The sequence below is a fragment of the Cavia porcellus genome, unplaced genomic scaffold (genome assembly GCF_034190915.1).
Source record: "Cavia porcellus strain 051 isolate PalLab524CR breed Dunkin Hartley unplaced genomic scaffold, mCavPor4.1 scaffold_20, whole genome shotgun sequence".
NCBI classification, from domain to species: Eukaryota; Metazoa; Chordata; class Mammalia; order Rodentia; family Caviidae; genus Cavia; species Cavia porcellus.
The window spans coordinates 58,726,553-59,014,910 of NW_026947503.1; the positions used below are offsets into that span (position 1 = coordinate 58,726,553).

At 42.3% G+C, this 288,358-nt stretch overlaps 1 protein-coding gene and 1 long non-coding RNA gene across 9 annotated transcripts; one reads left to right on the forward strand and one right to left on the reverse strand.

Annotated features, from left to right (window-relative positions):
- Window positions 1-1,181: 1,181 nt before the first annotated feature.
- On the reverse strand, window positions 1,182-224,305 carry Greb1l (GREB1 like retinoic acid receptor coactivator). 8 transcript variants are annotated; one of them, XM_063231864.1, is made up of 35 exons: window positions 224,069-224,301; window positions 203,821-203,920; window positions 111,892-112,002; window positions 101,392-101,551; window positions 100,783-100,980; window positions 85,094-85,270; window positions 79,245-79,421; window positions 76,846-76,965; window positions 58,925-59,053; window positions 55,933-56,049; window positions 55,160-55,279; window positions 54,054-54,191; window positions 52,202-52,387; window positions 47,266-47,592; window positions 46,112-46,240; window positions 45,426-45,560; window positions 42,959-43,156; window positions 28,307-28,487; window positions 26,275-26,467; window positions 23,385-23,518; window positions 20,632-20,971; window positions 17,738-17,853; window positions 16,893-17,173; window positions 15,669-16,126; window positions 15,477-15,579; window positions 14,727-14,882; window positions 14,470-14,609; window positions 13,248-13,409; window positions 12,937-13,144; window positions 10,690-10,810; window positions 9,834-10,061; window positions 8,973-9,114; window positions 6,808-7,008; window positions 5,037-5,175; window positions 1,182-3,917 (listed from the first exon to the last, which is right to left on the reverse strand). In XM_063231864.1, exons 4-35 carry the CDS (start codon window positions 101,546-101,548, stop codon window positions 3,754-3,756), a joined length of 5,775 nt encoding a protein of 1,924 aa, XP_063087934.1. In that variant the 5' UTR covers window positions 101,549-101,551; window positions 111,892-112,002; window positions 203,821-203,920; window positions 224,069-224,301; the 3' UTR covers window positions 1,182-3,753. The 8 variants fall into 8 exon arrangements, 6 of the variants coding, with proteins under 6 accessions (XP_063087934.1, XP_063087931.1, XP_063087933.1 ...); XM_063231861.1 differs by having other exon boundaries at window positions 10,690-10,855; XM_063231863.1 differs by having other exon boundaries at window positions 10,690-10,855; window positions 12,937-13,141; window positions 224,069-224,299.
- On the forward strand, window positions 58,927-71,129 carry LOC134471815 (uncharacterized). The gene is made up of 3 exons (XR_010041499.1): window positions 58,927-59,047; window positions 60,166-60,397; window positions 70,666-71,129. It is a non-coding gene; the product is annotated as an uncharacterized LOC134471815 (long non-coding RNA).
- Window positions 224,306-288,358: the final 64,053 nt, after the last annotated feature.

Below are 288,358 nucleotides of genomic sequence, written 5' to 3' on the forward strand. Positions count from 1 at the left end.
CACCACAGCCTAAGGCTCTGGAGTTGACGACTGCACTAGTGATTGCAGACATGAATCTTCCATCTTTTTCAGGTTCCTGGGCCTTCTGGTAGGAAAAAAAACCAACCCCCACCTCAAAAAAGCAAAGAGTTTTGTATTTCCCCTCCCCACAAAAGTAAAACACCCTGGACTATTTGTGTAACAGAGTGGTGGAAAATGCCAGCACCTTAGGGGCTGGGGATTTAGCTCAGCGGCATAAGCGCCTGCCTTGCAAGTGTGCAGTTGTGAGTTCAATCCCTGGTACTAATAAAAACGAAAAAGACCCCCCCCAAAAAATCAAAGAAAATGCCAACGTCTTAGTGTTGCCTTTGTTTCTACCACTTGGTCCCTCTGTCGTTGCGTTGTGGTCACTGAAGTGGATAGGTCAGCTCAGGAATCTTTTACGTGAGTGACTTTGCATTGACCTTATAGACCATTCCATGGTCATATTTAGTGCTGACTTTTTCTGTGAGTCAGGGCAATATTCTTCTAGACCCTGAGGAAGGTCAGCGCCAGTCTCCCTGTCTCAGGAGAAGCCTGAGGACTGTTTGTCCCAGATGCTGTTCCGGGCGGAGGTGGTTCAGTGAGTGTCTCCGAGGCAGCCGCTCTGAACGCAAGGCGGCCCCTGCAGGCAGTGCTCGCTGCCCTACTTGAGGTGAGAGCTGGGAGGCTTTGGCCTGGCAGGATGCATCCCTGAGTTCTGTGTCAGAGTCTGTTACTGCTCTTTGTGTGTCAGAGCTAAAACGGTATTTTCCTTTTATTTATTTTCAAGAGTCGGGAGTGTGTAGAAATAAATGGAAAGTTAACAGTACCACCTTGCATCCTATCACAAGCCCAGCACCCAAGTTGAGTTTAGAGCAGGGTAACAGTGAGTGTAGTGTTGTCATCTGTAGAAAGAGTGAGATGCACTGTAAATGTATGTCATAACTTGGAACTTCTAGCTCTGTGGCCTGTGATTGTGCAAACGGGTCTGTAGACTTACGTGGCTGTGTTCGCTTTGTATAAGCTAAGGGTTTTTGTTGTTGTTTAGAAGTATTTAGCACTGTCAGGCCACTGTGCCGGAACAGTGGACGCGTGGAGCTGCCCAGCCTGTGGGGAGGGTGCGCTCTTGGACATGGGTAGAGTCAGAAAGCTCACTGCATTTATTGAAAGAAAGAAAACTGTTTTGGGATGGGACTGGGAGAGAATTTTAATACATTCACCAAATTAAATGAAAGGACAAGAACATACAGTTGACACAAGACAGCTTTAAATCATAAAGAAGATGTGAGGTAGACTAGTGAGATTCACCATTTTAAGAAAGTTTTACAGTAATAAAATAACAGGTACTCCCTTTTCTAAGTCACAAAAAACAGTTGCATAAATTACAGCAAAAACAAATTGACTGTAACAGTTCTAACTTTTGGGGTACATTCAGTATTAACCTGTGTGAGCTGTCACTCACACTGCGGTCAGCAGGTCTCTAGCAGTGACTGTGCGGGCCTCGAGAATCCATTCACCCCACGTTAGTGTGTAAAAGGGTAGAAAAGCCGAAGACCGACACACTGAGATGTACACTAGCAGATCACGGCGTCCTGTGCTTGTGCAATTTTATCCTTCAAGAGGACCTAATATTCTCTACAAAAGGACACTGATAAGATGATTTTAAAAGGTCCAGACCTTGGTGGGATCGGGTGGAAGGAATAGGCAGGTCAGCGTAGATTTCTCCATTGTTGGGGCAGTGGCCTGTTGGCTTTCTTCTGACAGTTATGAACTCTTAATCATTTGAATTTTTCAGAGCACAGCCCTATCATGAGTACTGGCATCTCAAGTAATTTAGGAAATGTCCTTTAGACTATGAAGTTACAAAGCCCAAAGAAACTCTCTTGAGGCCATCTGCCCCAGGTATAATTATTTCAAAATTACTTCAAGTACTTCATTTTCTCTCTATAGTAAATGTTACTGGAATATTGCACAAACAGTGGAATTTATGATATCACCTGTACCAGGCTTTTTTTAAAAAGAAACAGGACATGTGAAATATGTTCGTACCTAAGTCCAGCTGTTCAGAATGTACCTCTTGGCCAGAAAATGAGCTGTGCTAAAACAAAGGAGAAGTTTCTAAAGCATATGTAAGGCAGATCCTCTTTGAAGGACAATTAAAAACAGGATTAAAAGGAATTGTTCATTTCAAAACACATCAAAAGCATCAAAAGTCGATGTATTAAAACCGAGAGATCTGCAGTCTGTCTTAATACATTCTATCTTTTCACTAGCTGTAAACTCCATGTTACTACAAGATAATAAAGTGGTCAGTTAATACTATTTGTTCTCAGCAAATGCAGGCTTTGTAGGGCCTCTCAGTAGTTTTGCAAGACAGATTCAAGTATGGCCATTTTAAGTAGGGACAAAGTGATACCTATGGGCTAATGAGAAAAATCTCAGATTGTTTAAGAACAAGAAACAGAGCGATATAAGTATAAACTTCTAATTGACAGTTTTAGAATACTTTCTACAAGTCTGGGGGAAGGGGGATTGTTTGTTTGGTGGTTTCTTTTTGGTACCGGGGATTGAACTCACGACTGTGCGCTTGCAAGGCAGGTGCTTAGGCTGCTGAGTTAAATCCCCAGCCCCAAAAATCTGCTTTTGATTAAAATAGTTGATGAGAAATCCATAGAAACTTGTGCCTCCTATTCTTGACATCTGTTAGATACCACCTGCTGATTTTAACAGCCAAAAGACTTCCTGGAATCTTCCTTAATCCTCACCAAAAAGTCAATGGTACAAGTCCCAGCTCCCTTCCTGTGGCTGTTCCCATTTCAGCAGCTCTCGTAGTTCACGTAAGTCAGCTAACACTCGTTTGTCTTTTTAAGGAAGCTCTGCCCGCATCACTGACAGAAACACCTTAGTTCCCCTACGCACAGGACCTCGGCCTGGCATTTGGGTTTGCTGGTGCCAGCCGTTCACTCGCAGCCAAACCAGGAGGTGTGCAGGGTGAGTGCTGGGAGCGTATGAACTGGCCCAGCTGTGGCCGACTCCTGCCCAGGATCAATCAGCAGCGTCCCTGCTCGTGTTAATGTGGACGCGTAAAAGGGCAAAGCGAAGGAAATGAGCCAGGAGAAGCTTCATAACGCGTACAGTGCCTGCTCTGCATTTACTTGCTTGTTTGTTCAGTTTAAATAGTAAACTTTTAACTCCTGTGGAAATTTTGCCAAGTTTCAATACATAAAGATTATAAATTTTAAGCTAACACTGCACAGAAAGACAAAGCTACTTCTTTTTTAAATATGAATATCTTCTACATTCTATCGGATCAGACCCCTGAGTAATGCTGTACCAAAGTACAGATCTGAAGAGAAACCGAGGGCGTAGGCCTCAGGCGTTAATCTTCAGTTAATCCCACACCAGCGGTGTGACTCACGCGACACATTCAAGCTGGCTCCTGCCCACGGTTCCCCTAGCGTAGTGTATGGGGACCCACGCGCCTCCTCGCCTTCCCACGCCCATCCCTGCGGCTCCCACAGGCAGAGCGCGTCCTCACCGCGAAACGTCTGTGGTGTTCCCCTGAACCAAAGGCCCTGTAAGTGGACCTGAAGGGCAGTGATGTCCCCAAAGACCTGCGCCAGATCTGGGGGGTTCTTTGGAGAGTAGAAATAGTTTGCACTTTGCTCCACAGTGATTGTACTTTAAAGAGAAAAATCGCCAGTTGCTCCTGCCCCTCCCCGCCTCGCCATCCTTCGCTGGCCTGTCCGCAGCTCACACGTGGCGCCCGGTGAGGAAGTAGAGGGGCTTGTCCTCACTGCTGTTCGCAGTCTGAAACTCGTCCCGGAGGCGGAACTGCCACTCGTCCTCCAGCTCTAAGCGGACAATTGTTTGGCGTAAGGAGCTTCTGTCTTGGCAGATGACACACAGGGTAGCACCTTTCGGAAAAAGGCAGAAATGCATCTTAGGCACTGGGGCTAAGGACCCTGGCCTCGCCTCCTCTCTGATCAGTCCCCGCCTGGCACCTCTGAGAAGCAGCTGCTTAGGTAAGTGACCTATCTGAATTGTTTTGAGCAAGTAGTTTTGCAATTTCCAGAGTTTCAAAGAGTGTGCCATGAGAAATCTCAAAACTCAGCGCCACCTGCCCACAGTAACTGCTGGTTTCACATGTGTTCCTGGGACTGCGTCCCCATGTGCTGCGTGGGGTGGAGGGCCGGTCTGGGCCGTGTAGCATGGCTAGCAGCGCCCGTGAGACCGAGTGCGCTACCAACAGCGCTACCCACCACCCGCGGACGTCTCCCGTCCTGCCCTCACTGAGCTCATGGCTCATCTTCTCGGTCCTCTGTGGTGGTTAATCTGCACTTTGTTCTGAGGTCAGTGTACCTGTTTGTATGATGTGTATCTGTTGAAATAACTTTAGCGTTTATTCCAGATCACAACTAAGGGGTCATGTCTGCAGACACTGTTATACAAACGTACTGTGATTCCCAGCCCAGGCAGTATGTGACTGCATTCACATTACCACAGCCTGTGCATGCTGGTAAGACGTGTACAGGGGACTTTTAAACTGGAGAATATGAAGAACATTCTGACATTAACATGGGCACAGGCTCATTTCACAGAGTGTCAAATGTGGATGTTCACCTGCATGTAACACAGCAGTAGCTTAGGCTGGAGGTGGTGGCGCACTCAGGGCTGAGGCAGGAGAGCTCCCAGCCTGGGCTACAAAGTGAGTTCAAGGCCAGCATAAACCCTGTCTCAGGCAGAAAACCGTAACAGTGGTTTGACATGACCACTTTTGTTTCTTCCTCTAATTACAGAGGTCAGTGGTCTTTTTTAGAGTAGGAAATTTTTGGAGGAAAGCAGTGGGGAATAGCAATGGGTCCTGAGAGCCCTCAATGGGCTGCCCCCAGTGGTTTGTTTAAAACTAAGGTAGCCAGATTATTGGCCAAAATCAGTATTAAAGAATTGTTTTCTTCGTGAGATGTTTCTGCTCTGAATTTTTTTTCTAGTGGGAAGCAGTAATGTTGACAATGAAGATACTAAATTTGGTTTACCTTTTAGAAACTTAAATTTCTTAAGAAGTTCAGCACCTACAAAAGAGTCACAGAGGTACAAGAGAAGTCCACTAAAAAACACCCCTTCGCAGTTGACGTTGCTGGAGTGTGGTCTGGAGCTGACGTAGCACATGGCCACCTGCAGGCAGCAAGCAGAGACAGCGCGGGTCAGGCGGGCAGGGCCGTGGCGGCCGGCCGTGCGCCCCTCGGCCAGGGGCAGGTCCGGAGCCACACCTTTCTCCGTGAGTTGAGCTTTGTGTTGCGTTTGGCTTAGTGTGCCAGCTAGATTTTACCTTCGGTGCCATTTTTCATAGGAAAGAATTGCTATGACAAATGAGTGCTAAGAAGCAGCCCCTCCATCTGAGTGTGACTGAGAACGGCCTCCCTTAGGAAGACGTACTTGGGAACGACTGACTTTTGAGATTGCCCTACTGACGAGGATAAAACACTTTCGGTCATCTTTTCATCTAGCTGTATCTAAATTTTCAGTTGGATAGACGCTTAAAGCAGCATGGATTTACACTCGTGGCTCGGGATGGCCTCTGTGTACAGAAGGTAACGGCCGGAAACCCCCAGGCCGTGAGGGGCACGGGGGTTCCCAGAGCGGGTGGCAGGAGGAGCGGCCCGCTGGTGTGGGTTCATTCATGGCTGTGATGCCCTGGGCAGTGTCCTTCATTCCACTGTACCTAAGTTGCTCATCTTTGGAGATCACAATGGTGCCTTTTTCAGAGGTCTGTGTGGGAATGAAGTGATTCGTGTAAACCCCTTTGTAAGTACTTGGTGAATGGTCGCAGCTGTTAGAAGGAGCCCTGTGCTCTGGGGGAGTGGGCTGGGGAGCCCTGGGCTTCAGGACTAATGTACACAGGTGCCACCGAGACTGCTGCATCCGATGGGTTTCACCTGTGAAAAATCTACAGTTCATGGCCCAACTTAAAACAGATTATTGGGACATCGTGCACCTTAAAAATCCTCCAAAATTGAATACACTTGGACTTGATATGTTAAAGAGTTTGTGTACAGACCAGTACACATGCAGAGAAAGCCCTAGAAGATGCAGTGCACTGAAATGTTTTATTCCTGTTGTAGGTGATTTTATATACCACTTTCCTGTTTTTAAAGATCCAGGTCTGGTGTGGTGGCACACACCTGTAATCCCAGCACCCAGGAGGCTGAGACAGGAGGCTCCCTGGAAGCTTGAGGCCCACCTTGGCTACATAGTTCAAGGCCAATCTGAACTACATAGTGAGACCCTATCTCCAAAAAAAAAAAAAAGAAAAAAAAATTGATTTGATATGTAGGACATGTTACATTAATGAAGATAATATAGATTAAGCTCTAAAAAATAATCTCAAGGGAGAGCTTAATGGCAGAAGTCTGGAAGTACAAGTGACAATTAACAAAATAAAAACCTAAAACTGAAAAAAGCCAAAAAACCAAAACCTAAAACCAGTGAACTTGAGACATCCAGGGGTAAGAGGTGGAGGGGATGGCTGGAGAGGGCGTGCACAGGCTGTGTGCTGTCCACACTGTGTTCCGGCAGGGCCCATGCTGTGGAGGGGACCCAGCTCCCAGGATGGGCGCCCTGAGCAGGTGCCACCCTGAGGTCATCAGGGCAGGCGTCTCAGAGCTCATTGGTCACTGTTCCTTCGCCACAGTGAGACAGGGGTGGGAGCCCTCTGTGGGAGCCTTTCCATGGCATGTCACTGGCTCACACCAGGCTAACCTGGGAGAGAAATGGGTGGGCTGGGGAGTGCAGTGCCGGCCACTTTACCTCCCAGCCAATGTTCAGGTAGCAGTCGATGGCCAGCACGGGGCTCTCGAAGCTGCGGATGGCTTTGGGGAAGAGCTTGTGGGCGGCATGCTGCAGGAACTTCTCCAGGAGAAACTGCGCCGGGGCTGCCAGCAGTGTGTGCTCGCTGTCCGGGGCGCACACATACTGAAGGGGCTGGATGGGCGCCGAGCTCTCGGGCACCTGCAAGAGCCAAGCCGAGTATGGGGAGGTGCCAGGTCAGGTCTGGCAGGCGTCCCATCCTGAGACCATGTCCCAGGACCCCTGGGGATGCCGGAGACCGAACACAGGCCTGGCTCTGTGCCAGCACAGTAAGAGGTGCAGCAGGGTGTTGCGACAGCCTGTGTAACTGTTAGGGGAGTATAGTCTCCGAGTCAAGACTGAGTGTCTGTGGGCTGCGGTTGGCCTTGGAGGACTAAAATCCAAGTGAGGGGACCTGTTTAGATTAGTAACAGCGCTGTGATAAACCATGCTCTAGCATGTGTCTGTCCTTTTTTGGTCCTGCATTTCCCTCCTCTGGGAAGAAATGATAGCACAGCATTTAATACGTTGTATATACCATGGGCCAGAGACAGTGGGAAGCAGGCTTTTTGGAAAGTAAGGTCCAGCAGGAGGTCTCTGACAGTGCCACTGAGTGTGGGTCGATTCCCATCTTAGCCCCTGTCCTCACAGGCGGAGGAGGTTCCTAAGCTCGCTTGGGCAGTCCTTGCTGCTGGTGGCCCGTGGAGTTCTCTCTTTACGGTTTGGTCTGTATTACTATCTCTGAAAAGGACCAGACAAGCATTCTTTGAGTTACGTTTTTCCTCATGCATTATCTAAGGAACATCCTGGGAAGTACGTCATCTCAGACCTAAGCTCTGACTGAGCGGGGCAGGCTCAGGTCTGCGGGAACAGTTTCGCTGAGTGGTCAGCTTGTGCTGTGGTGCTAGGTGAGTCCTGAGCAACAGAAATATAACAGCATAGTTGATTCACTTCCTTGAGCTGTGTGTGATGGCTCATGCCTGTAACCTCTGCGATCGAGGAGGCTGAGGCAGGAGGCTCACAAGTTTGAGACCAGCCTGTGTGTCTTAGAGACATCCTATCTTATATAAAATTAAAAAGAGCTGAGGTGCCGCTTCAGGGCAGAGCACTTGCATGACATTCACAGCCTGGGTTCAACTCCTGACACCCCCTACCCCAAGCCCAGAATCTCCCTAGGAACTGTGTAATGCCGGTGTCTAGGATCGAGATGCAGTGTTCATAAGACATTACTGGGCTCTCCGCAACCCAGGCTGCTGATGGGTTTCTAAGACCTAAAAATTGAGAGCAGCTTTTCCACTGTGAAGGTGGCACCCAGCACTGCTCTGCAGCTGTCACCACTGAGTGCCTATACTATACTGAATTGTACCGTAAATGATACCATATATGGAAACTGTTTCGATTACCAAGAGAAAAAAACAAAGGCCTATGAATGTTGAAAAAGAAAATTGACCTCAAGGTTAAGTTCTATCATAAACAGCACCATGCTGAAAACACATATCAATGAAAAGGACTGTCAGGACCGAGGAGAGGCGGAACACCTCTGGGAAGAGCCAGGCAGAGCCTCCGTGGGGAGCAGAGCCTGCCTGCCCGCAGCGCTGAGAGGGGAGAGTGGTTAAACAGAGCCTAGGAGAGGCCGGGAATGGGATCCTCTGCCCAGGAGTGCCAGTGCATGCCCAGGGAGAACAACTGTTAACAGGAAAGCAACTAGAGCTGGCTCTGCAGGAAACCACCCGAGAAGCAAAGGGTCCTTATGCCAGTGGGCCTCGGGCTCTAGGCCTGCGGGACACGTCCCGGACCTAATGATGCCACCCCCTTCCCCGCCACAGCTCGGAATATTACACCAAAGTTGCTGTCCTTGGGGTCTTCGAAAGCAGTGCGGGGTGTGCGGGGCGGCACGGTGCCCCCCTACAGGCCCGGCCCAGTTTCCTCCACGCCGTGCCCGGTGGTCCCTGCAGCCTACAGACCTCGCAGGTGCTGTGCTGCTGCTGCTGCTGCTGCTGCTGCTGCTACTGCTGCTACTACCAAACGGCCTTGCATAACTGCAGGCATCACCAGAGCTCCAGAATTGTAAAAAACATCTAAAGTGGCCCAGTTTTGGGCAGTGGGGTCGCGCCTGCGAGCCTTACCGAGACCTTTGGTTTAATGATGAAGTCCCTCTGCCCGCCGACCTGAATGTGCTTCTTCATGAGACTGAAGTTGTTAAAGCGGCAGATGAGCAGGCCGCTGCTGTTGGTTCTCAGGTTAAAGTCAACGTCTTCGCAGAAGTACCTGCATCACAACCACGGCGAAGGTTTCTCTCAGTGCCTGCCACAGCCCGACCACTGAGCAGACGGGACGGTGGCTGTCAGGGGAGGCCCTGTCTCGAGGAGCAGTCAGACAACCCTGATGGTAGCACCATTAATGGACGCGAAAAGGGATTTCTGTCCTCCGTGTGTCACAAGGTTCCAGGTTCCCCTGTGCGAACCAGCATCATGGGTGCTGCCTGTGAGTGGAAGCAGCAGCTGCCAGTTAGAGGGTGCTGAGGGGGACTTCCCGGCTCCTGGCAGTGCAGCTTGGCCGCTCAGAGTTGCTAGGAGTAAGGACACAGCTTATTCAGGTGGCAGAGCCAACTTGCCTGCTCCCCGGGGTGCCTTTTCCCTACTGGATTGCGCCTCTGGGTCTTATACATGGGGAAAGTGATTTCCTTGGTTCTCAAGTGAAAGAAGGCTTAGCCTTGCTTGCTTATGAGTCCGCAGAGAGCTCGGTATCGATTCCACCACTTTTGTGCCTTTGGTTTCTGTTGAGCAGTGAGGTGGCTCACGTGTCTTTTCTAAGGAATTCACCCCTCACCATCTGTTAGCGAACACCCAGCTCAGTGGTATGGCATGTGTGCTGTACCTGGCTACTGATTATCATTGAAAGCCCAAAGGTTCGCCACCACTGGCCTAGGCAGTCAGAGGGGCTGAGGCTGCAAGCCACGCAGGTTGCCTGTCTCGGGAGCCGCCTACCTGTTAAAGTCATACTGCACGTTCTGCGTCAGGTCGATGTTAAGGAGGATGAAGTCATGCACGTGGCACCTGGAGAACGGGGCCTTCAGGCTCTGAGGAGTCAGTTTGCTGCTCCACTTCTGAATGCCCAGGATGGCATAGTGGACGATTTTTGGTGTAGACTCGATGTGCTGCAGGACACTCTTCAAGGACACGTTCTTACTGGACATTCCGGCTTCCACAGACTGGCTGTGAAAGGTAGAGGTGAGACAAGGTCACTGCTGAAGGGCGGGTACTCACGCTGGAACACACAGGCATCCTGGGGGCCTGTGGGAAGAGCCCTGCGTTTCGCCACAGGAGCAGGCCGAGCTCGGCTGCAGTCACCAAAGAGGTAGCCAGAGTTAGCACCCCCGAAGGCTGCTTCCCACAGTAAGGCACACGTGAAACCCACCTTGGCTTCAAATACACGGAAGAAACCAGGGCACAAAATGCTGGGGGTCACCTGGCACAAGGTTTATAGGCCATGAAGACACTACTGCAGTTTAGGACTTTGCATTATTTAGCATTTACGGGTCTTCATGAACCCCTGGCTTCCACCCCGGTGCCGTGACCTTGCAGTGCGCCCTGGGAGGGCAGCTCTGTTCCAGAAGGAAAACCATTGTTAGGGCCCAGCTGTCACACAGGTAACGGGCTCAGCATGGGTGAAACAACTTGACTTTGCACCCACATAGTGAAGAGGTCGAGCTGAGACGCAGCTGTCTTTAGAGAGATGCTGGCATCACCACGGTTTCTACCCAGCACCAGGGCAGCAGTGCCCCAGTCTTGGAGCTGGGAGCCCAAGACGCTGCTGTACCGCACTGCCCGGAAGCCTCACTACCTGGTCTGCTCCTGGACGCTGTGGATGTTCCACAGGACACAGGAGTCGTCCATCACCACGATGAAAGGCCAGACGCATTGGCGCTTGACTCCCAGCTCCTCCAGGCGGTTCCTCTCCAGCTCTAGGTTGTGATACGACAGCTCCTTAATGAGGAACCTGGCGGCACCTGGAAGGCAGCACGGTCGCGGCTACGCATCCTGCTTCACCCGGCAGGCAAGTCACTGAGGCGAGCGTGGGAGCCCAGTTGCCGAGGTAGGGAAACACTGAGCCGCGTGGTCCGCATGACCCGCGCTCAGCCCTGGGAGCTCCATACCCAGGCCCTGCCCTAGGGTGCAGCCAGCTTCGGTGAGCAGTCGCCGCTTCACCTGACATGGCTGGCAGTGTTAGGACGCTGGCAGCAGCATCTCTGAAGATAGCGCTGCCACCTTTCCTCTGGTCTGCTTCTTGCCAGAGGGACTAAGGGACAGTGACAATAGATGGAAACCCAGTCCTGTGCCCACTGCTTTCCAGCCCTGTGAGCTGCATCAGTGAGCTCCAGTCTCGGGTCCCCCCCTCTAGGAAGGTGGTGTCAATGTCGCAGATTTGTGTGTGCTCAAAACAGCGCCTACACGGTAAGGATCAGTGCGTGCTAGCAACGATTGAAATGATCGTTGGGAAGTGGCCACGTGTGATGAGTGGACTGCCTCAAAGTGAGGTGACATAGAGATGATGATGGAACGAAGAGCCTGAAACATGCTACTGTGAGTTTATGGGGGAGCCTGACATGGCTTGGTTAAAGCGAAGGTGACACCGAGATGCAGGAAAAGCCACCTTCAAGAGCAGGTATTCAGCAGTTTGCCTTCCTAACATTATAAAGGCCCTGTGTGAAACACAGCTCCCATCAGGCAAGAGACAGCTTCCTCTAAGTCAGGAGAGACACAGGGATGCCCACTTGCACCACTTCTGTTGAAACACAGTACTGGAAGCACCAGCCAGAACAGTTTCGCAAGAGAAAGTCATCTCAATTGGACCAGATGATGTAAAATGATTTCTGTCCTCAGTCAACATAATCTTATATGGGAAAAAGAAAGAAAATTCTACAGAAGACCCTGTTAGCAGTAAATGAATTCAAGCAATGTTACAAGCAAAACATCACCAAAGATTAGTTACACTTTTATAAGCCAAAAATAGCCTACCAAAACAGTTCCAGCCAGGCATGTCAGCACACACCTGTAATTCAGCACTATAAGCCTAGCCAGGAGCGTCATAAGTTCAGGCCCAGCCTGGAGGACATTGTAAAGGCAGACCACAGCCCAGAAGCCACCCCTGTCATGATGGTCAGATGAGCTTTAATAAAGAGGCCAAGGCCATTCCTGGGGGAAGGACTGTCTGTCCAGCAAATGATGCTTCAGAGATTGGGCACCCACATCCATCTAAAAGAAGGAACTGCACTCTCACCTTCCACTGTGTGCAAGAATTAATAAAAACCCAGTCAGAGACCTGAGCTTAAAAGGCAGAACTACAGGACCTTTAGAAGAAGACATAGGCTTTGTGACACTGAATTTGGCAATAATCTCTTACATACGATGTCTAAAACAGATACCAAAAGAAAAAGTAGGACAAGCTGGATTTCATCAAAGAACAAAGTGGAAAGGCAATCCATGAAATGGGTGTTTACCCAATATTTTCAAATAACTCATCCCATCGGGTTGATATCCTGAATACAGTATATAAAGAATCTCTACAATCTAATAACAAAGCCATATCCAATTGAAAAAGAGGGTAAAGGGTGGGTGGTGGCGTTTTTTAGTTGCATAGGTGGTCTGCAAGCACAGGAAGACACCGTGCACTGCTGAAATCAGGGATTTTTATAAGCCAAAAATAAACAGCCTACCAAACAGTTTCAGTCTGTGGGTGCCTAACCATAGCCCTAAGAAGTGCCCAGCCCAGCGCCCTCTCTGCTCGGTGAACCCCGCACAGTACCTGTGGCGGAGGCTCAGTGCTCTGAACCCCACCCCGCCCGACCCCAGGGAGAGCACGGGAGCGCGAGAGCAGCTCCTCTCCACGGTCACGGGGTCCCCTGCAGCAGGGCGCCTCCCTCACCACCGCCTCACAGCTGTTTTCCAGCCCCGGGGCTCAGCCCCAACAGCAGCGGCTGCACTGGGAGGGAGCCCAGCCCTTCCCGGGGTGCCATGGGCCAGCGACCCGGAACTTCCTGCAGGGGTGCGCTCAGGTCTCGGCCCGCCCCCCGGCCCAGGAGCCCCTTACCCACGCCTGCGTTATTGAACATGCCGGGGAGCACCAGCATGATGTGGTTGGGCCAGTACTTGCGGTAGAGCGGCATCTCATATTCCTTGACCACCAGCAGGTGGAGGTGGCTGATGCCCTCCATGGCGTGGAAAAGGTTTAGGAGTCCGTGCTCGTGGCGACCACTGGAAGGAGTGAAAATAGGGCTCTTGACTGCATTCAAATTCTGCTGAAAAGGAAGCAAAACGGTAGAGCAAACGGGGTGAGAGCCCGGGAGGGAGGCGCGGCGCGGCGCGGTGCGGAGTGGCCTGGGCCTGGGCGGCCTCACCCACCTTGTCGGAGACCAGGGGCAGCCGCATGCTCTCCAGGTGCCTGCCCTGCTTGCTGAACACAAAGTGACCCTCTTTGGACTTGGGGATGATGAAGTAGAGCTGGACCTCTTCTCCCAGCATGGAGGAGGAGAAGGTGAACGCGTGGAGGGTAGAGTCCGACATCTGCGCTTGCGGGGAAGAAAGGGAGGGAAGGCGGCTGAGCCACGGAGGGATGCGCAGGGCAGCAGCGGCCTGGGCACCGCTTGGCCTTCTGTGCTTCGCAGCTGCCACCGACAGCGCGCCAGGGCCCGGGGCCGCGTCCCTGGACACCCCCCCCCCTCCAGCTTCCCGTTGTGTCAGAGCCGAAGCCCGCTGTGTGCTGAGTAACGAGGTCTCTGCCAGCCAGCCAGGCAGGCAAGCAGGCAGGGTCTGGCTTGGTGGGGACCTCGGTTTTGTTGCTGTGGTACTGGGACAGAACCTGAGCCCAGCCCCAGGTGACAGCAGTTTTACCAGCTTTCCCAGTAGTTTTAACCCAGGTACTAGATTTTGTAGAAAACCAACAGTGTTACTCTTCCTTAATTCTAGTTTTGCTTCATAAATAAGAAATTTTTCTGTAATCACAAACTATAATAAGGAGAATTTTTAGTTCTAAAATTTTCTAAAACTTAAACAGTTATAGGCCTGGACTAGAATCATGTATGCTTGGTAAGTCACTGAGCTAATTTTGCAGTAGCCCACCGAAAAAATAAACATGACAGAGCGTTGTGCCCCTGCTGCAGGGCTGGTGCCGAGGGTGAGGGCCTTTCACAGAAGCTGTGCCCAGCCCTTGTGCCTAAGTTGCCCAACTGGGTTGGGATTTTGGGTCCTCCTGCCTCAGCCTCCCGCAGTGTTGGGATTCCAGACATGCACCTTCACCCCCAGCTCCACCTGGGCAGCATGGGGAAGGTGAGGGTCTGGTCCTGAGGGGCAGAAGCAGGTTTGAAGGTCTGCTCCGCAAGGCTGTGCGCGACAAGAGTTGTTGCCAGGGGCTCAGAGCCAAGACAACATTCGCAAAGAATCTGGGGAGGGTGATGCGGAACTTAGCCCTTACCCTGGACGGCACTGAGCACTACTGCCCTCCTGCCGCCCACTCAGCCAGCTTCCCTTCCAGGCACCAAAACGCCGCACAGGGCCCAGTCCTCCTCGGCCCCACCCAGCCTGCCTCCCTTGGCGCTCCCGCCCCTGGGTGCCCGGTGCTGGGCACCTGGGAGGCTGCAGCGAACTCCATGTACTGGTGGCACTGCTCGCAGTGGTGAAAGGTGTTGTAGGCCGCGTACTTGGTCAGCATCATGGACACAGTTTCTCGCCTCCGCGGCTCCTCACTCTTGCACTCCTTGGCGCCTTCTGTGTGGTGGGCGATAACATTGGTCCGGGGCACACAGGGGCCTGGAGCTCCCCGCGCTGCTGCACCTCGCAGCGCCCACCAGGGGTCTGCCCTCGGCCAGCACCAGGCACTCCCACCTTGCTTGATGCCCGCCAGCTTCTCCGTGTACACCAGGCTCATGCGGCTGTACTTGGGGTCGTGCACGCTCACGTCGAAGGGCATCTTGCTGAAGCTCTCCAGGTCGGGCCACGGCTCGCCCTCGGCCTGGCCCGAGGGGCTGCTGTCGCTGTGATCTGGCCGAGAAGGAAGCACAGACAGCAGGGTGAGACCGCGGGCCTCGCCCTCGGCGCTGTGTCCCAGGCGGCGAGCTGCACCGCCCAGCCACGCGGGTTCCCAAGGCTGATACCCAAGAGGTTTTGGGGTGTGGGGCAGAAAGCCCAGGCTGCAGCACAGTTGGAGGGCCCGCCCTGGAGCCCGGCTCAGCCCGCCGCGCCCCAGCTCCTGAGGCGCCCGCGCTGTGCTTCCGGCCGGTCGCAGGCGGATGGCGGGGTCGTGCAGAGGGCAGAGTACACATTACAGATTACGATGAAGTGTCTTAGCCTGACGGGACAGCGGGGGACCCCGCCAAGCCTGGACCCCGCGCTGCGGGAGGCGGGCCGGGGCCTTAGCCAGGCCAGGACCCGGCAGTCCGCTTCCGGTGCCGCCAAAACGCCGTCCGCAGAGCGCAGGGACGGGGCACGGCTGTGACGCCGAGTGTACCCAGGTGAGGTCTTCGCTGCTCCCGGCGGGCGCGAGGAGAGGCGGAGCCCGGTGCCCCGGGCCCTGGCCTTCGGGTCCGACCCCCTCTGAGGACTCGGGGTGCTAGAGGGCGCCCCTCCCGCGCTCACCCGCGTTGATCTCCGCCTCGTCGAACACGTCCACCTCCAGGAGCCGGATAAGCATGCGGAAGAGGATCCGGAGGAACTGCAGGTACGAGCCGGTCTTGCCCGCCTGCGCCGGGGTTGGGGAGACAGCGCGTTCACGGGGCGCTCGGCGGCCCGTCCCCGCCGCCCCGTCCCCGCCGCCCCACCCGTCCCCACCTGCGGCGGCCCGGTGAGCAGCAGGCGGCGCGGGTGGCCGGTGCGGGCGGCCTCGGGCCGGTGGCCGTGGTCCGCGTGGTGCTGTCGCGCCGCCGTCCAGCGCCGGTAGTAGCGCGACAGCTCCTCGCCGCTGGCGTCTCCCTTCGGCCGCGGCCGCAGCGCGCTCACCCAGGCCACGTCCGCGTGCGGCAGCAGCGCCGAGGACAGCGGCGACGCGGCGGCGGCCCCCAGCAGGCGGTAGGCGGCGCGCGACAGGATCACCGCGGGCGGCAGTGCGGGAGCCGAGGACGCGGGACTGGGCGCGGCGGGGCCCAGGGAGTCGCACTCCGGGCGCGGGGCGTCGCTGGCTTCGCCAGGCCCTGCGCTGCTGGCCGGGCTCTGGGAGCCGGGGCTCAGGGGCCGTCGCGGGGCCCGGTCGGCCGTGCTGGAGGAGCTCACCCCGTTCTCCATGACCGAACCTGCAAGAGGATGCGTGGCTCACCACCCCCTCTGCCGCCCGCCCGCCTAGGCAGGAGGCTGAAGTGCCAAGGGCTTGCTTGGACCCCGCTCATACTCAGCGGTGCCCCCAGTCCTGGGGACGCAGTCCGCATCCTTGCCCCCTACCACGACACAGTGCACACCAGGTCAGGGGCTCGGAGGGCCTGGCACCCACGTCCATCCCCCACCCCACCTTCTGGAACACGCTTTCCAGGCCACCGCGGGAGGTCCCTGCAGCTGGTCCCTAAGCCAGGGGGGATCCTGCGCCCATTGCCCCAGCGGCCGCTCTGCAAGCGGCTAAGACTTCCCTTCTGCACTTCCAGGTACTGTTCCACCTCTCGCCCCTCTTGGGGTCCACACCCACGGCTACTCTACACTCAGAGCTGCACCCCTAGTGCCGTTTCATTTTGCAGCAGGGTCTGGGAAGTTACCCCGACTGAGCTTGAACTTGCAATGCCCCTGCCCCTGCCTGCAGAGTGCTGGGACTATAGATGTGCACTGCCACACCCAGCTCTGTCCCTGGGAACCTTCTGTGCCAAGGACCAGGCACAGGCCTCAGGCCTCAGGCCACTGTGCACGGACTAGATGCAGCATCCCCGAGAGAATTGGGGCGCAGGGACCCTGCAGGCCAGGGTTTCTGGGCTTGGCCTGTCACCAAGCTCTGAGGAAGTGGCCTGTGGGGACTGCAGTCTTCAGACTCAGAACACACTGCCTCCCACCCCCAGGAAAAGGGGGCCGGGCACCAACCTGAGGTTCCTGTGAAGGCGCTGCTGTTGCTTTGTGGCCGCTCCAGGTCGGGGAGCAGCTCCTCAGGGTCGGGATCAGGGTCTGGGTCGGGGTCGGGGTCCAGGTCCAGCTCGCTGACTTGGGGCCTCTCGGGCTCCTTCCCACTGAGGTCGAGTGCGGCCGGGGACCCCCGCAGGACCTCTTTGGAGACATAGCAACAGGCCAGGCCCAACTCCTGCTCCAGGGCGGTGCGTGTTAGGTAGCTCGAGTCTATTAAGCGGAGGTCACAATACTTCAGGGACCTGCACGGAAACCGTAGTGTCGGTGGCCTGCTGGGGGTCGGCCTTTGGGGGCTTGTGGTGGCTGGGCAGGCCGTGAGCTTTGGGCCAATTTAAGCCCTTCAGCTTGACTCCTCTGCTTCACTCTAGAAGGGAGAGCAGTGTGGGCAAAAGGACAGCCTCAACTGAAGCTGTCACCGTGGCTGCCCAGCCTGTGGACCCTGATCCTTGTGGTGGGGACAGCAGATGTACAGAAGTTTTAAAATCCTACTTCTAGAGCCGGGGATACAGCTCAGCGGCACAGTGCCGGCTTGGCAAGCTTGAGGTCCTGAGTTCAATTCCCGGTCCTCCTGCCCACTCCCCCCATCTTGCTTTTCTTCTCCAGCCTTCTGGTGCCTGCTTTGGTGTGCAGTTCTTCCAGAATATGATTCCCTCCCTAGAGGTGAAGGTGCTGCCTGGCACTCCGCAGGGAGGCTCTGCTTTGCACATCCCCGCGCCAAACTGTCCTCGCAGTCCACCAGGCCCGTGAAACAGGCCTACACCGGCCAAGCGCTGAGGCCGTGGAGCCATGGGTCATTTAGCCTGTACCTGGGAAAGGTCTCCCCTAGAGGGTCCTTGCCCGTCAGGATCACGATGCACGGCAGCCCTTCGAGGTCCTGGTAGGTCCGCGGTGTCCACTCGTCCAGCTCGTTTCCCCGCCATGTCTGCAGGAAGAGGCCCACACAATGCCAAGCAAACTCCTGAACTCCTCACTCAGGATCCCGCCTGCTGAGGTCCCCGACTCATTTTAGGGATGGGTGTGAGCGCACGGATTTGGACTGCTGCCTTAAAACATCCATGAAGCACTATAGGAGAGTGTGGCCTTCAGGTTTTAAATCTCAAAAGATAAAGCAGACTCCGGGGAACCTCATGCACCATCCACATGGGTGGAGGAAATGCACGGAGCCTCCCAGGTCCCAGCAGCCACAAAAGACACATCTGGCTGTGGATGGCTTAGAGGAGAATTTCTTTTCTTTTTATCGGCACCAGGGATCGAACTCACTCCCATGTGCTTGCAAAGCAGGCGCTTATGCTGCTGAACTAAATCCCCAGCCCCCCTGATGAGAATTTCAAAACACCATCAAAACTGACATTTTCATCCAAAAAATAGTGAAATTAGCCACCTTGGATTTTTCCCACTTGATGAACTTATAAAATAACTGACTGTGATCGGAAACAAATGACCTGAAAGCCATTCAAAAGGAAAGAGATCGTTTACATCTTTCTCTATTTTAGAACAGAAAAGCTGAGGGCCGCAAGTGGGGGCAGCAGTGTCTCGGGCCCTGCAGGCGCACCCTGTGCCCTGCGCGGATGGAGCCGCTGCCAGGGCTCCAGGGCAGGGGTGAGGCGCACCCTGTGCCCTGCGCGGATGGAGCCGCTGCCAGGGCTCCAGGGCAGGGGTGAGGTAGGAAGAAAGAAACCCAGCCGGCTTCAAATAGAACCACGTGTGCTTTGCTACGCACCAAATGTGCTAAAGAGAAACCTGCCAGCCTAGAGCCCGCGGGAGGATCTGCCGAGGCCTGGGAAGCCCTCCCTGCCCGCGGGCGGCTTCCTGGGCGCGCGCCTACTGAGCGGAGGCTTATTTTAAGGGGCCTATGAAACACATCCCCCTTCTGCCCGTGGTCACCAGACCCCCCCATTCCACGCTGGTCTTCCGTGGACACCCTGACTACAGGGCTGAGGCCCTGCAGAGCCCTGCACGAGCAGCTGATTTGTTTCTGTTGCGCCTGTGGCCTGCACCGCGCTGTGCGCCTGGCCGGAGACCAGGGCAGTCAGAAGCGGGACCACGGGGTGGAGGCGGAGTTGGGTTTTGTCAGGATTAGAGGGCCCTTCTGGCACCTCCACGCCACCCTGAGAACAGACAGCAATAGCCAGCCATTGCCCCTTCCATGGATGGTCCCCTAGGGTGGGCCTGTGTTTTCCCTTCTGTGGAGTCGGGGAGGGAGACAGACCGTCTGTGGTTTAGAGGAAACGAAACGGGCTCTCTCGTGGGGTCTCGCAGCTGCTCCACACTGAACAAGTCAGCAGGGAGGTGCGGTCTGCCAGCGCTTGCTCTCAGGGCAGTGGTCCCCAACCAAGGCCCAGGGACACCTCCCCAGCACCTGGCCACACAGTCTAGTGCCTGGGGACCCAGAGCTGGCCCCAGACATCCATTTAGACCCTCCAGCCACAGGCAGCAGAGGCTCTCTAGCTTTCCCAGGTCCTCCTCATCTGCATTTTCAAATGTCCTAAGAGGGGTCTCAGGAGGTACGCCCCGGTGCCAAGGGCTTTGGGAGTTCATTCATTCATCCTAGAAACTCCTCTGTGATTGAAAATTAGCAACATATCTCTATCTGAAATCTAAGTGTTACAGTTTCTACTAATACAGGTATTCCTATTTTGGGTAATTTATCCCAGTTATTTATCAAACTAATGTTTTTCCATTTTAGGTTAATTCTTGTTAACAAACAATAAAAAGCTTTACATTTATAAACATGATTTAGGAACACAAAATAAAGATTGGATTTGACCTCTTAGAAATCATATTATCCAATCGTTTCATTTTGCAACTGGAAACTACTTCAAATCTCCAAAGACTTTCGTGCTTTCTTTTTGTAAAGTTGCCAAACTAAATTTTTATTTTTGATGGTGCTGGGTGGAAACTAGGCCCTTGTCTGTGCTAGGCAAGCAGTCTGCCACCACTCCCCTGTGCCACTCCCCAAGGTAGATTTTTCTGCCTAATTCAGACAGATGGTTCCATACTTCTCTTCGTGTAAGTATTTGACCAAATGCTTTTCATGGCTAGGACACACCGGACTATACAAGTCCCCGGAGACTGAGCCAGGCCTACAAGTCACAAGTCCCGGGAGACTGAGCCAGGAGAGGGATGATCCATCCGTCACTCCATTCATGGCTGACAGGAAGGGGAGGAGCATCGGACTTGGTACTGCACTGAGTCTGCTGCAAGACACCTGGCTGCGTCTCAGTCTGCAGAGCCAGGAGCCGAGGGCCACAGGAATGCCTCGGATGATAGGCGGGCTGCTGAGGAATCCCCGGAGAGCCTGGAGTGGGTCTCGGTGAGTCCCACTGCTTGCCGGCTCTTGCCTGGAGCGCACAGGCAGGCCAGGTGGGCAGAGCATTAGAAGGTGGAGGCTACCTTACAGGGCACCCCAGAGAGCGCCCCCATCAAAACAGATGGAGGGCCAAGTGCATTTCGAACAAGGGCAGTAAACATGGGGTCAAAGTAAGTCTGCCGTTTCGGACCTATGCAGGGTGACCAACTGCATGCGCGCGCGCTGAGGCTGGACAGAGGCTTTGGAAACTTCTGGTTAAGACAAAGCAGACCTTTAGCTAAACGGGGGCATTGGGTTCAAGTTCACCCCCGTGTGCAGCCGCCCGGAGAGGCTTCTGAGAGAGCAGGAACTAAGGGATGGGGGGGGGGGGGCACGCGTGTCCCTGCTCACCTTTAGTCGCGCCACGAAGTGCGCCGCAACGCTGAGCTCCGAGGCCGGGTTGCCCAGGATGATCTCGAAGCGATACTGCAGGCCCAGCTTGTCACGCACCTCCTGCAGCCGCTCCTTGGCCAGCATGGCCAGCTGCACCGAGGGCACCCTGAGCACCAGCATGTGTCCCTGGCCGCTCGTGCTCCTGCCGGGGGAGCTGATGAGGTCGTCCACGATGCTCAGCGTCTCGGGCGTGCTGTGGTCCCGGAGTGGTGCCACGGTGGTGAGCGCCATCAGGGCTTGCGAGTACTGCTGGATGAGCAGGTAACAGCGCACCACCATGCTGTGCAGCCGGGGGTACCTGCGGAGCACACGGGGCGCCGAGCTGCGGCGCGCACACGCCGCCGGGCAGCTGTCCCGCGGGGGAGCCGCTCGGCCCCGCACCGGTCCTGAACGCTGCAGCCTGCTGCTCCCCAAAGGCCCCGGCTGCCCCTCCTCCACTGCAGACGGTGGCTGGCGAATCCCGGGACCCTCACCCCGAGGGAGCCGTGGGCTGGAGGAATGGCACTGTTAGTTTAGTTCGCTGGGAGTTAAGATTACAGGCACGGAGTCCGCACCGTCGTGTCTGCAGAGCCTCAGACACGAAAAAGCTGACAGTGACCTCTGGGTAGCAACGCGGAGCGCAGCGCGGCTGCTTTGCTTACTGTAAGCTGTGCCTGGGTGGCCAGCACAGAGGCCTGGAGGAAGCGCGCCCCCTGGTGGTGCAGCGGTTCTTACCCAGGCCTGGCCGGCTCGGTCAAGGCCACCCTGCAAATGGGAGCTAGGAGCAAAATCCTTCTCCCCTACCTAGACTGTGGGGGGAGAGGGTACTTTGTCCTTGTCGGCAGTTCAGAAATTTACAAAGCAAGAAGAAAATAAATCTCCCTCGCTGCTGGGGATAAACCCGGGACCTTCACACTGAGCCATAGTGGTTTCAGTCCTTTTTAATTTTGAGACAGGCCTCACTAGCTCACTAAGTTGCAGAGGCTGGGCTGGAACTTGCAACCCTCCTGCTTCAGCCTCCCAAAGTGCTGGGGTTACCTGACTTGAATCACTCAGGCGCCTGCTATTCCTCAGAAAGCCAGGTGGCTGAAAATGGCTGTGCCCTTCCTCTCTGGTTGCCAGTGGGCTGGAGGGGGATTTCGCCTTTGCTCCAATCCCTGCTTCTATTGAAAGCACAAGTGCGCCACAGTTTCACACAGAAAAGCCCAGCATCGGAGACCATTTAGGACTGAGTGGCTTCCAGAGGGGACAGGGCCAGATGCTCTTCCTTTTCATGGAGTCCCAGTCCTGCAGCTGGCTGCAGCCAGAGCCTGGACTGTGCTTATCCAGACTGGGACCCGCTATTGTCACACAGCCAAGTGTTACTAGCTCGGGAGGAAGCAAAGAGAGCCCCTGGCCTGGGCCTGCAGCTGCACAGGAAGCCCTCGATAGGTCGGCCTGGGGAGGCTGTGCTGGAGGGAGCTGGCACCCGGCAGCTATGCTGAAAACCTGAATTTTCTGTTTTTGGCTCGACCATGGAAAAAGTGAAAGAATAAACAGTAACTCTGATCTACAGGCATTTAGATTTCACACTCTGAAAGCGTTCTGAGTCCAGTGTGGTGGTACATACCTGTAATCCCAGCGCTTGGGAGGTTAAGGCAAGAAGATGGCTGTGAGTCTGAGGCCAGCCTAGGCTACACAGAGAGTTCAGGGCCAGCCTAAACTACAAAGCGAGACCTTGTCTCAAAACATGGAACCAAAGAGCTTTGAATTTAAAAATGAACAGTTTCCTCAACCTGTTATATTTGCATGAAACTACAGGTGTAGTATATTGTAAGTATTACAAAAATTGTAAAGAGATGCTAATGGGACCATACTATGAAATACAATTTCTAACCATGTGCAGTGGTGCACACTTGTAAATGCCTGTACTTGGATGCTGAGGCAGGAGGATTGCTGCGAGTTGAGGCCACTATGAACTACAGAGTGAGACCCTGTCTCAAAACCCAATCAATCAATCAATGAAATAAAAGTTCTGAAACTGATGTTGCTGGAATGACAGATGTGTTTCAGGAGTGTTTCAGTGTGTGGAAAACGTAAGAGGAAGACTCCTGGATGGGTTCAGAAATTTTGAGATCTCTCATCTAAGAGAAGGATCAGGGCACAGTGTCAGTTACGAATTCTCAGATCTGAAATATCTGCAAGAATGTCCAGCCGTCCTCCAGGCCTGCTGCTTCCCGGAAGACCGCGTCCTAACCTGCCTGATGGGAGGGACCCACTCCTCCTCATTTTGATGTTTCGGTTCCTCTTAGCCCAATCGTAGGGCGGACTGTTCGCTAGGTGGTGAGGGAGCCTCACTGAGCCCGCCGGCCAGCGGTCGTGGCCCTGCCGGATGAGAATCAGCATCGCCCGGAACCTCTAGAAGGTTAGGGATCCGCTGCTTAGGGCCAGCGAGGGACATATTGGGAGGAGGAGCCCAGGGAGCCAAAGGGAGTCTCCTGTTTGGTCCCTAGGCTGAGGGCGGGGAGAGGCCCCGCGGGCTGCCCCCTCCATGTCCCTCCTGGTGAAGTCCACGCGCTCCCTGTCACCACCATGCAGGGTCAGGGCCCCTGTCCATGCGCTCCCGCAGGCACTGCCCTCCCGTCTGTCTCGGTGACCACCTGCACCATGGGCCAGGGTCGTTCGGGAGACACTACTGTGGTCTGGCCTCTGTGCCATCTGCACAGCCCTTGGGCTGCGGGGTGCGGCCGTACCTCTCCAGGAGCGCGCTCACCATCTTCTCGAAGGTCTCGTCGCACCTCAGGAGTGGGCTGGTGACGCCCCACTGCAGGGACTTGCTGTACTCGTTCAGGCCGAAGTACAGCTTCTCCTGGCAGCCCGCGTCCTCCTGCGCCAGACAGAGCAGCGCGGTGAGCATGGGGTGCCACCGCCTGGGCCAGGCCAGGGGCACCCCGGAGGGCGGCCTGCTCGCTCTCTCCGCTCCGGCTCCGACCACAGGGGCTCGAACCCCTTTCTCTGCGTGCCGGCAGCTGCGGCTCTCTGGGCCCGCGCTACCCACTGAGCTCTCTCCAGAGAGAAGCGCCAAGGCCCCTCGGGGCCAAAGCTGGCCTGTCCAGGGCGTGGTCATGCGTGCAGCCTTTTGCTGCAAAGGAGATTTAGGAGGAATGGAAACAGACCCTGCCGCCTTCATAGGGGCGGTGTGTGGCTCTGTTAGGGCGTCGCACGGAGGCGGCCCAGAGCACGACACTGACCCTCGCAGTTTTCTCGCTTCTACCCCTCAGCCCACTCGGTTGCTGTCGTGATTTTTCTTGTCATGTTGCCTGTGCACTTCAGTCCCCTTTTGTTCTCGGGGTGCCCACCGATCCCTCTCCATCTTCACCGCCCTGAAGGGAAGTGGGGACCAGGAGGGAGCAGCTGCAGCTGTCGGCCTGGGCAGGGCAGCACGGCCAGAGTCTCCGGGCCCAGAACCCTCCTCTCCGTGTCCCTCGGGCAGCTGGGGCTCGGGCCGTGTCTGGGGACGTCTGGGACCCTGCATGCTGCTCCTCTGCCTGCCGCAGCCCCTCCCTACCCTGACATGTTGGTAACCCAGGAGCTTTGGTGACACTGCAGAGGCAGTGACAGCAGTGAACAGGGCCAGCCTCACCACCGAAGCTGGGGACCTTGAGGTGGCTTCCCGTGAAGATGCGCGTCATTGTCCTGGGCTGTGGGATTTTACCAAGTTGGTGTTTATGTGGGGGCAGGGGAGGCCCCTTCTTATAATAATAACACCTCCCTAAATCTGCCCCTTGGAGACAGCCGACCTGCAGCTCTCCTGGCCCTTGAGAACCATCTTGGCTTCCTTGCAGCCGAGCCCCCCGCTCCTTCAGCTCTGCCCCTGAAAGGTCGCTGAGGCCGAACCCCGTGGCACTGGCTCGCTGGTCCTTGGCCTCGGCCTCCTGGCCGTTCTCTCCAGTGCCTCCTGCACGACTTTATCCACACCAGCCGCTTCCCCCTCACGGCCTTTATGTAGACTCTGGTTCTACATTTGTGTTCAGTGACACCTGCCCATTGCGAGTCACTCTGCCCCTCCACTACTTTCTCATCTCAAAAGCCACTCTACCCCTGGGTCCCCCTTGATCCTGCTCCCCCGAGGCCTTCCTAGGTTCTGGTCACCATGATTCCGCGCTGTGCTTCCTGGAGATCACTGTTTCAGCTTTCACACGAGTGAGAACACGCAGTGTGTCTCGCTGCGTCCTGACTCCTGTCCCTTAACACAGGAACCTCCAGTTCCAGCCACACTGCTGCCAGCCACGGAATTCCACTGTTTGGGGGCTAGTGTGTCCCATGGTGCATGCCACATTCTCTGTCTGTCCATCCGCCAACGGGACACTTCCGCTTAGGTCCATCCCATCTCTGGGCTGAGGTCCTCTCCAATGCCCTGATTTCATCACCCCTGGCCAGATGTGTCAAGCTCCCCCAGCCCCACACACTTGCCCTGCCTCCTGCCAGGCCCACCTTGCTGCGTCACAGAAGACCCCAGACAGCAAAAGCCCAGAGCCATCTCCGGGGACCTTGAGCCCGCGTACCGAGTCTCTAACTGCAGAGAACAAATCAGGCTCTGACCAAGAGCCCAGCACACATCTGCTTCCTAAGAGTCAAATGCACGGGGCTGAGAAGGAAAGAGTTCTTGTGTGTGAGACGCATCCAGGTCTCTCCCTTCAGTGTCCCAGTGTCTGGTGTGTCCAGTGTTTTTAGACTAAGGATATCCAGTCGTTAAGATTAGAGGCAGTCATTACCACTGCAGTACTGGGATTAAACCCAGGGCCTCTGCACTGAGCCACTTCCGCAGCCCGTTTTATTTTTATGTTGAAACAGGCTCTTTGCTAAGTGGCTCAGGCTGGGCTTGAATTTGTAATCTCCTGCCCCATCCTCAGAGCACTGGGGTTACAGGCAGGTGCTTCCATGCCCAGTTTAATCTTCACTATTTTTACGAAAGTCTTCTTTCTGGGGATAGATTTAGCACAGAGTTAATAGGCTGCAGAAAATATTTTTGAGGTGTCAGGTACTGGCCACTTCTGACATACCAGGTGTGTGTCCTGAGTTCTTCCCAGTGATGGGGGTGCTCCCAATGCCGCCAGACTCAAGAACCGACTGAAAGACCTCCCTCTGCTGGAGGGACTGACAGTAATCACGGTGATAGGGCTCTATCAGACACAGACTTGAAGGAGAGGCCACGCAAGGGGACAGTAAAATTTTCAGGTCTCAGAGTGACATTAACCCTTCATGAGCACAAAGTTAGTCCAGAAGATTGATGACTCTTTCAACGTCACATTGAAAGATGGCAGAGGGCAGACATGTTTTCTAGCTGCATGACACGCACATTAGATTTCCCTTGTTAGGTTTCTCTAGGACACGCTTCACTGGCTTTGAGTCTCGAAACAGTGGTAATCAGCAGGGCATGGCAGGAAGCCTTTGATCCCAGCTACTCAGGAGACTGAGGCAGGAGGATCTCCTGAGCCCAGATGTTCAAAACCACGCTGAGTAACATACATAGCAAGAACCCACATAAAATCTAGGATCAAACAGGACTTTTAGGCGGTGAGGAGCTGCATTAGATGCATGACCCTCCGTGTTCTGTGCCTGCCTGGGGACCCTCGGACTCACCGTGGCGTCCAGCTGGATCCAGTGCACCTCGTTGCTGGTGCTGATGCGAGACTGCTGAGTCTGCAGGGTGTAGGGGAAGGAGCTGACCTGCAGCACCAGGAGGTTGAAAGCTTCCAGGACTTCTCTGCAGTTAATGACTCGGTCCGCCAGGCCGTGGCTGGGCTCCCCATGTGCCAGGGACCCTGAAATGACGCTGCAGGGAATTGCACATCTCATTAGTACCCCTTCTTTCATTCATTGGGAGAAGCGGATGCCAAAGTGGACATGGTGGCTCAGTTCTTATATTTGTAGTGTTTCTAAATCAGACGTAGATACAATCAAAATGTGATTTGGAAGACAAAAAGTTTTATGCTTCTTCTGGTAGGCCATGGTGGTGCATGCCTGTAATCCTAACACTTGGGAGGCTGAGGCAGGAGAATCGCTGTGTTTGAGTTTGAGGCCAGCCTGGGCTACAAAATGAGTTCAAGGCCAGCCGGAACTACATAGGGAAATTCTGTCTCAAAAAGAACAATAGAAAAAACAATTTATGCTCCTCCTTAGCCTTTACTGCAAAAAGCTCACCCGCAACAGGGAGCATCTCCAGCACACAGGGCAACAGTTAGAGACCCCTAGGCAGCCAGGGTTCCTGGGGTCAATGCCACCCCCCTTCCTGCCTGGGGAGAAGAACAGGCAGAGAGCTGGGTGACTTGTGTTCCTGATGCTTTTTCACTTCTGTTTAATTTGGGTATAGCAGAGAACCCTGCAGCCTGAAAGCCACTTTTTTTTTTTTTTTAAAAATTAAAGGAGTAATCTTGGTATATGAGGCTGAGGCAGGAGGATTGCAAGCTCAGCCTGGGTAACCTGGGGAGACACCCTCTCAAAATTAGATAAACAGGCTGGGGATGTAGCTCAGTGTCCTCTGGATTCAACCTCCAGTACCACAAAAGCCAAGAAAAAAACAAAACCATGCTGCTCTCGGGAGGTAAACAGAGACCCAGTGCAAAGCAGTGCATATCCACAGAGCCAGCCGCAGCGATCACAGAGTGTCCGCAGTGGGGAGCCAGTCCTGCTCAGAGGGCAGCCACGGAGCAGCTGTGTGGAAAATCCTTCCTGTCATCTCCTCCCCGACTTCCTTCTTTCCTTGCTTCCAAATCTGACAGGTGATACATCTCCTCTATACCTGTGTATGGCTCTAAGTTTGAAATTGGAGTTTCAAAAACATTCTGGCATCTGAACTTTGGAAAACAAAAAGCAAAACAAATGTTTTCCTAATTCTGACTTTTCTACCCTGACCAAAAACTTCAGACTGTTCATCTCGGTGTCCCCTGGAGAAAAGGAGACCTGTAAATGCTAGGTGTCCCCCCGGACTCCCCCCCCCCCCAGCTGCTGAGGACAAGTAGGTGCCTTGCTGGTCCCGGGAGCGGAGGTCTCCCCACCACACAGTCACGGTTTGAGTGGGGAGCAGGGCTGGCTCCTCCCTACACGTGCAGGCCTTTCCCAAAATAGTCACCGTCTACACAGGAAAGCGGGGCAGGTGTCCCTGGGAGGGCCAGGAGAAGGGAGTCACGCAGAGGAAGGAGAGGACAGGACGGAGCTGCTCAGAAGGAAGCATTTCCTCTGGGACGCTTTGTCCCCATCCTTCACTGTCCCCCTCTTCCGAAGCTCCACGATGCACTTTTTCTGCTTCTCAGGAGACTGAGGCAGGAGGATCTCCTGAGCCCAGATGTTCAAAGCCACGCTGAGTAAGGTCTCATTCCATTGCCCAGGCTGGCCTTGAACTCCCTGTGATCCTCCTGCCTCAGCCTCCAAGGGCTGGGATGACACCAGGTTCCTGCAATGCGTTTAAGAATGGCTTCTGAACAACAATTTCTAACTTCCTCTGTGGAATGTTTAAAATAAAACCAGCGAGGGCCGGAGCTTTAGTGGCATAAAGGCCTGCCTGGCATGCTCAACTCGTGAGTTCGATCCCCGGTACCAATAAAATGAAAATTAAAATAAAATCAACGTCAGTCTGTCTAGGCAGCCCCCACCTGGGGCCGGCCAGCTCGGTCACCTGGTCAGCTCCACGTGCGCGTGGTCGTGGACGAGCACGAAGAGCGTGTACGGGTTCTGCTTCACTCTGCGCATGAACACCTCGAACTTGCTCTGGATCTCGCTGTCCAGGCGGACCACGTACTTCTCGGCGCGCTGGTGAGCCGTGGCCGTCTCCTCCAGACCCAGGTCCACGAGGACGCCTGCGGGGGGCGCGGGACGCTCAGCTGCCGGCACGCGGGGTTCGCTTTGGGCTGCCCACACTGGACTGAGTGAGCACGCGGCACAGAGCTGGCCTCGCCTGTGCGTCCGGAAGGGAAGTCCGAGCACCGCGCCCACGTAACGGGGTGCTCCATGCGGGGAGGGAAGGGCTTTCCTGCAGGCCTCCCTGCGTGCAAAGCCCCGGTGCAACAGGCCACGCGGGCAGCGGTGACCACGTTAATACTGGGCGTGAGTTTTCCATGCCCCAATTTAACAACAAAACCACTGCACGGAAAACAGCAGGGTGATGCGGTTCTTTCCTTCTTTAAAAGCAGTAGCGTTTTTCCCCTGGGCGCTCGGGCCTGAGCTAAGGCCTGCATACCCTAGAGTGCGTGCTCTACCTGGGCCCAGCCCAGCCCTGCAGCAGAGCCGGGGACGCCCTCCACGGGCGCTAGATCTGCGCACCAAATTAATCAGCTGATAGTGACCGCGACTACGGTATTCCCAGAATGTTAGCAACCGTGAGGCTTTAGTATGGTATCACCATTCCTATGACCGAATTACTAATGACTAAAACACCTGACGTGGTTCTATGTGCATGAACCTGTTGTTGGGTAATTAAAACACTGAATTCTTAAAGAGACATTTATGAGTTATTATTTCATTTTGCTTTGCTTTTATTTTACAATAACACCAGTTCAATTAACAACTGCACGCAATCAGCATCTGGAAGCTGTGATGCTGACAGCCCTGAGTGGCACAAAAGGAAATGAGCCACATGGTTTGGCCAAGTGAAAAGTTCATTATCCCAGGACAGGTGGGCAGAAAGGTAATTTTGCTTTTAAGCATTCTTTTATTTAGAGATTCAGCACTCTTTACTTAGAGCTTGTTTTCAATCACCTTATTTGTAAGAGTGGGACTGGTTGAGACTTATGTTTTAGGAAATAGGCAAGTGTGAGTTACGGTGCTCTAATATGAGAAGATCATAAATAACCCAGACAGGAAAAATACAGCTTGAGGATGATTAACAGCCGAGCGTGTTTAGAACAAATGAATGGCAGTGGCAGGATCTGACAGTTCAGCTGCATACAGGGCACACTCCAGGAGTCCAAGAGCAGTTTCCCTGGAAATCACCCGGGCTGTTAACCCACACCTGCATAGTGCTGGGCGGAGTGCAGGCTTGCAAAAGGTACTGGCTTTCTTCCTGAGTATTTTAGTAGATTATTCTTACCTTTAAATTTCATTTTAGACTTGCTTTTATTTTGAAGTTTTGTTTCTTTCTTGGTTATGAAGGTGACAGATACTCATCTTGGAAAAACAGAGGTGAGTTTCTCCCTCCATACATCTTTAACCTAAAATAAGTCGCTGCTTTACATTTCTGTGCTTTCCTTCCTGTGTGTGGTCTATGAGTCCTGTGTCCCCTGGCTCATGTTTTAGAACAAGCAACGAAACTGCCACTGCTGACTAATAATTGGTGTAGAAAGTCCAAAATAATCTATGGATAAGTCAATTAAATTAGTTAAGAATTTAGTGAAGTTTAAAAAAATACAGAATTTAGTGAAGCTGATGGACTCAGGGGTAGCTGCATGCTTAGAAGTGAGACCCTGTGTTCACTCCCCTCTTCCAGAGACAGTTTTCAGAAATTACTTGCAATTCTATGTACGACAGCCAACAACAAATATGCCCCTCCACACAGCCGGGGGTGCAGCTCCGTAGTCCTGAGCTGGCCTAGCATGTGCAGGGCCCTGGGTTCAATCCCTGGCATGAACAAAACACCTTAAAAATTAAATATCTGGGACTCAATCTTATAGAAGCTATAGAAGACCTTTGTGGAGAAAATAATGAAACTGTCAATGATACTAAAGACAACCCAAATAAAACTATATCATAAAATATAGCTAAAATTTAAACTTTTCTTACATTTATCCAGAAACTCAAGGTAGTGTTCTGGATAAACATGACTTCTCTGTTTGTTTTAATCTAAAAATTGCTTTTAGGATTTACACGGCAGAACAAAGGACCAGGTGTCAAGACAGCCGTAAGGAAGAATAGGCCGGAGGATTAGAAACACCACCACCACCAAGAGTAGAGCCATGTTAATTATAAGAGTGTTCTGGGCGCAGGGCTGGAGAGGGCAGCCTCACAGCTCGGGAAACTGGGAAACTCTGACCTTAACCGGCAGGACAGGGCAGAGGAGCTGTAATCCCAGGGGAAACAGTTACGCTGGTTTATTATTTATATTTTAATATGTATTATTTGGTATGCAAAAAAATTCATGTGGATTACAAATTTAGAGGTAAAAGACCAAACTAAAACTTCTAGAAGAGATTCGCAGGAGCATAATTGTATAACCTGGCAGAGGATTTCTTAAGCACAAAAGAGCAGATAATCAATCTAAGGCTTCAGCTTCAAAGACATTTAAATCCAAAGTAACACATTTGTAGCAAGTGTAACCAGGAAAGGGTGAATGTTCGAAATACAAAAGTTTACAAATCCAACAGAAATGGGCAAAGGCAGGAATTTCTTGGAAAAAAACCCAAGTGACCAATAAACATATGAAAAGATATTAAAATAAAGACAAAGCCATGATGAAATGCAGCCCTACAAAATTAAGAAAAATTTTAAGATAATTGTATGAAAGAAATGGATGAAAAAACACATCCGAATCCCCTCACTTTTGCAAAAGAAACACAGGAAGAATAACCTGGAAACTAAAAAACTAACCAAGCAACCAACCAGGAATAGTGGTGAGTCCCTGTAATTCTAGCACAGTGAGAGGCTGAGGCAAGAGAATTCCAAGTTTGAGCCCAGTCGGGCCGGCAACTTGGCAATTTAGGGAGACTTTGTTTTAAAATCGGGAGGAAAAAAAAAAAAAAAGAAAGAAAGAAAGCCAGGGGTTTAGCTCAGCGGACTGGGTGCCTGCTTGGCGGGTGTGAGGTCCCGAGTTCAATCCCTGGTACTAAACAAAACAAAACAATGGAGAAAAAGAAACAAAGTAACAAAGCATTGGGGAATGTGGCTTACTGTGAAGACCCTGGGTTCAATTCTAAATTAAAAAGAAAAAGAGCCTGAAAGCGCTTTCAATAGCTAAAAGAAAATTAAAGCAACAATATAAATGGTGACAGCATTGGAAGTAACCACACCACTAAAAACACATAACCATATTTTCCTTACACAATTCAGTTAATAAACTCCTACTCCTAAATGTGGGGAAACTCAGAAATGTAGCCGCCATCGGCAAAAGCTTCATAAACTAAGGGCGAGCTCTGCGGAGGGGCGCTAACACTGAAGGTTTGCGCAGGACAGATCAGTGCAGTCCAAAGCATTTCCGCAAGATGTTTTATCCTTTCCACAAGGAGAACAGGAACTTCGCAGTGTGGGAGCCTGGCAGACACCCCCAATCCAGCATGGGGCTCTACACTGCTCACTTTGGGGACCACAAGGGTACATTGGACTTCCCACAAGGAGGCGCCTGCCAGAGGGTTTGAAAAGGAAGACAAGCCAGGAAGGGGAGAGGGCCAGGCCTTGGCTTCAGCACTGTGCCCACCGTGCCCTCTGCTCTGATGCCACTGCTGGGGTGACAGTACTGGTGAACTTTTTAAAAAAGAAGCCAGGAGAAGGGAGTAATGAACTATTTTTCTTAGCAGATGTACTAAGATTTATATCCACATATGATTTTTTTTTTTTTGTCTTTGTGAGACAGGCTGTCATTATGCAGCTCAGGCTGGACTTGAACTCACATAGATCTTTCTGCCTCAGCCTCCAGAGTGCTGGGATTACAGGTGTGAGCCACCATGCCTGGCTCTGACTCACTAATTTATGGGGCACAGTTTAATAATTTTCAGTACAGTCACAAGCTCAATCAAACTGAGAACACTTTCATCACTTGCCAATGAAGCCGGTACCCCTTTTCCCTCCCACCCTAAGACCCTTAACCTGTCCATAGGCACTGATTGGCTTTGTGACTGAATTCTAGGAATTTCAGGGTAAGCAGAATCATACAATGTGCAATCTTGTATGATTAACTTCTGCTTGAAACATTTTAAAGTTTCATCCATACTGTAGTGTGAATCCGTACTTCTTTTTGTTGTTGACTAATAAATACTCTCTTGAGTAGATACCCCATACTTACCTATTCATCACTTAGTGGATTGATGGATTTGAGTTATCCATATTTGGGGACTATTAAGAATAATACTGACAGGTCAGGCAGGATGGCACACACCTATAATCCCAGCACTTGGGACACTGAGGCAGGAGGATTGCTGCCAGTTCGAGGACAGCCTGGGCTACATAGTGAGTTCAGGGCCAGCTTAGACTGCAGAGCAAGAGACCCTGTCACAAACAAGTGAACAAGAATAACGCTGCGATAGTAGCTGGGCATGGTGGCGCATGTAGGAGGATGGCTATGAGTCCAAGGCCAGCCTGGACCACCCGGTGAGGCTCTTTTAAAAAAAAAAAAAAAAAGGAAGAGCAATGCTGAGAACATTGTGTCCAGATTGCTGTGAGGATGATGTTTTCACCTCTCATTCCCTACCCTGGAGTAGACATCCATGCAGAGGTCTACAGTTAACTAAGGACCAACTACCAGGCTGCTTGCTGCAGTGGCCATGCCACTGGCCATTCTCCCCGCAGTGCCTGATGATCGTGATGCATGGTCCTCTGTGACCGCCGTCCTCAAGGGTCATGCGGTGGTGTCTCATCATGGCCTGGTTCTCCCCAGGTGAAGATGCCCGGCCGTCCGGATGGCTCCGGGGAGCAGCTGCCTTGCAGATCTTTCCCGGTGTCAGGACCGGGCTGTGGCGCTCACTACTACTAGTTATCAGATCTGTGACTTTCAAATTAAACAATATATTGTTTAGGAGCTGAGTTGTGACAGCTAACCTAGAAATGAAGGCAACAGGATGGCGACACAAACGCATTCAGCCAGAGGTTACTTTTGAGAGAAGACGAACACTGGCGTGGGAGGGCACAGAAGCCTCCCTGCTTGCCACTCTGCTGGGTGCTGGCTGTTTATCCTGTTGTGATTTTTTTTGTATTGTGACTTTTAAATATTCCTACAGGTTTGATCTATTCAGTAATTTAAAACTTCTTAAAGAGGTGGCATGCTCAGCATCCACCCACACATTAGAAGCTGTAAGACAATGACCAGGAAGGGCTGGGGGCGCGGCTCAGTGGCCACAGCACCTGCCTGGCACGCACAGGGCCCGGAGTTCGATTTCCAGTATGAAGAAGACAGCGACTACTAAGTTCCACCTGATGGCTATTGATGGTTATCAATAAACAGCAACTGTTTTTTTATGTATTTATTTTTGTGTATTTATTGATTAATCAATTAGCTCAGTCAACTATTTATTACTATTTTGCTACTTTTACTTTTTATTATTATTATTTTTATTATTTTGTACTTACTGTTATTGCTGAATAATTTGGAAATAAGTAACATATACCCTAATATTTCACCCCTAAGTCTTTCACTATGTTTCATTAGAACAAAGGCATTCTGCCATGTAAATGTGGTATCGTTATTACACATAAGGAACTGAACTAACATCGACCATAATGTACAGAGGAGAGTTGTGTTTCACCAACTGTCTCAGAGCTATGTTTTTCTTATTTTTAGGTTGAGGATTCAGTCAAGAATTTACCAGGTGAAGCCAGGCATGGTGGTGCACACCTGTAATCCCAGCACTTGGGAGGCTGAGGTAGGAGGATTGCTGCGAGTTCGAGACCAGCCTGGGCTACAAAGTGAATTCAAGACCAACCTGAACTGCATAGTGAGACCCTGTCTCAAAAAAAAAAAAAAAAAAAAAGAACCAGGTGCTAGGGGCTTGGGAAAATTAGGTTGGTGCTAAAATTAGGAAGTTGCTAAAATACTTTTGAAATATGCTCATCACAACAGGATAAACAGCCAGCACCCAGCAGAGTGGCAAGCAGGGAGGCTTCTGTGCCCTCCCACACCAGCGTCCTTTCTCTCTCCTTTCCCATTTTTCCCCCTGATCTTTTGTGAGTGCTACTTTTAAAAAAGTTCAGCTGATTGCTTTGTAGAATGGCACACCATGCACCTGGAAGTGTGTGTGTGTGTGTGTGTGTGTGTGAGAGAGAGTCTGACCTTGAACTCACTACGTAGCCCCCAGTGGCCTCAAACTCATGGCAATCCTCCTGCCTGCCTCAGCTTCCAGCTTCCTAGTGATTAAACTCATGTGAACATTTTTGGCTGTTATGCCTCGTAGGAGACATCATGTCCTTCCCTTTGCACCCAATGTCAATTTGGCCTGTAACCTGAGATGCCAAGGCTTGACTGCTGGGTAAGGCAGTGTCTCTCCACTGCAGAGACTTTTTTTTCTCTCTGTACTTTTGTTTTCTTCCCAGTGCTGGGGATTGAACCCAGGACCTCATGCATACTCCCAGCCCCTCTGCAGTTTTTAACCCACGGAATGACACTTGGAGATCACAGGAAAATTTGTTCTCCGATGCCATTTTATCCAGTGGTACTAATACCCTGGGATGGTCCTTGCAGGAATCAGTAATTGCTTTAGTAGTAATCACCAATAGGAGCTTCGTAACCTAGTTCCAGCAGCTGGCACCCTCCTGTAAGGATGGGTCTGACCCCGCGTCCCGAGTCTCCAGCCCTAATTTCACCGTCTAGGATTATTCTGATCAAGGACGCGAACTGCACCCCAACACCCACTTGATTATTGCAAAGCACCAGCACTGCAGTGCAACCTGGAGACTGAGGTTTTAGTTTAGAAAACATAACTTACACATGAACATCTTGTGTCTTAAAACAAAAATGACACCGTGTCCTAGGTTTGCTTCCACGGCTCTGGACTTTTTTTTAAAAAAAGTTGCAGTAGGTTACAGTCTACTGCCAACATTCCTTTTGATGCTCAAAATTTCCAAATTTGGACAGTAAAATCTCCTTCCAGCGGCCTCTAAGTCCTTTAAACATGTCCCCATTAATCTTCGAGTATGTTCTTACTTTCTGGTACAAGGAAATAGTCCAGGCTGTTCTCACCTCAGAGCTTGGATGGGGAACGGTATTTATAAACCAGGGTCTGGATGCTCACTGTGCCCAGCGGGCCGCACATGGCACCATTTATAAAGGCCTTCAGTAAGCACGTAAACTGCATTTAACTATTTCATAGTATGAAATAACGCACCTGCCTCCAATTTAACTCTAAAAGAGACATTCCTCACCTTTCCCCATTCCATATGAGGGTCCCTTCTTTCTTCATATAAGAACCCTAGTTCTCAACATGATCAAAGAGGTCTTTGTTCTGTCTTCTTAATAGTTTAATTTGCTTACCACCATTCTATAAGATTAAATAAAATTTATTTTCTAATAAATAATGAAAAGTCTACAATAGTTTTCCAGGTCTACCAAAAACAAAACTTAAAAAAACCCAGTTATCAACAAAGCCCACTCAGCATACTGATGATAGAAACAGGGAGACTCTGGCCAGGCATGGTGGCACACACCTATACCATCAGCACTCAGGAGGCTGAGGCAGGAGGATCAGTTCGAGTTCAAGGTCAGCCGGGGCTACACTGTGAGTTTGAGGGCAGCCTGCACTGCATAGCAAGAGCCGTCTTAAAAATAAACAAATAAATAAAGTAAAAATAAAGAAAGAAGAAACCCAAGAGACTGTGGGCTACGTTTACGTAAAGACTAAACTTCATATTTGACAGAAGTGGGAACTAAAGAGGGACAGGTGATTCTTCTTTTACAATTTGCAACTCCTGAGTCTGGAAGGCAGGGCTTAGGAACCACCTTGTGCCTTAAGTTTATCAGGCTCCCCTTGGGGAGCTGCACGGGGCGGGGGGGTGCCCCAGTCAGACACACCCTGCAGAAATGACCAGAAGCTTCTCTGAGGGCCAAACAGCTGGACTGGAGCTGTCATTTTCTTTACTGAAGGTTACAAAATCCAGATATATTTCAAGAAAACCTCAGCGTTGGCCTGGGCAGTATTTCTCTTTGTGGGATTAGAGGGGGAAAAGTCCTCTCAAGCCATCCCTCTCAAAATGTTCCACTGGAAGCAGTCACTTTTCCACAGGGGCCTCAGAGGGCAATCAGACCGAGAACAGAGCCTGTGTTTATGGTACCTTGAATGCCAAAGGCCACAAAATTAGGAATCGGAACAAGTGGCCAGAATCTACCCCTAATCAGTCTGAGCATCGCAAAAGCCAAGTGATCAGGAAACTCCAAGTCATCCCAGTATCGTTAAAGACACTCCAGAATTCGACTGAAAGCCTCATTCCACTGCCCGGTTTTGGAGAGAACAACGTGTTCTGGCTTGTACATTCTTAGCCCTTGGGGTTTTTTTCAAACCAAGAATTTTGATGTTTTGATTCCTAATTTTTATTTCTTGCTCTTCCCGTCAAGAAGAAAGGCCAAAGAAAAATAAAATTACTCTGAATTATAGTGGTTCATCTTCTCTATGGATCAAATTGAATTTGTCCAAGTTGGCACACAAAAAAGCAAAAACAAAAACTAGCGCTGAAAAGACAGAAAATCAGGATGGAGATGTAGCTCTCTGGCCTGTTGTTTCCTTGAGTTTACTTCTTGGCACCAAAAGGGGTGGGGTGTGAAAATCAGGAAATAGTAAACCATTAGCAGAGCTGAGTTTCTAAGTATCACCTTAAGGCTGTCTTCTTTACCCTTGAGCTCTCTTTTAGGTAAACAGATAAGAGGGGAACTGAACTAGGGTGCTGGGCGAAAGCCCTGCTAAGGGCCCAACCCTGCAGTCTCCTTGTGCTCCCTGCCCTCCCCTGGAGAGAAGGTCACACAGCCTGGGGATGGGGAGGCCACACAGATGGACCCTGTGCCACGCTGCCTGCGTGTTGGGTCTTGAGGGAGGCAGCACTGGCCTCAGACAGAACAGCTGTCTACACATGTGTGCTGTGCACAGCTCCAGGCCCTGTGTGACTGGTAGACACCGCCTCCCCATCCCTATGCCCAGAAGGCCTCTACTTCTGGCCCAAATGATTTCTGGAAAAAAATTATTTTGGAGACAGAGTCTCACCATGTAGTAGTGCAGGCTGGCTTTAAATTCACTACCTCGGGCTGGCCTAAAACTTCTGATAATCCTCCTGCCTTAGCTCCTGAGTGCTGGAATTACAGGCGTGCCCAGTTTGGAAGATGTTTTTAAGGATCAAACTTGGTTTTGCCAGAGGACTGCCAAATCTTAACTATTCTCTGTTTTCCTTTCAAAAATATATTTAACATAACATTCAATTCAAAATGACAGAAAAATTCAGTTCAGCAAATAGTTGTGAAGCATCAGCCAGGGCCATGACCTGACAGACGTGTCCCCGGCATGTTCCCTTGCTGCTGGAGTGGGGGGTGACACATACACACAAAACCACAGCCCAGCATGTGGGGTGCCACGGCTGGGGGCCCTGGGGCGTATGTGAGCATCGGGCAGGAGAGGTGGAGGAAAGTGAGCGGCTTGACTGAGGTCACTGGCGCCGTGGAGAGCTCAGCCACAAGGGCCGAAGCGGTCAGGGTGGCATTGGGAGGGTGGCAGGCCCAGTGGCCAGGCGCAGGTTGCTGCTGTGTGAGTAGGAGATGAGGGAGTAGGATGGAGGGAGACCGCGGGCGGGCACTGAGGGGCGCTGGTGTGCAGGGCTTGACCTGCGTCCTCTCCAGGGAAACCTCCGCTGACCACTCTGGCTTTCTTTGTGTTGCGAGTGGGGTGGGCTCTGACCATGCAAAGTGTGGGAAGTGGCAATGACCGAGGAAATATCAGTAGCTATCAGCAGTGGGGGGTCCCTGGGAACGACCCCTGTCCCTCAGGGCTCGGCAAGGCCTCTGCGGCTGCAGGAGCAATCTTCCCCATGTGGACCCCAGACCCCAGCGTCTAGGATGCAGCTTGGGCAGGGGGTGGTGCCAGGGCCAAGGTGTTGAGGTCATGGGACTGAAGGTGCAGGGACGCTGGCTGCACTGTCCCCCTGGACATGAGTGGACACGTAGTCACATCTGCAGGAAGCCATCTCTGTTCTCTGTTTCTCTGGAGCGGTGGATCCCTGGGACTCTCCCCCATCCACCTCCAAACCTGTCACTGCTTTATTCATTTTTGCACAGCAGGGCATTGAATCCAGGGCCCTTGTACTGAGCCATACCCCCAGCGCCTTTTTAATTTTACATTTTGTTTTCTTTTTTGGTACCAGGGATCGAACTCATGACCTTGTGCTTGCCAAGCAGGCACTCATGCCACTGAGCTAAATCGCCAGCCCTGATTTTACATTTTGAAACAGGCTCTTGTCACTAAATTGCCCAAGCTAGGCTTGAACTTATGACCCTTTGCCTCTCCCCTTGAAGGGCAAGGATTACAGCAGGCTACCTTGGTCCCCGCCCGGGAAACACCGTCTTCCACCTCATGAGATTCTAGGTGGTCACGGAGGAGACAGAAGGTTGACAAGACCAAGAAAATGTGTCTCAGAATTCTCTCCTCACTCTTTACAACCTCCTTGTCCTGCTTGGGCAGAGTGACCGCCTGACCCAGCAGGCCATCCTCTTTGTGTCTCTCTCACAGCCACGCAAACATGTGACAGAACCCAGTTTTCTTTTCTTTTTTTTTTTTGGTGTCTTTTTCTTTTTTATCGGTACCGGGGATCGAACTCACGACTGCCTGCTTGCAAGGCAGGTGCTTATGCCGCTGAGCTAAATTCCCAGCCCCCAGAACCCAGTTTTCATTCTTGAGTAGGATAAAACTTCCTGGCCACAACTGCCGGCCCAGCACTAGCTTGCTGGGGTCTTCTATGGACACCATGTGAAAACCAAGAACAGACATACAGTCAGGATGTCCCCCAATTCTACTCCCTCTACCTTGGACTGAAGTGGCTTGCATTTTGGTGGTTCCACTATCCTAGTAATAGTCTAGTTAATAAGATACAGAGTATTCCAACTAGAAAAATTACATTACAATTTCATTTTTTTTTTAGTCTTTTTTTTAATACTAGAAATCATACTCACGACCTCACACTTGCTAAGCAGGTGCTACGCCACTGAGCTGACCCAATTTCATATATATTGTTTAAAGTGACACTAACACTGAAGTACTCTTGAACTATAAAAAATGTTCTTTTTGGACATGGGGGTGTATATCTGTAATCCCAGCATTTGGGAGGCTGAGGCAGGAGGATCGGTGAGTTTGGGCTATGTAGTGAGTTCAGGGCCAGCCTCCATAGTAAGACTGTCTACAAAAAAAAAAAAAAAAGTTCCTATTGTCCACTGATCACTCCAGCAGCTGCAAGTGTACTTTGGGTAAATTTGAAAATGTTTAGCCCGTTTTCCTCCTTTTGCACCTTCAAATGCCTTCCACGTCCCTTTGTCCTGGTTTGCCCCTCTCTGTCCCTTCTCCCCTTCCTCTATAATCAGGCTGTGAGCTGATTAGCAAACGCCTTGCTCTAGTGCTGTGTCTGCAGCCACGCGATGGTTTCCATTTCCAGCTCTACGTTCAGCCCCACACGGGCTGCCAAGCGTGTGCCCTTTCTGCTCTGGCAGCTTCTCCCTTCCGGGAGCTTTGCTGAAATGCTTTAAGGAAGCAGACAAATAAAACCAGGAAGCAGAGACCATGGACATTATTTTTCCTCTGCCTGTTCCTTCTTTCCCTCTATTCAAACACCAGCGGAGCACCTGCTGTCCCTGGCCAGGAGAGGCATCAGACAGACCTGGAGGTATTCAAGGACGAGAGTCAAGGACAAGAAAAGGGTCCTTCAAGGCACCGCCGGCTGCACCCCCAAAGAACCAAGCTGTCCTCGGTGACCCAGCATGAGGGAACTCCACCAGACAACGTCTTGGCAACTCTTTCTGTTTTAACAGCTGTGATATTTGACCAACGAATAATCTCTTGCAAACTATTTATTCTGCCCTGGACAGTTTCTTTTTATGCCTTAACATATATATAGGCTTTTATTTTTTATCAATTGGTACATGTTCTAAGAATGCAAAAGCATCAAGACAAATCAATCCGGGTGTAACATGAACTATTATATATTCATGACGAATGCTGCATACAGTCAGGCCTGGTGGTGCACAGCTGTAACTCTGGGAGGTTGAGGCAGAGGATCAAAAGCCTGAAGTCAAGCTAAGCAAATTAACAACTCACTGAGATCTCGTCTCAAAATAAAAAAGGGGCCGAGAAGGAATTCTGTGTATCTCTAGTACAACCAAAACACAAGAAAGGAGAAACACACTGCTTACGACAGGCAGGGAAGAAGGTAAAAAGTACTAGGTAAAAAGTCATTTGTTAGCAATAAAATGTTCACAGTGGTCTTCTTGAGGGGTGGGGCTACACGTCTAATATGGGGTGTTCTGGGGACCCAGGACCTTAAGCATGTGAAGGACACACCACCAGTGAGTGATAACCCAGCCCACAAATGTTTGTTTTCCTTTGTTTCTTTATTTTTCAAGACAATTTCATAGTTATCTTTTTCTATAATAAAAATGAATTTTTATTTTATCTGTTTTTTCTCTTTTGTCCTTGGAATTGAACCCAGGGCTTTGCACTTTCTAGGCAGGTGCTTTACCACTGAACTATGTCCTTAGCCCAAAAAGTTATTTTAAATACACAAGAGTGATTATTTTTGCAGCAAAAATTTCTGTATGTATGCCAAAGCTCCATGTGACTGTCAAAACAAGCTTTCCTCTGACTTTTCCAAATCTGTCCAGGACACTGATTTTCCCCTTTAGATTCTAAGCTTACATAATGGGTCACATTCTGGGAGGGTTTTTTGTTGTTGTTGTTGTTTTGTTTTTGAGGGATGGCAATCTTGAAAAAACTTGTTTTAGAAAAATCTGAGGGTTCTGACACAGGAAAAGAGATCTACTAATTTCTCCATTTATCCAAAGGGCAAGGTTTTCTTGCAGGGCCTGGACTTACTACACAAGGTCAAAGAGCAGGTCAGGGAGAGGCTACTTCAGGGAAAGACTCTGCAGATGAGTCTGTCACTCTCAACATGTGTGCCCATGCTTGCCTGGCTTGGGATATCAGATCACAGTGGAGGGGGCTGCAGGCCAACATCTGCAGGGTGACAAATTTCTAAATATGGTTCACGTAAAATGCCGAAAGAAGAAGGCATGTGTGGAACAGAAAATATGGAAGAGGTGATGGGATATAGAGTTGCTGCTTGGTGCATGGGAACCCACCCATTTCTTCTGATGGAGGGGCAGAAACAGCTGGCAGCTGAGAGAGCCTGGCACGCACATTGGGTTCTGGAGAGCTGTGACAGAAGGTGTCTGTCCTTCATCCACTTGTCACTTACAAATCAGTACTTCCAAGAAGTCATTTTATAACTTGGCATTTAGAGGTTGGAAAGGGGACTGTACTTGGGCATCCATTGGCTGTGTCCAAGGCTTCCTGTGTGCTGGTCACAACCATAGAGAGAGGTGCAAAAGAGAGGAGGGAAAGCTCCTGGCAGTCAGCTAACAAGGGTGCTTTCTCACTCAGCCATGCACCCCACAGTGTGGTCCTCTTACCAGGAGCACAAGCATCACCCGGAGAACGCAAAGCCCAGAGCCTGCCCGAGGCCCATCGGAGGAGCTCTGCTGCATTCCAACACTCTCCCCTGGTGATCTGCACAAAAACGAACTTTGGGAGACAGGGTATGATAGGTGTGGAACACATAAGCCTGGAGTTCAACAGGTCTGAGTTTCTCTTTCCTCTTTCGAATACATTGAAACTAAAATACTGTGGCAAAAAAAAAAAAAAAAAAAAGGTTCACCCCCCAGCTAAGACTGAGTGTGTGAGACTGAGTGGGTGCCATCCTCCCAGCTAAAGGTAGTAACCCAAAGCAAGGGGACACTGCTGAGCTCCCTTTCCAACCTGGTTTCCTCGGGTCAGCCCTTTTCTAAAATTACTCCCAGCTTTCTGTGATCCTACGCACATTTTATTTTTGATAAGGGATATTACTTATCACAGACTTGTAAAAGTTTTGTTCTCTACCTTTTTACATTTTCTGGGGGAACATACTTTTCCTTGCCTGCTTCTTTCCTCAAAGTGCCTGGGAAAGATTCTGCACTGTGATTTTAAGTGAGGTGGCATCTTCTTAACACAGAGGAGGGGGTTCTTGTTTTTAAGCTGAAATTGCTGGCATTATGCTGAGGGGCTGGGAAGCCACGGGGGGTGCGAGTGTCTGGGCAGAGGGGAGCTCAGGAAAGACTCCGTCCTCCCCACGGCCTGCCCTTCCCTGGAGGAACCCGAGATTCCCGTCCTCCGTCCTCTGCAGCATACCGTGGACTTCCCAGTTTGTGGCAAACATGCTCATCAATTTACCCTTGACTTGGAGGGGGAAACATAGGTTCCCCGAGGAAAAACTTACAGATGAGTATGAAAGAGCAGTCAAGGTGCTTGTATGATTTTATTTCTGAAGATTGTCTTAAGGATCTGTAACGCTGGGACTAAGCAGAAGAAAGAGGCAGAGGGGATACTGGGCCCGGCTGGGGCCGTCTTAGAAGCTCTGCTCTTACCTGATTGTCGAACCCGCTGCAGTGTTTGCTGGACCAGGACCTCCGACCTCGGGACGATGATGATGAAGTCCACTTTGCTGAAGTGGCCAAGGTCCAGGCTCTGGCTGCCGCTGTCCGCAATGGCACATACCTGGGATAAGAGTTTTCTGGCCACCGTAAGCTGTGGTTGATAAATTTGGAAGGTTTCAGTATCTAAATCTAAAATCAAAAAAAGTTATAAGAACAAGATTAATTCACTTCTGTGATGGTCCCTGTGCATTCATATGGGGACACAAATGTGTAGTAATCAATCTCCATCACCGAGAATCCTCACTTGCTTGTCTCATTGGCTACTTTTCCTGAAAACTCAGCTGGGAAGATGTGCCCAGGAGTTGCATGTGGTGCTTTTACAAAGGCATTAGTTTAAAATCGATGGATCATCCTACCGATGCCCAGTCCCACTCCCTGGCCCAGCCTGTCGATGGGAGAGGCAGATTCCAGCTTCAGGCTGAGCCAGGACTCATCAGCAGACCGGGCAGAGCAGCCGGTGTTTTTGGAATCTCAGTATAGGCTTCCATGGGAGCCCAGCTCCGGCTCTGGGTGGGAGGTGATCCGTAACTAGGATAATTCTGGGTCACTTTTCTGGATGGTACTGCAGTCAACCCTTCTCTGCCACAAGTCAACACAGCCTGAAATGCCTCTCCCAGCGGCCAGACAAGGAGGTCACAGGGACACAACTCTGACCCTGCTTCCAACTCAACTGAACTTTGCCAGCGCTTGTGACCTGGCAGAGCTGTGTGCCTCGGACAGCCTGCGCCAGTGCTGAAGCCAGGACTTTCTGACGGGACTGACTCGTGATACAGCCAGCTGGCCTTTCAGGCTGTGATGTGTCACACAACCCTGTCCAGACAGCTGTGCCTGTCAGTAGCTTTTTACTGCAGGCTGTAACCAGGCAATCAATCTCTGGATGTTTGCATGCATGTCCACACACAGTGAAGAGACGGGCATCATAAGGAAACACCTCAGCAGCTGCCTCTGATCGTCTAAGAGGGTGAAGGGGAACCTTTTAGAGCTTTCACTGGTGACAAGCGGCCTATGTCCTAAGCTTGCCACCACTGCCTGCAGGGCTGCTTTTCATCAAGAACACATGTTGGCTGGAATACAAGCCCAAGGGCCTAATTAACCTGTGCTAATTAATGTTTTCTAAACTCAAACTGCCATGCAGCTGAGGCAGGCAGTGCTCGCAACATCCCATGTATGGTGGATTCCGGCTGTAAGCCAGACAGATACAGCAGAGAGCACTGTTAGCAGAGACCAGCGTTGCAAATCTCAGCAGTGAGACTAGGGGCAGGGCTCCACGTAGCACACTAGCCTCGCAGGCACAAGGCTCTGGGTTCAAGTCCCAGCACTGCCAAAAAGAAGCGTCCCAAATAGTTTTGTTTTTTTGGCCTATAAAGACTACAAACCCAATAAATCTGTCTTTGCTATAGTTAGGCTGCTACATCCTTCATTTCACAGCTTTGATGAGCAAGGACTAAACATGTGCATTAATTTGTAGGATTTACTTTGGCAGATTTTGAAATGTGAGTTAATACAAAATTATGTTTAAGCAACATTATATAAATAGGAAACCAAGGCTTGTACTTCTGTATGTTCTGGATCTGTAAGTACTCAAGGAATATTTAAATTCTATATTTGTTAACAATTCAAAACAGATCATCTGGATGATCGCTCTACTACCAGACACAATCTAGAAGGCAGAACATTTTATGGCCTGCATTTGCGTTTGCTTAGGGACTGAGCTGAGGCCCAGCCAGGCTGCTTTTATTGCCCTCAGATGTAAATGACTCAGCCCCACAGAGGCGGCCCAAATGGCCTCAGCAGCAGCTCATGTGGGTCTGTTTCCTATCTGTTCTTCTTCCTGTCCTTGCCTGTGTTTTCCCTGTCAATCAATGAGCCAGGGAAGGAATTTAACCCAGAGGAACTCAATCTAACGTCCAGATTCCTCCCACCTGGCTCTCAGTTACAGATGGGCCCCAGCATGGTCCAGCAGGTGATGGATTTGGGGAACACACTCTCCCTGAGATTATGTGGGTTTTACAAAAGTCAGAAAGTGAGCAAAGGAGCTGGAGTCTAGACTCTAGGTTCCCTTAGTAAGCACAGCAACTCACTGGGCATGGCTGGTAGAGCTAAGGAAAAGGAAAAAAAAGACCACTCAGGATCCTGGAACTTTTCAGAGAAAAAGAGCTCATTTAAAATAAAACATTTGATTCTGCTTTTAATTTTAGACTTCTACTAAAAAGAAAGCTTTTGACCCAGACCAGTGGGAATGGTATTTTGCATCTGAACCATCTGAGCTGTTATGTAGACAATGAAGTGAAGCCTGTTGTGGTCCATGGCTTGAGGACTCCCCAAACCCCGAGTGATTTAGTGTCAATAATGGTGTCCCAAGGACTGCCTTCCTGCTCTCCGTCTGAGGTGACATTACCCAGGTTTTGCGTGGGAACCATTGCAGCAGCCTCATGCAGTGACACACGTTCGCTGAGCTCTCCGTTAAAAGGGGTGACCACGCTGTCTCCTCTTCTTTGTTGCATTTTTTCTAGCAGCCTGTCCAGGTCATCGCCTGTGTCAAAACAGAGTGGAGAGAAGGAGCGTGAAAGGCTGTGTCTTCCCTATTGGCCTCCAAGGTGGGGAGTTAAGCTGACTGTCACTGAGGTCTGTGGGTCAGCCAGCGATTCATCTCAGGGTTTACACCTCTGAGCTCTACGGAGTTCCCCACAGCAAGATCCACCCTTGCTGGTATCACATTTATAGCAGACAAGCTTTCCTCCGGGATCTCCACAGTAGCCCAGGCAGTCGATGGGATTTTTCTCTCTCCCAGTGACAAATCAAAATGCTGGGAGCTGTGGGGAGAGGATGGCTGTCTCAGTCATGCACCAAAGGGGTAGCTGAGCTGCGGCTTGGACCCCAGCCCCCGTGAGCCCTCCTGTGGGCCTGCCCACTTCCTGAGGGACTGGTCCCAGCCTTCTGAGGAGGAACTAACTATTCCAAGGAAAGATCAGCTGGCAAGCTGCAGCCCCACACGCGTCTCCATCTCCTCCGCAGGCCAAGGGTTACATCCACACTGTCATGCAGCCGGGGCTGCCAGTGCAGCCAAGTCTTACAGCCACTTACCTAATGACGTGGTTTTGAAATGTGATGCCAGGAAACTGACCTTTCCTGTGATGAGCTCATAACTGATTTCCTTCAAAAACTCACTTGTGGTGAGCATGCTCTCAGCCAGTGCTCGAGACTGATGCTGACCTGAAAACGGAAGAGCGATGACAAAGCTTGGCCAGAATGTTAGTCACAGCCACCACGGCTGCAAACTAAACTAAAGGATCAGAAAGACAGGCACTTGGTTCAGAAAAGTGTGGTGGTTCAGAAGATGTGGACCATCGATTCATCATTCATGTTTGAATCATCAATGAACGACCACAGACAACAGGAAAGGTTTACACCAGAATGCTAGGTGACCAATAGAGATGACCACACACCTAAGTGTGTAGTTGTGAAATATATGCAGGCATATATTTAAAGACTAGGGAAGAGTAAGGGAAACTAGGAAATTGTTCTTGTCCAATTATAAAGTTTTGTCTTCAACATAAATTTTTTATTGTTTTTACAAATGAATCTGAAAAAAATTAATGTATCACACTGTCTGGTGGTGCTTTCTAAAAATACATACACAAAGGGATGGGCAGACAGGGTTTTCCAAAGGAAGTGTGTGTGTGTGTGTGTGTGTGTGTGTGTGTGTGTGTGTGTGTCTGTTTCAGGAGGAAACGGTGAGCACCACTCAACACAGACCAGAGAGAAGCAAAATTCAGCACAAATGGTTACAGAGCGCGGTGCCTAATGGAAAATCAGCACATAAGCGGGGAAAGGCCCTGCATGATCTGTCACGTACCAACTCGTGGGACGTGGTCTTTGGGGTTGATATTCTAAAATAGCCTCTTCAGAGAGGAGGGGAATGCATGAGCCAAGTTCTGGCCGTCTGACAGACTGGCACAGGCACCTGTGGCATAGCATTATCACATGTTAGTGCCGTAACATTTCCAAGGCCTTTTAAGGACAGAAACGACATGAGACAAGGGTATCTGTTACATGGGTGAGCTCACAGACGCCCCACAGCCAGCTGACAGTGGAGGAAAGGAGAAGTGCTAATTAGGAGGAAGAGCCCAGGCGGGAGCAGCTGCCAAAGGGCGATTACAGAGATGCCAGGGACAATCACTACTTTTGAGAATGAAGGACAGTTGAAGACATTAAATAAACAACAACAAAAAACCCACCGAGTACCACCACACAGAATTCATTTCCTCTGATTTTTGAAGCACAAATTGCCACGACGTAATCTGGAAGCCTTTGGTAGTGTCTCATTTCGCTGAGAATCCTCAGCGTCTCTGAAATGCCCTCGGCCAAAGAGTTCTGGGTCACCATCACATGGACCAAGTCTTGGGACACACTGGCGATTAACCTAGCCAGCCAGGGGAGCTGTCCCGGCGACACAGAGGCGCAGGAGGCGCCCACCTGCAGGGCTCGCTCTCTCAGGGTAAATTCCTGCATAGCTTTCAGCATAATCTGCTCGAATTCTTCCCTGAGAGGAATCTGATCAGGACCTACATGGAAGAGAATTGCAACCAGAATTTTCAAGCACCACAGGGAAAAACACCCAGCCTCCGTCCTGCAGTTCTTTGATCCCCACACTCCAACTGTTAGTGTTTTCCCCGCGTCTCATTCCAGGACAGAAACCCTGTTAAACACTCCTCCAGGTGACATTTCTTTCTCTAGTCTGTCTTGGTCTTGTTTTTTAAAAATCAAGCTTCTCGGGGGCTGGGGATTTAGCTCAGCGGCATAAGCACCTGCCTTGCAAGCAGGCGGTCGTGAGTTCAATCCTTGGTATCAATTAAAAAAAAAAAAAATCAAGCTTCTTTCTGTTCTCCTTTACTCCATTCCAGATCCCTTTAAAGAGGATCTCAGAGATAGAGGGAGACAGAGAGACAGAGATAGAAACAGACAGAGACAGATAGAGAATATATCTGTTCCCCAGGTCACTTTAGGAATTGGGAAATGAGCCCTCAGCTCTCACACTGAGCTACATCCCCGTGTCTTTTTAAAAAAACCTTTTGAGATAAGTTCTCCCTGAATTGCTAAGTTGCCCAGGCTGGGTTTGAACTTGTGACCTGAGGATGTGATGTCAGGCCCAGCCAGGTAGCAGGTTTCTGGACCTGGTAAGGTGGCATTATTGATGCTGTTAATCATAGTAAAATACTATGCTGAACTACTGTAGCCCCCCCCCCCTTTTTTTTGGTATCTGGGATTGAACGCAGGACCATGTGCTTGTAAGGCAGGCACTTATGCCATTGAGCTAAATCTCTGGCCCCTCCAGTCATTTCTTGTTTATTCATTGCTACCCTCAAAAACACTTTAATATGTTGTATCTATATCTACCTTTGAAAATAGTGTCTTCATGAATACCAGTTTTCACTACCAATTCATGTATTAGAAGCCCCAGATACAGAATGCTTTCTCTATTACATACGGTATTTATGTGTGACACCTGTAATACCAGCAGTCTGACGGGCTGAGGCAGGAGGGTCACAAATTCAAACCCCACCCGGGCAATTTAGTGTTTAAAAAAAAAAAAAGACACTTGGCCTTTTCTTAGCTATGGAGAAAAGTTTACACTGTTGGCCCACGGGATTACGGGGATTTTGTTTTATTCTTGTTAGAAACTCAACCAGTCTTTAAACAAGATAAGCACATCCATGTATGGCATTCTAATGATACAAATTAAGATGCCTACATTTGCTTCCAATTAAAACCAGTGAGATGCATTCGTTGCGACTACCCTGCCATTTCTTTTGCTGTGTGATTCAGAGATTTGAAACTTGAGCTCAACAGACATAGATTCCTGAGATGAGCCTTGGCTTCAGGACCCAGGGCAAAAACCCCCTTAGGAAAGAACCAGATAAGGAACCGGACTTTTCTCTGGTAATGGGTCATTCCTTCTTCTAATGGGACTTAAGTGGCCTCATGGCCCTGCTCATTTTTTCTGGGAAAGTAAGAAAATGAGGGGTTTAGTAATGTTTTATGATAAAGGAAATTAAATAATATTATAACTTTCACAGGTAAATCAATGAAGGAACACAGCTTTTCCAGGATTGGCTGGGGGCCAGGAAGAGTCGGCAGAATGGAATCCTTTGGGCCATGTTTCTCTTCTCCACACCGAAACAGGCAGTGCTTGTATCAAGTGTGTCCCTGTGTCTGCCCACCACTATCAGGGGGACACCATGGTGGGTGCTGGGGTTTTCCCCAGTCTTCTGGGCGGCACAAGACTCCCAATCCCCATTCTGCCGTATCAAACTGGCATCCCTGTCATTGCGTGCGAGGCGCAGTTACTGAGCTCAAAGTGGCTAGGCTGCTGCTTCCCAAAGACTCTTAGGAAGGTGGGGCCAAATTTTTCTTTCATCAGAACATTCGACAGCGCAGAGCAGGTAGCCTTGTCTCCACTTCCCCTGGCCCCCTTCACTGACAACCTGAAGGCTCAGAGGCTGGTTCACACGTGTGACACCAAGACCCATTTCAAACCAGGACTAAGGTATCCCATCAAGGAGCATCCCTCACCCCAACTATCAAGACGTTCTGGGAAGATAAAACTATCCAAATACTCTCAGCACTCTCTGTTATCTTATGCTTTACTTTTGGAGAGTTCTGACTGAATTACTGTTAAGAGCTGAAAACGGAGGCGGGAAAAGACTCCCTGTTAAATGAGGGACGGACGAGCCCTCTGCGAGCGGAACGCTTTGCTCCTGCTTGCGGACATGGCTGCTCATCGCCGGGCCTTCCAGCGGACGGCAGGCGCCTTCCTCCCTGTCTGCAGCCTGATGGTAGGAATTTTTCCCTTCACATAGTGATCTCTGGAGCTCAGTGAAGTTCAGATGTCAGTTCTCTCCGCTTTTCAGATAGAGGAAGCTCCACAGGAAAGGGCAAGGTTCCAACAGGCCCAGAGCCCTCCAGCCAGGTCTGGGTTTGCTGATTTCCTTATCTACTTCAAAAGATTTCAAGATTGTGAAATAGCACACAAAAATCTCAAAAAGTGATTGTGGTGGAAAGGCCTGTTCCTTCTAAAGAATCTTGGTTTTCTTTTACCTCATTACCACAATGTATCAGGGCCCTTAGAGGGTCAGCACTCTCTTTCTAGAAGTTTGAATTTTTTAAAAAAATGCTTATTATGTTTATTCTTGTTGTTCTGAAAATCTTTGAAGGCAAAAAAAAAAAATTTGTTTTCGAGGAATCCTGAACAGTTAGCTGAAGGGCAAGGAAATCCCAAGTTTAAGTTTAAGTTAAAAACAAAAGAGAGCCAGGCGTGGGGTGGACATCAGTCCTACCGCTCCGGGAGACTGAGGCAGGAGAATCACAAGTTCAAGCCCATCCTGAGCAGCTTAGTGACTTATTAAAACCCTATCTTGAAATTAAAAATACAAAGGCTGTGGATATAATCAGTGCAAAGGCTTGGGTTCAACCCCTAGTTTAAAAAAAAAGTGAATAAAAGAAAGACGGAAAGAAAGAGAGGAAGAAATAGCTATTCATGTTGGATGTTGAGAGACCTGATTGGGAGTAAAATTCTGCAGAGAACTGACCCTCTGGGCAGAAGTGTCTTCTGTAATTAAACTGAAATTTTCTAAGGTAAGAGCTTCTAGTCACTTAATGAAAGGCATTTTATTTTGACCATGTGGTTAATTTAACTAACGTGGCCTCTGGTTTCTTAAATCATTACTAAAGCTAAAAAAAAAATGATACAGTGACTAATTCCAGTGGTTCAGGAGGCTGAGGCCAACATTGGGAATTCAGTAAGACCATCTCTCAAAATAAAAAATAAAATTAAAATAGAGGCTGGGGATGTAGCTCAGTCACAGGTCCTGGGATTTTTGTGCTAAAGACAAAAAAAAAAAAAAAAAAGTAAATGGCTTGGTCTATGAATTATTGTTATTACTATGAACTCATTCTGGGTACATCTAGAAACTATTTTTAGGGTGAGAATACCACCCCAATGCAGTATATAGCAAATTAGAATCACGATATCAAATGAATTGTAAAGCCAGGTGTTTTTATAATTTTTTTTTGTTGTTCCGGGGATTGAAGTCACAACCTCGCATTTGCCAAGCAGGCACTTACGCCACTGAGCTAAACCCCTGTCCTTTTTGTTTTGTTTTTATAATTTTATTACCTCCTAATAAGTATGATCTGTAGGTACTAGGTTTGTCATTAGAGAGGTTCTCAGAAAATCTCGCCCGCTCCAAAGTCCTTGTCAAAGAGGAGCCCATGTCACCTGCTTGTCTGGGAACTGGCGGTTCTAGCCAGGTTGTTGCCCTGTGCTACAAAGGCTGAACCTGGCTTGCTGAAACTTTTGGTTTCTGAACACTGTTTATCCCAGTGTTTATTATTATTATTATTGTTGTTGTTATTAACATCAGTCTTTTTTTTTCTTCTAAATAAAGATCATAAGACTGCATACAAAATTATTTATGTGCAATTTTACATCTCACACATTTTCTAAGTAAACCAGTGTCTTGATTCCTGGAGTGAGTGTACAATTAGGCTGCATATTCAAAGGGTTTCTGAGGTTTGCAAAATAAAGGACATTTCAATGCAAATTCTGCTAAACAAGACAGTATTGTTAGGACACCTGCATGCAGGGAGCACTGCAGGGCTCCAGGGGTACAGCAGTAGGGAAAGCAAAGGGTTCATGACCTATGCAGCCTCTTTACCTAACGCCTAGAGAACCTTCCAGAAAAGCCCACAGTTACCCCCTAATTGAAGGAAAACTTGGGGCTACATGAAAGGGGTGTGACACAATAAAAAAATGAGTGCAGAGTTAGGAGACAAAATAAAAAGGATAATCAGAAAACTGGAAAATAATTGTCTAAAACAATGGCCATGCTTGCATAGCTGAGCTTTTGGGGGGTGGCCCGCCTGGCTTCCCAGACAGGCTCCCTGCAGTCCGCTTCCTGTGGGAGGACGCTAGGGGGAGCGGTTCGTCTCTGTTAGGACCCAAAGGAGCTGTGCTAAGGAAAGGAGTCGGGAGCAGAGGGAAGGGAAAAGACAGGACAGGGTTGAAGGACAACCAGACGGGCAGGTGGACCAACATGAGAAACAAATGAACCAGCGCTCTACCAAAAAGAATAAAAACAGTCACCAGCCAACGATTTATTGAAAATAACTTACCAAGCCGCACAAGATACTGTATCGTCAGAAGGATCATATTTTCCACACTCAGGAGTTGGCTGCCAGTCAACCCTAATTGTTCCAAATCTTTGTTTTCCAACTGGGGGATCTTGTAGCAATTCACCAGCAGCGGACTCACCACGATGTCACCGACATTTCCATAGAAATAGGGTAAAGTGCCATAGCCTGCCCAACAGAAGCGGGTCAGTACAATGCAACGTCTCCTTCTGAGCGCTAACCCGGCATCTGTGCTGATGCGGGACGAAGGTGCTTAACAAATTTCCCTGCCCCCTGAGACGGCTACCGAAACAAACAAACAAGCAGTCCAAGTACACCAGCCTCTGTGACTCCTGGATGCTCCAAACTGCACCTCTAAATCAAAGCAGACGAACATGAAGCAAAATATTCAAGTCCCATTCCATTTCCCACAGGAGGGACTGGTGTTAGTGTGATATTGCTGCCATAGAAAACGGACAAGTCTGCAGGATGTTCTGGACCCTTTGTAAAATGGTGATGGAAAAATACCTTCTGCTTAAATTCCTGACCACGTTTCTATTGAGGTGAGAGAGTAAACAAACCATAGTAACATGTTTCACTTCCTGAAGTTTTGGGGGAAAATCTTTTGAGCAAAATTCAGTGATGGACAGCAATATTCTGCCTTTTTTTTTTTTGAGACAGGGGCTCACTATGTAGCCCAGGCTGGCCTTGGACTCAGGGCCATTCTCCTTGACACAGCCTCCCAAGCGCTGGGGTTACAGGCATGCAGCACTCCTTTTGTTATCTGAGAGATTTCTGTTAAGTTTTCTTCTTGAATGTTAGTAAATAGCCTCAGATCATCTTAAAAGTAGATAAGATGCAACTATGTTGAAAATACTCTGTTCTGGGGGTCTGATGGATAGGACAGGTTGTCCAAAAACCTTTCTAAAAGGCAGCTACCAAAGAACCCTGGATTTTACGCATCTTTCCAAGGCTTAGCTGCACTATGCTAAGGTTTAGAAAGAACTTCCTAAGCCATGTAGGATCTGAACAGCTAGGATTCCCACAGTGCTTACAGATCTAGGATCAATGACAGGGACAGGGCTTGAAACAAAACCAAGTTGGTGAACTCAGGCCAACCTCCAGAACGGACAACACTCTCCTGCAGGCAGGTTCTCCCTGTTCTCTCCTGGTAAAGCAGAGCCCCCTTTGGCTGAGGCGAGCCCCAGCTGAGGCGACTTGCACAGTGGCTATGAAATGCACTCCTTTGGTTCTGCAGCCTGCAGGCCCCTGCATTTCTGCCCCTCCACTCTCAGGTGGCCTGGAAGGACACAGACCCCAGGGACCCTGATGCGAAGGTGCTTCCCTGGGTTCAGACCTTGGGTGCCCTCCAGTGAGGTTTGTAGCTGGTTTAGCTGGTTTCTTTGCCTGTGGTTTGGCTCCTTGACTGGAATGTCCCCTCCTCCTCCTGTCCGCACTTAGCAACCTCGGGATCTGGCTTGGACACTTCTGAGAAATCTGCTCAGGCCCTCCAGGCAGAAGTCAGTCCTCTCTCTTCTGAGTTACGGAGCTCTTGGCTGTGACCTCTGCTAGCTCCTGGATCTCCCGTGTCCCAGTATGTGGTAAAGGTTGTTTGACACTCCCAGAGTTAGTGAGGCGTCAGAGGCCCCCACAAACCAGTGCTCCTTGAGGGCAAGGAGACCTTGCCTTATCCTTGGTTTCTAATCACATGTTTAATACAGCATGAAGGCGCTGACCAGTAAAAGCTCAAAGAATCAATAGAAGTATAAATGCATTCACATGCACGAATGCAGTGCCGGGGAGAAGCGTTCCTAGATTCCAGAGAACACAGCACCTTGGCATTCCTCTGCCTTACCTATCAGGATTACGGGTCTAACGCCTGAGTTACTCAGCAGGTTTTCAGGAACAATTACAGTTTCCCCCGCAGGAATGGGTCGAGGTTGTAAAATTCCAGTTAATGGGGTCTGTGGAACTGGGGCAGATAAAAGGGGTTCTGGGGAAAAAAAAAAGTTGTTTAACAAGAAGGATTCGACATGGAAGCTAAAGGAAACACAATGAAAAACAATGCGGTTTTGATCTAATGGCTACAGAAGTTTTATAAATCGAATGGGTTCGTGGTTTTTTTTTAAGAAAAAGCAGTTAAGGTCTGTTACATAAAATTAGGAGAAAGAAAACCAACCATGCTCATCTCCTTGGGAGATACCTACCACTTGGCATTTTAGTAATTTTCATTCTAGTTCTTTTTTCCACACATAATCTTTAGGGTCTTGTTTGGAATTTTTCTCCCCACTTCCCAGGTTGTGAAAAAGTATATTTGTTCACTGTATAAACTTTGAAAAGTACAGACAAGTATGAAAAGGGAGAGCTTCATCACCGATCAGTCTCACCCAGAGACAACCATCACGAACACACTGCCATAATTCTTCGTGTGTGTAAGATCTCCGCCATCTTTACAATTATTTATTTATGCAAACTTAAGTTTTAATGAATCCCACCTGTGTCTCAGGAGTGGTCTATTTAGTAGAAGGTGGACAAATGTTTGTTTAACCATGTGTTTCAACAGCCACCGTCTGGCTAGCAGGCAGGAGAGCCAGGTGGTCCTGCAGATTCCAGCCACAGACAGAACCACACGGGCCAAATAAGCTCAGGTCACACAAAGAGCCAGTAATGCCACTACCGACAAAGCAAGTCCACCTGTGCCCCGTGAATGGCTTCCCGGTGCTGTGGATTAAGACCATGCCTAAGGCCGAACTCAAGTCAGTTGGGAACCACATGTGCCAGGGAGAAGGGCGAGGTGCCGGGGACAAAATATTAGCTCCTGTCAATAGCCTTACGTAATTTTGGGTGCAAGGAAGGAAATTTTACCTTCAAGGATTCAGGGAAAGAACAGGACTACAAGATATCCTTACTAATTAGAAAACAAACAAAATCTTTAAAACCTATCTTCGGTTAAAATCTTACCGATTCTTGAAAGCGGGCGGATGGTAGGAACAGGTACAACTAAACCAGGTTGGGGGACAGGCGAGCCAGGATACCATCCCCGGTGTCGTTTCTTTGGTGGCCCGGAAATGAACATGGTGGCTGAAGACAAAAAACAAAGATGGCCTTGCCCTCCAAAATGGGGAAACAAAACGAGTGCCAAAGTGACACAGGAACTTTAATTTATCCAGAAGATCTAATTTACTCTTCTAGAGGTAAAGATTAAGTTAGAAAAAGCCCCACTGACCCATCCAACACTACACTAATGATGCCTAAAAATCTGCATGCTGTTTTACAATGTTATTCAGATTGTTTCAATGACAACCCTGGGAGGTTGTAGGAGAAGTGTTATGCCCAGAGGAATAACATGCACAGAGGGACCCTGAGCTCTATACACTGGTCAGCCAAATCCGCGGCTGTTACAGAGATTTTCTCATCCATTTGTTTCAACATTTACTACCGAGTTAGGCTCTTCCATGCAATTTCTTTCTTTCTTTTTTTTTTTTTTTTTTTTTTGTCTTTTTCGTTTTTTATCGGTACCAGGGATCGAACTCACGACTGCCTTCTTGCAAGGCAGGTGCTTATGCCGCTGAGCTAAATCCCCAGCCCCCATGCAATTTCAATATTACTGCTCAGGCTAATCATAAACTTTCAAGACACTGTATAACAAGCAAAGAGTAAACTCCAGAGTGCATGTCAGACCACTCGACAATCTGCAGCGGTGCTGGCATAACGAACTCCAGTGGATGCTGTACCTTGGTCTACAGATGCGTAGCCAGGCCGTGGTGACAGGGAGTAGCTCCCCGGGCGGGCTGGAGTGAAGCTGGGCGCGGTGGTCTTCCCCGCATGGCTGCTGTTCCCATTTGCAGCATCTGCAGGACAGGAGAGAAGCTGGTCAGCACAGAGGCTGGGCGAACGCTGCTTTCTGTGATGCTGCCGCCTTCCGAGCAGCCTCACACTGAGGATTTGAGGAACATCCCAGACAGGACTCAGCCCAGTCACACAGAGCCAACGGCAGCGAGCAGGGCCCTCATTACAGTTAGATGATGCATACGTCAATGAGGAGAATGTGTTTCTGAGATTCATTTTCTTTCTTTCTTTTTTTTTATTGGTACCGGGGATCGAACTCATGACCGCCTGCTTGCAAGGCAGGTGCTTATGCCATTGAGCTAAATCCCCAGCCCTGAGAATCATTTTCTAACAGCCCAAGAGGTCTTTCAGAATCATTTTCTTTTCTCTTCAGCTTTTGTGAATCAAGGTCTTGCTGTGTAGTCCAAGCTGGGTTACGTGACTGGCTTGAGTCCTATCAGTGAGAGTTCCTTGAATTCTCCAGTGTGAGGTTGATCAGGTAGTGGCTTTGCCGAAAGCAATGAGCTGACTACGTAGCCCAGGATGGGCTCCCACTCCCCAAGTGCTGGGATTACAGGCGTGCACCACCATGCCTGGTACCAGGAGGATTTTCAGTGGAGTCTCTGGAGGTCGTGGGTGGAATGAGGAAACCTATTATCATTATCATTATTATTATAACATCGCAGCATGGAAAAATTTCAAACATATACAAAAGGAGAGAGAACAGCACAACGAACTTCTGCCTGCCCACCACACAACTTCACCGCGTCTCAGCACGAAGCCCATTTGCTTCTCCTGTGCCCTGAGCCTCTTTCCCCTACCCCCCCCCCCATGCTCTGGGCTTTTCTGAAACAAACCTGTTTATCATATAACTTCATCTGTAAATACTTCTATATGTGTTACTAAAATACTGTTTTTCAAAAATTTAACTCTAATGTGTTACTACACCTAAAATTAGCACTGATTAATAGCCAGTATCATTAATTATCCCATGAGTATTTCAGTTGTTCCACAATGATTTTTATAGCAGGTTTTTTTTTTTCAAATTGAGATTCAAAAAGATTCAAACATCTGAATTTAGTTGATACATCCCTTAAACTTCTTTTAATTTATAGGATTTCCCTTCTTTTTTTTCTGGCAACTAATTTTATTTTCACTCTGTAAACTTGGCAGAATATTCCATTTTCTGGATTTTGTTTATTGGATAACTAAGGTATCAGTTAATGCTCCTTTGTTCTCTGTATTTCTAGTGAACAGAGAGACGATCAAATTCACATTCTTTTTTTTCTTCCTGATTAAAGGATCTCCTGGGTACTGTTGCACACTCTTTCCAGGAGCCTCACAATGACCAGTTTTTGTTTTTTAATGATATTAAGAGTGATCAGTGAATTAAAAGAAGTACAACCTAACCCTTGCATTATGAAGTTGATCAGCCTCTCAGCTGATGGCTTTATTAACCAAGATGCTCACTGACATTACTTCATTGACTTTTTTAATGCTGTGAAAATTGAATCCAGTTTGTTCAAGTCTGTAATCCAACCAGAGGTGAGTCCTGCAAGAGTCACTGGGTTTGAGTAAGAACAAAGGTGCGTGCACAACTATGATTCCTAACTGAGCAGAAGGCTTTTTTTCTCCTCGCCGTTCAGTGTCTCTGTTTCTTCTCCTTAAACACTGGGCTTTTATTTGTTTTGTTTTTTTAGGTATTGGGGATCAAACACACAAACTTACACTTGTCAGGCAGGCACTTGTGCCACTCAGCTAAATCCCTGGCCCTAAACCCTGGACTTTTGTAGGATTCCATCCTTAGTTTGCAGTCTGAAGCCCCTCTCCATGTCTGGCGAATCGTATTTACCCTGATGAGTTAATTATAAGGTGGTGGCTCAGCTCTAACCAGTCCTGATTTCCCATGATGGTGAATTAAATGATAGTGAACAGCTCCCTGGACATCTCAGGGATAACCCAGACTCAATGTGTGCGCACAATCTCCTAGAGATGCTGCTCCTCTGACTGTAGTCCCTGTCTCAGGTGATGACACTGCTACCCAGCTAGACGGACATCCGCTGAGACCCCTTCTCCCTCCTGCTCCCATGAATTGATCAGGTGCTGTTGATTTTACTTCTCGGGTAGCTCTGCAGCTCGTCTCCTCTTCTCCAACCTATTCCTCTGGCCAAGGACCTCATCATTTCTCACTCATACTACTGAAATGACCTCCGGCTAGCTCTCCTCCCTCCTGGGCCCCTGTCATTCCCCTTCCCCGCAAGTCACAGAGTAAAACCCACGCTTCTCAGCTCGAGCACCAGGACTTTTCCCTGGCTCACTGCTTGTTCATCTCCTGCCACTCCCTGCATTGGAGGTTTCATGGTTCTAACGGGTCCAGACTGCAGGAGTCTTTGCACATGCCCGGCTCTTACTTTCCTTTCCTCCTGCTCATCCTTGAGTTTTAAATGCCTTCCTTCACTCTTCTGCCAGTGCCTCCTTGTTATTAAGACCAAACTCCTCCCCAAACTCAGCCCTGCTCACTCCCTGAATCATTGGGGAATGAAGGTGCCTTGTTACAGGCCCACCGCCCTCAGCAGACTGCCAGGACTCCTGGGACCCTTATTTTTGCTATGCCTTGTTTTCATATCCTAAATATTGGTTTTGGGACATTTGTGTTTATAGCCTAAAGTCCTAACCATTCCCTGTTTGTTTTGTAGGGCGAATCACATCTGGTGCCCAAGAAACGTTTGGTGAACAGTCCCAGCCGCAGTGTCTCTGCAGTGTCACAAACGTGATTCTGACTCTCTGGTGTGGCACAGAGAGAATGCAAGACTTCATCCAGAATTACGTGATGACAGATGTTACCACGTCTCTCACAAATGACGTATTTACCCAAACAATGTAAGAAAGGAAAATCACCTGTGGCAAAAGTCTTCCCTACGGTCTGCAAAGATAAAGCCAGTGGTTTCACAATGTTCTTATTCCGGGTCAGGTCCTGAGCGCCGCTTACGCTGACTGCAGAATTAGCTGGACTGAGAACTGGTGAGTCTTAGAAAGAGAGAGATTATTTCGGTGAGCAACCTCATTGCGGATTAGGAGAGAAGTTCACTCAATAAAGGTGAGCTGAGGAAAAGCAGGCGGTTAAGATTTCAATTGTTTCCTTAAACTGGTCTTACATTTAGAAAGGTCAGCTTCTCTGAATTCAGGTTTAACTGTTTATTTAACACTCACTAGGAGTTACTATGCGCTGGGTGCCATTCTAAGTACGTCACATGCATTAATTCACTCCCTCCCTGTAATGACTCCATGAAGCAAGGATTACTCCAGTAGGTAGCAGTAGTAATTAGCTTGGTCAAAGTCAAGTGACCTGTCATCATGTTCCACATCAAAACTCTCCACACGTTCCCCAGAAACCATATTTTAATGCGATATATTTATCTCCATGAATTTTTGATTCTAGAAGTACCATATCAACGAACTCACTGCAATCTAGGAGAAAATATTTTTTTCTTATGGTTGCTTTAATTCTTTTAAATAACTAGAATTAATATATCATGGTACTAGGTACATCCAAAAGAAAGCCTCTATTTGGTTTCAGAAAATAATGCAGCACAGAAAGACCACACACTATTTCAGAGGTAGGCTACAGCACAAAGACTCAAGCCAAGACAGACATAGTGGTGCATGCTGTGTATCTCAGCTACTCAGGAGGCTGAGGCAGGAAGATGACAAATTCATGCCTAACCTAGGCAACTTAGTGATACCTTATCTTAAAATGTAAAAACAAAAAGTGCTGGGATGAGGCTCCGTGAGGGGTGTGCAAGGGCCAGGGCTTAAACCCTAGTACTGTGCTTGTGAGGTGTGTACACACACGCCTCAAGCCAGACGTTTCCTTACTTAATAAGGGACTCAGGTCCCCGAATTTGCTCTGGCACAACAGCTGGATCGGTTAATGACACAAAAGTGTCCAAAGGATCTGTTTGGGCCGAGGATTTAGCTCAGTGGTGTAAGCGCCTACCTTGCAAACGTGAGGTTGTGAATTCGATTCCTAGTACCAAAGGTCTGTCTGAACTCCGAAAGTCTGAAAATAAAGCTCTTCTAAAGAGGAATGTCATGGTGCTATTTAGAAGTTATCTAAAAGACTATTTTTTATACCATAGCTGGGTACCTGATTCAGCAAATCAGTGCTGCTCAAAGAATACAAAAGAATGAAATGGTCCCTGTTGGTTTGGAGCAGTAACTCTCAGGGCCTAACTGAATCACCAGGGAGACGCTCAGGTCCACTGGAAAACAGCAGTGAGCAAAAGGACACACAGCACAAAGCTGCGGCAAACCCAAGACAGCCCAGCAGGAGTCTCACCTCTTCCCACCACTTCGAGGACAGAAATCCAGGTAAACTGGCTGGGCCACCACACAGGTTGGTCATTATGTTTCAGGCCAGAATCCCACATTGTTTGGAAAAGATTGGTAGTTTACTAACTGGTTTACAGCTGCAATTTTAGCATATTCCTAACAAACAGTCCAGGGAAACACACAGACAAGTCTCTGAAAATTTATGAAGAATGGTAATTCACTTTGTTGTTCAAGTCAATGAATTTAAATGAGGACAAATACTTTAAAAATAATAGAAAGTCATGAGATGAATACATAGAAATGTTTTCATGTGTAAATAAACAATAACAATAGTTGAATAAAAGGCTTATGGGTAAGCTTAATAAGAAATGTGTAAGACTACTTAAGAAAACTTTGTTATTATTTTAAACATAGTATCTAGGATTTCTTTTAAATATTGATGTTGATTTCCCACATTTTTTTGTGTGTGTCTTTTTCCTTTTTATCGGCACCAGGGATTGAACTCCTGCTTGCAAGGCAGGCGTTTATGCTGCTGAGCTAAATCCCCAGCCCCGATTTCCCACATTTTTTGTTTGTACCGGGGATCAAACTCACAACCTTATACTTGCCAGATAAATGCTTATGCCACTGAGCTATATTCCTGGTCCTTTGATTTCCTATTATCTTTTTTGAAGTCCTGTATTGCTTTCATTGTTTTGTTTTGATTGTCTTTATTCGGTTTTATTGTTTGGTTTTATTCTCTTTAAAGTAAATAAGTATTGATGGAATAAGTCATATTAAATAATAATCACCATGTGTTGGTAATTGGTCATTCTGCAGCTGGGTGGCAGATCCATGGTGATGGTTCATTGTATTATTCTGTTTTTCTATGTTTGAAAATTTCATGGTAAAAATTTTATAAAACAAAAAATATTTCTGAAGATCATGAAAATAGACCTGAACAAATGTGAAGAAATATAATGTTCTGAGTGAGAATACTTGAATGTCAAAAAAATGCCAATTGGCTTGTTAACTTATACATTTAATGTGATCCTAAGAAAATAAACCAATGGCTTTAGATATTATTAAAATGGCTATTAGGATTATTAGAATGTTTTAACTAGACAAACATATAATGTTGATATATAGAAATATATAGACAAGAATAGCTAAAAATATCCTGAGAAGTACAAGAAAAGAGGAGAGGTTTAAATGATGATATAATAAGATATGTTTAAAAGCATCAATGAATGAAACACTGTGGTATTGGTACATTAGTATACAAACAAAATAATGGAACAAAAAAGACAGTAAGAAATAGATATGAATATGCATGAGAATTGAGTATAAAAATATAGCAGCTCAAATCAGCAATGAGGATGACCCATGCAACATACTTGGTCGAAATAATTAGGTATATAAAAAAATAAATTGTACAAGGAAAATTAGATATTATTTCAAGGTCAATTAAAATTAAACACAACCTCTGGGATGCCTCTGAAGACATCAGTCATCCCCCATTATCTGTGGGAAAGTGGCTCCAGCACCCCAGCAGAAATCAAAACCTGCAGATGTTTAATTCTCTTATACAAAATGGAGTAGTTTGTACATCGAACCTGCACACATCCTCTCTTATATAAATCATCTCTGGAATACTTATAATTCAGTATAATGCAATGTAACACAATGTAAATAGTTGTTAAACCCTATTGTTCAGAGAATAATGACAAGAAAAACGTCTGTACATGTTCAGTATGAATACAATTTTTTCCTGTTTTTAAGACAAGGTCTCGCTATGTAGTGCAGGCTGGCCTTGAACTCACTTATGTAGCCTAGGCTGGCTTCCAACTCATGGTGATCCTTCTGCCTCAGCTTCCCAAGTGCTGGGATTACAAGCTGAGCCACTATGCCTGGCTTTTTCCAAATATTTTTGTTCAGTAGTTGGTTGAATCTGTGGATGCAGAACATGTGGAGTCTATCGATGTGTGACTGGTGGCCATGGAGGGCCATCTGGACCTAGAGGGAAATACATGGCTGTAGGTACCTGTATTAAGAAAAGAATAAAAACCTCAAAACAGAAGAGCAAGCTGAATCCAAAGCAAGCAGAAATGAGCAGGAAACAATTGTGAAAATCGACAAGCCGAAAGTTTGTTCTTTGAGTGGTACATGTTAAATTCTATTCTTTAATTCTAGAATGATGGAGAAGGGGGAGATAGAGAGAGAGAGAGAGATATATATAAGTTGCTAAAATTAAGAATGAAAGTGGGAGGGTATTACCAGCAATGCTAAGGAAACAAGAACCATAAGTGAATGCCATGAACTGTGGCATGCCATTGTTATGGTCTGAACTGGACTTCCCAAAAGTTTATGTGCTGAGACTCTACACCCCAGAACCTTGGGATGGGACTGGACCTGGAGAAGGGTTCTTCAGGAGGTAATCAAGGTGAAAGGAGGCCACTGGGTGGGATCTGACCCAACATGACTAATGTCCTTACAAGAGGAAGAGACCCCACGGATGCTCTCGTGACATCAGGTCACATGAGGAAACACCGAGAAGGTGGTCATCTCTACCACCCTGCCAACATCTCAGTTTTGACCTCCAGCCTCTCACACTGTGACAAAATAAAAATTTTATCAGTGTTGTTATGGCAGCTCTGACAAACTCACATAGCCATCAACCTAGATAACTTCAATTAGATAATCAGATTGGACAAATTTCTAGAGCAGATTCTGAACTGCTTCAAGAAGGGATATAAAGTCTAAATATACCTATAACAAGAGACTTAATTTGTTAAAAAAAGAAAAACAAACCACAAGATCCTCAACTCTCATCAAAGAAAAACCAAAGCTCAGAAGACTTGAGATGATGAGAAAACTCTGGTATTAATGAAGTAATAACATTCCTTCACAAACTCTTCCAAAAAGTAGGAGAGAACAGAACATCTTATGTGGTCAACATTACCCTGATATCAAAACTAGGAAAATATTTCAAAAGAGAAGCAAGCTACAGAGTACAGTTTATAAAACTTATGAAAAAAAATAGCTCAGCAAAATACAAGCAAATAAAATCTAGCAGCACATAAAAAGGCTTATATATCTCATGATCAAATGAGATTCACACCAGGAATCTAAGATTGTCTCACATATAAACATTTATCAATGTAATTAGGACAAAAACACATGATCATCTCAATAGACATGGATAAAAAACTTGAAAAATTTGGGGCTGGGGATTTAGCTCAGCGGCATAAATGCCTGCCTTGCAAGCAGGCAGTCGTGAGTTCGATCCCTGGTACCGATAAAAACGAAAAAGACAAAAAAAAAAAAAAAAAAACTTGAAAAATTCAACTCCGTATCATGGTAGAAGTTCACAAGAAATTCAGGAATAGAAAGGATTGTTCTCACCTTGATAAAAACCATCCACAAAAAGCCACTGCTAACAGGACACTCAGTGGTCAAATGCTACGTGCTTTAAGATGAAAGAATGGTTTGAATGAAGATCAGAGGTCTGCTCTGCCATTTCTATTCAATATTGTACAAAAGGTTCTATCTAAGATACTCTGGAAGGAAATGAGATGAAGTGAAAAGTACACAAGTTGGTGGGAGGAAGTAAAGCCAGGTCTAAAGATGGCATGACCAGGTCTCTGCAAGGAGCCCAGAGGCTCATTCTGGCTCACGATGACAGCCCCTGGTTGGTGGCTCCAAGACTAAGGTATGGCAGGGGAGCAGAGCACAGCAAAGTTGCTTATCGCATGACCAGGAAGTAAAGGTGAAGGAGCCAGAGAGGGAGGTAAGTCCTTCCGGGGCATCACCAGTGACCCGCTTCCAACCAGGCCCCATGTCCTACGGCACATTCACAGTTGAGCATGTTAAAAGCCATTTAACTGTACACTTTTGATAGAATTGTGTTCTATGAATCATTTCTCAAACTATTCTTAAAAACACTAAAAATAAAATCACAAAGCAGGGTAAGTATTTTAAACTAGTAACACTGATAATTCTATTATACACTCCCATCCCCAGAAACCAGTATGGAGGAAAAACCCCAGCACTGCTGTGCTTTGGGGGTCCCCCTCTGATTTCAGCAGTGGCTTCTGTGGGGAGGGGTGGTCAGTGTGCGCTCGGACTGCGGAACAGCCTGGTACCTTAGGGTCGCATCACTCCCTTCTTCTCTCCTCCCCTTCTTTAAAAAAATTTTTTTTAAGGTATTGGGGATTGAACCCAGGGCACTGAACTCAGGGCCTTCATACTTGAGTTGCACCCAAACTTTTTCAAATTTTGATTTTAAGACAAGGTCATGTTGAGTCATGGTGTTGCCCAGGATGGGCTTGAACTTGTGATCCTCCTGTCTCTGCCTCTCAGAGTGCTGGGATTTCAGGTGTTTGCCACAAGGTCTGGCCTTCTGGACATTTACATACATGTCAGAAGTATGTCTATACACAGAGGGTACTTACTGCCCAACCATTTGGAAGCAACATAGATGGCCACCAACTGGGGACAGGTTAAATGAACGAGGGCACACACAGGTTACTTGTGTATGCAGCAGTGAACACTGATGAGGAGCTTTCTGAGGAAGCTTTCTGTTGATCTGGAAAGACTTCTAAGACAACAGTATAAAAACTGAAATGCAGAATGGGGCACACAAAGGTGTAACCATTAGAAGCTGTATTGTGTTTGATTGAATAGATGCAAAGAAAATCTAGGAAGACCCATAAGAAACTAGTTACAGTGGTAACCTGTTGTCAGGGGTGGGCATGTAGAAACTGGCAGGATGGAACACAGCCTCGCCTGACACACATGGGAGGGTATCATATGTCTGCATCGTCACAGGCACATAGGTGTTTATAAAAAATGCAATGTTTCAAAACAGTGGAATAAATAATTTTAAAAAATAATGGGGGCTGGAGGTTTAGCTCAGCGGCATAAGCGCCTGTCTTGAAAGCAGGCAGTCGTGAGTTCGATCCCCGGTACCGATAAAAAGGAAAAAAGACCAAAAAAAAAAAAAAAAAAGACTAAAAAGAGGTTACATGTAGACTGAGACCTGGTATCAGAATATTTATTAAATATATAATAAAGTGAGCTGAGCATGGTGGTGCATCAGCAGGAGGCTGAGGCAAGAGGACTGTCATAAATTTGAGGCCAGCCTGGGCTAGCTAGTGAGTTTTACACCAGCCTAAATACATAGCAAGACTCTGCCTCAAACATAAATATATATACATAGTGAATGTTTATGTATTACGTTATATGCAGTGATTTTATTTTATTTTTTCAGCAGTGATTTTAAAAGGCAGTTACATTCTAATAGCATTGCTTCAAGAAAGGTACCAGTGATCTAATTCCCAAATCCAACAGACATATTTCTGCCCCTCTCATGCTGCTGCTATTACTTATTCAACAATTACTTTTTTGTTTTAAAGCACTTGCTATGAGGAAAGCACCTTGCCAGCACCTATGGGTAAAATATGAGTACTGTACTCATGTTTTCCTCTGTGCTCCCTTAGCCTTGTGTCTGTCTCAGACTCAATGGTTTCATTTCTGAAAGCTTACTACATTTGCATTCTTTATAAGAGCAGATGTTAAGTCAGCTCAGAGTGAACTCTCCAAATCCCAAGTCCTGTGTGTTACTCCCTAACCTTCACCACCGTGCACGTGCCCTTTCTTGAATTTGCTGTGTATCGTGGCACGTGGACACTTACCACTGAACACCAGCGGCTTTGAGTATTTGTGAGCGGCTGCAAATGTCCACCAGGCAATGCCCCATAATCTTGCTCAGGTCCAGGATTTTTTTTGGGGGGTGGTACCGGGATCGAACTCACAACCTCAGGCTTGCCAGGTAGGCGCTTATGTGGCTGAGCCAAATCCCTGGCCCAGGTTCAGGATTTGAACCTTGGGTCATGAGGCTGCACACAGAACCTGGTGCTGAACGGTCAGCAGCAGGTGTCTCAACTTCTGTGATTCTCCAAGGCCTCATTCTCATTCTACTCTACTAGAGTTTGTGTTCACCTACAGACAGTGCTCACAAGCACTGCATATGCACAAACTCGGGAAATCCGCTGAGCAGGTCACAGCCTGCCCTCCATCTGGTAGTTTCTCATTTCTTGTTTCTCTCACTACACCATGAGCTCTTTGAGGGTATCCCCAGCTCCTGGTACCATGTCTGTCACATCATGGCTAAAGAAATAAAACGGAAAAATGCCTAAAAATAATTTCTTTGTTCTCTTCATGTAGTAGCAATAGCAGTAACTCACTGGGACGTAAGTGGGGGGGGACTTGCACCATAAAGGAGACCAATTAAATAGCGAATAACATTTGGATATTGATTTTTGCCACTTACAACCTCTCCCCGCCCCAAATAGTAACCCTCCTAGACTGTTTTATGAACTGCAAAGTGGTACTAAACACGTAACAATTAACATGTTTAACACAGCTTTCAGAACATAATATATGTTCAACAAGTGTTTTGGCAAACTGCGTTAAAGGTTTTCCAGATGTCTAGCAGGTGTTTATGAGCTCTCTTTTTGTCTTTGACCCCCTAAGGCAGAAGAGATTCTTTAACAATTTGCTTTTGCAGCAAATTATAATACACAGGTGCTTTACTAATTTGCTTCTTTCCTGGGTTACACTGGACCTATTTTCACAGTCAGACTACAATTACAGAAATGCCCTGCTAATACAGCTAACAGTATTTCTATTATTGCCCTCTGAGCCTGCATTAGTGTCAGCTATGTTTTATTTTTGATTAAGTTGAATGGGCAATTTAATTGAAATATGAACTCATTTCCATTCTAAAATTAATATCAAATCACATATCTTCCTGTTTTTACACTCAATAGTCTTACTGAGGTACAACTGACAACCAAATTTATTAAAGTGCAATGTGGTAATGACGTGTGCACATCCATGAGACCATCGCTCCACCAACACAGCACATGTACCTCCCTCAAATGTCCTCAACCACTTCATTTCCTCCCTCTTTTTCCTCTCTTTCTACTCCAACTCCAAGCCATCACTCATCTGCTTTCTGTCACTACAGATTGCTTTGCATTGTCTGAGTTTAACATAAACCGAACCATATAGTTTTTTCTTTCTTTGGCCTGGCTTCTTTCAGCCTCATTGCTATACTAATAGCTGTTCAATGTTTCCCTGATGAACAGTTTTACATCGTACGGATGTACAACTATCTACTTGGCTGTTGACAGCCATTTGAGATGTGTACAGTTTTTGGCTATCACAAAGAAAGCAGCTTTGAATGTTGTGTAGAATAAGATGTATAGACAGGAATTTTCATGTCTCTTGAGTAAATACCCAGGAATGGGATGGAGACCAAAAAGTGAAGGTATGTTTAACATTTTAAGAAGCTGCCAAGCTCTTTCTCAAAGTAGTTTTACTATTTTAGGTTCTCAGTAATATACTGATTTGGTTGCTTGCTTGACTGATTTTTGAGACAAGGTCTCACTATGCAGCTCAGGATAATTTTGAACTCACTATGTAGCCCTGGTTAGCCTTGCACTTGGAGGATTCCTCCTGGCTCAGCCTCCCGAGTGCTGGAATTACAGGCCTGTGCCACCACGCCCAGCTTCTCAGTCATGTTTTAAGTTGCCTTTCACATCCTCCCAATGGGTGGTGCCACGAGTCTCTTAATTTTAACCCACTCTGTTAAGTGTGTAGTGCTGTCTCTTGATCTTTAGCTCTGCACTTCCCTAGTGACTAAAGGAGCTGCTCATCTTTTCAAAGTAATTGTCATCCATGTATCTTTTGCCTGTTCTCAGTTTCTTATTATTGAGTGTGGTTTTTTTCCTTGTGTTAGAAGCAGAACTCAGGGTCTGCAGCATATAGACAAGTGCTCTGCCACTGAGCTAACCCTTAGTTCCCTGTCGAGTTCTTAAAGGGTTTTGTTTATTCTAGATGTGGTGCCTTTCTATAGTTTGAAAAGATTTTCACCCAGGCTGTGGTTTTTATCCTTTCAGTCTCTGAATGGTATTTTTTTGGTTTGTTTTTGGTTTTTTTTGGTACTGGGGATTGAACTCATGACCTTGTGCTTGCCAGGCAGGCACTTAGCCCACTGAGCTAAACCTCCAGCCCAATAGTATTTTCTAAAGAGCAGACATTTTAAGTTTAATTTTATTTACTTGTTCATTTATTTATTTTTCTACCAAGAATTGAACTCAGGGCCTTGCGCTTGCCAGACAGGCCCTGTGCCACTGAGCTACATCGCTGGCTTAGAATTTTTAAGTTTAATGAAGTCTAATTTATCAACTTTTTTTTAATGTGTGCTTTTGATATGGTATTTAAGAAATCTTTGCCAGGACTCAAACGTTTTTCCTGTTTTCTTCTATAAGTTTTAGATTTTACATTTGGATTATGATCCATATAAATTATAAGATGTTTTAATTCTAATGTATTTTTTCTTTGTCATTATATAATCACACACAACTTTTATATGGGTCAAAGTTTGTGATTTTGTTTGTGGCTATCCAAATGTTCCAGCACTGTCTTTATGGCTTTGTTAAAAAGTTAGATGTGCTGCCCAGGATTTAGCTCAATGGTGTAAATGCCTGCCTGGTAAGCGTAAGGTTGTGAATTCAATCGCTGGTACAAAAAAAAAGTTAGATGTACTTAGGTTACTTAGGTGAGGGTTTATTTCTAGACTTTCTATTCTATTCTTTTGGTTTTATTTCATTGATTTTTGTGTTTTTATACTGACACAATATTGACTGATTGTAGCTTTATATTAATTCTTGAATCAGTCAGAGTTAGTCTTCCAACTTTTCTTTTTCAGAATTGTTTTGGCTATTTCCTTTTTTGGTACTGGGGATCCAACTCACAACCTTGTGCTTGCCAGGCAGGCGCTTACACTACTGAGCTAAACCCCTGGCCCACTTTTTTCTACTTTAAGTCTCATACCTTTATATATGAGGATTAGAATCACTGTCCAACAAGGATAACTTTTTGTTTTGGTTCATGAATTATTTAAATATCTTATTTAGTTTCCAAATAGGGATTTTTCAGAGAACTTTGTGGTATTGGTTTCTGATTTAAATCTATTTTAGGTAAAGAACATGCTTTATATGATTTGAATCCTTTTAAATATATTAACACTTGTTTTATAATCCATAAATATCATGTTTGATTATTTGCTTACTTAGGTTTTTTGAGACAGGGTCTCACTATGTAGGTCAGGTTGTTCTTGAACTCACTATGTAGCCCAGGCTGGCCTTGAACTTGCATGATCCTCCTGCCTCAGCTTCCTGAGTGCTGGGATTATAGACATGTGCCACCATGCCCAGCTCCATGTTTAGTTTTGTCCTCTATACATATCTTTTTTTCTCTGGCTTGGTAAATGTTCTTTGTGAACTGGAGGAGACCATTATTCTGCTGTTGTAGAGTATTTTATAAATGTCAAGTTGGTTGATAGTACTGTTCAAATTCTCTGTATCTTCACTGATATTCTGTATCTATTGTATCAATTACTAAGAGATGCTGAAATACCTGACAGTAGATTTCTATGCTTATTAAAACAATTCTGTCAGTTTGGCCTCATATTTTGAAGCTTTGTTATTAGATACACAAGTTTTTAGGATTATTGTGTCATCTTTGTTACTTGCCTTCCTGTATCATTATGTAATTAGCTCTTTAATCTTTGGTAATATTCTTTACTCATTTTGTCTGATGTTGATTTAATCACTGAAATTTTCTTTTGACTAGCATTGGCATCATACTTTTAAAAATATTTTTGCCTTTAACTCATTTGTATCTTTATATTTAATTGCATTTCATGTGGGCAGAATAGAATTAGGTGTTTTTAACAATCATATTTTATAATCTCTGTCTCTGAACTGAGGAGGTGAGGTCATTTACATTTAATATGGTCCTGGGTGTGGATGAAGTCTGAATCCATCGCACTGCTGTTTGCCTTCTTTTCCCACTGCTTTTCTGTTGCCCTTTCCCTCTTTCAGCCTTGAATATTTTTCATGATTACGTTTTATTTCCTTTGCTGTTTATCAGCTAAAACTCTGGTTATTTTATTAGTAGTTCCTTTAGGATTTATAGTACATATTTTAACTGGCAGTAAAACTTCAAACAATGTCACACAACTTCACATATATGTGTAATATAATAACATTACAACAGTATGTTTCCCTATTTCTCCTTGTTTTATGCTATTTTATGCATTTTATTTTTACATATAAGCCTCACAAAGTATTATATTGGCATAAATCAATTATTCTTTAAATAGAACGAAGTACTTTGAAAATTTGTATATGCTTGCCTATGTGGTTATTATTTCTAGTGGTTTTCATGCCTTGATAGATTAAAAACTTTCACAGATACGGATGGACCTGGCATTATGAACTCAGACGCAAAGAAATCACGGAAGCAGCTCACCGTCTGCCGGACGTGGTCGGAGTTGTGCTGCTGTGTGCTCACTGCAGTGGGATGGCACCTCAGGAACTTCCTGGGTTTTGTGTGTTTGGTTTTCTTATGCTTTACAGTGTGCATCTGTGTCAAAGGTGTATGCGTCTTACTTTGTTGAATTTACAAATGAACCCAACATGTGAAGGTTCTCCTGGAACAGAACTCATTCAGCAGCTGGAGACTTACTGTACTTTTGAAATGAATGTCAGACATTATTGATTTTCCCTTGTTGGGTGTTGGCTAGTTTTCCAACCTTAAGACTATTCTTAAACTTGGATTGGCAGTCATTTAAACTGATTCTGAAACATTTTGAACAGAAAAAGCCATTCACAAAGCACTTTGATATCATTTCATTTCTATAACATTAAAAAAGGCAAAAGCAAACTACTTTGGGTGCACATACATCACAGAGATTATTTCTGAACACAGGGAGGGGAGGAAGCGGAGAGGGAAAAGAACAAAGGTAGCTGGCTGCTAGCGCTGTTCCGTTTTCCTGGAAGCCCTTGCTTTCCTGTCTTCAGGCGGGCCTGGAACAGACTCAGCTAAGACAACTCTCTCCAGGCCTGGGACCGACCTCCCTAGGGCTGAGCTCAGCGCACAGTGAATCGCAGTCTGCCTCTTGGCTGCGGGGCACCCCCTGCGAATGCTGGGCAGTTTCCTTTAATCCCCGTAGATGAGCCTTCACCAGCCTTCAGTGGTGTCTTCACAGGTAGGTACCACTTCCTTCCTCAGGGCGGGCGCGAGGACCTGTGGCTGCCCGCTCTCCCCTCCCTGAGTCACGGCCTGGGACCCCAAGGCCAGCTGAGGCTGCCGAAGGCCGCTCTGGCCTCTCACGGCCTGACCCACAGGCCGTTTTGTGTGGTGTTTTTTGTGGTTGTTCCAGGTGGGAGGGTAAACGCAGTCTGTTTTCCCAAAAAGCAAACGTGGGGTCGATCTGATACTGAAGTATTAACCTTGGTGCTCCCCCTCTGCACGTCCAGCCTTTTGTGCTTTTGCGGAAACTGGAGACTCAGGAGCGTTTTATGGACCCGGGGTAGGGGCCCATCTTTGCATCCCGCCTCCTGTTCCCCAGCAATTGGTCATCAAATTGTTCAGGAGGGGATGGAGAATCTGAATTCTAGTTTTGTCACTTTCTCACTGTTTCAAGCTTAATCCACAAGCTGGCCTCCCTCCGTCCCTGTGGAGAATGCCAATGAAAAACTAGCAATGCACAGACGGTTCCCACTCACCTACACAGTACTTTTGGCTTAATTCTGAAGTTTCAAATGTCTAACATATGAAAGAGAGAAAATTCAAAACTGAAATAAATATGCTGAAGTAACCCTTCTCCCATAAACCACTGAGGCTTTCCTGTTAGCACATACCTTATCCGCATTACCTTTGACATATTACAGCAAAAATAAGAGTCGGAGCATTAATTTTCTCAACAGAATCGCCTCCTGTGTGGCTTTTCAGCACTTTGTCACGTTGGATGCCGTGATTTAGTCAACTATTTCTATACTAAGTTGCTTCTCCTTTTCAGTCAATATAAACGGATATCTTGCCTCCCCTTTTGGGTTACATTCTTGGCTAACCTTCTCAGTGAGATTACCAGAGTGAAAGGGCATAAATATTTTTAATGTTCTCATTACATATTGCCAAACTGCTTTCTGAAAAGGTCACATCACTGTCCACCTTCACCAGCCTGAGTGTGTCAGTTTTACCACAGCCTTGTCAGCACTGTGCATTACCGCTTTGAGTGTTTTGGCTAATGTCATAGTTGACGATGGCTTTTTACTGTCACGGCTTAAAGTTTTCTTATGTCTACAAAGAGGGTCACTCCTCCTTATCCTTGCCAAATATCTGTGTTTCTTTTTTGTGAGAGAAACTTCCCAAGTGCATTCGTGGCTTTCACTCTCCCGCTCCTGTCACACAGCGAAACAACACTTGGTTTTCTTTGTTTTCCTTCCCCCTGTTCATTCTTTTATCAAATGTTTGCTGAGCCTCTTTGATATGCGAGGTATTACACGAGGCTCTGGGGATGCACTGGAAAGAAGAACAAGACATAGCCTTTGACCACAATATATGGTTAGAGAGGAAAATCTGCCAGCCGAAGTGTTACAACATTTGGAAAAAAGGAGGATGTTTTGGTAAAGCATTAAATGAATATTTATGAGGAACCCATCTGGCAGGACAATGTTGGATTACCAGGGCCTCAAAGTTGTACCTCGGCATCCAGTGGAGAACAAATCTAAAGAGGACAGATACGAACACAGCTACACTGTAGGGGCAGCTAAACAGTGCCTCCCTCACAAACCGCCTTCTCCACAGCTGTCACTGGTGCAGGGACGGTATGTGGGCCGGGGGCGGGAACAAGTGGGAAGCTGTGTGAGCAAGGGAGGCCTGGGTGGCTGCAGTGGACACACAGAAGCAGCAGAAAACCGTGACCTTCCTGGAAGGCAAACAAAAGGAGGGCACGAGGTGGCAGGGGTGGAAATGTGTTGGCACTTCCAGTCCCACTGAGGGCTGTTCCTACCCCTCCGCTCTAAAGGAGGAGGTTAGCCACCAGGCTGAGCACACTGCACCCGGCAGCACTGCCCTGATGGGGTGGAGCCCCCTGGCCTCCAGGAGTGAGCAGCTCTGTCCCACCACACACTTCCCACCACGATGCTCAGCCTCACCACCGACCAAGCAACAGCGCCAACTGGCATGGACTGAAACCCTGGAAACCACAAGCCAAAGCAAACCCTCCTGTTAGTTACCATCTCAGGTACTTGTTATGTAACCGAAGTCAAGGGAGAAAACAAACAACCAGAAAACACTTCCCATAGCCAGCAGCCTCCTTTCTGCCCTCCCCACCCCAGCTCCCTCCTTGTACCTAGAGGCAGTCACTGTGTTATGTATGCGCTCCTAACACAGTTTTGTCTTTTCTGAAACACAGAGATGAGACAGTATTGGACCACGTCTTTTGTGACGTTTATGGTTCACCATCATGATTTGTAAGATTCATCCACAGTGCCGGGTGAAGGCAGCTGTTCATTTTCAGTGCCTATGCTACTTCCCTACATAAACACACTGTTATTGTTCATTCTGCCACTGAATGTGAGGATTGCTTTCAGCCTGTGAGGTACACTGCTACACACGCTTTTGCACCTATCTCTTGGCCCATTTTTATTAATTGTTATCTTATTATTAGATTACAACTGTTTATGTGTATCCTGGATTTGTGTTCTACAAATATTTCCTCAGTCTGCTGTTTATCTTCTCATTTTGTCAGTGGGGTCAAGTGAAATGTAAAAGTTCTGAACTTTGATGAAGACCATTTTATCAATTTTTCATAAATTAGTCCTAATATTTATATACAAGGATGGCACAACTCACTGAAGACAGAGCCTGGTTAATAAATGGCCTGGGACAATTACATAGTCACATGTGAAAAGATGAACATAGAGCTGAGTGTGGAGGCACCTGCCTGTGATCCCCGCATTCTGGGAGGCTGAGGCAGGAGAAGTGCAAGTCTGAATGTGGGCTGGGCAACTCGGTGCTCAGGGAGACCATATCTCAAGATAGCACATTAAAAAGGACCAGGGTGCAGCTCAGTGAGAAGGGCCTTGGTTCAGCTCCAGGGGTGGGGTTAAAAGCGAAGATGAAGTTAGACTCTCACTCACACCATGCACAAAAAATAACACAAAATGGTCCGTAGACTTAAACATCAACAATAAAGCCTTTAGAAAAAAAATATAGACATTTTCAAAATCTTAGAAGAAAATTTTAAAAGAAAATTCTTTTTCATCTATTTTTGAATTCTTATTCTGATTAAATCCAATGTATGTGTCCATGCATGCATATCTGTCAAGGGTAGATGATGGAGGCAGATGTAGACACAGTCACTTCCAGTCCAAATGACAAATATTTCGCTGTCATTGGTGACTACAATTTGAATTATCAATAACATAAAAATACTGGAAGAAAAGATGCAGGGGACAAGTGGCAAGGCATCAGAAAAGAGCGTCTACAGACTGGCAGCTGTCAAGCTGTGTAAAGCGAAAATGCATCCCTCCTTCAAACTCTGTGCTCACGCTGAAGGCTGAGTGAGACTCCAGGTGGGGACGGACTGCAGAGTCAGACCAAGGAAAAGCCACCTCCTACGGAAAGGTGATTCTTACTCCACGACTTTAAGAGATGCTAACATAGAATTCTTACTGCCTACCGCATTCAACACGTGTTAGAAGAGACTACTCCAGCATCCACAAACATAAACTCACCCATCTGAAAGTACCAGAGACAAAGCCTTACTTGTGAAGGTATTTGCTTCTAGTAGATTCCCTGGATTGCACTAGTTTCATGATTAAATTGTCTCTTCCACCCCAAAGGGGACACACAGGAATGACGTGTGGCCTCTTGTGTTCACTTTGAGCCATTTAGTGACCTTCTTTCTCCCTTGCTTGTGTCTCATCATAGCCTGGGGAATGTTTTGCTAAAGCCAAGATCATTGCAAAACCCCAATTTCCTCTTTCAGAATGAAACTTGTTTTCAAAAATATATTGCCTGGTATAGTTAAATTATTTTATGGCTTCCTGGCATTTTAATATCTTTGCATTATTTTCAGGTACACCTTGTTTTTTTATAATCCACCTTTCCAAAAGCAGTATGTTTTATAGTTTCTTAATCCCTTCTCTGAGTGGTTTTTAAATCACTAGACCCCTTTTTTATAGCATCTGATAAGGTTCTTAGAATGTAATAAAAACGATATATTTCTGTTGGAATGAAGTAAAATTAATTTTTAGTACTGTAGCTTTAATGTTCCACTTGATCAGACTCAAGGTCCAATGCCAGATAATATACCAATGAATACATCAAATTACTAAAATAAAATTCTAGGAAAGACATGTAGGTTTGTCACTAAAGCAATGGAGGCCAATCTTTCAATGTCCAGAACCAAATGCCAACTTCTTCTTTCTTGAATACCCAGATGAACATGATGTTCTCTTATTTATTCTAAGGAGAAACATTCTCTCCTCTTAGGTCATAGGTTCTACCTAAGTCCCCTGCACAGTATAAAAGTTGGACCTTTTTTCATTTGAGTCTGAGGACTGAGTATGGGCACATCCAAAGCAAGAAGCGCTCCAGGTAAAATTAGCCTTAATATCTCTGTATTGCTGCTAACATATTCTAATAATCATTTCCATCTCAAAAATGCAGAAACAATTTATTAGCTCATCACAAGTTCACATAAATTTGAAAGAGGAATGCTAGGTAGTAAGTGAAGACAGCCTTCTCTCTAATTCTTGTGGTTGAGTGAACATGGGCAAAACACACAAATTGAAGTTCAGCAAAAAACATTGAAGTGCACAAAAAACAAAGTAATTCACAAAAATTCTAAATACTGTATGCCGGAGTAATGTTCCCCAGTACTATCCGCAGGGATCTTCCCATTCCCCATTCCCCAGCTTTCATCATCTGGAGCCATGCAGATCTCCCCTGGAGTCTCATCCTGACCCAGGGCCAGGCCAGTGCTCTTCACTGCAAGAATGTTTAGAAGCCCTGGTCTAGGAGCTCATCTGCTTGCTGTCAGATTTGTGGCTCTGCTGATCCTGCTCTGATACGGTAACTTTTCAGGCGCTAAGATTTTATCTGGTGATTTGGAATCAAGGCCTTATCTTATACCACTGGGAAGGAGGTCCTGGGGTTACCCACTGTGACCCACACCCTCCCTTGGGCCACTACTCCCCTATAGAACACTGCGGGTTTATGTAGAGACTCCCCGGGGATGCCAGACTTCACGGTGTACCCCAGGTATCTACCACCTGAGAGCTGTGACATCAGGGTTCCCACGTCCTGTGCAGTCAGACCCCTCTAGTGTCATGTAACTAACTTCCTACCAAACGTCATTTCCTATTTCCACCTCTGCCTAACCCTGGCAGGCTTCCTGGGAGTTGGATCCTGCACGCTCACAGGCTGACTCATCTAACGCCGACGTCTAATTCTAATACTCAAGTAACTCAAGTAATACCCTCATTAAAAATATTTCCATTCAAACTCACCAACACTAGGCTTAAAGATGCTCCACTAAATATACAACTGGTTGAAATGCCGAAGGAAATACCCCGTACCTGTCTGAGTGAATCCTGCTTTGTATCCATTAGTTGTTCCATTTTCTGGGGTGACAGCTGATGCTGAAGAGTTTGGTTTCATAGAGTGGCAAGTGGTCGAGGATTGTCGGCTTCTACATTCTGAAAAGGAGTAAAAACTGTATCACATGCAGGCATCACTCTTTGGCATACCTTGGTAACAGGGATACAAATCTTCCTGCGTAAGTGGTAGCCACTGTCCCCAGGCCCTAATGCTGACTCCAGCAGAAGGCTCATGAGCAGCTCTTCCGGAGTCAGACACCATGCTGGGGATGAAAGGCAGTCAGACCCCAGCTCTTCTCAGAGAGTTCCCGGGGCGCAAAGCTCACACAGACACTGCAGTGCAGCTAGTTTAAGATGGAAGCTAAAATAGTAATGATTTATTTAAACCTAAAATGCTGCAGACGCACAACCTTCTGCCTAGGATCTACAGTATTCAAGAGTAGAGCAGTAACCTAGAGCCTGTCTAAGTTACCTTCAGTCTTTTCTACTCAACCTTAATTTATGTCCAAACATGAAAGCAAAAAAAAAGTACAGATAGAAGAGAAAAAGAAATACTCAAATTATTATTATTATTATTCTAAGTTCTGAATAAAGGAAAGCATATTCAGAGTAATTACCAATTATGCAATTCCAAGTTTCATATTAAGGGTCTTGCTATGTAGTTCGGGTTGGCCTGGAACTCACTATGTAGCCCAGGCTGCTCTCGGACTTTGGGTGATTCCCCTGCCTCAGCCTTTTGAGTGCTAGCATCCCAGGCATGCACCGCCATGCCCAGCTAAACCTCTTATTAAGTATCTGATACCAGTAAGACTCTGGTAGGACATCTCAACAGTACTTTGCATTAATTCAAGTAGAGAGAAGATCCAAGCAAATTACTGTATAGTAGTTTCAGCACACAAAATAGGAATAGAAATGATTGTATACGACAAAGTTAACTTAGGGGGTTCTGGAGAGGGCTTCCAGATTGATAGGATACATACAAGGGCTGAAGCTGATTTCTCAAACATCTAACCTATGACCTTCTATAAAAAGCTGTTGTACTTTGGCCTACAAGCCTATTTCCACATTATGCTGTTGTATGTGTGTATATATATATTTTTGATATTGTGTATTTTTATATACTCATATAAACATATAATTTTATATACTCATATAAACAAAATATAAACACAAATCCATTTCTAAATTACTACAAACATGAAGCTTCTTTAACAAATTGCTATTCTTTAATAGAAAGATGAATTCTCATTAAGTATTAAAGAAAGAGTTAAAGATATCTTAATAAATACACTTGCCAAAAAAAAAAAAAAAACTGAAAAGTAAAGACATAACACCTACTTTGTTTTTACCTGTCAGAATTTACTAGAATAAAGAGTCTATAATTCACCATGTTTATGATCCAGTGGCTGGAAATTTTAAATTTTGATGACACCCAGCTTGAAACATGCAGCTGTTTTGTAAGGAATTACACAACCGTGCTTCAAATACAATCAAGAATAATTATGGTGAACAGCTCCAAGACAAATCTGCTATAATAATTTGAATTTATTATGCTATTTTTCATGGTCAGGCAAAAATCTTATAGAGGCAATGAATAGAAACATGATAGACAATTATTCTATGATGACAAAAAAAATCTCAGTGTCTAAAAAACCCTTCAATAGAATACGGATTAGATGCTCCACTGCATTAGAACAATGCCAGGTCCTATAACAGTTTCTATCAACATGTGAAAACGTCAAGCTTCAAGCGGATTTTTTCTTATTTTTTTTTTTCAATACTGGGGATTTTAGTACTGGGGAGGCCTCAGGGCCTACACAATGAGGTACATTTTTCTTTTTTTTAAATTTTGATTTTAAGACAGGGTTTCACTATTTCACTAAGTTGCTCAGACTGGGTTTGAATTTACTATCAGCTGGATTCATTTTTACAGATAGTGCAGTTAAGTTGTTCCAAATTTTAAAAATAGTTTGCCAGTCTAATAGAGTATTTTCCTAGCTATTACGAAGACTGCATTATTTATTCAAGGTATGCTGGTCCAATTAAAATAGGAAAATGAAGATGCCTGAAAATTACCAAAGAAGTAAAGTAAGAAAACATAAGCCACTTGGAGGTCCTGCTAAGTGGCAGGAGAATTAGAAAGGGTCTCATTTACCCTCCCAGAGCACACTGTTTCCTGGAGTCGTGCATTTGCCTAACTGCAGAGTCTCTTGAAAACAACAACAGGCAAACCCAGTAAGCTGTCGGGTTTACATTTTCTCCTCAGCCTTCTGAACTTGGGCTATTTATCTGTATTGCACCTGAACTCTGAACCCTGAATGGCCTTGTCCCCATCATAAAGGCCCCACTCCGGTCCATTTCTTCCTGGAAGGGATTACCTTTCCAGCAGATAAGCGGTCCCTTGGACAGCACACCCTGGGAGGTTCTGACTAGGTAGTACTTTAAGTGCTTCTGCTTCTTTGGCTGGGTGGTGAGCTTCAAGTTAATGTGGTTGGAAAATTCCGTGAAATACCGAAATCCTCTTTCTCCGCAGCCGATACAGTTTCCAGAAAACCCTGAAATGAGGAATCCAATGTTACTGGTGGCCTTCTAAAGTGTTTTTGTTGTTGTTGGGTTTTTTTGTGGTCGTACTGAGAACTGAACCCAGAGCCTTGCACATGCTAGGCACATGTTCTACCACTCCAGTGGTATCTCTGAAATATCTCACAATATTTTATTCTGAGATAGGATCTTGCTGTGTTGACCTTGAATTTAAGATCCTCCTGTCTCAGCCTCTCAAGTTGCTGAGATTACAAACAAGTACCACCATGCCAGGCTGATACAATACGTTTTATGTCAAAACAAGCAAATAAACAAACAACTCCGGAAATATTCACACCCCTTGACTTAATGTCAGTCACAATTCAAGTAAAATAATTCAAAGTAAAAAAACAGGTGCAAAAAATTTCTATAACACTGGACAAAGAAGTAATTTAAATGTTGCTCTAAAAGGACGGCTGAGAGACAGACTGCATAGTATCACGCAATAGGATTTAGAGGCTCCAGAATAAACTGCAAACGCTGATCCTGAGCTGTGCGCTGCTCTGCTCCCATGCTCCTCCCCGGGCCTGGTTCCGCCCTGACCAACGCACCCCTTCACCGTGGCAGGATCCGAGCCAACCAGGGCCAGACAGAGGCTTCCACTGGCATTTTGAAATGAACAGAAAGTCATCCAGGGGGTATCGGACTCTGGATTTGTAAGGCTTGGTAAAATTAACACAGTACTGAGATTACAGGGGTGCACCATCACACCAAGCTTATTGGCATCTGTTGTCCTATTCATCTTGCACACTCATCAGACACAGATGAAGCAAGTCAGTACTCCTGGGTCGGCTGTGCCTACCACACCAAGCCGAGGAGTGGGAGAGAACACACCACTGGCCGGGAAGGGGACACCGGGGGGCCTCCCCGGACGACGGGCTGCAAGCTCCAGCTCTGTGAGGCCAGCTGAGCTTCTGGTCAGGAGCTCCCTGGGATCCCCATTACCTCTCTAATCACCCTCCCTCCACTCAGGCCAGCCAGCTGCTATCCTTCAGGTCAGTGCCTGCTGCAGCCAGTTAAACAAAGCAAAGCTTTCAGACACCGCCCTGGAGCAGGGGATGCTGGCAGAGGAAACAGAGGCGGCCAGGCCTTCCTGTATTAGAAATCAACCTTTCAATTCCTCTTAGAACACAAGGCCGGCAAGTACTGACTTGCTTCAGCTGTGTCTGATGAGTGTGTAAGATGAATAGGACAACAGATGCCAATAAGCTTGGTGTGGTGGTGCACCCCTGTAATCTCAGTACTGTGGGAGCCTGAGGCAGGAGGCTCACAAAGTTCAAGGCCAGCCTGGGTAACTTGGCAAGACCTTGTCTCAAAGTTAAAAAAAAAATTAAATTATAAAAGGGCTTTGATGTAACTCAATACAAAAACCTTGGGTTTAATCCCCAAGCAATGCAAAAAGAAAATAAGAAAAGCATTCCATATGAAGAGACAATGTATCTATATACAAATAAGCAACTGAAATAAGTTCACTGGTGACACTGTTTCAAACCCCTAAAGTCAACCTGGTATATAGGTGACAAAGATAAGCAGAAAGACCACACAGATTAAAGAGGATGTCTCACAATATCCTCACCTTACAGGCTGACAATCAATTCAAAGCATTCATAAGTGAGAAGTCCAAAATAACTTTATCATTCAACAGTTATTTACTTACTGAGCACCTGCCTACAGGCCAGGCATTTTTCCAAACACTAGAGAAAAAGTGATGAAAAGAGGTAATCAGAACCTTTGGTTAACTAGGTAGAAATGTATAGTTTATTATCACCACCTTACAGACTTATGAACATTTGTATAAGTTTATAAGTGACTTCAAATATATTTAGGAATGGGTTGTATTTGAGAGTACTTGTCCATTTTGCAATAAATTGAAGTTACAGGACAAAAAAAGAAGTTGTCAGCGACTGCCTTGTTCACAAAGTTTCTAAAGACATCCTTCTTCCACCATTGACCAAACACGGGTACTGTGCTGTATCTGCGGCTGTTTCAGGTGCCAGGCTTTAGCACAGAACAAGACAGGCAACGCTCCTCTCTGTGGACCTTGCGTCCAGGTGTGACCACCATGTGCGGATGGAAAACTGCCTGCTCTGTGAGGCAGCTGAAGTAATCCAGGACAGGGCTCAACGGCCCTTCAGAAAACACTAGTGTAAGAATTAGAATGAACGGGGCTGGGGATTTAGCTCAGCGGCATAAGCGCCTGCCTTGCAAGCAGGCAGTCGTGAGTTCGATCCCCGGTACCGATAAAAAGCAAAAAGACAAAAAAAAAAAAAAAAAAAAAAAGAATTAGAATGAACACACTATTGGGGCTGGGTTTTATCATTTCCTCCACGCATATTCTCTGAGATGAAAAGCAAGAATTTGAGGATGAACAAAGCAAGGGGTCTGGAAAATAGAGCAAAAAAATCTTCCCATCAAAAATGATGTTAAGCTGGGCATGGTATTGCACTCCTGAAACCCCAGCACTCAGGAGGCTGAGGCAGGTGGATCATTGCTAGTTCAAGACCAGCCTGGGCTACAAAGTGAGCTCAAGGCCACCTGAACTGCATAGTGAGACCCGGTCTCAAAAAGACAAAAAAAAAAAAAAAAAAAAAAAGATGGTTAATACACGCACACGACCCAGGCAGGGCCCTTCCTGTCTCTCAGGAACTATTCCTTGTCCTCTCTCCTATTCCCCAAGAAAACTTTTCTTTTAGCTTCCTTAAAAAAGAGAAAGAAAGAAACAGAATGCTGCTTCAGTTCATCTTGAATATTCTGTGTGTTTTCAGCATCATTTGTTCAAGACAGATTTTCATCTGCTCAAAGTTCATGCTATCATTAGTAATAAAAAAAAACATTGCTTACAGCTGAATTACCTTTCTAGTTTTTTTTTGTCAATCACGTCTTCCAATTGCATGGTAGATTTGGGGTACAAGCACTGTCAATTGGATCAATACATTTTTAAATCAATCTCCTCACAGTCTTTGAAATCTGCATAATTTATATAAAAATTTAGACAAATTGATACTTGAGTCCACAGAGATTCTAGAATATCCAAATCTCACAAAACTTCCCTGTCTTAATGTATGCTAAAATCATCCATCATAATAAAAAATGTTCACTTTTTTGACGCAGAGTACTAACCCTGTAAGACTCTCAGTGGTGTGATTATTTAAGAAACATTAACGACCATATTGTTGGTTAGAGACAGCAGGACAGTTTCCAAGTCTATATAGATACTGAATAAATACAATAGAATAGCTACAATTTAAAGAGCAATTTGCCAGGTGTGGTGGCACACACCTGTAATCCCAGCACTCAGAAGGCTGAGGCAGGAATATCTCCATGAGTTCCAGGCCAGCCTTGGCTACATAGTGAGTTCAAGGCCAGCCTGAACTACATGGCAAGACCCCTCACACTGCCTTCCCCTCCACCATATCTTTTTTCTTTTTTCTTTTTCGTGGTACTGGGGATTAAACCAAGTGCTTTCACATAGAGGCAGAACCCTAGCTCCTTATTCTTTATTTTGAGACAAGATCTCGCCAAATTGGCAAGGCTGGGCTTCCACTTGTAATAACCCTACCTCAGCTTCCCAGAGTTCTGGGGTTACAGGTAGGCACCACCATGCCCAGTTTACTGATTACTATGTATGGATGAGAAATCTGCGACTTCAGGTTCATTAAGCACCAGGTGGCAGATATGACATTTAGACTCATGTGACTCTGAAGCCCATGGTCTTGGTCTCATGACCTGATTATGCAGGACTATGAGGAGCACTATTCTGATGGCATTTTCCACGGTCTATTCTAAGAGGATTCCTGTAGTCAGGAAGAATCTCTGAGCACAATAGCATTATGAAAGAGGCTGCACCTTCTATAGTCAGAGCTCTACCTGGCCTATTTCATTAGAGGATAATGTTTTTAAAATGCTTAAAATATTTTAAAAACTTCTTCTGCACCACCAATTAGTCCTAAACTCAGTGAGGGAAACAACTGTGCTTTCTGTACCTCCACACCATGGCCTGTGTAGTCTGAGTGCTACAGTACACTGTGAGTAAACGTTACTGAATGGGTGAACAAATAAATGGCTGGATCAAATAAGAAGCTTTAGCATTAGACTTCTATATTAAACCCTGTGCTCAGCTTCACTAAAAGAAAAGGTGAGTATATTATCTTCTGAGAGTCTTATGAAATATAAAAATTATCATTTCTTTTTCTATGAATCAGATGGTACTAAACTAGAATTTAAGAAGCTTTTTATAAAGCATTGCAGGGTCGTTTTCTGGCTCAAAATACTGATGCATTTCTAGAATTTCTGATGATAGTGTAGAACTGGGAAGACGGCATCAACTTAAACAGAAAAGGAAGTCATCTCCTGATCAATATGACATTCCAATTCTTTGCCCTCTATTTTTCTTTTTCCTGATATTTATGCCTAAAACATCTGATTCCATATAAATAAAAGAAATTCTAAGAAACAAAAAGGACTTCAGGGAGAAAAAGAAGAAATTCAGAGAAACATAACAACAGAAAACAACAAACTTCGTGTGCCCTCTTGTCTCTTCAATTATTAAAAATTAAAAAATTCAACTCATTATTTCTGATGCACAGAAGCATCATCTGTTGTAAAAAAGTCAGGACTCTTCCATCATACCAGAAAGTAAAACTATTCTGACTTTATATATTCCTTTTTATATATGTTTATAAATAGGCTTGTTATTGTACATTCCTATTTATATGTTTATAAATAAGATTATTACACTTTTCATTTATATATTATGAATTCTGAGGTTTATATATTCCACTTCTGCATTCCCAAGTTATCTAGGTGAGTTAATATTTAAATAGGAAATGAGACTCATACCCATCAAACACTGATAGGACTAGTGGGTAGTATGGGAAAACTCTAAACGCCCTTACACAAAGTGACTAATCCATAGATGAATAATTGAGAGGTGATATAATAATTGAGGTTGATGTTGAAAACTATACAGAATAAATTCTGCTTTGTATTATGTTTTCTTTTAGTACTGATGACAGAATTCAGGTTTCATGCAAACCAGGTAAGCATTCTATCACTGAGCTATACCCCCAGCACTGAAATACTGATTTTGATAAGTTGATAGCTGCTTCTTACATTAGGCCCCCAAAGTCTCTGTCTGTCTCTTTCTCTGTATATTACTGTGGATTACTGGTAAGCACAAGGTCCTGAGTTTGATTCTTGGTACCGAAAAATAAAAGATTACATCCAGACAGGACTGACTTACATCTCCAGCCCACCTGCCTGTCCTGTCCTGTCCTGTCCTCCTCCCTTCCTTTCTTCTATCCTTTCATATTTTTTTTTGTTTTTGTCTTTTTCATTTTTATCGGTACCAGGGATTGAACTCACAACCACCTGCTTGCAAGGCAGGTGCTTATGCCGCTGAGCTAAATCCCCAGCCTATCCTTTCATTTTTGAGACCAGGTTTCTCAAAAATGCCTAAGCTGGCCTTGACTTTGTGCTCCTCCTCCTATCTCTGCCTCATGAGTAGCTAGGGTTACAGACGTGAGCTGCTGTACCTGACTTGTAAACTGACTTTTAAAAAATTATTCAGAGGAAAAGGTTTTCATACTTGAATTGGACTATGCAAGCCCCAACAAATCCCATTATATATACATGGTGAAGGACTCACCTAAAAGTGCATTTTTCCCATGGTCGTCCGGTAGAAAGCGCTTATCCACAGCACAGACCAGGATGTGTTCAGGAAGATTGGGGGACTTGGCCCCCACCAGAAGGAACCCTGCTGGGATGTCGATCTGCTCCATACAGAGTGACACCAGACGCAGGTCCTTTCCTGCTTGACAAAAACCTAAAAATGAGTTAAAAGAGTTACTTTTAGGGAGGTTACGTCCACTTGTACACTGGGTGAGTAGGAGTCACTATTCAGCTGACACCAAAATTAGTCTCTCTCTACCTCAATCAGAAGACAAATGAATCCTATGTGACAAGACACTCAAAAGTAGTATTACCATCTGAGTCAGCCAAAAAGATAGCTCTGTCTTTTCTGGTCACAGTGAGGCAGTGATGAACACACAGCAGATTCTGATGTGTGCATGTAATTTTTGGGTGCATGTGACAAATCTTATTTTAAGAGCAAAGTCACTTAATCTACATGGGATGATCAGTGGCCAGGGAGAGGTGCTCTTAGCATCACAGAGCAAGAGACCGAAGCTGAGAGTTCAGAGACTCACAAATGGACGGGTCAGCACTAGAACTTAGAACTGTCAGTCTGTTTTCATTAGGACTAACAAGACAAAACTGGGTGCAATCACTATACACCATCCACACTAGTTCATTAGCTCATTGCCTCATCAACAAATATTTACAACAGATACTCAATAGGCCTGAGGACACAGCCCTGAACACAATGTGCCTTTCTCTAAAAACTCACATCGCACTCAGGAGAATGCAAGAACCAATCATCCCAACAGCAGTTTGATACAGGACAGCTGGTCCTCTTCGGGGACGGGTCCTCTCTGCATGCTAATCCTCCAACTCCCTGGGAAAGTTTATTTCAGATTGACCTGGAGCTGGCATTGGACTGAAGCTGGGCCACTTTAATGTCCCCTCTTTCTGGCCAGAGTTGGTTGATGCAGATGGCTGTCATAAAACAGGCTAACTGAAGCTTTTCCCTGGGATTTCTAAACACAGAGCCAGAAAAAACATGGTTCATGCTCTGTGGCCCCCACTGCTTCCTGACCATGAGAACAGAGATGGCAGGGCTGGGAGGGGGCCTCGCAGTGTTGGATCCCAGGAGCTTGGCTGCACCTGCTTGTCCATGGTTTATTCATGTAAGCTTTTGCTTTGGAATTCCTCTAACAATTCCTTCATTTCATCTAGGTTACTACTCTCATCTGAGTTTCTGTCCATGCAACCAGAGATCAAACACTATGTGATAAATGCTATTTCGGGGAGGGAAAACTGGAGGAAAATATGGAGAGATGGAGAATGAATATCTAAGCCTTCACCTACAAATTGAGGGACAGGACCCAGTGCAAAGGGGGGATGAACAGCATTAGATTCTTCTAGCATCAATTCGTATGATTTTAACCAAATGCCAGCAGATAACTGGAGGTCATCGGCATACGGGAAGTAAAAAGACAAATCTACTAAAACCCTGTCTGAAGATGCGATCCACATAAACTGCCCTATAGTTTGGATCATCAGACTTCAATAGTGGGGATGGTACTGGAAAAACCCAACAGAAAAGAAATATAACAATGATAAAGACACTGGGCTCAGTCATTCCAAGTTGAAAGAACTGCATTGATATCAACACAAATCAAATTAATTTTTTAAAAACTCCATGATATTAGAAAAGTTATATCAAAAAGTTACTATGAATTTTTAACACTGTTAATGAAGCTGTTTTTTATTACTCATAATATTTTGTATATTTGAAAAATTGTCATTTATATATGTGATATATATTATTTATTGTTATGGCTTGTGTCAGAATGCCCCCTCAAGCCTCATGTGGTCATAGGTGGGTCTTTTTAAGAGGTGGCTAGATCTAGAGTGTGTGTAATCAAGGGCACTGGGATACCTGCCCTGAGTAGCCTAGATATGATATAAGACACAGAAAGAACTATACTTGCCTCCCTTCATTGCTTTGCTTCCTCCTGCCCACCATGAAAATTTTTTCCTCTACAAAATCACCCTGACTATGGATTGAAACTTCTACAGACTGTGAGCTAGATAAACCTTTCCTCGTTAACTTTTGGTGTTGGATATTTTGTCTTAGCAACAGAAAAGTAATTAAGATATTCAGCTAACTAACTTTTTCCATGAAAAAGTTATGTTTCTTGCATCTTTATTAAGGAACAGATCTCATAGTTTTGGAAGTTAGGAATTGAGATGATGGTACGGATGGCAGATAAAACTTTTTACAGACTACTTCTCATAAGCTAGGTACAGTAAAACACTACAGATGGTGTTATTTAATCCCTTCAACAGCTATAGGTATGCACATCTTCTTCATACATCTTCATAGATGGAGAAACAATCTCCATAGGGAGCTTGTCCAAGGTTATATGAGTTCAGTAACATGGTATAATGACACAAGACATGGGAAGTTTGCTATATAAGAACAAACGAAAAGCATACAAACTCAGCTTGGCAAAAGAAGAGCTAAGGATTTGGTATTAAAATTATCAGGGGTAAATACAAACACTTAAATCAAATCTAAAGTACAAAATGTAGGAGGCATTTGAAAGAACTAAAAGGAGTACTAATTTTATAATCAAAGAAATTATTGATTTGCAAATAGTAAACCTAGAAACAGATTTCTTTTCTGAAATAGCATCTTTATTAAAAGCATGATTTGCTATGTCCTCTTTTATCTCACTTTCCCCCTTATTCATTAAAAAATTATTTATTTATTAATTTTTTAATTAAGGGGAAAAATTAGCAGGGTATATTATAGCAACTTTTTTTGATTTCCTATTAACTTGATTTGAAGTCCTGTATTACTTCCACTATCTTGTTTTGACTGATTAGACTCTGTTCTGCCCTGTTTGATAGTATCAAGTTTGAGGGTATAGGCAACTACTTTGAAGGCAGTAAGATTCACTATGATGCCCATTCTGGTTTGACTATTATCTTCTTTTGAAGTCCTGTAATGTTTACAATGTTTAGGTTTTATTGGTCTTGTTCTGTACTGTTTTGTTCAACTTAATTATACCTAATGATATAGGCAATTCTTTTTAAGGAAGCAAGTGGCATTATGGTAACCATTGTTGATAACCCTGTACTCTGTTTTTACATCCTGTACGATGTCTATCCTTGGTTTTGACTGACAGCTTTGTTTTGTCATATTTGGTTTTATTTTCTTCCAAAAAAAGTAATAAGAACTATGGGAGTAATAAAACCCAAAATGTGTAAATTTTGTTGTAAAAAAAAGAGAGGGAAAAAAAAGTGCTCTAAAGGATATAACTGCAAGTGTGTTTAGGTGTGTTAGGATAAACGACCATATTATGGAGATTTTGTTGGATTATTGAACACAACTGTTTGCAGTCTCACTGTCTGAATGTCCACTTTGTGTGCTTTGATCCTGTGACTTGAGCAACTATTCCTAAAATGACAATGTGTGATCTATTAACTGGTGATTTCTTACTGTTTTTTTTTTTTTTTGTAGTCCTGTATTACTTGTACCCTTACACTGTTTTGTCTTGTTTTGTTTTTTCTTTTTTTCCTTTTAAATAAAAAAAGCATGATTTGCTTCAAAAGTATCTTCCCACAAGGTACAGGAAATCACTGCAGAAGTTTGTGGCTGCCTGTTACTGGGAGACCGATGCTGCCTTCTGTAGTAAGAAGCAGTATCACCAAATCTCTACAACTTCGATAGAAACTGCACAAGTTGGCACCAATTTTCAAATTATCATGGGCTTTTTAGAACACTAGACTTGTTTAGAACCTCGAGATACCCTGATACGACACTTCTCCACAAGTGGTAATCCTGAATTTCCAGGAATTCCCAAAACGGTTTCAAGATACTTGAGAACTGTAAGTGAAATTTAAACATCAGGATCAGTTTCTAAACACTAGTTGGTTATTCTAATACCTACTTTTTGTGGTACTGAGCATTGGAACGAAGGCATCACTCGTACTAAGCAAGTACCCTGACACTGCTCCACATCTCCAGTCTTTTTTTTTTTCCTTTTTTGGAACCAGGGATCAAACTCATGACCTCGTGCATGCCAGGAAGGCACTTGTGTCACTGAGCTAAATCCCTGGCTCCAGCCCTTTTTCTTTTTTTGAGTCAAGCTGTCACTAAGTGACCCTGGCTGGGCTCAAATTTGTGACCCTCCTGCCTCAGCTTCCCAGATAACTGCAATGACAAGCATGTGCCACAGTATCCAGCCTAATACTCTGCTTTTAAAAGGATGATCCTAGGCCTTCATCCAGCACGAGGAGGATGAAGTAAGTAAACCACCTGAGTGGGCTCACAGCTGATTCACATAATCGCATGCTATGATGTGCTTTTCACTATTATGCAATTTCAAGTTGTTTTATTTTCAGCTGTATGCTTCGATATATTGCTTTATTTATATAAATAATGGGTTGTTAGTGACAGATAAGAAACTCAGGGATTACTGACTGTGTTAATGAATGCAAAAAAGAATAGTTTTACAAATGTATCTAACTATGATCCTAAAAGTAGGAGCTAAATTCATCCCCTACCCTCACTAATCAAATGATATAAAAATATACAAACATGTTTCTAGGACAACAAAAAACTAGTGTTACAAAGGTAAAGTATTTAGTGATTATAATCCAATGTGTTTTAAATGAGGGGCAAAACACAATTTCTTTCAACTGAAAAATGTCCTACATACAAGAGCCTGAAACTCTATCATCATATACAGTATAAATGCAAAAACTGTAAAAATATAACTGCGTATCCTTTGATCCTGAAATGTAGAAATTCCAAAACTTAGATGTTAGAAGTAATTTTGACATTTATAATACTGGGAAAGATTTAAATATACCTAGCTACACACAAAGCAATAACATTTTATCTTTGAATTGCTTTTTTGTACACATCCACATCAAGGTCACTTAAAACAGCAATTATTGAATCATAAAATGTAGACCAAATATTTCATGCAGCAGAAATATCTGAGACTATTATAATGCTAATCCAAAATAAATACTTTCAACTTAAAAAATCAAATCTTGCCAGGGATATAGCTCAGTGGCAAAAGTGCCCGCCTGGCAAGCGCGAAGTCATGAGTTCAATTCCCGGTACCAAAAAATAAAATAAATAAATAAAAAGAAAAAATTAAAAATCAAATCTTTATTACCTGCCACACAATGGCAGAATTAGTGTTTAAGTCCCTGGGGAGATTAAAAGTTTCTATGGTACTAACAGAAATTTGTGAGTCAAAGGTTGGGAAATACTAACCTCTTCTAATCTTTTTAATATGTAAAGGAGGAAGAAGCCGAGGAAGGGTAAGGTCAAATAGGTACTCAGAAATTAGAGACCCTGAGGCCAGAAGGAGGTCCCTCAGGTCCAGGTTACAGACCCTCCTCCTCGTTAACTCGCTCTGACGTAGGCCTGGCTCTCGGGGAATTTCTCCCTTTACAGTTTTTGCTCTGCCTGTCACCTAGCTTTTCTGTGCTGCTTTTAGGCTGAATCCCATGGGGCATTTGCTTTTCCAGCCATGGCAGAGTCCAGATCGACCTATCTCACACCTGCTCATGAGTCCTTAAGTTCAAGCTTTTAGCTGGGCACGGCCCTTATGCTGAGTGCCCAGCTACGAGGGTCCCTGAAGCAGGAGGGTCACTTGAACTCTGGACCTCAAGGTCAGCCGGAGCCACACAGTCTTTGCCTCAATTTTTTTTCCTCTAGTTTTTATAAGCCACAAAGTGACGTTTCTGGTGAGATTTCTCAAAAGGGAAACGAATGGATGAAGTATGACTTTTGTTCTGGGCTACACAGGGACAGAGTCAAGGAGGCACAGGGTGGAGAATGCCCCAGCAAGCTGGATTTTCTAGGGAAGAGATCATCTCAGAGGGTTTCTGTGGTAAGATACAAACTATCCAACCCAGCAAATGAAACAGTATAGCCTTTGCTTTTTCCCACTTGTGGTATGAGGACACCTAGAGGTAAAAAATAATAGTTATTAAGCAGCAACTGGATGCTCCCGAGATGCATGGCTTGGCAGTTCTTAAAAATGTACTACAACAAGCCTGGTGTGGGGCACGCCTTTAATCCCAGCACTCAGAGGCTGAGACAGGCTGATCACTGCAAGTTTGAGACCAGCCTGGGCTACAAAGTGAGCCCAAGATCAGTTTGAATGCATAATGAGACCATGTCTCAAGAAAAAAAAAATACTACAAGGGATGCCTGTGATAATGAGGAAATTTTCTCTTTTATGCTAAAACAATAATCCTGCAATGATGTAGGTTTATAAAAGAGGCTTAGGAACAAATGGAAAGGGCTCTTGATGTCAGAAACTGAAATCCTCTGAGCACAAGAGCAGTGTGGGATTATAACCCAAAACATAAATAACTATGATATAAATAAATGATGGATAAAGGCGGAAGACAAATTCCCATGCAGTAACATTTCACAAAGGATCTGTAGATACCCTGTTTTCAAAGTCAGGGAGCAAAATCCCTACTGCAGTGAAGATGTAGGCGAGGCCTTGCTTCCACTGCATGGAAGGAAGGTGGACTGCAGGTGAGCAAGGCCGCCACCCGCAGTTGTGAATCCTGTTGACAGAACATCTTTTCCCTCAGCATGATGTGATGAAAAGGGCTCCTTACCTTTGTGGTCTACATCCAAACCCACAGTCTCAGTCTAACTGAGAAAAAAAATTCAGACCAGTTACAACAGGGGTCCCTACAGGGTTCCTAACCTCCACTCCACACCAGCAAAGGCAAGGAGAGGCGAGGACACTGTCCCAGCCAGAAGGCAACCGTGAAATCTAATGTAGGATCCTAGACGGGGCCCTGGAATAGGACAGGGACATTAGGTAAACACCGAGGGACTTGATGATCAAAGTTAATCAAAGTGTAATAACAACACTGGCTCATTAATCATAACAAAACAAATGTACTTATGGCGCCAGGAGATTATTAGGAGAAACCGTGGGAATATAAAGAAACTACTCGAGCTTTCCACAGAGTTAAAGCATTCTTAAGAACACAAAGTTTTAAGAACATAAAGTTTATCTTCACACCTAGCTACTTGCCAACCCAAGCCACAAAGGCAATTCAGAGAAGAATACAAAAGAGACAGGGAAGGCCACACTGGGTCTAGCACAGGGTCAGGAAGCACCACTATAAGGCCAATAACTGTTCTAAGTCAGGAAAAATTTCTAAATTCAGTTTGTAGTTATTTTAATAAATAAGCCCACCTGCCAAAGGTGTGGCATTTTGCTGTAAACATTTACTTACTGTTCCCTCCAAACTCTGTGATAGGACTCAAATCACCTAGTTATATGTATTATCATAAAGAATCCTCTAGGAAGAGAAATATTATACTAAGAACAATGTTTACATTCTCTTCAGTTGAAAATAAGCTATGTCTAGTTGGATATGGGAGGCTGAGACAAGAGGGTCACAAGCTGGAGTTGAGTCTTGGCAACCTTAAGTGAGCCTAGTGTCAAAAGCCCTGGGTTCAGTTTCCGGGAGAACATGGCGGACAGATAACAGCAACTACCGGAGGCTCTCTGAAAGGCTCGGCTCAGAAGTCAGGAATGATGCGGACTAAGGAGACATGAGCCGGTAGAGATATGCTCTGCTGACTCAGGAATGAACTGGGCTGAGAGAAACCAACTTGGAATGCAGTCCTGGCGCTAAAATAGGAACAGAAAAGACTCGGTGTGGAGGCTGGACCCCGCGCCATTGGAAACCGCGATTTGGGTTTCCCGCCACTCGGCGGCTGGCTGCCTCCACAGTGGTTCGGCAAGGAGAGACGCGCAGAAGCTCTGGGAACGGGAGTCTGCAAACGGAGTCGAAAACAGGATGGACAAGGAGGCGTACACTGACTTGTGGCGAGGTGAGTGAGAGAAACTGACACTCCACCACAGTTTGACTCCAGCGGAGGACTTTCTGGGCTCGGGCAGTCCTGTAAGAGCAGGGCGCGGTGGCGACTCCAGCCACACATTCCCCTCTCGGACGGGATTGGTGAAAAGTGCCTGGCCTGCAAGACGCTGTGGGTGGACTTGGTAGGCTGGCCTAACCCAGATCCCAGAGACTGACGGTGGCCCGGAGGGGCGACTGACTCCCGCGTAGGCTGCCTCCTCCGCAACTCCCTGGTGCGCAGCGGTGGGCGGGAACACCTAGCCAGCGCAATTTGATCAGGCTGTGGCTGACAGGCAGGGAAGCTGGGCCTCCTATGTAAGATTGCATTTTATAAGGAACAGAAAATATGGGGAAGGGAAGCAACAAGAAAGGCTCCTCGGCCCCCAATTCTGAGAAACAGGCAATAGCGGACACCGCACCAATAGACATTAAGCGCCATATAGAAAGCCTCATAGACCAATTCAGGAATGAAGTTATCAACGACCTGAAGCTAGAAGTATGCAGAATAGTTAGAGAAATGCTAAGCACCACCCAGGAAAAAACAGATGGTGGAATGGAAGAACAGAAAAAGAGGGGAGAATTGTTTGATGGAGAAAACAGAGAAAGCATAGAGTACGTGAAGCAGGTTCAAAGGGACTATCAAGAAATTAAGAAGTCTATCCAAGACTGGCATAACAGCTTGAAAGAAACTAAGGACAGACTATCTGAACTGGAGGGCAGACTTGTAATATGGGAAAATGAAATGAAAAACTTCTTAAAAATAACAAAGAAACAAACAGCAATAATACAAAGACAAGAAGATGATAAGAGGAGCCATAACTTAAGGATTAAGAACATAAAAGAAGAAGTAGGGACACAAACAAGTGAACTACAAAAGCTACTCACAGAAGTAATCCAGGAGAATTTTCCTAATTTAGCAAAAGGTAAAGATACTTAGATGTATGAGGCATACAGGACCCCAGCTACCTACAACCCTAACAGAGAAACACCCAGGCACATAATAATAAAAATTCCAGAAATTCAATACAAGAACAGAATATTAAAAGCTGTAAGAGACAAGAAACAGACCACTTACAAGGGAACACCCATCAGAATTACAGCAGATTTCTCTGCACAAACCATCAAATCACGAAGAGCGTGGGGGGAAATAATTCAAGGTTTGAAAGATAATAATCTCCAGCCAAGATTGAGATATCCTGCACAACTGTCCCTGGAAATTGATGGAAAAACAAGGTGCTTCCAGGATAAAGAGGAACTGGGGGAATTTGCAACCACCAATTCAACCCTACAGAAAGTATTGCAGGATATTCTAAAAAAAGAAAAATACAAAGAACCCAGAAATAGTGGTGGGGAGGCCACAACGAATGGAGCAGAGAACAAAATGAAGAAGACAAACTGACAGCTACTGACAGAAAAAGAGCTCAACAGAAATGAGACAGAGAAGAGTGGATGATAGGAACAGCTATTTTGGAGAAAATGACATCTTAATAGGTAATACTGATTTAGTATCATCTTGTTTTGAAGTCTCATCTAGCTTTTGTTCTTCTGTCTCCAATGGTCTAAACAGGTTGTATCTTATTGGATTTTATTATGTACGATAGTATAAGCAAAAACCTTTTAAAGGCAAGGAGATTATACAGAAACCATTGTTTATTTTCTGTTAGTCGATTCTAAATACTCTGTAATGCTGTCATTCTCTTAAATGGTTTTACATTGTTTTGATATACTTAATGCTACAGTATACGAAGTTGTACTCAAGGACTTCAAGGAAAGAGTCAATATGGTAACTACTTTTGGGTCGGAATTATCTGGTGGTGAAACACTATTCTGCTTAAATGGTTATGTTTTGATCTGCGCTGTTTTGCTGTTATGCCCTCTTTTTTCTCAATCTCCACTCCATTATTTACTTTTTTATTTTTATCCATTTAATTAAAGGGAAAAAATAGCAGGATATAATATAGTAACCCACTTTGACTTTCTATTATCTCGATTTGAAGTCCTGTATTACTCTCACCATCTTGTTTTTGATGTTCCCCTATTCTGTTTTGCTGGATAGTATCAGGTTCGAAAGTTTAGGCATCAGCTGTGAAGATAATGAGATTCATTATAACGCCCATTCTCGTTGACTTTTATCTACTTTTGAAGACCTACAATGTCTCCAATGTTTTGGTTTTGTCAGTTTTGTTCTTTACTGTTTTGTTCAATTGTATTATAACTAATGATATAGGCAATTCTATTAGAGATAGCGGGAGGCATTATGGTAACCATTGTTGATCACCTTGTATTATGTTTTTATATTATCTATTATGTCCACCCTTTTGAATTGACCGATTCTGTTCTGTTATGTCTCATTTGGTTTTACTCTCTTCCAAAAAAGCAATAAGAACCGTGGGAGCAATGAAACCCAAAATGTGTAATAGTCATTGTACAAAAGAGAGGAAAAGAAAGTGCTCTAAACTATATAACTGCATGTATATTTAAGTGTATAAGATAGAAAATGATATCACAGAGTTTTATTGGATCATTGAACAGAACTGTTTGCAGTATCATTGTTAGAATGTCCACTCTACAAGCTTTAATTTTGTGACTTGAACAATTATTTCTAAGATGGCAATATGTAATCCATTAACTAGTGATTTCCTACTGTTCATTTTTTCTTCTGTAAATCTGTATAACTTGTACCCTTTCACTGTTTTTTTTTCTTTTCTCCTTAAATAAAAAAAAAAATTAAGCTAAAAAAAAAAAAAGCCCTGGGTTCAGTCCCCAGGAATGAATGAACACACACACACACACACACACATGCTATGACTTTATAGACTAGATAGAGAATCCATGAAATGGGATTACATTTTAAGACTTACAGAAACTTTAACAACTAATGAGCACATAATCCTAGCTTCCTACAACCAGAAGTATTTCAGATTAGTAGTCTAATAAAAACCCGACATCAAATCTCAATTAAAACCTCAAACTAAGTGAAAAGAAACCTTGGTGCTTCTCTGCAATGCAGGAGTCTACTAAAGATCAGGAGCGGGGCACCCTGAGGAAGGACCTAAGTTTGTTTACTGCACACAAGAAAGATAAATTATCTGTATGGGTATTCAAATAATTTATTTGATAAACAAAAATTTCGTTTTCTGAGAACAATACTGAAACGCCGCCCTAGGTCAGGGCTCTTGCAGAGCACACAATTTTAATATAAAAAGGGGGCATAATAGGAGAAGGCCCTTCTTTATAAGCTTCATCTGCATTTTCTTAAGAAAATAGCCAAAGTTTTCACTTCACAGAAACAGATTTGCATTCCCCAATTACCTCTAACTGGAAGGATACAGGGCAAATAAAAAGGGGGAGGGAAGCTTACTGAAACAGCTGTAAACACAAACTCCGGCAATCAAAGCCGAATTTGGAGGCCTGCAATTTGGTTGCCCTTCACCTCTTTAGATAATCAACTGCCGCCCAGCAGGGTACAAACCTGCACTATTGCAATAATTTACATAAGAAATTAACAACCAAAATTTACATCTAAATGGGAACCCCCAGCGGCCCAGCAGGTGTTAAGTATCTGCTTATCTAAATTGCCTCTAAAACAGCTTTACCTTCCTTTAAACCTTAGGTAAATAGAGGATTTCCCATGCAGGAAAGGTGGCTGCTGAAAGGGCTCCAGGCATTCACTAGATGGTCCTATTCTACTGCCACTCTTACAGAGAACATTTCAGGGCTGTTGTCCCTTTGAGTGAGAAAACTTTCAGAAGTATCTTAGGGTGCACCAAAAGGAAAGAGCTACATAAACCACAACCTACTTTTCATTTAAAATACCATCCTCCTGGGTAAATTAAGAGGGTGAATGAATAAGGAGCATGGATTAGAAGAACCAGAAGTAAACGTAGGAATCTAAATGCAGAACAGATGGGGTCAGATTGTCTTGGAATTGAATCTGCTGCATGGATGGGATAGTTCCTTGTTCTTAGAAAAAACTGCACTTCCTTCATCTTTTAAACAACTTTTATCCTTCCTATAAACTTCTCATGTTCTCATATTGTAAAATTTAAGAAACACCTGCTGTCTTTTTTTTCTCTTTTGGTGGTACCAGGTATTGAACTCACAACCTTGTGCTTCCCAGGCAGGGGCTTACATCACTGAGTTTATTCCTGGTCACACTTGCTGTCTTTAAACCACTAACTTATACGTTGGTGAGTCCTAAATAGCTTTCAGTACTTGGTTATAAATAACACCAGTGCTGACCGCCTAAAAGAAAAACATGCTTACGGTACAGAGAGACAGAAACCTCTACCCATTTTCTTGGTATAAAATTTGATTACTTCAAACTTCTCTATGGCTTTACTCTGGTTCTATTTAAATCTCACATATAATGAGATCTTTAATGAGCCTCCAAAAATATTTTAAACATTCCTTCAACTCTTACTTTGTGACTTGGCAACCACAGGTAAATAAAAAGCACAACAATGGAGGCAAAGCAGGTAAGCAGAAACAATGCTTGTCTCTTCCCAAACCTTAACAGGCTGTATGACATTAATCACGAAAAATCAATATATGCTGCTTCTGGGCAAAAGGAAAGAGCAGGCAAATTTGGAAGGCAGGTGCGGGAGCCAGGCCCGACCCAAACTGCAGCAGAGGCCACTGCTCGGACGGCTTGAGGTGAATCAGGCATCGCAAGCCACCACAGCAAGAAAAATCAGTCGGATCTCTCGCAGCTCTGGGTAGAAGATGCAGACCCCGCAGGCTATTAGAATCTCAGCAAGTTTTGTTTTGTTTTGTTTGGCGGTGGGAGAGGGCAAGTCAAGGGAAAATGAAATTCCCAAACAATGCCAAGTGCTTATCTGCCTATGAGTATTTGAATTTTTGAGTTATAGATCTTCCTTGTTTAATGAACTTCCTGGTTGATGACTGTTTTAAGACAGAGACCTGCTGCTCAGACTTAAAACCTGCCCCTCAGACTTACGACCCATCTTTTGTTTGTTTGTTTTCTGTGCGGTTCTGTACATCTTGTTTATACAGGTTCAGTATCTTTTACTCACAGTACACTTTGTTAATACAGTAGTGTAACTTTTGCTAATTGTAGAGTACTGTAGCTTCATGCTCCGTTACACATTATGGCAGTGCATGTAAGAGTTGTGCAAATCAAAGCAGTCATCAAGCTGGAGTTTCCTGTGACCGTTTTCTGTTCCTAAACATTTTAATATACACATTATACATAGTTCCTCACTTAGCAACCTATTTACTTAATGACTTAGTAAGTACAGAAACTGAGCTCCGTCCTTAAATGAAGAATCCCAGTGGCCTAATGGGTTTTAGGCACATTCACTAAGCATGTTGTGCAAATGAACAGCATTCCTGAAAAAGCAAATGTTTTCAAACTATGCATCATTTCCATAATGACTGGTGCTGGAGTAGAATAAGCTACCTGACCTTTTCGTGGATATGACGTTGCTTTTTTGCCTCAGTATCCAAAAAATACATGGTTTGCCTGTTTTGGTGCACAAGTGGGTGATTTGGAGCAGCTGGGCCAGAGAGCCAGAAAACTATCAGTGCACACTTTCTACGGGGCTCACTTTTTAGGAATGTTTGCTCCCAACAGCTTCTCAGGTGATAATAAAACTGATTCATTTGGAGTTCAGTAAATTCTCAGATGTAAACCAGCTCTTTCGAAGTGACGCTGCCTTTGGAGCTTTCTGATACGTGGAAATGCCCCCCGCGGGCACACAGGTTTTCTCAAGTGTTATATATACACTTTGGAGCCATAGGAAACAGTTGAACAGTTGTCTCTGTAGTTCTGGGCCCAGTGGTGGCTTATGTGTTTAATTTTTGCCTTAGGCTCCTGGCTGGCAGGTGCCTTGACTATGTGCTTTCTCTGTCTTTCTGTCCTGCAAGACATTTGCTGCAGAGGCAGACAGAGCAGGGGCTCCATGAACGTCAGCGTCACTGCCAAGGGTATTCGGCATTTCCAGTGGTTTTTACAGAGTCCGGCAGTTCATGGTTCTGTGCTGTCTTATTTGCAATAGTTTAAGTTTTGTGAGTCCCTTGCAGTGACCTGCAGAAGCTGCTTCACTAGTGAGCTGGAATGGCACATTCAAAACACAGCTTCCGGCAGGATCAGCTGTGTGACCAGTGTGACCCAGACGGATTCATAGATGCTGCCAAGATGCCAGCAAAGGGCATGTGAGGAGATGCAGGAGTAGACGCTTGATTGATCTCCTAGTGAGCATATCTGGGCTGCACCTCTTTTGCAGTGATGACTACGGATAAGCACTTTCTGCATCACTGCTGTATCTTAAGGTGTGCTGGATTTTCTGAATCATTTTCATCCCTGCTTTTCTGACATGTGCAGGATCAATATTACCTGAACCAGCTGATGCGATGATTGGATGTGGCTGCTGTATTTTATTTTAGCGGTTACTGGAGGCCATGTGCTCTTAAGAAGAACAAGTCCTTTGAAGTATACTGACAATATGATGTCTAATACAGACACGCTTTGTTTCATGACCTGCCTGTTTAGCTACTTGGGTTTACCACTGATGTGCACTGTTTGGACTTAAGACCCATTGCTCAGATTTATGACCCACTGGGTTTTTGTATAGTTCTATATATCTTGTTGATAAGAGCCTCAATGTCTTGATGTCTTTTTTATTTGCAGTACACTGTTTATACAGCACAGTAATTTTTTCTGGTCATACTATATGGCACAGAGCTGTCATGTTATGTTCTGTTATACATTACAGTACTGCATGTAACAATCATGCAGATGAAGCCACAGTCATCAAGCTGACGCTTCATTTGACCGGTCTTTGTCTTGAATATTGTAATGTGTGTACTACACATAGTTCCTAATTTGGTGACCAATTCAATTAATGATCCACTCACAGGAACAGGGAGTGTCTGTGTTGGCATATCAAGCTTTAGGAGAAAACTTCTCTCAGTCTGTGGCCCTTTTATGTCCCTATCAAAATTTTCATTCACTGACAACATCGCTGGTCCATCAGTCTGGGTTTAAAAATCACACTCTGGCCAATGTGGATAAAGTGAAACCCACGTACTAATTAGTTTGATGGTCAGCAAATAGCAACAAAATCAAGAGAGTGGAATTTAAGTTGTGATAGAACCAGAACCATGCAATACTGAAAATATTAGGGACCAAGTTTTTCTTATTAAAAATGTGGTTAAACCTTTAGTGGAAGAATTAGTTGACAAGAATTAATAAAATGGAGATTTCTAGCTGTTTGCCTGTTTACATTTTTATCCTTTATAGATAAATAGTTGGTTTCACAAAAGTTTTATAGCTCTTGTGTCTCCACTGATGAGTGTTCAAAATGAATGTCAAGCTGGGGATTTAGCTCAGCTGCATAATCACCTGACTGGCAAGCATGAGGTCATGAGTTTGATCCCCATCCTGGTAGCAAAAAAAAAAAAAGGAATGTCAAAGGTAAATAGGAGACATCTGCCGTCTCTCCTACATTCAGGAGGTAGAGTAGGTGGAGAGGAGGAAGGAGTGCTAACCAGGTTGCTAGGACAGCAGCATTCTTGCCAGCAGCATGGGGAGTGCTGGAGAAACCTGGGCCTGTGTCTGGACCCGCCTTGCAAAGACCCTTTGAAAGCGCGTGCTCAATTGTGAAGCTGCCAGGTCATCTGTAAGACGGGGCTGGGACACTTTTCATGCACCCCTCATTCCTTTTCATAACTGACGTCCACTCGAACACCGCACAGAATGACTGGAAATGGGCCAGACAACAGTAGAGGAGAAAGGGTGAAAAGAACAAAAGCAAAACCCACCATCGGTGGTGCAGGATCCCTCGGGGGCAGGTTTCTGTGAGTAGGGGATGGGTGGGCTGCTGGAATCGGACATTTCCTCGTCATCATCATCATCTTCCATCTCATTAACTGTTAGGTTGTTAGAAAAATCCAAGCTGCCATTCTGCGTGTAGCGATGCACCAGATCCTTATCCAGATCCTCCACCTTGGGTTTGACATCTGAGTAAACACAGAATTCAGTAATGAGATGTTTAGGGGAAGGCTCAAGAAAAACTCGCAGTTCTGAAACATGCATTTGAAGAAAAGGAGATGAGCATTTTCTAACTCTTAGTTTATTTCAGGGCTTTCAAGATTTGGAATTCCTAGTTTTTTTGTTGTTTTTGTTTTGGCAGTACTGGGTATTGAACTCATGGAACTCTACCATGGAAGTGTACCCCTAATCCTTTTTACTTTTTGAGATACTGCCTAAGTTGCCCAAGATGATCTCAAACTTGCAGTCCTCCTGCCTCAGTCTCCCAAGTAACTGGGATTACAGGCATGCACTGCCACACCTGGATCCACTCCTTTTAAAAAGTCTAGAAGTGTGTGTGTGTGTGTGTGTGTGTGTGTGTGTGTGTGTGCGAAACTTACCTGCAGATGAAAATGGATGTTGGTCAGGGTCCAAGTAGAGCTGGGAAAAAATTGGCCGTGGTACCACACTACTGCATCTGAGAGAGGCTTCTATGGAGTTGTGCAGAGCTTCCTCAAATCGAGCAGACTTCAGTTGCCCAGCATATGAGTTCCCCATGGTCTACGCTCACCGACCCCAAAAGAAAGAAGAAGAAAGAAAAGTGATCTCATGAGACCATACATCTGCACGGTACATGGACCGCTAACATGAACAGCATCCATATCTTACTAAGACATGAATGATATGAAATACATTTTTGTTGAGACAACTAGTGCAAGTTATCTGTTGTCGCTTTGGCTTGTGCTTTTGGTCTTTACAGCCCAAATGCATTTCACAAACCCCTTTTAAAGGATCTTGTATTTAAAACTTCAACGATAATAAATGTTTTAGGTTAATGGCCCTCCATAGGTGTATCAAGGTTGACCTGTCAGCCCTCAAGCCCAGGTGATTAAGGATGAGACCACACCTCCTCCATACAATGGCTGGGCCAAGCTGGAGCCTGTGGTTTCAGAGTAAATATCTAATTATCACTGTCTCTACTACTTGGCTTTCTGTCTCTGGAAAAAAAATAAACGAGAGTTTCATAAGCATATATTTACAAACATATTATAAATTCCTGAAGGTAAGATTTGAGGATTTTAACTCAACTTTTTCATGTAAATACTAATATTTATTTGGAAGACACTATTATTTCTTTTGCTTCATCTGAAATATATATATGTTGTTGTTGTTTTGGTTCTTCTGTACTGGAGATTGCACTCACAACCCTGCAAGTACTTGAACCGCTGAGCTAAATCCCCAGCCCTGGAATATATTTTTATTTGGGACTCTTCAGGAAAATACACAGTAAGAGGTCTTTGAAGCTTTGGCCTATTCCATCACTAATATGAGTAGCACTAGCTAGTTACAAAAATTTCCACATAAAACAGTAATGACTAACAATTTATTGGGTATCAATGATTGTCTAGATCAATGATTCCCAAATAGTCTGGAGGCATGGAATCAAAATAACTTTCAGACCACTACTAGGATATTATTTGCCTTTGTTACTTCACTCTTTACTGGCATACAGTGGAATTTTCCAGATTCTGCATGATGTGTGACATTGCAATAAATTGAATGTAGGAGCAGAGAATCTACTCTTAGCATTAACTTTTCTTTGGAAATAGCCATTTTTCATAAAATATGTTATTTATGTTAACATTAAACTTTTAAAAATTAGTGTTCATAAATTTTCTAATATATATAACACAAACTAAAGCTTCATGGGATTGGTGCTCAAAATATGGGTACATATTTTTTGTGGCAGTTGATGGTTGAACCCAGGGCCTTTATACTTGCAAGGCAAGCGCTTATGCTGCTGAGCTAAATCCCCAGCCCAACCTTGACCCTTTTTTAAAGTGCTTTTTTATTGTTGTTTTTTTGAGACAGGGTCTTGCTAAGTTGCCCAGGTTGGGCTTACACTTGTGATCCTCCTGCCTCAGCCTCCAAGCGTACCAGGATTACAGGTATGGACCATCATGCCCAGGTGGTCCGCAATTGTTTTTAAGTGTACAAAGAACTCAAAATCCTGCTGCCCACTGTGTAGGCGCAGCTCGGGTAAATCTTATTCCTACGTAAGTGATTTTGAGAGTATCTGAGCTCTGCTTCTCCTATGAAGTGCAGGCATGGCTATTAAACCTCATCTGGAGCCAACTCAGAGCGACCGCTCCCTGGAGGAGCCCTCAGGAGGGGCTGAGAGGGTCCCTGGGGTGGCTCAGAGTTCATCTGGAGAGCGGCTTCTGATCGGCTGATGCGGAGCAGAGCAGGATGTTGCATGGCACATCTAGATCTGCTTCCAGGCTTCCTGCACCTCCACACAGGTCCTGGAGCCCCTGGGCTGCCTTGCTATAGCAAACAAGGCTCTTAATGTGATTCCTGGGAGCAAGATCAGTTCACAGTGACTTCTGTCAAAGAGGCTGTGTTTGTCAAAGCTTCCTTAGAGAGTCCTGTGATTGGAGGAAAAGCTGGGATCCTGTTTTGGCAACCTTTCTCATAGTAGATAATGAAACACTAAATGCTATAGATTTGACTACTTTCTGTAAAGAGCATATATCTGAAATATACAATATCTGATCAAAAGTTGGATATATGTGTCTATGTATGTATATACTTTTGTGTGTGTATACACACACATACACATATATATATACCTCATTAAAATTGATAAGTGGAAGAAAATCTAGTCTATCAAATGAAAACTTCCTGAAAAATCACATTTTTGATCATGCACTTAAGACTGTCCACTAACCCAACTATAAACATTTCAACTTTATGAAGTTCAAAAGCAATTTATTTTTCAACAGCACCACACACAATCAAAACAGAGTGGGTATTGGAAAAAGAGAAATATGCTGTGTCACTAGTTTATGCTCTAAGTCAAAACCCAACAACCATTTCTTGTTTGCTAAGAAGAGAAAACTGCCAGGAACTAATACGGGTCTACCAAGGGATCTCTTATCCGTGAACAATGGAGTAACTTCAAAGGTAGCTCTTCAGCCTTTGCCCAGGCACTGAGGGCCTGGAAATCCTACCTCCTCTTAATCTATCATCAGCCTAGCAAGTTATCTTCCTTTTATCATCAAAAAACCTGAAAATCTGCATTCTCCAAGAGATCGTTTCAGTTTACTAAAAGAAGTACCCAATTATACACGAAGAATCACAAAATCTTAATCCTTTATCCTGATAAGTAGGAGCGACATGGCAGATATATATGGGGCAAAACAATATTGCTCTGAATAAGGCTACTGAATCCACATAAAAAATGGACACTGGATTTTCACTATCCTAGATAGAAGATATACATAACCCTACAGGTGCATTAGCGATACCAGATAAGGACGGGGGAACTCAGTGGAGTAAAATGAACTAGCTCTCTTTATTCCAAGCAACACATAACAGGGCATTTAAAAGCTGATAATGATAAGGAGTACAGAACCCACCCCAGACTTCCCCAGCGCTGACCATTGAGTTCGCCCTTGACAGCCCAAAGCTACCCAGAGGAGGAGGGAGTTCAAAGGGTCCTTTCTAGTTTCATACACATATTCTAAGTGCACATGCATGCCGTGGGAGTTAGGGTCACTGAGATTGCTGGCATTAGCTGTCTAAAACACCGTTTCTTTCCTCTGAATCTCAAAACACCCAGTGCCTCAAATGATACAAGCCTGCTAAGAGTGACTGTGAACAGAGGATACCAGATAGAAGAACACCTTTTAGATTCAACCCTCAAACACAAGAAGAAAGCAGACTTGGAATTCTATGATACGCTGTCATAATATCTGACTAACATCAAGTTTCTGAGGCTGAATTACATTGTTTCCCATATTTCCTTTCTTTACTGTAAAATTGCAAAAGGCCGGAATATACTGAGTGCTTTGTTTTGGCATTAGGGACTTCTGAATGTTAGAAAGTCATGCCTGTGATACTAAAGAAGTGTTTACAAAGGGATGGTAAACAAAACGCATCACTCATTCCGCACCACTAATTAACTGCTCCAGGTGCTGCTGGAACCAGCCGCAAACCACTGTGATACTGCAGTTGGCTTCCTCTTTGCTCTATCCTTTTCCTTTTTACCACCAGAGGAAAGAATGAAAAAAGGGGATGAGAGTGCACAGGAAGCTTCCGCCCCGATGCCCTCAGGAATGGGCCTGGAAAGGGAAGAGAAGGCCAGCTTTGGAAACACCAGCGCTGCCACGGCCTCACAAGGCTCCTCTGCTCTTGGAAATGGAAAGGAGAAGGAAAGAGCTAACAGTGGTGGAGAGTCTGCCAATCTGCAAACCTACATCCTGCCACCTGCTGCCTGCCGCCCGCCACAGCTGGCTGTTTGTTATCACTGAGCACCCTAACAGGTTCCACACCACCTAACTAAGGATCATGGCAAAAGGCATAGGTGTCCACAGGAAGGGCTCCCAGGGAGGGAAGGACAGAAATAAGAAGAGAGGAGGAAGAGGAAGAGGAAAAAGGATACATGCAATTGAAAATATAAAAACTTGAATTACAATTTTTTTTTTTTGGTATGGGGATTGAACTTAGGACCGTATGCTTGCACGGCAGGCACTTATGCTGCTGAGCTAAATCCCTGGTTACTTTTGCAATGTAAAGAGGAAAAGAATGAGCTCCTCATAGAAAAAACAAAAATGAGGCACCTATTTCCTAGAACTCTTCTGGAAATTTAAAAAAAAAAGTAAGGGTAGTGTTTACCTGGCTTTCCTGTACTTCAACATAATTGAATAGTCCTGGTTATTAAAGAACGATTATTATTATTTTAATTGGTACCGGGGATCAAACTCACTACTGCTTGCTTGCCAGGCAGTACTTATGCTGCTGAGCTAAATCCCCGGCTCAAGAAGCATTATTTTTTTTTAATGAAACATTCTACCTAAAAAATGTACAAAGAACGACAGAAGTATAAAATGGGCCCTAACAAAACATTCACACATGCATGCCAAGTCAAACTATTGGGGAACAAGAGAATGGAAAGATCAGGCTGTCACACCCTGAACTCACAGATCAAACTCAGTGCTCCTAAAGGCTACAAGCCAGGCAGGGTGCGGCCTCTCTGAGGAAACGACAGGAGGGATGTGCTCCTGCCAAAAGGTACAAGGTCCAGTCACTCTCCTAGCACAGGTTTCGGTTCCAGGATTAAGGAACAAATTAAGTGAAGCCACAAGGAAACAGATTCAGAGTAAGGGACAGATTTGTAGGGCAACTCAGCTGGTTTCCAACAAGCTAGTGTCATCAAGTTCCAAAAAGGGGGAACTAAGATTCAAATTTAAACTCACAAGACTATGTCTTTCCTGCTAGCACAGGCAGTTTGAAAGAGATAAACAGTCAGTAAAGGTAGCACATTCTTTTTGGGGAAGGGTGTAGTTATTTTTCTTTGTTATTGTAGATTAACATATCTTAAGGCACAATGCTTTGACTGTGTTTGCACAGTACAAAAGCAACAATCTGATACAATTTCCTAGTTTTATTATTTTTGTCTTTACAAATGTTGACACTCTCGGCCGACACTATGGCACTCACACATGCAGCTGGTCAGCATTTAGCGAGATCCTAGTGGCTTGGAGCTAGGGGACCTTCTATTAATTCAAATTCTATCTCCTAGTTCCTGTCTGGATGCGGCAAGTTACTTAACCTGCATCAGTAAAGGGATAAGACTGCCAATCAAAGGTTTCTGTGAGACTCTGAGATTGTATCTTTAAAATTTTTGGAACAGTATCTGGCATAGACAGAGTAAGTACATAGAAAATGTTGCAGCAAGCAGTTGTTTGTTTTTGTGTTTTAACATTGTGCTCCACTGAAGAAACTAAGAAAAGATAAACCCTAGTTTTTGGCAATAAATGACCATTAATGCTATTTGGCAGTACATATGATATGTTTATCAAGAAAATTTACAGTCAGGGATGGCTTTGGCACCAAAGGCTGTGGTGTCCAGTAGAATATTTTGAAATGGAAATGTTCTGTCTGCACTGTCCAGGGGGTATCAGCCACTAGCTACATGGGAAATTGAACACTTGAAGTGTGGTTACTGTGATTCGGGGCCTAAATTGTCAAGTTATTTCTTTTTTTTTTTTTTTTTTGGTACTGGGGATCAAACTCACATTTGTTCATCAGGCACTTACACCGCTGAGCTAAACCCCTGGCCCCAAGTTTATTTAATTCTAATTAATTTAAATAACTACCTGTAGCAGTAGCTGCCATACTGCACAGTGCAACTCTACTAAATTTACAGTGGTTGGGAGCTAGGAGATTTCTTAAATTCTAAGAGTCTGGAAGTGTCCTCAGGACATGACCGTGAAGGAGTCTCTTAACTTCTCTCCAACTCAAGTTTCTCAACGGTGAGATACGTTGATAGACTAAATCACTATTGCTTACAGCAATAAAATTCTTTATAGAAGGCAATTCCTTGTTAAGGCACTACTGATTACAAATTTCTTCATTAGAAATATTCGGAAGGGTAGCTCAGAGGCAGAGGATGCACAAGGCTCGGGTTCAATCCCAGACACTTCCCTCCCCACTAGAAAAATTACTGATGAGAATGATGATGTATAACTTTTACACAAATCAAACATACTTCTTACAAATTCTCATATGGCTTATAATCCAAAATTAGTAGCAAGCACATACTTAAAGTTCTTTCTTTCTTTTAGCATTTCATTTATTTATTTTTTATTAATTTTTTGGTGCTGGGGATTGAACCCAGGGCCTCTTGTATGCTCTAACCCTGAGAGTCCCTGCCTCCCCAACCTATTTATATTTTCAAATTGGTATGTGCTCACTCTTATGTATTTATATTAATTAAGCCTAGTGTTGGTCTAACTCCTTTAACTAAACAGATTAAGATTTTGTGAGTCTCAGCCAATTACACATTAAGCAGGTTTGAAGAGATATTATCTCCTTTCCAAAAAATACAAATCTAACCATGCATTCAAAACAAAAGAGTTTTTATCTCAGTTTTATTCATCTTTCTTGCTGAGAATCTGTAAAGAATACAACATTAAGAGATAAAATTCTCAATCTCTTTCAGTAGTTCTATACATTTAAAATTGAGATAAATCTATTTTGACAACTTCTAAAGTTGAAAGTACTTTGCATAGTGAAATACACAGCCCAAGTAACTTAATTCTAAAATTTACCATCTTGGCAACATACTTAGAGATATGAAATACATCCTATATCCTAGAAATAATTGCTGTAATGTGTTAACTGAATTTATAATAATTATTAAAAACATAACTATAAGATGAAATACAATGCTATTTTTCCTTTGTGAAAGAAAATTATATGTTACTACTAAAAATCTTTACTTTCTTTCCCGAAAAGCCAAAAATTCTTAAGTAAAATAAACACATCTTGTCAAGCCTCTCTGGAACTAGTATAATTACCAGAGGCAATCCCTGTGTAAGATCAAAGAAGCAAAACAATAATAGGCAATGTGTGACCTCTACCGTGTCACCAGAGACCAATTTTTCAACAGGAGAAGAGTCAATAATACAGAACAGAAAACATTAAATAACGAGAACCGTTTCCCAAGTGTGGTTTACCACATCCATCAAGATTGCCACAGAGATTTCAGTCTGTATGGTTTTAGAAAACAAACTTCTGGGGATTTATCACAACAATCATTGAAATTTGCATAAAATACCAGAGGCAAAAAGTAATTTTCCAAATGCAGAGAACTTCAAAAGAGACTGTCTACACTGTAAGCTGTTGGAAGAAAAGCGCAGATGCCTGGATAGTTTGCACACCACGCTCACCTAATTTCACTATTTAAAAATTCTCTCTGTTCAGTTTTCCTTAAATTCTTGAGAAAGAGGCAATGAACATTAACCAGATAAACATAACTAGTAGCAACACATTAAAGATTTGTTCAATTTTCTTGGATTCATTTTGTTTTCATTAACAGTAATGGTAGGCTACCAAATCCAGAAACAGGGTTCCTTTGTAATGCATTTGATGACTAAGAATTATAGGGGTGCAAGAAAGAGCAGAGAATCCCCACCCACAGTAACCACAATAATACAGCGGCACATTTAAAGTGGACTGTTTAAAGGTGCTGCCAATTAGACTGTGCTTTGTAATCAGCAAACTTTGATCACTTTTCTTAAATAATATCAGCAAACTGTCTTCTTTCAAATCGAATGTGAGTTTGTCTGAATTACTTAACCAGTGAGGCAGTATTCCAGTGTAATTCAGAGCGCACTGACAGAGGGAGAAGCAGCCGAAGAGGAAAACCCTGGAAAGCGGGAACAACTGTGCACATTCCGTTTCCACGGATCTCTGGCTCTTCCCCCTCCATCTCTCCACTGTCATCCCCTGTCCTTCCCTCCACTTATCTTATTAACATTGCTAATTGTATTTGTCAGTTATGCCACAATTTCAATGCTACTTAAACAGCTGTGAGTTTTCTCTTGGCAATTATCAGTCACTACACTTAGGTTTCTAAATTAGTTGTTGAAAGGTGTTTTAACCTTGAGAAAAGAGCACACTGTTAAGCCTCACATTTATGTGTATATTCTTTTAACAGGAGTAATTATTTGAAAAGGGTTGAAAAAAATCATACCATAAATAAATATATTGGTAACTAAAATTTATAAATCGATTGTGAAAATGTTTAGCAAAGCTTACGTATTTCTTACCATTTTACTTTTTTCTTACTATACATATTGTCATGTGTACTTTCTATATATGTACATGTATTAAGTGTATAAATTAGACCACTGAAACACTACTGAATCCCTTTAACTGTTTCTTTTTACTTGCAGGTGACTGACACCTTTAGAAAATGTCCATAACCACGTCAGAGGTCTCTGAGGTCATAGGGGAGCCCAGGTCTCACCACATGTACATATTTTTCCTTTCTCCATCTTTTTTCCAAGAGCAAAGTCCTGCCGTATTGCTTCCCACCTCCAAGCCTGTGCTGGGCAAGCTCTCCACTACTGAGCTACACCCTCCAGCCCTCTATTGCTGCCCTTACTCTCTAATCTTGACTCTGACATTGATTTTCTTCTTATTGCTATAAAATGGGTAAGGAACATTTTCAGGGGAGATACAGACTTAAGATCTGTGGTGGATTTAGCTCAGTGTGGCGTAAGCACCTGCCTGGCAAGTGTGAGGTCACGAGTTCAATCCCCAGTACCAAAAAATAAAAAATAAAACATAAGACTTAAGATCGGTTACTAACGCACAACCCCTCCTATTAGCTATTAACAACTAAATTTAAAATCTGTAAGCCAGGACAGGAGCATGGCTCAGTGACCAGAGATTTCACCTAGCATGTGCATGGCTCTGTGCTCCTTACACACATGCATACACGCACATGCACACACTTTCAGAAAACTTGCATTCCACGTGCCATTTACTCCCTGTTAAAATAAATTCAAATCATAGCTTTTTAGAATTAACAAGATTTCATAATCCCCTCCTGTGGGTGGGTACAGTCACAGGGGTGCGGAATAGTTTTTAAACTAACACAGGCTCGCTCCTCACCCCTTCCTCCCCACGTCAGCTCACTTTCTGCTCAAAGGGAAGAAAAAGTGATCTTTTAGCAGTGCGCACTTCTTCCCCAAGACAGAAACATTAAAATGATAAACCTTTTGGAAAGCACAGTACACTGCAAACCCTGACGTCCTTTCAGGCCTCTATTGACTCCTGAGTCCTCGCCAACATTTGGTAAGGATTACCCTTTCATTAGACAAAAGCGAGCATTCCTTAGATAAATCAGGAGTTTTTGCCATGAGACTCATAAAACCTTTTCACAACACAGATTTTCAAGAGAACCCTTTAAGGTTTTAGGAGGCTGCTCCTTTTACTAAGTAACAAAATACACCCCACCGAGTCTCACTGACCCCACTCAGCTGTCCTTTGACCTCTTCAATTGTTGGAGCCTAACTCCAGGGCCCACAGAATTTGCCTCCCATATCAAAAAGGCTAATGTTGCTTCCTCCTAGCACCTGGTGAAACAAAATGCAACAGTTCTCTGTCTTTCTTCTGCCTCCTCCTCTCCCTCTCTGACTATCTTCCAGATGTTCCAGGCCCAAATGTTGAGCCAATACTGGGTTTCAGTCTCTGCGCAGTCTCCATGAAGGAACAAACAGGGACCAGGCTGAAGTGGCAATGACCCTCTTGTTCTTTTTGGCCTCAAAAGGATACAACAGGTCATAAAAGAGGAAAAGATCTTTGGCCTCCCTTAGAAATGCCAGGCTATTTAAGCACATTGTAACCCCCAAAAGGATAGCAACAGTGGTGGTTACGTCCCTTCTGATGGACGAGGGTCACGGAAAACACTCCCTCCAAATCCTCAACTCCAAGCAAGCTTCTGATTTTCTTTGACATAGAGAAAAAGCAATATAATATAATTTTTTCCCATTTCTAAATGAAAAGTCTTTCAAGATAGTAGAAAAACCCTCACAAATTTGTTACAACAGGGGCTGGGGATTGGCATAAGTGCCTGCCTGGCAAGCACACAGTCCTGAGTTCGATCCCCGTTTAAAAAAAAAAAATGTTACAACATACATCTCAGAATATATTGCTATGAGACACATTTTAAATACAGATATTTGGATTGTGTATAAAAGCCAATAATCTAGAAGTCTCACTTAGATATTTTGAAAAATAAAATCACAGTCAACAAAGGAGAATTTTAAAAACCCTGCATTCTTATTTTCTTAATTTAGGTATATAGAAAATACAGAGCTTTTTATAATGCCTTTACTGCTGTCTAAATTTTGCTGGGAAGTAGGATGCGGAGGAGACAGGCAAACAAAGAGAAGGGGTTCACAGAAATAGCTGCTCCATCAGTTTAAGGACTAAACATCGTAGCTTTAATCAGATTCTAAAAATAACCTCCTGAAACCAATCAGATTTTGAAGGAAAAACGGCATGTGTGTATGAGGGGAGCACATTTAATTATACAATACCTTGGTTTATTTATTAGCATTTTTGAATCATGTTCATGATTAAATCGGGCAGTCAACACTTCAGGGAGAGCCTGTTGCCTAGATTAAAACTTGGTTAAGGCTTTCTTGCACCTGTAAAAACATAAAAAATAAAAAAAAATATATAAAAATATGAGTTAACTGTGCATTATATTCTATACTATGACAAATATCCACAGTTCTACAAATGAGAATGAAAAAATAAGGATCAAAGCTTTATGCAACTCCATAGACACCATAACTGGCCAATACACAAATATTCTTCCTTCCTAAATATTCCCCCAAAATCACTAGTTATACATCCTTAAAAATAATTCCTGCCATTCTTACAGTTTTCCCCACTAAATTTACACTTAGTAAATGCAGTCCTTGAATTAGTCGTCTACTTTGCACTTCTTGGCAGGTGTTAATGATAACAGCTCACTGAATATTTTTGTTTTTAGTAATGAAATTAGTGAGAGAGCCGGGGGTTTACCTCAGTGGCATAAGTGTCTGCCTGGCAAGCACAAGGTCATGAGTTCGATCCCCAATTCCAAAAAACCAAAAAAAATTAGTGTTAAAGTAATTTTCTTTTCTTTCTTTTCTTTTTTTTTTTTGATACCAGGGATCAAACCCACAACCTTGGGCTTACCAGGCAAGTGCTTAAGCCACGAGCTAAATTCTCAGCCCTGTTAAAGTAATTTTCTTTTTTTATGAACCTTTGTAATCCCTGATACCTGACCATAATGAATCTACTCAAAAAGCCATAAAAAATGTGCAATATAGTTAATAATGACAGACATTAGTTATAGTTTTTAAAATTAATACCTTATTTTCAAGAAAAAGCCTCCAATAAGAAAAACAGCTAGTGGTTACTAACCCTTGAAAAGTATATTTCTGAAAATAGTTAATTATAATTACATGTAGTTGGCTGAAAATTATAGTAAGTCTATGATTTTCCCCTATTTAAGTAGATTATGGTCAATAGCTACCACTGTATGGGAAAATTAGATATATAAAGAATAAAGTAAAATAAAAACTATTTGTCATCGATTTTTATACATAACTTAGAAGTAGTTCTAGTATTATCTTTAAAAAAAAAAGCATGTTTCTAAGGATGTAGTAATTTCAGTGTGAATATTTTTAGCACTAAAATGCTTGAAGTATTGTTAATTTATAAATAACATTAAATAAAAACTGATTTTTATTTTATTTTTATGCTAACGAGAGAAAAGGACCATTTTAGATTTTGGAACAAAAATATTTATCTGACTTCTCTTATCATTGAAGAATGTCTTTGGGCAAAAGAATAATTTAGAATGCAAGACCTAGATTTTCAAACACACATATTTCCCATGGCCCGCACACAGACAGATATCTTTTTTGAGCCAGGAGCCTTGCTACCTACATCCAAACCCAAAATTACCCCATATGGTCAGCAAGGTCAAACTGCATTACTACCAATGAAAACTATATGACTCCACAAGGACCATAATGATTAAAAAAAAAAAAAAAGCCAGTAATCCAATTCCAATTCTTTGGAGTCTAAAATCGCTAATTTTTGGCCACGTGCTGAACACTTCACCTGCTAGTAATGACATTTTTGTATTTTCTTCTAATTACACTCAAAGCTAAGACCTTTGGCCCCGGGCCACAGACCCCTATTCAGGCTGCACACATTCTCTTAAACGACCTGATCCTTTGTTGTCACTTACTCTTTCATCTATTATTTACACCCATAGAGAAAAAAGATACTCTCCCATTTGTATAGCTTAAGGCTTCTAATCATCTTAATTTCTTTACCTTTCAACCTATAGTCTTTTCATAGTCAAATGCCAAAAAGTTTGACAAAATCATTTTTCCCTCAATTACGTGACCCTCCTTTCCCTTCCCTCACTCCCCAGCCAGCCTCCTTCCTGCGCCTCGGCTGACACTGAGAGACTGTGTCAGCCAGGATGTACCAATTTTGACCTTCACTAAGAAAATGAACATAATACAAATCTTAACTTGTTTGAAAATTATATTTTTCTCTGATCAAGGAGCCCAGTCAATGAAGCTGAAGATTACTTACAACAATTTAAAATCTCTCCCAGCCTCCTTTTAAGCATAAGCAAAGAATTTCAGGATTCTCTTGCGAAAATGCCAAACCATTCACAACACAGTAGAGGTTAGCTATGTGGCCAAAACTTTTCAAACATCTGAACATCTACAACTGCTCCGTAGCTTATGAAACAGAGAGGAAAGAAGAAAAGAGAGAAAATAAAATAGAAAAACCCGAGGATCAATTTTGAATTTAATCTTTACAACATTTAAATACTACTGTACTAATTCGCCACACAGCAAAATCACCATAGAAAACATTCTCTACCATGACTTTCTTCCCAACACTTTGCCCAGACTTTAAAAAAAAATGTCCAAACACGTTTTGTAAACTTGAAGCCCGGAACTGTTTACCATGATGCCGATGTCCGTCTCAGATCATGACAGCCACCAACAGATTCTGACTCCCAAGACGTTTGTAAAATGACATCTGACCCATCTTTGTGCTCTCTTCTCTTGCTCAGCTTACTCTTGATTTCTAACAGGCTTTCCTTGCTGCCTGTCCCTGTGCAGACCCTTAAGCTCCTTGTCTTTCCTGATTTTCACCATTTGCTTCAGCCAGCAGTTCACTGGAGACCCATCCATCTTGCGCTGCCTAACTGACAGATGCTCTCAGGAAGGGCCACACCGCAGAGAGAACAAAAGATAACATCACCTCCAGGAACTCAGAGAGAAATACAACTGCAACCTTACGACGGGGCTGACTTGACAGACACTGGACCATAAACCTCTTCTAAGTGAAAAAGAAAACAACTGCCACACACACACAAAAAATCTGACACAATCAAAGGCAGAAAAGAGTGATTATTTGCGGATTGCCTTTTCACTCTGTAACCCACTTTTCTCCCCAATGCTTTTATATGGGGCAATTAACTTGCCAAGAGGCCAAAGGAGTTCTTGGGAAAAGAAGTCTTTTTCAAGTATCTTCTTTTATTCAACAATATTCAAAGTGAAATTCATTCACATGTGTGGTTCAGGAAGTCTAGGGCTTGGAGTCAGCATTCTTAAGCAGAACCTCTGTCCGCATAAAGCAGTATCTGGACTCAGAAATGCTGACTCAGTTCTACTGCTGTGAAAAGCACATGCATGCTTGGCAAATTAAAAACACATTAGAAATTTAAAAAGCAGCATGTGACACAATGTCAACAATATGTGTAGCTCATAAAAAAAAAGTTCACCATTCATTCATCAGCCAGCCTCCCAACTTGGGCTAAAAAAGACAGCTAACAAGAGGATTGTGGGAAGGACTGCAGATCTCTCCTAACAAAGGAAAGGTCACATGAACATCTCCCAGCCACAAACTAATGAGAGGGACGCTGTGGAGGCCGGGCGCTCTGTTTGATGTCATCTAGGATTTGGGATTTTGTTGTTGTTTAAAGTCTTACTTTAGAATCATCATAAAACAATAGGAAACAAACAGACCTCTAACACGTAGAAAACATGAAGGGAAAATTCTGGAGAACATAAAAGCAAAATACTAACCTGGAGGTCAATTAAGAAAACTGAGTGATCAATGTTAATTATGGAGATTAACAGCTCATTTTTATAACAGACATCAAACAACACAGAGGAAAACCTGTGATAGCAAAAAAAAAACCACTTATTCTCAAAAATGTCAAATAATGAAATATGTGTTACTTCTAGAGCCAAAATAATCAAGAAGACTCCATCGACATTTCAAAGAAATGTGAGTATCTATATAGCTTGTTTAGTAAAAATATTTTATTTTTTCTTTAAAATTTTGTTTCCACCGCCTTTAAATTACGCTATCATAATTTTTCTTTGGAATAACTATTGACTCTTCTCTGCTCCATTCTCAAAAAAATATATATTAATTTTAAAACTATTTTGTTTTGTGTTTGAATTATCTGGGGGTAAAAAACTTTCAACTCGATAAACCAACATATCCTATGTTTAAATATTTTTTTATGCCTCCCTTATTTCCTCAGACATTTCATTGTGTCTCTACAAATAAAATAGTACACTGTTTCACAAGTTGAGGATTTTCTGGTTTTGGTTTTGGGTTTTGGCTACCAAAGCGAAATTGAGACAAGATAATTAAATGAATGGGTACAGCTGCATTACTCAATGGAAAAAGATTAAATAATGATAGAATAATCATTTTGTAGAATACTTGTTCTAGTATGGACTTGATCTTTAACTAGAAGACTGCTTAACACACAGCTGGCCCAAAGTAAAGCTCCCCAAACCACTCATCCAGCACTCCCAAAAAGTGGCATTCATAGGAGAGAGACATGACCTTGAAATGACAGCCCCATGGCAGAAGGTTCCACAAAAGATCCAATTAAATTATCTACTTTTAAACACAATAGAATCAATATGCATGTAGAAAAAAAAGTACGACCCTGTAGAAAGTTCTCCTGGCCTGACTGATCAGAAACAAAAAACTTTCCTTTTTTTAAAGAACGCTTACAGATCAGAGTCAGTGCCAGAAATCCACACAGGAAAAAAATCCATCAAAATGAAACCCTAAAAGGGTTTAGCCTTCACCATCCTATTTGCACTTCAAAACCCTGTTAGTCCTTCAGTTAAACCCCAGGGCTGAACCATTTCAATAATAAGAGGTGCCCAGAGGTGATTTATCTCCCATTTGGCTTCTGGAAGAAGCTGTAAGTCTAGGAAGCTTCCCTTCCCTCACTGGTTCCCTCCCCCAAGTCTCCACCTCCGTTTGTACAGCCTTGGGTCTATGTCCTCACAAACAACTCTGAGGCCCCTTCCAATCAGATGCAAGAAAGGTCTGTAACTCAAGATTTGGGCAAATTTTCTTGGCAATGATTTGGCAACATGGAATGCTGCTGAGTAATCGCAGCTCTGCAAACACCAGGTTAAACTGCAAGTTCCCTCTGTGATAAGCTGGGGGAGAAAAGAAGCTCCTCACACATGTTCATTGTTATCTGAACTTTTGGAACTTTTCCCATCCACACCCTGATGGGCTCGACCTTTGGACCATGTTAGCCCACTTTCTGCAAGGTGGTGCTCATCTGAATCTAAAGCCTTGCATTGTAAGATATTTTAAAAAATACTAAACCTAGAGATTTCACAGGTCACAGACTCCGAGGTCAAAAAGACCTAAAAGCAGATAATGTTGGACCATTATAGTTCGAATGATTTCTTCTATCCTTGTTATCAAATATGTGTTGTAATTATTGTCCTTCAATTTTCTGCTAGTAAAAGAAACACTGAACAATGTTAAAAGTCATTTAAATTAGGTCTCCAAAGTCATCAGTGTGAAATGCAATAGTTATTTCTTTAAAAATAGAGGATTTTTGGCACAAGGCATGAGTTTCCCACTTCATAATTATAAATAAAAAACATATGCATTTTCCCCCTATTCACTTTGTTTTATTTAAATGAGACCTCATTTTTCTGATAAATTTCACCTATATGCCATAATAATGAGTTGCACCAAATAATTCTGGTAGTGATTACAAATCTATAAATTGAAAACTTTTTATTTCACTAACTTCATAACTTTAGAGACTCCAAAAGAAATGTAATTCATTTCACTTTAAAATATATAAATTTTATTTTATTTTTAGTATATGTTTGCAATATTTAATAATTACATTCATTGTGAGGAATTGGGAAATGTACTTCATTTTAAACCTACTATCAAAAAAATCTTACAAACAAGAAAAATAATATGTGGCTGACAGCAAAAAAATGTAAGAAATATAAAGTTTTGCCAACTGACAGGGATTATTTGTTTTGGGAGTCATTTATCAATAAAAGCTACCTTTCTTTCATTAAAAAACCTACCACAAGCTTTATGTACACCTTATGCATAAATATACTTTCATTTTCAGAGCTTCAAATACCATGAATTTTAGAAAAATCAACCTTTTTAGAAAATGACTTATTCTGTGCTAGTAGTTCAACAAATCTTAGATTTGAGATGACATAAAAGTTCAAACTGCATATATCAAACCAGGGAAAACCAGCAACTAAAAACTAAGGGATATGAATTTTTATGTCACTGAGGCAAACTTTGTCATTAATAGTATTTACAAAAAAAAAATTTCTTAACCTATCACAGGACAGGACCAAAAAAAAAAAAAAAAAGCTTTCCTCAGAGAATCCACAAAAGTAATTGATCCACCAGAGAGGAAATATTCAATCTTCATTAAATATTTATTAGTGCAATAGATTGTTTGGTGCCATTTAGACCTAAAGAAGAAATAGCTCCTGCGTGGTAGGAGAGCGTCACACAGATGGGGCCATTCTCAAGTTGGGAACAATGCTTCAAAATGACAAGACTAAAAACTAGAGATGTGCCATAAAGTGTGTCAGTGGTACTTAAGGTGGATAAACTTTAAGATTTGACTGGGTATGCAACCTGATTTCCTATTAAAGGAGAGTAATAAAGTTTGTACACGAGAGCTACAGTTCCCAACTCTGCCATCTGACCAAGTTGCCGTCTTCCCTGGGCCCCAATTTCCTTATCTATAAAAGGAGGAGGGAATTAAAAGTATTTAGACTAAAAACAATGTAGTGGGCTCTTAAGATGATATAATCTCATATTTGGAAGATTCCGGGACTCCACCAAAAAATTGTTTGACCTAATAAATTCAGTAAAACTGATACAAAGGCCACAAAACCAGCCTGCAAAACTCAGGGGCTTGTTTGTATGAAGAGACAGAGTCTCACTATGTGGTTCAGGATAGTTTTGAACTCTCTAGGTAGCCCAGGCTGCCCTCAAACTCACAGCAATTCTCCTGCCTCAGTTGTCCAAGTGCTGGGATTACAGACATGTGCCACTATGTCCAGCTAAGTGGCATCTTTACACACTAACAATACAAAATCAAAAAGAAACAAGGGAAATAATCCCATTTGCTACAGCAACAAAATTAAATCAGAATAAAACCAACCAACGAAGTAGAAGATCAGTACATTAAAAACTTTATAAAATTGGGCCAGGGATTTAGCTCAGCAGCATAAGTGCCTGCCCGGCAGGTGTGAGGTCATAAATTCAATCTCTGGTACCAAAAACAAAACAAAGAAGCAAAAAAACATACAACCCTGGTGAATACTATTAATACAAATAAATGGAAAGATATTCTATGTTCATGAATTAGAACAATTAATTTTGTTAAACTGTCCATGTTAGTCAAAGTGATTTACAGATTTAATACAACCACTATCAAAATTCCAGCATTTTCACAGAAAGAGAAAAAACAATCCTAAAATTCATATGGAACCACAAAAGGCCATAAGTAAGACAAATAAATCTTGAGAAAAAAAAATATTTAGAGGCATTGCCCTACCTGACTTCAAAACTGACTACAAAATTGTAAGAGAAACAGCATTGTATTAACACAAAAACCCTATATGAAAATAGCTCAGAAACAAATCCATGCTTCACCACTGACTGGTGCTCAACAAAGATGACAAGGACATAATACAGAGAAAGGACTGCCTCTGGCCTTGAATTCACTATTTAATATATATTTATATTAAATAAATAGGTGGTGTTGAGAATATTAGCTATCCATCCATATGCAAAAAATGAAGTCAGATCTTTATCTTATACCATATGTTAAAAACAACTCAAAATGGATTAGAATGTAAATCTAAGACCTGGAATTGTAAAAATACTTAAAACAAACAAAGGCTCTGGGACACTAGTCAGGGCACTGGTTATTTTTATTTTTTGTTTCGTTTTGTTTTAAATATGATTTCAGCCAGGCATGGTGACACATGCCTAAATCCCAGCACTTGGGAGCCTGAGGCAGGAGGGTGGCTCAGGGTTTGAGGCCATGCTGGGCTACAGAGTGAGTTCAAGGCCAGCCTGCACTACACAGCGAGACTGGTACCCCTGCCCCAATAAACACATACATGATTCCAAACACACAGGCACCAAAAAAATTGACAAATGACATGAAATTTAAAAGATTCTCCATAGCAAAGGAAACAATCAACAGAGCAAAAAGACAACCTACAGAATGATAGAAAATATTTGTAAACCATATGTTCAATAAAGAGTTAAAATCCAAAATATATGGAACTTGAACAACAGTCACATAGCAAATAGCTTGATTTAAAAATGGGCAAAGAAGCATTTCTGAACATCTAGACATTTCCCCAAAGGACACAGGGAGATGCTAATAGGTGTACGAAGTGCTCAGCATCATAATCACCTGGGAAATGCAAACTAAAACCCCAAGGAGACGTCACCTCAACCCGTTACGATGATGGAGAGGGTGTGAGCACGGGAACCCACCTTGCACATTGTCAGTGAGGGTGTAAATTCATGCATGAGCATGGAAAAAGCATGGAGGTGCCTTAAATATGAAAATTAGGACTATCCTATATGATCCAGCAATCCCACTACTACAAAGAAAAAATGAGGGGAAAGTCTTCAGAAGAAGTCTGTCTGGGAGTTGAATCAGAGCCATATTAGACCGCATTATGAAGGAAGAACTGTTGGTCATTAAAATTCATCTCACTAAACCCAGAGACATTTTTCGGCGTTCACCAACACGCCCTTAGGACCCATCTCTGGATCTCACGTCGCTGCTTTTCTCATCCAGATGCCTGCTCTCGGTCTCCTCTGCACACACACGGGGTACCACCAGCCCCCCGGGCTTGGCCTGGGAACCACAACATCCCCAGCTAGGGCTTTGCACGGCCTGTGTAAGCCCCGCCTACGGTAAATCAGGGCTGGCTTGTCTCATCAATCAAATATTGCACAAGAGACAACTACGGCTTCTGAGGTCACAGAAGAGCCTGCCTTAACCGCTGGCTTGCTTGCTCTGAAGGAAGGACATGCCGTGAGCACCTCCGAGCACCTCCGAGGAGAGGCCCCTTTCCAAGGCCGGCACCAGCTCAACCCAGTGCATCTTCTCTGTGCATCACGGTGCAAATCAATTCACATTAACTCTTTGCTGAAATCCTTTAAGACTTTGCGCTGTTCCCAGGATAAACATCAATAACCTTCGGATCCCCGCTCACGCTCCAGCCTTGTCTTGCAAGGTTCTCTCCCTAAACACCGTGCTCTGGCAACACTGATCAACCTTTGAACACTTACACTCCCTCCTGCGTCACCCCCACTTCATCCTTGCCTCTGCCTCCTTCACTGGAGATCTGAGCTCCAGCACCACTCCTAGCAGCTCAGGCCTTGGCTACCAGCCGGCACTGACCCTTGAGCATCTCCTGCCTGACCAAGGAGTGGCTCACTGCTGACTCACGCGGCCACCTGCATGATGCGTGAACACTTGGCGTCCTCTGTGAAAGCTGGACTGTGCTTCTGAAATCACAGTACGCCCCGGGATGTTCTCCAACACAGTAGGGACTTGGAAATACTGTGTTGAATAATTTAATATATTGTATAGATCCCTTCTCCAGTGAAGAAGGCAGAAGGCAAAGATGGCGTGGTGGTGACACAGAGAGGGAATGTAAGTGTTTAAAGGTTTGGCCAAGAAATGGAAAATTCATTGGTTACATTACAAAACACTTATTAAAACTGAGTCATTATGCACACCTGTAATCCCATTTATGAGATCAATGACATTATACTGGCGGATATAATGATAGGATTTTTTTCACTTATGCATATTTATTTTCCTGGATGATTACTTGATTGTATTACTGAGAATTGAAACCAGGGTCCTCATACTGACCTACATCCCCATTCCTTTTTTTTTTTTTTTTTTTACTTTTTGAGACAGGGTCTCACTAGGTTACTAAGTTGTGCAGGCTGGACTCAAACCTGCCATCCCACTATCAGTCTCTCAGTGTGCTGGGATTACAGGTATGAACCACCAAATCCAGTTAAAGTTGGTTCTTTAAAAACTTAAGCACACTGAAAACTTAATTCCTGTATGTTTTAAAAAATTTTTTATTTTTATTTTTGTCTTTCTGAGACAGGATGTCACTATGCAGTTGAGGCTGGCATTGAACTTACTATGTAGCCCAGGCTGGCCTCGAACTTGCAGCAATTCTCCTGCCTCAGCCTCCCGAGTGCCAGGATTACAGGCGTGTGCCACCACACTGGGCTTCTCAGGGATAAATCAGTTTATGTGTGTTCACATCGCAAAGACCACACCACAATCTCCTTCCTATGTAACGTCTACTGTTCCAAGTCAGTGAATTTGCTTTGTATATGTACAAATTGCTCTGCAGAAACTTTCCACATGATGCAGGAGACAGTCTGAAATGGATAATTCCCAGGACGAAACACACATTTATAACAGAGCATTTGAAAACGTGTTAACAACCTATGTCAGTTTAAATATACTATCACACATACCCAAATGTAGTATTAATTTCTATCAATTTGATTTTCTTGCATTTCTGCACCAATCAGCCTATGCCTCGCTGTGTCTTTATTAAAGTGGTCCATCTCCCGCCCTCAACTTTTCAGACGTTCTTAATTCTTTTCTTACTTTTTTTGCCTTTAACTTTTTTCCTGTAACCCTTTGTTACTCACCATGGTTGTGGGCAAGATTTGGCATATAAAAAACAAAGATGTCATTAAATTATTATCTTAAAGGGAAAACTTCAGGGACTGAAGATGAGCTGGTGGCCCGCTGGAGGCTCTACTCGGTAAGCAGCGTGGTTACCTTAAATGTTTTGGGGAGCTGCATCTCTGTGTTTAAACAAGAGTTTTCCTACTTTAAGGATATTTTTCAAAAAAGTTCTGCCTTTTAACTTTTGAATAGAGAATGTACTGACCTGTTGATATATCTGGAAACGTGGGCTTCTGAGTGCTCCCAACATGAAGAAGTGATAAATGTCTGAGGTGACAGAGAGCTGGTTACCCAGATCTAGTCACTACCTGTCGCATTTCTGCATTAAAACATCACATGGGACTTCATAAATATGTATAATTATGCATACAGCTAAAAATAAAAATATATTTAAAATATGATGAATTAGGTTAAAGGCTAAAAAGTCATTCTAAAAGTAAAAACCTAAAAGTGGAAAAGATGATAATGTCCCTTTAAATCCTTGTCAAACAAGCTGGGTGTGGTGGTGCACGTTTGTAATCCTAGCACTTGGGAGGCTGAGGCAGGAGGATCCTTGGAAGTTCAAGACCGGCCCAGGCTACAAAGCGAGCTCAAGGCCAGCCTGAACTGCATAGCGAGATCCTGTCTCAAGAAGACAGAAAAAAAATTCTTGTCAAACAGTCTGTCCACATAGGAAATGACTTTCATTATCATTTTAAAACAGATACCCTTCATATTTTAAAAGTGTGTGCAGTAACAAGGACAAAATGAACACACACAATTTTGTGCTTTAAGTTGAAAAATACGTGGAAGATCTGAGAGGAAAACTCAGTGGAAAAGCCCTTGTCTAGCAGAGCACTGAAAAAACCTTTTGAGGTTGTTCTTTTTTTTTTTTTTAAATCAGTACCAGGGATCAAACTCACAACCCTGTGCTTACAAGGCAGGTGCTTACAAGGCAGGTGCTTATGCCACTGAGCTAATTCCCCAGCCCCCTTGAGGTCTTTCTATAAGAGCAGATAAAGCTCTTGTTGTTCTGCCATGGCCTTGGAGAATTTCCTGGCTTGGAGGTCCCGTAATTATTTTGAAGTAGTTCATTAATGATGGACACTTAAAGTTTCCAATCTTTGTTATCACTACAGAGAGGGTAATAACCTTCCCTACATTGATACAAATTATCGCTGCCTTTGTTGGATAAACACCTCAGAAGTGACAGCTTACATTTTATTAAATATCACCAAACTGGCCTTCATAAGGGCTGGACCTGTTATGCTTCCATTAATAATTCATACCCGCCCAAGCTTTCATCAGTGTAGCAAACCACCTACTTTAGTAACTTTGCCCATCTGAAAAGTAGGAAGAGGATTTCTTACTGTCTTTTAAGAATGAGACTGTATACATTCCAAGTGTTTAAAAGCGTTTGGATTTTCTTCTCTGAAAGGTGCAGTTTCCATCTACTTTTCTAGTTCTTGGTTTTCTTAAAGATTTATGAGACTTTATATATTAAGGAACTTTATCCCATGTGTTGGTTACATTTTCCCCCAGTTTGCATAAATCTTGACTGTGACTATGCTTGTGCTTGTTACTTTTCCTGCAGGCGCTTGTAAATTTTATTGGTTTATTTTATAATATAGAGAAGCACGGGTCTTGTGCGTGCTAAGCAAGTGCTTCTACATTGAGCTACACACCTAGCCCCCAGTTTCAACTTCTGTTGCTGCTGTTGTTGAAACAGTGTCTAGTGCAGTCCAGGCTGGCCGTGAACTCACAGTGCTCCTCCTGCCTTAGCCCCTGAGGGCTGGGATTACAGGCATCACCACCCTGCACGGCTCAGTTTTAACCTTTTTTTTTTTTTTTTGGTACTGGGGATCAAACTCACAACTCACACTTGCTGGGTAGGCGCTTGTGCAGTTGAGCTATATCCCCAGCCCCTAGTTTTAACTTTTAATAATTCAATTATTAAATGTGAAGCAGGTGCCTAGAAACACAGAACTCTGTTTACTTGAGTAATCTGAGCCAGTGCTGTAGTTCCTAGAGGTCCTAAGAAAGCAAAGGAGCAGAATAGAAGGGGAAAGAGAGATGAAATAAAAGCTACCTGAATAAACACCATCAACAAAGGTGTTATTTTTCCATTTAGAAAAGAACATAAACATTGTCGGCTTATTGATTATTTTATGAGGGGAACAAAGTGCAGATTTTCATCACAACCGTCTTCTCTTGTCACCATCACATGGGGGGAAGCCCAGAACTCCGCCCTTGCAGCCCCCAACAGCAGGTGAGGAGCAGTAAGGCGGTCTGAGGCGGCCACAGCAGCCCGCGGTTCCCACTGCTAACCCTCTGCCCACTTCCCACACATGCTCCTCCTTGGTCTAATCCTCGAGTGACTCCTACATCCAATTCCACAGACTGTACGATATTTTCTGAAAGTCACCTTTGGATTCTGCTCTCCCCTCAATCTCAATACGTCAATTTATGTCCAAAATCAATACCCCCAAAATGAAACTCATTATGTATTATTAAAGTCATTCCAGTTCCCTGGTTCCATGATTTTATTCATTTTATACACTTAGGAAATATGTGAGTCATCCAGGGAATATGACAAAGGCAGCCTTACTCGCAAAGAGATCCCAATCCAGAGGTGACGGCAAACCTTTACATGAGGAAGTATTCACTGGAAGTAAGAACAAAGTGCCACAAAAGTGTAGAGAATGAGCAACTCTATTTGGGAGTCTGACAAACTCAGGACCTGCTGAGGAGGGGACACTGAGCAAGCAGTTCCCGGAGACAGCAGCCCGTAGAGAGCTGCCACCAGGACCCGTGTGATGGCCCAGCATGTGGGTAAGAGAGAGCCGTGGGGAACACTGTCACCAGAGAGATGAGGAAAGCAAGAGGAGAACCCAGCAAGGCAGGGGAAGAGGGCAGAGAGGGGAGGTGGGCAGCTGTGGGAACGGTGAGATGGCAGGAAGGAATAATTTGCAGGAGAGACACATGCAGAAGGAGGTTCCTCCCTCAAAGTGTTCTGTTGGGCAAATGATGATAGTGAAGAGAGAGGAGGCTGTGAGGAGCGGGCTGGGCAAGGGGAGAGGAGGAGAAACAACCACGCAGCCACAGCCGTGAAGGCCGCCCCACAGGCACGGGCCTCCACGATCCAGATCCATCACAGAGAGGTTCTGTGAGCTTGGGTTATTACCTCCTGACTTTATGAGGCCGAGAAAGAAACTTCTAACATGTTGAACATTTTCTGTCATTTGTAGACAACTGTAACTGATAACAGAGAGAAAGGTCTTAGAAGAAAAAACAAGAACCTCTCATGAGCATGAAGACAGAAAATAACACAGTGTGTTCAGAAAATGAGACCAAAACCAACCCAGATTGGCACTGCAAGAGTCCCAGGTGTGAGAAAGGGAGAGAAAAGATGGAAATGTATGCGTAGGTGTTAGGAGTTGAAACTGGATCCCACAGATCCAAAGTGGCCATGAAAGCATTAAGCAAAAGAATGACACGTACTCCCATGGAGTGGCTCATGGCTGTAATCCCAGCTCGGGGGAGGCTGAGGCAGGATGGGTGCAAATTCCAGCCTGGGCAGCTCAGTGATTTAGTGAAACCCTGTCTCAAAAGGAAAAAAGGAACAGAGGGAGGAAGGGGGAGAGGGAGAAGGACAGAGAGAGAGAGAGAGAGAGAGAGAGAGAGAGAGAGAGAGAGAGAAAGAGAGAGAGGGAGGGAGGGAGAGAGAGAGAGAGAGAGAGAGGAGGGGGAGGGAAGAAAAGGAAAGAAGGCAGGCAGGCAGCAGGATTTGTGGCTCAGTGTGAAAGTTTTGGTTCAATGCTCAGTACTGAGGAGGACAAGGAAGAAGGGAGGAGGAGGACAAGAAGAAGACTAGAAGTTTCCATCTCAGCTTTAGAGATGCCTCTAGTGGCAGTCTGGAAAGTGTTTATGAGAGACAGAGACTGGATTCTGGGGAAATGTTTAGAAATGTGGATACAGATTCTCTGGAGTCTGGGAGGGAGGATCCTGTCAGCCCAGATGGTGCAGTGACAGGAGGGATACAGAGGACAGGGCGCACCTGGGGAGCACCTAGGGCTTGATGACTACTTGCATGGGAAGGAAGAGAACAGCCCAGGTCTCCACCCATGTTATTTCTCTCCGTCCCTGCGTGTTGTGGTTTAATTCAGGTTCACCACTGCCTCGGTGACTCATTCAACAGCCATATACAGTGCCCTTCCTGTGTGTCAAGTCCAGAGACACAAAGATGAGCAAATTGGAAATGATCCTTGCCCTGACTGATCTTAAAGACATCAATGACCGATGCTTCACATGTGATACATCATTCAATCCCTGCAACAGGCTGTAAGTACTACAACTGTCCCTGGTTTTTAGATGAGATAATCAACTCTTAGAAAGTTTAATACTTTGCTCAAAGCTAACTCCTACGTGGGAGAGCCAGGAATTAGACATGGAACCATCTTATTTCAAAGCCATGTTCCTAATCATTTGACTGTGCTACTTTCTCATGTAATTATATCTCATGCGTTACAAAACTGCGACAATGAGTCCATTGGCTTGCATTATTAGCTTCCTAACTGGACGTCCTTTCTGCACGTGACATGTTCCAGCCACAACCATTTTTTAAAATGCAAATTAGGATGCATGATGTTGTGTTCTTTGCGTTGGGCACTCTGAGGTGAGGTCTTTGGATGAAAGCCAAGGCAATCACTTTGTGGCTATTACTGGTTTTGAGACGGCTGTGAAACATCTAGGGACATGGCCAGCAGGAATTTGGTAGACAAGTCTGAAGCTCCAGGAGAAGCCAGGGTTGGAGATAACGCACCTGGCATTGCTAGGAGTTAGGGCTCAGCTAAAGGAAGGCAGCTGCTGGGACCGATGGTTCAGGGCCTCCGGGAAATAAGAGGCACCAGCCTGCGGAAAAAGAGGCAGTTGGGAACAGGCTTGAAGAAACTGCCATTAATTTGGAGTGATCAGAGACAAAGATGACACACCTGCACCAAGTGCAAAGATACGATTTAGTAACACTTAGAGTGCATGCCGATGAATTGATGGTGATACTGGTCTCCAAGAAGGAGGGATTTTCTCCAAACGCAATCTCAACTCAAGCATAGCAACACTTGCTCAAATTTAATCTTAATTGCTCCTTTCTTTTCTTTTAGTCTGATTCAGGACCCTGCAAGTTCCTGCAGCATCCTGAATTACCTCTGACTTGCTATTAGACACTCATCCTATAAGGTTCTACTGAAGGCCACCTTCCTTTGAAGTTTGACATCTCTGTTGTCTTCATTGTTTTTAGCCCCAGCAAACTCACACAGTATGAACTTAATCCTTGTTTCATCTCCAGGTTAGGCTGTAAACTCCCCGAAGCAAAGAACTGTGGCTTTATCATCTTTGTAGGAATATCACCCCAGCACACACCTCACCTACAATGTGTCATCATCATTATAAACGTTTGTGGGATTGGGATGACTGTGAACTTGCATCTGTAACAGAAAAACTAACCAACTATCTAATACTAACAAGCAGAATTTTAAGTGTTCAAACTAGAAATTCATAGCTCCACCTTTCATTCTGCTTTCCACCAAGAGAGAGGAAGAATGCCTGCTCCTTGGTACCCTGTTCTGGGTTTGGCATTGGAGCTCAATTGCCACCTCCCTGAATTCTGTGACATGGATAAGCTGCAGAGCATTGCTGGGCTTCCTGAATCCTTATAGTAAAATTTAAGAGGTTGAACCCAAATAATTGTCCCTTCTTGCTCTAAAACCCAAAGGCCTTTGAACTATACTGGAAACCATGGTTATGTGATGCACAGTTAATTATGGGCCCTGTGCGTCCCTGTCGGGAAGGGGCAGATTCTTCCATTATTGGGTTACAATCTACAAGCACATTGCTTCTCTAGTGGAAGATGGTAAACTCTTGTATTTAGTTCCTACTTTGACTTCTGCCTATTTCAATGGTAGATTTATGCCAAATGCACTGACTTGGCACCTTGGTTGACACTAAGCAGGAGGCTTATGAAACTCCCCTGTGGATCTTGTGTGCACCTTGTTAACACAACCCTCTTTATGCAGATAAGAAACCTAGAGTGTTAATGAGTTAATCAAGATTACAGAAGTACTAAATAGCAAGGCTAGTGCCAAAATTCAAGGCTCCAGTCTTTTTTCCCCTCTCAACAACCAAACTGGTCAAAGACAACGAAGGTGACAGATGAAGGTGAAATGCCAACCCGTTGAGTTTAAACAGACTTCACTTTGTTCCTCCCAGGTTCAATAATAAACAGTTCTGGTGATTAGCATGAAGGGCTGGCAAATGAAACATCTGATGCCTAAACAAAAATATTTGCATTTTTGTACCACAGTCAATAAATCACTTGTTAAAATTAAAGTAAATGGAAAACAAGGAAAATCAGTAAACCCAGAAGACATTTTGCTCCACTCTTTTGCAAGGCAGATGAAACACAAAACAAAATCCCCGTGGTTCATTAGCAGCTAGGGTGCTGAGTCCCATTGTAAATCCCACTTATAAAGGCTCCTGACTACCTGCAGAGCCAAAGAGCACAAATCACATTAGTGAAGACACCAGACAACCAAAGGAAGCAGTGAGGGCCTGGCAAAGCTAGTAAACAAGAGGCAGCATTCCAAATGAATGCCATTGCTAGAGCCTTGCTCTGTAGAATGCCTGGATTTGAGAACCCTAAAGCAGATCAGCTTAAAGCAACAAAGGACTCAAATAAGACACAAAGAACTCACTTTGACACATTAAGAAACTGTCTTCATTAGATCATCAGATATTTAAGTGTAATGTTTTTGAGGCAATAAAGCCTAGAAGAACTCAAATCTCAGGATGGTTACTGAATGTAAATCAGTAACGATCCAAATTCATGAAACAGACACACTGGCCTTTTTAAATCTTAACATTTTAAAAGTTCATAATGACTTTAAAATTTGTTGTCCATATTATTTCATATTTAAAAATGCATTCTACTCAAGAGTGCTACTCTAAACACAAACTAGAAAAACCCAAACCTCTCTAATTATAAGACTCGGCCTCCCTCTTAACCGGTTTAAAATCATGGGCCATCAATTAGGCTGAAATGTTACAAACAGATTGCAGACAGATAAAGATAGTCCCCATAATTTACATAGTCCCAGAAGTCTAAAATCAAAATTGAGGTATAATAATGAGAATCTTGGGGTCAAGGATTAGGTCAGGAGCGCAAGTACCTGCCTGGCAAGCACAAGGTTGTGAATTCAATCCCCGATACTGATAGAATTCTGGCGCGGCTGAAAAGATAAGAAGAATGAAATATAAATGACCTTTATTTTAAGAATGTGGGGAGAGACCCCCTGACCCTCCGGGGTCTGACATTGTCTCTGGGGGCTGGCATTCTCTCCCGCAGACACATGGAGTGGGGGCATACATGTAGCTTAGGTTTGGGGTGGTGCCTAAGGGGCATTAGTGATGCACAGGTAGCCCACTGGTATTCATTTCGGCCTCAGGTAAATCGCCTAGGGGTGGGAAAAGCTGACCTCAAGAGAGAGCCCCCTGGTTCCGCCTCCAAGGCTTTACCTGCTACAGTGTCCGGCCTAGGGCAAGAGTCTTTCAGATACAAAAAAAACAAAAACAAAACAAAAAAAGTCAATGAATTAATCAAGATTACAGAAGTACTAATCCATTTTATTTCAAAGAGGAAAAACAAATTTCAAAACACATCAATCGGGGCAACAATGGTACACACACTGCGCATTGTCACCCCCAAGTCATTCACCCAGAGCACAAGAGATCTGCATTCAATTGTCTGAACAATACCAGCACAAAGCTTTCTCTTCAGTGAACTCAGAGAAATTGTAACTTATATATATTATATACTAATTGCTACAGCTAAGTTTCCACACACACACATACATATGCATATATTGTTTCTTTCAGCTTCTCACACTAGTAAGACAATATGATGTGTACACACGTGTCTGACTGTTTCACTTATGAGTATGTTCTCAAATTGCATTTATTTACCTCCAGTTTATTCTTCTTGATGGCTGAGTAGTACTCCATTGCACAAAAATACTACTTCTTTTTTTACTCTTTCCTCAGTTGACAAGCATTTAGGTTGTTTCCAAGATCTGACTATTATAAATTGTGCTGCTATAAACATGGATGCACATACATTGCCGTGGTAACGATGTTTTTAACTCTTTTGGGAAGGTACTCAGGATGGGAATACCTGGGTCAAAAAGGAAGTCTGGTCCTAGTTTTTTGAGGAATCTCCACACTGATTTCCACAGTGGCTGTACCAGTCTACACTCTCACTAACAGTGGAGAAGGGTTCCTTTACAGCCTCTCCAGCATTTGTTATTGATTCCTTGATAATAGCCAATTTTTTCTAGGGTGAGGTGGAATCTCAGTGTGGTTTTAATTTGCATCTCTCAAATGACCAGTGATGTTAAACATTTTTTTTCACATATTTATTTGCTATTTGTATACATCTGAGAAACCTGTGTAACAGTTTTGAAGTATGGCCATTTTCATGATATTGGTTCTTCCTATCAAAGAGCATGGGCTATCTCTCCATTTTAAATATCCTCTTCAGTCTCCATTATCAGAGTACTGTAATTCTGAATACAGAGGTCCTTTACACCCTTAGGTATTTCATTTTTTGGATGCTACTGTGAAAGGTGTTCTCTGATTTCTGTCTCAGTGAGCTTACTATAAGTGTACAGGGAAACTACGGATTTTTGAATGCTGACTTTGTATCTAGCTACAGTAATGAATTTATTAAATCTAGAAGTCTTTTGGTGGAGTTTTGGGGTTTTCTATGTAGAGTATCATGCCATCTGCAAGTAACAATAGTTTAATTTCTTCCTTTCCTATCTCTAGTCCTTTTATTTTTTTCTCTTGTCTAACTGCTATAGTTAAGTTTCCAAGAACCTTTTCTTGTAATTTCTATTTTCAGAAAGCTAATTTCTCATCGTACCTTCTTAGTTTTGTTTATCATAATCATCCTGCATGAAGAAGGAAAGTAGTTTGGCTCCCACTTTTCTCTGACAGGCACCTCCATTGTTTTATTATATGCTAAGAGGGTCCTAAGTAGGGCCACACTGACGCGGGTTTATTTCTAACAAGCTGGTCTAGGCCAGAGGAAAACTTTGATTTCCATGGTGTTCAGGTAGAAAAATATTGGGAAAGTTTAGGGACTCTAAACTTCCAAACTATTTCGGGTTCACCACTCCTTTAAGTTTTAAAAATTACAAGTCAACCACAGCAGTTAAAGAGTTAAAGGGAAGCACGTTGATCAAGGACTCGAGGCAGAGAGCCACCTTTCAGTCTGGCTGAGGAACAGGAACTCTGTTCTGTTGACAGAAGCCTCCCTGGCTAGTGCTGTGGGTCAGAGACAGGCAAGCTGCAGAAACCGATCCGCCAAGTCAGTGGGCTGGGTGTTTTCAACAACAGCTCTTTATTTGCTGACCGCAGCCCAGAATGCCTGCTTCCACTGACTTAGGGATTCCCTCCATTGCTCCATGATAGCCCGGTAGGGCCAAGAACGACTTTGCAGAAACAGTGCAGGATGTGCTGAGTCACGCTCTCCTCTTCCGACCTTGTGCCTGAGGACAGTGATCTGTGAGGTGGCAACACTCCCATCTCAGAGGGTGTGGGCAGAGGAGTCCCCTCCATGAAGCACCTGATTAGTCAGTGTGTGAATAGCCCCCCTAACACTACAGATACCTAGCATTTCTTCTACTTGAGGGATTGTGGTGATGGGGTCACAGTTACTTTCATATATTATCAGTCCTGAGTGGGGAGCATGGCTTGAACTAGAAGGAATCCTACGCAAACAAAGGAAGTAAAAGAAAAAAAAAAAAAAACTATGTACACAAACCAGCCACCCCTCGCTGCTCGGCCAGGTAACTGGGCGAGAGGTAGTTTGCAATCCACACTGTCAACACAGTGTCTGCTGAAAAAGGCATGAGGATGAGGATGAAAGCACAATTATAAGGCCTGGCTTCTAGAGCTCTGTCACAATGTGATTGCTTTAGGCTGTCAAAAATAATAGACCTATCAATCTAAGTTTGCAAGAGGTTTTTCAATTATCACTGGATGCAACTGGCATCTAAATTGATCCAAAACATCTAAACACCACCTTGCCACTGCCCTGGGTGCTTCCATGCACTCTGCTTCATTTAATGCTCACAATGACACCGTAAAGTAGGGATTATTGCATTCATTACATGAGAAAAGCAGACACCAAAATGAAGAATGACTTGTACAAGAAAGACAGCAAGATTCAAACCCACATCCTTTAAACTCTATACCTTGATGGTATTTGGGGCTCTTTAAGCTAAACTGTACTGTGTTCTTTGTTGTCTAGGCAAAGAATACGAGAAATAGTCCAAGCTCTAATCAAACTCAATTAAAACTCAAGAGAACTAACAAATGTTAGATTGGATACACATAACTTTACTTACACAAATTATAAAAATTCCTGCTTAGAGACTTCTGCTGTCAGACAAAAAGAACTGGTTTCAATTTGGGGAAATAATACCTCATGTTATTCCTGATTTACCAGAGACTTGATGGTAAAAGAATATGAGATTCTTACCCATTACCATATGATTTTGTACAATGACATTCCAACTTTTATTATTTGCTTTTTTTACTTCAAAACTTGTCTTCGGGCAGGTCACTAAGGATTGAACCTAGCACCTCACCCATAGCACATTTTGTACCACTGAGATACACACCCAGCCCCCAAATTTTCTAATAAGATAAATTTAAAACTTACTGCAGATATATGCTTAGCATACAAAGGATGGGGTGAGAGTGGGGGTAACCCAAAAGGACTGGGTTAAGTCCCACCACGGACATAATCTTTACTCTCCTTTACAATCTCCCACATTAATATCCTGGGGGGGGGGGCGGTGTATGTGTCTTTGTTGAGAAGAAATATAGATGGAACCTCTAAAGGAACTCAGGCATGTAGGCTTGTGACAAAAGGTGGTAGAAAGAGCAAAAAGTAAAGAAGTGCAAGAGAATCCTAGGAAGGAGGAGCTCAGAGAAACAAGTGCTCATGGGTACAGAGAATCAAGAGACAAGGGATGTGAAGTGAGCGAGAAAGAATAGAAAACACCTTCCCATTGGATCCAGCAACTATACAGCATTGATACATTAGACCTGGATGTAACAAAACAAAATCTGGTTGGAATTACTACTGACCTTTCCTGCTGAGACCAATACGACCAGATACTTTTTGTTTTGTTTCGTTTTGTTGAGAAACGTCTTGCTACATGGTTCAGGCTAATTTTGAACTCACTTTGTGGCCTTGAACTCACAGTGATCCTCTTGCCTCAGCCTCCCAGGTATGGGATTACAGGTGTGCACTACCACGCAGGGCTCCTTACTGACTTTAGGACTGGAGAATTAATTGCTTTGTGCTTTAAAATGGGAACAAATCAGTCAGGGTACCTTCTAAGCCTCTGCCATCCTGTTCACCATGCTTGGAATTTCTCTAAGACTATGGTCCGAGCAGAAGAGTGTGAAAGGCCTTTGGGCCATGGGAGCAGCAGCTGTCCCCCTCGCGAGGCGGACTTGCCATCCCCCATCCCAGGACCAAGCTTTTGGAACAATCCTGGATCCTGGTTTACAAAGAGGGTGTATGTTCCTAAAGAACACTGAAGAATGTTCAACTCTGTAATGAGAGGCATCAGCTCTATTCAATTCTGAAGTAGAGGAAGTTGCAAGGGATACTTGACATCTCTATTCATGGAGAACTTAAACAGGACAATCCCGACATGACTGAGTTCCAGCTGCTAAAGTACTTCACTCTAGAAGGGATGCTAAGAGGGAGGGGAGTTCTGAGAAACTGGTCCAGGAGAACAGAAGGGTGGAGGCGAGGCTAGAACAACATGGGAGACGTATGTCAAGATAGATTTGGTGCTTAATAAATACCCATGTGCCTCTGAAATCAAGGCCCTGCTGCCTGTGACATCTTGCTCCAGGTTGCCAAAGTCAGTGTGTGCCATTGAGGGAGATGAATTGTTGTATGAATTGAAAAAGTAGCTACATTAAGTAGAGTGCACACACAGAAATAAATATGTCACTTGATTTGAGAAGAACCCAGTGCAAAATCTGCCTGCTTCTTCACGTTTCTCACTGCATTGTTGTCACAGGCCCTGTTTGGATGCTATCTGACGTCCCCAGTGCTGAGGGCTGTTTTTCGCCTGTGTAATGGTGGGACTGGACTATTGGTGAAGCAGTCAAAGCCTTTCCTTGTGGTGGTCACACAGGATACCTTGCAGAAGGAAGGGAGACACCTGATTTGCACCCTCAGACACAGCAAAGGGAGCCTGTGAACTTTCAACAAGAGAGGCAGCGTTGTACCTGATGGGGGAAGTAAAGTTTATTTTTCTGTTTAGTGTGTCTTTAGAAGTGAGAAGAAAGGAGAGGGAGTGGTGGCTTCCCATTGCAAACTGCTCAGGGAATGACTTTTTGGTCTTTCTTTAATGAACAACGTGGGATACTGCAGTTTCAAGGAGGAGCTGGTGAGGGACCAAGTCCCTAGTGATCACATTTCATCTATAGCTAATTTAACCTTTGAAACCAGCCAATAGCAGAGGAGACCAAGAGAGAAGGTCAGGGCAGCCTTGCTCTTCTGGCATTCGGACTGTTCAGATGGAGAACAATTCATGAAGGGAATTATTTTAAGAAAGGCAAAACACACTACAGAGACTGCAGTCAAGGTCTTCAGAAGGTTCACTTCAACATCCAATAGCTGAGAAACTTGTGCGTCTTGGGTTGGCTTATGTTCCCATTTAATCATTGTGTAAAAGGGGCAGGGTGATAGAGCCTTCACATTTAAAACAAAATTGCCAAAGAAAAACATCTTTTGTCCTTGATTTACTTCTCTTTTCACATTATTTTGGTCTGATAAATCATTTGTTTCTGGAACGAAGACCTTCTTGGTATATGTCCAAAGACACACACTATGTTTGCTTTTTTTGTTGTTTTTTTAACAAACTGTTGAAACATTCCTCTTAATGATGAAAGTATGATATATTAGTAATGAATAATATAAAATGCAACATGATATCCATCGCATACTGAAAATATACCAACCAGGAGTATTTCCATTATCAAAAAGGCCAGGGATCAAAATATTAGGTGAACTCCCCTGTTATGCATTGATACGTCCAGTTTGAAAATGAAACATCACCTTTCCCCATAATAGTCCCTGCCGGGCTTATCACAGGGAGGGTGGGAACAGTATCACTGAAGTTAATGGGGCATCAGTAAAGTATTTTAGGTACGAAAGACCCACTTTTATGTAGAAAAGCTCAGCAAGGGTTAAGGAAGTTCTTTTCCCCTTAATTCGTCTAGCTGGTGGGTGATAAATTGATTGTTCTTTTAATGGCAGGGTCAGAAAGACAAAGAGAAAAACATTTTCGGTAACTAGCTGTATTTTTGATTAATTAGGAAACTTCTTGTTCAGATGTTTGGTGTCACTGAGACGAATTACCCTCAGTTTTAATCGCAGCCCTCTCCAAGACTGCTCAAAGAGGGGGCAGAGAAGCATCATGAGTGCTTCTCTAAAGAGAGACAAAAAGCAGCAGAATCATCTCTCCCTCACTCATCAACACAGAGAAAAAGGACTGCATTAATACCCTGGGGTTTTAATTCCCTGAAATTGTTTCTTAAAAACTTTATGCACTTCATAAAAACTATCGCCTTCAAAAACTAAGAGCTGCAAATAGAATTGGTAGTCTATGAAAGCATAAATCCTGCTTAAAATTGAAGAATTCTTCATGTTTAGCTTTAAGTATCACGTCAGATGTGGGTTACAGTGGTAGTCACAGTTGAATGTGGTGGGTGCACCTGTCGTACCAGGTATTTAGGAGGCTGAAGCGAGAGGGGGGCTGAGCCCAATAGTATCAACAAAATAGTGAGACCCTCGAGAAAAAAAATCACTTACTCACTTGGTCTTGGTTACAAATGCTCACCAAAAAAATCTGTAAAACACTAATATCAGCTAGTTAATTTAATGTTCATTTTCATGATTTACCCTGTGCAATCTCCTAGTATTTACTTAAGAACAAGACACACATCAGCTGTGTTGGGACCCCAGAAAAGGCAGGGTAGAACGCTCTCCAGGCCTATTTAAGAGCAAGCGTCTATTGTTGCCAACTCTAGTGTGGTACAGCTGCTGCAGACCTACTCTGAAAGCTCTGATGTAAAAAATATGCTGTTGGTGATAGTCACTGACATAATCCATCATACAGAGTCCTGAGAACGCGGACCCAGCCATCTGCACATGCGTGTGGCTCTCATAAATACCGCCTTTCAGATCTCAGACTACTGAGCAATCTCAACGGCTTAGCTTAGAAAACCATCCCAGTACCTGGACATAAAAGAAAAAAAAAAATGAGTCTTTATAGTGGAATATTTGCCAGTACAGGCTCACTCTTAGGAATAAAGCAAAATAGCAGTTTACCAGCAATATGACACACAGGTTCCAAGTAGGAATAACTCACCTGAAGGGAGAGACCCTATTTCTACAAAAAGTGACACGGAAAATTAAAATACGGCTGTTCAGGCCACTTAGCATAGAAGCAAAGCGCTCTCCACGAATTACCTCAATGGCCCCTGCAGATCTTAATGTATTTCAGTGCAGCAAAACAGAGGACATTTATAATTATGCCTGAATCAGATTAGTGTATATTACTTAAAAGGCAGGATATTAAGCAATATGTTTTAACTAATCTAAAAAGTTTTGAGACTTCAGTTACCTAGAAAGTAAAATTATTTGAAACCATTATCATGTTTCATGCAACGTATTCTGTAACTTTTTTAAAATCAGATTTTACTGGTACATTTTAGATATACGTAATGACCACACTCATCAAAGACAATTTGTACCTGTATATGATATAACTTATTTCTTCCCCATTCCCCTCCTTCAATTTCAAAGGTTTTTCTGAACAGGATTTGTTATGCTCAGGAATGTATTTTTGATATTATCCCAATTTTCAATGAAATTAACTCATACAATTAAAAATTTAAGTTTTAAAAGGATATCTTCTCCAATTATTACTTCGCTAAAAATTGTGTTTACTGATCTGATGTATGAGTTTTTGGTTGTACTGAAGTACTTCTTCAATTACTGCAACAAGATATCATTCCTGGCATGTAATAAATACTCACCTGTGCTCTAAATTATTTTAGAAGCTGGTGTACAAATTTCAGTGTTTGGGGCTCTGAAAGCATCCAAATGAGGACAGATTAGGGTCCTGCTTAAAACAAAAGCCTCTGATTCATTATGATGCCTTGACTATCACAATGTCATGGGTGTAATCCAAGGGTCTTGGAAGATTCTTCGAAGACAACAGAATAAGAAGATTTCAGAGTAGTTGAAATCTTTAACTCTCTTTCTTTGAAAATCTTCTGTCACAAGTCAGAAGGATAATGTCTCTTTTCACCCAATGAGAAAGCTGTTCTCACACGAGCATAATTAATCTTCTGACACCATGACAAAGAAATTCCTTAAAAGGATTTCTCCGATTTCCTCTCAAGACAGAAGATTGTCTTTATCCATCATCTGTTCTTCCTGATCCCTTCTTTTTGAATATCCACATCAGCAGAATTGTCCATCAGAGGAGACAGCAGGAGGGAAATGTCTGCATGATTGATAGGGCCCAGTGCTCCCCAGGCCTATTTAAGTGCAAGCATCTATTGTTGCAAACTTACTTTACAGCAGTTAAACAAATATAATAGCCAGCAATTCAACCATTGTGCAGCTCTGTCTTCACTAAAACCAGTAAGTGAAATTTACTAATGACAAGGCGGATTTTGAAGCCAGATAAAAACTCTACAGACAAATTAGCCTGCTGTCTACTTTTTAAAAAAGTATCAAAGTTATGGAATAGTACATCAGAACATATCATATGCTATACTGTATATTCATGGACATCCCCACTAAAAAACAAGTCTAAAATTTTACTAGTATGGTAATTAAAAAATATATCTTAGTCACCCCTAATATTTCTTACCTATATTGTAGCTGAGGACAGGGAAAAACTACATAGACCTTATTACCATCCCAGAAAATCAGGCACATTAATGAAGAAAGTGCTATTGGCACTCTCTGAAATTTTACCCCTACTTCTAGTAGCTTTCTCAAGGAGAGATTAGATGTGTCTGTGTCTCTCACTCCCATCGGAAGAAAGCCGAAAACCATTTGCGATTTCCTCTGAGCCTCGGCTGCGTCACTGTGGGACTAATGAATCACAGCATTCTAGGTCAGTTTCAGGTGGAGGAGCAAAGCACACCGGGCAAAGATCCAGGCCACAGAAAACACAAGCTTGGCTCCCCATTCAAAGCAACCTACATGAAACAGAAACAGATCTGGAGATTTCACTAAACTGCTAGGAGAGCACCCCATATCAGCAGTGGAGGTTACAGCATGCTTTGTGTTCTTTATAGACACTGCCAAGAAAGGTCACTTGAGTCCAGACTCCAGGACACACTGACACTGTGCTTTCTGTTTGCACCACAGTGACCTTGACAACTCAGTTCTGGATGCACCCTGTGCAAGGATTTGTTTATCCTTCCCATCCACAGAGCCTGAGGCAGCCTTCACAGGGTTCTCCCTGGCATGGTCAGGACTGGCTGGACTCTTTGCCCACTGACCAGCCTCCTCAGCTAACAGAAACAGTGAAGAGCTGGCCCATAGCCAGGTTGTGCGTATTCTCAAAGCCTGGCTTGATTTCAGATTTTCTCAAACCTGTAAGCAATTTAGGGTTTCCCTTGGACCTAGGATAAAAGACATGTATCTAGGACAAAGATATAGGAAAAGTCTTGGTGGGTGAAGAGAGATGTAAGCAATTTGAATGAAGCATATACCTCGAGTTTAAACATAAAGAAGCTGGAAATCAAGAGAGTGAGCTGGTACAGAAAGCAACACAGGAAGAAGGGGCGGCAGGGAGGGGTTTGTGCACAGCCCGAGGGGTCTCCCTCTCCTGGGGAGACCAGCAGTCTCCCAAAGGCTCTGCTCACTGACAGCTCACACTGTTGGTTAACGGATCTTTTGTAAACAGCTTGTCTTCCCACCAGAATTCTGAGGGCTGTTTTTTGGCAGCAGAGGGGCAGAAAGCAACCCTGATGATTTGTGTTCGCGCATTTACAGGGGATAGCATTTTGTCAGGTGGAAGCACTGTCTGGAGTTGTCGACTGAAACAGGAGCGCAGGACCCGAAAAGGAGACGGCTGAACCTTCCTGTATACTGTGTGTCGGAAAACAAGGGAGTCCTTGAAGTTCAGCCCAAGTCCAAAAGGAGTATCACACCTACTATGACCCTTGGAATTAAATCATTGATGGGAAAACGTACACGTGCTCATACACACACAAACACGCACACAAATTCAGACTAAAACATTCTTTTGCTCCTCAGATACCTTTGTTCGGCAAGCGATAATTACAGTGTGTCTCCTTACAGCGTTGTAAGACTTGCTGTGCTCGAGGCACTATCTCTGGATTAAGGCTGATGTTGACGGATCCAAGCTCTCTAGCTAAGGGGACACATGATCTACTTTCTCTCTCTTTGCCTTGGTTAACCCGTCTGTAAAACAGGAATAATGAAATGGTGCCTACACTTCACAAGGTAGTTGAAAGGATCAAATATAAACTCACAAACTACATAATCACCCAGTTTATTCCCGCTGCGTTGCCTGTTTTTCTCTGATTCACCGTTCTCTAAGTGGGTATGTCCGGCTCTATTTCTGGAGTTTAGGGTAAAAGACTTACACGTGTGTGCACACACGTGCTACATACCATAGCTTCTGGTGCCGAGAAAGCAGCATGCCTAACAGATTGAGCTATGCGGACGCTTCCGAACAATCACGAGGAAAGAGAGAGGGGGCTGGGGGAGCCGACAAAGGACAGGCCAGGGAGGCACGAGTGGGAAACAGCTCCTCGGAGCTTGATTTGAACTGCTCAGTCTGCAGCTCGTTACCAAGTGTCCTGGGATGTCCTGGCATTGTTTTCAGGGTGTGAATGTGCTTGCTTTTATTTCACTTGATTTAATGTGACCCTACAGACCAAGTATTGGGACAAATGTGGAGGGCTCACATGTAGGACCACACCGTCTGGAAGCTCACCGCTCAGAGATGCCAAGTGACCCAACCATTCCATACCGTGTGATGAGGACACTCAAAGAGGAGGACACAGGTCGTCAGGAACCCAGGGTGACGGTGGGTGTGGCAGTGCATCAGGACCTCAAAGATAGGAGGAATTTGCATGGCGCCCAAGTGTGGGATTGGAGACATTCCACATACAGAACGAGGGGCCGAGAAGTAGGTATCTGAAAAGTCAGGCCAGGTTAAAAAGGCCATGGAGTTTTCTTTTCCACAAAGAAGTCCCTGAAGGTTGGAGGAAAAACAGGGACCCGAGCAAATGTGTTTTCCTGAAAGATATTCATAGGACCAAATAAAAGATACTGGAGAGGAAACAGGAACAAGAACAGCTGGAAGCTGTTTACCATCAGCTTGGTAAAGAGAACGTGAAAACGGCTTGGGAAAGAGGCACATGGAACCGGGGGACCACGGGGATGAGATGTCCTTGACTGAGACTCAGGCGGAGTCAGCAGGGGTGGGGTGGGAGGGTCAGGGAGACTGAGGACTTCCCGTTCCGTTCCGACTCTCCAGGGAACGGAAGGCCCTCACTTTGGCTGGGGCAGGCGGAGTAAAGCGAGTGCGGCCTTGATTTGCCTGTGCCACTGACACCGGGGACTCCCCAGGAGCCATCTGAAGGATAGACTGAAATGTTAGGAAAGCAGTGTTGCTCAGTTTGTTTTTAATAAGGTATTCTTTTCCTTCAACTTCCTTTCCAAGGAACCAAGTAACACGCACTCTCAATCCTAATGAATAGTTGCCCAGAAATTAAGAGTTTCATGGTTTAGTGCCTAAATGGAATGGATCATGTAGCTAGATTGGTTTTTAAGTATGAGACAGTTAGGTGAGGAAAAAAAAGAAAGCAAAAAAAGAAAAAAAAGGGCAGACATCTGCCAAAAGGCCACACGTGCCAAATGGAGATTAGGGTGACCTTAGAGGACAGGGAAGGAACAACAGGCAGTTAATACTTGCTTCTTACCACAAGGGTAGCGCCTAAATGGGAGACTTGGTTAAGGATGAGTTTAAGACAGGTCCCATCAGAGAGAGCTGTCAGGAGAGGACAGTCTTAGGCTCATGTCACGGTTCTACATCTGCTTGTTTTATCGATTAAAAGATGACGCATATTAACAATCAACTAAAGCGTTCCAAATGTAAACAAAATTACCACGACATTTTAATGAAAGCAAGTTGCTTTCTCCACTGAATTGTGTGATTACCTAGCACATTCACTTCTGTAACAAGAACACAAGCTGACTGCTGAGTGGGGGAGGAGCGCAGACAAGGTGGACGGAGCTTTCCGGGTGGAGAGAACAGACTGACAGAGCCTGGCTTCCTGCCACCATGACTCACACCTCAGGCATAGTTTGCCTCCCTCGGGACTCCCTAAAAGTGAAACAAACCCTATCTTACTGAAGGCACCGCTTCTTAGTGCTTTGTTACTGCCAAACTTAATCCTAACAAGACCCATTTTGACATTTTTCTTATGTCATCTCATTTTGTGTATGTGCGTATAATCGTTCTCATAAAAGTAGGTGTACTATATACACTGTTTCTCTTTGATCAATTTATGATACTTTCCCATGCTAAACAAGAAATTATAGCATAACCTTTCAAGACTGTCTTTGTACTGTTACTCATACAGTAACCAGTTACCTGCTTGGGGATATTTAGTAAGTAGTTTTACTTATCAGTGGACCCCCTAACTTACTGTAAATTTTTTAACTGACATCAAAACCAAAAATTATAATGCTATACCTTCAAAACAAGACAGTATGGTAACAGTAATAAATAAGTAAATAAAATACTATTTTCTGCGATATGGTATTAAGCGACATGGGCATTACTTCATTTAATCTGTTTTCTATTGAATCTGGTCATAGAGGAGGTACGAGAAGGAATGCATCAGGCACTTGGTTTTTTGTGCACCGGTGTTGGAGAAGAACAGAAGGTAACACTACTGGCCTGTACCAAACCTGTAACTAACATTTTGTGTAAGGGCTTTAGACTAACTCAATTCCACAAAAACCACTCTATTTATATGCTCCATGGTCACTTCTTTAACCTAACCGGGTTGAAATAGGTAAAACTTAGGTAGGATTTCTCTACTAAAAGGATACTGCCATTATTAGGAAGTTCAAAACTACAATATTCACCGTGAACATTAGTGTAGAGATTCTTCAAAAAAACCATTTGACTCAGTTATTCTTCTGGATATCTTCCTGAAAGAATTAAAAGCATTATACCACAGTGATACATGCACACTTATGTTTATAACAGCACAATTTGTAATAGCTAAAGTTTGGAAACAGCCCAAATGCCCATCAACCAAGGAATGGATAAAGAAGTTGTGGTTTTGTTATATAATGGAGTACTACTCAGCCATAAAGAAGGATAAGCTGGAGACATTTCTGGCTAAATGGAGGCATCTCGAAACTATAGTCCTAAGAAAAATAAAGCAGACACACATGTAAAGATTGCATCATTTCTCCTGTGTGAGAAACTGAAAGTGTAAATAAGGACCAAAATGTATATTAGGTATTATGAACTGGAAAAAAATGTTCAAATGCGAAGTGGAATAAGGGATGGGGAGGGAGGGAGAAAAGAAAAAGTTTCAAAAATGAGAAAAGAAAGAAAAATGGAAACAAACCTTTTGTAAATGGGGAGGGAGGAGAGGTTGAAGGAAGGGAATCAAGTTATATCATGTACAGGTACAAATGTTCTATGATGACTGTGATCATTATGTATATCTAAAATGTACCAACAAAACCTGACTTAAACTATAATATTGTCTCTAAACTTGACATAAAATCAGTAAAAAATTCCTACCAGCTATTTTATTTAAAAACCTTTCTTGAATTCTAAAAAATATTGATAGCAGTGTCCTATTGTACTAAGTTATCTGAATTTACAAATACACTGCTGCGTATCTGCCACTAAACACTTTGATCCGTCTTATCAACTTATGCTTATCAAAAGCTAACCCAAGATTTAGCTATAGCAAAATGTGCTGCTATAAACATAGGTGTTCATGTATCACTGTGGTATGATGCTTTTAATTCTTTTAGGAAGATATCCAGAATGCAAAAATGGAGGGAAATCACATAGAAACATTTTAATAATAAAGATTAAAACAGAAACAACTTTTTCTGATTGACTTTTCGAGAGACAAAAGTTGTGAGTTGCCTAGAATTTCCAGTTAACTGTTCTTTTTATCATATAAATAATGCTTTTCTGATTTAATCAAGATCTTTCCCTATTTCACTTGACCTCTCCATAAACCCAGCTTCCCAGTTCAGTCTGTAATCTTTATGACAGGGTGTTATAGACCTCCTGAGCAGAAGTCAGTAAAGGTGAATGGGATATTTATGTATTGAATGTATAGTCTTCACTAAATAGGACTAGTTAGAAATTATAAGTGGGTACATACCCCAATTTTCCAACAATTGAAATTCAGTAATAACTTCTTTCTCCAAGGGTCACTGACCCAGAATTCTCAACTCCTGGAACAGTATCTAAAAGCAAATAAATCCATAAACGGGCACAAGAGAAAACACAAAGCTCACGTCCTATGAGTATTTGCATTTCGTTCACAGGGAGCCATCAGGCACAGACCCAAACTTACAACCTCTTATTCCACACACATTCGCATGTATGATCCCTGGTGCTTGGTGGATCAGAAGGCTGGGATGTTAGGCACAGGACAATGGCAATAGGAGAAAAACTGATGCTTTGCATCTGATACTGACAGAAGAACAAGTATAAAAAAGGAAAGGAATTTAAAATACACAATAATTCGGAGCCACTCAATTTAGGAGTATATGGTTCTAATCTACAGCCTGGCCCAAAACTAAGATGCTAAAAATGACCTACATAATGAAGACATATAAATATATGTCTATGGAACTGAATCCAGGGCCTTCACACTGAGTGTATCTCCAGCCCTTTTTATTTTGACACAGGATCTAGTTAAACTCCTCAAGCTGGTAAACTGCTCAAGCTGGCTCAAACTTTCCATCCTCCTGTCTCAGCCTACCCCAGTGCTGGGAGTACAGATGCATATCATCACAGTCGGCGGCGGTGCACTTTCTGAAAACTGAGTGTAAAAAATAAACTTCAAGGGTCCTTTACAACTTAAAAATTCTACACGTAAGATTCTCTTTACAGGAATAATTTGTTCCCCAGGTATATTGTTGTATATTTTTGCTTACATCCTAAAATATTTTAGTAGGCAGTATAGACCCATGGCATGTGCGTACACATAAAAAAGTAACTTTTCTCCTAGTTCATATCTTTCCCTAGGGACAATTACGATTACCAGTGACTTCATCTTAGGGAAGATGGCATGTGGTTATAAATATACAAATACTACACATATGTAGTCTGCATGTTGAAGCAAGATGTTGCATACAACAACCACTCTTCTGCAGCTTACATTTTTAATTTTACAAGAGATCTAGGAGGTTTTTACATATCAGAATATAAAGAACTTTCAGGGGACAGGGATTTAGTTAAGTGGCATAAGTGTCTACCTGACAGCACAAGGTTCCTGAGTTTGATTCCCAGTACCAAAAAAAGAGAATATAAAGAGCTCTTGTGTTCTTTTTGAGCCTATATAGTATTCAACAATCAATTTAAACAGTTTTCTAGTGAGTACCCAACATTTAGCTTTAACCAGAATGCTGCAATGACTATTTATATACACACCTGTTTCACACATGTTCTTCGGTAGGACAGATTTCCACAAGTAGAACTGCTAGGTTACCCGCATCTAAAATTCTGATCAACGGTACTAATGTGCTCTCTACAGAAATTATATGAGTTTATACAATTCCCACTAGCATCGTGTGAGAGCACCTGCCTTGCCATACAGGCATCGGGGGAACTTTATCATTACTTTCAACACTTTGATTATTTAATTGAAGAAAATTGCAATTCGCTGCAGTTTGAACTTGCATTTTCTTGCTGAGTGAGGGGAAGCATCTTCTCAAGTTTAAGAGATATTTATATGCCCTTCCTTGAAATTGCTGTGCATATTCTGCACCACTTTCCAATTTTTTTTGGTTGGTTGTTGTAGAAACACTTTCATAAATTAAGGAAATTAGCCTTTTGTCTGTGATGAGTTACGAATATATTTTTCAATATGTCATTCGTCTTCTGACTTTAAATTATATTACTGCACCATTCTTACCTCTGTATGTTGAACTAATAAACCTTCTTCATTGCTTTCATACTTCAGAGGTTTTGCCTGAGGATTTTCCTCTCTCCAAAAGTTTCTAACCAAAAGCAGATGTTGGGTATACAGAATCTTTTAAACATCTATGGAGCTAATCCTGTGCTTTTCCCATTAATGTAGAAAATTGCTTGAATAATTTTAGAATTCCTAGAATAAGCCCTCCTTATGGCATCTCATTTTTAAGAACACTTTTGAACTCTCTGAAGCTATTTTATATTATCTGTTGAGGTTTGCTACCAATATCATGACAGCACCATAAAAATAATTTTAAAGCTTTTATCATTTCAAACACTTTAAACAGAATAGAAAATCTTATTTCTTAGAAGTTTATCACAATTGTCTCATGAAGACATCTGAGGCTGATGCTCTTTAGGGGAGTCTCTTCAACAACCTTCTCTGATGTTTTAATTGAGGGGTCTTCCGAGACCATTTTTGATAACTGTATTTCCCTATGAAGTTACCAATGCATTCATATTAAACACTTTTTGTAAAAAGTTGACCAAAATTGTACCTTAGAGTTCTTTTCATCAGCTCTTTTATGCTTGGTTATTTATTTCATCAACATTTTTCCTTTGTGCCTTTGTATAAAATTATTTAAGTTCTTCTCCTCCTCCACCCTCCAGGAGATCAAGTTCCTAGAATACCTTATTAGTGCTGCCATTTTCTTTGCTTGTTTTCTAGTTTACTTATTTCTGCTTTTACCTTTATTAGTTGTTTGTTATGCTTTCCTTGGATTTTGTCTGCTGTGATTCCCCTTCAGTTGGTTGCTCAGGTCACTTAGTTTCATTCTGTTTAGTAATATGTATATACTTCATTCATTCAATTTATTAGCATTATTGGGCATTGAGCCCAAGGATATTCTATTCAGCCACTGAGCTAAAACCCTCGCCCTTTTTTTTTTAATTTTTAAGACCAAGACTTACCTCGGCAATCCTCTTGCCTTAGCCTCCCAAGTAGTTGGGATTACAGGCATGTGCCACTGTGCCCAGAAATACATACCTTTTAGACAATAAATCTTTGCTTAAATGAGGCATTAACTGTGTCTAAGGTTGGTTATAAACCCAAGCGCTGGAGCTAGACTACAAATCCTATTTGTTTCACTTATTGGTTGTGAGATTAGGAAGCAAGTCAACATATCTTACTGTTGCCCCATGTTCTTATCTATAACACAGGGATAATAACAGTTCCTTCAGTGAATAGTTATCACAGGGTTAAGGGGGTCAATACACAGAACTATGTCTGACACACAGCAAGAGCTTAAAAGTATTCTTGAATGAATTAAATCATATTTGAAAATATGTTTTGGTTTTATTGCTTCTTTGATTTTTTAAAAGATCTTTTATCATCTGAACTGAAAATCTTGAAGTGTTTTGTTTGGTAATTCATGACTTGCTAGATAATATTTCACCTATTTTTAACATACATATATTGAGAAGACCCTGACTCTAGACCATAATGACAAATTCTTTTTTTTTGATGGTGGTGGTGGCACTGGGGATTGAGCCCAGGGCTTTCACACTGAGCTACATTCTCAGGCCTTTTTCACCGTGAGACAAAGGCTCACGCAGTCACTACATTGGCTGGGCTCAAACTTGGGATCCGCCTACCCTCGCTTCCAAGACAGCTGGGACTGTACGAGTGGCCAAGATGCCCGGAGGTGTGCATTTCACCCTCCTTCACATTCTTCACTCTCTGCCTGATTTCAGTTTAGTAGGCTTTTTCTGAGTTTGTCTTCATAATTAGCATTATATCTCTAGTTTTTATCAGCTTTAAATTATATCCTTTGACCATTAGTTTAAAAAAGATGTGGAACTCAGTGTTAATCACCATAACATTCCTTCATTTTCCCAAATATTTTTGATAACAGTATTTTTTACATTTTATTCCAGTTTTCTGATATATCTATTCATCTCTATTCCAATAATTATATCTATATTTGAGCCAGGTTTTGTTTTGTACCCCAGGGTAGCCTCTAACTGCAACCTTCCTGCCTCAGCCTCTCACCTGGAGGACTACAGGCATGTGCCATGGTGCCTGGCCTATTCTCCAATATTGTTAAACCTGTTCCCTATAATCCAATGGACTCCATTGCTCTTCCATTTGTTCCTGTGACCTCTGATTCAATATTCATGAGAACCACAGGAGCTGCACTTGGGAGTTCACACATGTTTAAAAATAAATTATTTGTCTACCACCTGAACGTGACAGTTTGTCTGAATGTAAAGTTGGGGAGCAATGAGCCCCAATTCCCTCCGTGGGTCCAGGCATGCATCTTTCTTTAGAACTGAATACAGGCTAAAATCAGAAAAGGGTTTGAGTAGAAGTTCAAATTTTAGAGCATATCCTATTTTGGATTTTTGGATCACAGGCACTCAACTATTAAAATAAGCAAATTTTTAAAAACCCACTGAAATTTAAAGCATTTCTGATTCTAAGCCCTTTGGAAAAGGGATACTCAATTTTGCTTTTCCACAGGAGTCCTGTGCTGGCCTGATTCCCCTCTTGCTTTTCTCATTCTCTGGAATCCACTCTGTTTATTACTATTGGTTTTTGATTATTGTGCTGCAACTTTTTTAATTTTAAAAAGCAAAGCAGAGAAAAGAGATAGAAATGATGCAGAATTTCAAAAAAGAAAAAAAGTAGGAAATTAACACCAGTTAATATATTGCATACTGTTATCTCAGAACTAGTTGTTCAGGTTGCAAAATCTAGACACAAAGTGATCCATCAAACAATGATAGTACAAACTGTTCTTTTCGAGGAACTAACAGAGATTAGTGGTATAGTTATCTAGCTTGTGCTGCAATTCTTTAAAAGCTAGAAAACAGTATTTTTCAATCTATTAATTGAAGATTTTAGTTTCTGTTAAGAGTTCTTAGATTTGTCTTTTGTCAGAGATGTCAAGCTATTTTAATTACACAATATTCAATTTTTGTGATGTTGGGTTACTATATAATTTTTTAAAGATCAAAGTTTAAAATTAGCCTTTTGCACCCAAAATGGATCTTCCTGTGAGCTGTAGTTGATTCAACAACTTAACGTCTACAGTTTTTTACGTTTATACTGTAACCAGAACCTTTCCCTTACAAAGGGGAAGTGGTAGAACCAGTGATGTGAAGTGGTCTGGACAGCAGCTCAGCAGCACAACAGCCGGCCTCGGGGTCCAGAGCGGCTGCGCCGGAACCCAGTGAGGACGCCCAGGTCCAAGCCCTCACCTGCAGCCCACCCACAGCTCCTACCTGCCTGCCTTTCACTCTCTCTTTCCTTCCTTCCATCTGCCTTCCCTCCCCTCCCTCTCTCTTTTCTTTTATTTCCTTCCTTTTTATTCTCTCCTTTTCTCCCTCTGCCCCCTTTTCTTTCCCTCCCTGGTATCTGTATACCTGCTTTCCCTGTCCCTTCCTCTCCTCCCCGTGCATTTCCTCTCCTCTCCTTGCTCACCTCCTCTCCTTCCTCCCTTCCTGAGACAGAGTCTTGCTACCCCGGTTCTGAACTCCTCTGGCCTCGCCTTCCTGAGTGGCTGGGGCTGCAGACACCTGCCACTGTACTGGCTTCTCCTGCATGCTCTAAAAATCAGAATATCTGATGTAATGCAAATGCTATGTAAATAGTTGTTGTATTACATTGTTTAGGGAATGATTACAAGGAAAAAACATGTACATGTTCAGTCCAGACAGTTTGCTTGTTTGTTTGCGAATATTTTTGAGCCATGATTAATTGAAACTGCAGGTGCAAAACCCTGGATACAGACAGTACTTGTTACTTGACTCTCCTGGCATCCTTTTAAGAGGACAGGACAGGCCATGTCACTGTTCAATCAAACCAATACCATTAAATCACCCACTTACCTGATAGACTCCCTCTTTTTTTAACAAAAGTTTTTGTTAATGCCTATTAATTTTATAAAATATTAAATTGTATTTTTAATCCACTTTTCATCTTTTTTAGGGAAAGCAGTTATACAAATAACAGATGTTCTTTTCTTTTTCTTGGTGGTGCCGGGGATTGAACCCAGGGCCTTGCACACGCTAGGCAAGCACTGTACAACTAAGCCATGCAGTTCTTATGCTGAGATAGGATCTCACTAAATTGTCCAGGCTGGCCTCAAACTTACCATCCTCCTGCTTCAGCTTCCCTGCTAGCACCTGGCTCAAACACCAGATTTTGTTTGACTGATGTTTCCCACATGTATTGTTTTCTCTTTAATTCTTTTAATTGCTTCCCTGTCCTTCCACTTTGCAGTCTCCTTTCAATTCTCTTTCCTGTATCTTCCTGTGTTTTCAGAATGTCTTTCTTCTCCTGCTTCCAAGAACGCCTTTGTTGCTAAAATACTTTTATTTGTCTCCGTTGCTTCCTTTCGAGCGTCGCTGCCTTTTACTCTGCTGTTGACTTGCCATGGATTCCCTGAGCACTTCGCTTTAAGCTCTTGGTTGTTTAGCAGTGACTACAGTTTTACACACACAGACACACGTAGATTTGCAGTAGAGGCTTGGGCCCCACTGTATCCCTGAGTGAGGTCCCATTGCCACCCCCTTCTTAAAACAGGGTCTCACTAACATGTATTTTAAATATACGTCTCCTTTGGTGACAATTTCTATATGTTTTTGTGAGGCAACACTGTTTAAAAAAGTCTTGTTAGTGTTCAAATCATTCAGGGTTGTAATTAAAATCTAACAACTTTTTTTTTTGAATGTTGAAGACTGAAATTTATTTGTTTATTTATTTTTGGTAGCAGGGATTGAACTCATGACTTTGCGCTTACCAGGCAGGTGCTTGAGCCACTGAGCTAAATCCCCGGCCCCTAACAACTCTTTCTGTTTTTACTTTGTGCAATTTTTCACAGTTTTGTTTTCTGATATTTATTCATCCTGGAATGAAATAAGCTTTCCTAGGACAAGTAATTTACAGCAGATTTACCTGGGAAAGGGACAAAGACAATATTTTGAGCTGCAGGAATTCTTTGACAGAATGTGTATATGTGTACGTGTGTGTGTGTGTGTGTGTGTGTGTGCGCGCACGCGCACGCGTGCATGAGTGTTATTTTAGCTTCAGTTTCTCAACCCAAAGAGAGAACTGGGCTGAGATCTACTCAAATGTTTGAGTCTAAATCACAGATTGCTTCCCACAAATCCTGTTTCATAGGTATTCCTTATCCAGTCCCAACTAGTCTGCTTCTTCTCCTGGACAAACTGGCTCCAGGCGAACTCGTGAATCTCCTCGCTGCTCTGGACAGAGAGTCGCCGGCTTGGCCTGAGGATGTCCCACTTCCTCTGCTCACTGTTGGCCAGCTCGTCTCAGACCTGCAGCGCGCGAGGCATCCTAGGCATCCACCCTGTCTAGTTTTACCTTCCTGTGTTTGGTAGCAGCTCCTCGCACGTTATAATTTGGAGTTTCAGATATCTTCTAGATTTGTCAAAGTTGGAGTTTTCTATCTGCTTCTCCTTTTTCTAATTGTCATTGGGGGGTTTCTAAGAAAAGAGAGAAAAACACTGATTTTCTCTATAGCTAAAACTGGAGCTCCTACCCGATTAATTACTCTAAGTCTAAAACTATCTAAAGTAACTTAGCTTTTACTTGTAAAGTATCCAGAGACACCACAAAGTATAACGCTGTCTATGAACATACCCCAAATGTAGATACAGTGACTAATGGGAGCACGCTTCATTTGGAATGACTGGATCTACCACTGCCTGCTTAGTTGAAAAAGAGCCGGGCACAGCACACATGCAGAACTGGGTTTTGCGAACTGGGTTAAGCTAGGAGATAGATGAAGAGTCTCTTTCCCCACATGGTTCTGGCTGACGGCTGACTAGGGGAAGAGGGTGTGAGGTTTGGAAGGTGGAGAGGAAACAGCAACCCCTGGAACTCCTGAAAGTGAGAAAGCACAGGAGCAGCCGGGTGTGAAGCCCACTGCTCTGCTCTCCTCTGTCCTGGCCCGGGCTTTGTTCCTGACTGCAGACCAAGAAGGGATCTGAGGCCACAGCCAGGTGCCGGCACTGCAGCCACCCAGGTGGGCAGAGGCTCCCACGGGGGAGGCCCTCTGCACTCACCCCGCTGTTTCCAGAGCTGCTCCCAGGCTCTGCGGTCCTTGCTTCCCCCTTGACCAGCATTTTCCCAGTTGTTTTTTTTTTTTTTAACATTACATACTCAGACAGGGGAATTGTAAGAACACTTATTAGAAAAAGAAGATTATCTGTTTCAATAAGCTCACATGTAGGTGCTATGAAATGGTAGGAACAAGGCAGTGTTTATCACGGTAAAAGCAAGTCAAGTTGAGGACGGTGGCGGTATAACTTTGTATTTATGGAGATACCTAAAAAAACTTCTGGAACTGCTACCTCTGTTTTTTACAATGGCCCAGTCTTATGGAGGTGTTTTTTTTACTGCTAGGTAACATAAGAAAAATCGAGCACAGACAGTCCCAAGAACACAAAAACACATGGATAAGGCAGGAGTAATCATCTTAGTACCCAGCGTTCCGCCCATTAATCCCAGCGTGGCCTCTTTAGCCACTTCAAAATGAGTCCATGCCATTTGGCAGAGACAAAAAGATCAAGGAGACAAATTTCAGCTGTGGTCTTAAAGAGCAGTATAATAAAATGCTGTACTTTTTCTGGTTTTCTATAATTGAGCCTGATATCTCTCTTCTACCATTTAGACAAAGGCCAGAACGTGAGGAAATTGCTGATGCCCTACTTTTGCTGATGCCGTAAATAATGCAAGGTGGCAGGCTGGTTTTTTGCTTGTCACAAATACATGCTTCCCTGGTTTGCTGCAGTAAGTGGTGAACTACAGTCAGCAGTGTACAGGAGCATCCTCTACCTGGCTTCCAAGTGCATTCTGAAGAAGCACGTATTTTGTGCACCCCTACATCACCTGATGTATGTATCCAAGATCATCAGAAGTACAGCTGTGGACTCTGGGACATGCTGGCTTATGTCTTCTTGTTTGAGTCATTTCAGCATACACACATACACAGCTCCTATTTGGGGGAACTCTCACTGGACCTAGAAGAAGCGCATTGCTAATGATCCTGCTCCATCACTAATCATTAGTTTAGTTATATTTTTTGACCTTATTTATGCTTTGATTGAATACCACTCTCTGGTTGATCATCATTTGTTGTTAATTGCAGGTACTCTGAAAGGAAAAGAACTTCTATGTCTTTTCTCATTCAAGTCATAAAATGGTGGTGGTGGGCGGCCTGGAGAGACAAAAAGTAAAGCTGATGGGGAGGCCGAGGCAGGAGGGTTCTAAATTCAAGGCCAAGCTGGAAAACTTTGTGAGACCTTGTCTCTCCACCACCACCACCACCACCAAAAAAAAAGTACTAGGGATGTGGCTCAGTGGTAGAGCACTTGCCTACCACCCATCAGGCCTCGGGTTCAACTCCCCAAATTCACCCTAACCTCAGCACTCAGAGGCAACTACATTCAACATTTTGTCTTGTTTCCCTCTAGTTCTGCTGCTCTCCTTCCAGTTCCTTTTGTATGCACTGCTCCTCACATAATGAAGAGCAGTTTCCATATTGTCTTCTAAGCCTCATTCACATAGAATCACACAGCAAGCGGTTTCGTGTCATTAACTCTTCTTACAAGCGATACCGCCCTTCAGCCGCTCCCTGGGTCCTGTGTTTCACAGCAGCTCTGCTCTGGCTACAGAGATGATGGGGTCCATTCTCCTAGGGGATTCTGAAGATCTCAGATGCTGAAGTACCATGACCAAAACCCCTGCTGAGACCCTTTTCTTCAGAGCTGGCCCTCAAGGCAGACTGCAAAGCACTGTGGGTGACTGGGAGGTGCAGATGGACCTTGGATCTGAGCGGTGGGAGTCCTCACAAGCACGTGGAACGTAAGCTGAATCAGAGTGGGGAAGAGCTGGGGCTGCCTCTCCCTAAGCCGCCACATTCCAGCCTGACATTCCAGAGAGCCTGAGCATTCTGAATTTAAACCTGGCCTAATTCTTTTGGGAAGATACCTAGAAGGGGAATAGCTGGATTGAATGGGACATCCAGTCCTAGTTTTTTGAAACTTGAATCATCTCCACACTGATTTCCACAGTGGTTACGCCAGTCTATACCTTCACCAACAGTGGAGAAGGGTTCCTTCCCCCCACAGCCCCTCTAGCCTTTGGTATTGGTAGACTTCTTGATGATAGCCACTGAATGCAATTCCTACCTTTCTACCCTCTAATAACACACCAAAGCCACTGACCTGTATTAGTTACAAACGCCAAGGCTATTTAAAGTTTTCTTTGCTTGAACATAGGAATCTGATTCACAAAATATCCGCTGATATGAAGTCTATTAATTTTCAGCCTTAAAGTTGAGAGCGTCAATCTTTAAAACCACTGATTTCCTACCAAACTTGCTTGCAGACTGTTTCTGGAAATAAAATTGAACTGGGACACAGCCATGCACGTTCATTTCCACATTACCTGCAGTTGCTTTCACACCAGTGTCAGAGTTCAGCAGAGGCCATGCGTGGCTGGCCGACAAGTCTAAAGTATTTACTTACTTTGCTCTATAGAGAAAACATTTGCCAACTCCTAACCTAAAACTATCACAAAACATAAACCCTATGCTCCGCATGGTAATGCATGCCTGTAGTCCTGGCTGGTTGAGAGGCTGAGATGGGACGATCCTTGAGCTTGAGACCAGCATAGGCAGCACAGGGAGACTCTATCTCCACACAAAAAACAATCCAACAAACCGCGAGATAGGAGAGCAGAAAATACCAAGTCATAAACCTCCAAGAGGTGTCACTAAGTGGACACCCTGCTTGTGGTGTTCCTCCTGACACCTTAATCAAAATTCTCCCATTTCCTGATAAATAAATATTGATCAAGTGCCTACCAGAAGTCAAACAGACTTTTTCCTGGTATCAGACATGTGAAAAACTCATTTGTGGTTTTGGGCCTTGAGGAATGTACTAGTTTTCCAAGTGTCTATGTCTAAGCTTTCACAAAGCCAATGGATCTTTCTTGTTTTTTGTTTTTCTGTTTTTTTCCTCCTGTGAGACCGGGTCTCACTATGTGGTTTAGGTTGACCTTGAACTCATGGAGATCCTCCTGCTGCAGCTTCCCAAATGGCAGCTACCACGTGCAGCTGCTACTGGGATATTTTTTTTTAACTTTCTACTTTATTGGTACGTTTTAGATATACATGGTGGTAACATTTATCATAGGAAATCTATACCAAACGTAGCACATCTTGCTTTCTTCCCCTTCCCTTCCCCTCCCATCAGCTCCTTTTCCCCTCTTTATCTACACAACCTTTGTTTCCATTTTTTCCTTCTGTTTTTTCTTTGTCCCTCGCACACACACACACTCACCCCTGCTCCGCTCCCTTTCTTATTTGAACATTTTCTTCTCATTTCCCAATATTTATTAGACATTTTGGTCCTTATTTACACTTCTAGTTTCTCACATCAGAGAAGCCACGCTCTATTTGAACATGTGTCGAATATATTTCACTTAAAAGAGTATGATCTCAAGGTACATCCGTTTACCTAGAAATGTCTCAATATTATCTACTGCTTTATAGCAAAGTAGTACTCACCTGTATAAAAAACTCTACATCTTTATCTGTTTATTGTCTGATGGGCATTTGAGCTGATTCCACGCTGTTACAAACTGGGCCACTACAAACATGGATGTGCACGTATCACTGTGGTGTGATGCTTTTAATTCTTTCAGGAAGATACCAAGAAGGAGAATGGCTGGGTCAAATGGAACCTCTAGTTTTAGTGTTTTGAGGAGTCTCCACACTCATTTCCAGAGTGGTTGCACCAGTCTACACTCTCATCAGCAGTGCAGAAGGGTTCCTTTATCCCCACAGCCCTGCCAGCTGTCATAACCAAATCTAGTAGTGTAGCTGGATACAAAGTCAACACTCAAAAATTAATAGCCTTCCTGTACATAAACAATAAACTCATTAAGAAAGAAATTAATGAAACAATACCTTCCACAGGAGCATCCAAAAAAATGAAATATCTAGGAATCAATCTGATGAAGGAAATAAAAGACCTCTACATTGAAAACTATAGTACTCTGAAAAAAAGGATTGAAGAAAATACCAGAAAATGGAGATACCCCTTGTTTTTGGGGTTTTTGTGTGTGTGTGGTACTGGGGATCAAACTCACAGCCACACGCTCGCCAGGAAGGCACTTATGACACTGAGCTAAATCCCCAGTCCTACCCCTTCTTGGGCTAGGAAGAACCAATGCAGTGAAAATGGTGATCCTTCCAAAACTGCTACACAGATTTGATACAATCTCAATCAAAATACCAATAATTTCACAAAATTAGAGAAAATAATTCTAAAATTCATTTGGAATCTAGAGTAACAAAACAATTTTGGGCAGCAAAGACAAGGCAGGGTGCATCACAATCCCTGAGCTGAAATTATACTACAGAGCTACTATGATAAACAAACAAACAGCATGGTACTGGCCAAATAAAAAACCAGACCCGAGGATCAGCAGAATAGATTAGAGGATGCAGAAACAACTCCAGACACACTCAGCCACCTTATCTTTGACAAAGGAGCCAAACATATTCACTGATAGAAAGACAGCTTCTTTAATAAATAGTGCTGGAAAACTGGCTTTCTACATTCCAAAGATTAAAATTAGACCCATATCTTTCACCATGCACTAAACTAGAATCAAAATAGATCAAAGATCTAAATATTAAAACAGAAACACCAAATCTGCTGGAAGGGAGACTAGGTAGAACTCCTGAAGACACTGGTATAGGCAAAGACTTCATGAACAAAACACTCACCATACAGGAATTATCGTAAAGTCAACAACTGGGATCTCATCTTATTAAAAAGTTTTTACACAGGAAGAGAAACCACAATGTGGGAAAAAAATTCTGCCAGCTGTTCCACAGACAAAGAATTAACATCTAGAATATATAAATAACTCAGTATAAAGCAGACCCTCCCAAATTAAAAAACCCAACCCCAAAGTGAGCATCTACATGAATAAACACTTCTCAGGTGAAGAAATAGAAATGGCAAATAAATGCATGAAAACATGTTCAACATCCCTGATCATAAGAGACCCAAATTAAAACAATATTGAGACTTCATCTCACTTTAGAAAGACGGCTATCACCCAGCAGTCAGCTAATAACAATGGGATCTTTCTACTCTTCCTAGACCATCTCCTATCACCGCTGAGATTCTAACAATGGGTTGTGTAAAGAACAAGTATCATAAAGAAACTGTGGCAGAGTAGATGCATCACCATAGCAACTTAGAGTTGAGCCACAATAATTCAGTAGCCTTGGTGAAAACTCACTGATAGCAGACACAGAAAGAGCAAGCAAATAAGCAAGACAAACATTTCTCATGTCTCAGGTAATCCTTCTTGCAGAAATTCCCCCATCGCTTCTGTTTTAGCTAGTCAAGAAAAGAACTGCCCACTTTTGGACACCAGAATAACCAAGGCATTGGTAAATGGTCATTTTGTTTACTTCAAAAATTGAATTCAGGGGCTGGGGATTTAGCTCAGTGGCATAAGCGCCTGCCTTGCAAGCAGGCAGTCGTAAGTTCGATCCCTGGTACCGATAAAAGGGAAAAAGACAAAAAAAAAAATTGAATTTAGAGCTGGTGATATAGCCCGGTGGTACAGTACGGGCAATGACTCTGGCTAGATTCCCCAGTACCAAAATATTAAAAATTAATATTTAGGTGAAAAAGCTCCATACTTGCACGGTGGGGGAGAAAGAAACCAGTGAATCCTTCAGAATTAGTTTACTTTCATTAAAGATGGGGGATAACAGTGCAGTTTCACTGGGAGAGGATATAAACCTAAGCCACGTACATCAGAAGAGTCTCAGAAATGTGGTTTGGGTCCAAGTTTGGAAGGAGGCTTTTATGACTTTCAGAAGATAAAAGATGGACAGGGAGAGTATTTACACTCTTACTTTTTGTTGGCACGATTAGACAGGTATGAAGTGACATCAGAAAGCTCTACACCCACACTGAAGGCCCCCAATGCTGTGCTGTTTGGGGGTCATCACTGCTATGATGGTGCCACATCACAGAGGTACAAGAGAGAAGCCTCTTACTAGCTATGTGTAAATTTCCTCGCCTCTCAAAGCCTCATTTTCTGTAAAGCACTGCTGGTCTCACTGTCTTGCTGAGTTGCTCCAAGGATTAAAGTGAGTGACTTGGCCAGCTTACGACAGTAAGTACTGAGTAGTTTTTCTTCCACAGTGCCGAGGAGGCTCCAACTCAGGGCCTCACACACATCAGGCAAGCACTGTACCACCAAGCTACAATCCCAGCCCCCAAACATATTTCTGTTGTCATGCAGTGTACAATATATGTCAGAGTCCACAAGTGGATTTGAAGGGTGGATGGAGTAGACAGCTGGTTTGCAGTCACTAAAATTCTTCTGCCAGACATGTTTTCCTTTGGCTGCTGAAGTTCTCTTTGCCAAATGACCCCTGGCTGGGGACTAGCTGGTATCTAGCAGAGCACGGTATCTTCAAAATAAAGTTCCCATGCGGAGCAGGACACGCGGTGGATGGGAGTCACTTTAGGCACAGTTTGTCTTTCTGCTGAGGACTATCTTCAGTGTGTCATTTATGGAAAGTGGCTCACTTCAGAAGAAGTACACCTACCTATCTGCAGAAGGACAGGCCAGTTCAGCATGGCCACACCAATTCAAAACTGTTACAAGAATCGCTTTTTTGGAACTACTTAGAAAAATGAAACCACGCAACTATTAACTATTTTTATTTGTATTATCTGACTCTACTATAAAAATACAGTAGTGCTCTCAATATCTACCAAGAATTTTATTGCTTTGTTTATTTTGCTCTTGGGAAACCACTGATCTCATTCATTCACACTGCTCGTTCCAACCCTAAGAGTTTTATTTTATATAATATACACATATTATATAAGTAAAATAACGTGTCAATACCATACGGGGAATGGTCACTCAAACACTTATTACTAGAACGTGAAGTCAATAAAACTTTGTGGCCTGGTTTCTCTATGGAGGCAGTTCTGCAATCTTCTCAGATCTTTTGAGATCTGTGAATCCCCCAGATCCTATCTAGGTGTCTGCAGTATAACTGCTTTCATCATAACAATGCGATGAAACTTATTCTCTCATTCTCTCATGAGCATACAGTAAAGTTTTCCAGAGGCCACATGATAAGTGATTGCAACATACTTAAGGCAGAACAGATGTGAGAATCTAGTTGTTTCCTATGAAGACTTATGATACATACGTACCTTGGTTTACAAACTTAATTCTTTCTATGATTCTGAAAATTAAGTTTGTGAAGTGAGCTGTGTGTGTATCCTCCAATGTCATTCTTGTTACTAAATTTCTTCCTATTTTAGGAAATAATTTTTTAAAAAAATTCCCAAGATAAACTAACGTCGATATACCACAGATACACGTGCACATCTATGCTTACTGTGGCATAATATACAAGAGTCAAGACATGAAACCAGTCTATGCGTCCAGCAACAAGTGAATAAAGCAAATGTGGTGTGTGTATATAAAACAGAGCAATATTGAGACATGAAAAAGAACAAAATTTTGTCTTCTGCAAAAAATGAATGAATCTAGAGATCATTATGTTGAGTGAAATATGCCAGACATATGGCATATTCTCTCTACTACATAGAATCTAAAAAAGATGACAAGAAAAAAAGATGATAAGAAAGTAGAAGAGAGACTATTACTAGACAAAAAGAAGGGAAAAGAGAGGGGTAAAAACAGGTAATAGAGGTCACTATATGATGAATATGATCAAAATACCTTATAAAGATTGAAAGACCATCAAAAACATGTGGAAAAAAAGGGGAGATGGGGCTGGGGATTTAGCTCAGCGGCATAAGCACCTGCCTTGCAAGCACGCAGTCGTGAGTTTGATCCCTGGTACTGATAAAAATGAAAAACACAGAAAAAAGGGGGGGGGTGAGAGGGGAGAAATCATTAAAGCATGTTATCTACATATACAAATCTACCAGAAAGAAGCCTATTAATCCATACAACCCATATGCACTAACAAAAATGTGAAAAATATGTTACCATGTAGTTAACAATTATTTTTAAAATGAAACACAATAAATGTTCTGAATCTTTATTAACTGGTAAATATCAAGAGCTATCTAATGGTGTATTGGGGCTGGCTTGCAAGAAAGACTATTCATAGTTTGAAATAGCCTATGGGTAGAATTTACATCATGGAAATTAAACATCACAAATTGGGGTATTTATTTTGGGTAACTGATTTACCAATACATCCCTAGATACAACTCATTTAAAATTCCTTGAGAGCCTCCATCTCTTTTAAGTGAAAAGAATTCCTGGAACTAAAGAAACTGAGTACCTCTGCTCTCTGTTAATTACTACATCTTGGTTCTCCATCCATCCCAACTCTGCCTACCTTTGACTTGCTTGCTATGGCATGAAAGAACGCCTTTTACACAAGATGTAACGGAAATACACAGTGAATGTTAAAATTCCAAAAACTATCACAGTAAAAGACACATCGCCGTGAGTCCCCCTCAGAATCTTCTCACTCACTCTGAACACACTCGTCCCATTCTTCTTGCCACTTTCTGGAGGTTACTCTTTCGTGGGTGTCTATAAGGTGCATTAAAAAATACACTGAATGCTGTTGTCAAGGGCTATCCAACAGAAAGGCAGGCTCATAAATATGTTACAGTACGTACTCATATACTTTATTTACCTGCTCTGGCACCATGCGACTTCTGGCTCTTCTCCTAAGTCAAAATGACCACAAAAGGTAGAAGTTTTAACTCAGTTCAAGACATTGAGACAGCCATGACAGTCCAACTAAAGACAGTGGCTGTCATTGCTCCCAAGTCCACCCCGGTGACTAGGTCTACACGTTTCACCTGTAAACATCACTTCTTTGAATCTCTTCTGTCCACTTCCAGCCCACTTTAACCCTCCCTATGTCATTGCTGGATGATAAATCACCTTGGTAAGCAATGTCCAGAGCTTAGGCTCTCAGTGATTGGTAAACTCACATCTTTTCACGGCCCTATGCCTTCCAATGATAGCAGGTAGGTCAGCCCTTTTCAATACCCTCAGGAAGTCTGAAATAACTCGTGATATTGGGGTACTGTGTGATCAGCAACCGTTCACTCTGTACCGAAGAACAGGCACAGAGGCTGCTTCTAGCACAGAAAACTGACCTCAGGATGGACAAGAGTTACAGAGCTTTGGTCCACAGAAGAGAGCTGGTCTACAGCTCAGGCATTTGTAAGGAGGCAAAGAGTCTAAGAGCTTGTTTCAGGCAGGCAGGGCACGGGTTCTGAGAAGCGGTCTCACTGAGTTACCTTGCCAGTCCTACATGCCACTTACCAGACTTAAAATAATCTTAGCCATAAAGGACAGAATGGAGCTAACAAGAGAAAGCTGAGTATCAGTGGGAGGAAAAAGTTACATTAGGGGTGTTGAGACGGGAAGGCGGAGGTAGACAGAGGGGGAAAATGGTGCTCAGAGCTTCTGCTCTGGGGCAGGCAGCTGTGAGCACCCCACCTCCCACAGCGACCTGTGTTCTGACTCCTGCTCAAGGCTGGGCCATGGGTGCCCTGGAGAGGGACAGGAAGCCGGGGATGAAGTCAGGGTGTTTCATACCGGACAGATCTGGTACGGCTGCCTGACTGCTGTGCTGAAGGTCACAGCTCTGTCCTCATGGACTTCTGCTCGGCTGGGTTGAAGGAATGGCTCCTTGCCTTACCACTCAGGCCTCCAGATGATCAGCACACTGTTGCCCATCTTGGGGACCCACACATCCTTCCTGCTGCTCTGCACTGCTTTATGAAATGTTCCTCAAATCACCCCAATTTGGATCTGTCATGTGTTTCTGCTAGGATTCAAACACACGGGTATAGAAAAGATCAGTGGCACTAGAGGGAGGGAGGAGAAGGCCTGCAAGCTATTTTTCCTCTTGAGAAATGTCCTCCACCTGACTTGACCACATTCTGTCTCTGGCCCTGTGATGGCGAACCTTCCAGAGCTTTCAATGACACACACAGCCCAGTGTGGCAGGCGAGCCACAGGTCTGCCACCACTGTGTCTCCCCGTCTGTGGACAGCCGCTCTCCTCTCCTCCCCTTCCTTCACCACCTTCCTCCCTGCTTCACCCGTCTCCGTCGCTTCCCTCCGTACTCCCTTCGGGTCACCAACAGAACTGCTTCTCTTCCAAATCCCTTGTCTGCTCTGAAATGAATACATTGCTCCACCTTTCTTTTTTATTTTATTAGTACATGTTTGCAGTACATAACGATCACATCCATTTTGGGACGTTCCTACTGGCTTTACCCTTCAACCAGGATGAGGCAGCTTTCTGGGCCCTGCCTCAGATCATTTCCAGATGAAAACGTCCCTCTGAGCTTTTCCTGTGGTAAATGGCACACAATCTCACTTACATGGGGAATATAAAAACTCAAACTCATAGAATTGGGTGGTAGAGTGGTGGCTACCAGAGAATCAGAGGAAGGAGAAGGGAGACTGGGGAGATGTTAGTAAGATATAAAATTCTAAGCAGACAAGAATAATGCATCCAAGAGGGCTGCTGTACAAGATGGTGATACCAATGTGCTGTATATTCTTTAAATTGTTAAGACAATGGATTTTAAGTGTTCTCACCAAAGAAAGAACCCAATACGCAAGGTGATGCACCTGCGAATTAGCCTGATTTAGGCACTGTATGACAGATATAAACTTGCTGCACACAAGAAATGTGCAATTTTTATATGTCAGTTAAAAAATTTAAAGGCCAGGTAAATAGGGAGTGATTTCAAAATATGCTTTCAGATTCTTTGGTATTTATTTTGATGAGCAGAGAGGTCTATGTACTGACGCCTCATTACGGGCAGGTCTGTGCCTGCTAAAAGGCCATGAGGCAGATGTGATGTGCATAAGATCAGGAGCCAGCCCACAAAAGGCCGCACAGCTTTCGCCGCACTCCTGGGTAACTGATTATGAAAGTCCCATCACTGGGCGGAGCCCACACCACGGTGGTGCTCCGTGACAGTGCCACCCAAACCCTGCCTTAGTTGTCACTGCCAGAGCACCAGTCACTCATCTCTCCAGCTCAGGCCCAGATATTACGGGACAGAGAGAATGCCAAGGTGCTCCACATGGTGTAAATCTCTGACCCACAGAATCTGGCTGCTGTCTTAAAAGACAAAACAGAAACAAATACCATACAAACTTCCGCTTTTTCCAGCAGAGACCACACTGCTTTCTGTCTCGTGTGTCTTTGGGGACACACTCCCCTGACCCCTTCTCTCAATGCCCTTATCAGCTCTCTTTTCTCTCAGGAGCAATCTTTCCTGCCTGTCTTTTGTAAACTAAGGTATCCAGACAGGGAACCAATGGTCTGGACTTCACAGCTATTTCAAAACTGAATCAACAACTCAATACTTGGTGGCAACAGCTACATTTTAGGTGCTCAACAGCCACACATAACAGTGGCTGCTAAGACACTGCATCACTACCCAGAGTCCTGCTGGACACTTTAAGATTGGAAGGGGCGTATTCAGGTAAGTCTGTGTAATGGGAGCGCATCTTGTGTACTTTAGGGTATTTACGGCAGCCCTAACCTTTACTCATTAGATGCCAGAGACACTCCTTAATGTGACTATTAAAAATGATTCCAGAAAGAATAAAACCTCACGGCTATAGATGGTATTTTGCTTAACCACGGAGAAGGGGAAAGACGAATCAGTAACACAAAGGGCACAGACACACTTAGAGCAGGGTACGGAACAGAGTAGGGAAAGGGGGCCAGAGGGCAAAAGATCTATCACAGCTGTTATTCTTTCCTACAGGCCCTGGTCATTCAGTAAAGTGTAATGAGTGCTCTTCGGGCTGCCCCACCCTGTAGAACTCTGAAATATGGCCACAGAGCCCCCACTGTATCCCTGCAAGTACAAGGGAGACTTTTAGCTGTCCAGACTGACAACATCTCTCATTCAGAGCATAAAATGCAGGGTTGCCAAAACATCATCACTGAACGATGCTAAAGATGCCACTAAAGCCACGCCCACACATCACTCTCCCCAAGGAGGAGAATGTCACACCTTCTTAACCTAAAGCCATGTCTTCTGACTCTTGTGAAGCAGCAAATATTGAGAGCAATGTAAGGAAAAGTCATACAGCCTGAAGATTTAGTGGCTACAACTCAATTATGCAAAACGGTATTTCCTAAACGTGGTCAATAGTCCAAGAGATGACCTACAGGGAAGAAACCTTTTAAAGATAATTGTTCAAGATATTCTGGCACCTGCTTCTGAATACGTTTTACCTTAGGCTAACATAAGACTTGTACTCAACTGAAATTTTCCATATACCCAGAGATTTCCTCAATGCTCTCCAATACTTCTGTCCAGCAAGATCAAGGCACAAAAGAAGCTGTTATGGTGTCAGGAAATGTTCATACTTAAGAATCACAGAGGTCACTGGGCATGGCAGCGCACGCCAGTAATCCCAGCACTTGGGAAGCTGAGACAGGAGGATGGCTGCGAGTCGAAGGCCTGCCGGGCTACACAGTGAGTTTGAGCCAATCTGGACTACAGGACAGTGATATTCTGCTCTATTATCACGTTCTCAAGGCCAGAGGTGACAAAAGACAAATGAGAATCCACAGCACTGTGGGCTTCAGGGACACAAATCAGGATGGCACCTTCTCCCTCGGTCTAGGGTTACGAAGAGCCCTGGTTGGGCACTATGCATTTGAGCGATTCATAACCAGTGGTAGGACCCAATGAAACAAAATAAATCACGAGATTAAAAGAACCCTGCAGGCTTAAGCAAAGCACTACGTGGTGTTAATACTCCAAAGAGAATTAAGGTAAAGCACAGGTTCCCTATGTGCATGCAATCAGCTCTTCCTGGGTGATGGAGGAGATGGTGGTGGTGATGCTCCTAGCCACTGTTTAATCCTGCAAATGTGTCAGGCTAGGAGAAGGGCTTTCACCCAGGACTGTGAATTTTAAGTGTCTGAATACCTAGAATGTTCTGTAAACACCCAGTTTATATATATAATCTCCAGAGATTTCTGGTGCATACAGCACAGCTGGTTTCCAGCAGCTGCACTGCGGCACATCTTCCTTGTTAGACCCCACAGGAGGCAGCAATATGTTCTATTTTGTGCCTACTCCAGACTATTAAGTTGGTAGTTGAGTAACAGATCCTTAATTTTAAAAGGTAGATACTATCCTAAATCTAGAAACAACAGTTGTACCAGAAAGAATCCCAACAGATTCTGATGGTGCATTCAAATTAGGATAATTTGCAGATACTAATTTCAAAAAGATTACCTAGAAAGAAAGGCTACGGTATAGAGATCTATAAGAGTCACTACCCTAATTTGGCACTAGAGACAGCAGAACTTTTACTGCTCCTAGGGGAAATGGATGAGAGGAAGGATTGATTACAGGAACCCAAAAGGGGAAAGTCTTATAGTGAAGAACCGTGACCTTAGATCGGGGCACACGCAGCCCAAGGCAACACCAGAAGGTGGGAGCGGGGAGTGATGAGCTGGGCTTCCTCTCCTCCCTTTCCTGGGTCCCCTGCTGGAGTGGGAAGAAGGAAGACACTAGAGCCAGAGCTGCAGCCTCTGGGGCAGCCTCCTGTGTAGGACACCCGGGCACGGAAAGCTCAACAGCTGGCCTGACCTGGGGATGTCTGGATATCATGCTTATTCATGATCAATTGATTCGTGATCCAATCAGAAAAAATCACTTTTAAACTCTTTCTACATGAGAATTTAAATTCCAATCTTAATTTAAAAACAGAATTTTACCCAACACAAAAATCAAGTCTCAAGTAAGAAGAAAGTTAAATAACAGAAACTATGAATCCTAACTCCACCTGATCTGAATCAAACAGTTCAAATGCACCAACTCTGGATTCCAGGCTGTGCCAAAGGACTGATAGTGATAACTGTGAAAAGCTAAAGTTTTTGCTGTCGATTATTGCAGAACTGAGATTCAGGGGTTTGCCAGCAGCACAGAGCGGAGGAAAAGTTGCCCAGAAATCTTAAGGGAAGGTGCCACCATGTAATAGGACACAGAAAACAGGCGAGACTTGGAAGTTTATGAGGCATGTTAGCAAGCAAAATTCTTAACTTCAAAGGCTGTTTTATTTCATAAAAAGTAGAAAAGAAATATTACCAATCAAGTGACAGAAAATAATGGATCACTGGGAAGAAGAGTAAAGGAGAATTCTAGAGAGGTGTCAGAAACAAAAGCAACAAAACCAAAATATCATTACCATCTTTGAAGGCTGGTGAACCTGTGACCTCTCTGCTATTGACATTTATTAATAAATCACAGCAAGGGGAAGAAAGAGGCCTTTCCACTTCCTCCTCTCTTCTGCCTTCATCAGAGACATACATTCAATTTATTATACTTAATTTGCAAAGATTCAGTCACAAAATAAATGGTAATATTTAATATCTATACATTCATCAATACTTGGGATACCATATATTTAGAAACTTTAAATAAACTGCTATTTATCAGGCTCAGTCTGCAATCTGATGCTATCTTGAGAGATAGAGACAGAGACAGAGACAGATGTATGCATGGCTACTGTTTATTTAGTGGAAATTGTTCTCATCATATTGAGTACTTAGCACAGTTTCAGACTCTCATTTGCAAGGGGTACACTTTACACTATTGTTCAAATGTACAACACTCACACCAAATTTCAAATAACTAATATACAGCATTGATAACTGATGACCATTTTATATGCATAGCTCTCTAAGAGAAAAAGTCAACTGACCAGGAGTACTAACCCCTTTTTCCTTGTCATTAATATAATAACCAGAAGAAAGAGGTTTATCCCCTTACCTATGGGCCATCTAACTGTCAGAGATTTGGTCGAGCTATTGTCACTAAATATAATATGGAAGTTCGGCAGTTTATAATCCTCATGTGCCTCAATATCCTCATTCACAAATGTAACTGGAGATATTTATCGAGCACCAACTGTCTACACGAGGTGATTTTCCGAGCATGGCGGATTCCTTGGTGAGTAAGACAGATAAGGCCTCTGGCCTGGTATAATGGTCAGTTATAATAATATAATGATAGGTAACTAACTAAGAACTTTAGAGAGTGATCTTCACTAGGCATGGAATAATAAATGGGGTGAACATTAACAGGGGAAGAAGGGGTGTAACTGAGATGAGATGTGCGGGCAAGGCCTGTTTAACATTTTAGGAAAGACCTGAACAACAGAAGGAAGATCTAGGAAAGTGCATTCCAGGACAAAGATCAGCTAAGACAAAAGCCCCGAGATGGAAATGTGCTGGTTGTGCTTGAGGAATAGTGAGTTAGCAAAAGGAAAGTGATAGGAGATAAGAGAGGAGAGGTAGCCAGATACCAGTCCAAGCAGGGCCTGCCCGCCAAGGAATTTGGATTTTGTTCCAAGAGTGATGAAAAGCTGCCTTAGGGCTTCAAGCTGAACAGGATCTGACATCTGTTTTGAAAGGATTACTCTGGGTGGGTGGGGGGCACGGCCGCCATTCAAGGCAGGAAAGACGGTGTGTGGAAATACAGTGGACAAACAGACCAGGAAAGAAGACTGGAAGCCTTTTCTGGAGAAATATCAGCTGGTAAATAGATTGAGTGATACAGGAAAGAAAAGAGAAAATAATGCTTAGGTTTTTGACCTGAGCATCTAGGTATCGTAAATAACTGGAAAGGATGAGAAACAGAGAAAAGTAGGTAAGAGGCAGGAGGACTGGGCTATGCAGGGGAATCAGTTATGTTTTTTCTTATTATATTTAGATACTCAGTAATACAATGGTATGTGTATATGTGAACCTGGTGTCTTAGGGAAAGGTCAGTCATACATTTTTAAAAATCAGAATGAAAAATATTATAGAAACATGCACGAAAGAGAGAGGCTGCGTCTGTAGCTTTACGCCGTGGGCTGTTCCTTCCATACTGAAGTGCTGAGAAAGCACAGGAGCTGTTGAAGCAGTAATCATAAACCCCAAACTGAAGCATACTGGACTCATTTGCTCAGCGCTCTTACCAACTTCATTCAAAGCAGTGGCACGGGAGTGGCACACGAGCTGCTCTGGAGACCAAGGCAGGAAGAGGACTGTAAGCTCCAGGTCAGCCTGGGCACCTTAGCGAGACCACATCTCAAAAAGGAGAAAGGGGGTAGGGATACAGCTCAGCGGTAAAGTGTTTGCCTCGCCCCTGTGTCCAGTCCTCAATACTGGAAAAAACCATGTTTCCACACTGAAAATTATATAACTGATGGTTACTTGCAACAGAGAATGGTCACAATCAGGAAAAAAAATCAAAACAGCATAGGCTTTGGATGGGTTCGCTGCTGAAACCTGGGGTCACTCACAGATGACACCTAAGAGGAGGCGCAGCAGCTGCAGGAAAGCGTTACAGTGCTGCTACCGCAAAGGAGAGCAAATTCTACAAAGCAGTGCGCTGCCCGGTGTCAGCGCTGCCTCGACATGTCCCACTGATCATTTAGTTTGGTGCGATCGGCAGAATGTCTTGGAAATCTGAACATCTTCTGAGCTGGCTGCTCCTCCCCCTCCACACACAGTAGTTTCAGCTCCTGGCTCTTTTATTCTGTCACACAATTCAGAGAAAAAAGGGAAGCAGAGACATTCCAACTCTCCTAAGAGGAGTTCTCAAGTCTCAGGAAGTATTGCCTTATAAATTATGCAATTAAACAGGTTTAAGTGAGAGGCAGACATGTTAAATTTCATAGACATGCAAATATCCAGATTTTTATTTAGGCCGATTTCTCTACGGAAAGGCCCAAACCCACAAAAGTCCTTTGTAAGGACAATAGGGCAGGAAGTGGCAAAGTCATAATCAGCTGAGTGACCTTAGAGCTTTTTGAAGTGCAAAGAGGCAGCAAAGTAACAGCCTACAGAGTAAAACTAACATCGCACCTTTGAATCAGGGAGCGAAGGGGGAAAATCATTAACAGATAACTGAGTCTTTAGTGAGACTTTCAATACTAGAGAGTCGCTGGCTAATGTGAGCGTCATGCTGAATTGTTTAGTCCTTCCAAAAATTTGTTTCCAACACATTTCAGAATTTAAAAAACAAAACAAACAAACAAAAACCACACTTCTAAAAAATAATTCTCTTCCATTTGGGAACTTTTATTTTTTTTTTCTATTTTTAATTTAACAAATCCTGAGAGGTTTGTGGTAGTTTCTGTGCAAGCCTGTCAGATGATGTTAACAGCACCAGGGTGAGAATCCAGCCCTCTGCACCCACGGTTTCACTTTAAAGGGACCAACCTGAAGATCTAGACTCAAGAGCACACTGCATTCCGAAGTAGTGGCTGCATAAACCGAAGGTAACAATTAAAACCCTCCGGAACACGGACCTGTCCCTTCAACACCGGGGAGCGGTGTGTCCAGCGCGGATGGTAAACTGCGTTTGCTCCAATCCTTACACCACCCGCCCCAGAGAAACCTGCATATCTTTGATCTTCATCTATTTTCCTTAATTTCGACATATCTATCCCCATTTGTGGGGAGAGGGCAGAAGGAGAAAAAGAATCAGGAAGGGTGAAAATAAAAGGTTGTTAATGTGCACTTTCAGGTGCCAGAGCTAAGAAGTGGGAAGTGGCGTCAGCTGTGAGGTCCACTGGGGTGTCCCTGCGCACCCCACTCCCCGCAGCTCCCTTCTGCTAGCCCTGCCTCCTCCAGAGTTCTTCCTTCTGCTGCCTCACCCCAGCCCAGCCTCCACGTCACTGATCACCCCACCAGGCAAATGTAGGCCAAAAATTAAATTGTGGCTGTATTTCAACAATCTGCATAGATCACTGCAACATATCAGATCTGATCATTAAAGGTCTGCCCATGGTTGGAGCTGAACTGGGTGAACAGTTAAGATCAGTGATTCTCGTTCAATGAATTTGAGGGAAAAAAACAGACTTTGTTTTCTATCCAGTATCACAACCATCTTTAAAAGAATGATAGGATTTATATAAATTTACATAATCAGATTGTGTTGTATGAGCTATTTCTAGGGTTTCAATAGTAAAAACCATCATACAAATCCTGATTAAAATTTCAGTTTTAGAACTCACAGACTTTCTCTCCGGATTTCACCAGCATTTGTGATTCTAGAGGTGGAAATGAATTCAGATTCCTCAAACTCTTGATTTACTAACTTAGAGTTCTCGTTTTCTTTTTCTCTTTCTCTCTCTCTTTTGTGCTGAGAATTGAACTCACGACCTCACAATAGCCAGGCAGGCTCTGTGCCACTAGCTATATCCTGGGCCCCGGCCTACAGTTCTTTATAAGCAACATATGCATTAAATACCATTTGCTAAAAGGGTTACTGGGCTCCCTGAAAAGCCTCGCAGAGGAATCTGCTAGCAACTGAAATCCTTGAGTCAAATACAGGTCCTGGGAGGGCTTTCGGATACCAGCACTTGGAGGGGTCCCAAGAGCTTTCCTTCCAAGTCCTACAGAACAAAGAGGTAACCTGTTACTTGTTACGTTCATTCTCACAAAACACACAGACAAGGTGGTTCCAAAATCCCTTTAAGAAACAGTGAAATAAACAGCACATTATCTCCATTACACTGAAAGGATTCTAAGACAACCTGCAGAAACATATTTCTAGATCGCATCCTGCCAAGATATCAAGCATTCTCCAAACTACCGGTAACACGAAAAGAATCATGCTACTGAATTAAATACAAGCTCTGACTCAAAGGCAAACATCAAGACAACACTGGAAACTCAAACTTCCTTCAGGCATACATTAGGTATGACTAGACCATGCGTATGTCTTAAAAATACCAGAAAAATCTCCCCAAAAAGCTGCCGGGGAATCATTTTCTAAGACCACGCATCTACACTAATGTGCCTACGCAGGGAGAGTGTGTGTCCAGGGAGCAGAGCAGTACTGAGGACTTGGTAAGAACACAGCAGTGAAAGTCGTCCACACTGGCCTTGTACAATGCCGATGGACACACAACCAAAAATATGTCCCAGTCATTTTGCTTACTTTGGGCTGGTTTTATAGAGCAAAACAACACAATTACTTCAAAGCATCAGCAAAGATAAAAATCTCGGGAGTTTTCAAAACCAAAGAATGTTTGGAGAGGGGGAAGGGAAGGGGAAGAGACAACAGGAGTCACAGCAGGATAAGACAGAGTAAAAAAAAAATCCTGGCTTTTAAACAAAAGAAAATAGGAGCATAAAACATTTATGAGTGTTTTCATTCGTACTAGTTCTTCCTAAATCAATTACAACATTGGCTTATGATGGATTTACACCACAGTGTAACTCTTCACAACTTCAAAATCAACTTCATGTTTGGGTTCCATTCTTCCAGGTGATGAATAGTAGGAAATCAGGGAAGGAATGTCACTTGAAGTCAGCCATTTATCATGAACCAAAATGGCTAAGTACCCCATAAACCCCAATGATCCATTTCCTATTAGCATCACACAACAGAAGGCAACCTCATTTGCATTAACAATTTTTATGACCTCCGCAGCAGAGAGGCTAATGCTAGGAAATGGCTTATTTTTGTTCTGTTATAAATGTTCATTATTATACCATAAAAAATTCTTTAAGGATATAAACTACTGATTGCTTCATTAAGGAATTCTTTAAAAAGGATTCCTCCAGCTTAGGTCTTCTGTAAAAAAGAGTTGACTTAATCTTGGTAAAATCGCTCTGCTCTGATCAAGCTCTAGCTGGTTTCCTATATAATGCATGCCTTTCTCTACCATAATGTCTAATGTCATTAACAGACTGTAATTAAAATATAACTTCCCCCCAAAAAAGTTGATAGACATTTTCAGTGTCCCAAATTTCAAAATATGTCCTTTGAATTTTGGTAAATGCTAGGTTTCCTAGTTCCATGAAGTTACCGTGCCATTTTTAAAAACTAAGTAAAATTATTAAAGTGATTAAATGTAATTCATTGTTCATAAAATTTGACCAAACAGTTAAAATATCTCAGTGAGTCACATTCAAATGACTAGCTACACTTTTGACTGCAGGAGTCATTCCTACAACAAATGGTACCATTTCCAAATAGGACAACAGAAAAGGAAAGAGAAAGGAAGGAGATAAGGGAAGAGGGGAAGGAAAGAAAGCAAGCCAGCAAGCCAGCCAAATACAAGATGAAAGAAGGCAACAAAGAGAATGGGTACCGTGTTTAAAAAAATCAGGAAAACAGGAGTATTTACCGAGATTCTGTACCTTTATCTTCTCCAAAACCTGTTTTGAAATGAGCAGCTGAAACCACAAAAGATCCCAATATTTATCTGATTCCTCTCTGTGTTGGAATTACATACAACACATGCAGTTCTTAAAATGCACATTGCATTTTTACTGCTTTTCAAGCTTCTTCTGTGTTCCCTCTCTGTTCCATTCTTTTTACACTAAAAAACTTGGAAAACAACAAAAAGCACATGGCGAATTATTTTTAATTGATTACATTCAATTAGGAGCACCTCTGAAAACAGCTATTTCATAGCTGAAAATGGCTCTTCTTAGAAAATCAAAGCATCTTTATTTGTACCCATTTGCCAAAAGGTGAAGTTCTCAGAAGCTGAGGAAGAATAAGACATGGCCCATGCCCATTTATCAACTACTTTAGGAGATAATATTGTAAAATCCCCAAAACAAAACCCTAAATGAGTCATAATACTCTTCAAATATCAGGGCAAAAAATGTTAAATTATTAAAGAGGAGTTTAGGAATGAAGGAGGGAGAGAGGGAAAGAAAAAACAAGAAGAACCAACCAGGAAGAAAAGGAGAAAACTGGCACATGAAAGTCTCTATCAAGTGGGAAAATTCACAGAAGAGAGAAGTTCAGCTTGGCCTTAAACAATAAATCAGTATAGCACACTAATCACTCGGCTCCTCCCCAAAAACAACCTGGACACTCTGGGTTCCGTGGGCGAGCTGTTCCTGCTCCACTGAATTCCCTGAGTCCACCACAACAGCATGCCTCTCATACTTGGACTTTTAACCTCTCCTTTTCCTGAAACTCCTCCTTCTGTCCAGTCATCAAATGATGAGCATCACTGTTTTCCTTTCTCTTTTGAAATCACCAACAACCCTCAAGTCCCATGATCCCACCTACCAAGCACGAGGAGACCACGCCAAGTGGGGCTGCACGTCTGTAGATCTGAATTAGCAGAAACTCTCCCTATTCTTGAAGAAAATGACATGCAAGGATAACGTTAGGCGGTGTCTCCTTGTCATTCCTTCCCTAGGTACTCCTGAAGAGTTGAGGGCGGTGCCTAAGTGCTACCCAGATTTGAGGTGGAGGGATGTAGTTGGGGGTTGAACCCAGGCCCTCACACATGACAGGTCAGGGACGGTAAACTTTTCCAAGACTAAGTGCCCCAAACTGCAACCCCAAGCCCACTTATTTATTGCAAAGTGCCAACACCATAATTAAACCTGAAGACTGAGGTTTTAGTTCAGAAAAGACAGCGATTATCCGATGCTCAGCCGCTGGGGCAGCTGGCTAGCTTGCGGACAGAGAGGATCCTTTGTGTCTGCTGCCGCATGATTTGGGCTAGGTATTCGCTCTACCACTGAGCTACACCCCTATCCTGTTACTCAGATGCATAAGCACGACCAGACCCAGTCCTTCAGTCTTGGCCTCTCTTGCTTACATGAGAACCACTGTGACTTTCCTCTAATTTATGTCCCAAACTCAACACACACGCACACACACATATACATCACAGCATGCACATGTAACACTCTGAGTAAACACTCCAGGAGATCTCCACTACAGGTAGGTCCAGCTTTCTGGCTGCTGCTTCCCTGCTTTCTCCCTCACAACGTCCCTCACTCATAGCATGAGTTAATGTTTGTGGAGCGCAAGGGGAGATAACCAGAGGAAGAAGAAGAAGCATTAGACTGGCTGCACAGGAGAGCATTATCCACAGCGGTAACCCACCCCCAGGCAAGCACAAAATCTGGCGATCTGGTCCTCTCAGGCCCATTTCTGCTCTTTTCTCTGGAGCAGGGTTCCTCAAACTTGTACAGAGGAGAAACCCAGGATCTTATGACAATGCAAAGTCTGATCCAAGATGTGGAGCACGGCCTAAGACTCTACATTTCTCACAAGTTTCCAGGGGAAGCCAGCTCCAAGGGCCACACTGCATGGAGTAAAAGTCTAGTAGTGGTCCTCACACTTGGCTGTACATTAAAATCACCTATACAGCTAAAACCCTGATGCCAGGCTACACCTTGATCAATCACAGTAGAATCTTTAGGGAACTTGTTTTATTTAATTTATTGAGCCAGGATCTTGCTATGCAGTTCAGGCTGGTCTTGAACTCATCATGTAGCCCAGGCTGGCCTTAAACTCACATGATCCCTCCTGCCTCAGCCTCCCGGGTGCTGGGATTAGAGGGATGACCTGCAACACCTGGCTAGGAAAGTTGTTTTTAAAGCACCTGAATGCCAAACTGACTCCCCCTTGCTGTGCTTTTGCCCAGACATGTACACCACACACAGGCTGCTTGTCTGCTCTACGGCCTGATCCTGCCCCTTGTAAGACTTGATGCCAATTCTCCCTCTGCAGAGCAGGCTGATCACTACTTACATCCTCTGAGACTCTTTGGGCTGCCTGCCCTTATTTTTATTTTTAAGTTTTAGTTTTTATCTTTGGTACAGGGATCAAACTCACGACCTCACACTTTCAGGCAGTGCCTATGCCACTGAGCTGAATCCCCAGCCCTTGCCTGCCCATTTTGTGATCTCTCTCCTATATTAGCAGCAGAGGGCACGCCCCGTGAAGAAGATGATGCTTCGAGTATTTCTTCCTACATACTCTCAAAGCCTGTCAACTAATATTAAATGTACCTTCATATGACTTTGAGACGGACTTCTCAGAAGACTCAGGAAAATTAGCAAATGAGGTTTATTGGTTTGCTTTTCTTTTTACATGTGAAAACAAAACAAAAGAGCCCTGACAAAGTACTTCCCTCGCTAGGACAGGATATGGGTTGAACAAACCTAATCCAAAAATCCAAAACCTGAAAATACGCTTTTGAGCACTGGTGCTCAGTTGACAAAATGTGCAAAAACGTTTCAAAATCCCCCCCAAAAAGTGTGAAACGTGAAACACAATGGACACAGAGCATTTGACTAAGAGATACTCAACTTATACTTTCAAGACTTGACCATGCCTGCCAGACAGGTGCAAAGATCCGATCCCTTTTAGTTAAGCAAAGCAAAGAGTCCCTAAGATGTGTTCTTAAGGAGGGTAAAGGAAGAAGGCGGCAGAGCCCGGGGTCATGACCCGCAGGCTGAGAGGTGGAGGCTCAGATAACAAGCCTTTCCCTCCCACACAGGAACAAGGCTTCTCTGGCTGTCACAGAGCCCATTCAAATTTGGGAATGAATGGACCAGGTCCTCCAACTTAACTAATTCCCCAACTACTCCGTTTTAGGACATAAAAGGCTCTTAGTGCCATAAATACGCAGAAAAAAGAAGGGAAAGATTTAATAGAGCTAGCTCCAAAACATGAGCTTGTGAAATGCTTTATTAACAGAATAGACTATCTTACAATACCTGTCTTCTCAGCCAGAAAACATTTGCAATATCACATCAGAGACAACAATAACAGCAGCAGTGAGATTTCTAATGGCCAGAAACAAATGCCGGAAGACATATTTATTGACAGAGACTTCTTTCTTTGTTCCTTTCAGGGTGTGAGTGTGTGTGTGTGTGTGTGTGTGTGTGTGTGTGTGTGTGAGTGTGTGTGTGTGTGCGTGTGTGAGACAGGCTCTCACTATGCAGTTCAGGCTGGCCTTGAGCTCACTTTGTAGCCCAGGCTATTCTCAAACTCACAACAATCCTCCTGCCTCGGCCTCCAAGTGTTGGGATTACCACACCGGGATAAAAGATTGATTCTTAAACCAAACAGGGTTGGATTTAAATATTGCCTCTGTCCACTCATTGTGTATCCTGGGACAAATTCCTTTGACTTCCCAGCCTCAGTTTTCTTTCTGGAAAAGGAGCAATAACGACAATTTCCATATTTATTTTACATGAGCAATTTCTGTACCTATTTTACAAAAGTATCTATTTTACAATTTCTGTATCTGTTTTCTCTGGCTTCATCTAGTTCGTAAGCCTAACGATACAACTTCTCTAACAATATATACCACACTATAAATGCTAAATCTGTTTTAAATTGGTTTAAGTAAATCTTCACCCCAAAAGCCATTTCATATAGTGATTATATTATAGTAAAACACACTTCGACCCTACCCAGCCACGTGCCTTCTTTTGAACTTGCTGATAAATTCTAAAAGTATCAATAATACTACAGACAATGACTCTTTCCTGGCATGAACCTTCTCTACTCCCTCCCTTTAATTACTCTTACAATTATTATGCTCAGGAGTGAGCCCAGTGCCTGAAGTACGCCAGGCAAGCACTCCACTGCTGAGTAACATCTCCAGCCCCTTATTACTACCGTTATTATTCTTATTGCTGCTGCTGTTATTCTGTGTGTGGTACTGGGGATTGAACCCAGGGCCTCACCCATGCTAAGCATGTGTACTACCACTAAACTACACCCCAGCCTATTTTGTTTTAAAATCCACTTTCATGCTATCTCCTTTCCTTGAGTGCTTCCCCTGCCACCTGCCTCAGACTGTGTCTTGAGCTGTTGAAGCACCTTATCTTGGAGCGTGCATATACCAGTGCACTGTGAGCTTCTTCCTCTCATTTTACTGAACCACACTGTCCAATGACAGCCACCAACCTCACAAACCACTAGTGATATTTAAATTAATAAAAAGAAGTAATAGTGTGGTTCCTTACTCACATGAGCACATGTTACACGCTTGGGAGTCACATGTGTGACAACCACTCTGGCCACACAGAGAACATCCCGTATCCCGGAGCTCTGCAGGCAGCATTCCTATATTCCTTCAGGCAGGAACTGTGTCCTGGTCAGTCCATCCTATCACTAAGCACAGTGAATCTGTAAATGAATGACTCTCCTGATGAACATGAGTATATTTACACATATTCTTTTGGTTGAAAGATAGAATTAACTATTCCTTAACATTTGTATCTACAAGAGAAAAAACATGTAAGATATGTAGTATGCAGGTCATATCTAGAAGGCAGAGAGTAAAGAGTGCTTCTTCATGTCCATGAACTGAGTTTGCCGTTCCTTCTGATAATTCATAATCTAAATTTGCCAGAAGACTACCAAGATTTTGGGAAGGGATATCACCACAATGATGATGGGTCCATCCTATGCAGCAGTGTGGCTGTGTTTTACACTTGCTTAGCCTCACCAAGTCTCTTGTCCCTCCGTCTTGGGAGCAGCATGCATCTCTCCCATGTGAGAGCATGAAAATCAGCTCTGCGATGTCTCTAACAGACTCAGACCCGGCCAGCAGCAGCATTTCTCCTCTGGCCACAGGAGAGCTGCAAAATCCCTCCTTTCGGGATCACAGCTTTCTTGCCAATGACTTCCCTATCCCCTTCCTATTTCTCCTCCACCCTGGACAAAGATGGCTGAGATATCCAATAATTAAACGGTGCCTGCTTCACGATGCCATCCAGGGTTAATCTCTCTTCCACAATCCCTTTTAGAATCATTTGACATAAGTCGAAATCCTACCCCCCCCCCAAAAAAAAACCCCTTTATCTTGCTAAATTGGCCCCGTAGTTTCCCCGCTGTGCTCTTTCTCTTTCCCTGGCTTCATCTAGTTAATAAGCCTAATGATGACAACAGGAACACTATAGACATCTTTCCCCATGACAAAAGTTAGGGCCTATATTGGTATAGCGTCCACTTTACTCCCCGAAACTTCCCATGAGCAGAAAGAAACAGCATGTCTTCTGCTCATTTGATTTTTGTGTTTGTTGCAATTTTACCACAAAACTCCTCTAGCAAATTTAACTCTCCCAACTATGCTTCTTCATTCAGACCTAAAAAGGAATAAAGTACTGATCTGCGCTTCCACAGGGATAAATACAAGCAACATCCAAAAAGCTACGTATGGCATAATTTCATGTATATGAAATGCCCAGATCAGGTGATTCTCTAGAAAATGTGAAAGGTAGCCAAGGACCAGGGAAAGGTTCTCAGGACTGGGGAGGGACTATTAAGGGGTATGAGGTGACTTACTGGTTGGACAATCTTGCGAAATGCGCTAAAAACAACTGAACTGTACTGTAAGGATGGATGTTATGGTATGTGAATTATGGCTCAACTTCTAAACTGAACTACAGTTCTGCCTTTGATAGGACAGCTTTTGTACAAGTATCAGAGCTGGCACGAGCCTCCTCAGAAACAATCAGAGAGCCGCTGAGGAAGAGCAGCCTTGGCTGATTGACCCCAGTTGCACCTAACCGGCTTCTCAAGTAAACCCTTCTGCCTTGTCTTTATGCACACTCACTGCTGGCTTGTTTCTGTCTCATTCTCTTGCTTCTACCTTTTCCTCTAAAGCCCTTCCATTTTGTGTTTTTTGCAGCTATACCACAAAATTCCCCTGGCAAATCCAAGTCTTCAAGTGTTCCTCCGTAGTTAAAATCAGTACACAAACTTACTTCTCTACTGCATCTTTTTCCACCTTGCCAAAGTGCATGTCCAAAGGTGGTGTTGAGTCTGGAAGAGTTAAAGGGGGTGCCCTGGATCTGTCGGCATAAAGGCAGCTCTAACTGGGCCACACAGGATATTTATTCTAGGGTTCTGGGCAACAAGGGGACCCTCTCCACTGGAATCACACGTAGGAGCGACACCTCCTTCAGAAAGGGCTTAAAACATACCTCCTAGAAATGCAAATTAAAACCACACTGAGATTCCATCTCACTCCTGAAAGAATGGCCAGAATCAAGAAAACTACCAGCAACAAATGCTGGAGAGGCTGTGAGGAAAAACGAACTCTCCTGCACTGTTGGTGGGAGTGTAGACTGGCGCAACCACTATGGAGGTCAGTCTGGAGATTCCTCAAAAAGCTGGGCTTGGAAGTTGCATGTGACCCAGCCAGAATATTACTTCTAGGCATATTCCCAAAAGAACTGAAAACATACCACAGTGATATATGTGCACCCATGTTTATAGCAGCACAATTTGTAATAGCCAGATCTTGGAAACAACCTACGTGTCCATCAAGTGAGGAATGGATAAAAAAGTTGTGGTATTTTTATACAATGGAGTACTACTCAGTTATAAAGAATGCCACATTGAGATATTTATAAATAAATGGATGCAACTTGAGACCATACTCATAAGTGAAATAAATCAAACTCACATGTATAAATACTATGTAGGTCTCCCTAGTATAAGTAATGGTAAGAGTATATAAGATTTTATGACAATCATGATTCCCCATTACATTGGTTTGAAGCCTTATAATGTTTTCATTAGTTGGAATGGTTTTATTCTGTTTTGTTTGATTTCATTATGTGTGATGGTATGAACAGCTATTTTGAAGAAAACAAAACATTGTGGCAGCCATTGCTGAATTAATATCATCTTGCTTTGAAGTCCTACCATGCTTTTGTTCTTCTGTTTCCATTGGTTCTATCATGTTGTGTCTTATTGGATTTTAATATGTGTGATAGTATAAACAAATTTTTTATGGAAAATGAGATAATATAGTAGCCATTCTTCATTCTCTATTATTTGGTTCTGAGTGCCCTGTGATACTTTCATTCTCTTGAAAGGTTTTATGATATTTTGTTATGTTTGATACTATTGTATGTGAAGGAACACTCAGCTATTTCAAAGAAAGAGACATTATGGTAGCAGCAACTGTTAATATCAGGTTGTCTTGTGGTGAAGTACTGTGTTGCTTACATTGTTCTACTCTGATCTGCTTTGTTCTGTCCTCTTTTTGTCTTAATCCTTTTTAAACAAAATAAAATATCTTTCTTCCAAGATAATAAAAATTTTGAAAATCTTTAAAAAAAAAAAAACACCTCCTATTGCCACAGTACATGAGTGTGTTTGTGCAGGGCAGGCGCAGGGAAAGCACGTTGTGCAAGTCCATGGAAAAGTGTGCATGGCGTCACCAAGTGTGAGAACACCAGAACAATGGTGGGGTCAGCATGCAGCCGGGAGGGGCTGGAGAGGGGATGAAACAGTCAGATTATGATGCATGTGACCTTCCTGAATCACATGACAGAAGACAGGGCATGTCCTGGAGACCAATTTTAGTTGATGATATCAGTAAAGGGATACAGAGAACCATGTTTAGGAAGAAAAAGTGCTTGGTAAAAAAAAACCTGCAGGACAAATGTTGCTCATTATAAACCACTTTCAAAAGGAAAAGTCTCATCACCTAAGTGACAACTAATAACACCAGCTTGTATAGGCCTGCTAAGTGTTATATGCCTCGAGTCTACAGCAAAGTTCACCATAAACCTTAGATGGTGGTCTTAAATGAACTTCTTTTGGGAAGAAAAAAAAAAAATGTATGACTTAGAAAAGGAAATGGAGCCATCTGTCTAGTGGTTAAAGGGTTAGATAAGCTTTTATGGAAGCCATGTTTTCTTAAGTAACATATATCAGGACATCACAATATAAGAACAGTTAAATATAAAAAATGACTTATCCATTATATGCAAAACGTGAGCTAGCCTGCTTGAAAAACAAAAGCTGAAACCCTGCTTTACGTGGCATTGCCCTTAGTGCTCACTGAAGCCCTCTCTCTGTTTTGGCCGGGAAGGTAACTAAGATGATTCATTTGGGAGCTGACTGAAGAAGCAGGACAGCATACCAGGTGTTCCTGCTACTGTGTTCTCTACAGAAACATACCAAGGCCAAAGTGCACTCCGCCTTTTCTAGTTCCTAGAAGCCAGGGAGCAGCACAGCGGTTTTCAGGGAATCACAAAGACAGGGCACTTGTAAGCCACTAGTGCAGCCCCGTCTGTTCCAGTCCTCAGCAAGCTACTGGCTCTGAAAACAAATAACCCTCATAAAGCCCTTTTCACATTTCCTGCAAACACCAAGATGTCAGCATCATCAGCAACAGAAACCCTTCACGTCTTTACAGCTCAGCTTCTTGCTATAGTGATGAGATACCACCATCAACTGTCACCCATGAATAACATACAGTTCTGGGGGCTGGGGATTTAGCTCAGCGGCGTAAGTCCCTGCCTTGCAAGCAGGCAGTTGTGAGTTCAATCCCTGGTACCGATAAAAAGGAAAAAGACAAAAAAAAAAAAAAACCACAAACATACAGTTCTGGATCATCTGGATAACCCCAGAAAACAAAACAGATTATCACAGTGACTGTACTTTTGCCATACAAATAAACATGGATTTCCCCTTCCTATACTGACTCAAGGTCAAAGCTGAACACAAAATAAACTGGGATCAACCAACATCAAATAATTATTTAAACCAATACAGTAAAATGAGAATTCATATGCTTTTTTTTTTTTTTTTTTGTACTGGGGATCAAACTCATGACCTCACATTTGCCAGGCAGGCGCTTGTGCCACTGAGCTAAATCCCCAACCCTCCACATGGTATTTATAAATGGGTACACATATTAAGGACAGGACCAACAAGCATGTTTTACTGAAGTCTGGAGTTCCTTTCTGGTAAAGAAAACATAAAGAAAAAAACCTCACTGAATTTCTTATACTGGGAATTGAACCCAGGATGTGCTAAACTACATTCCCAGCCCTCTTCCTGATTTTATCTGGAGACAAGGTCTCACTAAGCTAACCAGGCTCGCTATGAATCTGCAATCCTGCCTCAGCCCTCAGAGTATCTAGGATTCCAGACAAGCACACCACACCCAGATCTCTGCTCAATCTTTACAGAGAAAAGGAGCAGGTCTGTCGGTGGTTTCTTTTCAGTGGATCCCTTGGATGAACAGTCACTGCGGCTCAGTCTCTAACAGAGTGATGAACAGTCCTCCCTTTTGTCCTCAGCCCCAAGAGCGAGCAGGAAAGGAAAAGCAAGCGTGGTGGCTCCCACTTTCTATGGTGCTTGTGTTTCCCTGCCTCTCTTAAACACTCTAACTTCCAACATAGCCTCAAGATCATCTAAAAACTGAACTGCACAAAAGTTTTTAGGCCTACATGAGAGAGATTTTCAGCTCAGCTCTCAAAAACCTAGATATATGCTTAGAGACAAATGAATGGAAACTATAATATCTAATTAATATAAAATACGGTCTTCTCATTTTTACTTACTGTTGATAAGGAAGAAGTAGTCCTTGGGCATTTTCAAGGCTGAATTCACTCTCACTGACTGGTACCCTTTGCTGTGGTCAGCTCACAGGAGTAATCCTTAGTCCAAAAGCAGCAATCGGGCTGCAGAACACTTTTGCACCAGCACAAATGTATTCATCCCAGAAGTGAGGGGCCAGCAGGGCACCCCACCCGATACCCATTTCCTCTACAGGCCAGGGACCCCACAGCTCTTCTTTTGATGCTTTTGCTCTTTGCCCATCTGGGAAAAAGTTTTTCTGGATTATTTTTAGGTAACACAACCCCAAATGCTTCCCAAAACAAAGAAAGGGGAAAGCCTAAGCTGACATTTAGGTTTAAGTTGATGTTAATATCCTCTGCCTATTATCTATCACAAGCTGCTAAAACCAGTTATGGACTCCTTCTCTATTTCCCTAGAGCAGCAAAGTTACCCAAACAAAAAGATGGAAACTTATCACTCTCAGACTTGGTACAGGAGTAGGTTCTCTTATGGAATACATGAGTGAGTCATCAGTCACCCAGCAGCTGTAACCAACAAAAATACGAGGACTGCATTTTAAAATTCACTTCTATTAAGAGCTTTAAAAATTGCCAGCCACATTGGCACACAAATGTAATCCCCAGCACTCTGAAGGCTGAGGCAGGAGGATCACTGTGAGTTGAGGACCAGCCTGAGACAGCAAAACCCTGTCTCAAAAAAAAAAAGATTAAAACAATTTCAGAGAGAAGGTGTAACTAAGCAGCGGAGCATTAGCCTAGCATGTGTGAGGCCCCAGGTTTGCTCTCTAACACTACACATTAAACAAACAAAAAAGTAATTTCAACAGAACATGATTATTGAACATGAATGTATGATAACCAACTGCAAAATTTAGGCCATTTACTATGAAATATACCTTGGCAAATGAACATCAGCAATGAATACTACATTCTTAAATTAATAAAAGACATTTCTTCCTGCAGGAGTTATTATTTAAGATTCACAGAATGCCCATAGTGTGACCGAGTGTGTAGTGCTTTAGAATGATATGTACAGTTCTTGGTCCAAGTTCTGGTGTGAAGAAGAAAATAGCACATATGACTAATTACATTATCCTATTTCTGTTATGCTTTTTAAGAATGGACACAGGAGGCTGTGGAGCAGTGTCAGAAATAGTTACTAAGCCTATTCGGTACTAGTTATAGTACTAAGCACATCATGTATACTAGCTTCATGTAATTAACCTGTGAGAGGGTCAAATGATTTTGAAAAGCATGGCACCAACAGAATTTAAAGCAGGTGACAGTAAACATCATATGCAACAGAGACATTATAAAATTACATGATTAAAATTAGATTATAGAAGACAACTAATGAAGTGTTAACATCCAAGCCAAGCACAGTGGCACAATCTGGAGGCTGATGCAGGAGGATCACTATGATTTCAAGGCCAGCCTAAACTACATAGTGAAATCCTGTCTCAAAAAGATTTTAAAAAAAGCCAAACGTGGTGGCTCATGCCTATAATCCCAGCACTTGGGAAGCTGAGGCAGGAGGATGGTTGAGAGTTTGAGACCAGCCTGGGCTACAAAGTGAGCTCAAGACCTGCCCAAACTGCATAGAGAGAGAGAGACCTTGTTTCAAAAAGACAAAAAAAAAAAAAAGCTAATATTCATGCTAGGTTAACATCCTCTACCAGTGGTAGCAAATTTATGGCACACGTGTTGTTTTTTCTTTAAGACAAAAGATGTTCATGATGAGTTGGGGTTTTTTTTGTTTTGTTTTGTTTTGTTTTTTGTCTTTTTCATTTTTATCAGTACCAGGGATCAAACTCACGACTGCCTGCTTGCAAGGCAGGCGCTTATGCCACTGAGCTAAATCCCCAGCCCCGATGAGTTGTTTTTTCTAAATTAAAACCTTAGTATCCTGGTTTAACTGCAGTGTTGGCACAGTGATAAATAAGTGGGTTTTGGGTAGCATTTTGGGCACTCGTCTCTAAAAGGTTTGCCATGCCCGTCCTAGACCAAGTGTTAGTATTTGCCCTGGGCTTAGTCCATTTCACAAGGTGTCACAGTTAAGCCTATTGCACAGGGTGACTGTGTCACCTTGACTGGCTTGGGAGCCACAGAGGGAGCGGATAGAGGCAGAGCCTTAGGGTCTCTATCTGGTCCCTAACCTGTAACTCTGGCTCTGTTCCCCTACTGTTCCTGGGAACCACGAACTAAGCAGCTGTGCTCTCCCACACCCTCGCACCTAATGTTTCTGCCTTGGAGCCAGCTGATCACGGCCTGAATCCTCTGAAACAGTAAGGCAAATTAAATCTTTTCCTCTAAGTTGTGCGTGGCAGGTACTGTGCCCTGGCAACAGGAAAGTTGGCTGAAACACAGGATTACGTTGCTCCAAACATGACCGTTTCAGCCATTCTATCCTTCCTTTTTATGGCCAACTCTCTAAAAACATTTAGACAAAAGTCCCCTGAAGGACTGAGAAGAGTGGTGAGTGGGTGACGTGGCACAACGGACAAAGATAGACTCTCAAGTCCGTGGCCCACAGTGCTCGGCAAGAGTGGACAAAACCACTTTACTTAGATGTTCATTTCAGAACCTGGTAAATCTGTTTTGGAAGTCATTTGAACTTGGAGCAAGTTACTCAATTTATTGGCGTCTATAACTTCACCTAAAATAACAGCTAAATAACACTGCCACCAGAGCTGTAGGAAGGCCTGAATAAGATATTAGGTACACAGTACCTAACAGGGCTTAGTAAGTGTTTCTGACTCTGCTCCCGCAGCCTCAGGCCTGACCAGGCACTAACTATTTTTTACTGAATTCTTGTGTTCAAGGAGACGTACTTCTTTAAAGTCTCACTGTGCTTCATTTTTCTCCCTTTTATCAACCTAAAGTATGAAAATTATTTCCGAAGGTGCCAATTCCACTCTATGACACATTCCTCCATCCTATTCAAATCTGTTCACCTTGCAGAAGAACAGCTAAGCTTTCAGCCCAGGCTCTTCTGTGACTTGTTAGTTTTCATTTAGTCAGACAGCTATCCAAACCCAAGCCCCTGAGTGAGCTTTCAATCAGAACAGCCTAGAGCAGGGCTACTCAAATAAGGTCAGACTGATCAGGCAAGTGCAGAACACCAATCTGGCAAGAGTAATTTTATGTCTGTTGAATCTAATATCAAAAAATTAAGAGTCAGGCCTAATGGCCCACACCTACAATTCCAGCACTGAAGAGGCTGAGGCAGGAAGACTGCATGAGCTTGAGGCAGTCTGGGCTACATTATTAGTAGTGAGTTCAGAGTCAGCCTGGACTACACTTGAGATCTCGTCTCAAAAAAGAAAGAACACAAAAAACAAAATTAAGGGCTGTATTTTATATGTCCTTTGAAGTTTCATTTTTTCCTATTTATTTATGTTTAGGTATTTTACAAAATTATTTTTCTACCCTGATTTAAAAAAAAAAAAACTTTTTATCACAATTTAAGAAGCACTACACTAACATACTGCTTTGCTCAATTAAATGTTGTCTTCCTGAACTTGGCATGGTGGCACACACCTGTACTCCCAGCACTCTGGGCGGCTGAGGCAGGAAGATTATAAATCCAAGCCTAGCCTGGGCAACTTAGTAACCTAGCAAGACTCTGGCTCAAAGAATAAATAATAAGGGGTGGGGATACAGCTCAGTACAAAGACACCGGGTTTGATCCCCACTACCACAAAAAAAGCAAACAAAAAATGTTTCCTTCCTTGGTTCCTAGACCTTGGAAGTTTGGAGAAGAGCTTCTCTCATCCAGCTGGAGAGTCTGGAGAGGGTATAAGATACAAGTACACACAAGAGAAGCTAAGAGAACAGATAGGACATTAACAGCTCAGAGCATTTCGGGAAAAATGAAGAAATGAGCATGAGACTGGTCACACACAGACATCAATTTATTAGGTGATTTTCCATGACCTCCCTCACAAAATCTATAGCTATTGTACCAAAAACTGTTACATTTATGAAAGTTATAAACCTCTAAGGAAATCTGTGCCTTCACAACTGGATTATATTTTGTGATTGTCAAGTCAAAAAGGGAAGGTAAAAGCCAGATTTGCCATATAAAGCAAAGGAAATTGCAGTTTGTGGTCCCAGCATGAACTAAGTTTTTTTAAGACATTAGCATTAACTTCTCTAGGGTGATGAGGTGCAGAGGCCCAGGGCTATGTTCAGGAGCGAAAGTGACCCATCAGAATAGAGCACAGAAGTAGGGTTCTCGGATGCTCAGTGAGGGGCCTTTATTGGGGTGCATATTTGGTTAAGCAATGAAAGGAACAGACTCTCCCTGCAGAGGAGAGAGAATGTGTAGAAATTCTGGTCACAGTAAAATAACTATACATAATGCCAAGGCTCTCTCCCTTCCGTCAGCTGGACCCAAGTCCTGAGGATGTAAGTCAAGAAAAACCGCCAAGTCAGGAAGTGAAATTTCTTAAGGATTTAAAATGTATACTTCAACAACTGTTTCTTCATCCTCCATTTCTTTGGAGCTTAGAAATTATATTTTCCCAATAAGGTTGTCCTAATAGAAACTACTGGTTGCTATATATTTCAAATATTTCTTATTTTTCTGTTTTTCAAATTTCTATCTATACAGTTAGAAGAATGAGTGCTACCTCTGGGGGAGGTACTGGAGATTGAACGCATGCTCTGTTTGGTTTTGTTTTGAGACAGGGCTCATTAAGTTGCTGTATTGCTCAGACGGGGTGCAAACTTGCAATTCTCCTGCCTCAGCCTCCCAGAGTGCTGCGAATACAGGGCTTTTGAGAATCAGGTAAATGTAAGTTTCCATGGCATGCAGGTCATCTCTGAGAGTGTAAGAAGTTGAGGCTAATGTACGCAGGACTTGGAGATTCAGTCTAGATGCAAATTGGGAGCATAACTGTTACTGCTTACACAGCATTTACTAAGTATTCCATTTAGTCACAGCATCCTTGTGACAGAGACACAATTACCCACCCCATTTTATAACTAAGAAATCTGGGACAGACAGAAACACACCTAAACTCTAACATTAATGTGAGTAGCTTTCCTCCTTTTGTTTTAGGACCAAGGCCAATGATAAACCTGTATTTGGGAGAAAAATATGCAAAGTGGTCATAAGGTGTCGTTTTGATGCCCAAATGAACTGCGTAACGCAGGGCCTGAGGTCCACAAATTCAGTACAATCTCTATTAAAATTTCAGGTGATCTTTTAGCAAGCTGTGACATGCTTCTTCTAAAACTCATACTGAAATACATGGGATCTAAAGCAGTCAAAACAATCTTCAAAAAGAATAAAGCTGGGGCTGGGGATGTAGTTCAGTGCAAGAACACTTGCCTAGCAGGTAGAAGACCCTTTTTTCATTCCCTAGTACTAAAAGAAAGAAAAAGCAGAACAAAGTTGGAGAACTCACACTTTCAACTTTAAAATTTAGGACTGGAATATAGCTCAGTGGCACAATCCTTACCTGGCAAGCAAAAGATCCGAGTTCAAGTCACAGTTAAAATAAATACATAAATAAAATTAAAAATAAATTTAAAAATTTAACCCAAAGCTACGTAATCAAGACTATGCTGCTGGCATAAAAACAGACATATGGGTCAATGGAATTAAATTAAGAGTTAAAAAACTTATCTGTATGGTCAATTGATTTCTGATAAGGGAACCATGATAACAATTTGGTAAAGAAGTCTTTTCAACAAATGGTGCTAAAACAACTAGATATCCAAATGTAAGGAATGAAGTTAGATACTCCCATGTAAAGATCGACTCAAAACGGATCCACGAACTTAAATGTAAGAGCTGAAACTATAAAACTTTCAGAAGAAAAGGAAGGTATAAATCTCTGCATTCTTGAATTAGGCAGATTTTAATGGTAGGACCTCAAAATGTAACATAAACTGGGCATCATCAAAATTCAGCACTTTTGTGCTATAAAAAAAAATGACACACATAATGTGAAAAAAGTTTATAAATTATATACCTGATAAAGATCTTGTATCCAGAATACAAAAATAAATTTAAAACTCAACAGTAAAGACAAAGGACTCCATCAAAAGCTGGGTAAAAGATTTGCCCAGATATTTCTCTAAAAAAGACACACAAATGGCCAATTAGCAAATGAAAAAGTACTTTGTCAGTAGGAAAATGCAAATCAAAACCACGATGAGCTACTACTTCACACGCACAGGGATGGCTAAAATAAGGTCACAGCAAGCATCACTGAGCAGCGCAACCTCGCGCATTACCGACGGCAATGTAAGCTGGTGCAGCTGCTTTGGGAAGCAGTTGCATGCTTTCTTAGCATGTTAAACAGAGTTTCAGAGAAACAAACCCACCCTGCATACAGACCCAAGAAGAAGGTAAACACACAATCATGCAAAAATGCATACAGGAAAGTCTGTAGCAGCACTATTATTTTATTAACCAAAAAGGTGGAAACAGATGTCTGCTGACTGATGAATGGATAAACAATATGTGGTAGCATAAACGATGAAGCAGTATTTGGCAATAGAGAGATACGAAGTATTGATATAGACCACGACTTGGATGAAATGTGACTGTATTACGCTCTGTGAAAGAAGCCAGTCACAAAGCCCTCACCTGGAGTCCATTTGTACGAAGTATCTAGGAAAGGCCTATGTATGGTTTTCTCTTAACTGTTTGTCTATTAGTACAAATTTGTCATGCACATTGATCACACTCATCATAGGGAATTTGTATGGTATATATCTTATTTCTTCTTTGTTCCCATTCCCTTCTCTTCCCTTCAATCCTTCTTCCCTTCCCTTGCTAAGGAGGAGCTAGCTTTAATATCCACACTGCTGTTATAAACTATATTTTTAAATATTAGTGCCCACTTCCAGGTGCCAGGCCTTACTGCAGTGTAGAGCCCCTACCTTCTCATGTGCCCATGGTCCTGGGGAGCCTAAAAGACCTCATGTGGCTGGTCCTTTCAGAACAAAACCTTGAGACTCTAACTCCCATGACCTGAGCATCTGGCTTGTTTAAAAGGTGACAAATATCTTTGAGAACTTCTAGTGCCTGCTCCAGAAAGCCTAGTCACTTGACCACGCAGTGACCCATTTATTGCTACTTAAATGTTCTCTGAGTTTTTTGGTGGGAAACAGCATCTTCTGAGCATGTCTCTGGAAGGTATACTGCACACTGGTAAGACGCCTCAAAACAACCAATTATTCAGGGTGAACAAGCACTGGGCATCCGCCCTGACCTACAGTGGGCACTACCTCCACTGAAAGTTTCCTCTACTTGAAAACTTCAAGTAAGGAAAAATATTGGGGAGGAGTTGCTGCTTTTTAGCAAGAGAACACAATATTTAGGGTTTTTTTCATTGAGCTTCTGCTTCTCTTCACTTCCTCAAATCAATACATCTGATGAAAGTACATTAGTAAATTAGGAGAAACCACCATGTAGAACAACACAAAAGGTAATAGCAGCTGGTATTCAGGTTTCACACACATGGAATTTTATGAGGTATTCTAAAAGGGAATTATATAAAAGGCAACTGTTTCGCTCTATAGATATTTATGCTTAAGATCAAGAACAGTCAGGGATTCCTAGGAATTTCTCCTAAGTAGATAATCAAAAGAATTTAATAGAAGAAAAGGTAAATATGTAAGACTATCTATTACATCATTATTTTTAATGGTAGACATTTTTTAAAACAACCTAAATGCTCAAACATAAAGAAATGGGTAATTAAGGTATGACACATATACTTTAGGCAGTTCTATGTTCCTGGCACAGTAACTATGCAGTGGATACTGCTTCATAATCACGATGCTCAGCTGTGTACAATAATGATAACTGCATTAATATGTAGGCCTATGAATCTGAATGGAAAGCGACAGGCAAAAATATATTATGAAAGTCAAATTTCATGCGCTATTTTGCAGGGTGGGAAAAGTTGGAGGAACTATCATGATAGTTAAACATTAATTATAATTTTTACCTCATGGGTCTAAATTTGTTGACATGAAAGGAGTCAACAATGAATTCTTAAGTGAGAAAACATGGTAAACTGACTGTTCTTTGGAGAAATTTTTAAAACAAGTTTATTAACTTATAATTTATATACCATAGAACATATCCATTGTTGGTAGGGCCCTGTGAGACTTCTCCCTGTATAACTTAACAGTGTAAAGAGAAAGACTTTACACACTGACCACACACCTCACAGCACCGTGGCCACAGCCTCGCCAGGAGATCAGAGGTGCTTATCAGTTTTATTGCAGCACGAGACTTAAACAGGAACAGACAACCAAGATGACCAAACAACTGAGAAGTATCTTAGAGACAGAAAGAGGAATCGGAATACACAAATGAAAGACACTTGGAGAAAACAGAGACTTTATGAGGAGGAAAAGGTGCTTAGCCATTTATTTCATTAATACATTCAGTGACAGAAAATAACACATGTATAAAACATTAACTCCTACATAGAAAAATATTTTTCAGTGGAGTTGAAAACTTGTGTTTACACAAAAAACTTGTATATAAATGTATACAATAGCTTTCTTCATAATTTCCAAAAACTAGAAGCAACCAAGATATTCTTCACTAGGTGAATGAGTAAACTGTGGGACACATATACAATGGAATATTAGTCAGCGATTAAAAAAAACCTATCCAGCCACAGAGAAACATGGATGGGTCCTTAAATGCACACAGCCAAATGAAAGAAGCCAATATGGCGTGATTCCAATTGCAGTGGTGGTGCATCTGATAAAGAATTGTGCCACTGGGCTTTTCACTATCGTGTGATATCACAGAGTGTGCTTACACAACCTAGACAGCTATGACATTGCTAGGCAATGTAATCCTTTGAAACTTGTAACTGTGGCCTGTCATTAACCAAAATCCTATGCAGTGCCCGACTGTACAAGACATTCTGGAAAAGGTGACTAGGAAGAGAGTAAGAAGATCTTAGGGGCTGGGGATTTAGCTCAGCGGCATAAGCGCCTGCCTTGCAAGCAGCCAGTCGTGAGTTCGATCCCCGGTACCGATAAAAACGAAAAAGACCAAAAAAAAAAAAAAAAAAAAAAAAAAAAAACAACAAGAAGATCTTACTGTCACGCTTCAGCTGGGTGTGGTGGCTCATGCCGGTAATCCCAGCTGAGGCAGGAGGATCATTGTGAGTTTGAGACCAGCCTGAACTGCGTAGCACAAGACCCTGTTTCAAAAAAAGATCTGCGCTTGCCTAAGATTTGAGGGAGGCATGAGGAGGAATGAATTAGCGGGGTCCAGGGAATTTTGAGGGCAGTGAAACTATTTCATGTGGTGTGGTAACTGTAGATAGATAACCTGAAACACCTGTCAAAGCTCATAGCACACATAACCAAAGACAGTGTGAATCCTAACATTAACCACGGGCTTTAATTAATACTGACGCCTCAGTACTCATGCATCAGCTGTAACAGGGTCTAGCACTCGGGAGGTTTAGTAAGAGGAGAAGCTGGAGAAGAGGTCCAAAAGGAGATGTAAGAAGTCTCTCTAACTCACAGCTATGTTGTTCTGTAAATCTAAAACTGCTCTAAATACAACTATTGACTAAAATAAAATATGGCAAAAGGCCAACACAATAGTCTTTTTATTTACAAAACCTACCTAATTGTAGTGGAAGTGATAATTTTACATTTCAAGAGAAATCATAAATTGAAAGGATTTTGGGGGAAATCATTAAGCTATTATGTACCTAAAAGTATATCTTTCAACTGAACAATTTTGCTTTTGGAAATCAGGTACAAAACATGGTAAGAAAGGAAACATGAGTAGCAAGCAAAACTTTGGACCTCATTTAAATGCTCTAATGGTTAAATAAGCTACATCCTTAGATGGAATTAGGCTGCTATTAAAGTATAACCTTCACATTCATAATTTAAGAGTTGGGATATAACTTAGTGGCACTAGCACCTGCCTGCAGGCACAAGGTCCTGAGTTCGATTCCCAGTATCCCTCCCAAAAAATCATAATTTAGTAACACCACAAAAAAAATCCATGAGAATATAATTTTAAGAATACAAAATTATATATAGAAGGAAGAAAAAACATTTTTTAACCTATGTGAAGTTTATAGTTACAGATGTTTTTCTCTATTTCCTAAATTTTGTAATGTGCTATAGTTTCTTCAGATAGGGCAGGGTTAAAATGATGAAGCACACTACATTTTTAAATTAACTTAGATACTGGATTTGGTGATCTCTTCAGGTTTTTTTTTTAACCTGTTGGAAGATTTAAACCTTGAGTGCCTATTTTAACAATAAAATATTTGTCAGGAAAATCAGAGAAACATGGCATTAGCTGTAGATAGCATTATTTCATAAGATACATGCTCTGCTGTATAAGAAATATAACTATTCTTACATAACTACTAAACTAGTTTAATGCCCTTTAGATTCAAATTTCCAAAAGTCTTGAATTTTTTAAATAAAATATTATTACTGGCATAAAAGGTTTGAATTTTAAAAATAAGTAAATGATTGATTTGTGGACTAAGTCAGTATAATATTTCCTTGTGCCTTCTCATTGTTACCTTCCTAATTTAATCATGGGTTCTGCAAATCGTAACATTTAGAGTAACTTTTAGAATTTTCACAATTTTTTATGATACAGTACCACTGCTGTTTTCCTTATGAACTGCTCAAGGGTTAGCATCTGACTTAAACATTTTAAGAACACTTGCTATCAGAACATCTACTACCAGGAAAATCTTACACCGCGTGTTCTCGGCCCCGTCAAGTACCAAAACCTCAGGTACTCAGCTTAAGTGAGCTAGGTGCTGCAGGAAAAATTTTCAGTATTTACCACTAAACTTCATATTTTGAAGAAGATTTTGCTGTAGCTTAGTACCCTACAATTTATAACCTAAGTGGCTTTAATACCAAATAAAAAGTCCCAACAGGCCTCACAAGTTTTTGCTGTGTTTTATCAATACGCCCTTGAGTAAGAACATTCTTGGTGTTTTGACTTTTCAGCCAATTTCCCATACTCAGCTCATGCTAGATGACCCTCTACCAAATACTCACACATTTTATTGGTGACGCCTGAGTCCAAAATGTTTCCTCCTTTCCTCTTTCACACATTTACTGAGCAAACTTGGTGTCGTGTGTGGACACAGCGGGCCTCGTGGACGGCTCCTGAGCCTACACGGGAGAGGCCACGGCCGGAAGCCCCATCTGCACCCAGAAATCAGGCATCACGACCTTCTCCTTTCCCTCCCTCCTCTGAACTGCTAAGAAATGCATGCTTGCAGTTCAGAAGCTACCCCGTTCCTGGCATTTTTATCTTAGCAGCCAAGAGGGCCAAGATTGTATTTAAATCTTGTATTCCAAAATGTTTTCGGATGGCCACGTGGTAAGGAGAGAAGGCTCCCAAGTGTTGCCATCTGAGTAGTACATTCTTCTCTCTTTTTACATCACCTGGCTAACGCATACAGCAAAGATCCGGTACCTTAACCTGCTCCCGGAGGCCCCTGAGGCCTTGCTGTGCCTGCTTCTTGCCTCTGCCCAGCCCCTAAACCCCGATGGCCCTGGGCTTCTTTCCCAGTTCTTTCCGAGGAGCCAGCACATCTTCAGAGCCCTCAGCCTCTGCACAGGGCCCTCTGCTTTGTCTCACTCTCCCCCACCTCGGCACAGTCAGTACCTCCTAAAACCTTCACTAAGCCTTCCTCTGAGATAAAGGAGGTTCTCCCAGTTGCTCTTCCCTTTCCAGCCCTCCTTCCAACTACAAAGGCATCCAGTTAAATAATCACAGATTAGTGTGTTTATTAGCGACCCCTGTTTGAGTGGGAACTCCCTGAATGTTGAGTGAGTAATAAAAAAAATCAAAACAGTAAGCTTTACAGATACTACCACTGCAATAAAAACCTCACTCATCCTTCACAGATGTCCAGTTTAAGGTCAAACTACATATTTAATCTATTTACAGAAAATTTCAAGATCTTCATTTCATAATCACTTGAATACAACTACATACCACTAGATACTATTACATAGGTTATTTGTGTGTTAGTGCAAATCATCACTTATGCCGCAGAGGAAATAGTTCATGAAAATTCAAAACCAGCTTTTTCTCCTTTTATTCCGAGCTAACGTTTTTACTATTTCAACACATTCATTGGTATATTTATGCATTCAACCATGAACTCAGTTACATCTTTACTGGTTATCTTCTCTGCATTAAGCTCTGATAATTGAAAGATGAAATAAAAACAGTCTTTGCTCTCCGCAAGTTGTTTCTTTTTAATTAGTACATGTTTGTAGTATATGATTGCCATTATTGTGGGGATTTCATACACATACAGAACACATCTTAATTCCTCTCTTTTTTCTTTTTTTCTTTTGAGCCAAGCAAGATATGTGTCATCTGGTCATTGCAGCTAAGGAACTGCAACACACGCAGGTAAACATAGTGGGCTGCTTATTGTCCACAGAGGTGTAGGAAAGCTCTTAGAAATAATGTGCTTGGGATTTTACTATCATAATTTGACTGTCTTCAAAGGTGAGGTCTCAGTCAGCTTCAGTGTGACCGGAGGTGGGGGGTGGCTAGACCTCACCAATCTCCTCCCTCTCCCTGAAGACAGGAGCAAACATTTCCTAGTTCTCGTGAGACAGTTAAGAAGTGCATGCCCTCCCTAAAATTCTCTCTTCCTTCCACAGTAGTCTCTGAGTCCAGAATACGAAACTGGCAGCAGAATGAGATGACAGTGGCCTGGGTTCCTGTGTGACTCAGGGAGAGTCCTCACGTCAGAGTGCAACACAAGCATGTGACCGAGTCCCAGGATTCCGACGATGTGTGTTGTAGCAGGTAGCCCACACTAACAAATCATCCCACTGTGAAGGTAGTAGGCCCACTCAGAATTTTAAAGAACATGACGACTGATACTCTTGGTCCTGTTAGGGTTTGTATCTTGATGTGCCACCCATCATCCCCACCCCTCCTCGAGCCTCATCTGCTCCTTTGTGGGGCTTTTGAGGGTGACTGGCTCATGGGGGTGGGACGGATGACTCCCTGGTTGGAAGAGGCAGGGTCCCTGTGGACATGACCTGGAAGGATATATCTCCTTTCCCAGCTCCTCCCTTGCCTCTCTGTTCTTCCTGGACACCATGATGCTGCTTATGGCCCTTTTCCATACAGCCCTGCCGTAGAGCCAGCGGACTGTGGACTGAAACCTCTACAAACTGTGAGCTATTTGAGATGCAGATGTTATTTGTCGCAGTGATGAGAAAAATTATTAAACCACCACTTTTAAAGACAGAGTTAGCCTTGAACTCACTATGCAGGCCAGACTGGCTTCAAACTCATAATCCTCTTGTCTCAGCCTCCCAAGTGCTGGGATTACAGGAGTGCACCACCATGCCTGGCTTTTAGTACCTTGTAAAATACCTATTTCCTCTTATTTTTGCTGACTGGACCCCTGTTTGGGGTACCAGTGTGCACAGCTCCAGGTGAAGAACTTTGATTGCTCTAAGTTCTAAGCTCCAAGGGGAAAATTCTGTTTCCCACCTTTCTAGCCTAACCTCGTTACAGCTGGGAAATCTGCTGCAGCGATCTCTGGGAAATTTTCCTTCCCTGATAAATGCAGACCTTCATCTCCTGCTTATCTTAAATAGACACCTGCATGACTGGGATCTACTTTCTAAATGCCCTGTACACAAGGACCACATATCCACCAATGCCAAGGTTCACATGCTAACACAGACCATTTAAAGTGCTCAAAGTTAATTTTTTATTTAAATACTGAAATGACAAAACAAAGACCTCAATGGAATGAAGGCCACAAAATTAATAAAATTTGAAATACAAAGACCTGTCAACACTAACCTTATATTCTGACCTATCTATCTCACCGTTTCTTGATGTTCTCTCTGTAACTCAGGAAATGTGCTGGCTGAGAGCTCGGCTTTGGAGCCAGCCCACCAGGATTCAAACCTCAGCTCTGGTACTTCACCCAAACTTACATGCTGCTCAACTTCTATTCTTTTAATAACTAAACCTGAGATGAGCATATCATACATTTCTGAGGATAAAATGGATGAAATGACAGTGCTGGGCACACAATGCTTAATAAACACAAGCTGTTATTCTTATTATCTCAGAATTTAAGAATTTCAGCATGCAGCTCCCAGCAGGGAATCACTCACTGTCTGCACCGTGCTGTCTGTGGGTCTGAGCGTGCTGTATGTCCAGAGTCTCCTGGTGAGCAAACTACGGAATAGCTAAGGTTGCCTGACCAGGTTGGCTGCTTGGGTTTTAACGGGTTAAAATAACGTCACAGCTAAATTGTTTTAAGTGAAGGATTAGAGTCAAGGAGTGAGTCAAGGGCGGACTGAGACAGGACACTTGTGAGTGGGCTGCATGCTGTCTCCTGTCCCTGTGAACTCTCGCCCTGGGCTTGTGGACTCTGGATAAGAAAACAAAGAAAGGAGGGCCAAGGAATAGCCCCAGGCGACAATCCTGGAGGGGCAGAGGTTAGCTTTGCCTCCTGCCACTCTGCTCCCCTCACAAGCACAGGGGCGGGCGGGCGCACCTTTTCCTCCCTCTCCATCTCTACCATGAGATCCCTTTCCTGGAACAACCTACCCACCTGCCTCTGCATGTCAAACCCTACGGGCTCCTTGGAGTCCAGGGTAAACGCTTCTTCTTTCAAGATCATGTAGCAAATAGTGCCACTGACTCTTCTAAACCCTTGCTAAACTTCACTTATTCTAAAAGTGTTTTTAGAGTATTGCAAGGACCTTAGAATTAATTTTATGTGCCAAGGGGCACAGTTTTGACTGTCTGAGAATGATTTAACAACTATAATAAACTGAATCTATTTGAGCCTTTTCTCTTCCCCACCAAGACATGCACTGACTTCCAATAGGCCCTCTGCACCATGTTAAGAGAACAGTTCAAGCCAGGTGTGGTGACTCATACCTGTAATCCCAGCACTTGGGAGGCTGAGGTGGGAGGATCGTTTTGAGTTCGAGACCAGCCTGGGCTACAAAGTGAGCTCAAGGCCAGCCTGAACTGCATATCGAGACCCCGTCTCAAAAAAAGACAAAAAAAAAAAAAAAAAAAAAAAAGAGAATAGTTCAAAGTGTTCGGGTTCAGGAGATAAAAAAAAAAATCACATATACCATGCAGACCTACAGGTATATAGTTCCACATCAAGTTCAGCTTTAACCTGCCTGGCAGACAAGGGCAAAGAGACATCCAAGATGGACTGGATTGCCACAATGTATTCCACACATACGTAGAAATACTATGTTCCAGTAAAAAGAGGAGCACCCCATGGTCTCTCATCCACAGAGAAGGAGATGCACCCCAGTCCTTCAAGACAAGCAAAACTTACTCATCACCTTTCACTATTTGCCAGCAGATTTACAAGATAATCAGAGACCAGCTGACCACCTGTAAGCCTGAGACTGTCGATGCCCAGGGTCCTGCTGTGACCCAACGGAAAAGCAGGCATGTAGACATCAGTAGGCAAAAGTGCACTGCCAATGCCTGGGCACCAGAGGACAGAACCAGGACGGAGAGGACGGACAGCTTTGCAGTTGCTCCAAGAGGACTGACCACCACGTGTACTGTACACATTTTACAGGAATGAAATCTCATGGACTCATCCACAAGACCACACAGACAAGGCCTATGAGAGGCTCCAGGCCAACCCAGCCCAACGCTCACAGATTTGAAACTAAGAAAGTTTGTAAACTGCATGAAAGAAAGCTCCAAGAAAAGAAGGAAGATGGCATCAAGACTTTGTCTGAGGAGAAAGAGACCAAGAAATACACCTCCCTCCTTGTCTGTGCACAGTGATCTCAATAGTTATATAGATGGATCATTCCATAAGAGAAATTCAATACTGGACATTACACTGTCATTACAAACAAATGATGCTAAACCAGAGGCATGTACAATGTGACACAGGATACAAACTTCACAAACGTTAAGTACTGTACCTTTTTTTTTTTTTTTTTTGGTACTGGGATCAAACTCACAACCTTGCCCTTACCAGCATACTTGTTAATAATGAAAGATAACAATGCTATACTGGAGCACAATTTACATGAACAGCATCCTAAAATTCTTTTTCAGAAGTCAAGAGGTGAAATAGTGTGCAAGAAGTTAAATAGATGCCAATTATGGTATGACAAAACATGCGTCCTATGAAATGTAATGACGAGTCAAATAACAAAAGTAAACTCATTTTTCTCTCTCCCTATATGGGACCTAACCTTGTCACTAGTGAACAGTTCTTTCCTACTTAAAACTGGGTTTGATGTGAGTTCATCTGACAGAAAACTGCTCACTCTCTCTGGTTGGGAAGATGATGTAGTTAGTTCTCATTTCTTTCAGGAATATTAGTCTCATACTTTCCGTGGCATGCTTCTATCTGAATGCTCTCCACCCTGGTCTAACCCTCAGCCTAAAATCAAATGTATCAGCCCCACCCCCACCCAGAACACCAACTTGTCTTCCCCATTTCTAAATATCTTCCTCCCGGGATGTGGGGCTCTTACTCCTCTCATCAGACTCTAAAATTCCTTCAGCAGGCACCAACCTCTTTTCCTTTTAGTTCTTCTTTTATTGCTAATCTTCACAAGCCTAGTTGTGTTTCCAGATGTGACCAATCTCCCCTGTGAACTGTGAAATACTGATGGATGAACCCTGTCTCTAACTGAACTCACCCGACTCTGGAGAAGTGAAGCGGGCATCCAAGAAATGACTATAATCACCAGCCAAAGGATGCTGCGAACTGTCGCTGGTCCCAAGGTGCTGAGAATGAAGCTCAGCTCAATCCTATAAGCTCCTCTTGGTATCTGCCAGGCACTGGCACCGTGGCGGGCAGCAGGGAAACCACTGTGCCCTTCTCTACCCAGTACAAAGGGAGGCACCAAGGAAAGTCTGCTAGGAGGGAAAGGGCTGCTTCGGGTTACACCGTGCTCCTCATGCACCTAGCCGCCCCGATCAATTCTACCACAGTTTACCCAAGTCAGATCTCGTATCTGGAAAACTCTTCTGTAATTCATACCTCTAGTTCCAGCTCCCAGCAAAATCAGAACTGAATCGTCGTGCGCACACACACACTGAAGTCCAGGCTGCTAACGTGACTTTTGTATTACACTCCCACACCTGCTCTCAGAAGACCAGGCAATCTCACTTTGTCTATTTACTTCTGTTTCTCACTCTGTGTGGAGAGTCATGATTTCCACATCCAAGTTTTTATCTGCTAGGCTCAGGGAGCCCTGTGCAGTTTTCCAGACACAGTAGTATTCTGGCCTCCTGGCAAAAAGGGGTGGTTATCTTATGTCTCCTTGTCATTGTGACTGTTCCTGAAGGGCAGAAAGCAGTTTCTGAAAATACTTCCCTTATCATCCCCCGTGGCTAGGGGAAGTAATAGGCAGTCAAGCAAGTGCTTCTTGTACCAGCAGGTCCCTCCTCGGCTCCTACATCTCGGCAGGGATCTGAAGAATCCAAAAGCGGAGAAGACACTGTTCCTCCTTGCTAGGACCTTATGATTTTATAGGAGGTAGAGTTTAAAACTCCCAATGTCAAGTTACCTGACACTGACAGTAAGAAATCAACTGCGCAATCTTAAAACTACAGGAAATCGAAAGGCCACACAACCCAAGCTTTCCCCAAGCAGAAATCAACACCTGGTCAGACTGTGAACCTTCTGCCTGAATGTGGGTCTCACATCTCACTAAGAAGTTCATTTAATTTTTCAGTCTTTTGTTGCTAGAATATTTTGTCCTAATGTGAATTAAAACTTACTTCTTATTCCATGCAGCAGCAATCTTCAAAACTTTTAAATTTTTAACCAATGTAATACGCCTTTGAAAGAAATATCAGACACACATAGAGAAAGCAGCTACAAGTGGAACCCTTCTGTTGGTAGCTACAGGAGGCACCCAGCAGTCTACCAGTCTCCTCCACTACCCCCTGCAGCTCCAGGCTCACCACAAAATCCACGGCTTTAAAGGTAATTGGAGTCAATCCAGTCCCAGCAGCACATGTCAGCCCTTGAAAACCGCTCTCTTGGCTCTTTTGAAATCTTCTTTTTTTATTAAACTTGCCGGTTTCAAACCGTCTACTCTCTTTAGTTTCCCTCATATCTTCCCATCCTAACCATTCTCCTTCAAAAAGTCAAAACTATATTCGAACATAATCCTTTCAATGTTGTGACCAGCTGAGGACACAGCCTCTCTTACGATCTGGACACAAGGACTACTTGAAGAGGATTCGGTGAATAAAGAAGGACCTGAGCTGGACCTTGAAAAGTAAGGGCTTAGAGGAAGAAGACAAAATTCCAGGCTAGGACCTCCTGTGAACAGAGACGCGGAAAGTAACTCAAGGGCCTGCTGATGGACTCTGGCCACTTACTTCTCTTCCAGACACTTAGGGGTTCTTTTTCATTCAGCCACCTGCTCACTCTTACTTATTTTGCAGAAGAAAATTAAACCAGATCTTATCTCTAAGAATGCAGGCTTTTTTTGTGCTGGGATCAAATTAGTGAAATGATCTGATCACTATGAAAATTGGGTCACTTTGGCATTCTAGCCATGGGAGAAACAGTACTTGATGAAGACGCTTGATAAGTCTGTAAAAAAACTGTGTTATCTTTCAATGAGTCAACATCTTGGCAGGAAGATTCATAAAGGTCATAATGCTATGGAAGCACATCCCTGGAAATTCTCAGATCTAACACCAACCCAAAGAACACCTTATCTGCACACAATTATCTTTCCTTTCTTATTTCTCAAGCCACAGGTAATAATACAGTCCACGTGGACTGTGAAAACACTTTCATACAGATGAATGCTCACACTCTGAAGCAACACTTTCTGAGAAAGCAAACAGGAGCAAGGTTTCTCCAGAAGTATGTTTGTCATAACACACTTCCTCACGCTGCTGGGCTTTACTGTTTACAGACAGAGAATTCAAGCAGAGCACTGTTTCATACAATTTGGTTTTGCATTCAAGAAGAAAGATTTTAAAGATAGCTTTTTTCTCTTAAGACGTGTTCTCCTAGTGACTATATGAGTACTCACATTGTAAGAATGGGAATTTCATATAGCACTCTCAGACTTGGGAAAACTGACCTTGTCCTAAATTTTAATATGCATTATTAACCTAAGGATTTTAAGGCATTAAAAAAAACTGTTCTTACTAGCATTCAGAATAATTGATTCAGACATTTTATTTCCATTATTTTCTCTTTTTCCTTCATCTCAAAAGGAGGTAATCTGAATTGCTCTAATCTGAAAAACAACAATAAGTGTAGCAAATACTTGACAATGAAGATGAAAAGCCTCTAAAAATCTGTTACCTTAGTAACAGCAAGAATGTGGAAGAATAAGAATACACTGTCAGGACATCATTTCAGATTCCACAGATTTGAGGCCTAAATACAGTCAGCTTTCATTAGCTTTTTGTTTTTCCCAGCAGGTCCTTGGACTTTGAAACAAAACCTGAATGACAGCTATGAGCAATTCCAGCCTGGCTCCTGATTAGCTATGCCAAACAAAACAACTCTCTGCAGTGTAAACTTTCCAGGCATCTGCAACCAAGCCTCTGTAGAGACTATAATTCCTCAGTGAGATTTGGGGGCGCGGGGGAGGGGATAAAACCTTCCCTTCCACCTCGAACTATTTCCCTGGACTAGTCTCTAATTAAAGCAGGGCAGAAAATAAAAGCAGAACTAGCTTTGGTGTGTCTGTAACTTCTAATTCTGCCCTATTTTTCCAATTAACATTCATAACATCTGTAACACCCGTGCATCCAAACCACACATGCATTCTGCATTTAAACCAAACAGCCACTTCTGAGACCTGATTCATATCAAGTAGAGCAAATAGCTGATTAAAGAGAACCAAAAGAGAAGAAGAATATGACTGGATAGTGCCCCAATGGATGCAGGCTAAGATTTTGTATCTTTTGTTGTCATTCACTTTTGCTGAATGTGACCCAAAATTAATTATAGCAAGTGACACAGAACTGTGTCGTTTGGCCCCATCTGCTACATAGCTCCCCGAGGAGCTAACTATTAAGCTTTTCTCTTATGATCAGGCGGCTTGATAGCACCTACAGAGTATACCTTTATGTTCACAAAAGAATCAAAGATTAGATCCCAAAGCAGTCAGTTCTAATCAGGTGCTTGTCTTTAAAATTATAAGTGGTTTTAGAAAAAGTTATCTGCAGAAAATTCTGTTCCGAAGTATTAAGAGGTAATTCAGCTATATGGAGATAAAAGTTAAACTCAAAGTTTGGTTTTAACTACAGCCCACCAATCTTTTCAGAAGTAAAAACAGTTGCATTTTTTGGCCACAAGTAAAATGGTAGCATTGAAGTTCACCTTTGTCTTCTAAAAAGTGGCATTTAACCTCACTCTGATCTCTACTGCTTCTGAGATAACCTATAGAAACTGACAGCTGACTTACTTGGAATGTTAGTTGATCAAGTTTCCCTATTTCTAGCCAATGACAAAAACAAAACGGTGTCATGATCATTAGGCAGCCTACAGGGTAAGAAAAACAAATCTAATGTCCTAAAATATAATTTGCAGATATATGGCAACAAATGTCACAGGAAACTTGCTACTTAGCCACATCATAAAATCCTTACTTAGATATAAGACAAAAGCAAACTTAAATCATTACAGGTTCAAAAGGAAGACTCAAGCTCGACCTAAAAGAAGATCTATGGATAGAGATTCCTCAAAAATCAGAATCAGGGACATATTAATGTTAGAAACTAAAGACAAGAAAAATATGGATGTTTAAGAAGTTAGTAACATCTGGGAAAGCTACATTCCCATTTTTAAAAATTCAATGTATCTGTAAAACTACCATTTTATTGTAAAACAGACAAATAAACAAACAAAAAACCAGAATCTTAAAATATCTTTTGTAATTGATGAAGACAAGGATAGAAAACCCCTAAATATGAGTGTATGTTCTCAATTCCAAACCAAACCTGCTGATTCAGCACAAAGTCATCAACAGAGTTCTTATCTGTGAGAGGGACAGTCCATTGTCCGACTGAAACAAAGGGCAGTGCACAGGAAATCAGCCAAATCTGGGCCAGATGGTCACTGATTCAAGTTTCATTCTCCCCACCCCCACTCACCCTGGCACTCCAAAAATAGATTTAGATAGCATTTTTGGTTACCAGGTAATTACCCTGAGTGTGAGCCACAAAAAATTACCTACATCCCCCTCTCCACCACCAATGAATTTGTCAAATATCCTTATAAAAAGTTAAGCAAGGAGAACGTTGCTGTGCAGAGAAATACCACAAAGCCCACTGTCTGTTTCTCGGGCATAGTGTGAAGTTTTACCAGATGGAATGATTTAAAATATTTATGCTAATTTGTTCTCATCTACTGCTTTTCGCAAGCCATGACACAAAATAGAATGGAACCCAGAGAAAACTGACCTATCCCAGTTTTCTGTAGGTTGGTATCACCTTCCAAAGGGATTCCTGGTTTGTAACCTAGAAACATTTTCAAAACTACCAAGAAGCTACAAAAAAACCAACTGTGATAAATAGCAACACTAATTTCCTAATCGTATTAAAAAGCATACACATTTTGTTACAAAATATGTGTCTTAGACTACAGAGGCTTTGATCTAAATAGTAAAGTAGGACACTGTTTTCTTTATCTAAAAATAAAAGTAACCATTTGAAAAAGTAAAGGTATAAATCATAGGACTGTACTTTTTACAAAGTATTCATAGACTTTACCTGGATTGAAGAAACTCCACAGGTCCTGCACAAGAGAGAAAGACTGATTTTCAGAGTTCACTTTCTCCAAGCCTCAGGAGTTTAGAGGAGCAGAGGGAAGCTGGGGAAGGAACAAAAAGAGATTTGTGCTTGAGGGGAGGGGTACTTCTAAGAATGGTACTAATATTCCTGTTCTCAAGGAAAATGCCTCCTCAGAGTCCACTGGGATTACACAAAAAAAATGGAAGGAAAAATCATGGCTGTTGGTTACAAATCCATGAGTGTGATCTCATGCAATAAAATTTATAAATTAAAATATCGCTATAAACACATTTCACACCTCTCCTGGGTACTGTAAACCTCAGTTATAATTTCCAAATGGCACCTATTCATCACAGTAAAACATGTACAACTATGTCAATGATTTAAGTAATAACTCTGCAAGCACTCAATAGAAACTTGTATATTATAAAGACATATGCGAAGATTTGAAACCTCTCAGAAATGTTCAGACGATATACCTTTATTTTTCCTATTAAAAATATTTGGTCCTTTCTTTAAAGGGAATCCTTGATTCTATGGAGGTTCCTTAAGAAATATTTACACTTATAAGGCTTAAGTAAGTTTTATCTACCAACAAATGGCAATCCCTTTAGTAAACTTTATAAATCTTTTTCATAATTAGTTCAGATATGTCAATTTAGGAGTATATTTTATTGGCATGCTACAGTATAATTTTTCAAAAATTTACACATAGAAAGGTTAGGGCAAATAAAACAGATTTTTGGTTCTATTTGTTTATTTAGCACAAGACAATCACAGGATGGTAAAGCAATGACTAAAGACAAAAATTACTTTAAACTATGCAATTGACAGCAACTCTCAAATATGGTCTGCTTTATTGCAGAGAAGTAAAAAGGCTCTAAAGAGCCCAGCCTAGGCACTTTAGCAATTTAGTATGACCCTGAATTGAAATAAAACATTAATATGCCTGGGATGGTTAGGGTAGTCCAGCTGCCTGTGTGTGTCTTTCATTTAAATGTAAATTTATCTTAGAAACTCTAAAGATGAGCTCAGAAGGTGGAGAATTGTAATGTAGCTCAGTGCAAAGGCCCTGGGTTCAATTCCCAGTACAAAAAAAAAGCTGTTACCAGCAACAGAAGGTAACCTTCATGAAGTGAACACTCATGGCCATATTTACAATGCCAAGGATGACTACAAAATAAAACACAAAGACAGAGCTTGGAATCTGGACCTGTTTTAAACAGGATAGAGACAAATGGAAACTTTCTCAAAAACCTGCCTGCAAAAAATTGCTACTAGAAGCTAACTTATCATTATAGTATCAGACTACATCTTAATCAGTGGCTACAAACATACGTATAGAGGATATAGATATACGGATGTGCTGTAAGGGTGTCAAGTGTATTTTTGCTGCCTTCATTGGTAGTTTTTTTAGCATCTCAGATTTATTTATTTTAACGTATTTCTATAACCTGATCTCTGGTTAAAACACTATTGTTTTTCTTTATACAGTTAAATAACATAATATGCAGCATCACAGTGGGCAGTGACTTGTTACAAATACTTTTATTACCTACATTAATTTTTTGATAGAATTATATAATCTTAAAAAACTGCTAATGGATAATCCACTAAGAATCTGTAAAAAAAGGCAGTTGAATATTGAGTGTTTTTTTCCTTAGTGTAAATCAGGGATTTCTGTATTCTTGAAAATTAAAGAAAAGGACTATTGACATTAAAATTCTCTACCTTCTGAGCTCATCTTTAGAATCTGCAAGATAAATTTACATTTAAATGAAACCCACACAAAGGCAGCTGGACTACCATAACCATCCCACACACATTAATGTTCTCAGAGATCTAAACCTTTGCCTCCTAGGAAAAAGAAAATTGTGACCATACAACTACTTTTGATCATCAACTTGATATATCATTTGGATAGGATTTATGTGTTAAAATGCTCTTATTTTATGTAAGAGTTAAAGGAAAAGTATAAAGTCAAAGTGTAAATCAAAATACTAACAAAATTCTATGAAAAACAGACAATCCATTCACATCAGTTCCTAGAAAACTAGGTCTTAAATAAAAACTATATCAACAATAATAAATGAGTACATAAATGTAATGAGCTAGAATTTAGCAGACTAGTTTATGATGTCTTTCTTTGATGTGTCCTAATTGAAAAGACTAAAAGAGTTTAAAGCTAAAATATTATTGTATTAGTATTGAGTTCTAATTATCTTTTGTCTTTTTTTTCTTCATAACCTATATTTTCCTTTATGGTGGTCCACAAATGCAGCACAAAATATAATCTCATTCAATTAAGACAAAATTTGCCTAAAATATTTTTGATAAATACAGCACTGATTTCATCTTCCTTCTAAACACAGCACATAAATAAGGAGAAACATATCAAGGCTCAAATCACAGTACACCTAATTTTCACTGAGGACAAATTGTGAAGAATATAAATTTCTGAAGGGTGAATTATATTTACAAGAAAATACTTGAACATCTATGCTTTAAATGTTTATTAATATTAACTACTACTACGTATTGCATTAATATTCAGAAGAATATTAATGTATCAAATCATCTCAAATAATTACAAATGTACTTTAAACAGTCTGCAGGTTAAAAGGAGCTTTCCGTTCATTTTCAGTCTCATAATTTCACACACTTTAAGTTTGCTATATTAAAAAATGATATGTTGAGATCTTTCTTTTTTTTTGGTACCAGAAACAAACTCAGGACCTTGTACCCCATTGAACTACACTCCTGGGCCTGTGTGTAAGCTGAATAATGATCATACACACTTCCCTCCCCTTTCTCTTAATACTCATGAAGTGTCACTAACAAATGTAAACATTCACAGCATGATTTCCTTAACACTGCTGACACTGCTTCAGATTTTACATCGGATGCCTCCTGCACAAGTTTAGAACATCTTTTGGCTTAAAAGAATAAAGCGGACATTAAAACTTCACTTAGATATTAGTTCAATTAAACATTTTACAGTTTTCATACTGGGAACAGAACAACAACATACTTGCATATGACCTTAAACCCTTTTACTACACAGTAACAGTTTAAGGAATATGGTTTGAATAAAATGAGATCTGCATCTACAAAACCACAAGCTACACTTACTGCATTCTGACTACACTGTAGTCTCCTCCGGGGCACAGATGGCTCGTTATTTTCCTTTCTCTTTGCCCACAGCCTCTGTTCCACTTATAAGTACCTAACACAGACTTGCTGACATATTTATTGTTAATTTCCTGCTCAACAGAGAATTCTATTATCAGATTATGAACCTCTTGCTTCGTAGGATTATGAAGAGAAAAATCATTTTCAAGGAAGTGACAAACATATTTAATAATTATGTCTTTCTCCAAATGAAAGTTGCGAGCCAGTTGTAGTGGTGCATAGTAATATGAGCACTCTGGGAGGCTGAGGCAGGAAGATCTCAAGTGCAAGCCCAGCCCAGACAATTTAGCAAGTTAGTGAAACCTTGCCTCAAACAAACAACAAACAAATAAAATACACAGTGACAGTTTGGTATTATGATTACTATTACCAATTATGACTTTCAAACCTTTAAAATCAGTGCAGATTAAACACAAACATCAATCTAAGAATTATGGCAAATGTTGGTCTATTTACAATACACGAATATCAATAAACCACATGGAGATGTCTGAAATTTCTTATAAGACAGTTTCTAACTGTTCTGATTTTGGAAGTTTTATCAATTTAAAACCTACTAAACCATGTGGTTTATAAAACCTCAATTTCATGGTTCCATTCTAGTAGGAAGCATTATCCCTACAAACAGTGCATTCAGTAACCTTTTTTTAAAACTCGGATTTTTTTTTTTTTTTTGAGATAGCGTCTTGCTGTGTTGCCCAAGACTGGCCCCAAATCTCCTGCTATCCCCATGCCTCGAGGCCTCCTAAGTGCAGGTACTCTTCCTTTAATGACCAGTTCACTCCTGCAACTGGTTGTTAACTGAATTGGTGGATAAATGAGGAATTGTACACAGTATGTACAATACAATATTCAGAACAAACAAAGGAGCAAAGGAAACTCCAACTTGACTTTGCTTTGCATACCTCTTACACGCAGTACTGTAGTGTATAACAAAACATAAACCTGCAGCGCTGTACCACACAGTACAATCAGAAAAAAGTTACTGCACTGCATAAAGTGGACTGTAAAGAACAAAAGACAAGACATTGGGGCTCTATCAACAAGATATATACAACTATATAAAAAAAACCCCGATGGGTCATAAATTGGAGCAATGGATCTCAAATCCAAACAGCGCACCTCCGTGGTAAATCCAAATAGTTGTTAGATAGGCAGATCATGGAACAAGGTGTGTCTGTATTAGACATCACATTGTCAATGTACTTTAGCAAAGATGATTTGTTCTTCCTAAAAGCACATGGCCTCCAGTAACCATTAAAATAAAATACAGCAGCCAAGCCGGGTGTGGTGGCACACGCCTGCAATCCCTGGAGGCTGAGTGAGGAAGATTGCTGCAAGTTTAAGGACAGCCTGATCTGCACAGTGAAACTCTGTCTCAAAAAGGCAAAAATAAATAAATAAATAAATAAATAAATAAATAAATAAATAAATAAAATACAATACAGCAGCCACATCCAATCATCGCATCAGCTGGTTCAGGTAATACTGATCCTGCACATGTCAGAAAAGCAGGGATGAAAATGATTCAGAAAATCCAGCACACCTTAAGATACAGCAGTGATGCAGAAAGTGCTTATCCGTAGTCATCACTGCAAAAGAGGTGCAGCCCAGATATGCTCACTAGGAGATCAATCAAGCGTCTACTCCTGCATCTCCTCACATGCCCTTTGCTGGCATCTTGGCAGCATCTATGAATCCGTCTGGGTCACACTGGTCACACAGCTGATCCTGCCGGAAGCTGTTCTGAATGTGCCATTCTGGCTCACTAGTGAAGCAGCTTCTGCAGGTCACTGCAAGGGACTCACAAAACTTAAACTATTGCAAATAAGACAGCACAGAACCATGAACTGCCGGACTCTGTAAAAACCACTAGAAATGCCGAATACCCTTGGCAGTGACGCTGACGTTCATGGAGCCCCTGCTCTGTCTGCCTCTGCAGCAAATGTCTTGCAGGACAGAAAGACAGAGAAAGCACATAGTCAAGGCACCTGCCAGCCAGGAGCCTAAGGCAAAAATTAAACACATAAGCCACCACTGGGCCCAGAACTACAGAGACAACTGTTCAACTGTTTCCTATGGCTCCAAAGTGTATATATAACACTTGAGAAAACCTGTGTGCCCGCGAGGGGCATTTCCACGTATCAGAAAGCTCCAAAGGCAGCGTCACTTCGAAAGAGCTGGTTTACATCTGAGAATTTACTGAACTCCAAATGAATCAGTTTTATTATCACCTGAGAAGCTGTTGGGAGCAAACATTCCTAAAAAGTGAGCCCCGTAGAAAGTGTGCACTGATAGTTTTCTGGCTCTCTGGCCCAGCTGCTCCAAATCACCCACTTGTGCACCAAAACAGGCAAACCATGTATTTTTTGGATACTGAGGCAAAAAAGCAACGTCATATCCACGAAAAGGTCAGGTAGCTTATTCTACTCCAGCACCAGTCATTATGGAAATAACACATAGTTTGAAAACATTTGCCTTTTCAAGAATGCTGTTCATTTGCACAACACGCTTAGTGAATGTGCCTAAAACCCGACAGGCCACTGGGATTCTTCATTTAAGGACGGAGCTCCGTTTCTGCCCTAGGTCATTAAGTAAATGGGTTGCTAAGTGAGGAACTATGTATAATGTGTATATTACAATGTTCAGGAACAGAAAACGGTCAAAGGAAACTCCAGCTTGATGACTTTGTTTTGACCTGCACAATAATGAAACATGAAGAAGCTACAGTACTGTACAGTACCATCAGCAAAAGTTATACTACTGTATAAACAAGGTAAACTGTGCAAAAAAAGCTACTGAGGCTCTATTAATACATGCAGCACTGTACAAAAACCAAAGATGGATCTTAAGTCCAAAAAGCACATCTCTGTCATTAAGTATGAACAGTCATTAGATAGGTAGGTTGTAAAATGGGAACAGCTGTAGCTAAGATCACAGCTACGTATCACTAGGCCTGGCTTAACTAGGGTATTTATTGACAAATGTAAAGCTGACATGAGCTAAATTATCAAAGCTATTTGTAAATAAATAATTTTGAAGACTTGTGCCCCCAAGGATTATAAAGACATCACCAATTTGTAACATTAACAAAGCACATGCATCATGTTTCACCTTCGCCACACGAAGTTCTGGATCTGTTGTGTGGCTACCATTCTTATTCAAAAAGTGACACTTCCAGCTTAGTGTCTGGAGGGTCTGGGTCTCTCCCTGGCAATTCCAACAGAAGTGATAAGCTCATGGTGTCCCATCTGCCCTCCTTCCTCTCCCAGCACACTTAGATCTGAAAGTAGTTTCACCAGCTCAGGGAGTGAATATACAGCCATGGAATAAATTAGCACTCATTCATTCATACATATTTGTTGAAAAGCAGCTATGCATTTGTCCCAGCTGTTAGAGATAAGTGAAGAAAAAGGACAAAGTATCTGCAGTCCCGGAGCTTTTGATCAAGCTAAACCCATGCTGACCAGTGGTACTTTCTATTCCTTATTGCAAGACACAGCCTTGGGATGGTCCAAAAGAGTGCATGTGCCCTCAAGCACCAACCTACATCCTCTACAGCAAAAGCAGCAATATTTGCCCCAGGTTACTTTTCTGGATTACACAAACATTTTAGCATACAACTTCTGACATCCAGCTCTTACCATCTAGTAGAGTCACAAAACATTTACCCTAGAACAGGACATAGAGGGAAGAAATCAGCCAGCCTTAGGTTTGGAATTCTGACTTTATACTTACCACCTAAGGGCTCTTGTGAAAGTTACCTAGAGGCCTTATGTTGTTATGGTTGTTTTGCTTTGTCATTTGACACAGGGTGTCACTAGCAGTTCACGCTGGCCTTGAGCTCGCTTTGTAGCCTAGGCTGGTCTTGAACTTGAATGATTCTCCTGCCTCAGCTTCCCAAGTCCTGGGAGTACAGGTATGTGCCACCATGCCTGAGGTTTCTGAACCTCAATTTCTTAGCAACAAAAGAAAGAATAGTGTTTATATCTCAGAGCTGCTGTGAAGGGTAGAAAGATAAGTGTCAGGAGGTATAGATTAATTTTATTAAGGCATCAAGTTTTAACCCCTGCTATGAATTAAATTATTAAATAGCAGTATAACACTAAGCAGAAATGAGTATATGGGTCATAAAAGCCTTTAGGGATGTTTTGTTTTTAATTATAAAGGTTGTCTTTTGTGCATATACACATGTATATACATGTGTGTATTATAGGTACAATTATATATACATTGTGTCTTAGTATCTAGAGATGAACGGTATACGTGTATGTCTGTGATAGTATGTGCCTATGCACAATAATCTTTGACTTTATATATACAAGGCATATATGTTATCTGTCTCTCACTGTCTCTCTCTCTCTCTCTCTCTCTGAAATTCCAGACATAAACTATGCATATATTATACTATTCTACCACAGATCCTGCTCTGGAGGCAGAAGTTGAGATAAAGCACACCACAAGCTCAGGGTCTTTACAATGGCACCAAACCTTAAACAGTAAAAAAAATCTTAAATATTTAAAATATCTGAAATACTGTAACCCAGATACTACGCTTACCGATTCTAGCAGAACTTTAGTGGATTATGCAGATGGTCCATTTAAAACCTACCAATACCAAATAGCACCAATATCACTTTTGATCAAGAATACTGTAAAAAAAAAATCACAGCTGGTATCTGATTTCCCAGTTTCTAAGAACAAAGAGGAGATCTTAAGAAGGTACTTACATTGTCTGATTTTTCCAGAAAGCAATTCAGTAACATCATTAATTGGGAGCCAAAATATTCCAAACTAATATCTACAGTCTGATAAATTCTGAGACAGGTCATTCATCAGTCTAATGAGGAAAAAGAACCAACATTTCCTGAGGGTGCATTTTGTACCAGGTTAGTTAATTCATTACCTCAGAAATGTGACTGTTTGAGAATCAAAATGTGTGTCAGATGTCATAAAGTTGAAAATACCAAGTCACAGACGAAAACTGCTCTTTGTTCAATAGATTTCTTTTCTGAATACAGTCCTTGATCTTGTATTGTAAGGTACAAACCTACCAGCGATTGCAATTTTTTCACTTCAGCTTGTGGACTCACACCTCCTGTGAAATTAGGCACAAACACTCGCTATGTTAGTCCCAAGTGAGATGCTGCATTCATCCCACCACACTGCTGTGCTACCTGCTGAGTCACTGGCTGCAGCTTACCACACAGCTGTAGACACAGCTGCAAGATTTGCTAACGTCCGGAGACCTTAACCTCGGTGCTCCAGCAATTCTCAAGTATTACTAAGCCATCAGAGCACAGGGAAGAACCACAACCTAGGGTTCCAGAGATAAGTGGGAGCAAATGTGGGGAATGTACTCGCAGCAGGAGGTTTCTCTATTAACTACAGCTCCAGAGTTTCACAGAGTGTATGTTCTTGAAGAGAATATAGCACTCAGAGTACTTTTAAAATACTTTTCAATAGTCAGTTTTTTAAAAAGAATGATACAAATCTAAACCTTACTAGGAACATCTTCATGTAATATGCATGAAAAATATAACCAGGATTTTCAAACTTATTGTCAATAAGTGAAATTGATGGAAAATATTGTGGAAACATTCGTATCATTATCTAACTTCTGCCTTCAACATTGCAAATGCCACTGTTTTTCAAAGAATTGTCAACTAAACATAACAGACCATTGACTGTCAATTCTGTATAATGTAATTAATTGCTCAACCCTTTGTACCTAATGTTGGTATTAGATACTTTGGAAAGTATCAGAAAATTTCATGATATAACACTTTTTTAAGGGATTTATATTCTAGCCAGGTGTGGTGGCACATGCCTATAATCCCAACACTCAGGAGGCTGAGGCAGGAAGATCACTGCAAGTTCAAGATCAGCCTGGGCTACAAAGTGAGTTAAAGGCCAACCTGAACTGCATAGTGAGACCCTGTCTCAAAAAGACCAAAAAGAAAGAAAAAAGAAAAAAAAAGAGGCTTATACTCTAACATTCAGGAAAAATATATAAGCTATGAGTACTATAGAAGTTTAAAGCAGAAGAAAATTAATAAAAATTCAAATATTCAGTTTATTTCCATTAAAATAATAAACTAGACCTCAAAACAATGATTTTGATCCTTATTAGGCATGAAAGTTAGCCTGGGTCTTGGTCCTGGACCTCAAAATCTGCATTTAAACAGCATCTGTAGCTGATTCTCATACAGGTGACCCACCATTTGGCCAACACTATGTTAAATACTCAGCACAGTGTTTAAGAATTTCTAGCGCAGTGCTGCCCTCAGAGCCTTCTGTGATGATGGGAAGGTTCCATTCCTTGCTACCCAGCGCAGCAGCCACTCTGCCTGATGCACTCTTGAGACTTTACTAGTATAGCTAGACAACTGAATTCTAAATTTCCCTTGATTTTATTTAATTTCAATTAAAATAGCCACATCTGCTGTGGGAAACAAGCAGAAACATCTAAGAAAGAAAAACAACTCGCGATAAGCACAGGTGTGTACGCAAGTAAGCAGGATATGCAGGCCGGAGAGGCAGCAGAGTGGCTCGTCAGGAACAGAGGTCTGTGACTAGATCATCGTGCGGTCACATCACGCAGAAGCTTGCAGGGACCCAAGGAGACTCTGCTCTGTGGCACACACTGCTCCTGGCCCTAATCCTTGCTGTGGCAACCCCAGAGTTTGTGCATGCTGACCTCAGACAATGGCCCTTCCTGCACTCTGAGAAAACTTTAGACATCTACACGAAGCATACTAATTCCAATTTCTTTGCCAGTACCTGGGTTACGGTAAGCCTATGATGAGTTCTGACCAAGGAAACTCGGGACATTTATGTATGTAGGTAAACTCTTTAAAAAGCATGTAGCTTGGAAAAAAAAAAAACAAACAAACAGGCTTTTCTGACTCCAGTCAAAACTGCATGAGGGGTGGGCCTTGAAGGTGTTGCTAATATCTTAGGATAATGAAGACGTCAACAAAATGCCAACAAGCTGAGGACAGCAGGGAGAAATTGGCATCACAGGAACTGCTCTCCCTTTAAACATTTGGTAAAATACAGACATTCTGGTAATGCACCAAACACACTGCTGTAAAGTACCCTTCATTTTCGGTTTTATTGCACACAGGTAGCAGCATTAGACTCAGATTCTAATGCTTAGGCAATCCCTTTGGGGAAACCTTAGGTAAAAACCTGGTAGCCATTGAGACTCTTGATCAAGTTTGGAGACTGATGCAAAACAATGTTCAAGGCTTAAAAATGACATGCATGGAAAATAAATGGGAAGAAGGGCACAGTAGACTCCGACAGACGAGTTTAAAAAGCACAAAAGTGAAAGTCACCACAAGATTCTGGAATACATAGAGAAATATTAAGGTACTGATGTGTAAAATGATTCCCACATATAAAAAAGTCCTTCCAGGGGCCGGGGATTTAGCTCAGTGGCACAAGCACTTGCCTGGCAAGCGCGAGGTAGTGAGTTCAACCCCCTGGTACCAAACAAACAAACAAACAAACAAACAAACAAAAATCCCACAATTTTTCTAAGTGCTGCATATTCAATTTTTTTTGAAAATGGAAAAATTCTTGATTTCTCTGTATCAGCTGCAACAGAAGCAGAAGAGGAGACTGAGAAGCGTGTGCCAGCAGGCAGGGCGAGCTGGGTGACCTTCAGCCAGTCATGTGTGATGTCACTTTCTCTCAGGGTAGAGTCACCCACAGTCGTCAGATCCAACAGTGTTCTATTTTAAAACAGACGGCACCCCTCCTGAACACGAAACATCATGCAACTGATGAAAATTTAATTTTTGTTGAGGAGGTCTGGCTCAGTTGGTACAGTGCTTGCATAACATGCATGAGACCCCAAGTTCAACTCCTACAACCACAACAACAAATAATTTTTACATCATTTATTAAGCTCTGTTTTCACCCTTTGGCTTAAGAGCTGAATCTAAAAAGAATAAAAATAAACCTCAGATTATTTGTGTAAACAAAAATCCTGGGAAATAATTTTGTTTTATATCTTTAATATTACTTTTAAAACAAAAGTTTCTACATAGATATTTTTCAGTGGGTGAACAAACTAGTTCTAGACTTTTTTGACAAATATTTTAAATTATGTTTTATAAAATATTTTACTGCCATTTTAAGAGTTTTTATGTACCAGAGATGATAATCGTTTATCTTTATATGCAGAGATTTTTTTCCTCCAGTCATTTCCCCAGTGGTATTTATTTATGGTTCTTTTTTGGCTTTAGAGAAACCTTTTAAAATTGTGTAGATTTGCCTATCTTTTAATACATAATTCTAATTTCCTGCTTAATTTAAATAAACGCCCTTCACTGAAGTAACAGCTATGTATTTTTATGAGTATAGATATTTTCAGTTCATAATGGTTACATTCATACTAGGGATTTGGTGTGTAATGGCTATTAACCAGAAAGTGTATGTTATAGAGTATTATACAGTCAATAAAAAGAGTTAATAAGAGCTGTATCATCTAACTTAGAGTGGTATCACTGTGGTTTATTAAGTAGTTCCATAAGTTAAAAAGTATTATATAGTATATAAAAGATGCTGAGAATATGTAATAGCGTATGTACAAGATCACACGATCATGGGAAAATTTATAAAATCATCATGGCAACAGTGATGGTACTAAAAGAAAGGGAAGGGGGGGGGAAGCTCCTGAGTTTATTTTAAAGAAGTCACTACAAGGGTTTTCTTGAGGGAAGGAGGGTGCCGCCTGCAGTACTATAGAATGGACTCAGATTCTTGCACATGCGAGGCCAGCATTCCAGCATCTTTTTCTTTTTTAGTTCTGAGACAAAGTCTCACTAAGCTGCCCAGGCGGGCCTCAGACCTGTGACTGTCCTGCCCCAGACTCCTGAGCTGGGATTACAGCGTGTGCCACTGCACCTAACCTGACTACGAGTTTTAAAAATACACACGAAATGATTCTATACATAACAGTATTTGTGTTAATGAATATATGTATATATAGAAATCCATAAAAATAATCACCAAAAAGATGTTCTAGTATTTAACTAAGCTTAGTGATTTCAAGAAGAAAGAGAAAACACTGGAAAATAAATCAAAGACCTACATTCATCCTTTCTGAAAAACAGTAGACTTACAGCGGGAAGGTGGCCGGACTCTCAAGCAAAGCTCCCCTCAACCTCCGATGTGGGTACAGATACAGTGACAGCCTTTCAGTTCCCTGACTGCCCTACAGAAGTCCTACACAGAAACGCTCTAAGAGGAGCGTCCATTTAACTGGACACAATACAGGGAATAAAGAGACATTTCGCCAATTACCTCTTTTCTTTACACTGTGACCTGCACAGGCAGCACGGATTTTAGGCATATCTGTCTTATAAAAACTAAATTTCAAAGCTGGATGCCATGTCACATGCCTGTAATCCTAGCACACAGGGAGACTGAAGGCCGGAGGATCCTAAGCTCAAGTCCTGCCTGGGCAAACCAGCAAGGTCCTATTTGAAAATAAATAAAATGGGCTGAAGATACAGCTCAAGTGTAGAGCGCCCCTGGGCTCATACACCCGTACCAAACACACACACACACACACACACACACACACACACACACAGCCTAAATTTACAGCATGATAAATCTGAAAACCCAAGGAAGGGTTCTTCAGAAGAACCCCTCAGGAAGACCACTCAGTGTACATTTGTGGGTCCCACCCCTGAAATGATTATTCAGTAGGTCTAGTGACCAATAATCCCCATATTTAACAAGCACCACACGCAAATGAGAAAGGTTTTTAACAGACTACCCCTGAAAAAAACAGTGAATTTGGGGGTTTATTCACACACTGATTAACCGAGGAATGGGAGGAGTGTGGTACACAGTGAGAACAAACAATTTTGAAGTAAAAGCCTGGGTGACGGCCCAACCCGGCCCTCTATGGCCCTCCTTCCCTGGCCTGACTCCCCTCTACATTCCTGCACCCCTGAACTTCCCAGAGGCTCAAAGCTGAGCCTTGGAGAGCTCTTCACTCAGGTGTCGCTTCCCAGTGACATCCTGCAGAGAATCACAACCCTGTCACTTTCCCAACCTCTTCCTGCCTTTTCTCTCTAGCACTTACATCAAAAAGGCTCATCCCAAAATGACCAGATTTTACCCATCTCGGTTGGTTTGCTGTTGGATTTCCACGCTGACAAAAGGTATGTGCCACTCTTCTCCCCCGTGCTGTCCCCAGCACCTAGACCAGGCCGGAGTCCAGGCAGACTGGACGTGGTGAAGGGAAAACAAATGAAGCCCGTGTGTGTCCGTGACGGCAGGCAGCCCCAGCTCTTCGGGGGTCTCTGTTAACACGCAGATTGCTGGGCCACACTGGAGATTCTGATTCTACAGACCTGGGGTGGCCCGAAACACGGAATGTCTGAAAGAATCCAGTTAATAGTTACATAACTTAGAGAGTTAAGTGCCTCTGCTCTTTTTAGTGAGAACCAACCCATTCTACTGCTCGATAAGAGAGACACATAGGCTAAAAAAGCAAAGATTTGTCATATGTATTTTTCAGAAGAGAAAATTTATTCCTCTAATCCCTTGTCCCTAAAATAAATTATTCCACAATAGGGATATTTTCCCTTGTCATATTTCACATTATTCTCTGGGGTTTTGTTTTGTTTTTGTTTTTTTGGGTACCGGAGATCGAACTCAGGACCTCATGCTTGCCAGGTAGGTAACTTAAGACATTGAGCTAAATCACCAGCACTTTTATATTATTCTCATAGATATAAACTATTAATTTTTAACATCATGTGTATGTTTTTTCTATTTATTTTACTCTTAAAAACAATGCTTCAGGGGCTGGGGATTTAGCTCAGTGGCACAAGCGCCTGCCTGGCAAGTGCAAAGTAGTGGGTTTGATCCCAATACCAAATAAATAAATAAAGTTTCAAGTGATGTCTTGTTACATGTCTCTGTGTATCTGTCCACTTCTGCTAATAAATTTCTAGAAGGGAAATTTCTGAGTCAAAGAGTTGAGACCCCTGCTGTCCAGAAGAACTCTCTTCAGTGGTGTATTCTAAAGCTGCACAGTCCATGACACCAGCCAGAGCCACTATTGAGTCCTTAAAATGTGACTGGGCACCCGAGAAACTGGGTCTTAGCTGCAGTTAATGCTCACTAATTAACATTTTTGACAGCTACCTTTGGTGAAGACTACTATACTGGCACGACAGGTTTGGGTAAAGTCTGATACTGTACATGATGCCAACTGCTCTCCAGAAAAACTAATTACTCACCGTCACACTTTGTACATGACAGGAACACTTCTTTATCCAACTGCCAACACTGGATTTTATCTGTCTATCAAATCTTTACAATCTGAAAGCTGAAAACCGACTGCAGGTCTTTAACATGCACCCTCATCATTACTAATCCTGAACGTGATTCTGCCAATATTTCCGCCCCTATTAATTAACTCACAGGTTGGAAATTATCTGGCTTCCAGATCTGTTTTGTGAGATCCACATTAAAATTAATTGCCAACATTTAAATTCACATAAAAACGTGCATTTCCAGCTTCACTTTAAAAAAAATCAAACAGTCTGGTGATACTGTCCTCACTCCCCAGAGACAGCCAGCAGTGGGGGTCAGGCGTCTGGGCACCGGCACCGCCTTGTTCAGCAAAAGTCCCCGCCCTGTTATTCTAAGGGTCTCACTTTGTCACCCACATTATTATTTGGCCCATCCAGGCATCTGTGTTATAATTCCTGCCTGAATTAAATTTCGAGAGGTTAAAAGACAAATAGTGCTAATAATGGCAAACTTTCATGTATCAGCATGCAAGTGATTTATGGCATTTCTGGGTTATTTTTAAATCAATACTTAATGAGTCAAATAATACTTTTTTAAAGTGACTCTTGAACTTTTTACAGCCTAGAACAGTGGCTCAGAATCACAAGGATTCTGAAAATGTATTTCAGTAGGTTTCCTCCCCAGTGGATTCTAAGAATTTGCACCTAACCCCATGCTCAAGTGTAACGTCACACTGAGCTGACACAGACACTCCTAGAAGTGCAGTGATGACACATACTCTCGACAACATAGCACAAATTTAAAGACCCTTTCTTCAAAAAGAAGTCCACATTTCTTGTTTCATTTTTATCTTCATTGCAATCCTTTGCATAAAGTGGGTAACTGGAACCATAATGGTTAACCTCACTTTACAGAAGAAAAGAATGTAGGACAGTTTAAAACAATAAAACTCCTCTAAGCACACAAGTTAGAAGAACCAAAACAGGCAAGTTTCCTAACTCTTAATCTTGGTAAATACAGGCAAGCAGCACCACAGGACACAACTGAAGTTTGTTTTTGCAGACTCATATCATTAAAAACAGAACCATGCCCAGGAGCAGAGACAATACAAGACATGGTTCAATGCGACACACATTTATCAAGGGCTGATTATGTGTCAGCCGCTACACTCTCTACTGTGGGGCTGTGGATGCTCATTAAGCAAAACAACACAGCAATAAGATCTGGAACCACGACCTTGAAAAGATAGTGAGTTCTCTGTATCATAAACAGGACAAAAGAAAAGGCACATGGAAGAGGCAGTAGGAGTAAGTAGAGGGTTAGGAAGAAGGGCAGGGAAGTCACCGTGGGACTTCACATCTGGAGGAGCCGCTGTCACCAGTCAGTGAAGAGTACACAATGGGGAGCCCTCCCGGGGCTCCCCAGTACAAAGAGCTGCTGTTTTCCGTGGTGGGTGGGTGTTTGCCAGAAATATCAGGGCTGCTGGACTCCAGAACTTACAAGGGCATGCCTTTGTGTAGTCTAAATTACCTTGACTGTATAAAAACCCAAGTCAGAAGAAATAACTTCATGATCCATTGGTAGCCAAAAGACAACCTGATTAGAGATCACTCTCTCTCTCCCCTCCTCCTCCTCCTCCTCCTCCTCTTCTTTTCCTATCTCTGTCTCTGTCTCTGTCACTGTCACTGTCTTCCTCTAGTTTTGAGAAACCATTCCTACTGTGATCATAATATGATTTATAAATCAGCCCTCCAGGAAAAATAAGACACGATTGTATTTTAACTTAAGTGGGAGTTATGTATAGTAGTTGTTAATTTTAAGACACTTTTCTGAGATTCAAAATAATAATAGCTAATGAACAGTATCATGGACTGAAAATAGAAAAACTACTAATTGGAAAAAACACTACTGAAAATTTTAATTTATTTTTCATTAGTGTCGTAACTGACCTTTCCTATATATCCACCTTAAAGTCTGGATCAAAATCACTGAAGCTATGAAACTTTCATGATTTCATTTAAAAAATTGTAAGCAATATTGCTGAGAAAAACTATTTCCCACTATACTCAAGACCTAAAAATTGCAAATCAAGACAAAAAGATACAATTTGATCCTGATCAACTAGTAACAATGATTTAAGTGTTTCAAAATAACAAAAGCACACATATAAATTGTTGCAGACAGTACAAATTTTATCACCCACTTAGAAAGCAATTAGAAATTCTCAGAAATCTGGAAATTTCCTAATAAAAAATTTAAAAACCAACATTTCTATGTATTTTCATGTGTTATTGCCTTTTACTTTAACAAATTTGTATGGAGCTATTACTATACCCATTTTACAGATTAGAAACTTAAAGTTCTAAGAAAAGAAGTCAATTGTCCAGTATTGTTAGTAAGTGATAGAGTTAGGTTTGAACATGGAACTTCTGATTTTAGAGCCCATTCATTTACAGCTACATTCTCCTGCTTCTCTATGAAAACAATCCTAAGAATGTTAAAAAGAAAAAAGGAAAGTAGAAAGGTTACACTCACCATATTTTTCAAAAACACTGGAAAACTCCAAACAGGAAGTGTTAAGTAAATTATAGGATATATTACACAAACTTTTCTTTTTTTATCTTTTTTTTTTTTATGGGTACCAGGGATCGAACTCACGACTGCCTGCTTGCAAGGCAGGCGCTTATGCCGCTGAGCTAAATCCCCAGCCCCTACACAAACTTTTCTATATTATTATAATAGGAAGTAAGCCATTGAAAAATATTTATAAGAACTCAGAATAAAAACTGTATCTGCAATATGATGTCTATAAAAATATACATCCTTACTGCAAGACTGGGAAGGAAGCTGGAAAAAAATTAAAATTACTGCCATTTTAGAAAATTTTCACCACCGTTGCTTTTGTTTTTGTCAGTTTTGTCAGTAAATGAAGCACTCTTACAAATCTATTCTTTCAATTCTCTTACCCCAAACAACCTTTTAGATTTTACCCTAATTCAGACTATTTGTCTTTTACTATAACACAGACCCATTCAAAGTAATTATATATTTCTATCACTAGTCTATCACTAGATCTCTGTTTAATATCAATGAATTTTGCAACCATCATTTACAGTATACCTTTTAGTATATGAGCACTACAGTATACTTTTAAATCCTTTGAAATCCAAAATTAGTGACCCAAATTAACAATTTTCTTTTAACTTTCACAATTTTGTAATCTTTCCTTGACTCCTGCACATCCAGGAATCATTAGCCTCAAGGCTGTAGATATTTTAGAGATTAGGAAAGTTTTCTGCTGGTCTCTGAGTGAATGTTTATAAAGCAACTAAAATAGTTTGTGGTAAGGGGTTCTCATCATCTAAACATGTCTGAGAATTACTAATTATGTTGAGTCTCTTTGAACAAATGAACTTTATTTCCACTTTATCAAAAAAGAAAAGTGTTTGGTAGGAGACATTTCCCTAAAATTGGCACCCTACATTGTGAAGAGAATTCGCCCTCCTTAACTACACAAGGTGATAAGCAAAGCCCAGAGGTTGGTCTCTACTGACACGATAAGTAGACATTTTGTGGGAAAATCAGAGGCTGTTCTCCAGTGATATCAAACTGATAAGAGGAGAAACCTAGGTTAAACGTCTCTAACCTCCTCTTTAGGAATCTACCATTCAGGAATTTTTTTTTTCTTTTTGTCAAATATCTGCAATCCAACTGGGTTATCCTTAACCAGTTTTAGGATACCTTTGGAATCATTTTAATAGTAGAATTCTAAAGTTGAAAGATCCTTAAAAACCATATACCTGGGCGGGGGGTGGAAGGGACAAAAGCACTTCTAAAAAAGTGACTTAGTGTGGCCAGTCGATGGCAAATCCAGGCCTGCAACTAAGACACGCGGCCAAATGTCTTAGACTTGGCCTACCTCTTCGTCCTGATTTCTGCAGTGTTTGTACTATTCTCTCATTATGGAGGGACATATATGTCCTTTGAGTGTTTCTGATACACTGCAGTAGACGGAATAAACCGGTTCTCACTCCCTACTGCAGAGATCTAGGACGGATGAAAAATTCAACAAAGCTTATAAAAAGCAGAGAAAAGAAACCGGTGGGTGGAGAGCAAGGATAGCTTGTTCTAAGATGTTTAGCACTTTAACTGATTTTCAAGGTAATGATTCCAGAAACTCTAAGCCAAATGAAATATTATAATGTCATCATGAGTGGGAATCAAATTAAGCCACCACCATTAATATATAGTTCAGCTTTATATTCAGTTCCTTTCATCCCTGATTTCCATAATGTATTCCATTTTAATAGGCATTTATGGGAGGATCCATGTCCAAGAAATTTACAACTCTGGTTGCGGTAGGAAGAAGTAGGATTTGGGGCATGGGATGAGAAAGAGAACTTAACCTGCACTGTAAAAAATTTATCCTATTCACATTACTTTTTCCATATTCATTAAAATTTTCCTTTTTCAATGCACATCTATGTGCATGCAATTTTATTTACTGTCAAACAACTATTTTTCTATTAGATACGTTTTTAGTACTGAAATTTGCAAAATCTCAGAAATGTGCACAAAGAAAAAGAACCAGCAGGGCCTCGAAACTCCAGGATTTAAAATCTAAGAAGACGAAGGGGGGCGTGAGAGGTTTGTAAGGCGCATTCAGTTCACAACACTCTGAAAAAGAAAACGCTCTCGCCCCTCTTTAAACGGCTAGGTTTTAAATGGCATTTGAATGGAGTTTCTCATCTCTGAGGAGGAGGGGCGAGGAGCGGAAAATAAATTTGGTTTCTTGTTCGCTGGGACAGGGGACAGAGCCCTGGACAGGGTGGACAGGGACCTCGGAGAGGTCTCGTTCACCGGAGAGAGGGATCGGTTGAGGGGTCCCCTCCAGGCTCCGGGCGCCTCGGCTGGAGGCAGAGGCTGCCTGGACAGACAATCGCGGTTGGGACGTTACTTGGGCTCGGCTCACTGAGAAACCCCGCGCGCTGAATCTATACAAATAATTCCCTTTCAATGGAGCTGATGAGAGACCGCGGGGATCGATGCGCTGTAACAAACTGCCCATCATCACTCGGCCTGGCTCGCGCACACTTTACCCCGCTGTCTGCTTGTGTCAGGGTCAGCTGTCAACACGAGCCTTTGTGTCTCGTCCTCAGCTTCTCACGGGAGAAATGGGAATAAAGGCCGGGACCTGCGTGCGCGCGCGCTTGCGACCAAGTGACATTTGGCGTGGAAGAGCGGGACCTGCGGACGCTGCGCGGACTCCCGGTCACCTCGGGACGCGCGCAACTTTCCCAGCCCAGCTCTGTGCATCCCCTTGCCCGTCACCCTCACGGCTCCCGACTGCCCTCTGCCCGCTCCGAGGGACCCCGGGACTCGGGCACCGAACGGCTGCGCCCCCTCGCCGCCGCCTGCCTCACCCCAAGCCCGGGCCGCCCGGCTCCCGCCACAAAGGCAGCGAGCGAGCGGGGTGACAGGCCTCCGGCCTCCGAGAGCGGCAGCGCGGGCCGGGTCCCCCCGGTGGGCAGGCGCAAAGCCGTGGGCGAGAACGGGCGCGTTTGGGAGCTGGCACGGGCGCCCGCCTCCGCCACCGCTGCGCGCCCTCCCGATCCTCCCGAAACGGCGAGCGCTGCCCGGCGCGGGCAGGGAGTCCAGCCCGTCACCCTGCAGCTCCGCCGGCCGGAGAAGCGCGCGCCGCGCCCCCCGCTCCGCCCGCGTCCCGGGGACCCCGGCCGCTCACCTGGCCTGGCGGGCGCGAGGGCCGAGGACCGGGGTGGCCTCGCCGCGGCCGGGCTGCTCTCCCCACCCCCAGTCCGCTCCCGGGCGGCGCTGCGCTCCGCGGGCTCCGTCGCCTCCTCCGAGGTGCTAGCGCCGCCGGCGGCTGGCGTCTCTGTGGCAGGCGCGCGGGCCGCGCGCTCAGGTCCCCGGGGCGGAGCGAGGCGGCGGCCGCGGCCGGAGGCGGATTCCTCAGGTGCTGCCCCTCCCGCCCGGCCCTCCCCCGCCCGCCTCCGTCCTCCCACGGCTGGGCGCCCGCGAGTCAGCGGCCTTCGGGCTCCCGCGTCCCCGCGCTCCCCTGCCGCCTCCCCAGGTGCGCGGTCCTCGCGCCTCCCTCTCGGCGCCCCGGCGCGCGGACGGTGTGTGGCCGCGGCGCGGTGTGAGGCGGGGGCGTGCGGGGTCCCCGGGCGGAGGCCGGCCCCGGCGCTGCCGACGGGCGGCCAGAAAGGCGATGATTTTCTGACCGACCCGCGCCGGTTCGCTGAGCGCCCCCGCGCGCTACGCGACGGCTCGCCCTGTCCCTGCACGGCGGCTGAAGCGCCCGAGCGCGAGCCCAGCCGGGCACTGCTGGGCCCCAAACCTTGGCCTCTCGCATGCCAGGGGGCAGGGCGGGGGCAGGCGCGGGCAAAACCGAACAACCCCGGGAACGGGCCGGAGCGGACTTGGGCGCCTCGTGGGTCAGCAGGCCTCCAGCTCCCGGCCCGGCCCGGCCCGGCCCGGCCCGCGGACGCGGCGACCCCTGACTTGTGCGGAACCGCCCGAGCCCAGGGCCTTCGGCGGGCCGGGACCCTGACGGGCGCTGTAGGGGCAGGCGTCCTGGCCCTTCAGGGATGCTGCGGCCCGAAGTGGCAGACGTCGCTCCGCTGTTCACAGCTGACGGCGTTGGTGGAGATGTAATTGCATTTTCTTAAACCGTAATTATTACCACAAATGACAACACCTTCTGGAGGAAGCAGCTCCATGCTGGAGGAGTGAAAACATCTAGGTACAGAAAAGTTGACCTATTCTTTGTGTCTTTGGCGCAGTGTAGATGGCTCCAGTGAACTCAGCGTGTCCATGAGAGTGGGGAGGGCACCCCGGTGCCCACCCCCGGGCGGGTTGGTATCGTTGTCAAGTACTAGGGCGTCATTTTCAATTATAGTTTAAAGACAGCATTACACAATCAGGACTTTGGTTTGCTTGTCTTACTTTTTAACATTTTCTCCCCAGAAGCGAGTACATTTATCTGCTTTTTTCTTTTGGTCGATGCAGAAAGAATTGCCTGGAAGTTGGAGTCACCACCAGAATATAATGAAGGCATAGTTCACTTCTGACTTACAAAAATGAGAGATTTGTTTGTGGATTGCTTACATTCTCTGGCTGTCTCTTCTCTGTCTCTCCCTGTCCCCTGCATTAAATGTTTTTAATTGCTTCCCCTGTGGGCTTGAGAAGCTGAAATATTTCTGTTGTTTTACAATTGAACCCCTATTGTCTGTGCTTTAAAAACACAGAGAAACTTTTTTTTTTAAAATCGGTATCAGGGATCAAACTCACGACCGCACACTTGGCAAGGCAGGCACTTATGCCGCTGAGCTAAATCTCCAGCCCGTTAAAGTGTTTCCAACAGGATGGATGTCTCTTGTGATTCTCTCTTTTTTTTTTTTTTTTTTGAAATTTTTTAAAAAGTGCAGTGAGGTCAGGAAACGTGACTTTCTCAATCACCACTAGATCCTGAATCTTCTGCACAATATAAACTTAGTAAATGAAGTCAGTTTTTTTAAAAACTGCAACATGGAAAGGTACAGATTAAAAAGAAATCCGACATCTCCTCGCAAACTCTCATCAGGATAACGGACCATACACTAGAAAGGGCAGTAAGTAAAACCCTGAGATTCCAAGTTCACTCACATGTATAAAGCAAGCTCATGAGAAGTTGGAGAAAATAAAGAAGTGATAGTAGGTGAGAAGCTTTTGAAACAAATCCCTCACAAAGAATGCAGAGTTGGGGCATGGGGGAGGAAGGCCTTCCATGTTAAAGATAAGGAAGCTGTGAATAATGCACAGCCTTACAGTGAAAACACAGCGCCAGGTTTCCCTCCATTTAGTTCAAGGACCATTTGTTGAGTGTGAGCACAATGCTCTGCAGCTGTCACAGCAAATGTGGCCAAGCAGCTCAAGGACCTTAGGCTGGCAGGCAGGATTCTGGAATTCCTTCCTTCCTCGCTCAACAAATATTTATTGAGCACCTACTGTGAGCCAGGTGGTTTAGTGCACCAGTAGTGCTGGTGACTCATCAGAAAACAAGATGAGTCCCTAATGAGGTTAAAAATTAGTAATAGTTGTCTACCTCCTGGTAGACAAAGTAGTTCAATGTCACCTCTGTTAGATATAACACATTCACCTTCTCTCCTCTTTCGGGTTTGTATATTTCTCACTAGGCCCAAAAGACATCTATGGTTGGGATTAGAGTGAATACTTTGGACATAGACACCATAGTTTTAAATCTAGGCTCTGGGAATCGAACTCAGGACCACCCCCTTGCTAGGCAAACACTGTGTCACTGAGCTATATCCCCAGCCTCATGCAGTCTTATCCAAGGCACCAGACTATCTCAGCATCCGTATTGGTAAAAGCACATCATAATACTGCATTCTTCAGGGAGTTGCTATGTGAACGGGAACAATGCTTTAGTGTCTGAAACACTATTAAACGTTAACTGTTATCGTTGTAAATTCTTCCACTTTACTGATTTCCAAATGCTTCCACTGAGATACACCATTATAGCTCCAAGTTCAGTGAAGAGTCTGTGTACCTGCTAGAATCCTTCTAAATAGTTATTGCAAAAATCCTGTGCTTGGTGGTGTGGGGAGTTCTAGAGCTATCTATACCCTGGTTCTCCTCTCCAGGATAGACACCCCTCCCCGCCCCGCCTACTTTACAATCATTTCTTTGGCCACTGGCTCTGTACTCTGGACTATTCCTCCTCATCCATTCTCCTTCTTGGCCCGGTCAGAAGTGGACACTGGGATGTAATCTTCTTGAAAGACATCACAGTTTCCAGTCATTTCCTGCTGGTACAAGTGTGGAGTCTGAAGGTTCTTTTACAGATAAGAGGGGTTTTGTTTTTGTTTTTTTTGAAAGCTAGGTTTGTGTCTGATTTGGACATAGGGTTCCCTGAATACTTAGCACCTCTGTGTTTCCTTCAGTTGAATTCCATGTGTTACTCTTCACACCCCAAGTTCTTCCTTGGAAAAGCTCCAAATACTATGTATTTTTTGCTTCCTCTCTGTCTCCTCTTTCTTGCAACATCAGGTTTGAGGCTCGGTGACTCTGCATTCTACCCACCATAACCAGCCGTATCCACCGAAGGAAGAAGCTAGTACTTTTCCACTCACAGCCCATTCACTGTAGGGAATTGACCATCAATCTAATACCACCATCCTCAGCGGCTCGGAACCAGTGAAGAGACAGAGTTTTCTCTAATTCCAGATGTGTTGCCATTTAGCAGTGCTGAATAACCTAGATTTCCACTCACTGAAATATCACTAATAGAGAGTCCATAAATAGAAGACCAAGTTAGAGCAAACATCACCCACTGAAAAAAGTTTAATGTAGAAAGTAGGAGAAAACTTGCTGAATCTCTAGCTCTTAGTGACAGAGTAACAAAGGCAGGTTGTTGTGAAGAGAACAGTCTGCAAACTAGAATATCCTTGGAAATTTAAAAGTAGATGAACCAGGCACATGCCTGTAATCCTAGCACTTGGGAGGCTGAGGCAGGAGGATTGCTGTGAGTTGGAGACCAGCCTGGGCTACACAATGAGTTTAAGGCTAGCCTGAATTGCATAATGAGACACTGTCTCAAAATACCCAAATAAATAAATGAATAAATAATAAAACTAAAAGTAGATGAATATTTAAAAGACTAGAAATAGTTGATGTAAAAGTCAGTGGAAAACTGACTTAGGGAATTACAAGATCACCTTGAATCCTTCCAGAGTGTAAAGCAAAAGATAAAGAAGTGAAAGAAAAATATATATATGACTAGGTACAGAAGTATGTGCCTGTAGTCCCAGCTGCTCAGGAGGTTGAGGTAGGAGGAGGGTGACTTGAGCCTAGGTGTTTGAGGCCAGGCTGGGCAACATAGTGAGACCCCATCTCTAAAATACATAAAAATTCAGGTGATCCAATATTTATATATTAAAAGTTTTAGAAGTAAAAAATTGAGTCGATATTAGATATCATATACTATAAACTACAAAACACCATTAAAATAAAGAAGACAAGTAAATGAAAAAACATCATGGGTTCCTGGAGTTGAAAATGTCACATGTGACAAGGACAGTACTCCCCAAATTGATTTAGAATCAGCACAATTCCTATTAAGTTTCCAGCCACATCGGGTGTAGTACCCTGTCGATAATCCCAGCACTGAGGCAAGAGGATCATGAGTCTGAGGCCAGCCTGGCCACAAAGTAAGTTCAAAGTAAACTTGAACTGCAGATCAAGACCATGTCTCAACCCCACAAAAAATAAAAAATTCCAGCCACCCTGTTGATCACGTGGAAATGTAAGGGGACCCACAATAACCTTAAGGAAGAAAAGAGCAAAATCCGTTTCAAATTTCATTATACAGCAACTGTAATCAAGACAGAATGGAAATGGCATAAGAGTAGACTTAGGTCATAAAATAACGAATCCTGGGGCCATGGATTTAGTTCAGTGGCACAGTGCCTGCCTGGCAAGCCTGGGTTCCTGAGTCTGATTCAAGTGTTCTCTCCACCAGAAAAAAAAAAAAAAAGAAATGAATAATGAGTCCAGAAACAAACCCGTGAATTTATGATTGGTTGATTTTTTCAGTGGCTTTAGAATAAGACAATGGAGAAACAACAGTCTCTTCAAACAGTGGTGCTGGATCAACTAGATATCCCCTTGGGGGGAAAAAGCAACAAAAACTTCAAAGTGGATAATAAACCTAGAAGTAAGAGCTGAAACAGTGACACTTTAGAGTCTTTGACATCAGGGCAGGCGATGGTTTCCTAAAGTGACACCTAAAGCAGAAGCAACAAGGAAAAAATTAGATAAATTCATAAAAGTAAAAACTTTAGTGCATCAGAGGATAGCATCCAGAAAGTGAAAAGACCACCCACAGCATGGGAGAAAATATTTGTAAACCACGTATCTGACAAGGATCTAATGTCCAGAACGTATGAGGAACATTTAAAACTCAACAACCCAAACAATTCAAGTGAAAAATGTAGATACTTCTAGTAGATATTTCTCCAGAAAAGACATACAAATGGCCAATCATCACAGGAAACAATTCTCAACATCATTAGTTATGCAATTATATTGCATAGGTAGAAATACATAACAAGAATAGCAAGATGTTGCATAGCAAAAGAAATGCAAACCAAAACTACAAGATACCACTTCATGCAGATTGGAATAGCTGTTATTAAAACAAAAACGAAAACAAAACAGACCAAGCTTCAGTGATTCATACCTGTATAACACTGACCTATAACTTTGAACTCTAAAAGCCATAGCTTATGCAGTCTTTTCTAAAGTCCAAGACTTGACAAATACCAAAACTGTTCTGAGTCACAGAGGAAACTTCACCAAATATCAGAGATCCACTTGGATGTTCTGTGATATGCAATTGAGTCTCTGTATGAATGAATAATCCTTACTTTTACTGAGAACCCACTTCCTGGGAAAGGGATCCTTCATAGATTTTCAAGTCTCTGATACTCTCACCTAGGTTAGGAAGAGTCTGACTAAACTCTTTCCCCTTTCTATTGACCTCCAGCAATTGGCAAGCATGTTTTATAATGTGCAGGTTGGGGTGGTGAATGTGATGATCAGTGAGTGATGTGTCAATTTGGCTGGTGTAGAGTACCCAGTTATTTAATCAAGCCCTAATCTCAGTGTTGTTGTGAAGGTACTTTGCAGGTGTAGTTAAGATCTATAATCAGTTTAAGTAAAAGTGATCATCCTCGATGAAGTGAGTTTGCAACCAGCAAAACAAGCTTCCTTAAAAAAACAGAAATTCTCAGGGACAGGGACTTAGCTCAGTGGCATAAACACCTGTCTGGCAAGCATGAGGTCATGAGTTTGATCCAGGTCCCAGTACTCCCCACCCCCAAAAATATTAGCTCTTGACTGAGTTTGTACCTGCTGGCCTGCCCGCCAATTTCTGATGCCATGGTTCTTAAAGTCCTTTGAAATAAGTGTGTGTGTGGAGGGGGTAGGGGGGGTTGGGGTGTTGAAAATGCCATTTCCATTCTATACCCTGCCATTTCACTCTCTGTGATGTCTTTGATGAGCAGAAGTTGTTCATTTGAACTTATATTATCAATCTTTTACTTCTCACAGTTTATGCTTTTTGTTTAAGTATTCTACTACTTCAAAGTCTTAAAAATCTTTTTCCCATCCTAGTGATTATACCCAGGACCTTGGCACCAAGACACATCCTCAGTCTGTTTTTAAATTTTGAGAGAGGGTCTCACTAAGTCCCTAACGATGGCAAGGGGCTCAAACTTGTGACTCTTCTGCCTCAAGTGCTATTTTCACATTAGCCTAACTGAAGTTAATTTTTTTAAATGTGCTGTGAATTAGGGCTCTAATTTTATTTTCTTTCATAGGGATAGCCAATAATCTCAGTTCTGTTTCATAAATAGTGTATTTCCCTTCGCTGACCTGAATTCCCCTTCTCTCACTTGTCACATTTCTTCTTATTCTTCTTCTTTTTTTTTTAATCGGTACCGGGGATCGAACTCACGACTGCCTGCTTGCAAGGCAGGTGCTTATGCCGCTGAGCTAAATCCCCAGCCCCACTTGTCACATTTCTATATATATTCACATTGACTCCTTAGTTCTCCACCATCCTCACTTGAAGCCCAAAATTCTACCACTGATTTCTCATATGCCGTATACGTATATATATTTAGGTCCTTTAGATCTGTCTTGAGTCATCAATACCAACAACGAGGTTTCCTTCTAACTGCCAAATGCAAAAGTGTTTTGTTAGTTTCATTCTTTTAACTTCAGGCAGTATTTCTTCCCTCTTACCACCATTTTTTCTTTTGGCTTTTACTGTTCTGAATTTTCTTAATTCTCTTTTTACTCTTCTGTCTTTTGGTAATTCTCCTGAGGTGTTTATCTCTCGGACAACTTCATCTGTGTCTGTTTTGACACGGGGTCTTACTACCTTGCTCAGGTGAGCTCTGACTTTCTGAGTTGGAGATCACCCCGCGTCTCCCCGGGAGCTGAGCCCACAGGACTCTAACCCGTGGAACCCAGCTTCTGCTCCCTTCTTAAACTCAGCGCGGGGTCTTGAATTCAAAATGTCAAAAACTGATCCCATCACTCCTCTGAAGCCTGCTTTTCTTGATTGTATGTGTTTTTACTGACATCACCGTTTTCCCAACCAAATTTGGTTCAAAATTCAATGTTAGGAGCTGGAATCTTTACCTTTCCTCATCTACCACCTTCAGCCGGTGGGCAAATACCAAGGATTCCTTCTCAGCCCTGTGTGTCTGCAGAAATCCTCACGTTCCTACCGCAGGGCCACAGATTTCCTCAGCTCCAGCCCATGGCCCTCCTGGAGTTCCTTCAGGCCCCGGCATGTCATGGAATCTTTGTTCTTCAGGGAACTTTCCATGGAAATCTGCTCACTCCAGAAATCACCTACTCTGCTTCCTTATCTTCAGTTCTGTCCCTGAGCAGCACTTCCTTAACAGTGTTATCTGTGTTATCTAAAACAGCTCCTGCAGCACTGTTCTACACGGCCTTATGTATTGACAGTGCTCTATTTTTCTCCGGGTATTATTACTATCTGCTACTTTACTGTACATTTATTTTTGTTTATTTATTTGTATATTGTCTTTCTCCTACACTACAGCATATGCTGCATGAAGGCAAGAACTTTTGTCTGCTTTGTGCTCTCTTTAACACCTAGCACAGTAACTGTCAGAGGAGAGCAAAGTATTTATTGGCTGGATAAATGAATGCATGGATAGATGAATGGCTGGGTGAGTGGACGGACAAATGGAGTTCCTTCTTTTCTTCTGGTGCTGGGCATTCAACCAAGGGCTTTGCATGTGGTAGGCCAGCAGCCTGCCACTGAGTTATATCCCCCATTCTTTTGCTTTGTTTTATTGCCGTGGTTTATATCATTGCTTTACATATTGAAGGGCAAATCTTTATAGTGACTGTCAAGGTCTCTCTCTGCTTTATTGATCCAAGGGACCTAGCAAAGAGCTTTGTATATCAGACACAATCAATAAGGTGTTTGTTAAATCAAATAAAATCTGCTCCCTATAATTATATGCACCCTACTTTTATGCATTACATATAACTCTACAATAATACTAAAATATCACCTAAAATACAGGTCTATTTCTCCCATACTCTAAATCCTTTGAGAGATCTACTTTTTCTCCTCTCATCTGCCCTTTTCTTTCTTTCTTTCATACATTCTTTTTTTCCATTTTCTTTAATCTTTAACTTTTTGGTCAAAAAGCAAGTTTCAAAAAAATCTATTTTTAAGTATAGTTGGTAAAATCTTCTATTTACTAAGTAGAATCTTCTAGTTATTAAGTAGCATATATATTATTTCATTCTCACTATAAAACAAGTAGTAATGCTCTCCCTGCAGGACAGGTGAGAAAACAGAGCCTCGGAGATATTTAGTAATTTTTCCAGGCAGTTATCTAATAAGTATATGATCTTTTATTGTTCTGTAACTTCTCTGATGTTCAAATCCTTCTAAAATATGGAAGAAAAGCATAATCTCAATCTCTATTTCTCTTTGAAGCATTACAGTACTCCTCTGCTTTAGAAAAAAATGCTATTAAACCCTGGAAGTCGATCCTGCTTCTGAAATTTTATGTAAAATAGGAACAAAGTAGAAGCAAACAGTGAACCATACGGATTATGTTTTTGTATTGAGAATTGAACCAAGGCCTCATTCATGGTGACAAGCGTCCCGCCACGAAGCCACATCCCCAGTCTTTTTTCATTCTGAGATGACATCTGGCAAAATTACCCATGCTGTCCCCTTAGCTCATCCTCCCAACCAGCGAGGCTTGTAGGTTTGCATTACTAGGCCTGGTAGAAGGAGAAGATAAGATTTTCTGGTTTTCTTAGGAGAAAATCAAAGGGAGAGGGGGTAAAGCTCAGTGATTGATTAGAGGGCCTTTCAAGAATGTGTGAAACCCTGGATTCAATCCCCAGCACTACAAAGACAGAAAGAATTATGGATCACAAATGTAAACTAATAAAAGAGAAAGAAGATGAGATTTCACTCCATGAAAAATTTCAAAGCCATTGAAAATAACACCTAGAAGCCTTTCACATACCTCAACAGTAAGATGGATTGATAAATAGAAATAGATGTATGAAAGAACATTTACAGCAAAATGAAAGCTGTACATAACTGATGAAAATATGAGTGGAGAACAGTGTTTTCAACTCTTCTGTCTGCTTACTTTTATACTAAAGTTGCAAGAAAATTTTAATGAATTATAAGGAAAATATAAAATATCTTTAAAACATGATAAAATCATTGCTATTGTAAATAACAATAATAATGAGAGAATCTGCCTCTTCAAAAAAGTAGTTTTTTAAAAAATAAAAATGCAGAGAAAAGTCAGCACTTCCCAAGAACTGACCATGCTGGGACTGGGAGGAACCAACCAAAAAGCCAGCTCTCCATCCTTTCTGGTAAGCCATGCAAGCCGTGCGGGTTCCAGGAAAAGTCCCATAGTGCCTCCCATGAGCCTGCCAGGGCGCAGGCTGAGAATCAAAACCCCCCCTCAAAGCAACCGGCTGGTTTGGAGGACAGGCTGGGTTGACAACAGCTAAAGTACAAAAAGCAAATAAATGCTTGTACTGTTGGGTTGATTTTGCAGGCCTGGGGCCAGCAGTGTGAGCGTCTCTTGGGAGGATGACAGTATGCAATATAGCAAAAAGGAGGAGAGTGTTACTTCTTTCTTGTCTTTGAAATCCAATATTATTCTCACTGTTTTGCTTTGTTCTGATTGTTTTTTGCTTTATTCAATCAATATTCTGCTTTGATTGGTTTTATTGTGTTTTGTTTCTGGTTTGATTTTGCTACACCTGATGGAATGGACAACTCCTGTGACGATAACAAGAAATACTACGGTGACTATTGTTTTCCTAGTATCCTACTTGGAAGTTCTGTACCAATTTTGCTGCTTTGTTTTGATTGGCTTTGTTCTGTTTGTTCATTTTTTTGGATTTTATTATCTTTAAAATGAAAAAAAAACATACACAAGTAACCAAAAAATAAAATAAAATAAAATGCATAATAAATTACACTGTACAATCCATTAGTGAAATTGGCAGGAAATATGAGAGAGTAGGAAGTTGACAGAGCAGGCAAATAACATGGAGGCCTGGCCCCCAAGAGTGCCTCTCTACTTTGATAAATAGAATCTGAGGTACCAAAGGACCTCCTCTTCCTCCTTCTCATTTTACTGAAAGGTCTCTATTACTAAAAGATGCCTGTTATCATTTTCTTTTCTCTAAACACCAAGTGACCATTTCTAGCAGAGATTTTTTCCTGTGCCCCTCTAGATCCTGTTGGTTAGAGAGCTGACCTATATCCACAGAGGAGCCCTTGAAAGCAATCAGCCGCTATCAACCACTTTACAATAAGGGAGGCCTCCCAGTCATGTGGAGTTGATGATGTGATAAATATATCTTAAACTTTTGAAAAGCATATGCCTGGAATTCTGGCTCCCTACTGCTAAAATAAATAAATTCTCTACACCAGCATGCCAGAATGGAGTTGGGCTTTGGAGCAAGGGTCAAGGGCAGGGTCAATCAGCAGGGAGCTGACGTTTCAGTGCAGAATAAGTCTTTTTCAAATGTAAAAGTGACTGTTTGCAGATTCTTGAAACAAACAAACAAATATGACAAGCCATCTTCTCTTGGGTGGTAGGGGAAGGAGCTTTAAAAAAAATCTCTAGCAGTTATCACATGGTAAAATCATAATTAAATAAAGCTCCAAGACTTATTCCATACAAAGATAACTTTTCTTAGGTTAACTATTATTTTAATGTGGTAATCTACCACACATTAAACGAATTCCACTAAATGGGCAAATTTAAGTCTTTTTGGAGAAAACGTTAGAAAATCAAGAGTATAAAATTAATAACAAAATAATTGTTGAAGTCAGGGATACTGGTGTATACTGTAATCCCAGCACTTAGGCTGAACCAAGAGAATTGCAAATTTCAGTTCCACCTGGGTAATCATTTGAAACCCTATCTAAAAATAAGAAAATAAAAAGGGTGGAGAATATAGCACAATCATAGATCACCTCTGATTTTGATTCGAGGGGGGCTTTAATTTTTTTTTGAGACAGGGTCTTGCACATGTAATTCAGGCTGGCCTTAAATTTACTTTGTAATCAAGGCTGGTCTTGAATTTGCAAGGATCCTCTTGCCTCAGCTTTCCGAGTGCTGGGATTACAGGTGTAAGTCACCACATCCAGTAAGGCGGTCTTTAATTTTGTACTTGGCACCATCTCTGTGTTTTAGTGAAATTACATTTACCTGTAACTGCAATTTTGTTTGGGTTACTTGACAAAAAACAAAGAACATGTCTTCTAAGTTTGAAATATGTCAAAAATCACATGATTCTTATAAATTCTAAGTGAAATTAGCACTAGCAAAAGAACTAGGTTTTATATAGATCCATAAATATATGTTGACTACACAAATGCAGAATCACAGCATTTTTAAGCCAGAAGAAGCCATTCTTACTGCCCAAACTGAGTTTTCAAATAAATTTGGCAAACAATATATGCTTTACTCTCATCTTGAAAAAACACAATGCAAATGACTGCTTTAAGGGCTGTAAGAAAAACTGTAAGAACCCAGTAAGGTTTAATCCAAAGCTCTTAAAATTCACATGACCACAGAATCTCTGTTTTGCATAATATCTATCAACATTTTGCAGAACCTCTTTGGATGCTTTGCTTTAGACCAGTCTTTTTGTTTTTAATAGAAAGAGAAGACAGGAATAAGCTGATTTGCTTAAGGAAACAGTATTTACTTAGAGAATCTCATAGGTAGGTAAGCCTCACAGTATTTCTATTTTAAGAGCAACTGAATTAATTTTTTCCAGGAAAATTTTGATTCAGGTGGGTGTGGTGGTGCACACCTGTAATTCCAGCACTAGGGAGGCTGACACATTGCAAATTTGAGACCAGCCTGGGCTACAAAGTGAGCTCAAGACCAGTCTGAACTGCATAGCTAGACCCTGTCTCAAAAAGGCAAAAAAAAAACAAAACAAAACAAAAAAATCAGTAATCACAAAAAAAAGAAAAGAAAAACCTAGAAACCAAAAACAAAACAAAACAAACAAACAAACAAAAAAACCTCCACACTGATCTGCCTTGGTTCCTGCAGTTAGATTTTTGGTGAAAAACACCACATATACCAGTCTTCCCTGACTGTTAAATAGGGTTGTGAGAGTCAGATAACTCAACATATAATGTAAATCAAATTGCTATGGGGGGGGTAGGTTACCTGTTAATGGTCTTTTAATGAAAATATCACCCCAGATAGCCTTTGGTAAGCCTACCTTACAAGGTCTTTCCCAACAGCGCCAGCCCCTGCGGTTTTTGCCCTTCTCTGACCAACTGTGTAATCAAATTGTGTCTTCCATTGTTACCTACTGGCCCCTTGGTGTGTGTATCTTATCTTCCTGGGAAGATTGCAAACTTGTGGAAAGTGAGATCTAGCTTTGAGGCAACTTGGGCAATAGAATAGAAACCCTGGGGAATGGCTCACACGTGACCAATTGAACGGAATGGGGGGAAATGGTCAGTGTGGAGGATTAGGAGCCCCACCCTGTGCCTCCTCTTATCTTCCAAGCAGGCTCTCCCTCTGCCTTAGCTTGGGAGGTGAGCAAAACCTTCCTGACAAGCTTTTTTTAGGTGTCCAAGGAAAGCAAGGGGGCCTTTGCTTGAGGGGCCTGACTTGACCTTGACAGCTTTCCAGTGAGTCAGTGAGCTGCTTACCAGATTATCAGGATGAATATAGGGCACGTTCAATGTCTGTTTTTAAACCATGTGGCTTGGGGCTGTGGATTTAGTTCAGTGGCATAAGTGCCTGTCTTAGAAGCAGGCAGTCATGAGTTCGATCCCTGGTACCGGTAAAAAGGAGAAAGACAAAAAATAAAAACACATAAACCACATGGTCCTTGCTCAACAATAAAGTGGATTCCTACTTGCTTGGCCTCAGATTTGTTAGGTACATTTTCCAAAAGTACAAGACAGCTGCTTTTTGGAAACAGTTATACCCTCTTTCACAAAGAGAAGCTGACTCCAGATTAAGGACAGTTTAATTACTGTTTTATGGCTGGACCCTGGAGACATTGTAGAGGAAGGAAGGAAACTTCCTATCCCTCGTGTTGCTGATGACTGAGCAGGCTGGGTAGAGGGTAAGCTCTCTACTGAAAAGTTTAAACAAACCTAGGACTCACAAAGTGGGCTCCACATGCCTGGAAGTTTCCGGTTGCCTCATACATTTTCAATAGGTATGAACCAATATGGTTAGACTAATTAACCTTTTTCGGCCTAAATTCATGAGTGTCAATTGTGCAGGTAGATGTTCACAGTATTGGTTTAGGCATCGTGGAGATGTGGAAGATACATAAAGGTATAGTGCCTCTTTTCCAGGGATCTGCAACCTAATCCAGTAAGACAAACCCTACACAGAAACAACCGTGAACATCACAACGTGCTGACTTGAGGTCTTGAACTTTAACTGCAGCAGAAGGGAAAAAAATTACTAGGTTTTTCAGTAGTGATAGAAGACTTCACAAAGAAACATGAGTCGAACATTGAAGGACGGGTAAGTTTTGAGGCAAAAGAAGTAGGCTGTACATTCTAGTTTCAGATGATATAGGGTTTATTATTATTATTATTATTTTGGTGCTGAGCGTTGAACTCATAACCTTGCACTTGCCAGGCAGGCACTTGCGCTGCTGAGCTAAATCCCCGGCAGTTTTATTATTTTTTTATGTGATGCTAGCAGTTGAATCTAGAGTTTCTGCACTAAGCTACATCCCTTATTTATTTATTATTTTATTCTGAGTCTGTCTTGTTAAGCTGCAGAATTGCCCTGGCTGGACTCAAGCTTGCAATCTTCTTGCCTCAGTTTCCCAGAGTGTGGGGCTTACAGGCATATGTAACCATACCTAGATTCATTTTATTAATTCTTCATACCACTATCATTATCACATCACATTGTGATTACTACTACGTACCAGGGATTGACCGGAAAGCCTTGTGCATGCTTCCCCGCTGACTTACAGCCTCAAACCTCTCCCAACCTTTTAAAATTTGATACAGAGTTTTGCTAAGTTTCCCAGGCTGGCCTCCAACCTGAGACCCTCCTGCCTTAATCTCCTGAGTAGCTGAAATTAATCATATGTATACACCATCAAACTAGTAATGTCCTAATTTGTGACTGCTACAAGACAAAAATTAAACAATACACTTTCAATCACCATGCTATTACTTTTATTTTTTATGTTGGGAATTGAACTTATGACCTTGCACTTGTCAAGCAGGTGCTTATGCCTCTGAGCTAATACTCAAGGTATTTAGATTTTTAAAAGTTACCTGTACAGCCAGGGATTTAGGTCAGCAGCATAAGTGCCTGCTTGGCAAGCATAAGGTTGTGAGTTTGATTCCCTATACAAAACAAAAATTACCTATACAGCACAGTTACTTTAGTGGCCTATAAATAAATTTGCTCAAACTTCTGCTATTTGGTGGAGTAAGGCAAACAATTTCTTACGGATTTTAGAGTTATTAATTACATAAATGCTGGTTGTATTTATCTATTAATAAATAAAACCAGAGTTTACCATGTGCAAGGCCTGTGATGGATGATAGAAATAAAATACTGCACAAATAGTCAATATGCTTCTCAAGTGTAAATGTTCTGTAAAGACAGATGCATAAAAAATATGATTAAAATTATAGTGTGTGTCTGCACAGAAAAATATGGAGAGTTCCAAAGCATGTCTCAGAGAAGTCTAATTCAAATCAGAAAGGCAATGACAAATTTCTTAGAAAAGTGATAATTTTGGCTGATGTAGAAATACTGGGGACAGGAACAGAGTATTGTAGGAAAAGAAAGGCAGCTAATGTACTTTGGAGTAAAGAAAAATAAGATTGGACAAATACGTAGACCTGAGTCAAGCTTACTTCATCTATATAAATTATAGCAAAACGAGCCAGTTCCCTTAGTGAACACCTATATTCCCAGCTACTTCAGAGGCTAAGAGAGAATGATCACTTGAGCCCAGAATTTTGAGACCATTCTGGAGAGTATAGCAAGAACCCATCTCAAAAAAAGAAGAAGAAAAGGAAAAACAATAAAATAGGAGCAGAAGGAGAAGGAAAAAGAAGTGACCTAAAATATTCAGTAATAGTGTTATCTAATTTTTTATCACAAACTACAAAGCAAGTTCAGTTTCTCCTCAGTAAAAACTAAAACATATCTTTAGTTAGGATTAAAATAATTTGAGGAAGTGAACACAAAATAGAAATGTCTTGTTATTTTACATGTATTACCTTTCACATAGTATACATCTGCAAGATACAAATAGAATTTTAAAATCCAGCCAAAAGTCCAGGCGTGGTGGTGCACACCTGTAATTCCAGCACTCAGGAGGCTGAGGCAGGAGAATCACTGTGAGTTTGAAGCCAAACTGGGCTACAATGAGTGAGTTCAAGGCCAGCCTGAACTACTTAGTGAGAGCCTGTCTCTAAATAAATAAATAAAAACCCAGCTAAAGTAGTCACCTCTAGATTTATGAAATAGAATCAGAGTAATCAGTTGCCTAGGTGTAACACTGTGAGGCAGTCAGGTACAAGGACTTTTTGGAACCACACTCCTGGGTTTGAATCTAGTACTTCTCACGTATTAGTTCTACTACATTAGACAAATATGAGCCTCAATTTTCCTACTTTGCAGAAAGGAATGGATTATACCCAAAAGCAAGAACAATAAAAAAATCAATAAACTGCAATCTATCAAAATTTAAAACTTTGAAGCTTTAAAGAAAAAAAAATCAAGAAAATGAGAAGGTAACACAGAATGCAAGAAAATACTTGCAAATTATATATCTCATCAGGGATCTAAGCTATATCATACAGACTTCTTATGACTTAATAATCAAAAGATAAATAACCTATTGAAAATGGGCAAGTGATCTTTAAAGAAGTTATACAAATGGCAAGTGATTCTTTAAAGAAGTTATATAAATGGCCAATAAGCACACAAAAAGATGTTCAATATCATTAGCCATCAGGGAAGTGTAAATCAAAACCATGAAAGGATGCCAATCATATTGACTAATATGTCTATAATTTTTAAAAGGCAGGTAATAATAAGTGTTGGTGAAAATGTAGAGAAATTAAACTACCCATATACTGCTGGTAGGAATATAAAATGGTACAACCACTCTGGAGAACTTTCTGATACTTCTTTAGACACTCAACATAAATAACCTCCTAACTCAGTAATTCCACCTAGAAGAAATGAAAACTGTCTGCCTGTCAATTCTGTCATCTGGCTGCAGCTACCCATCAACTCCATGCCCACTCTGTGTTTTGGTTCCACTTAGCACAGCGCAGGAGAGCTGCCAACTAGTCAACCTGGTCCTGGAGGAGGCAGAGGCCCAGGACAGAAGGTATACCCCCAAGAGTCAAAGCTCCAGGGAGAAATAAGGGACCTAGCCCACAATGCTAGCCCAAGAAAATCCTTCCGCTATTGTGAACTACAAAAAGTGCATTTGGACTCTCAAAGGGACTACAGAGTTCATACCAATTTTAAAAATAGGATAATCAACTAATTTACTTATTTCATTAAATTAAAAGAAATCTGTATTTGTGAATTTCTTTAAAATGTTTTATGTATAAAAGTGGCTGATTGATGCAGAGTTTGCAAAATGTCATAACAGGTTTAGCTTTTTTGTGGCCATTTTTTCAGATAATCCTGCATGTACCACTGGTGGTTCACGTTGGCAGGATGAATGAATTCAAATCAGAGCTGCCCAGCAGTGAGACCTATGAATTGCAACCCTTTTGTGAGCATGTTAATAAAGTGGCAGGGAGTGGGAGGGAGAAAGAGGATCAGCAACAGGAAAATAATGCAATGACAGGAAAAAGTCACTACCTTTCAATACCTATCAATGTGAATGGTCTCAATTTCCCAATCAAAAGGCACAGAGGGGCAAAATGAATCATGAAACAAAATTAAATGGTATATACCATAGGCAAAAGATACGTTTAACCCAAAAAGAAATTCCTAAGCTAAAAGATGAAAAACAGCATTCCATCCAATGGAAATCCAAAAACAAGTAGAGTAGCTATCCAGTTTCAGACAAAGTAGACTTCAAGCCAAAACTGATCAGAAGAGGCAAAAAAAGTTCACTAAATATTGATGAAGGGAACACCCAATAATAATAATTATTATATAATTATTAATTATAATTATTTATAAACATATGCTCTAAATACTGATGCACCCACTTCATAAACAAACACTACTAAACAGAAAAGATCAGATAACCATCAACACAATCATCGTGGGAGATCTCAATACCCCACTGTCACAAATAGAACAACCAGACCAAAAAAAAATCAGCACAGAAATATGAGTTGAACAAAACCTTCAAACAAATAAACTTAATAGATATCTACAGAGTATTCCACTCAGTAACTTAATACACACTCCTCTGAATAGCAGATGGAACTTTCTCCAAAATAGATCACATAGTAACCAATAAAGCATGCTTAAGTAAATGCAAAAGAATTAAAAATTATCCCATGCATATTATCAAACAATAGTGCAATGAAACTATAAATCAATGACAATAGAAACCCAGGAAATTATGCAAACACATGGAAATTAAACAATACACTCTTGAATAATCAATGGTTCACAGGCAAAATCAAGGAAAAAATTAGACGATTCCTAGATTCAAACAATATTCCCAGTACAACATACCGGAATTTATAGGACATAATAGCAGCATTCCTAAGAGTGAGTTTGTAACTGACAATCCCCACATCAGAAAAACAGAGTAAACCCAAATAAACAACGTGACAATGTACCTCAAAGTCCTTGAAAAATAAGAACAATCCAAATCAAAAGCTAGTGCAAGGAAGAAATTATAAATATCAGAGTACAAATTGATGAAATTGAGAATAAGTAACAATTCAGTGACTCAAAGAGCTGCTTATTTGAAAGAGTAAACAAAATAGACAAACCTTTAGCCAATCTTACCAAAACAAAAGAGAAAAAAACTGAAATCCATGCAATTAGTAATGAAACAGGTGAAATCACAACAGACACTGCTGAAATACAGATTATTAACAATTACTTTGAAAATCTGTATTGTAATAAATTGGAGAATTCAAAAGAAATGGATAAATTCCTAGATAAATATGAATTACCAAAACTGAACCAAGGAGACTTAAAAACTCTAAATAATCCAATAATGGGGAACAAAACTGAAGCAGTAATAAAATTCCTACCAATAAAGAAAAGCTCAGGCCCAGTGGATTGAATGCTGAATTCTACAAGAACTTCAGGGAAGATCTAATGCTAATACATCTCAGGCTCTTTAAAGAAATTGAAAGGAAAAGTGTATTCTCAAAGTAATTCCTCAAAGCTAGCGTTACCCTGATTCCAAAACCAGACAAGGCTACAACCTCAAAACAGATTTGCAGGCCAATCTCTTCAATGAATGTAGACACAAAAAAATCCTCAACAAGATACAGAATGCAACAAATCATCAAAAAGATCATACATCATGACCGAGTAGCTTTCATTACAGGTATCCACGATAGTTCAACATATGCAAATTAATAAATGTAATAGATTACATAAACAGAGGCAAGGACAAAAATCACAGAATTGGGCTGGGGATATAGCTCAGGAGCATAAGCGCCTGCCTGGCAAGTGCAAGGCAATGAGTTTGATTCCGGGTACAAAAAAAGGAAAAAAAAAAAAAAAAAAAAAAAGCCAGGACGAGCCAGGGAGAGAAACAGCCAGCGTCTCCAGAGGTCCAGCCATGGTGGAACTTAGGGCGCTGTGCTAACCCGCCCGCCTTCCTGGTAAGCAGCCATGGCTCCAGTGAGGGGCGCGAGCTGAGAATCAAACATCCCATCCCCACACCCCCACACCCACCATCACCCACACCCCCACTGTTAGCAAATGGGAGCTAGAGGTCTGAGCATCTCTTGGGAGGATGACCTTATGCAATACAGCAAATAGGGGGGACATCTCTTAGAAGGCAAATATTGATGTCACTGTTTTGCTTTGTTCTCATTAATTGTATTGCTCTATTCAACATTCTGTTTTGATAGGCTCTATAATATTCTGTATTTGGTTTGATTTTGCTATACCTGATTGAAAGGACAACTATTGTGAAGATAACGAGATATACTGTGGCACCTATTACTGTTATCCCGGTAACCTGCTGTGACATTCTGTACCGATTTCACTGCTTTGTTTCGATTGGCTTTGTTCTGTCTGGCTCTGTTGTTATTTTACTACCTTCAAAAAAAAAAATCATAGAATCATCTCAATAGACACAGAAAGAAGCCTTTGACAAAATCCAATATCCTTTCACAATGGAAACTCTGAAGAAAACAGGTATAGAAGAACCTTATCTTCATCTGATAAAAAACCATCTATGAGAAAACTATTGCCAATATTATTTTATTTTATTTTACTTTATTTTATTTTATTTTATTTTATTTTATTCCAACACCATTTTAAGTGGAGAAAACCAGAAAGTTTTCCCTCTAAAATTAGAAACAAGACAAGAATGTCCACTCTCACCACTCCTGTTCAATATTTTTCTAGAAATATTAACCTGAGAAATCAGTCAAGGGATAGAAATAAAAGAGATACATATTTGAAAGGAAAATGTTACCACGATTTGCAGATGACATGATCCTCTACATAAAAAAATCCAAAAGCTCCACAGAACTAGAACTTATATGGAACCAGAAGAGACCCAGGATAGCAAAAGTCATCCTGGGAAACAGGAGCAGAACGGGAGGTATCATAAACCTGGACTTCAAGGATGACAAAGGTACAGTGATAAAAACAACAGATTACGGCACAAAAACAGACCCACGTATCAGTGGAACAGAATGGAGGATGCAGGAACAACCCCAGGCATATTCAGCTATCTGATCTTGGACAAAGCAACCAAATCACATGCCAGAGGAAAGACAGCCTCTTTAATAAATGGTGCTAGAAAAACTGGCTGTCCACATGCCGAAGAAGATCGAGTCTAGACCATATCTCCCATCAGGTACTAAACTAAAAGTAAAATGGGTCAAAGTTCTAAATGTTAAAACAGCAATACTTAATCTGCAACAAAATTTTTAAAAAGGCAAAACTCTCAAAGGTATAGATGTAGGCAAGGACTTTCTGCACAGAACCGTGGTTGCCTAAGAAGTAATACTGAGAATCAAGAAATGGGAGCATATCAAATTAAAAGGAAGAGAACCATCCAACAGTGAAGAGAAAATCTACAAAATGGGGAAAAAATTTTCCAGCTGTTCCTTGGACAGAGAACTAATATCTAGGATATATAAAAAGCTAAAAAAAATTAGGGCCCTCCCAATAAAAGTCCCAATCAAAAAAATCACAACTGAAATGGTACACACTTCTCAGAAGAAGTACAAATGGCCAGTACATGATAAAATGTTCAAATCTCTGGTCCTTAGAGAAATGTAAATTAAAACAAAACTGTGATTCCATCTAACCCCAAAAATTGGCTATCATCAAAAAATCAAACAACAAAAAATGCTGGCAAAGCTGTGGAGAAAAAGGAACCCTACTACACTGCTGATGGGAATGCAAATTCATGACCACTATAGAAATCAGTGTGGAGATTCCTCATGAAACTAAAAACAGAAATTCCACTCGACTCAGCTATCCCCCTCCTAGGTACCTTCTTGAGAGATTTAAAACATCATATTACAGTGAGACATGCATGTTTATAGCAGCAACTCATAATGGCTAAATCTTGGAAGTGGTCTACAGGTCCATCCATCGACAGATGAAAGGCTAAAGAAAATGTAGTATTTATATACAACAGACTACCACCGTGCCATAAGAAAGATAAACTTGAGTCATTTGTTGGAAAATGGATACTCCTTGAGACCACAGTGTTATGAAATAAATCAGACACACAACTTTAAATATCATACAAAATAAAAATAAAGTGCACAACAAAAAGTAGAAAATAGCGAAATAGAACTTTTGCAAGTGGGAAGGGGAACAAAAGATGGAAGGAGAGGGGAAGGGATGAAAAAGAATTCACATGTGTTATACAGACGGACCAATTCTCCACAAAGAATATGATCAGTATGTACTGTAAAAATGTATTAATAAAAAATAAACATGAAAAAATAAATTGTATATTAACATCATGGTGCTGGATATGGTGGTGCATACCTGTAATCCCAGCACTTGAGAGGCTGAGGCAGGAGGATCGCCACAAGTTTGAGGCCAACCTGAGCTACATAATGAACACTGGCCAGCCTGAAACACACAGTGAGACTCTGTCTCAAAAAAAAAAAAAAAAAAGATTTTCATGGTGTCATTATTTATAGCATCCAAAAAGCGTAAGTAACATGAATGCCCATCAACAAAATAAGGCATATCAATCCAATGGAATTATTTTGTGGCCATAGAAACAATAAAGTACTAATGCCTGTTATATTGTGGATGAAGTTGAAAACAATATGCTAAGTGAAAGGTGACAATAACAAGGGACTATAAGGTGTATGTTTCTGTTCATAGAAAATGTACAGGATAGATAAATCTATCAAGAAAGAAAGAAAGTAGGTAGTCACCTAGAATAAGAGGGGTAAGGAAACTAGGAGATGAAAATTCATGAGGACTCTTTTAATGCAGTGATAAAAATGTTCTAAAACTTATTGTATCAAGGGTTCGCAACTCTGTAAATATATTAAAAACCTTTAAATTACATACTTCAATTGGGTTAAATGTTATACTCCAATAAAACTATTTTTAAAGTGGGATGGACTAAGTAAAACAATATATTCACAGTCCTGGAATAATGCTCAAGCCATAGTTAGTGCTGTAAAAGTGTGATTGTTCTCCAGACCACAAGACTGTGCTGCTTCCCTTTCCCTCAGATGTTACCCCTACATTACTAAGAGCCACTCACAGCAGCTCCACTGCGTCATGTTTAGGTATCAAGGAAAATATTGCTAAGTATACTGAAAGGCTAAAAATACAGTATGAAGAGGTACAACAGAACTAGCTATGACAAGGATGTTGGAATTACCAACCTGGCAAACAATATCTGCAAAACCTACAGCTAACACTGTACTCAGTGGAGGAAGTCTAGGCACTCTGCCCCTCCTGTTTAGCACTGTATGAGACGTCCTAGATGATGCACTAAGAAAATAAAAGGTGTAACAAGTGGGAAGAAATCTTCTATCTTCATTCATAGATCAGACGATAGTCCATGTAGATCTGAAAGAATCAACAAAAAGCTGGAACTAATGAGCAACTATAGGAAAAATGCAGGATACAGGTTGATATACTGGTTACTGCCTTCCTGTATACCAACAATTAACAAGTGCAATTTGAAATTTAAAATGCAGTACATTTATATTAGTGCCCTCAAAAGAAATAGTTAGGTATCAATCTAATAAAATATGTACAAGATTTATGTGAGAACAGAAGCCAGCCACTTCCTGTGAGCCGGTGCTGTATGTGGGCCACGGGGAGGAGAACCAGATGCCTGCCCCTTCCGGCAGGTGGGCAGGGAGAGAAGAGCCACTCCCACCCTGTAAGTAACCAGCTGATCTGGAGAAACACAGGCTGAGATGATAGCTATTAAAGTAAAATACAGCTTACTGCTTGTAGTGTTTAGTGTTTCACTGACTCTGCAGGCCTTCAGTTGGTAGTCTGATCATCTACTCAGAGGATCACAATATGCAATGTAGCATCCTAGGGGATCCCTTTCTGATGGTGGTAGCCATTGCTAATTCCCTTTTATCTTGTTTTAAGGTCCTGTATCATTTTGATTGTTTTGTTGGATTGGGTTTTGTTCTGTTTTGTTTTGTTTGATTTGCTTATATCTGATGACATGGGCAGCTATTTCAAAGATAACAAGATATATTATGATAGCCATTTTGGGTCTACTATTTATCTTGTTTTGAAGTCCTGTATTGCTTTCATTATTTTGTTTTCATTGGTTCTATTCTGTTCTTTTTTTGTTTGATTTTACTATGTCTGATGGTATGGGCAGCTGTTTTGAAGACAACAAGAGGCACTATGATAGCCATTGTTGATTTCCTGTTGTCTTGTTTTGAAATCCTATATCACTTATACTAGTTTTGGGTTTTTTTGTTGTTGTTGCTGTTGTTTGTGTCAGGAATCAAACTCACAACCTTGAGCTTGTCAGGCACATGCTAACACCACTGAGCTAAATTCCTGGCCCCACTCTTTTGTTTTGATTGGCTTTATTCTGTTTTATTTTGCTTGGTTTTATTCTCTTTTTAAAAAAGGATTATGTAAGGAAGAATACAAAATTCTAATTAAAGAACCACTAAATAAATGGAGATATTTCATATTCATGGATAAGAAATCTCAATATTGTCAAGATATTTCTTATTTTCAACTTGGTATATAGTTTCAGAGCAAATCAAAAAGTCCCAGGAAGTTATTTTGTGAATTTTGACAAACTAAAGTTTATATGGAGCATCATAAGACCCAGAGTAGATAATGTAAGATTAAAGGAAGTGAACAAATTGGAAGAATGACACTGTGCAACTTTAAGGCTTACAAACAAACTGCAGTAATCGGGACAGTGTGCAGTGCTGGAAAAAGAGCAAATAGATGAATGCAGTGGAATAGACAGCCCAGAAACAGATCCCTACAACTACAATCAACCTTTCAGGTTATGAATGAAAATGACAAATTAAGCTCATTCATTTTTCATCCTACTGAAAGTCTACCAAAATAATAATAATAATAATATTTTATGAAAGACAAGAAACTTTGCAGCCATAAAGAACCAGAAAGGAGATAATGGAAATTAACTTTGGAAACTGGAAACCTATATAACAACTGATCTAGCAGATTTAAGAAAGTTAATTACTAAAATGGCAAAGGAATTGGTGGCATCAGACATGTTTGAAAACTGGGGCTCAAAGTAGGAGTCTATGTTAAAATTCTATAGAACACCTAAATCCCCAGATTTCCTCAGTTCTACATAGCTGGATAACTGTTCTCTCACCTCACAAAATAACGTAGATTTGTTCTTTCAATAGGTGAAATAAAGAGTCCTTTACCCTGAGGACAATAGGCACACTTGTGGCTTGTGGGGTATTATGCTGGACACAGAGATAGTAAGCAAATAGTTATAAATTTTACGTTGAATTTTGTTAAGTCCTCTTTCCCTGCTGAACTCACAGAGCACTGGACATCACACTGTGGGAAAATGACTGAAAGATCCCTGAAGAAAGATACCACTCCAAAAGAAAGGACCTTAAGGTCCCCAAATAATTGATCCAGGTAGATGATCCTACATTTGTGTCTTACCTGCGTGCTCAGAGATTCTTGGTGTCACTCTCATGACTATGACCTTATGTCCAAGGACCACCAAATATTAGTGAAAAGTCTCTGGAGTGAAAGGTGAAAAGCAAAACAAACAAACTTGAAAAAAAAACTTGGAGACACAGCTATATATTGAATGAAATATCAAATAATATTTTAGAAATCTAGAGAAGATATTGGATATATAAAAGGGTTATGCAGAGCCAGGCATGGTAGCTCATAACTGTAATCCCAGCATTTGGAAGGCTGAGGCAGGAGGATTGTTGCAAGTTCAAAACCAGCCTGGGCTACAAAGTGAGCTCAAGGCCAGCCTAAACTACATAGTGAGACCTGTCTCAAAAAGACAAAAAAAAAAAAAAAAAAAAAGGATTATGCAAAGAAAGCTTTTGCAAATTAAAAATCTCTAGTCTCCTAGAGATTCAGCAACCAGTTAATAGGAGTTTCAGAAATGGAGAGTAGAGAAATTGAAAGAAGAAAATCTTCAGAGAAATACTTCAAGAAATGAAAAAAAAATACATCACAGTAGATAAAATATTCATCTCACATGATAGTATATTGAGATGTATTAAAATGAGGGATAAACAGGATTCTACAAGCTATTGTAGAGAGAAAAAACAAGTCATACAGAAAGAATTGAGAATCAGAATACTATTCTTGGTAATATGAATAATAAGAATAATTATACTTCCCAACACTGGAATCTAGAAGACAGTGAAGATCCCTTTAGAGTTCTGAAGGAAAATTATGTCCAATTGATTCTAGAGTCATTTGAACTATCGATCAAGTGGGACAAGCAAATGAAGACTTTTTCACTCATGCAAGGTCTCAAAGCTTTACCTTCCGTGTATTACTTTTCAGGTAACATCTGCTGCTGTTAAAACTGCATGTTTTAAATAAGTGCTTCATTAAAACAAAAGATGAAGCTGATATGGTCACCACGGGCAGGAGGATCACAAGTTCAAAGCCACCTTCAGCAACTTAGTGAGACTTTCTCACATACACCTTAATAGGACTGGAGGACACAGCTCAGGGGTACAGCGCTTGTCTAGCATGCATGAGGCTCTGGGATCAATCCGCAGTACCGCAGAGAGAAAGGAAAGGAAGAATGCAACAAACCAAGCAAAATATGGATGCAGGAAACAAAGGACCCAACAAGAGAGACCTACAGAATTGCTAGAATGATAGTACAGAAATATTCCAGAGTAATGCCTGCTGCTACAGAAAGGTGGCACTTGGTCTAGATTGAAATAAGCCCAAAAGTTTGTCTTCTTAAGAGCTAAATTGATGGAGCACTTGGTACACGGAAATGTATTAAGAGATTTAGGTAATTACTGAAGACTCTGAGGTTGAACTAGAGAAAATACAAAGAGAACGAAGCAAACAAAAACTATGCAATGAGTAATCCTGAAGAAAATTAGATGCCCTGGTACCGATAAAAAGGAAAAAGACAAAAAAAAGAAAAGAAAATAAGATGCAGAAAAGACTAAGTAAGCATTGTTACTTATATGGCTCAGCTGTGAAGCGTATTTACATAGACTTTATTATGCATGTATATATAATAAATAATTATGTACATAATGTACATTTAACAAAAATCACAGCATAACTGTATTAGAAGGGTGGGCTGGGAAGATGCATTCTGGGACATGCGGTGGGAGCACGACAGAGCTGCAGATCTCTGCCTTTCACAGTAGAGTGCCACGCATAATGGCAAAACTGACAAATCAAAATAAAATAAAATAAAATAAAAAAACTGACAAATCTTGAATTAACTGTAGCATTATTTAGATAAGATAAATACCAAAATTGCTAGACAAGAGGATAGACAGAAGGGAATCCCTATTTTTCCTAACTAGCCTTGTGAAAGTCTCGGGCTCTTTCACTTCTAAGCTGTGTAAATGTGACAAGAGAAAGAGCCAGCCAGGCATGGCGGCACACGTCTGCAGGCCCAGCGAAGTCTGACGCGGGAGGGCTGCACGTTTCACCCCATCCTGGGTGGTGTAAGTCAATGCAAAGGCCATAAGCTCAATCCTAGTATTGTACTAAAAAAAAAAGTAAAGACACTTACACTGGCTTTATGGGGGGTTTCAAAAGTGAAGAATATGTGGTCCTTCAAACTGTTTATGGTCAAGTCGGGGGAAGACTCGGTTACTGGGGGTAAGGCGAGCATAACACGGCCTCTCAGGAGTTAAACCAGAATGCTCTGTGACCGCAGAAGAACATGCCACAGGCGCGGGAAATAAAAGTATTTCTTTTCTCTAGAAGAGAAATACATTCTGATTTAATGGTGCATGTACTATACAAGCAGGATGTTTTAAGGAGTAAAGCTGGGGAGGGAAGCTGAGGACAGACTTCTGGATGACCTTCGAGATCGCATTGAAGTTTTTAGAATGCAATGGGAAGTCGTTAGGTTTTTTGGGTTTATTTGAACAAAGGCATGATGTAATCTGAGTGGTAACTGGGAAAGATCTCTGGACTGGATACAGTGAAAAAGAAGGCAAGAGCTGAGCTATGAGGCTCTGAACTTGAGGGGCTGGTGACAAGTGAAAGGTAAAGATCTGGAAGAGAGAAAAATTTATTAATTTGCTTTCTCTTTTTCTTCTGCTAGAAATTCTTAAGGAGGACTGTGGCTTTAATTGGCTGATACAGGGAAGCCAGGAGCCAAGTAAACCAAATTGACTTGTAGTTTATTTTTTAAAAGGCCAGCTAGTTAATAAGCCTCAGAACATCCTGATCTTGGTACAAGTACTTGATGTACTTACACTTTGTTAACATTACAGTTTTGTGGTGGGGGGTTGTTGCTATACTGTTGACTAAGGAATTCAAAAAGAAATTATATAGTATATTGTATTATATTAACTTTCATCATCTTATTATTCTTGTGAGCCAAACTGTCTGTTAGATACGCCAAGGAATAATATAATGGGACAATCTATTATGTGTCACTGCTACAGTGACTACATAGCAATTCACACGGACTTCAGTCTACCCATTATTCAACATCGCCAGGTTAATGTTCCTGCTTGATATTTAATCACCCACTCAGAATTATACAGTGACTTCTTAATGCTTGCACCGAAACCGTATGAAATTCTGTTTGGCCCTCAAGGCCTCCGAGGCCCGGCCCCATTTGTCTGTGCACCTCACCTTCAGTGGTCTCCAGCTCAACTTGCCTGGGGGAGCTCTCTAGCATCTCCCAGTTTGCACATTTACACTGCGACATTCGGGTTTCAGAGCTTTATTTTTTTTTAACCTTAATTCAGATATTCTTGCTTTCCCTTTAAGCCTGACTCTGATTCTAACTTTTTTTTTATTATCTCCTATCCCAGGTGGGTTAATCTTTGTATTTGCCACAGCTATGTGGCATTTAAAGTCTGTACCATATCCTTTGACATTTAATTACCTGCTTCGTGTTGATATGTGCTGGCTGTCTCTTTTCCAAACAGGCTGTGTTAGCCGAGGTTAAAGCTATCATCAGCTCCCCCTGGTTCTCTCAGCCTTCAGTCTCTACATTAATCAGGATTGTTTTGTGTTCAAGGGCAGAAACCCAATTCAAACTAACATAAGGGAAAAAAATGGAGGCGAGATTATTTTACCTAATGCAAATAAAGAACCCATAAGTAGAGCAAGTTTAGAAGCATATTTAAATCTTGGTGTTTAGACATCATTACAAATTGATCGCTCCCCCCCCCCCGACTTTCCTCTAAGACAAACAGACAAATCCTTCCCAAATATTAGAAAAGGTAATCAAGTAGCAGCCCAAAACTTACATTTGAGCAGACTACAGTGGACCCAGCTAAGAAAATGTATATATTTTTCCATGGTTTCAAAGACTCAAGTATGACTTGAAAAAGATTCAAGTATGACTTGAAAAAGACTCAAGTATGACTCCTCTAGGCTTTGAGAGAGTTGCATGCTCGGCACTGAATTCATCAGAGCACCTCTGATTAATCAGGAACGGGGGGAATAAAATTTGCCTCAAAAAGATGCAAACCAAGAATGATGCAGAGTTTGGTGAATGATTTTCCAAAGGAAAATCAGAACATTGTTGCCCTAAGAGGAGAAAATTATTCTGGGCAGGCAAAAATAGCAGAGGTCTGGCATGTATATTCCATCTCCCATGTTATTTAGAACATTGTGGGCTCTCCTTCAAATACCTAATAAGAGTCAGGTTGTGTTATTCATTTTTGAAGGACTATAATAAAAATATGCATGGGCAAATGCACCATCTAAATGAATAGAGATAGAGTTTGTGCTGGGCATGGTGGCACACAGCTGTAATCCCAGTGATCGGGAGGCTGAAGCAGGAGGATCATTGCAAGTTCGAGACCAGCCTGGGCTACAAAGTGAGCCCAAGGCCAGCCTGAACTGTATAACAAGACCCTGTTTCAAAAAAGACAAAATATAAATAAATAAATAAGCGGAGTTGTCTTCTGTTGTCCTTATGTAAGCACTCGGAGTTGTACCAAGCATAATTTATAGTAGGATAATGCCACAGCAATCCTCAGTCTCTGGCGTACAAGGACCAATTAATATGTTAGAAAGCATCTTCCTTACTGAAAAATTTTGTCCTTATTTCCTGTGCCATTAGACACTGACAAATTTTAAGAATAGAGTCCTTTATATTACAGAGTGTTCAAAAACAAGGCAAGTTTGGTGATGTCATAATTACTATAGCTATAAGTATGAGTGATAACTTAGCTTTAGTGTCCATTGTCCACTACAGTAGGAAACTGCATTTTCTCTGTCTTCCTCAGATGTTGCCCAAATCCCTGTCTCTACCTCACCTTGTAAGATTACATCCATCCTGGTGTGTAACTTTGGTGGCTGTCACCATGAGAGAGGCAGGGATGTCACTGGCAACTGGCAGAGGTAAAATGGATGCAGTTGGACCAAGACGCATTAGCAAGTGTGTGTGCAGAGCTACCTAGGAACTAAGGAGAAACTAGAGTCAGAAGTTCATTTTATTGTATTTATTTTCAGAAGTTCATTTTAAATGAATCCATCATTTTTCTTAAGAGAAAAATATAAATTTATAAAATAGCATTATAAACATAACCTTTACATATAAATAAAGTATCACATTATATTTTCTAAAGGACAGAAACAAGATTATTTGCTGGGTAGTGGCCAAAAGGCCACAGTATATGCTTATAGTGTATTTGTTGACTGTCTAAACAACCAAAGGTGTTATTAAAACCAATTCACAAAATTGTGTCGATTTGGCATAGGATAGGGTTAGGGACACATTTTTAAAATCCCAGAATAAAAATCACTTTTATTAGTGATATACATGATGGGGGGAAAAAGTATCTGTGTTCACTTTTAATTAAATCAAACTAGAGAGGAAAGTGATGAGACAGGCAAAGACAAAAACTTAAAACTTTGAAATTAAGAGTGATCTGAACTCCGTTTTCCACCTTTACTAGGCAAACCCTTGGCAAACTGCATTCTTCCCACCCCAGCTCCCTGTGCATAAAAATAGGAAAAACAACAATATAAACCAGGTGCAGTCATGGGTGTCTGTAATCTCAGCTCTCAAGGAGGCTGAGACAGAAAGATCAAATGTTCAAGCCTGGCCTGGGCAGCTAAGCCACTGAGTGAGACCCTGCCTGGAAAGAAAAAATACAAAGGGCCGGGGCTCACGGTGAAGGTGCCACAAGTGCAAAGGTCTTGGGTTCAGTCCCCAGCACCACTACCACCAAGGAAACCCCCGCGGTATGAAAGTCATAAATTGTTCTATCTGTCGGCTGTTGAAAAGAGTAAGCAGTTACCCAAGAGACAATGCACGCAAGGTATTTAGCAGACCCGGAATACAGTCAGCAATGATCCACTGCTGGCCTTTATTATAACCTTACTGTTGTTATTAATTCTTCAGGTGAGTCAATTGAAGGAAAGGATGAATCATCCAAATGTCTTTGGTTTGTGGAAAAAGGATTAGAAACAAATTCTTGGGCTCAAAGTTTCAAAAAGCTCAAAGGTTCAAAGGGTTCAAAAACTTGAGAGTGTAAATCAGGACAGGTCTGACTGAAACCACTTCTTTTTCTTGGTAGTGCTGAGGGTCAAGCTCAGGGCCTCTCCCATGTGAGGTCAGGCTTTTCCACTGAGCTACGGCTGCACCCGCGGGCCGAGTTCTTCAGCACTGGGATTCACTGTGGGTGTCAAGTGGGCGAGGGTCAGCCGTGGCAGGTTTTGTAAAAGCAGGGTTGTGGTGTCACTTTCACATCCGGGTGTGTCAGGTAGGCCACAGACCCAAGAACGCAGGGTGAAGTAAATACAGGAGTGACTCCTGTGTTCATAAGACACAGTCACGAGGATTTTAGAACTAATCCGTAATTTCTAGGAAAGGAGAGACAATGTGATGATACCTCTCTCCCTCAGTGACCACTGTGCCTCTGTGAAAAGTGCCACCTGAACAGAGACCCTAGAAGCTGCTGGCAGCACCTGAACCGCAGTTTTCTAGAGGCTGCTGCTTTCTGAGTTCTGTGCAGGTATGAGACAAGAGCCATGAGGCTGGGCTAGGCTCAAAGTATGACTGGTTTGCAAATTCAGGGTAACTGCATGAACACCTGGTTTTCAATCACAAAATCTTCTTCATTAGCTTTAAGTATTTCTTTTTTTAAAGTATAACTATGGTGCATCTGCTTTATGGATTCAGAGTTCCTACTGGTTTCACTTGGGAAAATTACTTAGATGTGTGTTGGAGATTATTTTCAACTAACACATTAGCAACGAAATAAATTTTAGTCAATAAACAATTACATTAAAAAAGATCCTATACAAGTCAAACTTGGTGGTGCACACCTGTAATCCCTGCATGTGGAGGCTGAGGCAGGAGGATCGTTGCAAGTTTGAGACCAGCCTGGGCTACAAAGTGAGCTCAAGGCCACCCTGAACTGCATAGCGAGGCCCTGTCTCAAAAAGACACACACAAAAAAATCGTATACATTTAGAAAACAATATATAAAGACATACAAAGTAAATAGCTTTTAACAAGCACCAAAATACTGCCCAAATAAGATTTAAAAGTAGCAATTCAGACTGAGTTATATGTGAAATTCAGTAGTGTACAATGACTTGAGTACTGCAGTCGCACCTGAGTATTAGCTGAAAATTGCTTCCAGGATTGGCTCCTATGGATTCCAAGCCTACAAATATTCAAGCCCCTTATATGAAATTGCATAGTATTTGCATATGACCTACGAATGCCTCCCAGCATACTTTTAATCATCTCTAGATGACTCATAATGCCTACCACAGTATAAATACCACACAAATAGCTGTTATACTGCACTGTTTAGAAAATAATGGCAAGGAAAAACATCTGCACATGCTCAGTACAGATGCAACTTTTATTTTTAAGGAATTTCTGATCAGTGGTTAATATAGTAGTTTAGTGGTTTGGTTTTTTTGTTTTGTTTTATTTTTTTGTGCCAAGGATCGAACTCACAACTGCAGGCTCTCAAGGCAGGCACTTATGCCACTGAGCTAAATCCCCAGCCCTTGGTGGTTAACACAGAAACCACAGACAGATACAGTAGGCCAACTGTCCTCCAATAATAGGAAGAGAAATTATGTTATTCTTTAAGCAAAAGATGTACTCTATAAGTACTAAATAATTAAATTTTAGCTAAAATTATTGGGAAATGGAAACCTAAAAGAGAGAATGGGTTAAAAAAAACACTGATACTATAAAATAAAAATAGATTATAAATAAAGAACTAGCAGGTTGGAATGCATAAAATTGGTGAAAGGAGGGAATGAAAACTTTGGTGGTATTTTGCTGAACTTGAATTTTTGAAGAAAGACAGTGAGATTACAGAGTTAGGAAAGGGGCAAGTCTCTTGCTCTCCATATCAAAGGGAAACCAGGCTTTTAAATCCAGGGCCTGAAATTCTCTTGGGTCCCTGTGCCTACTATAATTACTAAAGGTGTCACCTGACCCACCTCATGCTCCAATGCTAAAAAACAAAATTTTACTTTCTTAACATTCTTTAAATAGCTGCCACTTCCCTTAATGGCACTGCCGTGCTTGGTGAAGGAGGAAGGGTTACTCAAATCCTCATGCAAAACCTGGATTAATGTCCTGGCCATTATTTTCAAGACTATATGTTTTTTCCTCTAAAAGTCTGTAACTTTTTAAAAGCTCTATTGATTTTTTTCTTCTTGCTTAGGTGGTTTTATTTTTTTTAAGGTGGAAAACACCATCTTTTTTAAAGATAATAAAATACAACAAAGCAAGACAACACAGCCAATCAAGACAATGCAGTAAAATTGGTAACGAACTTTAGAGCATGATACTGGGATAACAGTAATAGATACCATAGTATATCTTGTTTTCTTCACAATAGTTGTCCAGTCAATCAGGTATAGCAAAATCAAACTAAGAATACCATAAAACCAATCAAAACATAATATTGAATACAGCAAAACAATCAGAACAAAACAACACTAAGTAAAAACAATATAGACCTTCAAAGATAGCATGGAAAGAAATTCCCCATATTAGCTATATTACATACAGTCATCCTCCCAAGAAATGCTCAGACCTCTTTTTAAACATTTTAAATTCAGATTAAGGAATCAAAAATGCCTTCCAAATTTTTAACTTACTGAAGTTAAAGTTATTTTAAAGACACTCAGAAGAGCAAACACATGACAACTGTTCACTGAATGCCAAGGGGTTAGGTTTAGGTGGTTTTAAATTATTTGTTACTTCATCCTCATTAGAAGTATAAAATGCTTATTAGAAGTTCTTTAGATTTTTGTCTTTGGAATAAAAATTTAAAATCCTAAATTTAAGTTTCTTATAATCAGAACAAAATAACTCCCTTTAATTTGCTTGACATCTAGTTTCCTGTTGTAACTGAATATCAGAGCTTACTTCAGGATTAAAGTATAGTGAGAAGAAAAAATATTTGGTGCTTAAGCATGAAATTGGACATTTTCCCTGGAGGTAGGTAAATTAAGGATGAAAAATAAGTAATATGTGTCTATAACTCTGGCCATAGTGTAAGTGAAAAATATCTTTAGTCTTCCTTAAATTTTTGTCTGAGTCTCAACATTTCTTAAAGAAAGCAAACTTCTAGGGGATAAAAGAAATTAGGAGGAAAGTTCTGGGTGAAGTAACAATAAATTAACCAGTGTTAATTACATTTATGCTTATGTTCTTTTCTTTCTTTCTTTCTTTCTTTTTCTCTTTCTTTCTTTGTGTGTGTGATAATAGCTTCAGTCATAAACCGACCCTCTCATCAATCAGTGTAGCACCTCTCCGGGCCATGACAGGTCGTCCACTTTCTTCACTGTGGTCATCTGTCCTTTAGCATTTAGTGCGTGTTGGCATTTCAAGGTGCTGCTCCTAAATTATATCCATCAGCTTCAGCTTTCATCACTTGCCCTGGTACTGTGAGCAGAGATCTAATAGCACTTGAAGGTTGTTCAGGCTCCGGAGAGGACCGCGTAAGACGCTTATTTCCTCCCAGTGAGGCTCGAATGCCCTGCCCCACTGCAGCTTCACTACAGGTTATCACAGGCACAGGATAGCAAACTAGATGATCTGCAGGTAGAACATAGGTAACTAGTAGGGGTTCCTGTTCATTGCTAAAAGGGGTAACACATTTCTCAGGTTAATCTTGAGAAATAATTTCTAAGTTGAAGGATACTACTTAAAGACAATCTAGAAAGCACTTTTCTAAGATGGTGCCCCAACTCAGACAGATCCTCTGTGCTTGACTGACTGTCAGATGCATTTACAAAAATGACAGAGGATGCTTAAGGCTTAAAATCTGCCAGACACTCCAAGATTGTAACTGACTCTCATGAGAAGTTATTGGTGAATATTGGGAGAAAAGCCATAAAAGGAAGTATCAGAAGATTAAAAGCAAATGAGCAAACATATTTGGGGTCCAGAAAGAACTGGGTTTGAGTCCTTGCACTGTTGCATACTGGTTGTATGGCTTTGGGTAGTTACTTAGCATCATTGACTTCAGTTTCCTTAGTTATAAAGCAACAGAAAAACAACTATTTGATAGAATTGGTGTGAAGACCAAATAAGTTAAATGGGAAAGCACAAAAAGTACCCAGTTCAGCCTCTGACAGAATATATATAATAAATTATAACCAGTATTATTAAAGCACATTACATGAAGCAAGGTGTATGGTGGTACATACTCATAATCCCAGTACTCAGGAGACTGAGGCAGGAGAATCATGAGTTCCAGGTCAGTCTGGGCTAGAATAGTAAGTTCAGTGCAGCCCGGACTGCATAACAAAACCCCATCTCAGAAAATAAAGTGAAGTGAAATGAAATGAGAAAAAGAACAGTTAGGAAAAGCCGGGCATGGCGGCACATACCTGCAATCTCAACCCCTCTGGAGGCTGAGGCAGGAGGATCGTTGAGAGTTCAAGACCAGTCTGGGCTACAAAGTGAGCTCCAGGCCAGCCTCAAATGTATAGTGAGACTCTGTCTCAAAAAGACAAAACAAACAAACAAACAAACAAAAAAGCTAGGGAGAAATACCTAAGACATGATTCCTATTTATAATGTAACTACCACAACGTTGTTCCCCACCTCCTCTATCCATGCCAGCAAAAAATATTTTTAAAATAAAGACAGACACTTTTTAGGCAGTTTTACACAGATTTTAGGGAAAAAATTTATTTGGAAGCAAAAACTTTTATTTATTAAATGTGGGGCCTGAGTATTATTTTCAGATAGTTAGATGTGCTGAGTGTTCCCTCTGTGCTAACCAGGGTGGGGAAAGAACATACCAAATCAAAGAACACACTGAAAATAACTAGAAGCAGAAGATCCGGAGATACCAGGAAAAACTGAAGATACCAGGAACACTTCCTTCCAGTCCTTCTCAGTTATTCTGTTACATCAGGTGATGAAACACAAATGCTGTTTCATTTCGGAGTAGAAGTTATCTGCTCAACAGACCTAAAAATAAATTTCTTGGAAAATTAAATGTATGGATCTGCCTTATACCACCACATTTAGGAAATTTTGTGGGAGAAATTATCTTTCCTTAATAAGGAAAAGAAAACATTGCTCTGCTTTTAACCCAATCACTGAGTCACCTTGGAAGCAGGGAATTATCAAATAAACATCCTCCAACGAGATGAATCGCAAAGAGGCTATACTGATTGAAATAAGAAAATGAAATTTTCAATTATTTGCAAGAAACTGCATTCACATATAACAAAAGGATTATTGTTACCAGAGGAGTACTCAGAAGAGACTCAGTGTTCTTTTGCTAATATAAATTACCCCATTTTGGCAGTTCTGAACATTTCGAATCCAACCAAGAAAAGAACATTGTCAGTAATATCTGCTATAATAAAAAAACAGCAATTTTCTTAAAGTACCAGGACTGAGATGGCCTTGTGGTGCTCCTAGGATTAGTCACTCAGAGTTCTGTAGTTCTTTTCAGCATGTGGGCTATCTTGGCTTTGTTCAGACCTCAAAGGACTTCCTACCTCAGGCTGTTCTTGCAGGGTCTCTGTAGACAGGTTTGGAATGGAGCTGTCCTCATCCACACACCGCATGCTGTTGAGAGCACGTGGTGTTGCAGACGACTTGGGCAGAGAGGTAGTTAGAAGTGAGAGGCTGCAACTGCAACCAGAGAGGGGACAATAAAAGAATAGTGGGCAGATGAGATATACATCGTGGAGGCAGAAACAACTTGGCAAAAGGTCTAGAAACAGAAGATGAAGGAAAAGGAAAAATCAAAGATGGCCACAGACTTTTAAGCTGAAATCATTAGATGGGAGAAGAGCTATTTATGCAGCTAATACACTGGGAGACAGGTTTGAGAAAGAACATAATAGCTAGTATGAGTCTTGCTGTAGGTAAGATATATTAAAAATCACTTTGGAAATTAACACAGTGTGAAGATTTTGCTTTTAAAAACACGTTCTAAGTTTTGTCCTTGGTATAGCATTGTTCCTGGTATATTCTTCAGGGATCTTGAAAAATTTAGTATCTTGATAGTTCTGTAATTATAACAGATTTAACATATTACTCATTCTTTTTAACAAAAGGTAAGAGATTACCTTTCGTGAAGGTTAGAGCAGATTTGGCGGGGTTTGGTTTTGGTTTTGCCATCCTGATGATTGAACTGAGGACCTTTGCACAGAGCTCCAGCTCCAGCCCTTTTTATTTTTTTAAATTTTGAAATAATGTCTCACTAAGTTACCCAGGTGGGACTCAAATTTACAATCCTCTTGCCTCATCCTACCAAAGTTTTGGGATTACAGGTAAGCATCATCAAACCCAGTATACATTAGAGCAAGTTTTAAAAGATTTTTCTCAGTACTTTTTCTCAAATTCCATGATTATTCAAAAACAATATAATTTACTGCATGTTTTTTAAAAATCAATACATTTGTTTAATAGTAAGTAAATATTAATAGTCTAAGTTCTAAGCTAACATACAATAGAAGTGTTTTTTTAAATTAAATGATTTTGCATAAGTATTTTAAAAAACAAAAATTTAAAAAACCTTTATAAGCCAGGCATGGTGGCACACGCCTGTAATCCCTTCACTCAGGAGGCTGAGGCAGGAGGACTGCCACAAGCTCTAGGCCAGCCTGAGCTACATAGCAAGCTGAAGTCCAAGGCCAGACTCAACTACATAGCAAGACCCTGTCTCAAAACAAAAACAAAACTTTATGACTTCAAATTTTTACTTTTTGGATCCTAGGTATTGCACCCAGGGTTTTTATACATCCCTATCCCTGAAACAGTGTCTCACCAAGTCACCAAATAAAGTGCCCAGGCTGAGCTGAGCTTGGACTTGGAGATCTTCCTGCCTTAACCTCCCATAGAATCCTGAGATTGCAAGCATGCACACCTAGCTTTTTTTTGTTTTTGTTAACTCCAAAATTTAACTAGAAAAAAGAAATGAGGAAGGAGGGAAAGAAAAAGGAGGAGGAGGAGGAAGAAGATGAGGAGGAGGAAGGGGAGAAGGAAGACTTTAAAACTAAATTTGTAGGTGGAATTAGTGGCCATTTATTTACTCAAACAGAAGATGAGAGTGACACCTAGTGTTCCTTAGGTGTATCTGTAATCTTGACTCCTATTTTCCTCAATTCAGCCTAACAATAAAATACTGAATTCACTATAACACTTATAGAGGGAGAAAAATTTTCTAAAATCATCACGATAGCTAGAACAATCAAAATTAGGCATGCCAGTGTTTAGAGGTCAGAGAGGGACTCGCCCTGGTATCATAAGTTAAGGCGTGGCATCCTGAAGTCGGCCCCTCCTGAACTGATAAAGGAGGGAAATTCACCGGTGACTAAGAGGCTTTTAAAAGCACTGCTGTCCAAGGAGACAGCAGCATGAGTCAAGGTAGGAAGTCAGTCCAGCAGGCTGTTGTGACACAGTCACCTAGTGACAGTGAGCAGGAAACGAGGAGGATCTGAAAGGGAGGCTGGGGGAGGGGGAGGCAAAGCCAAGATCAGGGGAGTCCGTGTTTTCCACACAAGGGGGAACCCCTCAAGAGATAGCCTTGCAGTTCAGCTGGAGCCCTGGCAGCTCTGGAAGACTCAAGCAAGTGTTTGAAACTAAAAGTAGGATGTTAGTGTAGTAGATGATGATAGCTCTAAGGAGAAAAGACCTGGATTTAATATATAAATAGTGACAAGATCAATAATTGCTGGCTGGATAGCACCTTCTTTTGAAGTTTATGTCAATCATATTTTCATTAATATTTTAAATTACAGGAAAAAGAATAAATTAATAATAAATTAATAATAATTAATTATTAATAATTAAAATTATAATAAATTAATGGAAAAGATGGTGCATTTCTTTTTGACAAGTTAATCTTGAAACACTTGGAAATGGTGACATGTTGGTGTCAGTGGGCAATTAAGAATCTAGTTCTTGAAGCTTTGAGCGGAAAGCTAGGTAGGAGATACAAACTTACTTTCCTCAGCAGGGAGGTAGTGTGTGAAACCTCTCAGTGGGTAAGGTTATCTAGGATGGGTACACATAGTATCCCTTATTCAAGATGCTTGGAACCAGAAGTGTTTTGGATCTTACATGTTTTGGGGGGGGGTGATATTTGCATTAAATAATGAGATGTTGGCAAGGGATTTAGCTCAGTGGCATAAGAGTCCGCCTGGCAGGTGTGAGGTCCTGAGTTTGATCCCCAGTACCAAAATAATAACAACAACAATAATAATAATAATGAGATGTTGTGGGAATGAGACCCCAGTGTAAACACAAAATTTATTGATGTTTTATATATACCTAATACAGATAGCTTGAAGGTAATTTTTGTTTGCTTGTTTTTGTTTTTCTTTGAGACAAAGTCTCACTATGTAGCCCGGATTGGCCTTTGAACTCACTATGTAGCCCAGGCTGGTCCTGCGCTTGCGGTGATCCTCCTGCCTCAGTCTCCCAAGTGCTGGGATTCCAGGCGTGCACCACTCCACTCAGCTCCTTTGAAGGTAATTTTAAATATTACTTGTATTGTACCTGCATTTTGATGGTAACACATCACAGGAAGTCAGGTGCAGCATATTCCAGTGTGGTGGCTTATCGCACTTAAAAACAGTATTCGTTTTTGGAGTATTTTGAAGTTTTGGACTAGGTAAGCTCACTGTAGGAAGCACTGTAAAATAAGAGCTAAGATTTTTAAAAAGACACTGTTAATCCTTAGTTTAAAAATTCCAATTAGATTTATCTAGCACAAATCAGAGAAAAAAGAAAGAGTTTCTTTGAGCTTGAATTATAATCCATTGAAAGGATCACTATTTCAGAGTTTCCCTGCTGAGATTTAGTTATACAAATATCAAATATATATATTTATATTTATTAAGTATTTTTTAATGCTCCTTCAGCAAGGAATATGAACTTAGATTGCAAAAATAGTTCAGACAGTTTTCATGTATCCTTTATCCAGCTCCCTGTAATGTCAGCTAATTTCTTTATTTTTTCCTTTTTTTTTGGAACCAGGAATCAGACTCAGGGCTTTGTGCTTACCAAGCAAATGCCATGCTGCTGAACTACATCCCCAGCCCCTTGTCAGCTAATTTTATTCTTACATAATTTTATGCAGTCATTTGATAATTTATTATCCTAGAAAAAAATGACATGCTCTCTAAAACATTAGGACCCAAATTCCTGGTCAGTTAGAATGAGATGACTGTCACATTTAATATTTCCTTAAAATTAAAGAAAAAAGCCTTGAACTTCTCAAAATCAAGGACATTTAACATACTTGCACCTTTAAAACTATATTTCCAATAAAAAGGTTGTGCAGACAATAAATTGGGCTCCTTTTCTTTCATAATCATTCTGGAGTAATGAATGAGTGATGACAGAGAAACAGAAAAAATAAAGTCAGCGTGTTGTTAATCTGGGTCTTCCGAGAAGCAGACACAGGAAGGAAATTCATGTGCAGGGATTTTATTGGTGGAAATGAGAGAAATAGGGAACTGGAAAGCCTGGGAAGCCATCAGATTTTGGTGTGAGTCTGACACCAAGTGAGGGCAGGTTTGATAGCTGGACTGTCCAGCAGTCTAAGGAGAAGTGGAAAGGACGCTAGATAATTCTGAGCCGAAGTCAGCCATCAGGGGAGTCCAGTTCCTTTCAGGAACTGATTTTCCTCAGTTCCCCGATGAACTGGTTTATGTCAGGTTTACCTTGACACAAGCGCCATAGACTTCAGGGCCGAGGAGCTGTAGTCTGTGAGCGACGTGTCATTTGGATCACTTGGGTGATCTGAGAGTTTCATTCTCCTGGCTGCTACAGCTACCACTTTTACTCCTCGGTGGCCCTTTGCTCACAGGTTTGGAGAACAGCTCCTTCATGGCTCCTGTGGGCCTTTCTGCTAAAGGGGAAACTCAGAAAAGGCAGCGAGGAAGATAAGCCATCCGGCCCTGGCACAGCTGCTTTCAGGCCACAATGGTACTGACCCTCTCTCCCCTCCCCATCCTATAGCGTTCGTCATGGTGCCATCAGTGTTCTGATGCTCCTGTGACAGGCCTGCCTTGGCCCAGCACTCAAACACCTTGGGAGTTTCAGTTCTAACAGTCAGGTTTTCAGCGGGCTGCTCAAATGGACTCGCCTGTACCCAGGGCCTCTGTGTTAAGCTATCACCTAGGGTCTGAGGCTCAGCCTCTTAGTTACTTACCAAGACTCAGTCCCTAGTGCCTCACCATCTCTGCAGAACATCAACACAGTTTAGCAATAACCAGCCAACTCCACTGTCTGTAGGCACTGTGGCCCATCCCTTTCAAATGTCTCTGTTATCTATTTCATATTTCTGTGCATCGATCCTTTTCCTCAATGTACCACCACTGAAAAACTCAGCGATACCATTTTCTAGGGACGCGCCATGCTCCACAAGCCAAGGAAATACTATCTTGTTTGCCCGCCAGGCAGTAGATGAGACAGCCCTGGATCTTTATGTGACCACAGTGGCTTTCTCAAACCAGTGTCATTAGGATCCCTCTCAAGGCAAGCCTGAAGAATGGACTACTCATCAAGGCTTTTATTAAAAGAAACATTTGTTGTAGAGCTAGTGTTGGGGGTGAGACTTGGGAAAAGCCTAGAAAAAAGGAGAGAAGGAAGAAAAGTTGGTTGAAAGTTTCGTAGGCTGTCTGAAAAGACCACAAAAAATTCTGCAAGGCTGTGAGAGAGTCCTTGAGCAGAAGCCAGACATTAGGGAACTCTCGGAGCCTCTCCCATGATCACTGTTCCTCTGGGAGGATCCTGAAGAAAGTGTAGCCTCAGGAAAACCACGATGATCCATTTTAGAGGGTTGCAGTTTGGAGTCAATTCTATTCCCTGTAGCTAGAAGCTTGGATAGCATTTTTCATTTTTTTACTAATGCCCATAAACTTGAAAAAAAATTGGGGAAATTTAAAGAGGAAGGACACTAAGAGTGTAAGTAATGAACAGAACCTTTTTCACCAAGTTGTCACCAAAAGCAGCAACGAAGGAAGCTCCTGTCCCCTCCTACCAAGCCCGAGTCAGAACTAAGGATTTGAAAGACAAGAAGGCAGAATGGAAAGGCATTCACAGCCATCCAAAAAGATCTGCACCCCAAAGGGCCCAGTACACCTCGGCTCCAGAGACAGCCCCATACCCGCAGAGGAGTGCCCTCGGGAGAACGGCGGCCTCGCTGCGTCATGCTGCCCTGACCGCGCAGTCTGTCATGAACGAGATGGAAGACAGCGGCAGACTTGTGTTCACTGCGGGTGTCAAAGCCAGCAAGCGCCAGATCTACAGCTGTGATGCAGCTCTGTGACACTGACACAGTGGAGGTGGACACCCTGATCAGGCCTGGGGGACAGCAGGAGCCCTGCATCCAGCTGGCTTTTTATTGTGACCCTTCGGATGGTGCCAACAAAGTTGCAGTGATGTATCCTGCACCAGCCAGCTACTTCTAAATTTTCACCATGAAAATAATAATAATAGGGCTGGGGCTTTAGCTCAGCAGCATAAGTGCCTACCTGGCAAGTGTGAGGTCATGAGTTCAATCCTCTGTAGCACAAAAAAAAAAGAGAGAGAGAGAGAAAAGAATAATAATAATAAACAGTGCCTTGATGAGGTGGGATATTGTAAGTGGTTTAACATCCATGTGATTTTAGTCCCAGAGAAAGAGAAGGAACCAAAAAGTTGATATGTCCTCAAATTTTATGAAAATAATCCACCTACATATCTAAGAATCTCAAATTCTAACAAGTGAAACACAGAAAATTGCAATTAGATACATCATAGTCCAACTACAAAAATTGGATGTATAAAAAATTATATTGAGAGCAGGTAGACATAAAAACATTAGATATGTACAAACACGATATGAATGTTGGATAATTTTTATAAGCAACAATGAATTGCCAGGAGACAATGAAAGAAACGTATTTTGTGCATTTGGAACATGCATTAACATAGACCAAGCCACAAAATGTGAGGAGTGATAGAAAACTACAGAGAACACTTAATTTTAAAAACGTTTACTACGGTAAAAGATATATTGCTATTAATCCCCCTCAGAAGACTCTCCCTGGCATCGAACACACTTACCTCATTCTTCTCGCATCTTCCGAAGCAGATGTGGAGTCCTTTCGTGAGAGTCTAGCTGCACTCTCATGGCAGCCTTGATGTCCAGAAATGACTGAAAGCATTTACCTTTCATGGTCATTTTAACTTTGGGGGAAACCAGACCTTCTATGGCACAGATCAAGTGAACAAGAGGACGGGAGGACACACTGCAGTGGTTTTCCAAGCCTCTCTCTCTGTTAGAAGGCACGCAATAGCAACATTTACCATATATGTTTTCAATCACATCCTGTAAAGCCATGAAAGGATGTCCAGAACTGCTTTAGAAAGTCACAAGGATGGAAGATGTGTGTTCAAAGCAGGGAGGTATATTTTGAAGAGAGCTAATGGCAACATGTCTTCACTGTAACAAATTTTTACCATTTAAATGTATTTTCTGACCACCTCTTTTATTTGCTGTATTCTGGTTACAGGCGAGAGTGAAGCCAGATCCTGTTGCTCTACAATGGCAAAAACACAGGCTGACCTCAGTTACAAGGGGCTTTCCAGCTGCAACTCATAGAATAGATCATCAGGAAGCAAAAATGGAAGCAAAGAGTCCATTTGGAAAACACTACATAGTCCAAGGGAGAAAAGATGGTGCTTAGGTTACTGACGCAGCAACCAAAAAGGGGACGGCCTGGCAGGTGAAAGGATTTTGGGGTGAGAATTCCCAGGACCTGCTGACTGAATCTGGGCCAGGGAGGAGGAAAAGACTTTAACATAGCTACTCCTGAGGCAAGCACGAGGGGCAGACTTTGAGAGACATGGAGAGAAACAGCAGAAATTTTGGCCTGGAAAAACTGATTGGCCGTGTATGGAGAGCAGAGGACGGGAACAGCGGGAACATTCAGGAGTCTCTGCGGAGGGACAGGAGTCCGAAACTGCCATTCTTTGGAAGTAAAAGGAGAAGATTTCATATTTAGCTCCCTGCTATAGTGGTGTGTATGTGCAAGTGCATGTGCAGATGCCTAGCATTATTATTATTATTTTTTTTAAGACTAAATTTCCCAGCCCAGGTTCAAACTTGTGTCCTCCTGCCCCAGCCTCCAAAGTCCCGGATTACATGGATACTCCAACCCCACCTGCCTCAGTAATGGGTTTTTTAAATATATTGTATTACATATTGTATTAAAGTGTTTATTTTGGCCATGAAATATTTGAAAAAAGGGTCTTCGTCATTTTGATGTCATATATAATACACATACTAGTCCTTTCAGAAATCTGCATAAGAGGGAGATGTAAGGGGTGAGGGGGGAAAGAGGAAGGAATAAAGGGAGGAGAGACAAGAAACCAGGGAACTCAATCAAATTACAGCGAGAGGTGCATTGCTGAGGGTTAGGGTTGGTGGAAGGATAATGCTGACTCTTTGGAGGAGACATGGAATCCTCTGCTATTCCTGGGAACCTAGTTAAGAGCCTAGTAAGGATAAGGAATGTGTGTTAAATCATAGGAATGTATTTTTATAACCTTAGATAGAAATAACCCGCAAAGATGTGTTGAGATTTTGATATCTTTTGTTTCCATGAAAAATAAAAATCCTTCTTGATGTTGAAAAACCAGGAATGAAATGGAGAAAGGGCTCAAGTATCTATTTATAACACGCCAATGTATCTGAGTACACTGCTCAAAGATGAGAATGTGCCAGTGGAGGGCTTAGTTTATAATGTGGCTCCCACAGAGCTTTCCATGGTCAAGATGATCTTCTTTCATCTTTAATTACAATATTATAAATGCCAAGTGGGTGCCTGTTCAGGGAAGGAGGGGAATGTAACCCTAAATGGCAGTGCAAGGCCCAGCTGCCTAAAACTTTTGTTTCACTTGAAAATTTAACATGGTACTCACTATTGCTATTAAAGTCTTGTCCTTAAAATAGCTGTTACGAATTTTAAGTCTCACTCTGTGAGATAGCACGATAAATATTACCTAGTTTCAGAAGTACTGTGTATGCCGTGGTTACAGGCTTATTATATTATGGACCTGTGACACACCACCTTCTGATTGTGGACAACAGAAGGACAATCTCTCTAAGCTTCAATAGACTCATTTATAAAAAGATACCAGGGGGGCTGGGGATTTAGCTCAGCGGCACACGCGCCTGCCTTGCAAGTGTGTGGTAGTGAGTTCGATCCCCGGTACCGATAAAAAATAAAAGAGACAAAAAAAAAAAAAAAGATTAGCTGAGTGGCACAAATGCCTACCTGGTAAGTGCAAGGTTGTGAGTTCAATCCCTGGTACCACAAACGAACAAACAAAGGAAACTAATAATATCTATCAGATTGTTCTGATATTTACCAGATTGTTCTAAGGGTTAAATCAATAATGAATGTAAACTCCCTCCCAAATAGCCCTTGATACCTTTTATAAGGTAAGAAAGAGCAGAGTACTATATAATGAACTCAAACCCTGGACATGTACGTTTTGATATCAAAGCAGGATTGTCAAAGGCCTGAAGCATAAAAAATAAACCTGGAAGCAAAGAAAAGATGTTGTTGAGGACATTAGTGAGCAGAGGCTCCTGTGAGGAATTCCAGAAGGCTCTGGAGACTCCAAAAGGAGAGCTGTGAAGGCGTGGAAGGTGAAAATCTTCAACTGAAGATCAGAATCAGGTGCCAAAAGAAGCATGCCAACTTGGTAATTTTCCTCAGGATAGAAAAAAATTAATATTTCTCTAATCTTAAAAGTACAAAACATATTTCTTTAGAATCAAAGAAAGAAAGCACAAAAGCAAAGTTAATTTTTACAATGTTTAGCTGGGCATGGTGGTTGCTTGCCTGTAACCCCAGCGCTCCAGAAGCTGAGGCAGGAGGATTGCTGAGTTCGAGGCCAGCCGAGGCTATAAAGTGAGTTCAGTTCAAGGCCAGCCTGAGCTGCATAGTGAACCCTGTCTCAAAGAGACAAAAAAATTAAAAATTAAAAAAATTTAGAAAGAATATAAAATGTTTAACTTTTGTACTTCAAAAATACTAAAGAGCCAGGCTTGATGGCACACACCTGTAGTCCCAGCATTTGGGAGGCTGAGGCAGAAAGATCACTGGGAGTTCGAGACCAACCTGGGCCAAAAAGTGAGCTCAAGGCCAGCCTGAGATGCATAGCGAGACCCTGTCTCAAAAAGACCAAAAACAAAAAACAAACAAACAGAAAAAAAAACTAAAGAATTAGAAAATTAATAAAACTTAATTAGTGGAAACATTTTTTTAAGATAATAAGATCCAACCAAACAAGACAGACAAGGCCAATCAAAACAATGTAGCAAAATTGGTACAGAACTTCAAGGTAGGTTACTAGGAAAACAGTAATAGCTACCATAGTATATCTTATCTTCATAACAGTTGTCCATTCCATCAGGTATAAAAAAATCAAACCAAAAACAAAACAGAATAAAACCAATCAAAACAGAATATTGAATAAAGCAAAAAAAAAAAAAATTCAGAACAAAGCACAACAGCAAAAACAATATTTGACTTCAAAGACAAGATAGAAGGAAATCCCCCATATTTGCTATTATACTGTCATCCTCCCAAGAGATGCTCACATTGCTGGCCACAGGCCTGCAAAATCAACCAGACAATACAAGTATTTACTTGTTTTTTGTACCGCAGTTGCTATCAACCCATCCCGTCCTCCTAACCAGCCGGTTGCTTTGGGAAAGGGGGGCGGTGTTGATTCTAAGCCTGCACTCTGGCAGGCTCCTGGGAGGCACCATCTGACTCTTCTCTTCCTGGAACCCGCACGGCTTGCATGGCTTACCAGAAAGGATGGAGAGTTGGCTTTTTGGTCGGTTCTTCCCAGTCCCAGCATGGTCAGTTCTTGGGAGGTGCTGACTTTTCTCTGATTCCTGGGGGAAACATTTTTTTTTTTTTTAAACCTTACAAAAGCGCTTCCAGGTAAAGATAGTGGATTACACACAAGTATCTGTTTCTGCTCCTTCTCAAAATCCCACTAGAACAACAGTGAAGAACTTGTCACAAAGGCATAAGACTACAAGAATGGAGAGAAACAGAGAAGGAGGCAGTAGAAGCAAGATTTTGAAGCTAAAAAACAGATGGGATGAATTAACAGACACTTCTCAGAAGAAGTGCATATAGCAAATAAATTATGAAAAATGTTCAACATCACTGGTCATTTGAGAGATGCAAGTTAAAACAATACTTAGATTCTGTCTCTACCCGGAAAGAATGGCTATCAGCAAGAAATCAAGCAATAACAAATGCCAGAGGGGCTGTGGGGAGAAGGAACACTTCACTGGCTGGTGCAACCACTGTGGAAATCAGTGTGGAGATTCCTCAAAAAACTAGGACAAGAGTTCCCATTGACCCAGCTATTCCCCTTCTGGGTATCTCCTCATACTATACCACAGTGATATATATGCACCCATGTTTATAGTGGCATAGTTAATTATAGCTAAGTCTTGGGAACAGCCCAAATGTTCAACTGATAGATGGATAAAAAAGTTTTTTAAAATAATGGTGCCTTATGCAGCCATAAAAGAAGATCAAATTGAGAAATTTATAGCTAAATGGATGGATGTGAGACCCTAATAATAAATGAAATAAGTCAGATGTGTGAACATTACATTATCTTTCTGGTATGAGAAACTGAAAATGTAAATAGGAACCCAAATGTACAATAGAGATTGTGAAAAAGAAATTGTTCAAAAGGAAAAGGGAACTAGAGAGAGGGGAAGGGGAAAGGAAGGAAGGGACAAAAATGAGGAAAAGATAAAATGAAAAACAGAACTTTGCACAGGGGAAGGATAAGAGATTTGAAAGGAGGAGATGGGAATGGGAGCCAAAAAGAGCAATCAAGAACTATCATGTACAGGCACAAATTCCCTGTGATGAGCACGAGAGAGGGCAGAGAATACTTTTCAGGAGTAACAAACCTGGAATAATTATTCAACTCTAAACTACCTGTATGTATAACTTCAATTTTAAAAATGAAGCTGAGGCCAGACGTGGTGGCGCATGCCTGCAATCCCAGCACTTGGAAGGCTGAGGCAGGACGATCATTGCAAGTTTGAGGCCAGCCTGGGTTACAAAGTGAGCTCAAGGCCATCTTGAACTGCATAACAAGACCCTGTCTCAAAATAAAAAATAAAAAGAGAGAGAAAGAAAAAGAAACCTAGAATAATTATTTAACTCTAATATGTTTGTATGTATAACTTTCATTTTAAAGATGAAAGCTTCTTAATTAAAATATAAGAACTTTATATTTTAATATAAAGAAAATCTGTAAGATAGGCTAAGTATGTCATTTCAATTTAAAGGGGAAATTAGAATATTAAATCATGTTCATGGGAGAAGTAGCCATGTAGGAAAAAGTAAGTTTGATTGATCATTCAGATATTACATCAGAACAAGTTCCTCATGGATCAAAAATTTAAATTATCAAAGCACTAGATAAAACCATGTGAGATTTTAAAAAATAATGTCAGAATGAAGAATGTCTCTTTAAGGATGATACAAAATTCCTAATAGGAAAAAACCCCCAGAAATATGGTTGCACAAGATAAATTTTTACCATAACTGAAATGCTATAAGCAAAGTTAAAGTACTATTATCTAGGAAATGTATATATCACAAGAAAAGGGATAATTTCCTTACTATAAAGGGGGCAATTATATAACATAAGACATTTCCAAACAATGCGATCTAAAGTTAAATAAAAAGACAATGTTGGGAAGCCCACAGAAAAGAAAATACAAATAAATGTAATCATATGAAATTATTCTCAATCTTATTCATAATAAGTGAATTTAAAACTCCAATGGAATATGATTTATCTGCCTGTGGTATTCACCAGGAGATAAGGTGGTACACCTCGGTGTTGGCCAGGATGGGTAAAAGAGAGGAAATAGGTATTTTCATACATTCTGGGAGGGAGTATCAACTGCTGTCTTCCCTCAGGAGGGCAACGTGACCCAGCGATTGCCGGCGCAGCTTTATCTTGTAGCTACATTCTGAGAACCACAAAGAACTCTCAGCACACAATGACCTCATTCAAACCCTCAAACCCGGCACTGGAAGACCCCACCCACCCTGGCCTGGCTTCTGTGAGCCTCCGGGGCATCCCTGGGACAACCTGGCTTCCCTTTGAGTTTATGTCTGAAAAACTCAAGCTCATTTTGTTCCAGCTAACACCTGACCCCTTCTTTCTCAGAGGATTTAGTTGAAAAGTAAAATCATCCAATCCTAAATCTTTCCTTTGTCACTTTGAGATGTATCATCTGCAAGGTGTGTCTTTCTCAAGGCTGTGACAGCTGTCCCTTTGAAATGCAGCAGCCTAAAGGTTAGCAAGACCCTCGTCTGTGAGGGAGGACAGTGTCTTAACTTCAGTAATTTCCATAGGGCTGGCTCTGCACTGGCCAACCTTCTTAGGCGCTTTTTGTAATTGTTCATGTCTCAGACTTGCCCTGTTTGTTCCTCTTCCCTTCTGACTTATTCTCACTGTAAAACACCTAGTTATGTAAATGTAATCCTCAAAGCTTCTGCAGATTGGCTCGCTAACCTGCTACCTCTTTAGAATGCGTGTCCACAGCCAGTCACTCTTCACCAGTGACCCCGGACAGTAATGAAACCTATAAAGCCCAAACTCAGACCTCGCTACCATCATAGGTCCTGTGGTATTGCGGATTGAGAAGCAAAGGCATCAATGAAATTTGCTGTTAAAGCTACTGATGATGAACCCAGTGCTGAGTCAAGAACCACCCACTTCCTGAGGCTTTGCTCATCAGGGCTGGAACTGAAGGAGTCAAGAAGTCACCAGGGAAGTACCAGACATGGTGCTCCATCCCTAAAACAGCCACAGAAACTCAAACCACCCACCCCCGCACCTCAGAGCTAAAGGAGGAGGAGGGTCTGAGAGCTGTGCGCCTGGAGCTGCACTAAACAGCTGTGCAGTGTAAGAAGGTGAGACACTTCTAGGTTCTCACGGGAGGATGTGATTGGTCACTGTAATTATGAGGGCTAGTGGGGACCCGAAAGACCACAGACTGAAAAGACTATAGTATATCACAGTGCTATACAATTCTGTATTATCCTGTATACTATGATACCAATTAGACATCTTTTAGTTACTTTTGACATAAATTAGTTCTAAATAACATATACTACTCACGAACAAAACCATACTATATGAGCCAGTCATGGTGACCCACGCTTGTGATCCGAGCATGTGGTAGGCTAAGGCAGGAGGACTGATGGGAGTTCAATGCCAGTCTTGAGCCTCTACATAGTGAGTTCAAGGTAGCCTGAACTACAAAGCAGGCCTCTAGCTCAAAAAAAAAAAACAAAAAAAACCCCCCGAAAAATGAGAGTATATACTAGTACAGCCACTGTGGAAATCAGGGTGCAGATTTGTCGAAAAGTTAGGATTCGAAGTCCCATTTAATCCAGCTATTCCCCTTCTGGGTATTTTCCAGAAAACTTAAAAACAACATACCTCAGTGATATATGTGCACCCATGTTTACATCAGTATAATTTGTAATAGCTACTTGGAAACAACTCAAATGCCCATCAATTGAGGATTGGATAAAAAAAAGATGTGGTATTTTTGTACAATGGAGTATTACTCAGCTATAAAGGATAAACTTGAGGCTTTTGTAGGTAAATGGGTGCAACTCAACACCATACGCATAAGCAAAATAGATTTGCATGTGTAAACATCGTATCGCCTCCCTTGTGTAAAAAATTGAGAGAGTAAATAAGATCCAAAGTGTACAATAGATATTTTGAAAGTGAAAGATGGAATGCTCAGAAGGAAAGAACAACTGGGATGGGTGAAAGGAGAAAAAGAAGGAAGGAGAAAAGTTATACATATGATTATATATATAGACACACAACATGGATTTCTAAAGGGCTTGGCTCTGACTGAGGCACGACAGATAATCTGGAAAACATAGAGCTTAGAAGCAGAGGGAGTACTGCAGAGACAGGCACACTGTGACAGTGAGAAGTTGAGGAACGGATGGGAAATTATTTTTAAAACCCGCGTGTGATTGGTAAAGAGCTGACGTAGCCAGTAGTCAGTGTTGCTGCAGGAAGCCCTGTGTGGGTCAAGGTCACACAGAAGTGTCACTTCACAATAGCCACCTGCCCCCTCTGTCCCTCTAACCTTCGTTCAAGAGAGCCGCTGTGTGCCGTTAACTGTGGCCTCAGTCACCAAGAGTCAACCACAGTCTGAAAATACTGCTGTAGTGCAAAGAAGAGGTGAGATACTGCGGGAGAGACCACATCCATGGAAGGTTTATTACAGTCTAATAGTTGCTCTATTTTACAGATTTTGTTATTAATCTCTTACTATGCTTGATTTATAAATTAAACTTTATCATGGTTATGCATGTCCAGGAAAAAAAATGGTAGATACAGAGTTTGATGCTATTTATGGTTTCAGGCATCCAGTGAGAGGTCTTACATTTCTCTTGTGGATCGGGGGACAACTGTGTTCAGTAAACATGTGTTTGTGCTACATGTTTTGCAAGGTGCTCTTTATGAACGTAACGTGCTTAGTTTCGATTGCATATAAAATAATTTTATTCAAAATAATTCTAGCAGTTATAGAAAAGAGAATCACTACCTTAAATCCTCTGAAGATAGTACACTTACTGAGATAAAAATGGAACTACCACACGATCCAGCAATCCCACCACCGGGTATTCAACCAAGAGAAATGAAACCAGTACATCAAAGAGACAGCAGCACTCCCAGGTTTAATGCAGCACTGTTCACGATAGCTAAGGTAAGGACTCAACCAATGTGTCCATCAGCCAGTGAGCAGGTAAAGAAAAAGTATTGCATCCACATAATGGACTCCTTTTCAGCCCCAAGAGAATAAAATCCTGTCATTTGCATCAATGTGGATGGAACTGGAGATCATTGTTAGGAGAAATAAATCAAACACAAAGACATGTATCACCATGACCTTACTCAGACACAAAACATAAAAACATTGATCTCAGAAGTTGAGAGCAAAATGGTAGCTACTAGAGCTTGGGGAAAGTAGGGAGGGGAGAGATGGGAAAGTTTGATGGATGGTACTATTACAGCTAGATGGGGGCAAGAACCTCTGATGTGCAATTGCACAGAAGGGGGTACTGTAGAAAACAGTAGTGTACTAAAAAAGTCAGGGGTGGTGGCACTTGCCTGTGATACTAGCACTCAAAAGGCTAAGGCAGGAGGATCACTGCAAGTTCAAGGCCAGCCAGGACTACATAGCAAGATCCTGTCTCAAAAAAAAAAAAAAAAAAAAAAAAAAAAAACGCTAAAAGAAAGAATTGTGTATGTTTTCATCATAAATGTTTGGGAAAATAGGTATTCCAATGTGATTATATACATTATAATAACATTATATAAAGTATACATCTATTTAAACAACATAAGATATTCCATTAATAGGTACAACTTTTACATTTTTAATGTATTAGTTTAAAAGAGTAATTAAAATAAAAATATCTATTGGTTTAATAGCTTCCAGCTTCTGCTCGTTTTTCTTCTTTTTCTCCCAAATCTATTTTATTTCAAGGATATTAAGAAAAAAAATTTTTCAAAACACATCAATCAGAGGGCAACAATGGTACATACACTGCGCACTGTCATCCCCAAATCACTGTCCCTGCTTTTAAAAACACATTATAAGTGGCATTTATATGTCTAAAACTGCTATGTTCAATACAGCAATATCCAAAATGCTCAATTACCTCTCCACCCACGCCGGTGGAACTCACTCTTCCCCTACTGCCACAGCTGCTGAATAAAATCTGTGTTCACTACTTTACTCCCTGGCTGTCATCATCTTTTAACAATTCCCACACGCTGAAAGTGACATACGCTCATTATAGCCTTGCTTATGATAGATTAGTAGCAATCTTTGACTGGGGAACTGCTCAAATGATGAGCAGTAAATCTATACAAACAGTATTAGTCAACCATTAAAAATAACTTATGAAATGATTGAAAGATTGTCAGGGCATATAGTTAAGTAAGAACAAAAAAGTTTCAAAAAGTATATATAGTCATCATTTGTGTAACAAAAGCAAAATAAAACATATAAATATAGCTGTGTACTACATAAATCCAATGATACCAAGACAGTTGTCTCTTACAAGGAGATGATGTTTCCTTCTGGGAACTGAGAGGCAAGCAAGCAAAACCCTGAGATCCAGAAGTGGGCAGAGGCGTCTCATGTTCTAAGGGTGGCTGCTTTGAGGGCAGCTGATCCAGAATTTCCAAGAGACGCAGTGGTCAGTACATGGGCAGTGGCATAATAACAGCATATCAGCAGGCTTGAAGAGACCGGAAGGTCACTTCTGCAGCAGACAGTGATCAAAAGGCTATCGTTAGTGGCCTTGAGGAGAGTGACTACAGGGAAGCAGGCAGAGGATTTGATTATATTTAAGACATTATCTGTGCCAAAGTTAGAGAGATGCACAAGAGGGAAGGTCACTTAGCGAGTGGGAGACCTGCCAAACCTGGATTCTACTTAGCCTCACTAATCTTGTTATACGTTACAGTAGATTAACAGAAGGGTTCTCTGGCAGTCAAGAGAACGCACTGTTTGGATTTCCCAGTGCGAGGAAGACAGTGATGATAAGTTGCTTCCCAATCTACCTCCAAGTTTGCACCAACACTTCCTTCGGGTTTTCCTTGCTAAGCACTCAGTGCGATCAAGAAATTGGTTTAGGTTTATCCCTGTAGGATGCAGAGGGCTTGGCCCTGCAATCTCATCACCCTGGCCAAAACGTTCTTAGAAAATGGACTCCTTCCTGCCCTCCAATCCTCCTTCCTTCTCCCTCTGTTTTCATACATATCAGGCCAGCACCGTGGTCTGAGGCTCCTCCTGTCTGTACCTTCTTCCTGCTCTTGTGCTCTGCAGGCATTTCTCCCACTGTTTCTTCCCCGTGATGATCACCTGCCTGGTGTCTATTTCTCAAAATGCCCCAACCTCTATAGACTCCTTTTATACTTCTAATTTCTTGACCTCTTCAAACATTTTACTTTTAATGATTATATTCTGAGATACAGATTTATTAAAGCCAAAAAGAGACTAGAAAGAGATCTAAGTGGTAGGCTCTAAGAGATTTTTGGAGTTTGCCTAAGAAATTCCCAGCAATAATGGGGGGAAGCACTCTATAGTAGAAGCTCAGAATTACTGACTTCATAAGTATTATTGTCAGTAATCCACTTCTCACAACTGGGTCTTTTAGAAATGAAGACCTTACACAGGTCTTTTGGTTTATCAGTTCTTTCCCCTCCACTTCAGGTGCTCTGGGTGACACAGTGACTAAGAATATGTCATATACAGTGCCACACCTGTAATCCTAGCCACCAGCATGCTGAGGAGGGAGATCACAAGTGTGAGGCCAGCCTGTGCAACTTAACAAGACTCAGTCTCAAAAACAAAACTATAGTTCAGTGTCCCTGGGTTCAAATCCTAGAACTGGAGAGGAGAAATTAAAAGCCTCACACTTGATTTGGAATCACTGTTCACAAACACTCGGTGAAGCAGTCTGGCCCACCCTTTAGATTTCTGCTCTCACATTGATTCCCCAAAGGCCTTTAACCTTGGTGGTCTGTCCCTGTCATGCCTGTCCCAGTCCTCAGCCCCATCATTTGTGTCCAATTGTGAAAAAGTTCTGATTCTTTTCCACAGGACTCTTCAACCCCATTCACATATGAACAGTATGGCTAGGCCCATGTTTAACAGTCCACAAGCATTCCACTGACAGCAAACACTAGGCCCTTAAGAAAGCTGTTTCCTCATCTCTCAGGACAGCCTGGCTCGGTTTCAACTCCCTTCAGCCAAGGCAAGTTCATTATACAATATAGCTTATTATTACACGGAGTCCCAATATTATACTCCTGGTTTCCTTGATTTTACAGCCATTTTATTTTTATTTTACATAGTTGTGTTCTGACATTTTGCTAACAAAGACTTTATAATTTGTACCGAACAAAAAGAACATGCTTTAAAGGAAGTTATCAAATTAAAACTGAAAGCACAAAAGCAATAAAATTATTAAACTTTCTAAAACAGCTTGTCATCACACGTCTAAGGAAGTCCATAGACTTCTCAAAATACATGACCTTTGCCATTCATCATACCAGGGGACATATCTACCATATGGTGCAGAAAGTGGTGACATTTATTTGCAAAACCCTGTTACTACTCATTAAACAATAAAAGTGAGATACCGTCACTATCAAAGATAACCGGGAGAGGCAGCGAGGACCTCGAAAAGAACTAGAACGGCACAAAGAACTGTGATACTTTCATTTCACATTCAAGCTAGTTTTTCTGCAAGTACTTTTTCCACTGGGAGGTTACACTCCACTAGATGGCAGCACAGCGGCATTCCGATGATCTTCAAGCACCAGAAAACTGATTTGAAGACTTCCAAGTCCTCTTGGCTGAAACTTCTTGCTTGCATGCATGCGTCCATCAGAAAACCGTTCGTTGTCTTTGAAAAGACCTCTGGAGAATGAGCCAGGTGAGGCTGGAACAGTGTTGTTAGAACCACAGTGAAAGATAGCTAAAGGAGGTCAGACAGAAGAGAAATAGCTTGAAGTGTGGACTTCCTGCGCATTCATTACATATCAAGTTCAAAATAGGTGCTGGAATATTTTTAAGCATCAGACATCAAGCATTAAGTTTGGTTCAAAATCAGAGAGATGGTGAGCAGATGACTCAATGAGAGAGCTTTCAGAGCCGTTTGTTGGCGTGAGATTGTAAACCCCAAATAATAGAAGTTCAAAGTTTTGGACCTTGAGGTAGCAGATAATTATTAGTCAGGAAAAACATGGTGTGGATGAGTTTTGGCTGCTAGCTTCCTTGTGGTTCTGGGCAATTTTATTAAGTTCTCAATCACAGAAGCACTGATAGAGGTCGTTTACTCTCCAGTTTGCCAATTTTTGACTGCTGTTATTTTCTTCCTACACTATGAAAGACCGAGCATTTGGTTCTTTTGCTTCCATATTTGATGCTTTCAGAAATCCTTCCTGTATTGTTTCTCTGGCCTAAATTTCACCAGTATCCAGTAGGAATTTTTCTCTAATAAGAGACCTTTGTTAGATCCCCCTTATCCCCACGGAGGAAAGTGGGATATCTCCCCTTCTGACTTCATTAGTTCAAACTGCCTCCTTCAAGCACATGGTAAAAGGCCAATGTTGGCATCATCTAAGAGTCATCTAACAGCATCCTCTGATGGTCATCTTAATTCTGCTTATACAGAGAAAGAGAAGCATAATATAGAGGCAAGATTTGCTAAGATAATGATATTTAAGCCTTTGAAAATCTAACCCTCAATAAGAAATACTTTCTGCCTTGCAACTGTACCCAGCCGCTGGCCCTGTTGCTCTCAAACCCAGCACTTGTTGTTTGGCTACTATACCACAGGGATGCTGATCCCCACAGGCTGGACTTTTTTTTTTTCTTACGTTCCTAGAACTGAAAGCAGGAGCTTGTGCATGCTAGACAAGCTACATCACCAGCCCCTCGACAGGATGCTGGGTGCAGCTCCCTGTGGCTGTTAAACTGACATCAGGTTGATCCTGCTGCAGTAGTGAGGGTGGGAAGAGCAGAAAAGCGTGGGTGATTCTCCCCATCTTTCTTTGCCTGAGTTGTATCGGATGGTGGCTGAGAATCCTCTCTGCTGTACCAGCCCAAACTGATCCCTTGTGATTTTAAGTTTTTTTGGATAATCCTAGCTCTGGAACCCAGCCGTACTATCCTACTCTTTGTGCCTCAGGAGAAAGGTATTAGTGGTGTGTTATTGCTCATCTCCAGTTGCTTCATGTTCCCTCTTCAGCTTCTCAGCTTTTCATCATTTGTGTAACCAGTTTCCTGTATAAAATTCTCTCTCTTAGTCCCATTTGACCCATGTAATCCCCTCCTGGGTATCTTCCCAGAAGAATTAAAAACATCATACCACAGCCATCTATGTGCATCCATGTTTATAGCAGCATAATTTGTAATAGCTAAATCTTGGAAACAACCCAAAGCTCATCAGTCACAAAATGGATAAAAAAGATGTGGTATTTTTATACAATGGAGTACTACTCAGCCAAAAAGAATGATAAACTTGACACTTTTATAAGTAAATGGATGCAATTTGAGACCATATTCATAAATGAAATAAAGCAGGCTCACATGTGCGAACGTTGTATAGTCTCCCTAGTGTGAGAAGCTGAAAGAGCAAATAAGATCCAAAATGTAAAATAGACATTGTGAAATAGGAAGTAACTGCTCAAAAGAAAAAAGAAAGTGGGATGGTGGAAAATAGAAGATTTGGGGAAGAAAGAAGCAGAGCCAAGAGCAGAGATTGAGGATTCTAGCCCAAGGAAAGTGTTGAATAAGAGGTCAGAGGTATACCTTGCTTAGGTATTGCTACTCAGAAGAAAAGGTGTGGGGGTTTTTATAAGGTCCTTGGCCTCAGGCAGAAACTACAATAAGGTGGTTTAGATATCACCTTTAGTTGATCAATATAGAATAAAAGCTTCATTTATCTTAGGTTCCTCCTGACATTTCTAGTCCATCCCTAAGCTTCGTTTGCTCGGGCTGGCTTCAGAGCCCTGTGCTCAAGTGATCCTCCCACCTCAGTCTGCTGAGTAGCTGGGGCTGCAGACTTCCGGGAAACATGGCGGATAGATAGCAGCAGCTTCGGAGGCTCTCTGAAAAACCGCACTTAAAATCCAGGAATGGTGCTGGGCGAGAAATCCTAAGCAAGGGGAGATATACTTTGCCGACCCAGGAATGAACTAAACTAAGATAAACCAACTGGAAACGCAATCCCGGTGATATAACAGGAACAGATAAGGTCTCAGTGCGGAAGCTGGACCCCACGCCAATGGAAGCTGCAATTTGAATTTCCTGCAGCCGCTGCTGCGTCTCAATCAGCATGGCAAGGAGAGAAGTGCGAAAGCTCTGAGAGGGGGAAGTGGTGAATGGAGTTAAGAGCGGGACTGGCTGGGAGCCCTGCATCGACCTGCAGTGAGTGAGCGGATCGGGGACCCTTCCATAGAGTAGGAGGCTGCAGCAAAGGATGTACTGGGACCGGGCAGACTAGCCGGGACAGGATGTTGCAGTGACTTCAGTCACATATTCCCCTCTCAAGCAGGATTGGTGGGGAGTGCCTGGCCTGCGTGACACCACTAAGACCCAGTAGGCTAGCACAAACCAGGTCCCAGCACCTGGAGGTGCAACCTAGCAGTGAAGCCTTCGGTAGTTTGACCTGGAGGGGCAGGCCCAGCAGAGGCTGCCCAGGTCTGTGTCTCCCTAGTACACTGCAGTGGGTGGGAACACCTAGCCGGCGTGATTCAAACAAACTGTAACTGACAAAGAAAGAAACTGGGCCTCCTATATATGCTTGTATAAAAGGAACAAAAAATATGGGAAGAGGGAGCAACAAGAAAGGGTCCTCGGCCCCCAATCCTGAGAAACATGCAATATCAGACACGGCACCAATAGACATAAAGCACTATCTCCAGAGCCTCATAGACGAGTTCAGGAATGAAGTTATTAATGACCTGAAGCAAGATATAAGTAGAATAGTTAGAGAAATGCTAAACACCGCCCAAGAAAAAACAGATGGTGGAATGGAAGAACAGAAAAAAAAAGGAGAATTGTTTGATGGAGAAAATAGAGAAAACATAGAATACGTGTGAAGCAGGTTCAAAGAGATTACCAGGAAACTAAAAACTCTATTGAAAGCTGGCATAACAGCTTGAAAGAAACTAAGGACAGATTATCTGAACTGGAGGACAGATTTGTAATATGGGAACATGAAGTGAAAAACTTCTTAAAAATAACAAAAAAACAAACAGCAACAATACAAAGGCTAGAAGATGATAAAAGGATCTATAACTTAAGAATTAAGAACATAAAAGAAGAAGTAGGAACACAAACAAAATGACTACAAAAGCTATTCACAGAAATAATCCAAGAGAATTTCCATAATTTAGAAAATGGTAAAGATACTCAGATGTATGAGGCATACAGGACCCCAGGCACCTGCAACCCAAACAAAGCTACACCCAGGCATATAATAATCAAAATTCCAGAAATCCAATATAAGAACAGAATATTAAAAGCCATCAGAGACAAGAAACAGATCACTTACAAGGAAACACCCATCAGAATTACAGCAGACTTCTTGGCACAAACCATCAAATCACGAAGAGCATGGGGCAAAATAATTCAAGTTTTGAAAGATAATAACCTCCAGCCAAGATATATCCTGCCAACTGTCCCTAGAAATTGATGGAAAAACAAGGTGCTTCCAGGATAAAGAGGAACTAGGGGAATTTGCAACCACCAATTCAACTTTACAGAGAATACTGCAGGATATTCTAAAAAAGAAAAATACCAAGATTCCAGAAATAGTGGCAGAGAGGCCACAATGAATGCAGCAGAAAACGAAATGAAGAAGACAAACTGACAACAAAAGACAGAAAAAGAGCTCAACAGAAATGAGGCCAAGAAGATTGGATGGTAGGAACAGCATTTTGGAGAAAACAAGGCATCATAATAGCTAGTGCTGATTTAGTATCATCTTGTTTTGAAGTCCATCGGTCTTAAAAGGTTGTATCTTATTGGATTTTATTATATATGATAATATAAGTAAAAACTTTTATAGACTTTTATAATAGGAGATTATACAGAAACCATTGTTCATTTTCTGTTAATTGGTTCTAAATACCCTGTAATAATGTCATTCTCTTGAATGGTTTTATAGTGTCTTGATATGTTTGGTGCTACAGTATACGAAGTTATACTCAAAGATTTCAAGGAAAGAGACACTATGGTAACTATTTTTATGTCAGGATATCTTTGGTGAAACACTGTTTTGCTTAAATGGTTATGTTTTGATTTGCGCTGTTCTGTTGTTATGCCCTCTTTTATCTCAATCTCCTTTTTTTAAATTATTTTTTATTTTATCTTTTTAATTAAGGGAAAAATAAATAAAAAATAGCAGAATACATTATAGTAACCTACTTTGATTTTCTATTAACTTGATTTGATATCCTGTATTGCCCTCACCATCTTGTTTTGACTGATTTTCCCCTATTTTGCTTTGCTTGATAGGGTTAAGTTTGAAAGTATAGGCAAAACTGTGAAGACAATACGATTCATTATGACGCCCATTCTGGTTGACTATTATCTTCTTTTAAAGTCCTATAATGTCTCCAATGCTTTGGCTTTATTCTTTACTGTTTTGTTCAATTTTATTATAACTGGCAATTCTTCTTAAAATAGCAAGAGGCAGTATGGTAACCATTGTTGATCACCTTGTATTTTGTTTTTACATCATCTAGTATGCGCATCCTTTTGATTTGACTGTCTCTGTTCAGATATGTCGCATTTGGTTTTACTGTCTTCAAAAAAAGTAATAAGGACTGTGGGAGTAATAAAACACAAAATGTGTAATTGTATGTACAAAAGAAAAGAAAGTGCTCTAAAGGTTATAACTGCATATATGTTTAAGTGTATAAGATAGATAACCATATTATTGAGTTTTTTTGGATCATTGAACAAAACTGTTTGCACTCTCAATGTTTGAAAGTCCACTTTATATGCTTCAATTTTGTTACTTGAACAACTATTTCTAAGATGAGAATATGTAATCTGTTAACTAGTGATTTCTTGTTTATTTTTTAAATTTTGTATTACTTGTACCCTTTTTCTGTTTTTTTCTTTTTCTCCTTAAATAAAAAAAAAAAGAAAATAGAAAAGAAGGAAAAAGCAAATATATATGTGTATATATATATATATATATATATATATATATGCAAGATAGTTAAGATAGTTATACTACTAATTTCTCTTAATTTATTGAAAAGAAAAGTTTGTGCTAATATATCCTGCACAACTGTCCCTAGAAATTGATGGAAACCATTGTTTGGATAATTAAATGCCTACATCTGGTACTCTGAGTAACTAATTTAAAGATAGCAACATGCAATATATTAATCATTGTTACTCTCCTATTATCTTGTTTTGAAATTTTATTTTTTTCTCTTTAATATAAAATCTTAGAAAAATTATAAATTCCCTCTCTTAAAAAACACAATAAAATATGTGAAACTGAAGCAAATGCTTCACTAATAATCATTTTATGTGTAACGGTTTTGATGTTTCCTGTTCTGTTCTACTTCATTTTTAAAATGCCAGACACTAAACAGAGTTCACAACTCATTCATGGAATATATCTCATGACTAAAAATTTGAAAAATACTGCTTTAGTGACTGTACTCATTTATTTATTTTCTAAAATTTAGGCTTACAAGTTTTTCATTTATTAAACTATGGTGTAGGCTTTATTTTTACATATATGAATCTTTAATGATTTAGGATTCATTTACTGAAAATACTGTCCTTTTTCCACTGAATGGTGTTGCTCCTTTATCAAAAATCAGTTAATCATTGGTAGCATAATTTATTTTGTGCTACTTCACAATAGAGTGACTTTGGATAACAAATTTATTTTTAGCTGATACATAAAACATAATTATACATAGTCATGAAATACCATGTTATATTCTGACACATATCTACACTGTGCAATATAAAACCTCAGCTACATTACAGGAATAAATTCTGGTGTGTACAGTGTGGTGAATATAGATAACAATAAAGTAATATATATTCCAGAAAGCCAGAAAAAATTATTTTGAATGTTTTTACCACAAAGAACTGTGAGTTTAAGGAAACAGATAATTTTAAGCTGGTTTAACAATTACTCAGAGCAAGCCCTCCCTGCGAATCAGCACCATGTGTCGCTGTGGGGGAATAGCCAGACCCCAGCCTTTTCCCATGAGTCAGCACCATTCAGGGACTGAGTGGGAAGAGAACAGGAAGTCATCAAGAAATGAGCCCTCCCTGCAAATCGGCACCATGTGCAGGCCACTGGAAGGAGAGTCAGATGCCAGCATCTTCCAGCACAGACTGAGAAATAAGAGCCAACCCTCCACCTGCACCATATGTGACAGATGATCCACAGAAACACAGGCTGTGATGATAGCTATTGAGGTAAAATACAATTTAATGCTTGTAGTGCTTAGTGTTTCACTGATTTTGCAGGTCTAAAGCAAAATCTATTCAGAGGATAAAATAAGCAATGGTAGCATCCATAGGGGATCTCTTTCTGAAGGTGGTGGCCATTGTTAATTTCCTATTATCTTGCTTTGAAGTTCTGTATCATTTTCATTACTTTATTGGGTTGGGTTTTATTCTGGTTTTATTGTTTGATTTTATGATATTTGATGACATGGGCAGCTGTTTCAAAGACAGCAAGATATATTATGGTAGCCATTTTAGATTTATGCTTATCTTGTTTTGAAGTCTTTTATTATATTCATTGTTTTGTTTTTATTGGTTCTACTCTGCTCTGTTCTGTTTGGTTTTTACTCTGTCTTGAAGGTATTGCAGCTATTTTGAAGATGAAAAGAGGCATTATGGTAACATTGTTGATTCTCTATTGTTTTGAAGTTCTGTGTCACTTACACTGGTTGTTTTGATTGGCTTATTCTGTTTTGGTTTGCTTGGTTTTATTCTCTTTAAAATAAAAATTTAAAAATCACATGGCACACAATTCACATGTATAATTTTTATGCTTTTTGCATTGGTTACAAAAATTTAACTTCTGATGTGTGTACGATGCTGGGAATTGAGCCTAGTGCCTTCACATGTGGCAAGCATGCTCTGTGCCACTGAGCTCCAGCCTCAGTTCTCTAAAACAAACTTACATTAAAAATAAACTTCAGGAGAATTCAAGTGCCCATCTACTTGTGGGTCTATGTCCGGATACTTTATTTCACTCATGTTATTATCTATTTTTCTCCATGTCTACATTTTATTGGTTTCTGGAGTTTTAGATTAAGTGTCAAAATCAAATTTGTGAATGTTCTGACTTTTTAAAATTTGTTTTGACTACATAAGTTATAGACAGTCTTGGAACTAGCTTTCTAATATTACAGCAGTCAATTGTAGAACAGCCTTTTAATATCTACCCAAAAGGGCAAATATTTTGATTGGAATTATATTTGACTGAGATTGCTTTGACAATAATACTGAGTTTTCTAACCCACAAACATTTTAATTCATTGAAACTAATCATTAGCCCAAAAGGATGTACTTCTGGTATTTGTTTTGCAACCTAATAATCTGAAGCCACACAAAAACTTTGAGGACAGATGATTAAAAGCATGGAGGTGGGGAGTTCATTACAGAATGGCCTCAACTATTTTTATGTTCAAAAAGCAAAAGTATACAGGCATTAAAAAATGAATCATGTCATTTGCAGAAAAATAGATGGACCTGGAGATCATTATGTTAAGCCAAATAAACCAGTCGCGGAAAAACAAGTACCACATGTTATCTCTCAAATGTGGAATCTAAGGGTAAAACCAAAACAAACAACACACACATACAAAAAAAACACACATGAAAGTAAAAAGGCCCTATGAGGGAAGGGAAAGACAATGTGGGAGGGGAGGGTAATTTTTTGTGGTACTACAGATTAAACCCAGGGCCTTCACACCCTGAGTTACACCCCAGCGCTTTTTAATTTTTATTTTGAAACAGGGTCTTGCTGAGTCACCAAGTTGCTCTGCCTGGGCTTGAACTTGCGATCCTTCTGCCTCTGCCTCCCAGAGTGCTGGAATTATAGGCATGTGCCACCAAAGCTGCAGTTCTTGTTACTGCATGATCTTGAGCCAATTACTTGACCTCCTTTGACCTGCAATGAAATGGTAAAGGGTGGAGCTCAGTGGTAAAGTGTGTGCCTGGAATGTGTAGCACCCTAGGTTGGAACCCAGCATAGGAAAAAAATTAGGAGAAAGGCTACATGACTCTTCACCTGTAACTGGATGTACATCATTTCCAGGAAGTCTGCCAAGGGTCAGCTGTCTCTTGAAATGTTTTTAAAATTAACATTATTGTATCTTACACAGAAAACACGTTTGAACATTCAGATTTGAATTCGATGAACTCTGAGATGTGATGAGCATGCTGATTATTTCTGTGAAAGCCGCTGTAGTATTTGTTACTCCTTCTGTAATAAAGGCTAATTGGGTTGAGTTTTAAAAACACTTTTCTACCTGACCCCTGGATGTCAGAGCTTAATACTCAGCAGGCATGCACATTCTAACAACCATTGTGTTAGCATAATGGACTAGTGAATTCTGTTTAGGGTCAGGGATTCAATGGTCTCCTACAAAGACAGATTGTTTCCAAATGGTGTCTGTTATGGAAAAATGTTCAATTGTTAAATTAATTATGTGTTTTTTAATCAACTTGAAACAAGTTGTATCTCTCTGCATGTTTCTTTATACATTAAACTGAATTTCTTCAGCTGTAGTTTTGAAATACGCTTGTAAAAAATGCTTTTAAAAACACATTTTGGGAGGCTGGGGATTTAACTCAGCGGCATAAGCACCTGCCTTGCAAGTGTGCGGTTGTGAGTTCGATCCCTGGTACTGATAAAAATGAAAAAGACAAAAAAAAAAAAAACCCACATTTTGGAAAAAAACATATTTT

What these genes read in the sequence shown, in the direction of transcription:
- Greb1l (XM_063231862.1), bottom strand. Translation starts at nt 101,548, where the DNA reads ATGGGGAACTCATATGCTGGGCAACTGAAGTCTGCTCGATTTGAGGAA. An exon ending in GGGATCCTGCACCACCGATG is followed by an intron (nt 85,271 to 100,782) that starts GTGGGTTTTGCT and finishes ACTCATTTTTAG; the next exon opens with GTTTTTGTCAAGCAGGAAAG. An exon ending in GTGAGCGCGCTCCTGGAGAG is followed by an intron (nt 20,972 to 23,384) that starts GTACGGCCGCAC and finishes TGTGCTCCGCAG; the next exon opens with GTACCCCCGGCTGCACAGCA.